At 41.5% G+C, this 255,325-nt stretch overlaps 10 protein-coding genes across 32 annotated transcripts; 2 read left to right on the top strand and 8 right to left on the bottom strand.

The window, feature by feature from the left end:
• Positions 1-34,489: 34,489 nt before the first annotated feature.
• Positions 34,490-63,902, bottom strand: LOC118111618 (potassium voltage-gated channel subfamily KQT member 2). 5 transcript variants are annotated; one of them, XM_035160347.2, is made up of 17 exons: positions 63,527-63,902; positions 51,006-51,096; positions 50,786-50,912; positions 50,361-50,536; positions 48,935-49,060; positions 48,704-48,814; positions 46,660-46,755; positions 46,473-46,567; positions 45,784-45,843; positions 44,312-44,341; positions 43,505-43,558; positions 42,487-42,686; positions 40,672-40,689; positions 39,764-39,869; positions 38,710-38,841; positions 37,201-37,294; positions 34,490-36,964 (listed from the first exon to the last, which is right to left on the bottom strand). In XM_035160347.2, exons 1-17 carry the CDS (start codon positions 63,823-63,825, stop codon positions 36,107-36,109), a joined length of 2,673 nt encoding a protein of 890 aa, XP_035016238.1. In that variant the 5' UTR covers positions 63,826-63,902; the 3' UTR covers positions 34,490-36,106. The 5 variants fall into 5 exon arrangements, 4 of the variants coding, with proteins under 4 accessions (XP_035016238.1, XP_035016239.1, XP_035016240.1 ...); XM_035160348.2 differs by lacking the exon at positions 40,672-40,689; XM_035160349.2 differs by lacking the exon at positions 43,505-43,558.
• A 1,835-nt stretch (positions 63,903-65,737) lies between these two features.
• prex1 (phosphatidylinositol-3,4,5-trisphosphate-dependent Rac exchange factor 1) lies at positions 65,738-151,405 on the bottom strand. The gene is made up of 40 exons (XM_035158414.2): positions 151,325-151,405; positions 132,537-132,602; positions 131,387-131,509; positions 125,008-125,112; positions 122,102-122,203; positions 121,812-121,973; positions 117,700-117,833; positions 117,260-117,375; positions 114,324-114,473; positions 110,859-111,006; positions 106,730-106,830; positions 105,124-105,227; positions 104,453-104,502; positions 102,238-102,313; positions 101,224-101,296; positions 97,622-97,767; positions 95,936-96,028; positions 93,724-93,872; positions 93,552-93,637; positions 91,418-91,557; positions 89,219-89,363; positions 88,120-88,295; positions 87,621-87,782; positions 86,683-86,893; positions 84,699-84,984; positions 83,842-84,057; positions 80,242-80,330; positions 79,552-79,634; positions 78,502-78,592; positions 78,237-78,365; positions 78,019-78,060; positions 76,850-77,067; positions 76,185-76,287; positions 73,683-73,826; positions 72,168-72,282; positions 70,821-70,887; positions 69,733-69,908; positions 69,235-69,337; positions 68,011-68,078; positions 65,738-67,893 (listed from the first exon to the last, which is right to left on the bottom strand). Exons 1-40 carry the CDS (start codon positions 151,373-151,375, stop codon positions 67,851-67,853), a joined length of 4,842 nt encoding a protein of 1,613 aa, XP_035014305.2. The 5' UTR covers positions 151,376-151,405; the 3' UTR covers positions 65,738-67,850.
• Positions 151,406-153,435: 2,030 nt separating this feature from the next.
• ralgapb (Ral GTPase activating protein non-catalytic subunit beta) lies at positions 153,436-178,218 on the bottom strand. Of its 7 annotated transcripts, none has more exons than XM_035158763.2 (32): positions 178,025-178,218; positions 176,553-176,773; positions 173,854-174,056; positions 173,423-173,589; positions 173,066-173,252; positions 172,671-172,802; positions 171,997-172,175; positions 170,744-170,895; positions 169,768-170,008; positions 169,123-169,158; positions 168,060-168,261; positions 166,914-167,081; positions 166,165-166,279; positions 165,700-165,847; positions 165,533-165,597; positions 165,281-165,425; positions 164,159-164,289; positions 163,178-163,360; positions 162,940-163,088; positions 161,909-162,096; positions 161,641-161,744; positions 161,347-161,502; positions 161,129-161,191; positions 160,153-160,362; positions 159,755-159,913; positions 158,746-158,914; positions 158,524-158,646; positions 158,283-158,419; positions 158,062-158,170; positions 157,777-157,855; positions 156,455-156,603; positions 153,436-155,837 (listed from the first exon to the last, which is right to left on the bottom strand). In XM_035158763.2, exons 2-32 carry the CDS (start codon positions 176,727-176,729, stop codon positions 155,644-155,646), a joined length of 4,620 nt encoding a protein of 1,539 aa, XP_035014654.2. In that variant the 5' UTR covers positions 176,730-176,773; positions 178,025-178,218; the 3' UTR covers positions 153,436-155,643. The 7 variants fall into 7 exon arrangements, with proteins under 7 accessions (XP_035014654.2, XP_035014655.2, XP_035014656.2 ...); XM_035158764.2 differs by having other exon boundaries at positions 164,159-164,280; positions 178,025-178,217; XM_035158765.2 differs by lacking the exon at positions 169,123-169,158 and having other exon boundaries at positions 178,025-178,217.
• A 2,018-nt stretch (positions 178,219-180,236) lies between these two features.
• Positions 180,237-190,138, bottom strand: vwa1 (von Willebrand factor A domain containing 1). The gene is made up of 6 exons (XM_035159068.2): positions 189,756-190,138; positions 185,908-186,465; positions 183,731-184,060; positions 182,942-183,217; positions 182,384-182,665; positions 180,237-181,225 (listed from the first exon to the last, which is right to left on the bottom strand). Exons 1-6 carry the CDS (start codon positions 189,832-189,834, stop codon positions 181,197-181,199), a joined length of 1,554 nt encoding a protein of 517 aa, XP_035014959.2. The 5' UTR covers positions 189,835-190,138; the 3' UTR covers positions 180,237-181,196.
• A 12,673-nt stretch (positions 190,139-202,811) lies between these two features.
• Positions 202,812-213,588, top strand: tmco4 (transmembrane and coiled-coil domains 4). The gene is made up of 14 exons (XM_035159887.1): positions 202,812-203,150; positions 203,754-203,907; positions 204,959-205,133; positions 205,546-205,573; positions 205,709-205,838; positions 206,221-206,318; positions 206,507-206,650; positions 206,804-206,923; positions 208,414-208,578; positions 210,178-210,314; positions 210,493-210,577; positions 210,886-211,003; positions 211,157-211,274; positions 212,334-213,588. Exons 1-14 carry the CDS (start codon positions 203,096-203,098, stop codon positions 212,826-212,828), a joined length of 2,022 nt encoding a protein of 673 aa, XP_035015778.1. The 5' UTR covers positions 202,812-203,095; the 3' UTR covers positions 212,829-213,588.
• Positions 213,589-213,666: 78 nt separating this feature from the next.
• htr6 (5-hydroxytryptamine (serotonin) receptor 6) lies at positions 213,667-219,300 on the bottom strand. The gene is made up of 3 exons (XM_035158593.2): positions 218,386-219,300; positions 215,969-216,100; positions 213,667-214,023 (listed from the first exon to the last, which is right to left on the bottom strand). Exons 1-3 carry the CDS (start codon positions 219,298-219,300, stop codon positions 213,667-213,669), a joined length of 1,404 nt encoding a protein of 467 aa, XP_035014484.1.
• Positions 219,301-221,625: 2,325 nt separating this feature from the next.
• micos10 (mitochondrial contact site and cristae organizing system subunit 10) lies at positions 221,626-224,116 on the bottom strand. Its single transcript, XM_035158105.2, has 4 exons — positions 223,843-224,116; positions 222,397-222,444; positions 221,973-222,079; positions 221,626-221,843 (listed from the first exon to the last, which is right to left on the bottom strand). The coding sequence occupies exons 1-4, from the start codon at positions 223,904-223,906 to the stop codon at positions 221,835-221,837; spliced, it is 228 nt and encodes a 75-aa protein (XP_035013996.1). The 5' UTR covers positions 223,907-224,116; the 3' UTR covers positions 221,626-221,834.
• Positions 224,117-224,795: 679 nt separating this feature from the next.
• On the bottom strand, positions 224,796-228,253 carry sike1 (suppressor of IKBKE 1). The gene is made up of 5 exons (XM_035160119.2): positions 227,789-228,253; positions 226,914-227,019; positions 226,683-226,825; positions 226,453-226,566; positions 224,796-225,821 (listed from the first exon to the last, which is right to left on the bottom strand). The coding sequence occupies exons 1-5, from the start codon at positions 227,945-227,947 to the stop codon at positions 225,693-225,695; spliced, it is 651 nt and encodes a 216-aa protein (XP_035016010.2). The 5' UTR covers positions 227,948-228,253; the 3' UTR covers positions 224,796-225,692.
• Positions 228,254-232,122: 3,869 nt separating this feature from the next.
• Positions 232,123-249,718, top strand: csde1 (cold shock domain containing E1, RNA-binding). 13 transcript variants are annotated; one of them, XM_035158274.2, is made up of 24 exons: positions 232,123-232,270; positions 234,709-235,391; positions 236,327-236,574; positions 237,793-237,981; positions 238,583-238,781; positions 239,451-239,560; positions 241,155-241,241; positions 241,615-241,712; positions 241,796-241,877; positions 242,203-242,331; positions 242,491-242,616; positions 242,739-242,954; positions 243,110-243,280; positions 243,363-243,527; positions 243,696-243,707; positions 243,975-243,992; positions 245,034-245,141; positions 245,882-246,060; positions 246,169-246,281; positions 246,392-246,511; positions 246,609-246,787; positions 246,876-247,039; positions 247,145-247,277; positions 248,175-249,718. In XM_035158274.2, the coding sequence occupies exons 3-24, from the start codon at positions 236,449-236,451 to the stop codon at positions 248,220-248,222; spliced, it is 2,772 nt and encodes a 923-aa protein (XP_035014165.1). In that variant the 5' UTR covers positions 232,123-232,270; positions 234,709-235,391; positions 236,327-236,448; the 3' UTR covers positions 248,223-249,718. The 13 variants fall into 13 exon arrangements, with proteins under 13 accessions (XP_035014165.1, XP_035014161.1, XP_035014163.1 ...); XM_035158270.2 differs by having other exon boundaries at positions 239,451-239,617; positions 241,811-241,877; XM_035158272.2 differs by having other exon boundaries at positions 239,451-239,617; positions 243,110-243,250.
• A 486-nt stretch (positions 249,719-250,204) lies between these two features.
• Positions 250,205-253,387, bottom strand: rassf11 (Ras association domain family member 11). Its single transcript, XM_035158283.2, has 3 exons — positions 253,260-253,387; positions 252,957-253,071; positions 250,205-252,878 (listed from the first exon to the last, which is right to left on the bottom strand). Exons 2-3 carry the CDS (start codon positions 253,057-253,059, stop codon positions 251,557-251,559), a joined length of 1,425 nt encoding a protein of 474 aa, XP_035014174.2. The 5' UTR covers positions 253,060-253,071; positions 253,260-253,387; the 3' UTR covers positions 250,205-251,556.
• Between the last annotated feature and the right edge of the window lie 1,938 nt (positions 253,388-255,325).

Below are 255,325 nucleotides of genomic sequence, written 5' to 3'. Positions count from 1 at the left end.
AAAACTGTTTTTGGCAGTCAGTCAGTGTGTGTGTGTGTGTGTGTGTGTGTGTGTGTGTGTGTGTGTGTGTGTGTGTGTGTGTGTGTGTGTGTGTGTGTGTGTGTGTGTGTGTGTGTGTGTGTGTGTGTGTCTGTGTGTGTGTGTAGGTGAGAAAAGACAAGAATGTATCTGTTGAGATTTTCTTTCTAGAATAATATATACTTGCTTTTCCAATGCATGTGTGTGTGTGTGTGTGTGTGTGTGTTGCTGACCAGTCATTTGTATGTGAGCTGTGTTACATACAGCAGCCTGTGTGTGCCTGCCTGTCAAAGTCCGGTCTGGCAGAAGTGCCAGTGAGTCATGGGACCTCTGGATTCTCCTCCGTCTCCTGTTCTCCTCATCCTTTTATCTTACCCCCTCTTTTCTCTTTTAAGCACCTCTGACCATCATCTGCTGTCAGGTCTTTCATTTTTCCAACATAATGTCTTACATGCGGAGACTTCAGTTTCTCTGCAACCTCCCAGTGCTTTGCTGCCAGCCTCCTTTACAGCTTCTCTACGTCAGCAGAGCTCAGTGCCAAGGCTGGCCATCTATTGAGACAGCTGCATTTGCTCGAGGTGTTTACACTTGTCACATATCTTTTCCTTTAACTTTTTCCCCAGCAATGCCTACATGCCATATTTTAATGACACAAAGAAAGAGATAGAATATCCGGAGACACTTAAAATACCTTGACTTAAGAGTTGTGTTTACTTGAGATATGCTGAGGCAGGAGCCGGCTTTTTGACTCTCTGATAGTTCAGAGTGTTATGTGATAAAGTGCAACATAAAAAAGAGAGAGAGGTCCAGGCGGAGATATATTTTGCTGCTGTAGATTTCTTTGTCAGATATGATTCTTTTCAATACACCATGAGCCCACAGAGAAAAGCCTCCGCAGTGCACACATTGATTTTTATCTAATCAAAGACACGGCTCTCTTGATCCGCTGATGACTAACACGGTCTTGACAGATGAACAGATTCCTCTCACCGGTGTGCCGCCACAAGTGCAGATGCAAGTCCTTACCATCAGAGATTTGATGGCTGATTGTTTAGATTGGACTGCTGACAGGGAGTCCAGCAGGAGTCCAGCGGGAGTCCAGCAGGAGTCCAGTGGGAGTCCAGCAGGAGTCCGGCAGGAGTCCAGCGGGAGTCCAGCAGGAATGCATGTCTGAAAGTAGCAGGGCAATGCAGCAGCTAGCATGAGGCGAATGGAAGAGGAAATTTCACTTTCAATATAAAGGGCAGGGAACCATAGAGTCTGGTGGCTGACATTAGTTTATCTCACACCCACATATAAGCACATATAAGCTCCCTCTGTGGCCACATCAGCTGATGAGATTGAGCATCTGTGCCTGCTTGCTTTTTCATTAGTAAGGGAATAAGAGCAGTTGTCACCTCTTCTAGGAGACTCCTTAACAATTTAAAGGTGTTTGCTAGTCCCCAGACAGACACTTTGACCTCTGGCTCAGATGATAACAACCTAAACACACTTGTCCAAGGTCCTGATTGGCCTGCAATCTTGAAACGCTGTTCACTATAAATCGGTTACAAAAGGTAAACTGTAAAGCAATTACTGATCTCAGTAACAATTAGTCTATTGTATCGCTGTGGAACTCTCTGCCTGAGGAAGTTAGGTTTGCAAAGTTGGTGTCATCTTGTAAATCACTCCTCAAAACCTACTTTTACATGGAGGATCTTTAAAGTTAATGATGTCTATTTTGTTTTATTTTCTATTGATCTTGCACTTGTTTTATTTAGGTCTTATCTCCCATGTTGTTTTTTCCGTTGTTTTGCTGTTTTTATCTTGACTGTATGTTCTATTTTTTCACATTTTGTTTTTACTGTGTGTCCTGTTTGATTTTATTTTGTAAAAGCACATTGTGACTGTGTTTTGAAAATTGCTATAAAAATAAAATGTATTATTATAAGTAGTAGTAGTAGTAATAGTAGAAGTAATTTTAGGTTATTAGTGAAATACTAAACATGACTTGGATGGATCACCATTAGTACAACAGGAACCTATTCATGGTCCCCAGAGGATAAATCCTATAATTTAAGTATTTTTAATCCACTAGATGGATGGACACAAAACATTGAACAGATAAACGTGGATCTCACATGATATATTCTTGTGCCATGATGTCTACTGTGGTGAGATTAAATAAAATGTCAACAAGGGTTGAATGGATTTCCATGATAATTGGTTCAGACATTTCTGTTTCCCTCAGACTAATTCATACCTTGCTGATCCCTTAGCTCTCTCTAGCACCATCATCACGTCAACACTTTCATTTGTACAGTATTAATTACATCCCCATAGGCCTCAGCTGCTTTGTGTTTATGCAAATTAGCCCTGTTACCATGGTAACAAACTAAATTAAAATCATGAAAATTACAAACATTATACCTGCTGAACATCAGCATGGTAACCATAACGACAAACTCAATAAAAAGATGGACAACACATCTCGACTTCATCCCTCTATACAGAAATGAAGCCCAAATATCTCGGATATGCACGCTGCCATGTTGCGCCGATGACATCATTTGGATTGCGAGTCAGTCTCAGCTGTCAATCATGACGTTTCATGCTGTTTTTACAGCATCAAATAACTAATAATACAAAACTTACTGGAAAAATATTAACACTTGGAAAAAATTCAGTGTGATAAGAACTAACTAAAATGACAGAGACTATCTTTGAGAAAAATCTATTTGAGATATACTTTTTAGTTTGTTCCATGTCCCATACACTAACATGGATGAGGTTGGTCTATGACCTATACAGCAGCCAGCGACCAGGGGGCAATTGGGACGCTTTGGCCTCACTTATGAGGGTTATGGGGCTAGCGTTTAGTAGCATTTAGCTAAAATCACCCCTGTGGCTGAGTACAGTCTTACAGAGCCACTAACACAGCTACCATCTCCTTGTAAACAAAGAATCTTGGAACTCTTCTTTATAAACGTCTCTAAACTCCAATTAGGCCTCAGTCTAGCTGAAATGAGTTGATAACCTGCCAAACCAAAATTATAAATTGTAATAATATGCTGGTGCTGCTGCTGCTTGTCATTCTCCCCTAAGCTTGTTTTACTCATGGGGGAAATGTGTAGGAGAGAGGAGGAGAGTTGTGAGAGACGACAGAGGAAAAAACACAATGTGCCCACACAAGAAATACTCTTCTTTGAACTGTAGTGGAGCCACTGTGTCAGTCGGTGCATGCTATTCTATATCTGACTGACTTTTATTTACTATTGCATTATTATCCCACTACTCCTATTTATTTAATATTGATGTGTCTTATTCTTAATTTGTTTGTTATTTTACAGGCTCTGTTTGCCTGTTTTTGCTCCTTCAACAGACTGTTCAGGACAGGCAGAGAGCGAATAAATTATTCAGCAAGGTTTATCGTCGTTAATAATTTATCAATATTATTATCAATATGACTTTATTGATAAAAATGTTAAGTAACATTCAACTTGGTGCGGAAACTGCATAATCTAAGGCTGAAAAACCACAGCTCGGGACTTGGACAAGACTTGAGTCTTATTGTGAATGACATTGTCCCACTGTGGGTTTCGCTGATGCTGATTTCCCCAGAGTCAGGCGAGGATCTTGCATCAAGGTAAATGTGTGCTCCAAGAGTAATCACAAGTTCAGCAATGGCAAACAAGTAATATGATACTACCATAGCTGAAAAGGCAGCATTTATATATTTTTTAAACTTTACTTTAATGTTTGCTTTAAATTTAATAAAGCTTTGTACCTTTGGTCACAGGCTTCAGCAACCCCATATCTCAATCTCCACTTGTGGTATCATATGGATTTATCTTGGTGAAGGGAAAGATAATCTCAGACAGCGAAGTGCCCGCCTGCACACTCCTGTATGTCTAGGTTAACAATTGGGACCAGGATTCACGTCAGAACTTCATCGATTGCATCATTTACTTTTATGCTGTTGTATGATTGATGATGTAGCCAGACAGAGCTTAGTGTAGATCTTAAAATTTTCAACAACACTTCAACTCCACAGCCCTTACTAGCTTTATTATCTATAGCTTTGCTGTTACTTAACAAGGGCTCAGTATGACGACTACTGAGGGCAAACTATACAAACAAGATGCAGGTTTAGGATTGAACATTTATGTCTTTCTGAAAGTGAAGCATCTCTAAATAATCTGTGTCATAGTAGGCAAATTAAGTCTTCATAATTTCTTTGTACAATTTTGAGCATGATGGTATTAACACAACACTTCCTGTACTCAACTTTAGCTTTGGTTTCATTGCAATTTAGGGAGCACACTTAGGACTTTTGTATGACATACATATGTCCTGTTCTCATTACCTACATGAACTGCATCTACGTATACTTGACACTGATTGGTTAACTTTTAGAATTAAGTGCATAATCAAAAGGTAGTCCTTCCATTTGAATAGAAAATGAGTGAACCGGTACACTTTAAAAATTCCGTTGCTCGTGTAATTATACAGTTTTACTGCTAAATTCTCTTCTTCTATTATTTAATGCTGTTTAACTTCCTGCAATTGGTCCGAAAGTCTGAATTATCCCAGAAAATAATATCACACTGTAAAATAAACCGAACCGTGGTTCCGTTTCACCTTGTTGGACAAAATGTTGGTTCGTTGCCCGGATGGTAGTCTAAGGCATCTTTCACTCTTGTTATTGTGGTTTGGATTTATCTTGAAGGTCTTTGTGTGAAAAGCCCCTAACATGTCATAAATAGTACATGTATATGGCAACATGAGCAGTGGGAGTCTGTGCTGTAGATTTCATTTTAATCAGATAACTGTTGGTGGTCATGACAGGACTGAATCATGCATGGATTGATGGCATTTTTGATGGGCTCCCTAAAGCCTAGTGACGCATGTGTAGTATTGATCAGCTCCCACAGCGTGTTCCCACTGAAGCCGGCCTCTTTGAGGAAAGCTCCCTAGAATCAGCCCCAGGATCTGAGATCCATGTTTTCCCTCGGTGATTCACGGAGCTTTTTGTTGTTACACTAACGTGCATCCACCTTCACACACACAAACCCACACAGAAACAGAGATTCATCCCATGCATGCGTAAACACCTAGCCTACTGGGGTTGCCAAGATCACCTGTCAATCATAACTACTGCTTCTTTAGAGAAGCACCTCTCTGTTAATACCTTGTAGGTATATGAAGGATAGGGTAGATCTTTCAGGCTTAAATAATAATAGTGTTGCTGCCTTTGCAAGTAGTCTTCTTTTTGTCAAGTTTGCTGTTAGAGTGGAGTCAGATTGCATGGATGGTGCTGTGGGCAAAGGCAAATAATGGAGATGACAACCATGAACCCACCTGCAACAGCCCAGGGGTGAGATGAGATGGCGACTGATCCGGTGCCGGCAAAGATGGGGCTTCTGCAGCATTTGTGAGGTGAACACCATCTGTCAGACACACACACACACAACATTAACGAAACATCTCTGAACGAACCGTCTCTTTGGAATGGGAGATATTAATGTAACTGCTCTTTTTTTCTTGACAAACAACAATAATATTTTTTTTATTTGCTGTGACACACTGATGACAGCACCACGCTGTCGTTTCACACCAGCTGATGCCAGATGATGGCATCAGTGCTGCTTGAGATCAATATCATTTTGATTACAGTGAAAATCAATAGGCATAAACACCATTAAAGCAAATGTACAACAGTGGTCATGCCTTCATGTGTTGTATTCCATTGACTGTTGACAGATCAATCATGGACATGATATTGCAGACCCATCAGAGCTACATTATAATGGTGTCCATTGATGTCACCAGTTAGTAAAAGTAATGATAGCTACACTTACAGCAGAGTATTGCAGTGTCAATGTTGGAGCACACTTCATAGAAGAGAATATTAGTGGGGGAAGAAGACATTTAGTTTATTGAACCATATATTGATGTTTTCACTTGGAGAGTAAATGTTTTTATCGCATAAAAAAGAGTATTTACTCAGTTGCCAAATAGTGACAGATGAATAAAAAACAACCAGAAGGGGAAGTATTTTTTTGTGATTCTGCATTCACCATTTTCACTACACAAACACAAATAGTTAAAGATAGAAAAAACCCAAATTACACAGGTGGTTCATCTTAATTGTATGAATTGTTGTTTTATCTACCCTAGAATGAGCCCATTATATTTAAATACTTTATATTTACATCCTCTCTACGGAGGCCGCCATGTTTTGACAGTAGCCCAAACTGGACAAACTAAACACCTTTTGAGTTTTTATGACAACTGAAGGCTACCACAGGTTCTCTTTCATATTTGGAAGGGGACGGTGAGCTGAGGGGTGTTCAACATGCAACTTCACCACTAGATTTCACTAAATTCTACACACTGAAACTTTAAATAAAGGTTTTTGATTTCCTTTCATAAATTATTTAACAAATGACATTTCAATTTCAATTATATATGAATAAATAGCCATTATCATAACATAAATGTTACCTAATAAGTTCATACTGTTTCATGGTTATTTTCTCTCTCTCTCTCTCTCTCTCTCTCTCTCTCTCTCTCTCTCTCTCTAGCAGGGTTTGACCAAAAAATACCACATTTCACTCTTTTTATTACATTGTTTCATCTGACAAAGTCATCAAAGTCCTAGCTTGTTTCAATTGTCAATGCTTAAATGGCCTTGCCTTAACACAGGGATTTTCTATGAATATTTTAATCATTCCTATCAGAGGCGGTTAATACCCAACCCACCCCCCACCTACTCCTTTTGTTGGGTGTCTTTCATGAATTGAGGAATTTGATATTTCTTCAAGCAGATATCTAGTTCCTTTGTCCAGTTTTGTTTCTCCTCCCTCTCTGTCTCTGTGTTGAAAGCAGTTTTAAGATATTAAGCTTGACCCTAAAAATAGTTGGGGCACTTAGTGAAATTGCTTTTAGTCCATAGAGTGTCTGCCTGGCATGGCTGTACTACTGAATGGGTCTATGGGGCAAAGGCCCAGGACCAGAGTCCCTGTTTGAAGTGACATCTCTTATTAGAAAGTCAAACAACTGCAATGAGACACATGACAACTAAAAAGAGACACAAACAATGGACACAATACACCCACCTATGAAGATCGCTAATTCCTTCTGGGTTTAATCTACACAAAAACTGTTGAGTAAGTAATGTTGTGATATGATATAAAACATTATTTTTTTCTGTTCGCAAGAATGGCTGCATCACTGATGAATTTGAAAACTCGTCTTGCCCTTGAAACCTGAATGACCACTGAGAGTCATCGTCTAGTACCCTGAGCGCCTGAGGGAAGGTGCCCCAGAGCCTCTCTGTGTCGGTTCTTGGGCTGCGGCATCTTTTTTTGCTGACCTCTGCACGGAGAACAGGCTGCAGCCCAAGTATCTACAGCACGAAAGGCATCCACTCTTACAAACACTTAAATGGCAATTAAAAACCTAAACACTGTAAAGCAAAGCCAATCAATGGAATATATCTACTATGCAGCGGTCAGCAAATCACTGGGAAAAATCATCATATTAAACCGAAATTATTGACAAATTTGTGTTGCCTTAACACGCTGTAATTGCAACGAGGCTTTCAGTGATTTTGTCGAGATTCTGCAGTATCAATGTTGGACTTGATTAACTCAACTGCCACCTTGGGGGTTGGGAGGTGTCAGCTAATACAGCAGTAAAGTCAGTTGGTGCACAGTGGGTGCAGCAACATTCAATTAATTCAATTACTATACACTAAAGATTTGAGCCCTACAATTTTCTGCTGCCACTGCTGATTGCAAGGGCAAGTGTGACTTGCGTCTGTTGAACTGCACACAACATGCATAAAACACGTGTATAAAAGATAAAGCTATGGTTAAAATCTGAAGATAAACTCAGTGACATTGTTGGTTAACTTCTCTATGTTTAATGAGTTTAATTATAATATTCCCTTCTGTTGGATTCCTGCTGCGTGTTTGAGGTTGCAGGCGTCAATATGGCTCTTGAGAGGGGAATAATCTGTCCCGCTTTATATGACACACGTTTGCATCATAGTTAGTACGTGAACACTTGGGGCACAGCATAATTACAAATGGGAAATAACAGGCAGCTGTAAGTGTGCCGCTATTGTTGTTATCCCAAAGGTGCATGCTCATCCGCCTTAGTGGAGGACCACCCACTACAAGTAGACCTTAACTCATCCTGCAGGCTCACCCTGAGAGTGTATGTCCCTGTGTAGCTGAGATCACACTGTCTTTATCTTTAATTCCCCCGGTGTTTTCCCTCAGCTCTGTCAGTTTGCTTTGTACTGTCTAAGATCTAAAAAAAAAAATCAATAAATACAACCAACTCAATTCATCAGCCGCACACTGCAGAAGGTAACACCTGTGCTTACTTATGTTACATTCATGGTCTGTACTAATTTCTTACTATCCAGTTAAATCAACTCATGCAATGTGAGTAATGTTCTTGTTCTTCCCAAAACAGGTTTGAAACTATGTTCACATGAATAAACTCAAAGTAAAATAAAAGCTTAAATAGATTAGATTAGTGTATAGTTGTTATGTCATTTCTACAAAAAACACTGATGTCATAAATCATGAAGCTAAGGGACACACCCCTACACCACCGCAACACTGGATACCTGGTCATGTCCCATCAACCATCCAATCAGAGGCCGTCCCAACTTCCTGCTCCATTCCTCATCACCTTCATATCCAATCTACTTCTGCTGGGGTCCAAGGGCCAACGTCTATTCCTATGTTCACAATACATTGTCGCCAAATTAAGTAGCTATATTCCCACTGTAGATTCAACAATAATGTGGCAAAATACATTATACATGTCGATCCCTTTTCAAATATTTATCTGTGGAAAAATACTGTTTAAAGAAAAACATGATGTGAAACAAAGACTTCCCGTCATTTACCAGAGCGTTAAAAAAAAAAATAAAACATCACACAGGGTGGGGGGCTGATACACAAATCTCCTAACAGATCCACTTTGATTCAAAGGAGAATCCAGCTGCCTTGATTACACAAGCAGCAAAGGGAGCAGAATACTATGTGGGATAAACTTGCTTACATGTCGCGATATGTGGAGATATTTCGCATGTTTCTCTCGTGTCTTTATTGCCTCAGAATCTAATAAAAACCTAACGTTAGCCAACAATGTGGCCATAAATCAACTCCCAATGATGTGCAGACAGTAAATGAGCTATGATAAATATCTGCTCCATGCATCATCTCGGTGATATGGCGGCAGAGCGGGATATATCTGGAGGATGTCTTTCGAGGACAGTGTTGTACGTTTGTGGGGGAGTATGGTGTGAAGTCCCTGGTGTGTCAGCAACATATCAGAAGAAACAGCTGAGGAGGCTCCTCAGGGAAACAGCGCAGGGGCACAAATTCACCTTTTTCCTGAGGGGGAAATATTCTTTAATCACTTTACTGTATTTGAGACCTTAGTTGATGCACACACTCTTCAGCAGAAATACCTCAGGCTGTGCAAATGTTCACATCGCTTAAAACACAAGCAACACAAGTATTAAGGGGCTACTGGCTGAAGTGAGTACAACTGCTGCATTGTACCTGTTGTGGAAACGCCAGGGAAGCCTTCGTGTGTGTGTGGGTCCATAAGACCATCTGGAGTCGTACATAGTTCAGCGAATTTCTTCTCCAGGAGCCGGGTCTGGATGACTTCCGTTATCCAGCACTATACCTGAGGCTGACCAGTGGCCAATTAAATGACCTGTTACCTCGGGTTGTTGCATGGACTTATCTCTGGCAGGTTTCATTCTTAACGCTGATTGGCTTTTGAGACATCGCATCACGCAAATTTTCCCTGAAGTTAAAATATTTCAACTTGAGGGAGGGAGTACTCAATAAGAGTAAAAACTCTTATTGAATTCTAACAATCAAGAATCGTGATTAGACCTGTGAGCTGTGACTTCCTCATCATCATCATCATCCTTCAGCTGATGAGAGATTCTCATGTCCATCTGTCCTGAGACAGGTTGGGTAAATCAGAGCCATTTATCTCAAATTGGGCAGGTTTGGTTTGCCAAAGTGCTGCATAACTGCTGCACTTCAATCACACATCAACCACACTTTGCTCTGATTGGTTGTGGGTCTATCCAATTGCATCCAGAGGTTTTGTGATCAGTGATCATTTATAACGCCCCTTGGAAATAGATTATGAACTGAGACGTTGCAGACCCATTTGCAAAGGCGACATCTTGTGCAATAAACTTGTGCGAATGATGTAAACATGAACACAAATGACAAACAATAAAATCATCATGATTCACTATAGGAATTAAACACAGATTATCCCCATGGAAACAACGAGATATGGGAACTCCGATTTTTACGGGGATGATTGGATCATGAATCATCTTTGTCTGCCGGTATTGTCATCGATGATGCATACAACCTTTTTTTTTAAAGCTTTATTCATATTTCTTATCACCACCTGTTATGCATGACATCAAAAAAAAAATAAAATAAAATCTAACAAAGCCACCCAAGTGATTAAAAAGACATGACTACCTTCTACTTCTAAAGCTCTAAGACTTAATATAATTTACAGAAATCAAACACTGATTGAGAAGCTTCCATTTTGGTAATTTGGGAGGTGTTTTTTTTAGCAGGATTATATATGTACCAACTACATTCAATTAAATATTACTGAAATATATGGCTCACTGGTTTGTTTCTTTGGAATGTGCAGAATTTGTTAGTTCACTTCTGTTGTATTTCCTCCACCAACAGTGAGCCTATAAAGTATAGATCATATTACCCTGTATGAATAGAGTGTGAGGTAATACGATTAATAGATCACAGTGATTTCAGTCAGACACACATCTCATTATACAGTGCAGAACACAGAGATATCCTTACTTTTAGCTTCTCTATAATAGCATTACCCTACTTCCTACATTTGCAGAAACGGAGCTCTGACGCAAAGCGTAAATTGGTATCGCACCATTGCTGCATATGAATGTAATTCATAGGATATGGGGTGGAATTAACAAGACATCTCTAAAATGTCAAGTGAATTAGGGGAAATCTCCAATGCATATTAAGAGTCATTTGTCTCGGCTGCAGAGAGCAGCCCACAAGGTGACACCAGGACCCTCACCATTCTTGGCTTCCACTAGGATATAGCAATAGGCACTGTCATCCATCACAAGTCAACTTGACAGCACCCGGCGTGCCTGGATGACTTCTATGACTATTAGCCCTTGATCCCTCCTTAACCACCCCACTGTGTATCCCAGCAAGCCATGCATGACTTTTTTTTTAACAAATGGTGATCAATCAATGACATTATTAGTATAGGTAACATTTCACCGTGCTGCTAACAACCTTGTAACACCCACTCCATTAGACGGCTGCTGTCAGGCTAGCACCACGTCCACAGTCGTGTTTATCACTTGTGTTGACTTGTGCTGCAATTCAGATTTTCTCATCGCACACTAAGTATTTAATTTATGGTTCTCTGATGTTACATATAATAAACAACTCCACGTTAATGCGCTTGTAGCTGTATAGAAAAAAACATAGGTTTAAAGGGGAATTCCAGTATTTTTCAACCTGGGCCCCATGTTTATAAATGTGGGTGTATAAAGGAATAGTACTTAGTACAATAGTACAAAAACCTTGGGAATCAATTCCGCCGGAAACAAGAACATGGCAGCAGTGGCTACAATGTAATCTTATGTCCACTAAAAGAGCTTTGTGCTGCTGTCAGAAGACTCACTTACTGTTCTCCTGGTAACGAGAGACAAGTGAGTACAGGTGACATTACAAACGAGAAGAGTCAGTCATCTGACGTTGTTCACCTATTAGGCTCTGTTGTTTAAACTTCCAAATTACCTAAGCTCTCTTCTCTCATTTATAACCAGTACATCCAGCACATGATCCAGTAACTGCTTAACTTTAGACATCCCTCATGTACGCACCAATATTGACGGAACATGGATTCAGTTACTATGCACCTTCTAAATGGAATGATTTACTAACTCCCCTTGAACTACGTACTTGTGTTCCCCTTGGAGATTTTAAATCTTTACTATCTGATGTTTTTTATGAATCTTGTGACTGTTTTAATAAATGTATTTATATTATGTTGTTTTGTTGTTGCTTGTGTTAAATTGTTGCTGATTGTGAGTGATTCTTGTGCCCAGGCCTCTCTTGGAAAATATATCTTGATCTCAATTCGACTGCCTGATTAAATAAAGATTAAATAAAAACATAAATGCTACAGCATTTTTAACGCTGCTGGCTCACAGGCTAATTATTCTGTGCAGGAGATGCTCTCTGTGATTCCACTGGAGAAGCTGCAACACAAACAGAGCAACTCCCAAGATAGATTAATTAAAACCTGGGTCACACTTTACAGAATTAATTGAAATCATATACCTTGAACTTAATATCATCATATCAAAATAATGCACTTGTCCACAACCATATGTACTAACCTTTTTTATTATTTATCTACTTTTTCATTATATATACTGAATTTTTCTTTTCTTCGAGTGAGGTTCCAGAGAGGTGGATGTGTTCCCATACTGCCAATGTAGGTTTGTTTTCATTCTGTAAACTAACAATCTGAAACTGTCACAAATAGACTATAAATAAGTATATAAGCTAATAAAATGAACTGTATTGTGACCTAGTTTATTTTTTTGTGCGGAGGTAAAGGTTTCGGGGCACCAAAGATATATAGTGGCCCCATCCCAACCGAACTCCTGCTCCACCAAAACTAAAAATAATAATATTCAGCACTGCTCTCATTACCCGACATGTAGCTGATGCCTGTGCCCACCAGCCGGAGCAACAATAAACATAATGGAGCCCATCTCATTTTCTCGTCCCGCGAGGAAGAGCGCTGTCTGACTCCAGGCAACAAGGCCCCTCAGAGAGTGACAAGAAAGTCATTTGAGCTGTGCTGCTTTTTGAGGTGTCAACAGCCAGAGGGGTTTGTTGTCTGCAGCTTCCACATCCACTTTATCCATCAGCCGACGACCGTGTTGGAAGTCCAGCAAAGCATGTACAGAGCCTCATCATCATTTGAAGCATCTTTGTGTGGCTGAACATACTGTGTATTATTACCATGGGCAATATATCCTGCGTCTGTCCTCATTCGATGCCTAAAAGCTGTGACTCTTTTACTGAAGTTAATAACATGGAAAGTTTTCCTATGAACTATAATATTGAGACCTTGGCCACAGACTAGTTACTGTACGTGAGCTATTCAGACACAGTTCTATAAGGCTCTTAAACTTCCATACAGATAACTTCCCCACTTCTCTCCCTCTCCTCCCTCCCACTCGTATCCCAACTTTTACCTCCCTCCCCTCACTTCCATTCACCACGTGTCCCTCCTTGGGTCACTATCCATCTCAATCTGTCTCCCCACATCCACCTACTGTCGTCTCCTCAGTATGACGAGAGTCAGGGGACTGTGTTCGCATATGTGTTTGTGTGTGTGTGTGTGACCTGATTTTTAACAATGTATAGAGGCCCAGAACTGCTGACAACATCGCCCACAATGAACATTTTTAAATTAGTGCGTGTTGGAAAGGAAACTGAGGTAAAACCTGGGGTATCTGATAAAAACTACATCGTTTGATAAAGTTTTACCACATTTAAACGAGTGTAATATTGTCATATTCTGTCATATGCATGCACTGTTTTTATTGCCATACTGAAGATAAGGCATTGATGTCCTTCAGGGTTGGCTAGTGCTTATAACTATTTACTGCTTCAGACACTCGATCTATACCAGAGTGAGACTTTGGCGCTTGAAACAACTTCAGTGTCAGGGCTTTTATGGATTGTCATTATTTTTGTTCCGGCTTTAACAACATTCTGCAAAAGGAAAATATGTCAAATAAACATGCACCGTACATTTGGCTGAATGAATAGTTTGACAATTTCTTGGATCTCAAACAACATCAGAGCTACTGAGCCGTTGAAAGGTGCTAGAGTGGACAAATGGAGTTTTTCTCCATGCAGTAACTGCACTGATGCTGAGGGCCACGGATGATCTTTGAGGCAATAATGTTTATGTTTTGAAGTGAAATGAGGCGATCACAGGGAGAGCAGCTGAGACATCGTACTTCAAATCAGCGCGTGTCCAGTGTTTGGTTTGGTCTGATTACGTCCGCCAAGGAGGTTATGTTTTCACCCCTGTCCATTTGATTGTTTACTTGTGTGTAGGATAACGTAAATAATTGCTCTTCAACTTTAGGAGATAGGGCGTGTTTCATTATTTTATTACAAAGCTTCTCACAGAATAATTCATGGATCTTGATGAAAGAAATCCGGTTTGTTTAGGGTAATGATATTTATGAGTGTGTGTAATTTGGTGCAGATCTTAATAAAAATCTGGATCTAGTGAATTTAAATGTGGTTTCAAGAGGAGACTATTGAGCTTTGGCACTCAGTAAGTTCTATTCTAGTATTAATATGTATTGGTTTATATTGGTACGTTTCTTATGTAATAGGTTTTGCAATTTTCGTTGCTGATGGAAATGCATCTTCAGCAGCATCAATAAAGGTTTGATAAATCAGACTGAGCCTGTAATTTGTTTAATCAACTTGTCTTTAAATACTCTGTTGTTGAAGTCAAAACATTTCACAAGCTGTGAGTAGAAAAACATAATACAATTTAATATTGTAGTGCAAGACCAGATATTTTTTGGGGGGAAATACTTATAATAAATTAATAACAATATTACTAATATATTTGTTATTGCAGTATATATATGGAAACATACATTTAGGAGACAGTGCTGATGATGTTATTGATAAATGGAAATTCAATATGCTTATTCTTCAAGATTACACTTAACTGCATAGATCTGATGGAAATCTATATTTATGGATTTAGAGGATTGAATCATGAAAGTGTGACCCAATGATTCTCAATACACAAGACACAGAATGTACTGAAAATACAGATTTATTTATCATACATAAAGTAAAAGGCTTGTCTTCATTCAATGAACAAGCCAAGAAAATAAACAATGTGAGGCCAGACTGCACTGTTGCCAAAGAAGCTCTGAGAAAATATGCAGGGAAATTATGAATAAACCACTAATAGACATAAACAAATTACAAATAGATCAAAACAGTTTGACAACACTTATGTTTGTCAACACTCATGTTTGTCTATCTTGCAATGAAAAAGAAAGTGCCATTTTCCTGGATCCACTCCCTGATCCAGATCCCCACGGAAATGTACTTTCCTCATTAAACTGCATCCTTCCATCAACTTCCATGGTAATCCATCCAGTAGGTTTTGTGTAATGCTGGTATCAACAAACACAAAACCAAACTAACGCTGATGAATACATAACCTCCTTGTCAGAGGTAACAGCTGCTACACTACATGGTGACTGAGCTGAGCTCCAGTCTGGTGTCCTGGGTTTTCCTCTCAACAGTCTTAAGGCAAGATGACAAGATGAAAAGTCCTGGTGATCCATGGTTTGATTCATGGTGATATTTAATTTATAAGAATTAACCCCTGAATGGTTCAAACATCTGATAATAAACAAAAGTAAAGTCAAAGTGTCCTGACACCAGAAAGTACCTCAACACTGTAAATCCCTTGTGTGGTACCAAGCCAGGTTAAGTTGAGAGGATGCTGCTGATGTTGTGTGTTAGCACTGTTGTAGAGAGTCAGTTTCATTTTTATGTGATGTTTTCAAATGAATGGAGTCATGCAAACCTCACTTATACCTTCATACACCTCAGTGCAATAACAGAAACTTACTATCCTAGTGGTTCAAAAGAACTCAGGAAGGCATATGTATGTTATTACAATCCTATCCTCAATACATATTATTACAGACAGGCTGCAGTTTTCAATGAATTGAGAGGGTACACAACACATTATACCATCTCTCGATCATTCTGAAATAAATGTCCTTTCGGACAATCGATAAATTACTTCTCACTTCACGGCATGAGTAATTAATTTGCTTTGGTGATGTTCTCTTTAAATTGGCCTTAACAGATGAAAATGGAAAAGAAAATTGTCTTTCCTGTGACTGGCAACACAGTTATTGCATTGCAGAGGAGAACAATATCAACATTAATATTCTTTTAATAATCTTTTTGTTTTTTCCTGTGCCTATTGTTATCAGGCTTTGAGTAATGCCTCCCAGTCCCTCAGTTTAAAGAGCACCCCTTTTTTGATAGCTTTAATTAAATGGGAAATACTTAAGTGCAACCTGGGTGACTAATGCTGCTCCCCGGATGTTAAGGTCACCATGTGAGGTCCGGTGGGGGCGGCTTCTCGTCAATACCTCAACATATTCCTGATAGATAAGTGCCACTTTTTGCTCCCCTGAGACACAGAAACATCATGTAGTGACAAATGACCTCATAACAAGAGCATGCAACAGCTCCCAACCCTCACGGCTTCTTTGCACAGGAGAGATAAGTGTTAAATGCGAAAGCCAATTAGCTTTATGCAATCAGTCCGTTTTTAGTCATGCAAAGTTACTGTACAATGCAGTTAATTTAGAGTGCCGTTTAACCAAAGCCCTTGGTCCTTATGTGCACCTTTTAATTCATTTGATGAGACTTGGGCACTCATGCCTTCAGGCTATTATCCAGTGGCACTTTTAATTTAATAGAAGTTGTTTCAACGGTGTCCAAATTGAAGTGGCAACAGTTTTACACTTGTCGTATTCCCACAGGGAAAACAACTAACCAGTCTTACATACTGGTTCAAAGGCCTAAAACTTTAATCTTTGGTGTTCTGAGTAAGTACCAGAAATGGTTTAGGAGTAATATTGAAAATAAAACTTCTAAAATATCTCTAAGAATGCAATGATATAGTATAAATAAAATAATATTGTCATAATTCCCCTTTCTCCACACAACAACACACATTCACACTGGACTGCACTCGAATTACAATCTCTGTTGTGTAATCTACCTAAATGGCTGCAAAGTTAACAATAGACTCACAGTTGTTTCCTTCTGCATTACACTAACATTTACAGCTTACATGAGCAATTTAAGCTTTACAGTTAATGCAGTTGTATGTGCAATCTACCTTGATGCAATATACACGTGTACAATTAATTCAGTTTTCTCTGGTGCAATACATTTAGATTAGCAATTCACACTATGCTGCTTTTAAAAGTATTTATAATTTTTTTTTTATTATTTACCTCTCTCCTGTATTGTGACCAGGATGAAATGAGATTTTGTTCAAATGTGCACTTGGCCAATAGTTTTGAATGACAACAAAATTCATGTGAAGTTGATGTTGAGTTAATACTAATCTCCCTTTTTACTTCAGTAATAATAGCAGCATTAGACTGAGTGTGCAAGGAGAACATTTCAAAGAGCTATTGAACAAACAGTGAACAAGGACACCACGAAGAAAGGGTACTCCGGTTAGATTGATCTTACGTTGCAAGCGATGCTATACAAAATGTGTGGGCGTGTTCATAGGAGGGAGGCCAGGGTTCATGTCCTTGTTCTTCTTGCTGCACTAACATAAGTCCCTCCTAATAAAAGGAGTAAGTTGAGTCAGATTTATGCTCTTTCATCCAAACTAAGATGCCTCCATTCCACGACTGAATTTACAGTTTAGCGTATAACATCACTTGTTGATCGTCATTTAGCACCACTGCAACCACGATATGTGCGAGTCATAAATTCTCCAGCTGTGCCACGCACATTCCTTGTATGCCAGAGGTAATCAAGCGTGTATACTTTCTTTTTCCAGCAAGGACAAAATGGTAAAAAGGTTTTTACTCCATCAGAAAATACAGATGTTTGTATCCACACCAAAAAGGACAAGATCACACAACCTTTCTGCACATTTGTTTCCATGTTGTAACAGTCTCTAAAGTCTTCAGAAACATGATGTAGAAAAACACGAGCAGCACAAGCTGAGCACTCACAGTTGCTGTGGTTACCACATGGTATCTCCGCAGCCTCAGCATGCGTGATGCATCGTTACAGCTCCAGCGGTACGTCTGGCAGAGCTGCCACAATGTAGTCGCCATGGCACCCTAACGGAGGAGCATGCGTTCTTTAATTTATGTTTAGTTTCTTCTTTGTACTTTAATGTTTGAGTAAAATTAAAAGAGCTCATATTCTTTTTGTGGGGTTGAAAAACATACTGGTGAAGAAAAAGCTCTTGATTACTTTCCTTGTAATCCCGAATCCATCGGCCTACTGACTCATCAGTCAAACTAACACAATGCAAGAATCATTGACCAAAGCATGGAAGATTCTACAGTGGTATTCAAAGCCAACCATGTTGACACGTCTGTCACAACAAGCCCTGAAGGTGCCGATACTCTTTCCACCTCAATTCCTCAATTAAAGACAGTGCTGTCACAGCCACCTGGTTCACTCGATCACAGAGGGGAGTGGCTTCGGTCCTCAGGCTTCAGGCCCACACTTCTCTACCCTTTGTGACCGGGAGGTTGAAGTTGGAGAACCAGACTCCAGCCGGTGCACAGTCTTTACCTTCAGCACCAAGTTTCAGATGTCCTCTCACATGAGTGAGCCTGCCGACATCACAAGGTTTGTGGTGGCAATTTCAGTTGAATAAAGAACAAAGTAAACGCTGGTCTTTCTTTGGTTTAATTCAACATCTGCAGATGGATTCACAGCACATTCAAATACATGAGATGTGAGAATGAGGAAAGGGAATATCATCACTTTGTCCCTTCTGGTGAGGTCACATCATCTCATTGTTAACACTGGCTGAGTTACATGCTGCCTTCACCTTGAGATGCCTGGCGTTCTCTCGGCTGGTCCTTGGGGGTGCTGGGAAATGTATACGTTCTTACTTCTCACTTTAAGAAGTGTGGGATTGGTTTGGTCACAGTAATTCAGCAGAATACATGGGATCTATGCGTTCCTTTCACAGAATCACAAGGTAGGTTGTTGAAAGTTCTTCAAAAGATAAAATTAACTACAACAGATCATGACAATTTTCAATGTTACAGACTAATGAAACAGGATCGGAAGCTGAGGTTCTCTTACTGACCATTGAGGTCCATCAAGCTTCAAACTGATCACTATAGAGTACAATTAACAATCGAAATACATATTTTGTCTCCTTCCTCTTTTTTTTGGGGGACGACATCGGTCATGTTAGTTGGGCAGAGGATCCGATTCCAACAATTTGGACGCAAGCTGTGACAATAATTGCAAGGTGAGTACCACCCTGTCAGTGGAGATGGGGGAGATGGATGAGATATTAAAGATTGATGAGCGATAATTGTGTTGCAGAGCTTGACAAGACTTCCTGGGGTTCCCCATCGTGTTGTCCGCCACCACCCACTGTGGTCTGAGGCGCACTTCACAGCACTGCCGTTATTAGCTTGGTGGAATGTGGTGAAGTTCCCAGAGTCGTGTATTATTTGTTTAAGATTATATTTGACTGATATATTGAGCTGTTATTTTAAACATGGACTTATACAAATAGCTTCATATTTGACACATTTTTCTGAATTTTTTACATCTATGGAGTTTTAATTTTAAAAAATTGTCAGTGGCAGTTGTGCTTCTTTTATTTGGCTTATACAGTCCACTGAATGCGGGACTATCACAATATTCAGACTTTTTTAGTACTAGTGCAGTGTCTGCTCTAAACCTGCTAATTTGGAATGGTCTGTTCTCTTGTCCTGTGTTAATGCTCCAGAGCCTCTTCAGAATGATTCCTTGTCGTTAGTGAGTCCTCCTCAAACAGTTCTACAATATACTGTCACTTTTTTATTATTTGTATGCTGGACGTTTTGAGCAGAGCTTTTGATAAACAGTCTATGGTGCAGAGTGAAGTTAGAAAACTTTGCGTTAATCCTACCTGGTTTATCTGAAGATTTTATAGTCAATGATTTCTTGAATAAAATCAAACAGAAAGTGCTTTATTACTGTTCACATGGGTATGTAAGTTTTAATCATTTACCTAATGTGTAATTTTTTCTTACATTGCATGTCAGATAATTCGGAGGTCTGATAATCAATCGACACAATCTACAGACCCAAATTCACAACTTTTCGAAAAATAAAAGCTCTGTAATTCAGCTCAGTGTAAAGCCTTGCTGCAACAAAATGAATGCTGTGCTTTTACTTTGGAAAGAAATTGCTTAAGAGGAAGTTACTCTACGAATGTTGTAATGACGGAGATCAGCAACCACGGCACCCGTGAATGTCTGTGTCCAATAAATTGAAATAAAAATTATCTAATTATAAAAATGATGTGGTCACGGTTTCAACCCACAGTTGCTCTAGTTGTAACATAGAAGAAGAAATGTTCGACTCGGCCCACAGACTGACTGTTAGCACACTGCCCCGCCCCCACTGACTGCTACAGAGGGCTGGTTGCATGTTTGATCAATTTCATATAAAAACGCATCAATTTCAACACTGCATTTCCATTGGCCATTAAGGACAAACACTACCAAGTGTGAAGCCGATAAGATGAACGGTTTGAAAGATATGTGTTCCACATGCAGACAGACGTTTGTTGAATTAGAAGGTAGATATACAGCCTTTCCAGGAATACATATTTCCATAATTAAAATATGGCACCTAAAGCTCAAGATTTGTATACCAATAACTTATAGCTCTTCCAAATAACTCTAATGCATCAGAGGTCAGAGTACAGCTTGTTGTCTCCGAGAGTGCGTCGTAATTCATTTCCAATCCAACAGTAATGTAAAGAGCAAATAGGCTAAAACATTCCTGCCCATTTAAAAATGTTCATTCCTGTTCATTCCACATAATCCACGACATTCAAGAGCTTAACTTTAAAACTATCCATCCTCTGTGTGTAAGATTGCTTTTTAATTAAACTAATTCCATAACCAAACGTGGCTAATTCGTTTGCCCCTCTCCTCCATTTTGAACGAGAGCCAGAAGCTGGCAACTTCTCCACTGGAATCAGTCCAGACCTTGAAAAGTTGAGGGACACCATGTTGACTATTACTTTTTACATTACTGTGTATTTTTGGTGGCGATAAACAATACCAAAGAATTAAATTACCCTGTTTATACAGAATACATAAGTTGTATCTAAATATCATCCAACCTTAACTAATACCGAAAAAGCCTGCACTGAATATACAGCAGGATTAACGACACACTGGACTGTTTCAGAGTCCACATTATTTAAGATACATTGACATTGTGAGAGGGAGGTGCCACCAAAACAGATTCGAAGGCAAAATGATGATGATGATTATTATTATTGAGCAAATTTCCACATTATGGCACTAATAATGGATAATCTTATCTTATCTGGGTCAACCAGGCAGGAAGGGTCTAATGAGAGACACAATCACATTATGGATGGTGTAGTATCCAAGGTGTTGGAGGTTAATCCATTGAAGTCCGGATATCATCCTCTGCAGTTGGTAATTTTGACTATTTAACTACACAATTACTATTAAATATAAAGGAAAAAAAATAGTGAATATGGTAAAAGAAAAACATGTCCAACACCAGAGCATCTTTAAACAGTGAGAGATTATGCTCTTTACTACAATTAGCTCTTATACAGTGACCGAGGTTCTGTACACTGATGACAATAAATCCAAACTCTATTCACTGCTCAAGATCGTGGACCTTAATTATATATTATTTAACATACATGAATTAAAACATACAAACAAGTGAATGATAATTTATAGATTTTGAATAAAAAATGCATACAAGTTTAATACTTTAATACAAGATTATAGATTGGGTTCTGGCTGTGCCACAACAACCCAAGTAATGGTGCTCACATGAAACAGCAAATGAGTTGATGATCACATCTTAAACCTCAACGTCTCCTCCTTTCAGCAGATACTGAGTTATTAGTTCAACTTCGAAACTCTCAACTCTAAACTTTAAAATGTCTAATGCCTCTATATACGATACAATAGTGGCTTTTGCTGCTTTTACTTTTTTAGGGCCCGAGCAACGAACAGTAGGAGACAGTGGGAGGCCCTATTGAAATTGTGAGGATTATTTATTTTTTGGCTTTTTGAGGGCTTTAATTATACATGCTTCTGTGCTATGTCTCCACACAATGGATCTGAAAGACTGTACAGCGTTTAATGTCCTGCGGTCTCCGAGCCAGAGTGTGTCATCTTCAGCTAGCGCTAGTAGCCCCTCGCTAGCACCTCCAGTAGAGCTAGGAAGAGCGAGCCAACATTCCACTGTGTTGTTATTTATTATTATTATATTAGATTTGTCTCTTCCCAGTGGGGAGAGAACAGGTGCATTCAGTTAGTGAGTTTTAAAGAGTTTTAAACATATAATTAAATAGCATTAATAACATTATATAATATTTAGTTATTATTCATAACATTATTATTTCAAATGTAAATCAAATATAGTCATCAAAATATCTAAGTAAGAAAAAAAGTATTTACTGAAATAAATGATAAATGATAAATGATAAATGAATGCAAAACTTTGTCATCAGTAGGTGTTTTCATCACCATAGCAACCAGATGCTAAGATTTGAAATAGAAGCTGATTTTGATTGACAGGGACACTCCCTCAATACCCCCATTGTTGCTGTGACAACAGGATGATTTTGATTGGACAATTTTGATAGGAGACCCCTGATTGGCTGTTGATTGCCTTAAATACTGTTAAAGTTTAAGACAGTTTCTATTGCACTCTGACCTTGACTGAGGTAAGTCATGTCTCACTCTCTCTCTGTATTTACCCAGCATGCTAACCGATACAATTCAGGCTCATAATTTAAGTTTGAAATGAGACCACTGTATAATATGAAGTTGCTGCTGTTACCTGCTGCTGTTAAATGTTGATAATGTGCTGGTTTCTGTGCTGGTTTCTGTTGCTTCTATGACAAATGTGGGAATATTCTTGCTGGCTTGCTTTGTGTTTTCTGCTGCTTATCTTTGATTCCTGTGGTATTCTTGTCATTTTATGTTGTGATACGTGATAATGAATGAGTGATACGTGATAGCGTGATGCTAAGTAGCGTTAGGTCGCCTAGGCCAGGCAGAGTGAGGCATTGTGGAAAACACATCTTTAGCACCAGGATATTTTCACATTTCACATCTTATTCTACCAAACAATGTGATTTTTGTAACAGTGGGAAGATTAACCTTGGTATTTAACTATAGTATTGCAGAGAAAGTCATAAAAAAACAACTGCCATCACTGCCAATCAAATTCAGATTCAAATTCATATCAAAGCATCTGGTTGCCATGGTGATTGATGAGGGAAGTTTTCCCAGTCATTTATTTCAGAAAATGCTTTTTTTTTACTGGTGAGTTTTAATTGGTTTATGGGGAGTTTGAATGTGTTTAAGCACAAGTTGACGGGACCTTAAGCTAATGCTAGGAGCACATTACATGAGGTGTGTAGCTCCTTTAAGGAAAAAACAATCCCTTTCCATTGGGTCTAATGTTATTTCAGAGAAAACATTTCTGGAAGGAGCATCAACTCGCATAACTCGCTACCACGGTCCCATTTTTTTACTCTCACAAATCCCAAATATATCTGTGTGTTCGGCAACGTCTTGGGATTCTCACGGTGTCTTTATTTCACAGATAGGACTTATAGTTTTTGAATTATAGTTGTTTGAGTGCTGCACTCATAGTTTAGATTTGTCTCTTCCCAGTGGGGAGAGAACAGGTGCATTCAGTTGAGTTTCCATGGCAACCAGATACACACATAGCAGGAGGGGAGTCTCTCTCTCTCTCTCTCTCTCTCTCTCTCTCTCTCTCTCTCTCTCTCTCTCTCTCTCTCTCTCTCTCTCTCTCTCTCTCTCTCTCAAACCAGCCAGTCTGTCTCTCTTTATCTGTCTTTCTCTATCTCTGGGTGTCTCTGTGTCTCTCTCACTCTCTGGGTGTCTCTGTGTCTCTCTCACTCTCTGGGTCTCTCTGTGTGTCTCACTCTTTCTGTGTCTCTCTCTCTCTCTCTCTTAACCCAGCCAGTCTGTCTCTCTCTATCTCTCTGTGTCTCACTCTCTGGGTGTCTCTGTATGTCTCACTCTCGCTTAAACCAGCCAGTCTGTCTCTCTCCTTCTCTCTCCTTCTCTCTGCGTGTCTCTCTGTGTGTCTCTCTCTCTCTGTCAATTGTTTTATATTGAATGTTTGTCAATAGATCAATTTCACCTAAATCTTACACACTATTTCATCCTGTAACCTGCAGACAAACGTCACTTGACTTCTAGATCCAGACGAGAACGGAAACGTCTACACAAACCAACATAAAGACATCAAACTACTCAGCAGATAAGAGAAAATAGAGCATCAACTGTTCCAAGAGCTTCATCAACAAATAGATCTGCTCTCTGTTGTAAACATGCAGCAACCACACATTGTGTTGAGCCTCAGAGCCGAACTCCTCCGAGCCAACAGGGAGATTATGGCTCTTAAAAATGGAAACTTGTCTCTGAAGGAGCAGGTGGAGCAGCTGGAACACCAGCTAAAAGACAAAGATGGTCTCATAAAGAAGGAGACCAAGAAACGGCGTGCTCGCCTCAGGGCCTACATTGACTGCATGGCCGAGCTCACTGAGTGTCAGGCCAAGGCTAGGAGTATGGAGGCAAGTCTGCACCAGGAGCCACCTCAGCCTGAGACAAGCTGGAGCAGAGAGGTGGAGTTGGAGGTGGAGGTGGAGGTGGAGGTGGAGAAGGAGAAGGAGAAGGAGATCCAGGCTCTGAAGGAGCAGGTGGAGCAGCTGCAACATCAGTTGAATGACAAAGATGGTCTCATAAAGAAAGAGACCCCGAAACGGCGTGCTTGCTTGGGGGCCTACATTGACTGCATGGCTGAGCTCACTGAGTGTCAGGCCAAGGCTAAGAATATGGAGGCAAGTCTGCACCAGGAGCCACCTCAGCCTGAGACAAGCTGGAGCAGAATGGTGGAGGTGGAGAAGGAGAAGGAGAAGGAGAAGGAGAAGGAGATCCAGGCTCTGAAGGAGATGGTGGAGCAGCTGGAACAACAGCTAAAAGACAAAGATGGTCTCATAAAGAAGGAGACCAAGAAACGGCGTGCTCGACTCAGGGCCTACATTGACTGCATGGCCGAGCTCACTGAGTGTCAGGCCAAGGCTAAGAATATGGAGGCAAGTCTGCACCAGGAGCCACCTCAGCCTGAGACAAGCTGGAGCAGAGAGGTGGAGAAGGAGAAGGAGATCCAGGCTCTGAAGGAGCAGTTGGAGCAGCTGCAACATCAGTTGAATGACAAAGATGGTCTCATAAAGAAAGAGACCACGAAACGGAGTGCTTGCTTGAGGGCCTACATTGACTGCATGGCCGAGCTCACGGAGAACTCCCTACATCGGCTGCCCGGGCTTGCGCACTACAAAAGAAAAGGAGCATAGGAAGAGTCGGGGCTGGAGGTGAAGCAGGAGGAGACGACTCCAACTATGGGACTGAGCTGCAGAAAGGTGGAGGCCGAGATGAGCTGGAGCAGAGAGAAGAGGTGGAGAAGGAGAAAAGGCAAATAAGTGCTCAAAGAAGAGAGGGATGATTAGACGTTTCCCTTCACCCATTCTTACCTCACCCACTCCTTCCCTCCTGGCCCCACCCTCACCCTTTTCCTACTCCTCAAAACAAACCCCCCCCGTTCCCCCTTTGTACAATATTATAAATATTTTAATGATGTGAATGTTGTAAATATGTTACATTTTGTGAATAAATATAACTAGTACAGTAACATCTACCTCTGTCTTTCTGAATATATATACAGGATTCATGGCCCTGATCAATTAACACAGTGTTGGAGTGAAACAAATCATAATAATGTTGTTACTTGAGAAAAGTTTATAGATTTCATATTTAGTTTTACTTTGTATCCTGTGTTAATGCCACAATGCTCATTCTTTATCAACCAGTCTGCTGCCATTCAGCTTTTTACTGAAAGAAAACTTCCTGTCAGGTTTGAGGAAGATATGTGGCTGACTTTCATGTTCTTTTTCCATAGGCTCAGAATGAACCCGCTCACTCACTGTGAAGCCGGATTTCTCAGTGTAAGTGTTCTTCAGACACTCTGGCCTGTGGGTTTAAGTGGGCTACAGTTTGTCCATGGGTAATCTTTAAATCAACAACTACAGCTCTCTGGGTTTAACAGCTGACACTGATACACTACATCACTCTTTAACAAAGGACAGGAAAAAAGACTTTAATATAAAATAAACAAATAGATTGATGTAACTGATAAAGAGGTCATTATTGCTTAAAATAATACTACTAATTTTGTGGAATTATTCCTATTGAAATATAGCTCACCACAGCGTATTGCGAAGACTTAATACCCAACATAAATAAGTATAGTAATTAAAATAGTGTATAATTAAAATGTATAATATGATAACTAGTACAGCTTTCTGCATGAATTTGACTCTTGTAGAGTTAATTCATTCCATGTTAATTCAGCACAAACACTAATGTTACCACGTGCATGAGTGATGCTCGGCTTCCGACTGACCTCAGCACGTTTATGTGTCCCAGTAAAATGAGTGTCCATCGACTGTATACACACTAAAATCCACCTCACGTTCTGTCATAACACACCAACAGCAGCTTGTAACCCTACAGGGTGCAATCATCCACTGCCTCGCTCCTCACACCGCTCACTCCACTACCTGGCAGGATTTGAGTCATTTCAAGACCTTCAATTTATCCTTCTTTTCTCTACATTCTTCCTGTCGTGAGCTGCATGTCATAGGTCCGAGAGGGATTCCCCCCCTTCAAGCTGATTTCATTCACATTTGTCTCACGGAAATTATTTTCTGCAGAACGGCTGATTGCCTCTCTCTGACCTTCAACATCTCATTTCCACACAGCTTGTGCGGAAAGTAAAAAATAACCTGCACTTCCACTCCACTTCATATTTCTCACTTCAGACCTCAGTGGCTTCATTCAGACACCGTCTGTGACCATGAATGCTACGACCGAGCTCATGTTATTTGGCTGTGCAGCTCATCTTCACCTCTGTGCAGCTACATGATTACGACATACACCAATCATGCCTTTCTTCAGGACCTGCTCTTTTAATCACAAAAATCAAGCCAGGTCACAGCACACACACACACTCCTATTTTCAGTCTGTCACTCATTGTGTTTCCCTCAAGTTCATCCCTGCCCCCACCTTCCATACTTTTCACAACCCCTCCACACTCTGCTCTCTTAATTCACGAAGAATGATTTTAACTGTTGAATCATCTCCCAGCCGAGGCAGCTGATAGTGACAGTGCTCGAGTATCATGGACGTAAGCTCTAAATTCAACCCTAATCCTTCAGCTGTTGCAATCAGGTACCACACACTCATACACAAAAACACAGAGGTGAACACGGCTCTGAGATTCTAAGATCCTCTCTGAGGCTTCCCCCAAGGCTGTGTGAGATCGGCCATGCTACTCCCAGAGAATACTAATGAATGTATGTAATCACACTGACAGCTACATCCTCAGCCGCCGCACAGTGCTGCTCTCTGGCCAACTCTGTGTCCTAACCTCCATGTGGAGGGGACAAACAAGCCAATTTCTTTTTCCATGAAGAAATAAGCTGCATCACTTTGCTGCAGCAGACACAGACACGCAGATGTGAGTTTGTTTAGAACGTATTAACAGTTTGTTAATAAAGTCTAACCCTATAGTCCTGCAACATATTCTGCCTCCATGTTATAAGGTTCAGTTTGTGTTAAAACTGTAACAAATGCGTTAAGTCAACTGTATGGTCATTTTGGAGGATACAGTCTTTGAGCTGACAGAGAGGAGTTTTGGTCATTAGTCTACACATCAGTCACATATCTGCAACTCACATAAATTCACTGGATCCAGTTTCTTATTTGGATCTGCACCAAATTGCACACACGCATAAATATCAGTCCCTGAAATATGTCAGATTTTTACCATCAAGATCCATGAATTATTCTCTGAGAAATCAGACACACCCACTGATCTGGATCCACTCCAAATTTGTACAAGTTTTTCCTTGGATCATGTCCCACTCCTATACAAAATTTCAGGGAAATCGGTTAAGTAAATCGGTAAGAATGGTACAATGATGGAGGCTCCTCTGTATTATAAATGTCATGAATGCATGATTTGCAGGGCCACTGTATTAGACTGCATTAGTTTTGTCAAGGTGTACCTAATAAACTGTCAACTGAGTGTAGTGTGTAGGTTCTGTAAATATTTGCACCCTGACCATTTGTTGTATGACGCAGGTATAATGTGTCTGTCAAGATCGTGTCTGCATCAGCTTGAGGTTGGCAGGAAAGAGCCTCAGAAAATATATTATGATAACGTATCTACTGTATGTCTGGTTTGATCTGTGGATCACGATAAAATCTATTTACCTGTGGAGGTCAGACAGTCATGAAGGTCATCCTCGTCCTAAGTCCATTTCTAGACAGCACCAGGACAGTTTATCTCCATGACGCTGAGCATGCCCAGTGCTGCGTGTCTCAGGCTCCTCGGCTGCAGCTGCTGGAGATGATTTAAGCTCAGGATTGTCTTGAACAATGTTCATTTGCGCTCCTCATATTAAAAAACACCAAATTAGCAGAAAACTTTAATTGTGCTTTGGCAGCACTGTTTCTTTGTCTGCCTGGAGTTCAATTATGTTTTGTTCATTTTGCTGAGAAGGATTTATTGAGCCACTCACAGCGACCTTAATGGACTCAGCTACTACTTCCATTGTTCGGCTGATTCCTGTTATATCTCCATTAATTTAAAAGCTGCGCTAAGACAAGAGAGTGCAGTTCTCATATGGTCGGAATAATGATAGTAGTGGTATAAGTACTTGAAGTTATTCTTGTAGAAGTTTAACATTAGCATTATAATGGTAATAGTCATTGTTCACATAAGCTAAATGTACACAGAATACTAGAATAGAAATCAGTAGAGCACACACCCTCACCAAAACCCAACAGTCCACTTATGAGACCACATTTAAATTCACTAGATCCACATTTTTATTAGCATTTGCAACAAACCGTGCACACTCATAAATATCAGTCGTCTCATCTAGATCCATGAATTATTTTCTGAGAAATCAACGGCAATGGTGAAAAACACCTCGCAATGTTAGAGGAAGGGAAAAGAAATCCAGGACCCTGATTCAGATTCACACCAAATTTAATGAGTTATTTCCTGACCCATGGACGTGCACAGCATAGAACTAAAGTTGCCTGGGCAACTGCCCATTTGCCCTCTTTGACTGAGCTGCCCCTCTGTAGAAAAAAAAGTTGTATTATTATTGTGGCCGCATAAATATGAGAAGCCCAATAGTTTGATTAAATTAAATAAAACAATTGTCAGGTTAGAACAATGGCCCCCAGGCACATCCTTCAAGTTTCATGCTAATCCACCCAGTAGACTTTTGCATATCCTGATAACTAACAGACAAACAAACTGAGACAAAAGCATATTTTATTTTGTTTGCTCTTCAGTGCAGAAACTATCTGACACCTTGATTTAAAATAACTAGAGCAGAGAAGAAGAACGGAGGTCTGTCTGAAGATGCACATGAAAACCTCACAGAGTAGGCTACTCAATATCAGCGCGTCACGTTATCCAATTCAATTCAATATCCTTGACCAATCTGTGATTTACGTGGGCTGTTCCAGAAACAGCAGAGTGATCATGATTGACATAATAATCATCACTTCTAATGGGATGAAATGAAAATCTGTCATCTTTAATTTGTTGTTTTCATGTTGAGGGGAGGTAACTTCCAATGACCGGCAGCTGTTCCTCATACAACAAGCACACAATATATCAACTGTGAAGTTTATGTTGAGGCTTAAACTAACTTTTAACAACTCCAACTTCCCTTTAAACCCAGAAACTTCAGTGGCTTTAAACTATTAAATCTAACACCACAGCTTATAGATGAGGAATTTGCTTAGTTCTTGGAACCTTCACTTCTCTGCCAACCGATAAACATGTCTTTGTCATTACCTGTACTCTAAAGAGATGGCAAGTCAAGGACCAATTATTCAATGGAGTCTGCTTCGGTTTCCGCCCCAACCTTCGTTTCTTTTTGTCCCTCCACTGAGACTGATGTCACAGAAGCTGCCTTGGTGCTATGCATAACATTATAGACATATAATGCTGGTGAATATCATAAAAACGCAATCAGTGCCGTAACAGTCACGAGTGCATACTTTCTCACTTCAGTTTTCAAACGTTTCCGTCTCTTTAAATAACAGTGACGCATGTTTATTTCAAGTTCTCAAGCACCTATTCAAATATTAAGTATGTTATTTTCAGAGCCAAGTATTTCTCTTTGAGGGCATTCATAAACTCTTAGACTGTTGGTTATTGAGAGACAAACTCTCAATCTCAGCTTTATGAAGCTTTCTAGTGTCTGTTACCTCCTTGTTTTTGGTTTTATGGCTGAAATATGTCTTGAACCGTCAAGCAGACACATGCAGAGCAGGTAGAATCAAAGAGAAACGCAGACTTACATTTGGCAACATGCAGGTTGTTCAATGAGGCAAGCTGATGCAACAGGAGACAGGCAGGAGGGCCTCAAGGAGCAGGAAGTGGCAGCTGAGGAGCAGGAGCAGGTGAAAGGGAGAGGCAGGAAAGACTGAGGCCATCTGGTGGACAGGTGTGGGATGACAAGGTCCGGAGAGTTTCATAAAAAACGCTTGAGGAAGGAGAGAGGTGGAAGTGGACAGGGCAGGTGTCACAAAGACGTGGTGGACACATTATTAGTTCTTTTTACTCTTGTTAACATCTGTGGTGGCGGTGGACAAAGCTATGTGTGACTCTGAGGTAAGATTGGACCAGTTTGATTATGTGAGCCACCTAAAATCTGTCTGACACATATTCTTTATAACTGCAGGATATAATATGTGGCAAAGGGACTGCCCATGAAAATTGGCCTTCAGCTAAGAGTTTTGTGAATGTTGACCAAAGTACAGTGTCCCTTTTCAAATAGAAAAATATATTAAATTGAATCAAATCAAATTAAATTCAGTTTGTGTTCAATATCTAAAGGTTCCTCTTTGTTTTTGTTTTAAATTGTATATGTGTGCACTAACCTGGCTTATGGGGTGGTTTTCATGTGTGTGTGTGTGTGTGTGTGTATATGAATGAATGAATGAATAAATAAATAAATGAATCCATCAGACATTTGTAATTTACAAAGACAAGTAAGATTAGCTTTATTACTTGGTCCACACCATGCCTCACAGTTGTAGGTGCACAGACCAATGTAGGTGGTTTTTTGCAGCACACTCAGTTAAAATGTGTCCTTAAAAACCATCACTGTATTTTGGCAATACATGATTTTATTTATACTTGCGCTGTGGCTGCAGGGATGGAGACGTTACTCTGTTGGTCCAACACACTGACTGAAATATTTCTTGGATGGATTTTCACAGAGATGCCAGCATAACTGCAGGGTCTTTGTCAAGTTAAGTTTCTGAAGATGAGATTCAAACCATGGTTGAATATTGAAAAGATGGACTGTAGAATTGTAACCTCACAGTCTCTTAATATTTAAAATAACATGGGTTATCCGACATGTGCTGTTATGTGATCATCACAGTGTTTTATAAACTCTATATAATTGTAAATAGTGACATAATTTATACTATTTATACAGCTGACTTCTTTCTTTGTCTTCGCATGCAAACATAAACAGTTGCGACTTTGCTGTCTAACAACTAGTATATCAAACTAATTAGTCAAGTCAGGTTATGCATCAATACGATTGTTATATCCTTCCTCCGAGCTGATAAATGGATGACTTGTCTTGCTCCAGGCAGAAGCCTTGAGGGAACTAAGATCAATGCAATCTGGTAATTGTCTGATGATTAATGATGAACTGTGTGTTCTCAATTAGGTTTTGTTCAATGTATTATTCTCCTGCAGGAAACAATATCTGGACATGCTCAATTTTTAATATTGTTTACCCAGAACTGGAATATTGTCATCATGGTCACAGGAATCAGATCGCATTAAGTTTGCACTCTGAAGGTCCTCATGTGAGGAGAATGAAAAAATAATCTCAGTCTGTTTTAGGTCATATATTTACCCTAGTTATAAATCCCTGTTTTTTAATATATGTATTATATTTTGTCCCTTTTTAACACATTGATATGTCTGAGTATAAGAGCCAGGCTTTTCCACTGGGTAATGACAACAGCAATTATTTGCAGTCATGAAGCATTAAACCAACACACATCGCCCTTGTTGTTTTGCAAAGCCTTTGTCTGAAATGCAGCCAATGTGTAATGAATCTAGATTGTGATACGCTCACCAGTATTATCTACAAACCCGTTAATCCCCCACACCTATCGTCATTACAGACCTGTGTGTTTGTGTGTCACAGAGAGGGAGAGGAAGGTCACCCATGTCCGCTCTCGGTGGACATCGATGCTGTACATAAATAAAATGTTTGCACGGAGACCACCGGACCAGCACTGTGCACAAACACAGCTGGTGTCAAGGACACAGAGTCGTTTCTTCCTCTCAGCTGTAGATGTAGAAAAGTCACCTCCAGCAAATGAAGGCTTCATATTTGATCTGAGCTCATTAAGAGAAACTGCACGTACATACCGTTCGTTTATGGTATTTATACATCAGTGTCATTTGTTCTAATGAAAAGGTGAAAGTGGGAGGCTATGGAAGACCTTTTGATTGCATTCCTGTCATTGCACGTCGGTGGTGAAACATGTGAGCACACATACCATTACCACAATGCATAGAGTCCATCTGTTTTGGCCTCTGGTTCGACAGAGTCAGATCACTAATGGTTTCATCGATTGTTGGCTCTTATCATTCATCACCAGGGTCAATGTCCCACATCTATCTAATGGTCCTGTTTAAACACACATCTCTCATCATTGTGCAGAGGGGCACAAACAAAATGAGCAGCTTTATCACTCTGTTCATGATGCAAAGTGGCCATGTTGAAGAAACATTCAAATTGCACAAATTCAGTTTGGAGTAATGTTAATTAAACTTTAGCAAAACCCTCAGTCTCTTCTTGATATATCGCACAAACCTGCATTTTCTGACCAGACAGGTAATATGCATGTCTTCCCTACCACATAGATTCTATTTCACATGCTTGTCCCTGGTTGTTTGTCCTCTGCTCTGAGCTTCGGGTGGTCAAGACGTCTGCAATTCCCCAGCCGCTGCAGAGAGTAAATAAGCCTTACGTGCCGTGTCACCATCATTTGACTTTTATTAATGAGCCAATCAATTCCTATTTGTATCACCCTTTCAACTCAAATCCTGACCTCACCACACTTAACAAATTGGCTGACCTGGTGTTTATCGCGAGGAATGGAAACACTCCTTTGCTGCTTTGTTCACGTTTTCATTTTCATTTACAATCACCAATGGCTGTTAAATAGATTGTTAAATAAAAATCCTTCAAGCAACAGCAATGAAGAAAATCAACACTCTGCTGACGTACACACACACTAAGAGAGGAAGTCATTTTAGGTTGTGTAACTTTGGTCTGGGGTCTCTTTTGGGGGCACAACATACGCTATTATTGTAGATTAACCTTTTTGGTCTGGCTCTTTCTGGAAAAGAGAAGAGCTTCCCAGTTTGGTACGGAGGAGCTTTTACGCCTGCACAGAGCTCTGAACACATCCAACACCCGTGCAGGTGGTGAACCAGGTCTCATTGTCCATTATCATTGGTTGTCACTCACTAATGCTTTTGAGGATGAATGGAAGTAAATCCTCTCAGCCAGGTTCCCAAATATTGTTGAGAGCTTTTACTGGTTGTGATGAATCACACCTTAAAAAGGGTTTGTAAGTTGTCATTGAAGGTTTTATTAGTGGTAAAAGAATTGATTAGCAATGCTTTGTTGATCAGTTATTGATTACCTACAAGTCGTGTAAGCTCCCAAGCTCATGTGGCCACCTTTAGGTTCCATTCATTCAAATAAATATTATCACGTAGTATCAATTAATACTTGTGGTTTCAGATTTCTAATAAGCCATGAATCAGATTATAGGTGAGTATGTGAACTATGATTTTTGACCAGATTCTCTGAGGGTTTATCCAAAGAGCCAGTAATCCATTACAGGGTCACAGTGAAAAATGTTCTGCTGGAGGATTATTCACCTGCTGGAGAAACCTTTCCAGCTACAGTGGTAAAGAAAATTTGGTAAAACCTTTGAATTTTGCCCCATGTGTGTATATTGTGTCTTAAAATGCAGTCAGATATCAATTATAAACACATACAATCTTTTTTTATCTCTATTTTAGTAACATACAAACATATTATATTGTTCTGGTCAAAATTTATAACGTTCTTATTGAAGGAACACATGTGAACCGTGAGGTGTCTATAAATCTAATCACCCTCCCACAATCTGTAGTTTTATCAAGCACCCACTCAAAGAAGCTCTTGGCTACCATCTAGTGAAACGTGGCCACCATTACACCACATTCCTGATAAACTTACACCCAGCAGAGCACCTTTACAGCTTCAGTGACAAGGAGGGTTTGAAACAACAGAAGATCAATGAGATGCTTTTCAATGATGTACAAAGTTTTATTATTGAAGAGAAAGACAGTGCAGTTACATGAGGGTGCTGAACTAAAACCACTGTTTCATGTAAGAGTGAAAGGAGGGGGAACAAATTTTCCGCAGGTTTGTTTATTCTTTTAAGAAAACCTACAGATTGTGTGTGAACAGAATCCACTAACTGAAATCCTTCTTCTGCTATCACATCCATATTCCAGAGTTAATTTTAAAATGCTAAAGTAGATTTTCTATGACTTGTTTTAGCATCATCTGTGGTCAAATGTATTATAACCTCCAGCATCTGTTCTGAGGACATAGTCAAACCTATAACACCTGGAATAGTACATGAAATGTTAATACTGATTTATTGTACTTATAAAACAAAGGATTTTGTCATGAAAAATAAGGCCATGTCGATGTTTTTAAAGGACGGTTCTCGATTGCCTCGCTCGATTTTTATTGCATTTTCTCATTTAGTGCAGAACAAACGTATCTACAAGAAATCTAAATGATTGACATATGCATCACAGCATAAATCTCCCTTATGGTTTACTCAGTCCAACATCAGCACAAATTGTTGTGTAATAACAACACAAAACGCACAAGTTAATGTCAACACATATAGAGTGTGCTAATAAACATCTGCCTCTGCATACATAATCCATGAATTCACGTATTTGCCCAGAAAAGAAGAGCCATGAAAGTAGCGAGCTCAGGCTGCCTCTCACAGGAGTGGAATTCCAGCAAAGCTCCCTAAAAATCAACACACTGTGGCTTGAAACCAGTCATGCATGCACATTGTAATGTGTATTCAGTGCTCTGTACAGACGGGCAACACTCAGTGGGTTGTTGTGCTGACTTTTTGCCACTGTTTGGTTTTTGAAGCCTGCCTTTAAACACTGTCCTTAAATCAACCGTTTAACATGCCATGCAGGACGTTCTCTGGTTTACTGGTGGGGGAAGTATCTGCAATACTTTGAGGGGAGTTTCTCTTTACTATTTTATTAAATACCAGGCGGAATTAATGATGCTGAAAAGCAAGCACTTTTTTTTCTTTTTTTTTTAACTCTGCAGGAATCTAATTGATTATCATAGCTAAGATTTTGGCATCATCATAACACCTCAAGTCATTCAAAGGTATAGAAGCTATCAAGACACTACGCTAACCACATGATAAGACTAACAATCTTTGCTTTACTAACTGCCACTGTGGTTTCAAAGATAAAGTGGTTTAACAGAAGAAGTGCACTCGCCACTGAAAGAAAGCAAAGGGATGTTCTTGTTTCAAATCAAAGTCAAGTTCAGTGCAAAATCAAATCATCACCACACATCACACACGTATCTGCCATCACTGACAGATCAAAACTCAGTAGAAGGCAATGCACGTGTAATTTAGCATTTTCTTGTCAAGTATAACATCACAAACAAAAAATGTGGTAAAGGACCACCCCGTTGGTTTTTATAAGAACATATTTTACCATCTTCTGTAATAAAGAGCTAATCCCATCCATTCACTCAACCTTTGATAGTCTGTGACTGCATCAGACATCAGTCACTTGGCTGCACGGCCTGGTGACAGGTCTCCTGTTGGCCACTGAAGCACTGATCTCATTCGCCATGAATCTACTTCAGTCCTGGCCACCCCCTCTCTCCACATGAGACCTCTCCAGTGAAGGACAGAGGTGAGGGGGCATACAGGTCTGAGTCTGTGTCTGATTCCCCCTCTGCTATGAAGGGTCTGACTCTGGCACAGAGTGAAGTTCCAGGTCCAGCTTCAGTCCCTCCTCCCGCTCCCCCTCCTGAGCCTGTGAAGAAAGGAGGCCCAAAGAAGTCCTCCTTGGCCTGGGAGATGCTGAAGCCGCTGAAGGAGCGCTCCAGCTCCTCGTGGTCAACGGACGGGATGGAGAGAGACGTGTCGCTCTCCACAGCGATGGCATCCTGCTGACACCTCTGCCTCCTGTGGCGCCTCCTGTTCTTGGAGCAGCTCTCTCTGCTGTTGCCACCCGGGCCAGATGACGAGCGGTCGTGGACCGGAGCAGGAGGAGGCGGGAGGCGGAACAGGTTGGGCGAGCGCTCGCCGCTGCCACCGACCGGTGAAGGCGTGTTGGCCACGCTGCTGTTCCAGGCAGGCTGGCTGAGGGGGTGCTGCATTTGGTGCTGCCAAGAGGTAGAGGGGCGGCTGTGGCTGCCAGAGGGAGTACCCACCGACCTGGCCACAGACTGACCCAGTAAAGGATCTCTCTTTTCAGAGGACCCATCAGAGCATGGGACATCTGCAGGGGAGCAGGATTTCACCTCCTTTTCTTCCTTCACCTCCTCTCTTCCCTCCTTCTCCATCTTGCACTCCTCTGGGCTGTGGTAAGGCGGAGCTGGATACGGCTCTTTGGAGTTGAAAAAGGCGTCTGTTTCAGAACGAGGGATGCCCATGCGCTGCACATACACGTTGACCAGGAAATCAAGTTTCCGGTCCATACCCGTCACCTGCAGGAAAAAAATAAAACACATGATGAAAAAATGCAGTTCCTTCACCAGAATGAAAATATACAGCCATGCAGAAAAATGAAGAGACCACTCCAGTTAATTCCAGTTTCTGTTTAATTTAGAATTTTGGAGAAATGTTGCAAGTAGTTCTGTTATTTTTATTCTAACACAGACCAATGAATAATAAGAGCAGAGAAACTGATCGTACACATTTTACAGACCTGGGTGAAACCTACCTGTTTCTCCACTTTGACCATACGTCCCATCATGCTCTGGTCCTCTGCAGCGTCTCCGTCAGCTTTAGGACCTTTACCAACTATCTGGTCAACTCTAGCATTTAAGAAAGGTAACATCAGCCATTATCAGTCTGCCACAAAGGTTTAACATTTTTAGTGAAGAAATGCATGATGCCATTATGAGAATTACTTCTAAATGGAAAATAATCAAAGAAAGCATGTATGTGGATGGTATACATCAAGATACAAGTAAATGTGTTTTGTATGAATGAACACTGAGTAAGTAAGGATTTCAGGTGGAGGATGTGGATGCATGCATTATGAGGTGAGGCCGTTTTTTAACTGAAACAAAAAGGTGAATAGAGGGACCATTTTGTCTCGGGTCAAAATGCATCACTTGGCATGCTTCATGCTTCATTTCTATTGCATCCTACCAGGGGGAGCTCTCGCTATATGTCTCTACAGTATGGGATCAAGCATCTAGCACTGTCAAACCCCTGTTGAGTCAGGCCATATGACAGGGCTCATTAACATTCACTGAGAAAGTCTCACATTTTTTACCTTTTCTTAGTTAACAGCTGATATAATGTGACCTAAGAGCTAATATAACAACACAACATCATGACAAATGTTGCACATAAAACAGTCCTACAGTTGATTAGATCTTTAAAAGGGATTTCATGCATCTCGTTGTACTCTGGCTCAATGAGACAGGTCACTCGGCTTGAACTCAAAAGGGGTGCCATCAATCAGAAAATAATAAGGTAGCATGTAACTGCTTCGATATTGTGTCCCTGGTACAAGTAGCATAATGCTGGTCAAATGGTCATTCTAAAGGTGCAGTCTATTAACCTAACCTAGGACCTTCAGTGGACTTCTTATGGCGTGGTGTTGAAGGGGCAGGGGGGCCCACAATCATATCTATCCTGGCAAGGCACACAGAGACGATATGAGTGCAATGCAAAATGAAGCAACGTGGGAATCACATCAGCTGTGGAGAACGAGTCCCAATATATTCCACATACCCAAGACATACAGTGAGTCTGACTGTGGATGGAAGGTGTATGTATGTATTTGACTGTTGGAATATATTTATCCTACATGTTCCACCTTTAAGGGATCAAGATGGGAGAAACTGATTTGTGGGGAGGGAAAACTGATATAGAAAACAATCTGAATCACACATCAACGCTGTATATCTCAAAGGAATCAGAGAGGCATTCAGAGTGAATCATATTTCTGGAGATAAAGACTATAGATATAAAACTGAGATCTGAATACAACACATGTGGCTGAGCAAATGAAACAGTGACCGTGTCACAACATGTGTGTATCCAGTGACACTACAAACATCACACATCTTTAGTACTACACTGTAGAGTGCAACAATACTAGTTATTGAACAAAAGATAGGTAATCACTCTAATAATACCTTTAAAAAAACTAACCTACCGACGTGGCTCTGATTTTAATATGCTAAAACACACTGTAGAGTAAAATTCCACTTGCCTGGACTGTAGGTTCTTAATGCGACAAAGCATGTCCAGGTGACCTGCAGAGTACTGCTCGATCACATCCATGACATCATAAGGCCGCAGGCTCTCTTTAAACCTCCTCTTTGACACCAGGAACTTCATGATGCTGAGGAGAGACACACACATTGTGTTTTCGGGTTTTACACCAGTGTGTGACACCTCAAACAAGATCATTACAAGAATTTGACACTTCCCTGTAATTCCTTGTCAAATGATAAGTTATTATAACTATATTCTTATTCTTTATGATTGTTATTTTCCTAACTTTGCAAATCAATCTTTATTTTTCTCAAACTTTCCCCCACATCTTTACAGAAGGGTAAATCTTCAGGTCAAAATATTAACAGGGAGTAAACTCCATCTGTTGATTGTTGTTTTTATTGCCCTTGGTTTGTGTGTCTGTTAGCAGGATGGAGCTGTGAGCTGGAGATTTGATCAAGTCGTGGATCCAGGAATTTCACTTTCTGTAAATTTGCAAGATGGCGTTAGCCTTAGCGGAGGGATGAGCCCTTATTTAGCACCTCAGGTTAACCCATGACATAGTTGACTCCAGGGACAAGCTCATGAGTACATTTTGTATGTTGTCAAACCACTGTTTTCAAAGACATTAATGAACTTTTTACGCTTAAACGTATAGTTTATTATATAAACTAAATAATGATCATTATGTGGTCATAATTTATTATCATATTTTTGCCATACTTTTTACAAAGAAAAACTAGAATGTCACTCAGCAGACTGCAAACTTCCACCAAGGCCCAACAGTCTCCTTATGAAACCACATTTAAATTCACAAGATCACTAGAACTCTGATTATCTAAACAAACTATTAAGAAATAACCTGGAGGTTTATGATATGATATGATGCTCAAGTTTCCATCCTAACCCTTCCATCTGAAGTATCTCAGTGATGTCATCATAAGAACAAACATTATTAGACATCACAGATTGGAAATGTGGCCAAAACTAAGAAAGTATACTCAAGATCACCCAAACCCTGCAACAGTGACCATAGAGTAAACGCTTACCAGATTGCCCGTATTGTAACCTTCAACCCTGGAGGTAATTCCTGGGTGGCAAACTCACAGTTGCAGCTCTTGTCGTCACCCATTTCCTCTCCTGGGAGGCTCGCCTCTACAGAGCAAGGACAAGGACAAGCTTAAAGAATATTTCACTGACTTCCACGCGGCCAGCGTAGACAACAGAAGCAAAGCAGAGCAGTCGCTTTAAAAGTGTAAAATTCAATAGTGGTTGGTTTCAAGCCAGTGAGCCGGTTTGTGAGCGTAGTGAGCGAGCTTTGTGGAACAACAGAAAAAAGACCGGGTGCAGAATTGAAGGATAGTGCTGATGGAATAAAGCTTTGTTAAAACCTTTAATGACAAGTACTCTCTTCCCACCACCAATGACAGCGTAGATTAGCATAATCGCTAGCATGTTTAGCTTAGCCAGAAGGCTAATCTATGGATTTTGGAGCATAGTGCATTCAGGCAAAGGTGTCAAGGCTTAATCACTGTTGATCAGATATTAGATGAGAATCTGGTAGGGAAAGTGAGGTCTCTTCATGCAAAATAAAACAAGGATTTTGGTCATTTTTGTGACTGGGATAATTTTGGATCATCTTGGCATCACTTGACTTGAACCCGGTTTAGCTTCTAAAGTACCACCACTGTAAGTAAATATGTATAATCGCTCTTACACTCGTGAGGAACACTTAAATCATCACATGCTTGCTCTCAGCGACACTTCAGGTTCAGATCCTTAAGTGATGATGGAGGAAAACCCATATAAGACAAAATCCAAATAAAAAGGGTTCATGTCAAGTGAACAAATATCAGCAGATTTTAGCATGCAGGTATCTCAGACTGGTGACGCTGACTTGTCGTTTGATTATTTTCGCATCGTAGCCAACCAACAAAATATCAACCCAATGTCTTACTTATTAAACCTTCAATTGCTGCAGAAAGAGAGAGAGGAGAGACATGGGAAAAGATTTGTTATGGATTCTAGCAGGATGACAATGGCTGACAAATCAATTCCAAACATGGGAACTGGTGGTGTCCACTGAATGGTTTCTAGTTCATGTTTGAAAAGGCTAGTCTCTCTTCTCTTGCATTTACACTATCTACTGAATGTATGATTGTGTTTTATGTATGATAAACTACACATCTATTATATTACAGAGTATATAGTCTTAACTGAAGACATGTCAAGATGACTTGTCCAACCTGGAGAACGCTTCAGTCCAAAGTCTTCGTCCTGCATTTCAATCAGCACTTTACCATGCCATGAAGCGGAAGAAGAAAACTAATGAGAATAGGTTAAAAATGTTTAACAAAAAGGCAAATTAACAGTGAAGGAGATAAATATATTTGTAGATAGTGACACAGTGGCCTGGATGACGTATGGATGCAGTTGGGCTGTCTGGCAATAAATGATAGATGGACGCCGATGTCCAAACCAACAGCCATCTCTCTCCCCAGCATTATGTTGAAATGTCGGCTGCAAAATGTCCCCATACTCCTCATATGTTCAAATACATGCAGGAAAACTACACAGCAGCTTTACCTGCATGACAAACGAATCACAGTTACTGCATCTTAAAGAGGCTTGTTTGCAATTCATTAAATGCCATCAACAGGCAAATGAAAATGTATCTTTTCATTTATTCACCATCTTGAAGTCTAATTCAAAACATTGATTTTCCTAAAAGAAAATGCATATTTGTGTTCTTCCTGAGAATTAGATACCACTCTCAACTCTGACTGCTAAATATGAAGCTGGATATCTTATTTGAGCAAAAACAACATGAAATCATATTACATTTATCTTGTATTTGCACGTGCTTGTGGGTGTATTTAATTTTTTCTACTTTGAACAGAGACATGCTAGTGGTTTCTTCATGTATATAATCTCCATGTTATGTTAAGATAAGATAACCAACCGCTGGTTCCATCTGGCTTATATTTGCATAGAAGCTGCTTCCAATCTCTATGCTAAAATATGCTAACCTATAGCTTCATATTTACCATACAGATATCTTAAAGCCACTTCAGTACAATTTTAGGTTTCACTGCTGAGTTTATTGTTTCATGATATCATAGACTGTATTTAAAGATGGCGGAAGCATCTCCTCTTCCTCCTGTTGTACAAAAATGAAGCCAAAATATTACGGATATGGGTGCCGCCATCTTGTGCTTTTGATGTCTTTTGGAGCCAGAGTCTATGCAGTAGTTATTGTGGTGTGGAGCCACGGTATCCAGGTCCCACTGATACATGAGCTTGACCAATCTTAACTGTCAATCATAATTTCAACCTGTTTCTACACCATCATATAACTGATCATAGCCAAATTTAAGATAGAAATAAACTGAACATACAACAATGTGATAAGAACTACCTAAAATCACCTATGACCTAAAATCACCTTTGACCTAAAATGACCTAAACATATATTTAATGTGTACTTTCCCATTGACTAACATGGAGGATGACCTATATTTCATCCAGCCACCAGGGGGTGATCAAAATGATTTGGCTTCACTTTTTGAGAGCTGTCATGTAAGTCCATCTTTATAAACAGACTATGTTTTAAATGATAGTAATTTATGTTGCTATATAAGTGATAGACTATTTGTTATTCCTTAAACAGAGCTGTCCTCGGAAAGTTTACATTTGACACCACCCTTCTCTGCCCCCCTTATCTGGTCAGATGTTACTGGTCAGACGTCAGACGAGTGTAGGGTTCCCTCACCCTCTGAGTTTTGGCGTGAAGCGCTGCCCCGGCCCCTGAAGCTGTGCTTGGGCCCTCGGTTCTTATCAGTGAAGCTCCAGGTCTTGGAGACCTTGCTGGGACTTCCCTCAGCACCCTCCTCTGCCCCTGGAGACTGGGCCTTTCCCTTGGAAACCTTGGACGGACTGGGAAACACCTTGTCCTTCAGGCTGGCCTTCCGACTACACAACAACATGAGGAGAAATGTTACATATTTCTTTCTTTATAGTTTCATCAATATAAATAACTAAAAGAGACTAAATGTCTTTATCCTACTGCTTTGTGGCTTTAAGTGTAATTTGAAGAATTTGTATGATTCAGCACTGTTGTGTGGATAATTCTTACCTCAGCAGAAACGCAAAATGGGCAATGTCCTACAGCAGAAGGCGCCATGTCCACATACGAACATAGTGGAGCATTCAGTGGGTCAGGCAAGCAGCAGGAAGCTAAAAGCAAGCATGCATGGGAAGCAAAGGGACCCTGCACGAAAGAGCTGTGGTCTCACTCTGTGCAAAAAAACATGAACACAAGTCATGCAAAATAATCCACCGTCATACTGTACACGCCCCGCCTGATATACGGCCGGCCAAAACGAGACATATTGTTAGGTACTCAGCGTAATGCAACTTGCCTGCTGAACAGAAAGTTTGTAAGGGCTGATTAGGCAAACAAAGGCAGCAAGCAAATCAACTGCACACTAAATAGAAATCATAAATCAACTGTGACAGGGAGGTAAACAAAGATGTATATCTGCATTTTATCTGAGTAAATGGAAAAAGGTGTGGGCAGATTAGCTCTTTTATAATAAGCATACAGCTTTTCATGTAGACATTAAGGGCTGAGCTGCACTACCCTATGAACTGTAAACTAGTCAAATGTCTTGTGCGATTCCTCTACCTTTACTGTACTTCTGTTTAAAGAAGAAGGGGAACAGAGGTAGGGATGGAAGGACACACACAGACTTGCAGTGCAGCTGTTAGTATCTGTGCAGCAACTATACCTAATGGTTCTCGGACAGCACCCGCAAAGTCTGTCTTTGTGTGCATTTTCATTACTGGAGTGCAGGGCAGTAGAGGAGACACAAGAAAAGATAAAATAGCAGTGGATACAGTCACAAAAACAGCAGTGTGTGCCATACTGTGATGCCAGTAACACTTTATTGTACTGTAGTTGTAGTTGAGAATTCATCTGCAACCTCTTTGTCAACCATAACATGTAGAGCTCAATGTGTCTTTTGTGCTTGGACTGAATTTAGATTTTTCAAACTTAGACACAAAACATGCAAATGGCTTACAAAGGGCTAAGTCACGATGAAGTGTTACTACATTGACAATATTTACACTTGTTTCTTTTGTCAAAAACAGTGTGATTAAAAAGTCAAGCGAGGCTCTTTCAGTGTTCAAAACCATTTTTCCTGCGGTGATGCTGAAAGCTATAGAGTTCCAAAGAACAGCTTAGTGGTGAATATTTCACAAAGCTGCCGGTTGGGAGCGAGGCCAGAGTGAGCTGATCTTAGAGCACCATGTGAGCAAATGCAGCATGACTGTTCTTGAAGGAGGCACTTAACACACAGCCACGTCCATGTATGACACGCATCAGGACTGACAGTGTCTCCCACGGCACACACACAAATGCGCGCAAATCCACACACACACGCACGCACACACACAGGTGTGGTGTAACACACATTCCTCCAACATGAGTACACTCCCCCAAGAAGAGTGCAGTTCTTAGCAGCAGCTAAGAGCGGAATTGAAGAGAAGCCAAACAGAGGTGAAGGAAGATAAAAACCAATCAGATCACAGACCTGGGGGAGGTTTCTGCCTGAGACTCTTTCCTGTGAGGAGAAGAGAAGCACACGGTTACACAATGCAACTCATTCGTGTATGATACTATGTTATCATCAACACTGCTTATCACTTTTCCTGAGGTTTCTACGTTTTGCCTGTAGGAAGTTTTTTTTTGTGGTAGTAGTAGTTTTCCTCACTCTAGTCGGGGTCAAGGGCAGAAGATGTGGCACCTTGTACAGATTGTTTAGCCCTTTGAGGAAAACTGTGACTTGCGAATATGAATTATAGAATAAAGTTCAATCACTTTTCAAGCAGGAGAGAAAACCGGGAGGACTATTAAGTAACTCAAGACACAATAAAATGGATGTGTATGTCGAAAGGTTATTGGTTTAAGCCTGTAGCTACACATTTTCGGCCACTTGGAGGCAGTGAAAAGATGTGAACATAATACACTGAACAGTACACAGATGACACTATTAGCAATATAAGCATTCATTTGAAATTGTTAAACACCTTATAAATGTTAGTCAAACAGTTACTCTCTTTTAACTCTGTATTTTTCTCTATATAGTCTACACAGAAACATGTAGCTCCAGTGACGGATCTGGAATTTTTCTAAATCAGGGGGCATAAAGGGGCCACAGCTTACACAGCATAGCGTATATACAGTATATATATATATATACATATACCAGGATCCATGCACAATTCTTGATTCAGTAAGGTGCACATTTGATTCATTCCTTATTTACCGTGAGCTCTTTGAGCAAAGCCACACATCATTGAATATATTTTTAAATGACATTGTGTACTTCAAAAAAGCTTTAAAATAAAAAATTGTCAACACATGTTCATGTTGTCTTATTCGTATTATTAGTGAATACGAGGTGAGTTTAAAAAACAAAAGACTACTGGCAGGACAGGGGCACTTCAGGGCCAATCAGATGTCGGCTGGGGCCAGTGACTCCCGCCTCTGTATTTCTCTTTAGGGCTCTTTTGAAATAAAGTAATCCATTGTAGCCATTTAAAAAGCTCTTAACCAGCATTTCTTTATGACGTGAATTGGAGTCGGATTTATGACAACATGACAAATTTGACCCAATTTAATTTTCTTTCAGTGGTCTCGGTCACCACCATTTCTTGTGATATTAAATTGAATCTTCAGCCTTGTTACATTTTCCATTTCATTTTCCATTACATTCCATGTTTTGATTGGCTGCCTGCTGTTGAGTGATAGCTCTCTCTGGGTTTCCTATCATATCTGACCTCTTCCATTTTACAGTTATGTCAGCCTCGTTAATAAAATAATATTGATCTATGCAGCTTTTACATGGATGGTAAATTATTTTCTTTTTCAAATTTGTATTCTTTATTTCAGGATTATTGCTTCACTGTTAAATCATCATTATCATCACCTGTATTGTCACCATTAACATCCTGATATCATTATCATCATCATTGGCTGCATCACTGCCCATCATGTTTATACCTGAATGACTTGCCCTTCAGATTCCTCAGCAGGTCCAGTTGATTCAGGGGTGGAATGAGTCTGAGAAAAGACAAAAAGCATTTTGTCATTCTGTCAACAGAACTGTTCAGTGTTCAAAGGTTAGATGTTGCCGTCGGGCACTTTGAAGCTAATTCCATTTAGTTTGGCAGTTCTCTGTTCTTTCTGCTCATCACCTTTTCAACTCAAATTACGGCTGGAAAGAAAATCATCTCCAAACAGAGCAGACAAGCAGCTATCGTTTTCTTCTTCCAGACACTTAAAAGGCAGAAATCTGCACTGTGAAAGTCAAGCTTGACGGCTTATCTGCTGATTCATTCAGCTGGATGGCAAAATAAGTGGTTAATTTACAAAGTAGCCACTGGCAGTGTTTGTCGTTTGAACAGCATTTCAGAGAGGTTTTTGGTGTCACTGCCAAAACTCCAGCCTCCCCCACTGGAATATTACCCTTATTAAAGCAAAAAGAGAAAAGCCACAGCACCGGAGTGTGATTATTCACATCACAGAGTCTTTTATCTGATTCAACAAGGATTTTATATAGGTGCAGTCTTTCACTGGCTTTCCCAGTATTCAGAAACAGGCGAATTACGGCAAAACAGTTGTATTTGTTGGCTGAATAATGCACAGCATTTTGCATATACAACATTATTCGGCCAGTTTCTTTCTCTTACCTGTACATTGGAATAGCTACAGTGTCCTCATAAAATTCCCATGTGCACAGCAGATCTGTGCGGGACAGGTTGGTAGCATAAAACCTCCAAGCAGCCTGGAAGGAGAGAGAGAGATGTAAGGAGTTGATCTGTTTGATAAATCTCTCCATGCTGATGTTATGGTGCAGTGTTTGATAGATGTGTGAACCTGGATGAGGCCCGCTGCAGGGCTGCGTCTCTTCTCAAAATGTTTTTGCCTGTGCTGCTCCTGGACTTTTAGGGCAAAGCCAGAGCCCAGGATGCCCTGAACAGAGGAGAAGTTATCAGTAAACGTGATTGACCTCTGCTGGCCAGAGGTTGGAATTGCAAGAACAGCAAGTTGTCTCCTCCAACAGCCCAGGGAAACAAGTATCACAGATGTTCACATGTCTGCAGAGCCTCCACGTGACAGAAAAGTTAGAGCATGCTGAAGTCCACCACAACCATTACATTGCTGAGTGTTTCCTGTTATCTGAGTGCTGTTACAGCAAAACACGGTCCAGTTAGACTGAACGGGTCTGAGCTGCTTATTCACAGCTTACTGCTGACATCCTTAGATGTACGGTAAAATGCTGAGCATTTAACAGCAACTGACAAATACATCACTGACTGGAGCTACCACATCATAAGCTGAGAGCTTTCTGAATGTTCTTCTGAAAGCAGCAGAGTTTTGGTTTCAGGAGAAGCTTTCAGCTCATGACGACAGTCCAAGCACCACGCTGGACAGATGTCTGATTCATTTAGAGTGCTCTATTTACTAAGTAACTAGAGTAGCATCATAAAAGACTAAATATGTACTAGATGGCTTATAAACCAAACTGTATAAGGTTGTGCACATCATTGTCCAGTGTATATTGTATATTATTGTCATGGGAGATATAGCGGATGCGGTGGTGATCGACATCCAGGGTCCTGGATGCTGCTCAATGAGGCAATTAGATGTAACCGAGTCATGATTGTTATCAGTTCCACCGCTGCTTTTCCTGCTTTGATAACGTTGAAGAAAGTCTGCTGTGAACTGTTTGAATGTTCCTGCCCTTTTGTTTATTGTTTCAGGAAGCTCCAAACTCCTGGTCGACCTTTAAAGCAAAGGGCTGCACCTCGGACCTCTCGCTCTCAGCTCACTGTGCATTCTGTGTCAGAGGGATCAGAGCTGTGGGACTGAACTGAAACTGAGCTGAGCAAAGAGTTTTTCGCTTTGCTTTAAGATTCATCACTGGTGATAACTACAATACTCATTGTTGTGAGTTATAGGCTCAATGGAGAGAAACACACTGGGTTTTATCTATAAGGCCCTTATTGGTCTTTCACCCCCTTACATCAGCTCACTACTATCTTTTAATGAGGGCTCTCATCACACACTTAAATGACTGGATGACACTGCAGGTCCCAACTATTTTCACTGAGCTCGGTAAATCCAGTTTTTCTCATCATGCACCTGCATCATAGAATAACATACAGAACTTAAGCGCAACTCATTTGTATCAAATTTAAGTTACATTCAGCTGTTGTAGTTGATTCATTTGTTTGTAATTCTATTTTATGTTCCGTAATTATTTTTGCTATTTGGCAAATTTTACAGTTTCTTATTTGTGTTTTCTTGGGATGTTTTATGTTATATTTTCTGTACTCGGCTGTATTGTAAATTAGTTCTCTAGCTCAATGTATTCCAGAGTTTGAAAAAAGCTTGATTGAGTCGTTTGTTCATCACTATAAGCAACACAATAATATAGATATTTGGTCTTCATGTATATATTTTATCAATTTTATATTATTATTATATTTATTTATTTCGAGATAATTACAGTGAAAGGAAATGGGGAGAGTCAGGGAGTGACATACATTAAATAGTAATGCTTTGCCATGGAACCAGGGATCTGCTGCTCAGAGCACTCATGTGGTATGTGCTCCGAGCATTACATCTACCACGTCGTCCATTTTAAACCATTGTTAACATAAAAATATTGATTCGATATCAGCGATAAAGACTGAATTGCTTTGGTTGGTTTAAATGGCCGTGCATTTGCTTCTATCAAGTACCAACTGGACACAGTGTTTCTGATGGAGGGATAGAGCAGTGATGCTGCACTAATGAGCACCACGACGGACAAAAAACAAATCAACACAACTGAGGCTCTTCTACTTCTCTAGCATACTCCTCTATTAATGTATAGACTGGGTTTAAAGAACTGCTGATGAGCCCTCATACTTACAGCAGGAAGTGCGAAGAAGGCCACCCCGATCATGCTGAACGTGGCGGCCAGCAGGCGTCCGTACCAGGTCTTGGGAACCTTATCACCATAACCTATGGTGGTGAGAGTGATCTGGTGACAAGACAAAATAAAAGTCATTACAGGATTTTCAGCAGTGTGGTGCAGGTGATGGGGCAAACTGGAGATAAAATGATTCAAATCACAGAATGATATCTTTAGTTTGAATCTTACCAGTCCCCACCAGAGAGCATCAGCGTACGTCTCAAACTCATTATTTAACTCCTTCTCCACTGAGTAGACGAGGAACGAGGCCAGGATCAGACACAGGAAGCCGATGTACCACGCCGTGATGAGCTCCTGCACACAAAACCAATTCAACCAGCAAAAGACAGTGTAAAGTAATAAAGTGACCTCTGCAGCTTCTCACAGGCTGGTGATGTCACCTCTGTGAATTGGTAAAAAATACAATTGTGCAATAATATTGGATATGTGAGTCAGACGCCTTCTGTGGCAAACCAATTATTTCATAAATGTATTTTTGTTTCCCACAGCGTCACACACACACACACACACACACACTGTCCACAGCTTATTAGTGAAAGCAAACAAGTCTATTTTAGAGCTTATCAGAATAAACCTGAGAGAAAAATGTGTTTCCTCACAGTGGAAAATAAATGGCTGAATATTTTATCTTAGAAACCATGTCTGAAGTGAACTTTTCATTTTTACTTTAAGTCTTTAACATAAACAAGTTCAGTTTCACCCATAGGGATGAATACAAAACGTGTGTAAAACCTGTTACACTATATTTGTACCTGATCCCATTGTTGACTGAAAAATCAGCTCTGCATGTATGTGAATGTATCTAGTAACATTTGAGTGATGGTATGATTCCAGGGGAAGGTCAGTGATCAAGGTGCTGATGTGAGATATTGCAGGATTAAAGACGTCTGAAAATATCGTTTTCTATTATACCCATACAGAAAATTTGCTAAAATAACCGAACTATCCTAAAATAACTTATCTTGCAATAACAACATACTGCAATTTCCACTGGGAACTTTCCAAATCCTTATATATGCCCTGGGTTGTTTGTCTCGGTCGACCGGAGACACTACAACTTTGGTCTCCTCATGCAGGATTTCTGATTTTAAAACAAAAAAAGTAGAATGGAGGTTTAATGCATCTTATTATTTTATTGGTCTAATTATTATTTTTAATTAATCATACTTTTCTCCCAAATTTGTATATATATTTTTACATATTTACACATTCCACATAGTTTTGCGGTTACAACTGCCATGGTGGCTCATGCTTTGTGCAGCACATTATGTATAATATATATATTAAACTTAAACATTTGTTTAGTTGTCTAATCACACCCATACCCTCAGTTTTAAGATGCACAGATACTTATGATTTGTCAATAATCAATAAAAAAGAATGGTGCAACATAATCCAAAACATTTCCTTTGAATGTAACGTTTTTTATAGAATTGTCTTGACCAGATCTGTTTCCAACCAGATAAGTCAGTAACTGGTTCAAACTCTTTAATGTTAAAGTAAATCTGAATACACAGGACATCAGCTATGGTTGGTGGAGCAGTCTACTCCTAGAGAACCTCTACAGACAAAAAGGAAACAATGTGAGGATCACCTTGCTGTGGGCGTAGACTACAGATCCGAGCAGCTTCCAGGTGCCTCCTCGTCGATCCATACGCAGCATGCGCAGGATCTGCAGGAACCTCAAGCTCCTGATGGCTGAGGTGGCAAAAACATTGCCCTGAGATCCAGCTGCCAGAACCGACACTGAGGCGATCAGCACCATGATGTCTGCAGAGAGAGAAGCAGCACACAGTCAGATGCTCTGAAGCAGTGGAAGCCAGAGTGTAGTTCACCACTGATCATATCAAAACTACATTTACTGTGGACAATATGGTCATTTTTTCTTGAAAGGTGAAAGTTGTCCAAAGTGAAGTTTCATATCATATAAAAATGAAAGAAAAAGGGAAAAGACACATTTATCACGTTTGTGTTATGTTCATCGAGGTGAGAAAATGACAAGTGGCGGTATTTTCTCACCTATGACACAGAAAGGCTTTCTGGCAAATTTCAGCCTCCCACTCCATCCTCTGTATCGACAGCAGCAGCCGGCAGCCCATATCCTCACAATGTACTCCACACCAAACACCACGATGGTCACAATTTCCTGTGGACCAGAGCAAGACGGTGGCATTAACCCTGTGATGTGGACGGTATACGTAGCACGAGTGTTGTAGAATCATTTTTAAAAGACACCCACCAGAATGTACAAGGCACTCTCTGAGCTGTTTTTGAACTCTTTGATTGTTGCAAAGACGGAGAGGATGAGACAGGAGAAGACCAGCAGGAACCTGGAAGACATGACAGGGTGCAAAAATCAAACAAGTTAATGCCTTTTCTTCATCCTGATCCTGTATTACATAGGAAGTATTTCCAGCGACATAGTGAGCTTGACTCATAACCCCAGACTGTAGGACCACAGTCTATACAACATCTGATGTCAGCAAATACATTAAGACATATTTGTTCCCCGAATGTTACATGAATGCAACATAATTACTATCAAAATACAAATCAGCAAAAGAAAAAATGATAGATTGATACAACAACAAGAAATGTCACTCATGACAACTTTTCATTGTGTTCAAGTCAGATGTCCGGCCTTATAGCTCTGTTCACATGGTTTTTAATGTTGTACTTTATGTTGCACTGTTGTTCTGCATTCTGGCCAGAGAGGAACAACATTTGACAAATGACTTGAATTTTGATTGTTCCTAGTCAAATGATATGTAAATATGTATTTGTGTTTTTCAGAAATAATGTTCATCTGAATCAATCCCAGACGTCTGGTAACAGTTATAACAACTGAGTGGGTTCAGTTTGAAGAACTGAATCACAGCTGCAGACCCTGGGTGGTGCCTTCATCAGTGGAAATATCTATAATTTAGAATGAGTAAGTTGACTAGTATGGTAACCAGAACACACACCTTCATCAAGGCCTAACAGTCCCATTATGAAACCACATTTCATTTCAGATCTTTATTTGGATCTGCACCTTCTGCACATAGTCACAAAAATCTATTTCATCAAGATCCATAAATTATTCTCTGACAAATCAGTGAAAACGTTGGACAACACCTTGTGGCACATGTCGATGGCACCGGGGTCTCACCACAACAGCCAGAGACAAACCTGCTTTTCAGCATACTTTTATTCTTTTAACACACACGTGAGGAAACATATATCAAACTCAAGTGTCCGACCCAACCTTTTCAGGTTTCTTTGCACGGCTCAGCCCTGTCTCTGTCTGCGTCCTCTGTGTGTGACTCTCGTGTCTTTCCCATGTGTCTCACTCTGGCAGCTCTGCTGCTGCCTTTTAAACATGAGGATCAATCAGCTAACAGCCCTCAGCTCCCAGCCCCCTCCATGCCCACACCCCTCACAATGCTAAAGAAACGTGAAAAAAAGATTTCCCATCGCCTGATCCAGATCTGCACTCTAATGTAATGGGTTCTTCTCTGACCCAAACCACATCCTCCCACCAAGAATACAATACACACTCCTGACAAATAAAAATCTTGTTTTTTAGAAACAACCTTCGTCTGGATAAACCTCTGGGAACAGTTAACACTGCAGCAGTTTCAGAAGTGTGAGTGGGTTCACAGAAAAGCTGAATGAGTAATTACCGCTGCAGATCTTGGGTGGTGCCTTCATCAGTAGAAACAAGCTGAACTGCATCAACAGCAGCAGAGTGCAGAGTATAGAGGAATATGACATTGTCATCAACCTGCCTGTGTGCAACAATTCATTACACAGTTTGTTTACAGGCCTGATCAGTCAGTATCTCTTCACAAGAACAACGTTTCAACCTCCTCCTTATTGTCCAAGACACGCTGAGCACCTTCTGTCCTCAAGGGTGTTTATTGTATTAGTGTTTTTTTCTCTGTGCAGCGACACCTCACAGCACAAGACAGCATCAGGGGAACCTTTTATCGGCTGGAGGATAACGCATTTAGAAAAGATCTTCTGGAGGCTATCCAGAGCAGAGCTAATGGAGAGTGAAACCCAACACTGGGACAATGCAGGATTTATAAAAGACACAGGATCAATCTCAGCAGAGACACGGTAGAAAGCTCCAGTATCTGCTGGTGATCAGGTGTTACATTTTAAAGCTCACACTAGTGATGTCACTTCCACTACACGGGACACTGTGACAAGTTGGTGAGAACTCCTCTTTGTCCCCGGCATCTTTTAACCACATTACGCTCAATAGTTTCTACACAACGTAATTTGATTGTTTTTGTAACAGTGCATCACTTACTATCAAGGGTTTGTTTGTATTCGAGTATCACTCTACCAACTAATTCCACACACGTCTGTCTGTGTTTGCAATGCATATCTCATGAACCGCTCACACTTGGCAGGTGTATTCATGGTGGTCATGAGAACGGCAGTGACGGGTTTGCTATGGTTTGGACTTGCAATATGTTGAATATAAATACATTTGAATAAACATGAGACCAGCGCTCTGTAGCAGACAGTGGAGGCAGGGCAGCGTGTCTTGACAGTCTGCAGACCGAGCTGAACATGTCTTCTTCTATGTCCTCAGATAAACAGCAGCGGTTGACTATGAGTAATTAACAGCAGCTCAGTAAAAAAACACACACGTGAAGAATAATAAATCAAATTCACTTTCATTTGATCAAAATGATTGATTATAAAATCTTCATTGCAGATAAACCAGGTAGGATAAAAACAACCTTTTCCAACGTCACTCTGCACCGTAGACCATAGTTTATAAATATCTGTGTTCACAACATCCAGGACACAGACAAAAAAGTGACTCTAGGATACGACTCACTAATGACAAGGAATAAATCAGAAGCAGAACTGGAGCATTAACACAGGACAGGAGAACAGAACATTCCAAACAGGCAGATCCAGAACAGACACTGCAGTAGTTTTAAAGTAAACACACAACCATAAGTTAGTTTCCTCTTCTCATGTCGCAAGTTAAAACATTGATTTTTTTTGTGATTAAAAATACTGTGTCTAGTTACCTTCTTATTATGAATCAAGTTTAGGGTGTAAATTAATCACCATATATAAACAGCTGAAATATGGTGTTCCAGAGGAAAGGTGAAGCTGTGGTGCCACTGACATGGGCCTTTTGTTAGAATTTCATAGTTTTATTAATTTTCCTTTTTTTTTTCATTCTAAGTTACGTGGAGTTTGGTGAGTACTGTAAATAAAAAATATTCAGCTATATAGTAATTGTACCTTATGTGTCGGACAGGGATCGAACCCCGACCTCCTGAGCCAAAGTTGCCCCGAAAGTAGTGTTTGGGAACATCTAAAGGTCATTGAGGGGTTCCAGGGGGTCCCCTGCAAACGGGGAAATTATTAAATAAATTACTAATTGAATTCAATAGACTGCCTGAAATAAAACGTATAAAACGATTGACGGTCCTTGGCCAGGTTTGTGGGGTTGAGGGGTCATTGATGTGCAAAAGTTTGAGAACCTCGGGTTCTAGACTATGTTGCAGATACGATTATTTTCTTTTTTGCTATGAAACAACAGTTAATATATATAGTAGCCAGCTGTCAGAGGGCTGAGCCAGAGTTTAACTCAAGGAAAATGTCTGAAATAATACATTGACAAAGACACAGCAGACATACAGAGGGGTCAGCTCACGCCTTGTGCATCCATAGGTAACTTTTTTATTATGAGTTTGTGCAAGTAGTTGGAGAAATTGTTGGCAAGATCCGTGGCAAACTTTCATCAGCTGCTCACCTGATTTCCCCTTTTCTGCTGCTGCAGCTCCACAGTGATCACGTTAGACTCTTGGCAGTGGCCACTGGCTGCCAGCCAGTCAGAGACGAAGCGGCAGAGATCAATGGTTTGTAGCAATGGCCCAAAAGAAGAAAAGTCAATGGACAAGCTTTTGCCTTTATTATATGCTATATAATTCTCGACCAGAAGCATAAACTCATAGCACGGCTGTGGCTGCAGCACTTCTGCATTTTCCACATTGTTGGGTGAGACTCAGGTCATTCCCTCCCACGACTACGATATGTGTTTTAGGCATGTCATGCATCATTAATAACTACAGCAGTCGAGGGGCTTGCTTGGTAAAAGGGAGCTCTTCAGGCACTCAGAGTCTGCAGCTTGCCAGTATGTTGAAAGGCATCATGTTGGAAATACAACCACTGTATAGTTTGTCTATTTAAATCAACAAAGTATATTATTCTTTCTTTCGTTAGGTTTAGTTTTATTTTATTTTTTACATCACTAAATTTAACAGGTGGTGTGTATATGCCAGGAATTCATTTCCTTCCTCTTTGTAGCATTTGATGCCCTAATAATCACCTCCATCAAGTCACCCTGCAAGAGAGAAGCTGTCAATGACTTGTTCTTTAAATTTAATCTAAATGTCCACTGAAAAGACATCAACAAATTACATGGATGGAATAAACTGACGAAGCCTGTTTTTTACACTTCTACTTAGTTATGTGAAAGAACAACACAGGATAAATGTCTATAAGATTTGTGAAAATATATAAGATATTACACCGTTATTAATATATTTCCACCATGTCGACACAGAATACCCATATATGCAGATAATTTCCACACAGCGTGTGCCACTGACCCCTGAGGGTCCACAGGCCCCCATTTGAGAACCATAAAATCATACCCACTTGTGTTCCTGCTTATCCCAAGTCCAGAAAAACAACAGGTATATGTTTTTTGTGTCTTTTCCACTGCACTTGAAGCCACGAGGCATTTTAACACCAGTCAGTCAAAAGTCTGACTTCACATCTTGTTGTTTGCAGCACTTTGACTTGTCACATCATCATTTCACCATCTGGAGAACAACATTTTTTTTCCTGATCCTGCCACAAGGAGGTTGTCAGACATTCAGCACAGACTCCAGAACATCGACTCACCAAGCAGCCCATAAATACACAACACAAATATTCCCTTTTATATTTAGTTTTTTCATGGCTTGGATATCATAGCGTGTGAATTAGTCGGTGATAGGTGATGGAGGCAGGCTTCCTGTTTCCATCTGATAACAGCCTTAATGCTAAGCTAAGCTCTGTGTTATAACAAAAATGGCTCGTTCCTCTTCTTAAATCAGCAGATCTCTTTTATTTCTTTGACACCTAAAGACTAAAACAAACGTGGACAAAGAAGCTCGCTGACCACAAGCCTTATTGATCATCACTCTCCTGACTCGACCTTGCCAAGCTCATCAGTAGCTACTAATGAGGACACATGCTAATGAAGGACGGGGACAGAAGCTGCCTCCTGAAGCAGTCAAACAATTAGCTTGTGCAGCTACTCACTTATCCTCCACTTTACATCAGCAGAGCCCAGCTTCCAGAGATCTGTTCATACCTCTCCACACCGTGCTGTCTGCAGACACACGCAGCAGGGTGTTATTAGAAAGTCTGGGTGGGAGACGTGGTCAAATAAACATGAGGTCGGGACAGAGCAGAGACGGCAATGAGCTTTTCAAGCATTCAAATATTATAACTGTGCTGAAATGGCAGTGTACTGGTAAATAATGAGTTTGACAGTTCTCACATTTGTCTCATTTATGCTTAAAGAAAGTGAGATGACAATATAGATACCATACATATCTGTATCTGCTCACCAAATATGACCAGCAACAATACAATACAATATACAATATGTAAGGAATGGGTATCCCTAAAGTGAATTACCATTGTCAATCAAGCCAGTACAGTTACATTTCCAGTACAGGTCTGTACACACCGTACTACACACTAAATAGCAGTTAGTTCCAAAAAAGAAAGGAGAAATTAGGAGAAGACTTTCATGGCCACTATACAAAGAAAATAATGAAAATAAATCAATGATAAAAAAATAGACAAAAACATTAGGTGACAATTGTATCAACATGTGGATTCACATAGTAGAGTCTGTAGATCTCAGTCCTTGTTACACATTTTCCCAAGGCTCCTTCAAATGTGGCTGACCAATGTGCTCTTTCACCACAGAGAAACCATTGCTCCAACTGGGTGGATCCCTTCTGGGCCAACTTATCCTACGAAGCTTCTTTCAAAGAGGTAATGGTGCCGGCAAGTGACGAGACATCCGGTGCTTAAGTATCACAAACTGCAACCGAACAGCTAACGGTACACATGTAAGAAAAAAAGGTGGCCGTTACAACTTTCTTGTTATGTCCAATTTTCAGCTCTGTTGCCAGGCAACAGCAATAAGGGCAGGACAAGCTGGGGATGCCAATCACAGAAAGGCTCTGTAGAACAGACCGTCTCATTTCAGTTCAGCCCTTTCAGTCTACTCTTCATGGGTTGGGTTGACTGCATCCCTGAAGGATGCAGACTCCGAATTGAGACACAGCCGAGGAACGTATTCCACAAATTATTAATATTTACTGATCTAATTATTACACTATTTTCATTCAGATCTTCGGAATCATCTTAACCATTGTTGCAAATTTAGCTTTATTTCAGCGTTCCAAGTATTTTCCATCAATCGGAGTAACTCAGTGATTAAGTAACTCAACATCTTTACCATTGTTTCTGATTCAATATCAGTTCAATGAGAGTATTCTGATGCCACAGATTCCACAGCACACACACATGACCACAGAGCTCTGCTGTAGTCCTCTATCTCACGAGTTTCCACCTCTGGTTTGTCACACACCCAGTGTTTACCAGAGGTCCAGGCAACATCATTTTCGACGTCACTTGAGGAGGCTGCTGCTGCTGTTGTTGAAAGCAGGGTTGTGTGTTTCCTTCTGAGCTGCAGAGATAGAAACATTGATTTGCCCTGTTCAGCACAACACTGCCTAAAATTAGACCGTGATGAATTCAGAGGAGAGCAAACGAGGAAGAAGAGATCTTCAGAAAGCAAACAGTGGCTGCGACAACCCTGAGCCCCCACTGCTGAGTCGTCTCTGGGCCCCTCGGGGGTTGTTTGAGGGTTACGATGACTTTCTGGGGCACTTATGTTTCCTGAATAAATGCACGAGTGATACTTCTGCTCCAGCGGCTGTCATTGTTTTACCTCTGAGCCAAAGGGACGCCTGCAGCAGCCATTACTGAGAGATACTGATCTTTATATCTGGTCTATTCTACGTGCAAAATAAACGTATTCCGCCATTAATTCATAAATGAAATAAAGAAATAAAAATCCACCAAGAATGCACTGTAACAATTTTCCACGTATCTTTAAATTACATATAATTAATAATATAGAGATAATCACTGCATTAAACCCTGAGAGTAAAAATAAACTAAATAATAATGATAATAATAATTTAAGTTATGTGTATGTGAGTCAAAGCTTTAATGACACACAGCACAAAGAGTGTACAAACACAACAGGCCTACAGCCGGGCCTGGGACATAAGGTGAGGCTCGAAATGTCTCTTTGCCGCCCCTGGGTCGTCTTTGGTGACATTCTGTCTGAACCTGCTCCACTGGGAAGAGGGTGTGTGTGGTGGATTCTTGTCTTGCAGACCTGTGTGGCACAGTTCATGGCACAACTCATTATGAACACTCTCTTCTACTTTTAGCAACTTTCTCGTTAATCCCACAGTTGTTTACACGCTAATCAGAACTGCTAGTTACTTAGCTTAGCGGTTAGAAATGGCTGGTCTCTTTAGCTTAGCTCTTACCGCAGTTTTGGGCTTGTGCGTCTGTCTTTTCTTTTTCGACTCCTCCACGCTGGGCCCGCAGGTTTACTTTGCTTTCCAGCGCAGCCACCCCCTCATGCAGGGAGAGAAGTCTGGTTCTCACTCACTGATTTGTTGAGACAACTCACTCACCACATCTTCCACCTGTGTGTCGTCTGAGAGGCTTCCATCATCGGGCTGTCCACTGTGCGGAGGTGTCTCTGGGAGGAGGAGAGACGTTGTCCAGGCATTGTGGAGACTCAACCAGGAGGGACACAGTTTGACATCTATCACACGTGTCTGTGTTTACATGCTCTTGTCTCTCGAGGTCGTCCATGTGAACAGGATCTTCTGCATAAGAACTCAGCTGCTGCCTGAGTTCTCCTTTCACCAGCTTCCAGAAAACTTCCATACCACTTATACCAGAGATTTTCTTCAAATGGAGTTAGTACCTTATAGAAAAAGGTGTAACCTCTGCAACACTGGTGAGTCCACTGCAATTTACAGTGTTGTTTACTGATCCACTTTTCATGCAGTGAATATTATAGAAGTAGAAAGAATGAAAGAAATTTCATTTCCTAGAGTACTCAATTAAAATAGTATATAAAGTCAAAGCTACATCAAATTATTCCTCATTACCCTATACTGTTCCTTTATACTCCCATATATGACCTACTATGTGGTAGTGTGGGGAAGTTCCAACAAGATTAAATACATTCAAACAGACGTTTAAAACCAATATACTGATGACTGTGGAGAGGAAGTACCAATATTTTCAAACATGTTCAAAATAAAAATCTAACCTATAGAGAAGTCAACTATAATGAATAATAAAACAGATTTTATTAAACAGAGCTTGTATTAACTTTAAATTCACAGTGATAGTGAATTTAACCAGCTAAAGAAAGGGCAGTCGTCTCATGTAAGACTTTGCAATCTGCGGTGTAAATGCAGTCCACAAAGAATCCTTCAAATCAGCAGAAACACATTTAACTAGAAAAATATCAGAACATGCTGCACCTATTAAAAAAGAGCATGTTTCACTTCATGTTCATTCCCTCTTATGTACCTCATGTTTTGGAATGACAATAAATCTTCTGGAATCTTAAACCTGTAGTAGCTGCTGTGGTGTTTTTATTCTTTTTGTCAGTTGTAGGGGGGCACAAAAAGGTTGCTAGTGTATCACAGGGTCAACATACAGTGGCGAACAACTATTCACTCTTATAATCACAACGAGTCTCCAATAAACTAGACTGACTGTGGGAGGAAGCTGAAGTACCCACAGAAAACCACAGACACGAGGAGAACAAGCACAGAAGTCCACACAGAATGCATGTACAAACAAATCTGTATCAATGAAACGTTTCCAACTCAACCTAGTATACTGAATCACTGTTGTCACTGACCAAATCAGTAGCTTTTAGGAGTGGAGCTGCACTCTCCAGCTTTGTTACTTCCACATTACAAGCACATTAAACAGTCGTGAAATATAGAATAGTCAGCAAACCAACTCTGTACTTTCTGTTTCACAGCAACATTTATCTAATATAAGAGACCGTAAACTAAGTGTGTCGAAATGAGCAAGGCTGCTTTTTCTGGAGCGAAGCACCTCCAACCAAGCCAAGACCCCACTACAGGACTCACAGTTGACCCTCTTGGCAGCCAGCATCTGTCTGCTGCTGTCCTCGCCCTATTTCCTCCCCAGCTCTGTCCTGATTCAGCCAGCTAAGCAGAACAGTGAATGGCTGGACCAAATCCCCCATCTGCCTCTCTGAGTCACTTTAAGAAAATCTCACATGAGATTTACTCTGTTTTCTCTGATTGATCACACTCTAAAGTCTTTCTTAGTCGTCCTCTCTTTTCTGTGATATTCCTGTGTTCCCCCTTTTGGTGCAGTACTGACACGTTTTGTCATCTTACAGCGGCAGAGGTCATTTAAGTTTCTCACACAGCGGCTGCTTCCTGCAAGAGGACCCACAGTAATGAGGCTCCTGATGAAGCCAAACACAGCAGAGGCACCAGAGCTCCAACCTCTGGATCAGTGCAGGGACGTAGATCAGAATAGGCTGCTGAACTGCAGCTACAGATGAGTGTCTGTGGGACAAATTAAACATCTGTTGAATTGATCCTCCCAACAAAAGAAAGTCTGCAGCGGTTCCTCTGACGACAGGCTGTTCAAAGAAACCTTTGTTTTCACATTTTCACTCATAAGAATTTGAATCGCTCACACCCAGTAGTATTGTGCTGACGATTTAGATCCACAGGGAATATCCTTGAGTGGAGATCAGCACAGTTAAAACGAGGATCACTGAGTCTCTCTCCCTATTCGTCTGATCTTGGACTGGTGAAAACAGTGAAAGGGAAGAACGGCCCTGACCTCACACAGCTACACAACAGGCGGTGTGACAGAGACATACAGGCAGCCTGTCAGAGAGTACCCTGGAGATACAGTGGGTACTCGTGTTCCACATATCGATGATCCATGCGTGCATTACAAACAGGACCATGGAACAAGACACCTGCTTACTATTTCCAGAGGAAGGCAGCAAAAAAAGAAATAGAGCAGTTGTTGTTGTCCTCCGTTCAAGGTAGCGGTGTCGTTTGGTTTGAAAAACTTTGTCTTGTGGAGCTGAGAAAAAGGAGGCGATTGAGAGAGGAGGAGATTGATGCCACTGAAGTCAGCACACGATAGTTTTATAAATCGGCTGAAGTAAAAAGAGTTGGGAGATTAAAGGTTCAGTGTGTAGAATTTAGTGACATCTAGTGGTATAGTTGCATGTTGCAGCTGAATACCCCTCACCTCACCGTCCCCTTCCAAACATGAAAGAGAACCTGTGGTAACCTTCAGTCATCATAAAAACTCAAAAGGTGTTTAGTTTGTCCAGTTTGGGCTCCTGTAAAAAACCATGGTGGCCTCCATAGAGAGGACCGGCTCCAGATGTAAATATAAAGTACTTAAATAAAAAAGGGCTCATTCTAGGGTAAAGAAAACAACCATTCATACGTTTTAGAGGAAACACACTACAGAAAACATCACTAAGATTATTTTATATTCAACATCTGCCATTAGATCCCTTTCTCATGTGTTCTGTCACCTTTCTCCAATCACACTAATTTATAGCTCTGCAGCACTCGTGCTACTGGCCCTCATCTAACTGGGTTCCTGCAGCATTTTGGCTGCAGATGATGAATCGTATCATCCGACAAAGAGAGACCCGTTCTGCCTGCACTAGATTCAGCCACTAGGACAGCACTATTTCCTGAGACATACAATGTGTCAATGAAGATCTACCGAAAAGCAAAACAAATGGCAAAGAGGGGGCAGATTTAGCTGGCTGCCATGGTATTCTGTTAATATTTCATAAGTGCCCACAGGGCCTGTGTGAATGTGAGCATGCGCATGTGTCTGTGTGATTTCATGTTAGTGCACAGGTTTACTTCTGGGCATCCAGCCTTCTCGGGGGAGTCGATATGCTGTGCACTCTGAATTCCTTAATGCTGTGGCGTTTTCAACTCCTCACTATCGGGCATGCCGTATCACTTCAGGTATGGCTGGAGAAGGAGCTTACATGGATATGCAGCTAACAGTATGAAATTACCATTTCACACCTGAATATGAAGCACAAATCTACTGTTGATCACATGCAATAAATCACCAATGATTTTACACATCTAGATCAGTTTGCTATATAGCAGGGTAGTACTGAGGTTGTACAAACAGTGGAGGAGCTTTAGTGTTAACTCACAGCAAATAATCATTGATGATGACTGCACAATTTTTAACAGAACATTTTAAGATAAGATAATCCTTTTTGGGTAAAAAACTAACTCAGGTATTGTGGGTGATTGTGTGGCCGGGGTCTCACATAAAGATACCATGGATTGTTATCCCACTAATTCCACAAACATTTGTCTTTCTGTGTTTATGTAGAATGAATATCTCATAAAACCATTCATCTAATCAGCTTCACACTTGGCATGTGTGTTGTAAACTCTTTAAAGTGCAGTGTTGAATTTCTTTGCAATTTGAACACGCGGTACATTAAGCAATAATATACGTCGACTAAACAGGCGACCAGCGCTCTGTGACTTCATTTACAACAATAGTAGAGCAAATTCTGTCCGACAATATATTGTAGAACTGTTTGAGGAGGACTCACTAATGACAAAGAAAATTCTGAAGTAGCTCAGGAAAATTATCACAGTCAAAGAAAACAGGCAGGTGTAGAACAGACACTGCACTAGTATAGAAAACATGTGCACCAAATTATGATAAGTCAGCCAACTTTATGAATGAGTATCCACTGACAAATTGCTGCAGTAGCCATTTAACATGTAAGAATGGAAGAACGTATTTCCCTAAAGGTTGTTCTTGGCCTTTGTTATATGCCTCAGTGCTGAGAGGTCGCATATCATCGAACTACATATTTATGATGGCTACACTGAAGTCTGAGCATGTTCCCAGACAGTCTAATCACTGGCTGTAGTACCCAGAACACTCCCTGTGTGCTGCACACACACACAGAGAGACACACACACACACACAGAGAGACACACACACACACAGAGAGAGACACACACACACACACACACACACACACACACACACACACACACACACACACACACACACACACACACACACACACACACACACACACACACACACACACACACACACACACACACACACACACACACACACACACACACAGTGCAGAGCTGCAACGTTAATTAGGGAAAGTGGTGATGCGGCGCGGAGCTGTCCACGGTGCTGAAACCTACTGCAGCAACATATGAGGCACAACTGTGTGTGTGTGTGTGTGTGTGTGTTTGTCCATGATGGCACATGCATGAGTCTCGTTATTAAGAGTTAGAGCAGGAGTTCTGCAGGTGAAGTGATGCCCTCCTCTAATCAGACTACAGCAGGTTGGCAGCTTGGCGACATTTAACCCTTCAATGCTCCCTCTGAACATGATCTTCAGTGTGGAGGGACACGGTCAAAAGCTCCACAGCAGCCCCCCTCCTAAACCATGACTCAGTATCAGCACTGCACGGCAAAGTAAAAAGGCCAAAAGTCCACAATCACTCAGGAGGCATCACTTACACATAAGCGTGGTAGATGAACGCCCATCCCCGCGGTCTCTCCAGCGCGTTGTAGAGGAAATTCTGCAGTTTCCGATAGCTGGCATTTTTCTTCGACGGCCGGGGTCTGCCTGCGGAGATGCTGGACCTGCGTCTGCAGAGGATGCTGCTCCGCTTGGTGCACCCCGAGCCCTCGATCAGCAGCGCGCCGTCCCTGCTGGATTCGGGAGCCCCGGGGTCCAGTCCGACGAACCCGACTTTGTGCTTCTTCTCTCCGGCTTGAGTTGGGTAAACCCCGCCGTTGAGAGATTTCTGCACCATTCTAAAGTCGCGACGACTCTGCCGGGGAGTTGTCGGTGCCTCTGCCGCGGGGCTGCATCACCGGCGCTGAGGGGTGTGTGCTGGATGCAGTCCGTGTCGCCCCCCCCCCACCCCCGCCCCCACCGTAAGAAAAACCAATCGCAATATCCACGCGAAACTGCACATTACGAGCTTTTACATTAGCCCCATCCGGCCACTTGACACACACAGCAGGGGTGGGCATGCATATTCTATTCACTCCAGCCTGCTCAGGTTGGCAAGCAGCAGATTATAGGTTCTTTCTAATCATTTAACCGCCCATTGCTGAAGACTTAAGTTAAATAGAACATGCACAACCAGTCTTGCTCTGGTGCATTCACTTCTGAGCTGCAGGTGTCTTCATTTGGCCCCATTCTGTGAAAAACAACTACAAGTTGCTGAGTTGGGAGGGTTTAGGATCATAACTGCACTAACTTATGATCCTAAAGTCAGCATGTGTATTTTGGGGAAACAAAGGTTTCCTGTTTGTTTTCCCTGAGATAACCTTCCATCCTCTGTGTTCAGTTCTTAACCCGAGTCCAAGAGAGAAGCTGGGAGGGAGACTTCTCATCTGACGATGCATGTGCATGCAATATTCATAAGTGCAGCAACCTTCAGTCAGGGGGTAATGGACACTGAAAACTGTGTCAAGCTGCATTTTTCAGGTTTGACTGAGCAGCGGTAAAGGGAGCACACAAACAGTTCGAACCAAGAGGTAGGGCACAGAAATGGAACATGTCAACCTCACAGCAGGTTCACATGTGTAACAATGGCAAGGGCGCATACCTCTGCCAAGGAGAAACACTCCTACATATAATTGTCTCTGGTGCTTAGAAAGAAAGAAATTGGCAGAAAACTCAGTTAAAGAAAGTGAAAATAAAAACCCCGGATCTGACCTTTAATCCATATCTACACCAAAATGTAATGGGTTCTTCCCATCCCTCCATCCCTCAATAGTTTTGGCATAATCCTGCTAAAAAAACATGAGCCAGCAAACAGACATGCGTGAAAACATGACCTCCTTGGTGGAGATAACCACGTAGATCACTTTGTAGCCATCAGAAAGTGAAAGATAAGAACTAAACGAAGTCTATCAGAGAGTGAGTGAATCCACTTTCCCGATGATAAGCATCAGGTTCACTTGAAAGTAGGAGATGATCAAACATAATGTGATATTTACTGTGACATAAAGCTAATTTAGTGCACTGAAACTACTTATTGTTCTCTCTCAGCAGCACTTAGTCAGCACCGATGGTGTTTTTACTTCAAGCAAATCATTTTCAGTGCTCACTGCTTTTGTGTTTCTTGTGTGAAACTGCAGTAAGAGACCATAAAAACATTGTAACACAGGGAAATTACAATGTGCCAATAGTAATTCTACAAACATGTCTGTATGTGGAACTCATATCTCGCTAACCGTTCATTTTATCAACTTCACACTTGGCGAGTAAATTATAAATTGCCTGAGGAAGGGCAGTGTCGAGTTCGGTGCTACTTTGACACATATGTTCAATATTAGTAAAATGTAGTAAAAAGGCGACAACAATAATTTTAACTTATATATAAACCACATGTGAACAAGTTTCATTTTCCGAAAAAACCTTGAGTATAAATACTTCATTGTAGATAAACCAGGTAGGATTAATACACAAAGATTTCTAACTTCGCTGTGAACCATAGACGGCACACAACGTCCAGCACACAAACAATAAAAACTGACAGTATGCTGTAGAGCTGTTTGAGGAGGACTCACTAATGACAAGGAATCATTATGAGGAAGGCCTTGTTTATATGAAAGGGCCAAAAGTCCTAACTGGACGGAAACCACTTAATCGTTGTGTGTTTGCATTTCTATGTTGGGTCATCACGGCTCAACACTGCTGCCACACTGAAAAACATTGTCATACTGTGAAGATTTTATTTACTAGCTTGTTAAGATTGCATTTACATGATCATTTTAGAAAGATTCAACAAAGATGCTTTGTACAGTTATTTTCAGGCAACACAAAATTGCAAATAAAGTATGTACAGTAATGAAACATTAGAATAATGTAAATAAAATGTGTAATCAGTGACATATTTCTTTGTCCGGCTACACCAACATGCTGCAGTCATTAGCTAATTTAAACACACACTTAAGACCAGGGTTTTTTACAATGTACAATAAGAGCAAACTTGATATGGGAAATGATGATAATGCAAATATCCTCTGAGTTGTGTAGGCAAACCAATGGATGTAAATCTACAGTGACCATGCTACCGCCGGGGGACGTGTCGAGTCGGTTCCAACATGCTCATTTGGAACCAGACCTCTTTTAAACAAATACAAAGGACCAAGTGATCTGCCAATGCAGAACATCAGGGAGGATTCTTGAACTGCATTCAAACCTTTTTTACAGTCAAAAACTAACACTTGTCAGTGAAGTTACGCTCAGGAACAAGAAAGAAAAAAAACTTCTCTTCAAATGCACAGCCACAAATACAAAATGTTTTATATACTATATTATTTCCATAAAAATAATGCATTTTAATGTATAGCATTACTCTGCTGCCATAAGACATAACCTATCTTTTCCTCTGTCATAGTTACAGTTTGTATGTACAAGAAATTAAAATCTTCAGCAAAATAATAGTAATGTTACTGTGAATAAGTCCTGGAGAGATCCCTTTGTTTACATCATCCACAAACTGCTTACAGTACTTTTTTTTTACTAACACTGCAACTTGTACGGACCAGTCATTGTGCTTCTTTTCATACCTACAGTAAATATGATAACATAAAAGCCAATTTAAAAGTAAACACAATGTCTTAGTCAAAAGAAGGCCATTCTTCCACTAGTACATTTTAAGTCATATATTAATAATTTAACGATGATTCAACATCCCGACCTTTTGACTTGGCTTGTACAGTTAGTCGTAGCTTCCTTTGTCCTGATTCAGATGAGCCAGCTTCTGTTCATCTTCACTCCCCTGAAGATTTCCTGATGTAATCAAACTCTATAGACATAAATAAAATGAAATACACAAGCAGTAACGTCTAAAAAAATGGCATGCCATTGGTCCTTTAAATATTATTCAATAAGTAGGCTGGAATGCTTTTAGATTCTTTAATACCTGATATAGAATAAGTGAGGGATAAAAAAAGCTCCTTCCAGACACAATAAATAGCTATCCTTCATATAGTGCAGTAATACAGTACTCGCACTAATCCTACAGTAATTGCACAGTAACCACATGCAACAGGCTAAGGAAAAGAGCAGCCCAGTCTATCATCCGACTTTCTTTTTTTTTACCTGGCCCTCAATCCCTACTTCCATCTTTCTGTCTATTCTTTGACTTTCTGCATCTATCCAGTCTGCTATCTCACATGAATACCACATTTTCTACTTCACTTGGGGTCCCAACATTGAGCCCTGGGGAACGCCAGCAAAAACAGAGAAAGAGACCCTCTGGAGTCGCAGTCCAAGGCAAAATGGGATGACATCTGTGTTCAGGATGACAGTCAGCTCAGCTACAGGTAGTTTGGTTAATCAAGTTAAATCATACAAGCTCGGTTATGAGCACAATCGCTGCGGATGTTGTCTTTGTGAGATCTCCCTTCCACTCATGTTGTGAATACTGCGCACCAGTTGTCAAGTCAATGGTGAAGACAGACAGCCACAGTAGTAATACTTCTCTCTGGGGTGTTTTCCCGGTACAACAGTACATGATTAGTCCTGAGCTTCAGGCTGTGTCAGTGTCCCTGTGGGTGCTCTCAGGTAACTGACATTAGTCATCTGCGCCATCTTGTTTAGTCTGTACTTTGCACTGAAGACTCTAGTGGTATCCATGTTGGAATGATCCCTGTGTAATTGGGGCAGTGGAGGGGTCAAAGGTCTTTCCATCAGCAGTGTCTCTTGGAGGAAATCCTGTGAGACTCGCCCTCTTTTGCTGCTGTTGTCTCTCATCATATCTTCCTCTTCCACATTCACCCTCTCTCTGGCGAGTTCACTGGAGTGATGCTTTTCTTAGAGCTCTCCATCCGAGGGTGGCAAACACAGCTTGAAGAGCCTGCAGACAAAGACAAAAATGCAAATGAGACAAACCACCTTGTGTGTGACCACAAATGGTGCAGTGTACGGACGGTATGAGCTGAGGCGCCTGCTGGAACTGGTTTCTATACATTACCTTGGAGCAGACGGAGGCATCTGGTCCATTACCTTGAGATTTTTAGCAGAGAGCTCAACTCTTGCCCCCTGGTGGAAAAGAGAACACATGTTATAAGCTCCACATTGCAGGTGGTTTAATTGCCCTGAATGGCAACGATACTTATAATGTCAAGAAATACTTGTTCTATACAAGGAGACCTGATATATTTTCAAGTAAGTATGTTTTGTATGATTTTGCCTCAGACATCCATCCTGTATCAATGTTATGACTGAGTTACTCATACTACATTTAACTCCAGCTGGTCTATTAAAGAATATAATAGACTGTAAAGAATATTACAGTGACAACAGGATCATAAGTTGTTATCATTTAAAAAACATTTATAAGACAACGCAAAAAGTCACTGACATAGATATGCCCTCCAGTCTAATGTAACTGTTCTGCCATGAAGTGCTATACTTCTATGATGCATATAATGCTCAGCTTTTTTACACTGTGATGGAGGTGTTATTTCAGATATATTTAGCACTGGGGTGAGAAGTGCTGCTGCACTAGACTATTATATTCAGAAGCGTTTCAAATATTCTGGTACATACTCTCATGTACATAAACAGGGAGGACAAGAAACCAGAAACTTTTAACTGAGACCTCATTAATAAATATATAATTAAATGTAGACAAATCTGAATATTAAAGACTTCATTAAAAGGTTGAATTTATGGCAGATCTACTGAACATAAAGTGGCAACTGAGTGCATATGAAAGGTGCCCACACTTAGATCAGAGGGCAAATGACTCCTTAAAGGGATAGTTCACCCAAAAAAGAAAATTACACTGTGATCCACGTGCGAATGCGGCTCCAGAGGAGGATATCAGAGGACATTTAGGCTAAAAACATGGTGTAAATGACGCCGTTTCAAGTCGAACTTGAATGACGGGACTAACGGACACTTGGATGACACCACAGGAGCAGTATGGAGGTGTTAGTTTTTGTCTGTTGTCTTTTTACGTTTGAAGAATCTGTAATCATTTACTTCTATTGTATTGGATTTGGCTGAAACTCCAAAAGTGTTTTGTTGACTCAAACACTTTTGGAGTTTCAGGGGTAAACAGCGTTTCACCCACCCCTCCATCTGCAAAGTGGTAAGTAGATAATGAGTGCATTTACATTTTTCGGGTGAACTATCCCTTTAAGGGACCCCTGCTGGACCCCAGGCTGAGATAATGGGCCCTGTGGTTTACCTGTTTACGCATAATGTCCATGGTCTGCATGATGCAGCGCGGCATGAGGCCGTGGTTCCTGGCTAAGATCATTGCCTGCTCCAGTGTCACACTCAGAGTACATCTGGAAAGAGCAGAGGAGATGAAGATTAGTGCTTGAAACACACACACACTTTTCCTGTAAACTTACTCTACTACTACTATCTAAGTTGCTTAACCCTAACCATAACCTAACTTTAAAACATATCTTCCCCTTAGAATGTAATGGTTTACTTGGGGACATGATTTTTGGCCCCATAAGTAAGCTAAGTCCCCATAATGTGAGTGATATCTGGAGACACACATACACACACATAAGTGGATTTGCTGAATATAGTGAAACTTAATTCAGACAGTGAGGTACAGCTGTTTTTGAGGGTTCAGAGGTGCACGTCCTTCCCTCTGAACCATGTTGATCTTTATTTTAGCCGGTGATATTACACGAGTAGTAGAATAGTGTCGGTGTGGTGCCAGACTGACCTCTGCATGCCTGTGCCACACATGGTGATGTGGCAGGCTCCCAGGCGGTTACACAGCTCAGACGACACACACAGCACGCTGACACCCGATGGGTGGCCTTGAGCGCTCGGGCGCATGTTGATGTACGACTGCATTAGTCGACAGAGATCATCCAGGGTGTTGAGGGGTCGCAGCAGCTATAAGGGGAAAGAAGTGAAGGTCAGAGAGGTTCAGGTTAGACTTTTCACAAGAAAATAACAATAGAATATCACAAAAGTGTCAATCTTACCAAATCTTTTAGACACTATTGAGTGTTAAAATGAGGAGGAAATGTCACTTGTTTTCTGTAAAGTTGTATCACTTTTGGCAATTTACCCAAGTCACGTGACAGAATAATGAAAAAAACTCACAAATTCAAAATTATTATGATTTTAGTTTTAGATAAATTCAACAAAAAATTTGAAAAAGTTGATCTGAGTTAGAAAGAAGTGAAATTATCTCACACACTTTATTTCTCAATACTAGACTCAGTTGAGTAACTGACTTGTCTAGATGGTGCACCAGCGCAAATACCAGCAGAACAATACACAAATAACAAAAGTACAAGTTCAACTCTCTGTAGTCCTGAGGATCATGTAACAACATTAAAACCAGTCGTCTGTTTAATGTTGTGGCTGATCCGTGTATATTACAACTATTCTCTAAGAAGTTTTAATCATTGGAATCTATTGCAGCTACTGTCAGTTTGGGTCACTAGAACTTTCTTTCTAATCTAATCATCACTGAGGTCGAGTTTATAATGTTGACGTGTTGAGGTTAGTTGGAGTTAATGGGGGGGGGTCTTGATGAGCTAGTGGGGGTTTCCAGTGGAGGGAAACAGGACAACAGTCCCTCTTACTTTGGAAATGCTTGGTTGCAGGTCTCTAACTTCAAGGCCCAGTATCTGTACTTGCATTTATATTCAGTCACAACATTATATACAAATGGACTTATGTTACAAGAGCAGGATATAAATGGATAAAAGTTCACATGGACTGTAATGTACACATTCTGTGGGCACAGCAGAAGCAGCAGATGGAATATATACATCAGGATAAATATATATTTACCTGGTCAATCTTCATAGCTGTGGTGTTTGAGTCTGTCGGGAGATTGGACTTCTCCAAATAGAAAGCCCTGGTTGAGACAAGAACACAACTCTTCATCTGGTTCAGAAATCTATACATTTCATCCTCTGCCTCACTCTATGAGAGAGCTGAGTCACCGAACATCTAGAGTACTTCACTAAACAGAATATGCTTCGGTTACAGCAAATATTTTATCAACAACATGAGCTCTAATAGACCTTTTTAACCAAAGTCCTATCAATACATTTAATACATTAGTCAAGCATTTTGTAACCGTATTAAACAAACTGTCAGTAAAGAATCTTACACATTAACAACCTTGTTTTGGAATTAATAATTTGTTGTATAGGCAATGATCCTAGTCCTTTTCTTTTATAGATGTATATATTTTCTGAGTCATGCAGGCAAATGAAAAAAAAAAGTTCTCTTCCTGAAGCACAACTCAAGTTTATAATCATCGAGCCAGAAGAAATGAACAGAAACAGAGGACATTTTTCAAAAAAAAGTACATCCCTTGTTGCCTCGTAGACAGGACAATAGAAAAAGAAATGAGTCCAGTGTTTCACATTTATTTTCTAGACTGTTGGCGACTCGCCATATTCCGATTCGTCCTGCCAGTTTCATAATGAACCAAGACATTTTTTACACTGAGGTTTCTAACTTGGTGTGTGCAGCGCTATGTGCTGTGTGCTCGCCCTCACTCTACCATGCGTTCCCACATGTTGGTGGTATGGTCCATAACATTCTCACGTCCATGCAATCATACCTGATAGTTTCAACTCAGTGAATGCACTTCTTTCTCTTATGCGAGAACTTATCTTTCACTCTTTAGTCTGTGCACCTGTCACTTGGAATCTGTTACACATAAGAGTGTCCTACGTGCGGGTGCACCCCCGCTACCGCCATAGATTGAACTAATTCTGTGGGAGACACTGGAATCTCATTCTCTATTTCACTGAGCTCACACAACAATGAAACTGTGTCCTTGGAGTAGCATTAACTCTGCCCGTCTCCGGGGATAACATAGTCATACTAATGTTGGAGAAACAATACGATTACATTATGAAGGACTTTTGCGTTACTAAATGAGCAAAGTAAAAAAAAATCCTGTTAGCTGATGTGGGACAGGTTTGAATAAAGGAGAAAAAGTTCTCATTTAGAAATTCTTGACCTTGGAACTGTTAAATGTAAAGTAACACAGTAACCGAAGTGCAGTTTCTGCTTATGCAACACCACAGGGTGAACTCTCCCTTTAAGGTGAAACATAATAACTGGTGATGCTGGTGAGTAAACTGCTGGAGGGCTGTGATGCAGTGTAGCACAGCGTACCTGAGTCTGCGGTAATAGGCCTTGACCTTCTCTAGTGAGACAGCGTTGGTGCGCTGCTGGAACTCCTCCATGGCGCTATAGTCCTGCTGGGACACTCCCTCTGGACGCTCCAGTGCTGGGTAAAACAGGCAGGAAGCATTTGGGTCAACACACATTTCTATGATCACATTACATTACACCCTCAAACCTTAACCCTCACTTCTGCAACTGTACAAATTCTTGGTTACTGTACTTAGACATTTTTCATGTATCTGTACTTTACTCTTACACTTTACTTATTTTTCTGACAACCTTTTACTTTAACTCCTGATATTTTAACACAAATATCTGTACTTTTCCCATACCTGGCCTTATTTAAATTCAGAATACTCACAATATTTTACAATTTTTCATGCTCACAAATCTTTTCTTGCTTTAACCCCCGTTATTAGTACATTGCTTTTTGTAAATTCTATTTGAAGCAACAGTGGTTAAGTTTATTAGTCTTCTGTACACCTAATTTGTACTTATTACTTTTATACTTTAAAGTACATTTCAGACCCTGTACTTTTATAATTTTACTTTAACAAAGGGGTTGAATTAGCACTCATACTTTTGCTTGAGTCAAAGTATTTTTAAAATTCTACCTGAGTAAAGAATGTGTGTACTTTTGCCACCTCAGATTACTCCTTACATTAACATTAGTTACATACACTCTGAAAAAGTGAGTACTGCACAAAATCTTCTTGATTTACACGATTCTTTAATCTGTATGAGAGCATATAGTGCTCATATATATGACTGCACACACACATACACTCTCTAACTCACACTTAAACACCTGCAGTGTCACAAGGTACCACATAACGTCTCCTCAACCTGTAGCCTAGTCTCTTCTCCAGTAGGTGGTGATGTTGGTTCAGATATCTGCACTACTGAATGTTTTGTTGCACTTTCTTCCACACTGAAGTACATAAGAACAATATGAGCTCTCTCAATGGATTCATTTTCCCAACTGAAATGTCTATATGGAAAATTAATGGCTAATTGGCAGATGGGCACGATCCATAGTGGTATCCACTCACACTAGCGCCAGCTGTGGCTGATGGAGGATTAGAAGGAGCTTGGCCGCAAAAACCGAATGTAAAGGTGGAGGTTTTAAAATGGGCATCAGAGAGCTCTAATGTAAAACTAAAAGCACATAAAGCTATCAGGAACATGAACATGAGTGAGAGGCTTCACGAGGCACTGAGTGTATCTGAATCATTCAATTCTACATAAGTGTTTATGTCTGAAGATAAAATCAATGCATGTGAGATATATGGCTTCTTTGGTTTGTAGAAAAACCCATTCATACTCAGTAATATATGGGAAAAAATGCTGAAGCTGAGGTACTGTGTATCATAAGGACAACAGCCTACCCTTCCTCATGTGACTATTGCATCACACTCGACCAGCTGATCTACACCCTGCACCTATTCCCCTGCAGTGTTCTCACTTTCTCAAGTTCCTCGTTCCCAGCCCGCTCAGTCTTACCCTTGGTGAAGAGGACCGTGTGGAGCTTGAGGCTGCCGCCGTTCTGCAACCGGCTGGGCAGCTCGCTGAAGTGACAGCTGTCCAGGTACAGGGTGACCCTCAGGGCCTGTCGGCTGCCCTCCACCTGGTAACACACCGGTGTGTCTGCAACACACACACACACAAACACACACAGGCTTTAAGATATTTTGTTACACATGTCTACTGACTGAATGCTAATGAAATGATTTTTGTTTTGCATTAACATTAGAGAATAACAGTAAATTAGTAGCAAAGTTTTACAAAGAACAAAAAAAGAAACCTCTGCATTGTCATCCACCATGAAAGTTAAGTTTTCATCTGTGTTTGTTTGTTACTCAGCTGGATTTCCCAAAAACTATTTCACTCCATAAAATTTTAAAGAGGATCTGGGGCATGAGCCAAGGAAGAACCGATTTAATTTTGGTGTAGGTCTGGGTGGATCCTGTTTTTTTTTTTCTCAGAGAATAATTCATGGATCTTAATGGGAAAAAAAACCATGCATGATTTGGGGACTGATATTAATGTGTGCGCAATTTGGTACAGATCTGGATATAGTCAATTTAAATGTGGTTTCATTAGGGGACTGTTGGCACTGAATGCCAATCTCGTTGTATTAAGACCTACAATAAACTATTTGCCACTGGATTTCTGTTACAGTGCAGGTTTCCAAAAGCCATTAAGATCAGCACTGCTGCATTGATGAGCCGTCCATCAATTCAAATAATGTGTGTGTTGGTCTTTCTAAAATGACTTCATAAAACTAAAATCACTGCAGTTTTATAACATGTTCAAACCTTCCACAACAGAAGGTGGAGAACTGACTGTGTCTCCACCATCGTCTTTAGTTTTGTCTTGACACTGACGGACTGAACACACAATAATGGAAAAAGTGACACAGGTCTATTTAAATGTAACAGTAGTACTTAACTGTGTACTAGTCATGTTAGGAGCAGCTGGTAAATAAATTAGCAAAATGTCAGTCTGGCAGATCTTTTATTCTTAAAAAAATGCTTATGCAACTGAAACAATTGCGTTTTTATAAAAGAATTTGTCATTACTGTGTCACTTGTCTTCAGAGCAGTAACCTTTTCCAATCCTACCATCAACACACAAGTAGAAATCATTTATAAGTCTGACGCTGACTTGCGCTGACGCCTCCTAACATTTTGCGACTGCAAGACACGAGCGGTTGTCAGATAATGGAAAAGATGACCTTTACTGAGCGACCTCTAGGGTCAGCGCTCTTTCCTGGAGAACCCATCAAGCTGTAATCCTGTGGAATTGGCTGTGATTCTTGAGGCTGAACTCTTCAGAGTTACAGACTCTGTGTTGCATTCTGCCTTACTTTAGCTCCCAGCCTGCGGAAGACGCCATTAACAAATCAATACTGTCGAATGGACCCTGCGGCAACCTGAGCTGAATATTCAACTGCAGGAAAGCAGTTTGGTTAGAAACTATTCTTCCCTTGAAAGTGAAAGAGTCTGAACACTGTGTTCACCTCTAAATATCTGTCATATGTAATAAATAAAGTACAACATAAATGACCAAGTCAATGTGTTACATGTTTATGCAGCGGTTTGTATGTTCGTGCACATTGTATGCATGCAAACTCCAAATATTTCCATCTGCTGAGCGTAAAACCTAGAATAGTAAATCCCTGCCTCATCCATAGCTTTGCCGACTCCTCCTATAATGGGAAGTGCATGTTATGCTTTTCCTTTGAGCGGCAATCTCTGCTGGCCATATTGAGGCCGTTGAAAAGAGAACTGATTCAGGATGATGTTGTCATTTGTATCTGCTGGCTTTAAGGCTTCTGGCCGCCTGCAGCACCTTTGGTGAATACAGATACTGAGGTTATTAAAAGGCACAAATAGGCCCCGGGTCTTAACCTTTATACACACACGCAGGTCAAGACTCTGACAATGGCCACCTTTGAACAAACGAGGTGCATCCTCAGACTGCGGCAGTACACCGCTGTGTTCTGACCTTGAGCGTTTTGAGGACGGACCCAGTCCAAACAACAAATTGATCATTTTCATGCTCTGAGAGAACATTTCTCCACTGCAGCACACACATGTCGATGAAAGAACATAACATGTGCATGTGTATTTAATTGTAATGTTTTCTCTGGGTGCTTCGGCCACGTGTTTTAGAACTGCACTGAAGTTTAAATGATGCCCTGAACAGCCTGTCAGGAGGAACCATGTTATCTGTAATGAAAGGACAAAGAGACTACATGCTCTGCCCTTGTGTAAGATGATTTATGGATCCATTATAGTGTTGTTTTAGCTCCCTATTCAGTCGCTCCTCACTGAAACGAAAATTAAATCTGCAATGGCAAAATGACAATTTCGCCCTCAATAGCTACCATAGATCCATATAATGGAACTTTATTCGGAGTTGGTGAAACCATACAGCTGCTGATTAGCAGCCGTCTGGTTTGAATGGGCCAAGTCAGTCTTTGTTGGTGTAGTCTCTTACTTGCGACTAGACACTCGTCCTCCAGTGGCCTGAAGAACACAGTGACTTTGTCCAAGTCCAACAGGGCCGCCTTGGTATCTTCCAGCATGGTCCGCTCCTCCTTCTGTCAGAGGAGAGAAAAAAACGTTCAGAGGTCGCGCCATGTGGGTTTTGATAGTTGTGACGACAGCTATGTGGCAAGAAATCCATAAAAACCCAGGGTATTTGATTTAGTGACACATTACCAACGTGGATACAACAGGAAATACACACAATGATTAAGTTTGTTCGCGGATCTAGGATTTTTCTAAATCAGGCGCCATACAGGGGCCAAAATTTACACTGAGGGGCCAATTATATGTCCAACATCCAGGCAAAATTCCAGATTTAAGTGCACATTCAAATTTAAGTCGGCCCTTGTTTACTGTTAGCTGTGTAGCTTTGATTAAAAACCACACATGATTGAGTATATTTTGAAAATTGTTCCTTGTTCAAGCACATTGAGTTCTTCAAAAAAGATAAAATTCTTACTAATCTTCATATTTACTGTTAGTATTGTTAGTAAGCGACTGGACAGGGACACTCCAAGGGCCAATCAGATATCAGTTCGGGTCAGTGCACCTGGATCCACCCCTGGGTGAGATCTCATCAACTTGTATCACAAATTAAAAACCCTCTGTCCTCACCAGGTGCGGTGCTAGCGAGGACTGGAAGTGCAGCAGAACACCAATGACGGATATTTGCTCCATCCACTTGCGGCTGGTCTCTTTGCCGTCTTCCTGGTACTCGCCAGCGTTGTTGAAGCGCGACCGGAGCGCCGCCAGCAGCTGCTCGGCCAGCGTGCACAGGGCGCCCGTCACCGCCTGGCAGAAGATCACATCCCGGCGCAGCTGCAGAGACGTGTCTGGTGGTGTGGGGTTGGACAGTGCAGTGGAGCAGGTACAGAGAAAGGGGGTGTAGGGAGTGTAGGGAGAGAAGAGGGGAGTCAGGAAGACAGGCAAAGGAGAACAAGGTGAGAAGGTCAGTGGGCAGGAGAGGGTAAAGCACTCTAACCGTCCTCGATTTAACATGTCTTGGACTTGCTCCTATACAAATACTTAATTCCATTAGCCTGACAGCCCCTGAGAGCATGTGTCCCATTAACTATCACCATATGCCACCGTGCAAAGTTCAAAGTGATTGGAGCATCATGTGCCTCGACACCGAACCTTTTCTGTACAAACACATCGAGCAACTGGCCTCAACCTGGAAATGATCCCGCTCTGGAAAAGGAAAGCTTTTCTGACAACTCTGACTTTTTAGAATTATTAAATTATACTGGAAACTAAGTAAATTTAAACATCTGCTTCATGTTTGGCAATGAAGCAGATGTGAAGAAATGAAAACATACATGACATGGGGCTATTATATCCACTATAAATGTAAAAAGTGGATATGCGTATTTTAAGAGCTGGTGTCACTAAATTAAAAGAAATAGAGATAATAAAAGTACAGCCTGATTAAAGGATGTATATTTCTACATAAACAGAATCATGATATTTTAAATAAATCATTTGAAAATGAATCTTCCTTTGAAGATTTTTTTAGGACCTACAGATGTCCTGAGGTAGAACTGGCTGTAATTTCATATGATGGATGATCTCATTTGCAAATTGCTCTAAACTGCAATCATTTAAAAATACTCCACTTATGAGACCTTTCCTGCTCGAGTTCTGCTGAGAGATTGCACAGTCTTCACTTCTCTTCTGGTAATTTAATGGAAGATTAGAGCCGGGCTCTATCTAGTCTGATTATCTGCCACTACTGTGCTCTAAATATGAACTGGTTCCTGTCTAACACTGATATGTCACTCTACCTGTGCACTTGAGCAGAGCCAGGAGAAGCTGGTTCTTTCCATCTGTAGGGGCAGAAGGAAAACAAGTTGGAATGACTGATTGAAACTGTATACGTCCACATGGCTGGAGAGTGTACGTGTGCCGTGTGTGTGTGTGTGTGTGTGTGTGTGTGTGTGTGTGTGTGTGTGTGTGTGTGTGTGTGTGTGTGTGTGTGTGTGTGTGTGTGTGTTCAACTAACCGTCCACGAATCTCTGCAGGCTCTCCACCAGGGTTTTGATAGAGCTGGGTAGGTTCCAAGGGTCTTCCTGAATGTTCTTTTGGATGACGTAGCGACAACGAACTGTCCAGTCCTCGGTCTGGCGAAACTCTGTTCGCATAAAAACCAGGAAATGTGTGACGGTGCGTGTCTGCTGTGTAACAGAATCAAGGCGACACAAACCAACACACGGATACACACACACATAGTATAAGCATGTGCACACAGACATAAACAAAATATGTACCTGGTTGGCTGTGGTCAGAATAAAAGTGCTTGGTCTCCTCACAGGCCTTGGTCATGGCAGATCCTTTCAGTAGGCTGTTGATGGAGTCAACCTTTGTGCGGAAATAAAAGCGCACACACACAAATCGTCAGGTAATCAATCAGACTTTCTTCAAACCTCATTCTCAACACGCATCAACTTCCTTTCTTCTGCCTGCTACCTCATTTCTTTCTGTCATTCAAACATACACACATGCTCACACACACTTACAACTCTGCAATAACTTTTAACTTTTAATCTGGGTCTTTCAGCACTAACGACAACAAGGCTTGAGTGTGTTTGCAAGCCCCATGAGCTGCTGTTTCCATGTGGAAAAAAGTATACCAGTCAAAGAGGGTGTACCCCACGTGGAGTCAAACAACATCAAATGTTGGTTAGAGGAGAAAAAAAGGAGGTATGGATGTCTTTAACTGAATCCACATATCAGTTAAAGTCAATGTGTGTGTGTGTGTGAGAGTGAGAGGAGAAAGAGGGAAAGGTGGGGGAAAGAACAGAAAGAAAGGAAGTCAAGTGAAAGATGAGAGAGAGAAAAGCAGGATCCTGACCAGAGGACAGACGGAGCTCCAAGAGGTAACTCGGCACAGATGTTGACTGATTACTATCACAATCATCTGTTCCAAATGGTTTGGCAGAGGGGGGTGGTTAAAGCTGACATGTGTGTGTGTGCGTGTGTTATTTTTTCCTTGTCTTACATGTCTTGGCTGTATTTTAAACTGCAGTTTAGTTGGTCCACATTTAAAGATTTTGTATCAATTTTCATTTGACTAGGGTTAAAGGTAGGGTTGGTAATTTGTTTCATGACCGGAGTCTTCAGCAGGAGAGACACACCACTGAAGCAGAGATGAAAGTCAGACATAAGTGAACAAGTCACAGAAAACGTATCATTTGCATTTGTTCACAGTGCTCTTGCTAACTTTTCCAGGATTACCAACCCTAGCTTTAAGGTTTTGGTAAATGAATTAGCGATGCTAAAACACGCAATGGCACCTTGCCTGCACAAATTCAGCTTACCTGGTTGAAAAGGTGCTCCAGGCAGCCGTGCAACTTGTCCTGTTTGTCCGAGGGAATCCTCATGTCACATGGCAGCTCGTCCCCTGGCAGCCGATAAAACACCAAACAAATGGACGGGGAGGGATCAGACTTTAGGACACCGGTGCTCACTTCTATTTGACCATCTGCACGTTTTAAACAATCTCTATCCATCTGTTAATGTAAATTCTGATGCTCTGAATTACAGGCTGTTGATTAAAACAATGTGATGATAAACACATAATGAGCTATGTGACTGTGGCGTCTATGAAATGTTTGATCTAAAATATCTGACCACAGTCTCCTCATATCATATCAACAGCATTGCCATGATATATGATCATCACCACACAGTAAAGAGAAATAACAAGTTAGAAACTACTAATCTATATCTATGCAGACATGCATTATTTATTGTCTTTGTTTGACACACAGGAATCGTATATCTGCCTCAGCCTAGCTTATGTTGTTTATCTTGAATTCACTTTTTCTCATGCATAGGTTCTGAACTGATCATTGTTTCATTTGGAATATAATGTAAAAAGCCAAAAGCAACACAAAATGTGTAGCTGACAAAATATTCCAGTACTGCAGATATCACAGTGAGCCATAAACATCAAAGATGGCCAGAAAAAAGTGAGTTTCCTTTCATGCCATCCGTTCATTGCTTACCTGATCCCATCTCATCGCTCCCCAGGTACGAGCTGTTACTCCGCACACTGGTGTAGGACAGGACCGAGTCTCTGTTGCTGTTGCATTCACTGCAATAACGCACAAAACATACAAACACAAACATTAAAAATGTGTTATATACGTGGAGAAAAGGGTTCATTCCAATGTTAAACCACAGAAGGGATTTGTGTGTGTCTTGTAATTATGCTGCCACACAATCCCTCTGATGTAAAGGCCTTTTCTGATTTACAGTATGTGAGACCGAAGGTAATTAAATGTTTCTCACAGTAACAACCAGCCCCTGGTTGACACAAAGAAGCATTCACTCAACTGTGGCTGTATTAAGACTCCAAAACATTGGACTGATAATAAATACTGTACATACATTAGAATCAAACTGTGGACTGGAGCTCAGCTCAGCTACTCTTTCATAAACACATACTCTTTTCAGTGCTGTCTGTGTGTTATGGCTCAGTTATCAGTCTACTTCTTTTCCCCCCCTAGGAAAGTTTTATAAAAAAAGAAAAAGAAAAAAAGACTTAAGTCTGGCATTTATATGTCATACGTGAATCGACATGATTACCGGGCGCATGTGAGAGATTTATGTGGCTCAAAATTATACATCGCTTCAAGTGAGCACGCTGGCGATCCCCTCAGAGGAGCGCTGAGTGATTCACAGGTTGATTTGCATGACTAATGGCCTAGGGGCGACTACAGCTACAATATAACAACATCGGCTTTGTCTGACTTTACCGTTATCCGGCTTGGCTTGATGAAAAAGTGGGGAGTGTCAGAGGTGGGTATCAACCTGCCGGGTTGTTCTGTGGTGCCTAACATGTGTGAATATGTGTTTGTGTTGCAAAGGAATGAGACTACATCAGAGCTGCTGCAATAACAGGGAGAGAGTTAGTATAATGATATTTTAGTAGTCTGGCTTGAATTCTCTGCTGGCTTTCACCCATAAAAACACACCATAATAAACTAATATATGGGAGTGTGCTGGTAAATGTTCTTGTCTTTGTCCTCTTCACCTCAATCAACTTCATCTTATGATATTTCAGTCCTCTCATTGCGTCCCTCTTCATTTGTTTCCAAATATACACACAATCCCCACACAATGTCCCTGTATTGTTCCCCTTCTGGCTGCTTCTGCATGGAGAGTTGTGTTTTCCAGCTGAATGCTTAGACATACACACTCGGTCTATCACGCACAGAGACACACAAGAGGTGATTTCCAAATTTAGCTTCACACACCTCCTGCCAAATGTGTGAGCACCACTGTGACAATTATCCTGCTTGTAATAGTAGCAGATCTGGCGTAAACCTAAAACAAACGCGCCAACACACACAAACGCACACACACACTTGCATTAAGATTTACATAGGGTGATGTATTCACAGCTTGAGCTACAGGTGAGAATGCATTCACAGACACATGGAGAACACATTGCCATCCCAGTGAACAGCTCATTAACGGCTGCCTCTGAGGCTCCTTCTTTAATTGTAGCTTGTAGCCATGTCTCATTTGCATACCGTCTATTGCTATATGGACTGGCCATATGGAGACCAATGTTAATACTACACTTGAGCGTGGGTGTGTGTTAATGGACATATTGTCCAACAACACAATTCACAGGGAATACAACTTTTTGTGCCTGAGGAAGACAAGAAAAGCTGAATCTTGGATTGATTTTAAATGATCTCTTCTCTGAGTAAACAGCAGTAGTGTACAGGTTTATTTAGCACGTTAGGGAGGGACAAAAGATCAGTTACTACCACTTTCTGATGCTGCAAGTGAAATGAAATGACTCAAATGCTTCTGAATCTACTCACTCTAGATATGAATGGACACCAGTCAAAAGGTCTTAACAGCAACACACATGAACACTAATGATTCATGACAGACACATTGTACCAGACTTGGAACAGACGCTCACACACAGTCTGAGTGTGTGTGTGTAGAAGAAACCAGTTTCTCCTTGTCCTTGTTCTCACATTATGTTCCTCAGGCTGTGCTCGGCCCGTGACCTCCGACTGTTTAACTCCACTGTGGTCTGTCACCACCTCAAGCTTTAATGTCTGCTCCTCTCAGCAGGACTCTAAAAAAAAGAGATACGCCCCCTACCTCTAAAACACAGTAGCACTTTTATTCAAATCCAAAATATTACAAGTGGGACGATTCATCTACATACACGCGTTGCACTGCTACCTTCAAGAGTGTATTTATTTTTTACCACCGGGCTTCTGAACCCTGAGTAAACACCTCACTATGTGTGTGTGTGCATGTGTGTTTACCACACACACACACACACACACACAACAGCCTACATTTTCCTTTACATTTTAATGCGATGAGGTAGTTGCGTTTCACATGCCGTGGCCGGGCTATAATGACAGACTGGGTGAGGAGGCCGCGCCCCAAACATTTGGCTGTATTATACACCAGCCCACCGCACCAACAACCAATAACTACATCTTAGTGGGTGGTGGAGGGTGGGGCTCAGTTGAGCACTGCCCAATGAACTGTACAAAAACACACACACACACACACACACGCACACAAACACAGAAACATCTGAATGAACTCGCAACAAGCAAATGACATAACCAGATCTGACCAAAACATTTTGAAGTCATTTTTAGCTCTCCATCTTGGTTAAAATGCCAACATCTGGAATGAGTTGCAGCCTCCAATGGGGGGAAATGAGCAGCATTACAGGGGTTTGAATGTTTTATGGAGTCCTGTTAGAAATGTAGGTGTAAAACGATGGTGTCCCATGTCTTCTTTGCTATATCTGGTTTATATTAGGTTTTTTCACAGCATCAACAATTAATAGTGATTTATATCGAGCAGCTTATTGAGAAACAAAGACGGAAAATATGATTCTGTAATATTAGATTCTACTGGATTCAGAAAGAAGCATTCTTTTTTTAAGCTAGTCAGGTTCCAGTTTTTACAACTGGAAACCAAGGTAACATTTTAAATTCAACTTGAGCCAGTTTATGGAGTCTGTTTTTTCTTGAGTCGTTTTCAACTATGTATTCTGGAGAATGTCGACCAATTGGGTTTGGACACAGCAGGAGATTCTTTACTCAGACGCGTTCGCAACGGCACAGAAATCTCTGGAGCGTTCAGTTGAGGGTCGGTGCAGCGGGCAGAGGTGCGAGGTAATTAAATAATTCCGCTGCAGAAATCACATGCTTTTGTTTACAGCACATCCACACCGGCGTCAGACATTATTGCCGAAATCTCTCTTGACATCTGCATCGGTGTCTTCTTCGTTTATCACCCTCATATATTTGAATTTCTAAGTCTGTTTGTTGTTTTTTTAACCATCTGTTGCGTGTTAGAAACATCTTCAACAACCCCACTTGCTCTCAGTGAATCCTCCAGAGGATCTCCTGCCGTGATCTCACATGGGTTCATTCTGACATTAAACACAGTATTTACTAGGGGGCTGGAAGGAGAAACTCTGCAGAAAGTCCCGAGCCTCTCACTCGAACATTTGCGCTCTCACATCAAGCCCCTCCAGAGAGTGACAGGAGAGTGCAGTGCAGGTCTGAAAGCAGCTTTAGCGACACAGTCTTTAAACCAGTTACCTGTAGGAGTCCCTGTAGCTCATCGTGTCATGACCCGAGTCCTCCTGGTCCTCCTCGTTCACCTTGAAGCAAACTCTTTTAATGCCTCCTTGCTCCACTTTGTCCTGGTCACAGCCGTCCTCGCAGGGGGCCAGAGACGGCTGAGATGGTTCGTAGACCGGAGGTTCCCCACCTTCCCCTTGGAGCTGTGTGGGCTCGGTGATAGATGACAAGAGGCTAAAGAGGAAAAGGATAGAAAAAAACAATATACATGGTATCCTGAGCATCAACACAGTATTATTCTTACTTTTAAATACAGTAATCCCACCTTCACTATCCAACACACACATCTTCACACCCCTTCCCTCAGCACAGACACACAATATGCGTATTTTTTCCTTGATGTTATCCGGGCCTCACTCCCTGTTCCTGTACTGGGCCCGGCCCATAAATATTTTGGGCCTGAAGAATGTTCCTTTTGTAAATCCTGAGCTTTAAATAAGGAAAAGGGCAGACAGACAAAGAGAGGCTGACGAACAGCCTCGGGAGGCCGATGCAGGGATAACAGCTCAAAGCTATTTATGCAAAGAGCTCGAAATGTCACTATGAAGGCTATGAAAATCATCAACTTGCATATAAACACCATTCGCCTGCCAATATTTGATAATATCACCAGCTGCTGAAGCTGAAAAATACTTTCTGAATGGAGTAAACGCTTTTCTTTTTATTAGAAAGATGACACTTGTCAACGGGGTTAGCGATGAGAGGGTAATATGGAATCAGATCAAAGAAACAATAATATCCAAATTAATATTAAAATGGGTTTATGCTTTTCTGTTGCACAAGATCAATGTACTTATATTTTTGGTGACACTTACACATCGATCTGAGCGACATACTGCTTCATTTCCCGCACAGCAACATCCAGGCGGCTGTACAAGTGAATGTAGGCGTCCTGGGTCTCTGTGTCCTCCTGTTTGAGCAGGAAGCTCAGACCACCTTCGCCATGGCCACTCCGTCGACTGTCCGTCAACCCCTCGCCTCCGTCCAGGGCCACGTCCTTGTTGCCATCAACCTCATCCCCTTCTAGGCCGGAACAGTTCCAGCAGGGAGCTCCCATGCTGGTCACACAATGCTGGGTGTGGGACATAGGGTTCAGTAGTGCTACAGGAAAGGAAAGCAAAGGAGAGGAGAGGAAAGGAAAGGAGAGGGGAGGAGAGGAAAGGAGAGGAAAGGAGACAGGAGAAAGAACATATTAGTAGTGGCTGAGTAAAAAAAACCTTCACTCTCTGACAATTACATTTAGCCCAGATGTCCAAAACCTATGAAGTAACACTCTTGTCTGTTCTCCATTTGAACTTAATGGAAAACAACTTCTCAAAGTGCACTTGCAAGTGCGAGTGATGCGCACAGCGAGAGCAGGATTAAAAAAAACTTCTTTACTTTGGTTGAATGCCAAACTTAGATATAATAACCTCAGATGTATCAAAACTGCTGATGGATTATATTCTTCCTATGAACCCAGGAGTATATGCTATTAGTGCAGAACACAGTGAGCAGAAAGCCCTTAAGACATTTTATATACATTCCAGACATTCTTTTAATGCCCAGAGTAATAACGCAGGAATCTTTCACCTCAGGTAATACACCTCATCATTTTATTCAGTTTCTAATTGCAGCACTAAAGGCTGGCTATACTCTCGCTGGAGAAACCATCATCCCTGTGGCTGTCTGCAGAACACATAATGAAAAACACCAGAGCTGAAGTGAACATCTCACCAGTGCAACTGCGAGGCAGATGTCTCACTGGCAGCTGGTGCAGAGAGGACAGAGGAGGACGAGGCAAACTGGAACAATGTAAGCAATGCTAAATGTCTGCTGTCTAGACAGCTGTATTGCATTTTCATCTTTGCAGAGAGTAGCAGGAGTTCAGCGTTTAAGCCTCGAGACCCTTCGTTAATATCCAGCTGCATCATAATAAAGTCATGTAGATGCGAGACAGGACACTACTTTTTGTATCCATGGATTAAAGGTTTATCTTGTATTTTCCTCTCTCTCTCTTGAAATGATTCCATGGTGAATTTACATTCCACTTTCACTCGACCCCTTCCTCTCGCTTTCTTCTCTCCCCTTTGACCTCAACAGCAGCAGCAGCGAGTGAATGGCACACATTCCTACGCTGCCTCCAGGCGCCGTCTTTGCTGACATCATTCATTCACTTTTCATGTCAATAACATGAGTATGGCCTGGAGCTAATGGAGACTTAATGGCAAACCACTCATCTAATTTACCATGAGAATGTGTTTTTGGAGACCTTACGGCTGCTGCGTGAGTTGGGGGCTGGTGATCCCATCCCGGTGCTGCAGCATTTGAAATGGTCATAGAGGGTAATTAGTCAAAATGATCACTGAGCCCATGTTAAGTAGGTTACGCTGTATTATCATGAAGAGGTTGGATCTCAGTGAAGCTTGGATGTGGCAGTGGATATTTGACAGAGATTGAGCTAATGTTCAAATCTTCTTGGAGAGAGTTGTGTGTAAAGCTGTTGCCAGACATGAACTCCAGAGGATGTCCGCATAATTGAGGCTGGACATTTTGCAGTTTTGCGTCTGTTGCGTTTTAGAAATGGCATCAACACATCCACTCACGCGTGCGGAGGATCCCCTGCTGTGTTGCAACATCATCTCATCGGACATTATTCTGAGTTTTTACAAGGGGGCTGTCTGGAGAAACTCTGGAGAATGTCTGAAAGCTCTCACGCGGACATTTGCGGTCTCACATACAGCCCCTCTGGAGAATGTCAGGAGATTATCTGGAGCTCAGTGCATGTCTGAAAGCAGCTTGTGTATGTGCTGTCTCTACCTTGATCAGGGTCCAGGCCAAACAGGGAGTTTTTGCGCCCAAAGCGGATGCTGAAAGTCCTGCCGGAAGAGGTAGCACACTTGGGGTAGGAAACCTGCATCAGGTTGATGTGGCAGTTGGTGGGAACAAAGTCCATGCAGCCCAGTGGGTGAGGGTGAACGCCGGCCTGCCTGAAGGAGGGCCACACCTTGTTCCTCAGCTCCAGGGCAAACTGGGTTAAAAAAAGGAAGGAAGGAATGATGAATAAGAAAGGTGTAGAGAAAGTTTAGTGAAAATACAAGCTGCATGTGACTGACAGCTCTAATATAAGTAGTGCATGATTCTAATAATCACTGACAAAACATTGTCACTGTAGCAGAAAAAATGACATTGAGATTCAATAATGTAATGTATTGCCCAAGAGCTCTTAAAATTTAAGGTTAAGGACAAGTACATTCTAAATATCAGATGTATTATTCAAGCTTTAAAAGTGTATAGAGATTTGGGAGGGGCGATATTTGATCATATTTATGAGAGCACTGTATAGACACTGACGTTTGACCTAAATCCAAACATGAATATATAAAAAAGAATGAGTATTGACATCAGTAAGATGGTGTTTGACCCACTTTCACACTCCACAGAGAAGCCTCTAACAACCTTAGCTGTTGTAAACACTTTAAAAAGCATGCGAGTGTCTGGTAAAATAGGAGCCAGTAAGAAATATACAGAGAAGAAGAGAGATTATAGATCTTTTCAAATAAATGTGGGGATACTGGTGTGAAAGTCAACAACGGAACTTGTGTTTTTAAGGTCAATGGCAATGAGCAGAGGACATATTTATGTATAACAATTCACATCTGGTTTGACAATATATATATATATATATACATACATGTTCTGTAGTTATGAATATATGTGCAATATGTTTAAGAGAAAGTAGAATTGTGTCGTTGTACCTGTTGATAGCTACTGATACGGCGTCGGATACTCTCCAGCTTGGTGTCACAGATTTGTCTGAACTCGAACTGAGGCATGGTAACTACTCTGTCGCTCTGGGAGATGAGCTGGCTGCAGTTACGAACAAAAAGGCTGTCGTCACCACAAAATGCCTCCAGGATCTGTAGAAACACGAAACATCAGTGAGGATGGACCACTCCTACAGACAAAGTTTATTCAGTCACAATCAAGATAAAAATGTATATTCTGAGTAACATTAACAACTGAAACCACAAGTGATGCCAAATTACCCTTTTGCTGCTTTTAGATCTTGTCAATAGTAATATAATAAAACAACTTATTATCAGTGACCTACAAACAGGGAAACCACCAGGTTGGGATAAGTGGAAAAACAACCGTAAGTAAGTAGTATGACTTGATGGCTGATCCCCGAGTTGTATTCTAGAATACGTAGCTGTCAGCTAACCCAAATACTTCACCTCATCTTCTCATAACTACCTTAGCAGTGAGGTTGAAGCAACCTTTGGGCTCCACAACCTTCTCCAGCACGTTGCTCTTTATGCCGGCAGTGCTGACATACTCGTAGACCACGCCGTGCTCCTGGTGGACGTTATCCACCGTCAGACTGACCAGAGGCAGCTCATCGGAGAGGGAAAGCCTCCCTAGCCGGTAATCTGTGGAGCACAATATTAAAATTACTCAATACATGTCATTTGAATAAACTCAAGTTAACCATTATGAAGTCAGGAGGAAGAGTAGAGGTAGAGTCATGCCACATGTTATGTTAGTAGCACCTCATCAGCTCTGGGTAGAAATACAATGATTTTATAAATCCCTTTAGCAGTGACGCAGGTGAAAGTACACAGTGTACTCTACATATGTCAAGTGTGCCTCCTCTGCCAGCTCTGTCGGAAAAACTGGCCACTTAGTGTAAATACAGTAGGAAAACCGAAGGTTACTGGATGACGTCCTGTGACTGTAGTGTGAGCATATGTAATTTTCAGCAGTGAATTTTCTATTTCCAGAGCAAATTGCCGAGTGCTGAACCCACTTTTCACTGCCACTGTAACTATGACCCGATTCAGATGTCATCTGAAAAGGCTATCGAGGTGGAAAATATTGTTCTATGTAACGTTTTTGGCAGAGACAGAAGTTAGTTTTTTTCCTGACATCGAGTCTGCAATTAATCTGTGATCACGCACAAAGCTGCTACAGTTCATAATACAGGACACTCCCAAGTAACGCTCATGTTGTTCAGGTATGTTTTGCTGCAGGATGGGCCACACATGAAACTTGCTCTGTAGTTTATAAGCCCTACATCTGGTAAAGAGGCATTGTTTTTCTGTTTCAAAGTATTGAACTTTTTCTCTTTTATAACAGTAGTAATAATAATAATAATAACAGTAGTAATAATAATAATAATAATAATAAGGAATTTGAAGATAACATTAGGGCACATATACAGAAATAAAGTGTTACAGAAAAAAAAAATGTAATGTCAGATTTTATAATATTCTTCAGTTTAACTAAAGAGAAGATACATGTGCACTCAAAGGCTGTAACTAACAATTCACTTTTTCACAGGAAGTAACATCACCTTTTCCATTGGTGGCGTTCCCCTCCTCGTGGTCCGATCCGTTCTCCACTGGATAAGGACTGAAAGGACTCTCCTCCTTCTCACCTTCGCCTCTGTCTCTTTGCAGCTCCTCCACATCCTCAAAGGCCCGGTACACCCACTGGCACTGTGGGAAACAGATCAACGCTGAACAATAAGACTTTACTTCTAATCTGCCATACTGTGCATCGTTATTCGGTGTAGTGAAGTGAAGGAGACAGTGAGAATGAAATGAGCAGAAAGGGACAGAGATACAAAATCTTGTGAAGATTAAAAAGCCAAAGCATGAAAAAGAAAGAATGTGGATATTGGTACATTTAAGTGAAGGCATTTTATGCAACAGATTTGAGAGGAAATAATCTCAAGTATTTGTGCGCCATGGACACAGACACTTCACCTGACAAGCATGCGAGTCTCAGTGTCTAGAAAGTACAATCCATTTAGAAATATATTGACAAGATGATAGATTATACATATCTTTTGTATGTGAGGATACTGATGTAAAAATGAACAACAAAACTGCACTTTTCAGGTCAATGTGAATGAATAGGGGACAGATTTAATGTAAGAATTACAATTCATCTGATTTGACAGTTTATATGTACTATAATTATCAACAGTAGAATTGTGTATATCTGTAATATGCAGTAAATCTTTATGAGGTTTAAAATTAGGAACTGAGTGGAGGAGGAAGTGAGTGTGAAATGAGCAAAGCTGACGAGACAAAGCAGGATTTTGGTATATTTAGGTGAAAGCGCAGCAGAATGGGAAGGAAATAATCTTAAGTATTTATTCCGTGCGGGAACTTTTCACCTGACAATGAAGTCAGGGCTGACTGCACCAGCCTGAACTCAGCAGTGCAGTCAGCCACATCAACAACATCCTGGTAATTTCTCCTGCTGGTAAATGAACCCGCGAATGTATACTGGAAGAAATCCAAAATGAGTATGAGTCTGTTCACTGTTCACTTAGAGCAGAGGGGGTTTATCAGAAGAGTCAGTCGGACTCAGAAAACTAAACGCTGTGCTTTATACAGTGAGGAGGACATCCTACTCTGTCTGCAGTCTTGTGAAATACTGCCTGTAGACATGGATTGCTGCTGCAGGAATGTCAAAACAACCCGGTGGGAGTTTGTCATTTTAGACGTTAGCCATGTAAAGCCAAGTGTAAATACAAGTGTCTAGTCCTGACCCAATTTGGAAACAGTGCTAAATATGCAATGATTACTTTAACACAGAATAAACCTTGAGCTTTCTTGGAAACAAGAATAGGCTGAAATACCATGGGGCTACTTTTTCCTCTTGGGGCAGGAGGGTATTTTGAGTTGAACAATATTTAACTCTCACTATGTGTCGCCTGCAGCGCCAGTGACAGCCAGTAATTTATGTTGGGAGATTACTAGGCCACCCAGTGTTGGAGCCAAGAACGCCGACAAAGTCGATGAAATCGCTGCAAAGTCGATGGAATCACAGAAGTGTGTTTCTTCTCAAACATTAAGTTGCTGTATCTATCTCCAGCTCCGCTAATTCTGTTTTATGATCCATCTCAGAGCAGGAATGTCTGGGTCACTGGGGCTTTCTGTGAACTGTCCCACATTGTTGAAAGATTAAGTAAATTAACTACCAATGCTAAAGCCAATTCTAATCATGATATCTCATGGCATTAAGTAGTTTGTATTATAAATAAAGCATTCAGGAAATGTCCTGTTACAGCGAAAGCCATAGTAACACACAGAAGAACTGATAAGAGATTAGGAGATTTTTTTGACTGTCACTAGTTGTATTTGTTAAATATTCTCAATAAATCCATCCATTATCTATACTCATTATCCTCTGAGAGTCGCAGGGGGTGGTGGAGACAATCCCAGCTGACATTGGGCAAGCGGCAGGGTACAGGTTGGACAGGTTGTCAGTCCCCATCACAGGACCAAGATACAGAGACAAACAATTCACTCTCACATTCACAGATGAGGTCAACAAAGTCTGCATGTTTTTAGGACTGTGTAAGAAAGCTGGAGTAACCGGAGAAAACCCACACAAACATGGGGCGAACTAACCGGGATTTGAACCACGACTTTCTTGCTCTGAGGCAGCAGTGTGAACCACCGCACCATTGTGCTGTCCAATTCTCAATAAATGCCACATTTAAACTCTAAACTCCAGTTTTCCCTTGTCCCCTCACCGTCTGCAGGGGCTCCTGGTGCGTGTGCTGCGCAGCGAAGTGCTCCAGAACCTCGTCGTAGTTGCTGCAGTTGACGTTGTTGCCGTTGACTTTTAGGACGACCTGGCCGGGCTGGAGACCTGCCCCCGCTGCCTCCCAGCCTGCAGTGCGTCAACAGAGGGTAAGAGGTAAAGGGTCAGCGAGTGGTATAAATACAGCAGAACTGTACACAACACATTGGGCTATTATGGAAAACAAGACATTCGAGTAGGAGGAATAGAGGCCTTTAATAACTTGTGTCTCTGACGTCCGTTGTGTTATTTTTAAATGTTTAATCTAATTAAATTAGTTTATTCAATTACTTTTTTTTTTTAACGATATATTTGGGACTAAACTCCCATATCGGTAACTTAACCTCACTTTTGTTTTTCCAGGAAAAACAGAAAATGACTTGGCTCAGTGGTGTAACACACTGTCCCCGACCTACTAATGGCTTTACAGCCTGGGAGTCCAATCAACGCCTCCATCTTCTTCAATCTAAAAATACCAGGGCTGGCAACACTTCCACCCAAGGTACCAAGGATTACCAGACTTCAGGGCTACTTGACCCATGAATGGCTTGCACAGAGGGGGGCTGATTTAAGAAGAGAAAAAAAACACAAATAAAGACCCTCGAAAGAAAAAAAACATCATACACCAGCAGGGAGCCAGAAGTGATACAGGACACTGGAAAGACAGAAAAAAGGAGAAGGAGTGAGGAGAGAAAGGGAAAGTAGTCCTTCTGCCTAAAAAAAGATCACATTCCTTGGCCGAACAGCAGCTCCTCTCCTCTGTTTTTGTATGTGTGTCCTCTTCTACTCCTGTCTGGTTTACACATTGGGATTCATCCCTAATCCAACTTGTCATAAATCTCTCAATTTGCTAGTTCAAGACAGTGCTATGAACATCTGGTCAGAGGGTCAAAAGGAGAGAGAAGGAAAAATGAGATGGTAGAGAAAAGGTTTGGATGTTTTTTTTCAGTTACCTATTGTACTTTTCGCAACAGCTCTGATCCCACAGCATTGAGTTTGTCTGTGTGTGTGTGTGTGTGTGTGTGTGTGTGTGTCTGTCTACTAAGGGTCTGAACTCTGACCGCAGGCTGTCTGTCTGACAGGTGGCCATAAAAACCATAATGGAGGTTCACTAAAAGCAGAGCGTAACAGGTGGCTGGAGGCTTGAGTTACCTCATCTTTCCTTTGAATTTGTCTGAAATGATTTGTCTTTCTGACACCGTAAACAATTACCGACAGTGATGCAGCAATAACAAGGTCAAATTCTTAAAAATCAGTTGACAGACAGATCCAGCGTGAGTCATAAACAAAGTAAACGTCTGTTTTAATAGAATTCAAGAAAAATTCATTTTATCACATCTCCGTGGGACACGTGAACCTTGTAAACCACTCAGCAGATTAGCTTTCCATTACATAAAAAACTGATGCCGTCCTGTTCTTATATATATATATATATATATATATATATATATATATATATATATATATATGTAGATGTATGTAGATTTAGGTATATTTCTTGTAACAGAAATCTATATTGTGTTTACATGATTTAAATTTATATTTTAATTTAGATGATGAAAAAAGTGACAGATTCTAAGTTTCCATATTTTAAGAAGCACGTCTGCATAAAAAAGATTTGTACTATCTAGTCAAGAAAGATCTATATAAGCTATGATAAATTGCCTTAAGTGATGTCCCTTGCCTTCGGTTGGGGCTAAAGACACAAGTTTGAAAGTGAAAAATAGCTGCGGGTGCATTAGAAAGAAAAGAGCTCAAGTCATCAACTCTGCTAGAGGTTGGGAGCTTGAGGTTGCATTCAAATCTCCACCCGAGCTGTCAATTGTTGAGTAGCATTTAGGGTAATGTAGGTAATTAAAGGAAGCTCTCTGGTACTGCTGCATCAGTTTCCGTTATATAATCTGTCCATCATAGTTCTGACAGTGTAATAGAAGTGCGAGGCTAAACTGATGGGAGTGCTCTTACAGAGAGTGAGTCCTTAACGTGTGTTATTCAACACATGAAGTAGTTATAATGAAATTCACCTAGAAAAAGCAGCGGGGTGATTGAACTGGCTCAAGGAGTCAGTCGAAGCTGTCACTCACCTTTCCTGACAGCATGGACATGAGGAGGGGCGGAGCCACACAGTCTGAACGAGAGGGTGTCTGGGTTGTCAGGGATCTTCACAATCCTAGAAGAGAAAAAAACAATGAGATCAATGTACATGTGTGGAGCTTGAGTGCGTGCGTGCGTGCGTGCGTGCATGTGTTCCCTCACTCTTTGGCCTTGGTGGCGACCAGCAGTCTCAGGGAGCGTCGTATGCAGAAGGCTTGGCTGATCATGGTTTCCACCTCGGAGAAAGGCCTGAGGAACAGCAGGTCCTCATTGATGGTGTAGATCTTCCTGCCCACCTGCAGACCAGCCATCTGCACAGACAGACGAACAGATGGGGGACAGAATGCAGTTATTTTTAGGTTGCACTTTATTTCAACTCCAATCTAAACTTATAATTTTCAAATGGGGATCATTAAATTTGTGCATTATCACCCCCGTGTCCCAGTGAGATCTAAACTGTGTACAGCATAAGTCTCAGAAAAAGCACGATTAAAGTTTTTTTACCTGACTTGTTTATTACTCAGAATCAAGTCCCTGCTCAGTTCATTAGCCTCCAGGATGGAGTTGTATGTTTTTCTAGTAGACGTTGAGTCTGACAATAAAGAAGTAATTGAACCAAACCAAAACGAGAGAGAAAACCAGAGTGTACTGCTCAGTGTTTTAACAGCCTGTTCAGTCTTGTTATTCATCTTCCAGCCTAAGAAAAATATTTTTATAGAGAGTGCATATCAAGATTGGCTACCAGATAGGATTAAGCTGCATGATAAAGTCTGCTGCCTGTTGGATTTGCACACATTTCCTGAATGAAGGGTAACTTTCACATTTCCCTATCACTCTCTTTCTAATGTAGCCACAACTTTCTATTTTAAACCAGTGGTGAGTTATCAGATCCTGCTGAGTGTATGCTGACATGCAGTATAACAGTTGCACAAACAAATACACTGCACATGCTCTCAGAGAATCAAACACCCTCAGCTTTGCACAGTCAGATATCAGCTCCTAAAATCTTTTTTTCTTTTCTAATAACCAACAAACCACATCATTACACGCAGTCATCTTGCACATCTTCAGCCGCGTTGTGAGAATAATGCCGCCTCTGTACCCCCGCTGTGTGAGTCCAGTGTCCCAGGCACAGATCCGGTGGGGTGGCCTTGGCTTAGCCAGGCCCCAATTTTGGATTACGGCCCAAGATTGAGGTAGGAACGACTGGGAGGATTCACAGCCATCTGAATGTGGAGAGATGTATGTGTGGTGCGTGTGTGCGTGCATGTGATTAAACAGCATGGGTGCTGGTTTGCACGTGACTCTCTATAATAGTATCATACAGTGAAAGAGGCTAGTGTGCGAGTGAGTGTCTCTCAGCCCCTTTCAGAGCCCCATGGGAATCAGCTGAGCTTCATTCACTGGGCTGGCACACAGGCTGTGTCACAACTAGCAATCCTGTTATTTTGGCAAACAGGGGGCATGGGAGATGAATAAGAGAAAAAAAAGTGCAGGAGAGAGCAAAACTGAGAGGGTTCACTGTGGAGGAAGCAGGCAAAATAGAAAAGGAAAAGATTATCCAGAGAGTGACTGAGAAGAGGAGTAATGTGGGAAAATGAGTAAAATAACAGAAAGAAGTGCTTCAATAGAAGGCTCACAAGAGAAATTACTATGAAATAAAGTGGTGGAGAGGAAGATGGTAAAACTCATGATGCTGAGGGGAAGGTTTTCAATCTCTGGACTCGTGGACGATCAGGGCATCATCCTGACGTTTTAAGAACGCTAGAAACATCATAGCAAAGGCAAAATCACAGGAAAAGAAAGAAGAATGGTCTTGCATTAGACATGCCATTGAAAGGCAGTGGTTGAACCTGGGGGGGTGGGGGGGACCCCCTGCGGGGCATAGACCCACTGCAGGGGGAGGGTGAAACTAGGTTAAACAAATATGATTGATGTTGGGAAAACACACAAACAGGAGTTTGCTGAAGAAGTCTCTGAAGTATGTAGCCACGGATATGACAGCAGCTATTCTGAGCACCTGTTCATGAATACTATAGAATCGTAGATAATAATAATATACTGCGAAATTTAATATATGTATAGTAAAAGAAGAAAATAAATAATCATTTAGGTTTTAGATGTTTTGTCACGGCCTTATCTGCATTGAAGAAAATGTTGTGTGGGTGCGTGTGCATGTGAAGGTGATGCAACTAAGCATGTCTAATGGCTCTACTGCCAATCAGAAAAAAGTCCTGCATGGGGAATGGATGCTGACTGACAGCAGCCGTCCAAACAGTCGACAGCCATTACCTACTGGAACTAATATCCCAGGGCATGTGTGTGTGTGTGTGTGTGAAAATGTGTGTGAAAATGTGTGTGTGCTGACCATTACCTCAGCATGGGAGCCCCTGGTGACAGATTTCACCACAATGGCCTTGTTTTTCTCCTCGATCTCAAAGCCGTAGTCCTCCTCCTCAGGGTGAATCTAGCACAGAGGAAATCACCTAATTACTGGCCCGTTTACACTGTTGACTGATGGCTTCTGCATCATGTGTAAGCAAATCTCTAAATAATTGTCATGATGCACATATTCTACAGTCATAAACATTTGATCTGGCTCTGATCCTGTTTTTGCACACGGTAGAAATATGTAGTCATTACATAATTTGTTCATTTGCTGCAGTGACTCTGCTTTATTATGATGTTAAAAAGTTGATGTATGCCACTCTCTCCGGGTGGTCTTGGCTTTTTAAGTCCTGCACATTTGCAATGTGTGATTTTCATCGCATGTCAGGTGTCTCGCCTCTGATGATGTTCTCTGCTTCCCACATTGTATTCCCCAGTGGGGCGAGGCTTAGTAAAACGCTGTCATCGCCAAGCACATTAGCCGGCTTCCATTAGGTAAAGCTGCTGGGGCCATCTTCCTGCTGCACGGCCCTGATAAGATGGGGATCTCGGCCGTTACATCAGAGGAGATGGCTGCGGTAAATAAAGAGTTCCTACACTTCACTTCAGTAATGGCCAGGAGGGCGGATTAGTTCTGCTAATCAAGGGAAAAAAGCCCTTTCCACTTCTTGTGGAAATCCAGATAGCGTGGCTTCTTCCCGCTCTGACATAAAACAAGGATGCTGCTGATGCTGCTAGGTTTCCCTAATGATAACAGTCTTCACTAAACAGTTCACTTTCCAATTAAGTCTCTGGAAAATACCATCCATCTTAAAAAAAAAAAAAGAATGAATGTTAAGTATATCATCTCCTTCTATCTGTTGTCAGTAGCAGCACAACAGGGACTTCATCCCAGCCAGTGAAGTTGAACATATTTCCATGAGACAAATCTCATTACAATGCGGATTGAGCACATGCAGCAAATTCAGGTCTTTATTGTCATCAAAGTAGCCTCGAGTCCCGAGAGGGGGAGGACTGATTCTTTATAGTGATGCTAATTATGTCTACCAGTGAGATGACAACGAGGAACATACAAACACACACATGAGTGAAGGATATTATTGATGCCAGTATGTCAGCTTAATTAGCTATATAGTACATTCCTGTTCTATTTTAAGGATGTACATACAGAGTATGCTATATGTTATATTACTGTACATGTCAGGTATATACAGGTACAGTCTGAACACATGCACATTTAAACATTATATATAAATATATATATATAAACTTTTCCTGCATTGTGTGCATCCATCCGCATTAAGCCATTGTGTCATATGTCATATTGAGGCTACATCCAAACTACTACATTTTTGTGTGTAAAATACATTTTCAAACTAAAAATATCTCTGTTCACATGAGCATTTTGGCTCAGCATCAGTTTGAATCCCCGTCCATACGAACAAGCATTAAAACGCATATCACATGACCACTAGCGTACACTGGTAATACATTTGCATTCTCTTGATTATTCTAAGAGTTTTATGTAAGGGAAACAAAAGCTATAGTGTGAGTCTGGCACTTTGGACAGAATTCTGAAATCAGGATCAATGTATCCATGTACAGTATAAATGTATGTGAGAGAGTGTGGAAATGTGTGTGTCTGTGTGTGAGTGCATGTGCTCCAGCTCACCACCAGAGACTTGGCCAAGATGTTTTCGATGAGTTTAAAGTCATTGCGCTGGAGCTGCTTGCTCTTGCTGCTGGTTCCCTCCGTCTCCTCATCCGCATAGAAACGGAAGAACTGGGACTCGTCTTTGAACTCACTCTTTTCCAAGACTGGAAAAGAAAACACACACACACAGAGAGAGAGCATGTAATCAGAAAGCCACTGCAGAAAGGAGCAATGTGACAAACAGCAATTAGGTCACATCTAAGTCTTTCCAGTTAAAGGTTGATGATAAAAAGGTGAAGTGGTGCTACAGTTACCATCATACATGTAAATGCTCATTTGTCCATCACATGTCAAAGCAAATGTGCTGATTCTGTGGAGATACGTATATTTGCACGAGCAGAAAGCAAAAGAAGCTGCCACTTTACGCGTGGACACAAACAAGATAACAGTTAATTAGCTCATTAGCTAATGATGCTAGAAGAAACATCTGCAGTCAAACCACACCTGGGTTGTATCCAGCACACGCCCGGGTTAGTAAGAACCTCTGGAGATGTGTGTGAGTGTGTGTGAAGCCCTCTGTTGGGCTGAGCCTTACTCTAACACATGGGGCACTTCAAACAGGTCAGGAGCACATTATGGAGGCTTCTCTTCTCACATCGGTTTTGGAGCCTGAGCGAAAATGCCACAGAGCAATCCTACTACACTACGGTTTATTTCTTATGCTTCTCTCAGCCACTGAAGTCAGGCCATAAATTACAGTACGTGACCCTTTATTCCTTTGAACACCTATTTTCTTAAGTGAGGTCCAACAAATTGAACCTTCATTTTGTTGGTTTCTTTGGAACACTGAATTAAAGGCAATCGTAAACATGCTGCTCTTTGTTTGAATTGTAAATTCCAGTCCAGTCCTTTTTCCACTGGTCAAAAAACCAACTAACGCCAACGAAAATCGGGCTTTTGTCTGCAAAGGGAGTAAAGTATCCGTAAAATAACAGGACGCCCACCACGGCGCAATATATGCTTTAACAGCTGGCACTGACATCACCTCGCCCCAATTTTTTGATGTTCACATCTGGACTAAAGCCACGATGCGGGTGAATTATTTTATTTTGTTGAGCAGAATTGAGAAAACATTTTGTTTGCCAGTAGTAAAAATCTGTCTCAAAGCTCCAACAAACATCCACAGACCTTCAACCAAGGATATTTCCTAATCTTAGTGTGTGTGTATGACTCTGACTCTGGCTGGGGCTAGTAGAGGCAGTGCTGAATACCAAAGGTGCCCAGGTGTTCAGATATTTGGAGAGCATCTGGCACCGTCAGATGAACAAAAGCCTTAACAAACTAATTACACGTACGCCACACCCACCCACACTGGCCTCGTGCCAACTCAAACGTGAGTTATTTCCCTCTGAGTCACAGAGGCTGTGGCCACATAACACATTAACTGGAGGGTGTGCAGCTCCGGAAACTACGTCTTAACCTTATAATATGCACAAAGTCTCACTCAAACACACACACACACACACACACACACACACACACACACACACACACACACACACACACACACACACACACACACACACACACACACACACACACACACACACACACAATCTAAATGTTAAGAGCAGTTGACCATATTCAAGTGACACTAAAAATGTGTTAAGACTCATTTTGTTCATACACTTGATTGTATTTTTAACCACAAGCACTGTATATATTATACAATCTGACATATTGGCAGTGGTGGCAGAAGGGCTCAAACATTTTACTTAAGTGACAGTACAAATAAACAGACAAAAATGTACTCAAGTAAAAGTAAAAGTACCACATAAGCTTTTCTACTTGAGTTAATTTCTTGCTTTTAAATATACTTAAACTATTAAATGTGAAAGTACTTGACAATTTGGCTCAGGAGTGGAAAGTATCTGTATCTTGTGAAGGTGTTTCTGTACATTGAGCCGCCTGAAGGGAAAAACGCAACAGGTGTTCCCGACAGACATGTAGATGAATGATTTCAGCAGTTAAGGGCGGATGAAAGACAAATTAACTGTGTTGTCTGTTAGCAGTGAGGAGCCAGACAGTAAAAAAGAGAAAAGAGAGAGAGAGAGAGAGAGAGAGAGATGACTAGTTAAAGAGGAACCAGGTGACAGAGCAGCAGATGTGCTGGGTAAGGACTACAGTGAGTGACGTGAGGAGAGGTCAGGTGAGGTGTAAGCAGACAGGCTGCAAAGAGAAAGGTTGTGACCCTGAAGAAGGGCGGAGGACAGGGAGAGATAAAAGAGAACAGGTCAGTCCTTCCAACAGATGGTAGAAGGAGGGAGGTGTGTGTGTGAGTGAGTGGCAATGAGGCAAGTGAAAAAGTGAGAAAGCCATTCTGTGACTGTGGAGCGGATTTATGTGTTCAAATGAGAGTAAAGTCTCTTTTCCATTGGCCAAAAAACCTTTAAACAACCACTAACATCTGGCTTTTGTCTGCAATGGGAATGGATACAATCAGCATTCACTCAGGGTTCAAATGACTGAAGTAGACACAGGTTTTAATCGGCGTCGGCTCTGATTGACAGAGATGGCAAAGTGACACCAAAGTGAGTGCGCTAATTTGGCAAGGCGATGGGCGAGAGAGCATCCCATTTTTCACAAACTGCACTACTGGCTATTAGCGAGTTTAGCAGCATCTATAAAACATGTCTATACCAGCTAATTTTGGAGTTACAGAGGTATGATAGATAAACCTATATGTTTGACACAGGAGCATTTATATAATTTATCTGTCAGAGAATCAGAGAACTACGACCTTCATCTTAGATTTCAGTTGTTTTGCATAGTGCATAAGACAGCGTCAATCTTCAGTTATCCAACACCAACTACTCCTTACAACTGGTTCTCACTTCACACATAACTTGGCCATTGAAGATGATTAATTCAATTTTAGGCCTGAACCAGTCTGGGTTCGGTCGGGGCAGTAGTGGTAAAACAATATTTAATATAATAACAAGTGAGTAAACCACCATAAAAAGGTGTGTAAATGCTATTTTGTATTGAAAAGGTATGTAAACAGTGTTTACCCCCCACTACAGCCCGGTCACGGTTCAGCGGACTGACCCAGACGGCCGTGTAGCAAAGCCAAATAGATCTGGTTAGGGTACACTGCTAATGCTGTTTACGTTCAACATGCTGGGCTCGAACCAAAGCCGCTCCACTGCAACGTGGTCAGTGAGGTTACCAACTTGGCTAGACTGGATGTGCTAATTTACAATGCTCCTTTTTTAGTGTCTGACATCATAACGTAGGAGAGGCTAATGTTTTTGTGGTGGAGAAAGAGTGACTGTGGGACCAGTGAAGGACAACATGCATTTCAAGGTAATGAGCAGCACAGAAAAGAGGGTGAATGGGTCAAGAGGGAGAGTGAACACATCACAGCAGGATTAATGACATTTAAATTGTTGTGGCAAAGACAAACACTGTAAATAAGAAAAACATCACTGCACCATGTATTTATCAAGTCCTCAAACTAAACTGAAGTAAAAACCTCTGCTGTGTGAGTGTGTGTGTGTGTGTGTGTATGTGTTTATCCATCCTCCATGTATGCATGTGTGAGAGAGAATTGAACTGACCGTGGTGCATGAAGCCATTGTTGCAGAGCCCCACGCCCAGCGTCACAGCGTCCTCTCGGGTCGAGCAGTCTCCCTGGGAAACCAAATCAATGACGCACACAGTCGGTCAGTTCCGATGCCTGTTTACACCTTCTCATACTCAGCAAGCCACAGCACAGCTGGGTCGACTTGTTTGTGTATTTGCTGGTGTGAAGATGGTGATTTGTGACGCAGCATGTGTTAATAAATATGTGTTGAAAAAAAGGACATTGAGGGATTAGAAGACTGGTTCTAAATGTTTAAAATCGATTTGAGTAAATTATACATTCAAATGGGAGCTACTGTATTACTGCAAGCTTTCCCTTTATTGCACCTAAAAAAGAAAGATAGCACAGCGGAAAATATGCACAATTTAAATTTCTTAAAGGAGACGTATTATGCTTTTTCTATCTTCTTTCCTCTAGTGTGTTATTTCTTTGTGTGTATAAAAGTTTTACAAAATTTCAGACAGAGGCTGAAAAGAGGAGCGGCAGCAGTGGACAGTATGAGGCAAGTAATGTATTTTCTGGACATTTGAGCATCTAAACCTGTTTAAGTAACCCAATTTAAAATTGACTGAATATGGCCCTAAAATTTATAAATTCAAATAATTTCCAATCTGTTATAATTAATTAATTATGACTACTACTACTTACTCCTTTTGTAGGAAACTCAAATGTGCAGTTGCAACAGTCCTCAACTGCGCTCTTAAAACTCAGTGAACAGAAATGTTTTTGCAAAAAAATGTGACAAACCCATTGATTATTTAATGCATTTAACAATATTTTGATAAACTCGTGATTCGCTAGTTTCGCTTGCATTGAATGGTCGGCAAAATACTCAGAAATGTTCTTTTTTAGACATAAAGCGTGCAGTGAATAGGTACTGTACCATTACACTCAATACTACAAAAAGACACTTAGCTGTAGTGATGACAATTGTTTAGTATTCTGTGTTGTTTGGATAAAGTGGAAGTATAAGAGAGACAGATTTTACCTGTGAGAGAAGCCAGTCCACCAGTTTGCTCGCAGGCACCACAGATTTAAAGGTTTTCAGATGATGGTCTCTGTCCCTAGAGAAGCAAAAACAGAGTTTTACAAAATAAACTTTCACATTACAATACAGACGGCATGAAAAAATAACACACTTCACAGTCAGCAGCTTTATATCAATCAATCAATCAATAACATTTTATTTCTATAACCAATATTCACATATCACAATTTGTCTGATATCTTTGTGGTTCACACCCTTAAGACCCTACACTATCTGTTACGTTGAATTTACACATAAAACTAAAGTAACAGATAAAAGAGAACATTGTCTCTACTTAGAGTTAGAGAAAACCATAAACAACATAACATGTCATAATTCATATGTTTTTGGTACAGCACAGTTTTTCTGCAGGTTTTTTTAAATCCTGCAGAATCCACAGCAACAACACTGTACACTCTCACACAGACAATCCACGGTTGATCGGCTCGTTCAACATGCAAACAGGAAACACAACAGAGGATGTGCGGTTGCTTGTGTGTCTCAGTGGGTGTATGACATCCGATAAAACGGAACAGAATCTTCTATTTGCTTGAACGTCTCAGTATTGTGAGTAAATCATGGGCCGTATCTGGACCACCCATAATTCTAAACAGCCACTTTTAGAACAAAATCCTCATTCACTGTCAGTCTGACAGAACAAACAATGCATTAAAAAACACATGAAAAACAAACAATGCATTAAAAACACATGAAAAACAAACTACCGCCGCACATCATTTATAGTCTGTATCAGTAGCAGCATCAGCTTCTCCTGAATGACATATTTGGCATTTTCAATATTAATTATATACTGTATGGTTAATATCTATTATATCATATTTTTAACTTCACTGATTGTTAATGTTATTAAAGCGGCTGCCACTCAACAAAGTTTAGTAAAACAGAGGCATTTGATTATTTAAGATTCATAAAATGCAGCACATCCATCACTTTAATGTTATAATTAATGGATGCTACTTACAATGCCAATTTAGTGATGAATATAAAAAGCCAGGCTGTATTACATAATATCAGAATAGCAGGCAGAGGGATTGCCTTTGTATGTTAATAGGATTTGTCCCCTGACTAAAAGCTCTTTGTTTGCACCGATGGCGAACCCCGGGCACTTCAATCAGCGGGTGAGCGATGGAGGGACAGATAGAGCGGTGGGGGACATGAAGAGGGGAGGGGCTGCAGAGGACAGAGACAGTGTGTGTGTGTTTGAGGCAGAGTAAGAGGGAGACAATGTGTGTTTCCTGTGCTTCTGTAAAGATCTGTACTTCAATTCTGACTTAAACCGTCCAATGGAAAACATTTGTGCAGTGAAATCACTGCAATCACTGTGAAAAGTTTTAACCATTATTTGCCTCCGCCAAGGAGGTTCTGTTGTCATCGCTACTGGAACTTGGTGGAAGGATGCTGTATTGGTCAGGGAAGAACCCATTGAAATTTGGTGGGGATCCAGTTTTTTTCACGGTCTTTAACATTGTGAGAAAGGGCTTTATTTGGTGCAGCTTCATTGAATTTAAGGCGACTGTTGGACTTGGTGGAGGTATGTAGTTAAAATAAGTTTAATTTTATTGTTAGTTTAAAGGAACAAATAAGGACTGCTGGAGTGCTACGTTTGTAGGAGCTCCTGATGGGGATTTATGTGTACGTGTTTATCACTGTAGTGTTTATATTTCTCAGCATGTGAACTGCATATGTACGCAAGAAAGTCAAAGAAGGTCTGTGTGTATTTATGTTTATGAAAGCGGGAGAGAGCTTGAACAACAAATAAAAAGTGACTGATGGGGTTTTAAAAAATGTTACAGCATTATTTGGTCTAAGTCATGTAAATATAAAGTAGTTAATTTATGAATATCCAACAAACCCACAACACTGTAGAGATTAAAAAAAAAAACCTTCATAAACCTTAAAGACAAACCTCCAGTCATAAAAACTCGTCGTATCCTAGCTGAACTGAATCCTGAACACATCGACCCGTAGCCGCTCGAACACAGCACGGTGTCCAAGTTGGAGGGGAAAGAGGTTTGATTGGTTTGTCATCCTTGGCAGCACTACTGTTTGTCCAGTCATTACAGAAAAGGTGAAGTGAACCCTTCATGAATATGCATCATCGCACCTGGATCGTAGGGACATTAGCATATGAGGAGGGAGGAGGGCAGGTACTTACTTGATGACAGACGTGTGGAGGCTGTGAAGGCGGCAGTACAGCCTGACGCCCTAAAACCAGAGGGAAAGAAATGAGCCGCTGAGTCAGAGAAGATACACGCCTTAAGTAAACAAGTACAAGCATGGCCCCAGGACAAGAGATTTCATTTCTTGAAACGGAGACTGAGAACAGATGCAAGCCGACGCAACCAACTTATATTTATTATTAACCTTTGTGCCATTTTGGGGAATTAAGTTTTTGATTAAATTTTCTTTGAGGAGGGATTTAGTTCCTCCAGGGATTGTATTTGAATATGTGCATAAACCGTCAAATGATTTGCATAAATTATTAAAGAGCACTCACTGAGGTGTATGCTTATGTGGACTTACAATACAAATTTACATGATGAACAAATGCTAGTAGGAAACCGTGCCAATTTGTTTTTGAATAACCATTGAAAATATGCACTGTCAGCACAGTTGTGTTGGTAAAGTCATAACCATCATCAAGTCTTTAGGTAAAAGTCTTTGAATATAACTCACACCTCAATACGTGACACAAATGTGACATTTTCAACCCAGCATTTGTATTCACTATATTATTTATATAATATTTTTCCTTACTTCCTCGTTTATTTTCTACACGTCATTTCAAACACCAGTGAGGATATCCAGGAGCAGAATGACAGTTACCTTAGACATGATGTCCTCCATCTCACTGCGCGCCTTGTAGGTGCCGTCGTCGTAGCGGAAGCGGTACAACACCTGCTCGTTCTTGAACTGGTGCTTGTCCGACACTGAAATATCACCAGAGAGAGAAAGCGTCACCTCCGTTGGGCTCCAAAATATTTAGGGGATTAAGGGTTAATAATCCAAAAGGTGTGACTACAGAGTATCTGAGAAATGTACAATCGCTCACTTCTCTTTTTTTTCTCTACATATTTCCTTTCGAGATCACACACGCACATGCCACTGAAATTACTCAATATTCGTTTACGTCAGAGTTGAATCATACTTGTACTAAGTCAAATACATTTTGCAAAAGGGAGTGTAAGCTAAAAGTGCAATCACACAGGTATTTCATTTACTGAGGGTATTGGGGTAAGTAAGTGGCAACACTGCACATGTTATTATTGTTTGTGTTGAGCAGGCCATGACATTCAAATATGTAACACAGCAGACAACTGCCAATCCTCATAGAAAAAATCTCCAAACCAGCATTAATAAACCCAGAAACATCCACAACAAGTTTCCGTACTCATAATCAATCCAACATTGGTTATGAGTACGTAAATGGAAAAGGACCATTACACACACACACGCACGCTGAGTGAAATCTGCCAAACAGAGGCAGTTTGGTTCCACCACAACAAGTTGGCATGGGCTCAAACAAGCTAGTGTTTTTCTCAGTCTAGACTTAAAAAACCCTCGCAAAAACCCAAAGGACGCACCACGAAATCCGCCGCTGTAAATCGTCCAACGTGGAATTTGAAGTAGACGAGAACGATGGATGAAATTATGGGAGACATCAAAACTGCAAACATTGTGTCCACAAGTATGGACTGGTTTGTTTACAGGCTCAAACATGCACAGCTATTTGAACAAAGTTTGCATTTTGTACGATAAAATGCACGTGGTTGACCGTCTATCCTTGTCTCTTAACAGAACTACAGCACAAGTCAGTAGTGGTCGACTGACAGATTCAATTCCCCACTCTGTCACACAACTGCTCTGTCGCTGACAATTTTTTTTTCACTGACTAAGTGGTGATGCCTACTGTACACCTTGCCTGCAGGGCATGAGCCTCTCCAGTTTTCACACAAAGTCCCACTTTTATCCAACAGAGCCCTGCATGTCATCACTGAATCTGTGGCTGCAGGCTCCTGTGAGCGAGGATTTCGGGGGATTTTCCACAGGTATTAAGGAATATGAACGTTGGAGCTCAGCAAGGGGGAGCAGTGGGTATAAATGCTGACAGTGGTCTACACTTGCTATGTACAAGAGCCCCTTCAGTACGACTCTGGACAAGTGTATACATACATTATTTATAGCTGTTTGTGTATGCGTGTGCATGTGTGTCTCATTTCTCAAGAAGAAAGAACAAGCGAGGATGAGGTTACAAAACAAAGTTCGATCATAATAAAAACATGACAGGGGGAAATATAAAGAGCATCAAATATGAGGAAAGCCACACAAAGAATAGAGGATGACAGAGGTTTTAAGAAAAAGTAAGAGAAATACAGAGTATATGAAGGGGAGAGAGAGGTAGAGAGAAATAACAGGTTTCGTTTGGTCTCACCATGGTGGATGATACCATTTTCCAGCAAAGCTTGTCCCAGGTTGACCCCTTCGTCGGGTTTGCTGATCTCTCCGCTCTCTATCAGCCATGACACAAACTCACTGAGGGCACAAGACAAGGAAGCACATGATGAGGCGTGGTTTCTTAATGTGATCATCTGTTCACTGTTTACATTTTTTAATTGCCTAAATCTTTGACGTGGGGCTCCTCGATGTGCGGTTTTTGCATGGAATTAACCAGCAGACGATTCAGGACTGGTGCCACCAAGTCACTATGTTTTTTTTTCTTGAATTCCAGTTGATGACGTTTGCATCGAAAAAGCAGTTGTTTTTGTTCATAATCATCAATCAAGGCGCACTTTCGAAAAACCTAAGACAATCAAATCATTTGTATTGTAAATATATTCAGTGAAAACAATGTACAATGGGAAAGTAAGGATTATTATATATATACTATAATTAGGACACCACCTAAGGTTTGGGAACCACTTGACTAAATCACAATAAAGAATGAGCTGACAACCACAGCACAATACATGACTGACTGTGGCTATGATTTATTTGGTTTGGTTTGGTTTAGTTTAGTTTAACTTATACAGCATTAATACAAAACAAGTGAAAGTGAAATGTAAAAAAATCTGTCTGGGGTGTAGTACAAGCCAGTAACGGGGTATATGAAAACCACACCCAAGTAGAACAAAGAAAATCATAAAAAGCATACAACTCGTCAATAAGGGTTATATATTAGTTTTAAAGAAAAGAAAAAACATATATAAGTAAAACTGAAAAAATACAGAGCAGGAAGAATAAAGGTCATTTTTATTGGAAATCAAATGTTTTAACAACAGAACATTGACTAAGTCTCTTATTACCCAAACAGCATGTTAATGCACTGTATTTATTTTTACATTATGAATATAAAGTTCAATTTGCTCACTTTCATATTTCTCCTTTCCTCTAAATAAGATGAATTTAGACTTGTTGATATTTAAGAACGGCTTGTTTGTTTGAAACCACATAGAAAGATTGAGAAGATCATGATTTATTACTTTAATAAGCCTTGTCAGATCTCTACACACATAAAGCACAGATAATATGGGAATGCTGTTCCCAACAGAAGCGAGTATTGCTTGTTTTGCTTGTACTGGATTTCTATGACACATGCATATAGTGTTTACATTACACGTTAAAGCAGAGACTGCTGGTTTCAGTAGGCTCAACTGACACAACCAGGGACGTTCATTCTGAAGCTGAGCTGACCTTTATGTACATATATGTGTTTAATGAACTACTTTGACCACAGTGACACACACACACACACACACACACACACACACACACACACACACACACACACACACACACACACACACACACACACACACACACACACACACACACACACACACACACACACACACACACACACACACACACACACACATATTCTGTGTATATCCATATCTGTAGCTACAAATATGCCTCACACAGACTTTGATTCATGGATCAACCGTCCAAATCCAAGCGCTGCGACAGTCTTTTCACAGTCAGTATGCACTGAACAAATGTTTGAAGGAGAAAATTACATTCTCCCCTTCTTCGTCTTTTATGCTGCAGAGCAAAATAAATTTCCCGGATAATAATGCAGTGAACTGGAGAGCTGGTGTGTGTGTGTGTGTCACTGCCTTTATGTGTGGATATGTCATAAAGTGGATGCATGAACGCATGTCTCTGAATACTTATGGTTCATAAATGGCAGGCATACAAGGTGCGTAGTGTGTGTGCGCATGTGCGTAAGTGCGTGCGCTGCAAGGCGTGCGTGCGTGTACAAGATAGAGAGGAAAAGACAAATTGACAAACACATCCTTAGCTGTAGAAGACAGAGCTAATGGATTGGTGTTGATCACATTTCTGTCGCTGAAGAATTGTTCATTAAACTGGCACCCTGTTACAGTGATCATAAACAGTATGAAGTACTACTATACTAATGTAGTAATCTTCATAATGCGCTGTTTAAAGACAAAAATCAACAAACTTTACTGCATCTACTTACAGACTATTACACAATATGTGCGCCATTCTACAGCAAACTGCAACTTTAAAGGGCCACTGGAGACTAAACTTCACCCAGACAACACAAAATGTTCTTTTTCCAAACACTTAATCTTGTGTTTTCTAAGATCTCATCGCTATTTATCTGAATTTGCTCCATTTCCTTTGTGTGTTGCATCGTGGGACGATGGTGTGCATCAACGGCGCACAGCGAAACTCATAGGCTGCTTTGAAATATCCCGTAGTATGGCATTGAGACAGAGCTAATGCATATTCCCACAGAGGGCAAGCAAATATTTTTACAATGAAAAGCTATTGGAGCAGAAGCTAATGCTGCAATTGTGTCAGTCAACAGCTGAACCCAAATTCTATCTCTTCTCAGCACAAAAAAGGTGAGGACAAAGCAATACAAGGAAATTGTTTGATCAATCATCACTCAAAATTGATGCTAGACGTGCACTCGCATGACAAAAAAAGGAGCAATTATCCAATAAGAAAATGTAAAGTGTGTTAACACAGACCATTTTTCCATGTAGATGGAAGACAAATGATGGAATTATACTATCAAGGCGATGGGGTGCTGTCAAATTGGCAGGCGGTATCTGTGCTTAATGCAACGTGCACTCAAACTGTGCCTGACACTAATTTCATCAGCAAGACAAATGCAGAGCTAATGTGGGTTGCACTCATCGGCAGGAAATGGCTGAGCGATAAAGTGAGAAAAATGGGAGATAGTGGGAAGCGAAAGTGGAGGCAGTGAAAGAGGCGGACAAACTAGACTGAGAGCACATGAATGAGGCAAAGAAAGGAGTCAGTGACATGTTGGCAAACACGGGAGTCGGAACCATCTGCTGCTGCCATGGCACTGACTCTGAACTTTGACCTACAAGTGAATGATGGGAGAAGAAACACTATATCCCTTTAAGGACAGTAATAATGAACTGTTCTTAATACAGTGTGTGTGTCTTCTGACAGGGAAGACACACACACACACACACACACACGCACACACACACGCACAATGTAATTCGATCTAATCAATTTAATTGGACACTGAGAACACCACATAGACGAGGACGGATCTCTTATCAACATTAGATTTTTGAGGAACTAATTAAAATCACTTCTTGGTGGTTTGGTTGATGTGACACTAGTCAACGTATCATCATTACCTTCGCCAAGAGGGTTATGTTTGTTTGTTGGTTGGTTGATTTGTTTGTTTGTCAGCAGGATTACACAAACACAACTGAACAGATTTCCATGACGCTCTGTGAAAGGATGGGACATGGGCCAAGACAGAACCCTTTTAAATTTGGCACAGATCAGGACAGAGTGGTTCCAAGAATTTTCTATCACTTTATTTAACATAGTGAGACATTTTGAGTAATTTCCCAGTTAATAAATAAATATTATAGGGATATCATATTTATGGGACTGATGTTCATTCTAGTAGTCATTTACCTGTTGGAAAAAGCTATCTAATATGCAAGATGTATTTAATAAATTAAAATATACGGAGAGGTCATGTCAGCGGTGTTAAACCCAATCACTTTTTACAGGACCAGTCAGCAGTCCCCATTACATTCCAGTTAATTTGTTGTTACCCCGAGGTGGTGCCAGACAGATTTAATTTAATTTAATTTAATTGATCTCACAAATGCTGTTGGGTATGTGGAGATACTGAGGGAAACTTAAGCAGGTCTCTCATTGAATATTCACTGCACTGAAACATCAGGGGGACAGAGAGACAAACAGCCTGTTGCAGAGCTTTAGTTAAAGGTCCTCTGGTAATGAGAGTATGGATGGCAGTGTGTATGTGTGGAGAAGATTGGCCCTTACTATAACTCATGAGGGCAGACTATGAGGGGGGTGGGGACTCATTACAGGCAAGAGGATGCAGGGATAAAACAGTTTAGGCATTTTGCCAGGACTCGGGGAAGCTGGATACCAGCTCTTTTGAAATCCCGCTGATCTTATGTAACAACAATTTGTAAAGATCCCCTTGTGAACAGCATAGCATTGCAGTCACATTCATGGAACCTGGGGAAACCAGACACTGCGGCGGCAAAGAAACTCACTTCCCCATGAAGCACTTGGGCACAATGCTGAGCTTCCTGCGTCGATCCTTTATCAGGTGCCTGCTCTTGCTCATCATCATGTGGTAGAGCTTCTCCCCCTTCTCTGCAATCATCACGTAGGCATCCCGCTCCATGCCCAGTTTGAGACCTGCAGATAACAGAGACAGACAAATCTGATTCAAGAGGATTTGTCATATTTTATGCACTTAACCCTCAACAGGGTGAGCATCTTTTGGGTTCGAGAGACAAAAGACAAGGGGAGGGAAATAAAGGAGTAAACAAAATCTCAGTCCATTAAAGTGGCTGTATCACAATGCCAAGAAAGATTGAGCTCACCCATAAAAGAACACTTATTTCAACTTCCTTTCTGTTGCTATCTACACATCTTAAACCCAAAAGCCAAAGGCTGTCATGGTGCTGTTAGAAGAGACAAACAGGCCTTTGCTTGGACGGCCTGGTTGTGTTCTGGTATTGTGCATATGGAATGAAGCCAGGATCACAGCATGGCTGCTGGGGTCTCCCACAATCCTCTGAAACAATCCCAGATGTTAATCTCCTCTAGACAAGTTGTCTTTAGAGTGAGTAAAGTTCAGGAGGGTATAGTTATCTTGATCTTGTTCCTGTGCTGTTTGGTGAACTGTTATTCCTCTGTGTTAAAGCTGAACATGTGAGGGCCTATTGTAAGGCCCTGCTGCCCAATAAACGCTCTCCAGTGAGCACACTGTTTGAGCTGCTTAACCTCGTTGCCGAGATTGATGAACTTCTGAATTGCACCATGACACTTTCTGACTCGGGCAACTCAACTCTGCTGCACTGTGACTCCCAAAGCTGCTTAACTGGGCCGAGAGGCACATTAAGCTGCTACAATTGACTGTAAACTTTTCTCATTTACGAGCTATAGCGTGCTTAAAAAAGTACATCTCATATATCTGCAGCATCTGGGAACAATTAATTTATCGTTATATAGAAGGTAAAAAGGTTGAGTGGCAAATGTTTGGGCTGGGGGTCTGACCGACTGAGAGGGAGCAGGGTGGGACAAACAATGTGAAAAAAGTTAAATGGCCAACGCTGGAATCCAATTTTCCCATTGAGACGTTGGCGTTCCGCGCTGGCAGCCTGTGATGGAGGTGGGGTTTTATTTCATTTGACAGCAGCTGGAGTACACTTAAACAATGAGTGTCATTGAACAACAGACGGGGCCTGTCCGGCTCCGAGGCCCCTCAGCTTCTGCTCCAGCTGTCAGAGTTTGTCTTGAGCTGCTCCTCGTCTTCCTGCCTGCGCTCGCTCACTGGCATGAGCTAATGGCCCAATGCATTATCTGACCCACCCACGCATTTTCCCTGCACTTCCATGAAAACAATGATCAGACGGAACACCTCCAGCTGGCAGTTGCTGAACAATCAAAGCCTATTGAGGCGAGACAGCATGTATGAGACAGGGAAGAACAACAGCATTACATGGAAAAGGTCAAAGCAATAATTCATGAAGGAGGGAGGAGGTAAAAAAAAAAAAATGTTACCAGGATTTATTGCATTCAAACATCATAATGTAGCTGTCTAGACTGGAGTAGAGAGGCTGAGAGAGAAGGAAGCACAGAGCAAACTGGTGAGCGAGTAATAGAAAGTGAGAGTGTGGGGAAATTGGGCACTGTGACTGATCTGGCATCTGTTAGCCTCAGGTCGATTTCCGCCAGGTTGAAACTTAACACCGCAAGCTGTAGTGCACTCCTTCATACTTACTTGTACTCTGAAACCCTTTCATCGATGGATCTGATGCTGGTGAGCCCGAAGGCTGCTGTCCAATACTTACTTAAACAAGATCCAAATCAGTATGGCTAATTTACAACAGTACAACATGTTCTACTTGATGGGTGTAAACCACAAAAAGTGCTAAGCTAAACCAATTAGCACATGGGAATAATCAGCCCAAATCATTTTCAATAGAGTTTTGATCTGAAGCCATCAAAGCTATCAGGTGACCTGTTGTGCACCGCCACCAAATCTGGTTAAAGCCTCTCACACCATTTAATGCACAGGACGTAACAAAGACAGATGGCCGGTGCTGAACAGGTGGGGACAGATTTGAAGGCAAAAGAGGGAAGTCGCACGGTGCCGGGAAAACAATTTTGGGAGCAACAAGAATATCCGTTTGCATTACTAATCTTACACTAGTGGTGCTCAGGCTTTTATTCACCATCAGTGCTTTTAAAGTAAATCTCTGAGTGGACTCTTGGATGAGACTTGAACTTTTGATCTCCCGCACATTAAAAACTAAAAGACGTTCCACATTCTGCAAAACACACTGGAATGGATACAGCTTTGTTTAATGTCGGTGACAGTAACTCTTGTTAGAGTAAAAATAGATGCAGATTAATTAAAGGTGTCTTATGCAACTGCACTTCACTTGCTCTGGCATTTCTATTTTAGGCGTGAGACCAAGGTGCTGTTTTTAGCGCATCTGCTGTTTGTGAATGAGACATTTGATTTACTTGCCACCCAGAGCTTTAATCAGTCAAAATACCGCCACTGCACTGATTCCTTGAAAGTCAAGAGCAGATAGCAGCCTCTGCTCGGTGCACAGGTCATCCAGGCCAACTGTGAACGTCGTGTCACCTAAGCCTCTATTTACAAAACAAAAGCAGGCAGCTCGTTCAAGGTGGGACATAACCGTAGGGCACAAACACTGTATCCAGGTCAGAAGCACGAGGTCATTACTGTGTGCCAGCTGAGGGAGGGCTGATGGTTTGTGAATCTAAGGTGGCACCAACATGCAGGGCAACATACAACGAGTTCAAGAGAAGGAAACACAGCACATCAGCATGACTGCAAGGAATGAAAAGACCAAAACCAGCAGGATAGGGAAGGATGGAAGGACATTTAAGTATCATGTGCAGCTGAAACAATGAAGACAAAATAAAATGTGAAGATCTTGGAGCTCAACAAATCAAACAGAGTCAGCAGGGGGAGAAGAGCGGGAGCCTCCTCTATATTTCACATGTCTACAATCTGCATCGTTCATCTGTTGTAAAGTACATGCGTATTGTAAAGGGCCTGATAAAATTCAGTGCTGAATTTAGTGAGATTTGGACACGAGATACATTCAATATTGATAAAGTTTCAATAAACTGGCAACTGTTGCTCTGTAGCAGCGGCTGCTGGGACTTGTCAACGTAAGTGACGCTGTCAATCACGACAACGGGGGCGTTCGCGACAACAGCAAGGACAAATGATTCTCTTTAATTGTTGCGGCTCAATTACTGAAGGTCACTTCTGCTGTTTTACCAAGAAAAGCCTCATTATTATTACCACAGCCCAAGCAAACAACTTTCCTTTTAAAACATGGTTGATGGGGAAATATGGGGGAGTTCTGCGGGCGGGAAACTCAAGTATAAAGAAATCGTCTCTGGTTTTCTGCTTTAAGTTCCATTAAGCCGTAAAATGGCCTTTAAAAAGAAATGTTACTCACTCTCTCTCTGCTCCCGTTCCCTCAAAATGGCGTCCAGCCACTTCTGCTTGTCCTCGGCATTTTTGGCCATGCAGACAAACCACTTGTTTTTCGCAGTGTTGTGGATTTTCCAGCCGTTCGTCACTGTGTAGTTGTTGCTGTGGTAGTCCGCTGCAAGGTAAAAAAAAAAAAAAAAGAAAGAATGAATGAAGCAATTCATTTTTTAAATGGGTGAGAGGTCATAATGAATAATATTAAAAGACTTAATTATGGAGCAGAGTGAGCTATTATTCTTTTTAGTCTTCTAATGGTCTTTAGGGTTTAGGGTTATACTTGAAACTAATCATCTTATTAAAATAAAAAATTAAAATAACTATGATATAAATTATAATAAATAACTGCTTTTTGTTTTTGGTGTTCTCACGCTGCAACTAAAATCACAGACGATAAACACTGACCCCGGTGGTAAATATAGGAAGTGAAAATGAGCGTAATTAAATCATAAAGATGTTGTGCAATTTGACATTCATATTTTCTCTTGTGTGCATTTACCACTCAAGCAATGATTGACAACATCATTAAAAAGATAAACACAATGCACCTCGAGAGCAATAAAAAAAACATCTTTCCACTGACTCAACGAAATCTCCCCTCGCACCCCTTTCTAATTATATATCCATTTAGCTGCAGGTGAGCGGCCACTGAATAATGAATGACCGCTGGTAATGGGGTACATTAGTCTCATGCTCAAAGGTCATATAAATAGATCTGAGAATTCAGGCCCCACAGGGAGCTGCTCCCTCTGCTCTGGAAGAGAAGGGAACTGGGTTGGGACACGGATACTACAGAGTGTATTCTCTTTTTAGCCACTGGGACGGAAATTGGATTTTAGTAAGGACTTGCTGAGACTTGTAGGGTGGCATTTATCTGGGCAGAGAGCTGCTGGATGAGTCAGTGAAGAGGACGACATTAAGAATTTTTGAAAATATGAACTACATTTACGATAATAATAATCAAACAATCATGTCAGCTTAGTTTTTTTCCCTTTCTTTATTCAAGAATTTGGTCATTCGGTTTAAGAGCAGGACTTACTGATTTCAATTCAGATTCTATAATGCTTTTACTCAAAACCCTGTGCTTGCACTCAAATAACCCTGCTTGTGCATAGATTTCCTTGGATCTTTTTTGTGCAACAAGTCTTTCAAAATTCCCCGACCAACAGAATGCCAGGTGAGGTATTGAAATGGGAAATTCCCCCTCCCTCGTTGTGGGTAAGTTGGCTTTATGTCTTACGGGTGGTTACTTTAACTGGGTTTAAGTACTTCTACCTTCCTGTCAATCTGCTGGAAGGAAAACAACGAGGAGTCCAGCAGGTACCTGGTCAACATGGAGCAGCAAAATAAAGGATTTCAAGTGATTTTCTATACTTCATGAAAACACTGTTGCGAGCAACTATAAAAACAAAATAGCTGCCGCCCTGTTTCTTTTCCCCCTGTGTTGTATGGAAATAGTGCCAAAAGCAAAAACAACCAAAATGAGAGCGGTGGAATTTAATTAGACATCGCTACACCTGGCCTTCTATTGGTTGGGGAATTTTGACAGAATTGTTGCACAAGAAAATCCAAGTGCAGATGATAAAATCATCTTGGAGAAATCCAAGAGCAGACAGGGTTATAAGTGAAAGGATTACCAAATCTGAACGTGAAATCAATAAGTCCTGCTCAAGGACCAGACTCTTGAATATAGATATGAAGAAAAACATTTTAAGCGTATGATTTTAGGTTATAGCATATTTTTTATTGCTCTGGATTATTGAAACAACTTGAATATTTTATTTCTAGTTCCATGTACTCAAACATTTCACATCTGTTTTACTTAGTAATCAGGTTATCTGTGTTTAAAGTTCATGTGCGCATTTTCAAGGTGGCACCCCAGAGTTCCGTGAATATGGCATGTTTTTGTTTGTGGTTTTCCCTCGAGCAGCCTAAATATGACGCACCAAGAGGCAGAAAAAAAAGGCACGTGATCTTGCAAAAATATTCTGCCAGTGCAGAAGAGAGAGAAAAAAAAAGAGGAAACGTGCGAGAGAGAGGAAGATGTGTTTCTACACCAGCAGACAACAAGCCCTGCACGGGGGCTCGCACAAAAACCGCAACAGCAAAAATTTGCATTGTGTCGACGGTATCGCTACCAGTAATACGATAAGCAGCCCATCTCTTGCAAAATATTTCACCCAATACGAGATGTCAAGTCAAAAGGACATCAAAAGAACAAGAAGGTGCAAGCTACATCCTGTTTGAAAGTAGGTGCAAGTATGATACTCCACCCAAACTGTCAACAAGTACCTGATTCATATCCAACGAACAGTTACTAAACTGCACAACTGTCATTAACTAAAGTGTGAAATGAAAAATGAGAACAGTTAGCAAATTGAAAGTCATAATTATTACTTTCACTGCACAATATACATTTCTATATTACCAAAAGCCCCTTTTCCACTAACACCCACCAACATCTGGCTTTTGTCTGCAATGGAAATTGATTAAATCTGCATCCACTCCAACTCTGATCGGCAGTGATGGAAACGAGAAACCAAGGTGAACATACTCATCGGGCAAGACAGCATGGCGAGAGAGCGCCTCAGTTTCCGCTGCGTTTGTGACGTCGAACATAACACATTGGGGGGAAAAACAGAAAGGCAAACGCCTCTCCTTGCAATGGGAAAGGCGTTAAAGTGGCCTTTTTTTAAAAGGGTTTACTCATGTTTAAAACCGCGTATACCTCCTAATTTTGGTGTAAAAAAGTTATAAGCTATTAAAGTGAATAAACCATCAGTTTGGGAAGTACAGCTGCATTACATCAGGAATGCATAATAATTTAAGCAAATGTCCCCGGAGAGTTGCATGAATGGACATATAGACGTTCTCCAAAGTCAACGCTGCCGGACAAACACAAACCTGTTCCATCTTCCACATTTTCCACCTCCATCACCTCTGTGTTGATTCGGCCTCTGAACACATAGAGGGGCCCGTTGATAGACTTGGTCCTCTTGGTGGACTTCTTGCCAGAAACCCTAGCAAATGGGACAACACTGTGGTTACACTCAGGCAGGGAAAACATCCGTTGATGCCAGTGCCGTAGTAAAAAGAGAAGCTGTGTTTGCAACACATGCACATTCATGCACAGACACAGGTATGGGTGCTGCAGGCTCGTGTAGGTGTTTTTGTTCTGCTTGCATTCTAAAAAAGTGTCAACACACATAGGAATGTGGACTTTTTGCTCCAGATTTTCCTCGCCTGGCTTCCTTAGTTGGTCAATAAAAATGTTTTGTAACTGCTCCTCTGACATGCTGTTGTGGTAGCTACTGTAAAAGTTGTGTGGATGTTGCATTTCTTACCTGGACTTCCTCTTACAGTAAACCAAAAGGTTGTCAAACAGGAAGAAGACGCGTTCCTGGATATTGCCTGCTGAGATTTTAAGGAGATTTCCATGAAGCAGTAACTCTGAGCAGATATCTGTCAGGTTGGTTCCCTGGAGAGAGAAAAAGATTGAAACAGAAGATTGAATCAGGTACTGACACAAGTGAGTATTAAGATATTCAATTTGACACAACAAGGTGATTTACATCCGTCAGAACCATTATAATTATCCACTTTTTGTGTTCACGGTTATTTTATGTAGCCACAACTTATTTTGTCTGAGCAGAACATGGAACCTCAGGTAGGGAATTGCAAAATAGGACATATTCGTCCTTGTCAACCTTAACGAAACAATACGAAATCCAACTCTGGCACTGTGAACAACTTGTTTTCATTCCACAGTCGATTATAGGAAAAAGTAAACACGGCTGTCCCCCACCTAACTTCAAATTTAGGCCCAATGCAAAACTACAAACAGATTAACTGCACACTCTTCTCTGCCAAGAGAGTTAGCCTCTTGCTAGTCAATCGTTGAGCACGTAACAAGTGACACCAAAGCTTCAGTGGCAGAGGCAGCCTCACAACAAACTATACCTTGGCCTAGTTGAGAGTTTCCTGGGGGATTCTTATGTAGGAATATAGTCATTTTCTTCTCTTTTCAGCATATAAACACATGTACGCACAAAGACTGCACAGACATGCTTGCCTCCTTTTACATGAAAATACAGCTGTATCTGTATAGAGGGTAGTGCAGATTGTAGGTAGAAGTGCCACAAGCCTTAAAATGTACCATTAAAGCCAAATTAATTCCTCTGCAACTATTCAGGAAGATGCAATCTGATACACTGCAGCCATGACAGGATGTGGTAAACTTTTGAAGACTGACGAGACCCTTCTTATTGAAGTAGTGAAATAAGGAACAATGACACAATCCAGTGATATTGGTCTTTTACAGTCAACACAATGAGCCATAAGAGTCGAGACAAACAAAAAGATTGTTCACTCAACATGTATTGCCTCATTTTCAGTACTGAATTATCAGATTAGTATTAATGATCAAACATGAAGAGGCATCTTTCTCATTTTAAACTCACTATTGAAATGTTGAAAATGTATATTTAGAAATGTTGTCAGTCTTTGTTAATGAAGTTGTCGACATCAATCTGGGACTGATTGACCTCGATTGACGAGAGCTTGCTGTCTAATTAACCTTTTCCCAAAGAGGCTGGACTTCACAACCAATGACTAATATTATTTTGGCTTCGTTATTTCCAGAAAATCTTTTCCAGCGTTTTCACATTTTCAACTAGGGAACATAAACGGCTTTCACAGATACAGACACACGAATGAGCAACTGCATTCTGGTGTGTTCCTGCCCAAGTTGTAAATGACAGATGAAAACCATTTCCTAATATCACAACAGGAACAATTAAGAAATTTAAAGGATGAGTAGTATATACATGCGGTTCACCTAAGCTGCCAAAACACGGCAACCGAAAACTAAAACTAATGAAGTTAAAAGACATCTCATTACTCACTGTTAACCGGATCATTCCACTCCGAATCATCCGGAACTAAATACACCCATGTGTGGGCTGAGGACAACCTCCCCCCTTTGGCTTGTGGAGTAGCCACCACATACCCACAGGCACACACACACACATCAGATCTGGACTTCACTGTTGTCTTTGAAGACACCTGTGGAAACCCCCGAGCGGCCACACCCATTCTCAAGCGTCCATAATTGATTGCCATGAGTATATATATATATATATATATATATATATATATAGAGAGAGAGATACATATGAAGTATGCTCATCACCGCAGAGTTCATAGAGAGAACAAATATTAGCTTTTTTTAAGGTGAATACCGACTGGGTTTGGGGAGGTGATTTAGTTTCAGACGATCAATTCAACCTCATGTAAAGCTGAGGTGGGGGTGGGCGTAAGAGAATGCTCTGACCTACATATGTGCACACATGCATGCACGTCTTGCTCTCTGTGTTTGCAGACATGTCGACGCTTTCCTGCATTTATAATGTATGTACAAATACACGGTATTTGTGCACAGTACATACGAGCAGCGGTAATGCGTCTGGCCCCTCTTCAGCGCTACTAGCGGGTTCTTCCATTAGGGCTGAAGGTGATTAGGCTGGAGAGTGGCTGGAGAGAGTGAGACTAATGCTGTTCGGTCGAAGGATCTGCGGAGGGGCAAGGTCGGGCTGAAGTGCCTTTCCAAGCTATACTTACTGGGTAGTTCAGGGAGAGAGAACAGAGAAATTGCCTTCTTGTCTTAGGGCCGCTTTAACGGAGAAGTTTCGAAACATTGTGGACTGAGATCGTTTTACTTTCAAAACTCTGTTGTGGTATCGATGTAGCCTTTTAATACATGTATTACAGTCTGACTGAGGTTTTGCCCCCAAATAAATTTGGGCTGACTGTGATCTGTTTAACGGCTCATATCATATGAGTTCAATCATCACTCATGATCAACCGACAAACATTGACGCAGTTACCAGTCTGAAAGTGTCTCACGGTAACACTAAATCCAAAGGCAGAAGATTTATCCGTCTCAGTGAAAGCAAAGGCGTTGGTGTGATATACAATATGTGATACATACAACATTAACCCTGTTACCAATAGGAAAGTGTCTACTTGCTATCAGGGTTGCATCCAACTATTATTTCAATTATTCATTGCTATGCATCCATCCATCCATTAGGTATACCTCTTATCCTTTGAGGGTTTTGGGGGAGGGGGCAATCCCAGCAGACATTGAGCAAGAGACAGAAGGAGGTGGGGAACACGCTCTTGTCAGTCTTTCACAAGGCTAACATACTTAGACAAGCAACTGCTCACACCTACAAGTTGTGAGCCAACCTGCATGTCTTCGGAGGGTAGAAGGAAACTGAAGTACCGTGAGGGAACCTACGCAAGCACAGGGAGAACATGGAAACTCCACACAGAGAGGTTGCAGCCAGCAAGTTCCAACACAGATCGTTCTAGCTGTGAGGTGACGGAGCTAACCAGTGTTCCACTGCGCCGCCACGAAGTCCAAAACTCATTTAAACCATCCAAAGAGTATCTAGAATTATAATTAACTGAGTAATGCAGCATTTGTTTTACATTTGAGAAGCTGGAGTATAGTAATATTTGAGTGTTTTGCCTGTAAAATTGTATTCTAATCGATTAGCAAAACCGTTCAATACAATTTCTCCGTCAGCAGCTCCACTGATTGGCTAACTGCTTCAGCACTGCTTTGGTTTGTACTTGGGTTTTACATAACATAAAGATGAGAGGACATCATGGTGGCTTAAGTCCAAACACAGAATAGAAAGACAAAATTTTGATTATTTGTCACAAGCGGAACCAGAACATATCCTGGTCTTTTACTACGAATATACTGAGGCTAAATAAATATTTCTTGTTTTTTGTTATCAGGGTCAAGTGGTGACATTTTTCTCCGGGACAGGAAGAAAAGGAGGTCTGTTTTGAAACCCAGATAGTGGGATGTCCCAGAGGGGCCCACTCTCTGGGTCCATCCTCCCAAGATCCCCTCATGTAACCCTCCCAGTGCATGTGAGACTAGCACACTGCTTCCTAGGTCTCTTCTGATTGGGCAGCATGCCCGTTGGCATCCCCATTAGCACCCTGAGTGGGTGGATTGTCCCATTGGTGCCCGCTAAGACAAGGCCTCTGTTGTGGTGGGTGAGGGAGGCGTGAAAAATTCACTGGACCCTTCGCTCGGCTCCCAAGCCCCGTCCGTGGCCCCTGGGCTTGGAGCAGTGAATTGGCTGCTACAGTGCTTAACTCAACATAGATAGAGCCTGTGGTGGTTGAGTCGTTCCTAAAATAAGTCTGGCTGTTTAAGTCATTCTTATGATATAGGAGCATTGAGAGAAACACACTTGTGTTGCATTTCAGGATTCTCTAATAAAAGGGCACTCATTGTGATAATTCTCTGTCCGTTTCTCGTTCCTTCAGTTTTCACTCTCTAAATGTCATGGCACTAATCCTGGTCTCCTCATGGCTAGTGTCACCCTGACCCCATTCTCATTCTCCCCGACTCCGTCCTCGATGATCTCACCTCCCAGCCCTCGATGTGGGACTGCAGCTGTTCCAGAGCCTCCAGTTTCTCCATCTGCCTCTTGGTCTCATTGATGTTGGAGCACACTGCCTTCATGGCCTGCAGAGCCTCTTCCACAGCTGGATAGTCTGCATGCTTTTTAGGGGTCCTCCTCAGCAGTTCCTATATTGGGGGAAACAGGTTTCTGGTTTTATACCATGCAACTTAACTTTACAGATGAATAAAGGGAAGCTGTCGTTAATATTATTAGTTAACAGCGCCATGACATTATTGCAGCACTTGTGCGCTACCTTCAGCAGCAGAGGGTACTTGCAGATCCTCTGAATGGGAGTGAGAAGGTAACCCTCCAGGGGAATGTCGGTGCTTTTCTTCCCTCCCAGTAGCATACAGTGCTGAAGAAGAAAAAACACAACCAATATTACACACTTTAAAAATACAAACATTAAATATGAAAAATATTTAATGTTTAAAACAGTGCAGTCAAAAAGACACATTCTGTAGTATAAAGTTTGAAAAGCGAATACCAATAAACCTTCTTTAACATCTCATCAGAGACACACACATTTACTAACCCTGAATGTTTAAAAATCAAACTACAACTGTATTAGAGGAAAATAATGCTTTGGATATTGTGCAAAGTAATCAGTGGAAAATCAATTAAAGATTAATCTGAATTGTTTCTTATTCTGTTTTTTCAAGGGGCATATTGCTTCAGTTACAGAGTCCATGTCAGCTTTCCACATCTACTGTATAAAACATTTCTTATCTTAATTAATGACCACATCCTGTTACCAAACCTTTGTTTTGGAAATTCAATAGTAGCTTCTGGTTGTTTTGTAGCTTCATGGATTGAGTTTGTGGCTCTTATTGTTGTTTATCAAAAAATAATTTTCCTTCTTCTTCTCTCACAAGAAAACAACAGCCAAGATATTAAAAACAAAAAAGAACACTGTCCTATGGCACCTTGTTTAAACACAAAACTCTATGACCTTGACTACGCTATGCTATAATATACAATAGAATACTGTACTGTATACAACATTACACTCTACTTTACTATTCTGTACTGTCCTATACTATACTACACCACACAATACTGTACTATTGTGTACTGTCCTATATTATGCTATACAATGCAATGTGATGCTATGCTATGCTATACTACACTTTAGTATAGATAGTATACTACTCTACACTATACTATATTATACTATAGTATCAATACTTTCAATTCTTCATTTTTACTAGTAAAGCACCTTGTGTTTTGAAAGGTGCTATATAAATCAAGTTTATTGTTATTATTATACTATATTATAACTATATTTCTTCTGGTGTGCCACTGAAAAGCCCTCACAAATATTGATGTTTTTTAACAGGGTCAGTGAGAAACCTCATAAATGTCTCCTCATTCCCCAGAAGATTTGGGCTTTTAGAAACTAGCCCCCAGAACCAGTTGAAAGGAGAGGTTTTCTTCAGAAGTGGGGGGTTACAGTTACACTCGTGGTTTCTCTACGCCTTGAATTTTGCAGGAACGTAGGCTGTCAGTATGCTATGAGCTCATTGGACGGGATGAAAGATCAAAAGCAGCCATGCAGATAAACTCCTCGACTGTTCTCCAGTGGGAAAGAAGGCAGGGGATCAGTATGGAGCATTATAATCATATGGCAATTCCTTTCAGCACTGCAGAGAGAAGGAGAGGGTGGCGAGGGGGGGTGGCATATTTGATGGGAAAAAAAGCAAAAATCTCAACTTCTAAATTTCACAGATTCCTAATGTATTAATCTCTTCTCTCTTGTTCCTTCTCTCCCACAACCCCAGTTCCTTCAAAGTTTTCCTCAGCCTCCTCTCTCCATTATCCTCTGCTTATTTGTAATCTGCCTGCAGACAGAATTCCCTCTGCTCTTCACACTGACCTCCTTTTGCTTTCACTTCACTTCTCTCTACTGTTCCAGTGCAATTAACACTTCTTTTCTGCGTACAATTTCAGAAGCTCCCACCATCGCATGATTCAATTAGCGTGGAAATTGTTTAATCAAGAAAAATTATTCCCCTGGATTTAGACACAGCGGAAAAAAGGGCCTGTGGAAATACATTTTACACTAATTGTTAACGCTTTAAGAATTGAAAAAATTTATTCTACCGTATATGCTCTACTTTCTAAAATAGAAACACAACACATGTATTTTCATCATGCCTTTTAAAGACAATGCTTTGCGAATTTTGTTTATCAATCTTGTTTCTATTTTGCTGATGGTTGCTACACAAAACACAAATGTTTGTCCAATATTTGATTTAATACTGAGCAGGCCTGACAACTGCTTCAATACATAACCAGATGTTGTGTGGTGATTTTATTTTGGAAGCATTAATGTGGCATAAGACCTGACCAATTAGGCAGCACATGACTGGGCCAGGAGAAGCAAAAAGCCAAAGCACACAGCAACACTGAGCCCACTGTTTCCAGTCCTGTGGGTCAGAATAATGCCATGGAAGCAAACCATCAGGCAGCGACAAACGCAAGGCCTCAGATCTCTCGGCCAATCCCAAGAAGGCTGCCAACAGTCCACAGCTGGCTGGCCCTGGATCCGCAGATGATTTCATTGTTAGGTCCCCGCTCAAAGGCCCTGTGGCCATTCTAAGTTCATTGTCTGGGGCCCATACGTTTGGGTGTCAAAGTACGGAAGCAGCTGGTGGCGGAAACACTACAAGAAAGACACAAAAGTGACCTTGATGGTGGCTACATCCTGTCCGGGCAGGAAGAACCCCACGACCCTATTGCAGTTTCTGCCCTTTATTCAAGTGTTAACATGGAAATACAGGTGTTAGGATGGAGGGAAAGGGGAAGGAGGAGCATGAATAAATGGCAGATAAAGAAAGTCAGAGGACTCACAGGAGGAAATAAATATCGGGCAAAGGAACAAGGCAGTAATGCTAACAGGAGGAAAATAGGTGAGAGGCTGATGTAGACAAACACGAAGTCAGTAGAGGCAAAGATTTGCAAAACTGATGTGACATAAAATTATGAAAGCGTGGAGATTTGGTGATACAATATGAGGAAGAGATAAGTCAGAGTCATAGCGAGAAGAGGAAGGAAGCTCATGACAATTCTGAAAGTTTGTTGAATCTAGAGGTGGAGGACGACTGCAAAGAGAAGGACAGATAAGTTATGCAGAGGAGAAGAGCAGTGGTGTCTTACCAGCAGGTAGGTCCTGATGTTGGGGATCTTGTTCAGCTCCACGAGAAGTCGTAAAGCCTTTTCATGGTTACTGCAGTACTCGCCATACACCGAGAAACTCCCCCTCTGCAAAAGGTAAAAGACCAAATTTACCACCATTTTTCTGGCTGGTTGGCAGCATTAAGGACTGACATGAGGAATACTGATAGTGCAGAGCAAACACTGGGGAGAAGGCTCCAATAACTACAGTGTAATGAGATTCAAATAACGAGGTAAATGGTGGATAACTGCAACTCTACAGCTGTTGTTGTTGCTAAACACTAGTAGGGGTGGGTATCAAGAGCCAGTACTAAATTGTTAGCTGTTCCTCATTGGTCAGGTCCAAAATCAATCAATCAATCAAATTTTATTTAAAGCCCATATTCGTAAATCCCAATATGTGTCGTAGGACTAAACAAGGTGCGACATCCTCTTTCCTGAACCCGAAACAAGAGTAAGAAAAAACTACCAAAAAACATAGAAACCCTCAGAGAGAGCCACATGTTACACTTCTATCCCTCTACTAGGAAGGATAGAAGTGTAACAGATGTCACATGTAGCAGAGCACATTAACAAAATAACAATATTTTCAACACCGATGAGAAAAGATGGAGAGGTGTATCAAGGTATTTATTGCCAATAATTGTAGTATAGGTGAGTAGGCATATTGTATATATAAGCAATAGTAGTAATCATGATCCACAATCAGCTGCCACCAGGATCACGATCCACCATCATGATCACAATCAATAGGTTTGCTATGTTCATTCTTATTTCACAAGTATTTTCTGATTTCCAACCAACCCCTAAGGATGACTCTGTTTGATGGTGTTTTGATGCGGAGCTTCTGATTGTGAAGCAGCATTAAGGCACATCACCAGACATTTGTTGACTAGACATTTGGAGCAATGTCGTCTCCCTCATACGGGAAACTCCAGAAACATTTTAACTTGTTATTTCTGGAAAAACGCAATCAAAATAACTGTTTAATCGTTTCCTATGTGTCAATGTCATTTCTTTATTTTTCGCACCAAATTCTAGAGAGAAGTATCAACGAGAATATAGATTGGTTTCGATAAGCAGTACCTGTAATGATACCCACGCAAACTCACTGCAACAGCAAAGCCTCTGAAATAATTAGAAATGTTCATGTTTTCATCAAAATCCTTTTTCACACTTCTCTTTTTCAGAGAATTCTATATATCGTAACAGAAAAAGACCACATAGCATGCCTACATACAGCACTTCTTCTATTTCCTGCGTCATGCTGCATCAAGACTTCACAGCCCTACTAGGACTGATGCAGAGGCTTTTGTCAAGCTGCCATTTAGTTTTCTTTTACAATACGTAACACAACACCTCAGCCACTGAATTGACTGCAGCTTAAAATGCATTATTCAGGCAGAAAACTGTATAGAACACCGTATACACAATATCACAGCAGCAGTTGAATTTACACCCCGAGGCTTACTGAAGCCTGTTGTCTATTCTCCACTGTACTACACTAATTGGGATGTGAAACCATGTGCAGAGTGGGGCCTGGGCCTGAGGTGTAGAAACTGAAACTGTCATCTGAAACAACTTGGTGAGCGAAATCCAAAACTGCAGGGGCTCGGACACCACTTTCAACTTAACTAAAACGCCACCGCCTTAATGCTTTGCATTTAAACCCTAACATAAAAAAAAGCAATAATCAAGATTCAGACAATATTGGATAATATTATCACATCATCTGTGACAACACCTTTAAAAAATACACGTTACCAAGCGCAACAGCTACAGATTGCGTTTTTAACCACACATGCAGGCACGAACACAAACACACCCAAAGACACGTGTGTGCAGGGGATTCCAGTCTGAAGCACCACTGGGAGCAACAGCTGAGCCAGCATATGGCGAGAAACCCCCAATTCTGTCAAACTGAGTTAGTGCTCTACATGGCTAAAAGGAAGGGAGAACAGTAAGGATCTGTATGTACACTAGAGTAAATGTACCACTTAAGTTAATTTGTTCATTTGTACAAATAAAGGTTAATTATTTGTATTGGAAACAGCCTAACAGTGCCCAAATATTCTATACTCTCAATATGGATCAAAAGCTATACTGCAGTTTCTCAACGTTTCTAAATCATGTATAGTATGTTTAACCAAATTCACTATTCCTATCGTACTGACTGCTGTTATGTTATTGATTACTATTCATTTTAGTGCATATTCATGAATAAATGTAGGTTAGCATGCCAACAAACTTGATTAGAAATTCCAACACATTTGAGATGGACAAATACAAAACATGTGTATGTGTGCACACCTTGTTAAATGTATACATGAGTTTCTTTATTTCTTTCTATTTACTTTGTTGGAAAATGTATTCAAAAACTTTATGAGATGTTTTAAAAGGCAGTTGATTGTAGGGTTATAAAATACTTGCGTGGTGATTCAAATTCTTGATATTAACCAGAGTACCTCAAACAACGTGTTGATTTTTCTTGTACCTGAACTAAAACAGTTGGGAGCGGTTGTGTAGAGAGGATAGAAGAGTCACACATGTACTCGAATCAACCTGATGTATAACAGTATTAAGTAGTGTTTCCCATTAATTATCTAGACTTCCTGTCCCGCGTCAGTTTCAAAATTGAGGATTTTTTTTTGCTTTTCATAATAACATAAGAGATCTCTAAATGGGTGTTTTGCTCCTTTACATTGTATTGTATAGCAGTGTGCAGCACTAATTGCCTCTTGCTCACATGCACTATCATCCATAAAGTAGTTACTGTCCTCGCAGACAGTGAGACATCATAATTTCAGCTGCAGTTGTACAAGTAGCTGCAAGTGCAGTGCTATACAGTTCTCTCTCTCACACAAGAACTTGTCACTCAGAATCTGTTGTGTGTGAGAGTTACGTTCATGAACCCCCGCTATCGCCATTTTTTTTTTGTGTGGAAACACTATTAAGCATGATGGTTTTTAAGGACATGTTAACATAGCCACTCAGCATCAGTTTACACTTGTATTTGGTATTTGCTGAATGTGAAATAACCTTTTCATCTTTCATCTGCGATCGAACCCTTTTGCTCACGTTATTCTTTTTTCAGCTGCCGTGTCTTTACCACCAAAATCCTCTCCTAGGTGTTGCCATTCCTCAGTGACAACTGGTCCACTGTCAATTCAGGCCGTCTTTAAGTAGCTTATAAATAAGACCAGAATGTGAACCTTGAATTTCCACGCAGTATATTTTAGAAACTGGGACTATCCCGAAAAGACTGAAAGACGTCAGTTGTACCCAGAATAACTCAAAGACTTGGGTTGTCCCTTTGATAAACACAAGTCTTTAGTTGAATTCCTCGTCATTGGAATGTTATTCCGGAGGCTAGATGAGAGGGTAGTATCAAACACAGAGAGAGTCAAAGCATAATGGGTGTAGTTCAGAAAGTGCATAACGACGTGACTGTTGCTTCTCGTGCAGTGCTTCACATACACAGTTGTCAGAAATAGAGCAAATATTGACGTCTCTGATTTCTCCTCAAACAAGAGTCACCTTTTCACCTTTTGCAGAGTTGGAATAATCTTAAACACATCCGTGTGTGTTTGGTCTGAGGAAACACACTCCTTCTAAATCATTGCCTCAACTCATGGCTTGAATAACTGCAAATATCCCTGTATTCATTAATACTAATATGGATATCTGTAAAGAATTTCAATGAAAACAATTCTGGTCATGTTCATTTATAATCAAACACTGCTGCACTTTTTCTACATTTGCAGCCTCCCGAGCCATCTTGGCAACATCTGACTTTGAATAAAAATGAATCATCCCATTTGTCTTCCCTAACTGTGAGTGGCAGACAGTCTTGTGGAATAATGCCGAAGGTTAATCAAATCCCAGTCATGGTATTGACCCCTGCCACAGGTCAAGGGCTGTGGCTGGAGGGTGCCAGACAGGGTCGGCTGATTGGTAGAGAGGTGTCAGTGTTGGAAGGAGACAAAGGTCATGGGTATATAGGAGAGGGAAGTGTAATGGATATGTAGTAACAAAGGTGGTGTGTGTGTGTGTGTGTGCCATAGTAGAACGCACATTCAAAACACACAAACCCACATACACAGAAAAAGATGGAAGTGAAATGTGTTTTTCTTGAGAATTAGACTTTGAAAATTCTTCACCAACAGTTTTGATTGATATTAATCATTCAAAGGACTGGTTCTACATTTTGGGAAATAGGCATTATCACTTGTTGCTGAGCCTTAGATGAGAAGATCAACACCACTCTAAAAGCAAGCAGCCAGTTAGCCTAGCTTAGCATGAATACTGGAAACACAGGGAAACGGCTGAGTCTGTCAAAAGGTTACACATTCTTCCAGTTGCCATGTTATATACATATCAGTATTGATTTTTACACTGTTGTTCTTACACTTAAAAAATGTCAAGATATTCCATTCATAGTTTTTGGAAAGCACTGGCAGTGAATGTCAGAGACAAATAATAAGTATCAGGCTTTGGTTATGCAGTTTATAGGTTTTAGAAGGATATATTAACTGTTTTAGTCTTTTAAGGGGATTCATTTGTTGACATCTAACAAGAATAAATGTAAAAAGCAACCTGATTGTTGATGTGAACATTTTCTGCTTTTGTTTTGTTCTTATGAACTGATCATTGGGTAGTGAATGGTCTCATTCTACTTGAAGATATCACCTTGGGCTCTGAGAAATCGTGATGGATATTATATTTCAATTGATGGATTAATCTATAATGAAAAGTACTGCAACCCTAAGCCATTCACTATATGTATGTATTACTGAATTGTAAATACTAGGGTATATATAGCCTCTGTTTTCTGTTAAACCATTACTTTTAAGTGTGACATCACTGCTACAGAGGAATTTATTGAGTTTTGCTTCATCACTATGACTCATCCTGAATTCATATCCAAAGGTTACGTCCCGGTTGCAAAGACTTGAAGAAAACTGAGATGATGAAGAGAATAAGGCTGCTCTCTTTAAACAATTCATTTCACCTAGAGCTTCCCAAACAGCCGTTCTGTCTGCCCACAGAGCGGCGTGGAAAAAAAACAACCATGTCAGGCTCCTTTAATCAATTCTCCACCCTGACACTTTGGCCTGACAAACTCAATGACCGTGACGTCTCGCACATGTGTGAAGGTACGATTGGATGAGCCAATTCAACAGCAATTCAACAGATGTGATTAAATGTCATTCATATACCACAGGCCAGTAGTGGGTAGATTATTTTTGATCGTGTACTTTCACTTCAAAGAGGTGGTGTGGTTCATAAAAGGGCGTGTAGGTTGATTTTTTATTTCGCTTTATAAACATTTCTCAGAGGCACAAATAGTGTTCAGTGGTCAAGATTCCAAGAGCTGTGTCGCTAGTATTTGTCCAGGTGTAAAAAATAAGCACTGAGCAGAAATTTGGGGATTTTTGATGATTCAATCAGGACATGTTTTTCTTCCTCTGAGAAATGAAAAACTTCAATCTGCTTACGTTGGGCTCCTGCAACACTGTCCTGCACACTGATACCTTGCCGAGCTGTATTGAGACATATAATGTGTATTGAAGATAGTTTATGAGAGTGAGAGCGAGAGCGAGAGTGAGAGCGAGAGAGAGAGAGAGAGAGAGAGCTACCCACAGAAGCATTGTCCCCTCCCTGACTGACACACCATCTCTTCCTTCCCGGACACAGACCCTTCTTTGTTTGTTCCCTGGGGCCAAACAAGTTCAAACAGAGGGGAGCGGAGGGGATGGTGGGAGGGAGGTGAGGGGAGGAGGGGGTCACAGAGCGGAGAGGATGATTTGGATAGAGGGATGGAGGGATGGAGGGACGGAGGGACGGAGGGGGCAAAAGAAGGAGATGGCAGAGACAGTGACTTTCACAGAGTGATGACAAGGGACGGAGGGAAGAGAGTCTTTTTCCTGACCGGATGCAGGCCTGTTAGGAAGAGGATTGTGTGTGTGTGTGTGTGTGTGTGTGTGTGTGTGTGTGTGTGTGTGTGTGTGTGTGTGTGTGTGTGTGTGTGTGTGTCTGTCTGTCTGTCTGTCTGTCTGTCTGTCTGTCTGTCTGTCTGTCTGTCTGTCTGTCTGTCTGTCTGTCTGTCTGTCTGTCTGTGTGTTTGTGTCTGTGTGTGAGAGAAAGAGGGAATTAAGGGGTGTTTTCGCAGCAGTCTTTGCACGCTTTCCCTGCTTCTGTGGTTACGGGTGACCCATGAAAAGAGTTTGTGTGTGTAGGTTTTTGCATGGAAGAGGAACTCTCGCATGCATACGCCCCCCACATGCATGTCCATGTGCCTGTTTTTGCATGTGACTGTCTGTCTATTTTCTCTGTGTGTGTGTGTGTGTCATGCACTTACAAACTGGAGGAAAACGTATCCCAGTGCATGCTGGGGCTGGGGTTCAGGCTTCAGACTGGCCTCCACAGCAGACAGCACTTCTTTGTGCAACTCCAGGATGTCCTCAATATTTGAAAACAGAATCTATAAACAGAGGGATGATGTAAAGGGAGGGGATACAGAGGAAGGAAGAGATAAAGAGGCAGGGTGGAAGGAAGAGAAGGAAAAACAGCAAGGAAGTGACCAACAGATGGACAGAGATTTGGGGAAATGTGGTAAATAGGAGAATACAAATTTTATCTGAGCATCTCAAGATAGATCATTCCCGCCGCCAAGAAGGTTATGTTTTCATTGCCATTTGTCTGTTGCAACAGACAGATGTCTGTTGGGAGGATTACGTTAAAACTGAACTGATTTTATTATAAACTTGATGGAAGGGTGGGAAATAGGTCAAGGAAAAAAACATTAACGTTTGAAATGGATTAGATCAAGGGGAAAGATCCAGGAAATTTGTTCACTTTCTTTAATCTTGCAAAATATAGTTTTTTGACATTTTTGTAAATTTCTCATGAAAAACTCAATGGAATGAAACATATTTTCAACCAGGGCTCTAAGTGTAGGTGTGTAAATCAAGGGTACTTTTGGAATCAGTCTATTAGCCGCAACCCAGCGGCATTGACTACAATTAGTTTTATGGGGCAACTGCGACAGTCCACAAAATATCCACTAGTTTATTTTACGAATAAAAGGTTGAAATTGTTATTCAGGGTCTTTGCTACATGTCCGGCAACATCACACATGTCTCACTCAACGAGAAGTCTCACTCTCAAGTCTCCTGGGACCTGGGTTGTTGTAGGAAGATGGCGGTGGAAACAGAGTTTCAAAGTGCATTTGTTATATCAAAAATCTAAAAAAGGAGCAATAGCACGTTGCTGTGCATTGTCTCGAGCATCGGCTGAGGCGATCGACTGGATATGTCTGACTGCCTGGTTCCTGTTTTGTAAGTACCATTCATTTAAACACCTACACTTGTAAAAAAAGGGCCCAGGTTGAAAAATACCAGAATTCCCATTTAAGGGGAAAGCTGGGGCTTGGCGGAGAGATGTGCTCTACTGACTGACATTCTAGTTTTGTATTGACTTATACGAACAAAAGTATTTAAAGACCGTACCTTGACATGTTCAGGTGACAGACACTGTTGGTCATCTGCAGTTTGTCTGATTCTTTGCAGAAATGCCTGTGGAGGAAACAGACACAAAGCAGGTTAAAAAAGAAGAAGCACTGTGCTTATTTATTGTGGGCCTGAAACATTTACAGTACAATTCAGTCAGCATCATATGGAGATATTGAACTTCCAAGCCTGGCTCAACAAGAAACCAAGACAGGTTTTTGAAACCATCTCATGTGCACACAAAAGTGGTCTGAAAGTGGAAGTCCAGGTTCCCTCTGCAGATTATTTTAAAAGGTAGTGTGTGTATGTGCTTTTTGTTTTGAGGAAACAGCTTCATGTTGAGCCAGTGTCGCATCATTATGCATGAGGATAAACACACAGACCTCTTAACAACAGAGAGTCACATGTACGCTCACACAAAAATTGCCTTTCATGGTGCACAATGGACATGTCACAGTTGCTTTACTGTCCTCTATAGGCGCCACAGAATTCTCCATTATATGACATGTGTTTTTTTTTCATTTGTTGTGTATCACATGAAGCTCACAGTGTGGAGTTTGTGTAATGGAAGCGAATGCACCTGAGCATTCAGCTGCAAGACATCAGCCAAAATAACTGATTCATTGTTGCAGCGTCTCCACAAACCACTTCAGCAAAGAAAACCGTAATAGGCTCATGTCAGTTTAAGCTTTACGCGTGCAGTTTTGTGTGTGCGAGTGCGTACATGCCTGCCAATCAGAATCCTGACTTAGAAAAACAGGATAAATGGCAAAGAGAGGGGGAAGTGAATCTGCAAACAGTTTCTTTTATTCTGTCTTCCCCATTTCTCTGTCGATCAGCTGTCTGACAGGCTTATCCTGCCTCAGTCTGGCTGTCTGCCTCATCTCCACACTCAAACAATGTCTCCAAAAAAGAAAACGGATACCGTAGAGGAGATTTGTATCCCCCAAACCACCAAATAAAACTCCTGAAGACTCCTTCATCTGGCAGAATCCTGCTGTATCTGCCTGCGTTTCAGTGCCTGAAGTCTGAGAAACGATAGCTTGCCACGTGGATGAAAAGGTGTTACGAAGGAAAAAAGCATTGGGTTCAATTGAATTTAATTTCTTTATTTAGAACGATTCCAAAAATCAAAGTTTTTTCTGGAGGCTACTGCTGTTATTTAAAAACCTCCAGGTTGATTTTCAACAGGCAACTTCAAAACTACTCCATGCACATGTTAAATTGTCAGTAGTACTGAGAGTTTCCGTCCAAGTACAATGGAGATTAAGTGAGGCATTGAAAAGCCACATTTGAAAAGTGTTTACAGCAATGTGTCTTCATAGAAACAATGTCAACATCTGCACTAACACAGGAACAATAGGAACAATAACAGGCGTTGAACCCCTTTTAAACAAATTGTGCCAAATTGATCACTGCATGAGTGTTAACATAAAAAAATTACCACATAAAACATTTAACCACACAGCTTTAAAAGTTTTCCAATTGAATTAAAAAAAAAAATCTGATGAAAGCATATAAATGTGACCACGCACTTCATTCAAACCACTATTTCATTTTTTTAAACACTACGCTTTCTGGTCAATCAAAGTTCAAAATCATAAAAACAAGTCTCAGTGGAATTACTTTCTGCCAAACTGTCTGGATAAATACTGTCATTGCATTCTGTGGATTAACCAGAGGAACCAAAACAATCTGCATGGCTACTGTACACACCACAAGAATGAATGGTTAGAATAAAAAATGAATTTATTTGTAATGTGAGTGAATCTCCCCTTTGTAAAAAAAAAAGGAAAAAAAGGTTCCTTGCATGCTCTATAAAGCCCATTATCCTAATACATGTATTACTTACAGCACAAGTCACTTGCCCATAATGACAGACTGACACTCTTAATCACACATTTGCTCTAAAGATAGAACAGCCACCAGGCAGTCAGGCAGCAATCATATCATTTCCTCAGAGAGCAGAGAACAGGAGGACTGCTCCCCTTCGCTAGATGTTTTTTGCCTTCTTTACTAGCTTTTTGCGTAGGTTGGTTCCGAAACAGAAAGCACAGGTCTTTAACAGTGAGCGACAACCTCCCTAATTAAGGTCCGTATTAAAGAGAAGCAGTAGTTGTCGTGTTCTTGACTGGTTTTGGGAGTGAGCTGATTGTGCTTGAGGCGAACACTAATTAAATCTCCCATATGGCAACTTGTGCCGTGTCGACACTGGAGGAGTCACTCATGTGAGAGACCGCTCCCTGGCAGAAGGGACGAAAAGTGGCAGGAAACGAGGCTTTTTCCTCGGTTGTTTTCAGATGAAGGAAAGCAGCAGGGGAGAGAAATGGGGGTGAAGGGGACAATAGTGGAATATAGGGTAAAGTAAAAGACTAAAATATCCTTATTGACATCGTAGACAGGATTCACTGCTGAAACTAAATGTGCCACACAGATGTGGTGACAGGGGGATCAGCATGGAGGATGGTGGGAAGGAGCAACAAAGAGGTCCTTTCAGTCCAGGTCTCGCCTCATTCTCACCCAGGGTTGTATTGGCTGTCTTCATTGTTCCATCACAAAGCACACAGGTTTATTTGGAGAGAAAACTGGAAGCTCTCCCTGTCCACCATCATGACAGAGACACTGGCTTCAGCCGAGCCAGAGACATAACAAGGCATACACTGGGCATGCACTGGGCATGCACATGATTTTTACAGTCTGGACTGTTGCAGTTTGAGAGCCTGGTCAGAGTCAACAAGAGGAAACGTCCAAAAAAGGAGGTGTGATGAGTGTAATTGGCAGGATGTTGACATCTGATGGACTTCAGCTCACTGTGCTTAGAAAGCCAAGCATTATAATTGGACAAACTGCAGTTTGGAGTGATTTTTCATATTCAGCATCTCTTTGTACTAATGACCACCAATCAAGGCAACATCCTGCCGAGAAAAACTCGTCATTCGCACCCCTACAGTTACTCAGACTCCAATCTGGTCTGTTTTTACTCCCTCCACAGCGTAAGTCCATAATTTGGACGAAAGGCAGGCTACCAATAATCAGAGCTTCCAGTAATTTTACATGACTTCTGTTAGCTTCATAATTTGGCAGATGCAAACATAATATGCGAAACAAATACCGAGATGAAAAATAGCACAAAGCCATTATTTGCCACTTGTTTGGATAAAAGAGGAAGAAGCAGATGTGGTTGCACCCTTAGATGACCCTAATTACAAGTCATGCATCATTTGCATGGAGCGGGCAATACCTCGGAGCAGTGCGGGCAAACATGCACTGACAGTAGGATAAGAGAGGAATATTCAAAGAGCCATCATGAGGCTAGACCAGTTGTTATCGGAAAAAGAAAGTCAATCATGAAAAACAAACACAGTAGTCATGACAAGCACTGTAACTCTACTCTGACCACTGGACACAGTTGTTGAGCTCATTACTTATTAATCAACATGCTGAGCGGCAGCAGGATGCGGCTGATGCTCCTTGTTTACTTTCACGAGAGGTAAATGCTGAAGCAAAACTCAACCTAAACCAAGTTCATCAGTTATCTGATGTTGAGATTAAGTTAGATCGATGAATGTTAATGAGATTCCGTTCAAACCTTTGCTGCTTAGCAAACCTGCTTTTCATAGGAGCCGTTAACTAAGGTTATGCAATGTCGTTGTTGCCTTTCAACTGTGATTAACATCATTCAAACTACCATTATAAATGCTGCATGTAACTTAAGTTTACATGGAAATAGAAGTTAATATTTGCTTGTAAATATGTTTCAGTGTCTGAATTATAAAGGCTGTTGTCAGCTGCAAAGACGACTGAGCAATGATGAAGAAAGTCAGTCTTAATGAATGTTACATAGTTTGTGCTCAAAAGAATAAATTAAAGTATATTATCATCTTATTATCATCTAAATGATAACCAATCAAGTGTTGTTCAGCTTTTATTCCCTCTTTTTATCATATCTTAAGTGCGTCCACAGAGCATAGAGCCACTTTGGTACTCTGGGCTGCTTCTGATGGTTTTAGGGGGGCGTAGCATCAATGCATCCTCACTGGCGGGGGACCAGTCTACCATCTGCCTGTCTGGGTCTGTGGGTCAGGACAGGGAACATGATCTTCATGCTCAGATACAGGTGAAGATGTTGCTGGTTCTCTATCACTGAGGATCTGCAGCAAATGAGGAAGACATCCAGAGCTGCTCTTCTTCATCAGAAGAGGAGGAGACGACCTTAAAACCATCAGAAGTAGTCCATAATATGGAAGTGGCTCTAAGCTCTGTGGACACACAATACTTTATGATGTCTACATGGCTTCACTGAAGTTTCACAACTGCCCTCTAATCTCTTGCGTTTGGCATTACAACTTGCCGTCGTCAAAACCCCTGAACCTTGCTTGGAGGGGGATGGGGGATGGGTTTTAGAGGAGTAGCCCAACACGCAGACAAACACAAAAACCACTCTCCAAATATAGTTGTAGGACATGTCCATGACCTTGCTGCTCCTTTTCTGACATCAGCACATCGTCATCAGCAAGCCGAGGGTGTATAAATCATGTTCAGTGCAGGATCAGACATGGATGAATAATATTTACGTAATTAAAGGATATAAAATACTCTGGCTTCTGCTGGCTAAGAAAGACAAGTTTGTCATTCTGTAAAATCGAATTGTAGTCCTTTACATAAAGACACAAATATATACACTGCAGCGTTTCCTGAACAGGATGCTCTGAGCAGCTCACATTAGTTTGTGTGCACAAGATGCCTTGTTTCTCTCCAGTACCTAAAAATAGTGATGACATCAACCAGCGTGTTAATAATAGTTGGTCAGAAGGGACACAAATTCATTTTTTGATACCCTCCGACTCATAATAATGAGTCAGATTGTTTGCACGGAGGGGCCTCAGCTGCTGCACAGAGCACAGCAGAGATGTTGCACATGATGGTCTCTTGCCACAGGGATGATGGGAAACTGCTCATCCTCATCCCATGGGACACTGGTAACAAAACCATCAAGCTCCTTAATAGACCACACGAAGCTGCCAAAGACAACACTAATGCAGAATTATGCCACCGATGTTTCAGTATTGTGAAGACAGGAAAATTCAACATACCCTAGAAAGGTAATATCAAAAGATATTAAAGCTTCAAAATGAAACACTCACAAAATTTGGGGGGATTTTGTGAAGGCTTTTGTAACCTTGTTTAGATAAGTGCTATACAAATAAAGTTATTATATAAAGTCTCAGAACTAACCTGACATTTGTCAGAGGAAAGAATATAACAAAATAATATGTTACTATGAATAATAAAACATAATCTTTAATAGGTTATACAGAGGAATGGATGATATGGCTAGAAATTATATTTAGATTATATCACAATAAATATGTTCACTTTACTAATTCAATTTGTCGAATTTGATAATTACCATTATAAATAACTTTAGGCAGATTTTTGCTCCTGAGTAAAGGTTGTGGGTTTAAACTCTTCTTTATGAGCAGAGAATGACACACACTTGATAAACCGCAAAATATTCTACAGATCTGAGGTTGATCTATTATGTGTCCTTTATGGCCCTGGAGCTGGTTGCAAGAAGTCGGTTATGTTTCCTCTGAGAGAAAAAGGCGAGACCTTTAACAGGTTGACAGATCAAATTTAAACCCTAGCATACAGTTCTCATACAGGTTCCCCGAGTTCTCAGAAACAAGTATATTGGCTTCTCATTAACATATTCACAACCCCACACCCTCATTTACAAACTGTGGAACAGGGCTGTTTTCACGGTTTTGGTAAATTTACTTCAGTGTGAGACCTCCAGTCGAAGCACGTGCAGTTTAGATAAGCACCGTCAAGTCCACAGGAAATGTGAAATATAACAGGAACAATTACAGCTGCATTTTTTACCTCTATATTGCAAGCTGCAACTATTTATGCGCAAGAAAATCACACGTTCAAAAAAACCCAAACTGCAACAGAACGCACGTTTCTTCTCTGCCAGTATGTCTTAATGTGTGGCATGCAAACAGGAAGTGAAACACGAGCAATCACACAGAACAAAAAGGCCAGCATTTTGTTTCTTTTAAGCCGATAGGCAACTCTCAACTCAGCAAGGAAGGAAAACAAGTCTGCAGAGTGAGGCCGTGCCTCGCCGCAAAAAAAGCAGCAGATGTAAGTTCTGGACAGGAAGTGTGGCTTCTGAGAAAAGAAAGTATACGACACATTTGACTGGCCGATTACTCAACTGTGTTCTAAGTAGAGTCTTTCAAAGTGGTTTTGGTAGTAGGATGCAACCAAGCTGTAGCAAACAAATAAATCACTTTTGTGCACTGTGGGAGTGATTTAAACTTTAGATCTTTGCGTTAACTTTGCGGCACAACAGCCAGACTATAATGAGAGTGTGATGAGTGACAGATCATGATATTTATTTGTGTCAAAAGGAGCCAACAGAAATGCAGTCCTCCTTATTTACTCCTCTACCACCGAGAGGCAATTAAATGTCCACAACTCCACTTGGCAACACACGTCTAACCCAACATCCATCATCACCTGCCACCACAGACAGCTGTTTAACACCTATAACTGTTGTCCTATGAGGCATCCGGCATCATCTCATATGAGCAAAAGCCGAAGGGTCAGACGTGGCCTGGAGGGGTGGGGGGTGGGTGGGGGGGTGGGGGTTGTTCAATGTTGAGATTTACCAGAGCGAAGAGGGGCCAGACAGTAAGGTGTGAAGATACAGATGGACCATATGCTGGTGGGGTCCAGCGTCCGCTCCAGTGAACAGTGAGTAAGAGGCCTGCTGCCATCACGTCTGCCTCTGAACACAGTTTTCTACCTGCAGCCAAGCTGGCCACGTAACATGACCCAACATTAGGTCCACTTTCTGTGAGTCAAAGTCTTCACTTTTAATTGACTGGCAGAGAGCTCACAACTGCAAAGGTCACTAACGTGACTGTGAATGACACCGGGGTTAATCTACGATACAAGGATCAAATCTTTACAATAAAAATCATTTCTTGACACAAGAAATCCTGGATGGTTATGATAACAAAAACAGCAGGAAAATAACTACAGAGAAGTAAGAAGATGTCATAATTGTCCCGTTGTGACATGGGGGTAAGTCAGATGTACAGTCAGAGTGAAAGCTGCCGGAGCCGCCGTCATACTGCTGCAGGGGATGTTGCCTCAAGGGTCACTCAGGTTGGGGAGCAGAAGATCCTTTTAATTTGAATGTTTAACTTCAGCAAAAGGTCATCCATATTAAACAGGGATTAATGAGAAAATGAATGTCTGGGAGAACATGATCACAGCGCACCTTGACAGGCTGTTTGGGAGATGTGCTGGTATTACACTGGACTCAACTACACAGAAGGCTCCTTCTAATATGTTAGGCGATAAAAACAAGGATGAAAATGTCAAGGAGAAATTAAAAGACAAACTGAGGGAATAATGAGAGTATGCTTAATATTTATCTTCAATTTTTTTAGTGAGCTACTGGACAAGATCCAGAAGAAACTAAACTAACGTGTCATTCATTCCTTAGTTTACCTATGATCAGTAGCCTTCATCTGGTAATGATGCCAAATGGAGCTCAAGAAACTGAATTACTGACCTGACCTGATGGATTCTGTGCTTCCTGTGGAATATCAGTAGAATGACGCTATTAAATGTATCCACACGTCAAAAGGGTTTTGACCATTTCTTGGCTGGAACAAGTGATTTCATGCCTGTGACTACCATCAGCATTCAGCAACAATGCTGGGCCATCTCGCTCAATTCAGATATCTCACAAGAGACCTCATATATCAAGAACAAGCTCTAACACTTGTCAAAGCTTTTCCAGAGGGCCCTGAGAGCCCCCTTTCAATTCGCCCTGGTTCCCACACCTACTGCAACAGTCCTCAAACAGAATCACAGATCCACAGACTCAGGGCTTTTTTTCTGTCCAAATTCTCAGGTCACCAGCCTCAAACCCTTTACCCCTCTTCATCCAAGAGAAAAAAACAACAAGCTAAAAACAATGCATCCATTAAGGGTCTCTCTTTCTGCAGAGAGGGTTTTGGGTAGCCAGCCATAAAGAGGAACGGGCCAGTTTGGGAGAGGGGACGGGGGCCATTTTGGGGTCGACATGGCATGAAATTGAATAAATAAATGAAGAAATACCCTCTTTGTGGCCTGAGTGCAGCAGAGCCAGAGAATGGCCCGTGGCGTTGCCTCAATGAGGGACCCCAGTAAACCGTCGCAAACTTCTTTCTCTCTGAAGCTGTAATTCACATCTCTCCTAAACACTTTAAAAACTCCCTCTGCTCCCACCCAACCCTCCAACCAGTCCCTCGCTGTCTTCCAAGAGAAACCCCTTTTTGGCAGAGCCAATCACCAAAAAACAAAGTCTTCTTTGAGTCTTGTCCAGTTTTTTTTCTCCCCCTCTCACTCACTTCCGCTTTGAAGCGCTTTAAACTTCAGGGCTTTTTGAACTGCTCACATGGGCGGAAACTTGACACGACAGGGGATGAGACTGTGTCTCAACCACAGAGGACAGACAGACAGCACTGGACCAGGGACTTCCTGTTAAAGACTGCCTACTCATCAAGCACACATCTTTTCAGTCCAAATTCATTTTGCTGTCTAAATTGCAAAAGGACAGTAACAACTCTAATTTCTGACCATGACTTTTTTTCTCTGAGTTGATATGAAGTGTTTATAACTGAGGGCTGGAGCATTTGTTTCTATCTTGTTTTGCTGCATGCTCTTTTAACAGTGACTTCTTATAATTAATGTGCTTTAAATATCAATTATGATACCTCCACTTTTTCACGTATACTTCTGTCAGACAATAACACACTCTCCCTCAATTCTGTCTCTCATTACACATCTATCAGAGCGAAAAACAGAGAAGCGTGTGACACTTGCTCTCACATACTCCTCCTGTGACAGTGCGAATGGAAATAGCTTGCAAAGCTGTTAGTGTGGAAAATGTAATTAATACTTGTTTCTATCATTTGTGCACCGACTGTTAGCAGCAGTTCTTGCTTCTGTATCAACCTATAAATCTGTCAAGATGATCTAATTTTATATCAATGTGACATGTTTATTTACTTTCAACACCAAACCCTAACCCTCTTTTTAATTGTTTATTTAACTAATTTAATTTCTACTGGTGCTGACCCTCAATGGAGGTTTGTCTGCGAGCCCCTTTTCCAAGTGGCTTTCCTGTTGAGGGGTGACATGTGGTGATCTGGAGATAACATCATGGACCAGATTGCAGAGACCATCTGGAAGTTTGGACGCATGTTTTTTTGGTGCTGACAGACGTGGGCATCACAGACTGGAACAAGCATGGAGAGCACGGTGTTGAGTGAGCCATCGGAGATGTGCAAAGCTTTCAGAGAGAGGGATGTAACACAGGCGATCATATATGCTAAACTAAAGAAACAATACCTGTTCACATTTCAGAACAAAAACATGTGTTTTTCAGAACAAACACATGTTTTCGCTTTCATGCAGTAGATTTGTGACAAGCAACACCAAACCAAGCAGGCCAACACCTGGCATTCAGCTGGGCAGACGCAAACAGTGTCATGGGCACAGACAGAGAAAAGAGGGGGGACGAAATAAATGAGTATCCAACACTACACAATAATGGTCATTTGGCAAAGCAGGGAAGGGGAAGATCATAGAGAGCAGCCACTGGTTCTAACTTAAACAGTACTTACCAATGTGATACAGAACAGTGTTAGTTGGTCAGACAGACAGACAGACAGGCACACAGACAGATAGCTGCTAGTTAAATCCATTTTTGTCCTTTTCTAGCTCTGAAACCACGGATGAAGCTGACCTACATTCATTCAACTTCTCGTTTTTGGCAGCCACCAATGCAACCAACACTCGTCTTAGTTTCCAACTCTGAAAGTGATGCTTCCAGAATAATTCATCTCTGTGCAAGCACAATTATCACAGAGAGATAACAGAGTGTGGAACGTAAATTATGAGACTGAAAATAACAAGCTGAAGAAGAGACAAGTGTCCTGGTAAAATCCACATAAAATCGAGTGTAGTGATAGTAGGTAAAAAATTATCTGCCAGCCGATATCTGGAGTTGTGGACATTTAATTTTAAATAATAAGAACAGTGCAAAGCTAGTCACAGCTATTCTGTAAAAGATTCATGTCAATCACATCTGGAGACAAAATCCACCCAAAAACCAGCAGTGTTTATTCTTCATGTAAAATTGTTACATTTTCAGCACATCAGTACAAAATCATCAGAGTAAAGCTTGTGCTGTGTTAGTTGGCAAAACTGTCCTCAGAAAGAATGAATACCAATATAAAAACCATTCAGCAACCAGGCCAAAGAATTTATCAGCAGCTGTCATGAAAACAACTCAGTCAACAGCGTCTTTAACTCATGGGGTTTAATAACAATAATTGGTGTAACTTGTTTTCAATTCTATTAGGTTCTTAGTTTATAGATGTGGTAGCTAACTAGAAAAGTTAATCCCGCAACGCTCTTCGACTTCCCACCACTGTTCCATCCACGCCTCTCACTCAGGCTGTCACACAAAGAGCTTGGACACAATTTTCATTCGGTTTTGTTCACAACACACACACACACAGTATCAACAGTCTCAGCGTTGACATTAAAGAGCAGACGTGAGTCTGGGGAGCCAAAACAAAAGAGAGGAGATTAACAAGAAAATAATTATAATTTTATACAAGGATGACTGGTCACTAGCTTTATTTTGGAGGCGAACATTTTAAACAAGACACTTAATGTTACTTCAAAGTGCATTTCCGTACCATGGAACAAAAAAAAAACAATAGAAGACCTACTTAGGAGTGAGTGTGTGTGTGTGTGTGTGTGTGTGTGTGTGTGTGTGTGTGTGTGTGTGTGTGTGTGTGTGTGTGTGTGTGTGTCACTCCTTCTTTGTCCCATTGTGTCATGTGAACAGTTTCCTGGCTGGGCAGCGTACAGGCCAGGCATACTCTGACCCGCCCTGATCCAGCAAGATTTCCACCGTCTAGTATTATAACCCAATCTAAAATTATCCATAACATATTCTCTAAATTCCAGAAGCTTTGTGTGAAGGTGTTTAATTGTTGTGTTTTTTTGTTCCACATTTTTCTATCAGGAGTATGACCTCTGACCCCTGAAAGAAGCCACACATCTGGTTGTATTTGAGAAAGCAAACAAACATTGTAAGGCTGCCGCCACAGTACGTAGGGCAAACAGGAAGCTCCGAGGGGAGAGACTATGCCAAGACATTCTGCAGGTATCCATCCATCCCATGCATGCACCCCTCGAGAGTGCACTAAAAAAACATGGGGCACCTCCACTGCACCCAGTGCCTACCCTGAGAAAGTACGTGCCCCAACTTTGTCCGGGTCATGATCTCCAAAGGGACATTAGGGAGCTCATGTTGCCGCGCTTTTACAATTCAGGCCAGGTCACCCATTGTATCGTATATCAGCCTGTTGAAAAGCCCTCCACAGAGCCTTTCTCTCTCACACACACACACACACACACACACACACACACACACACACACACACACACACACACACACACACACACACACACACACACACACACACACACACACACACACACACACACACACACACACACACACACACACAGCCTCTTATTGGATGTTTGCTCCCATCATAAAAATGTCCCAAATAGCACATCTTTAAAGTCTCTCGGGCCACATTCTCGACACCACCCTCTCTAATGTCTGACACAGAGAAACCAGTGAGCTGATATGATGCCTGACTAACCACAGGTCCTTACCTCCACACAAACCTCAGATTCCACACTCCTGAATAAACTCACTTTATTAATAGTGTAAACATTAACCAGGAACTACTCAAAGAAAAATACATTAATTCGTTTAAACCAAAAGGAAATTTCACAGAGACCCCAAAACACACCCACCTCATACTGATCACGCAGAATGACTTTAATCCTATGCTAATTCATGGCTGGAAGAATTCACAAACATCTCTTGCGGAGGGAGGGGGTGGAGGGGCTGGGGTGTGGGGGTTGACATCATGCCTTCGGGTGTTACAGTGGTTTAGACTTGTTAACTTGAATTCTTAAAATTCCTCTGTCAGTCCTATGCCTCAAAGAACTGGCTTATCAACACACATGACTTAAAAAAAAAAAAAAGCACTAATATTGAGTTGGAAACTGGCATGACACCCCCACCCCACCATTTATGCAACACCCGGCAGAGCAATGAATTAGGTCTGCCACTGTAGACGCACTGCATGGCACCAATTGTCCAGAGATGGAATTCTGCACAGTGGCAACTTATAGCATGAATATGTGTGTATAAAAGGCAGCTCGTGGTTTTTGACCTGACTTGGGTTATGGTGGTTCTCTCAGTCTTGGCTAGATAGACAATACTACTTTTTCATTTGAAAATACATCAACTCTGCAACGGATATGTCTGGCGTCCACACTGCTCCTGAGTTGTAGAGCCGCTAAAACTGAGAAGTTTGCCCTGTTTTAGTTTGTACACTCCAGGGCTGCGTTTTAGTCTGGACGGGCAGAAACTGAGATGTTTGGACACAATGATGTAGCCACTCACAACCGCTGGCTGACTTAGTCTTTTTGGTCACGACGTAGCCTTAACGGATTCGTCACAGGATCCCCCTTCCGGAAGAAAACAACCAGCATTAGCCTCAGCTACCAGCGTAAGACGCAACATGGATAATCAGTTACAGCATTGCTGACCCTGTTGTCTTAACTAACTGCTCTTCCTTTTTGACATTGCTCTGTCTTTTCTGTAGCCTTGCTCTTTCTGCAAGTAACAACCAAATGCTTCCTGTTTACACCAGCGTGCACATGCCCAGTGTATGTGAATGGTCACGTGATATGCATTTTCAGGCATGTTAGCATGGACAGGGATTAAAACTGATACAGAGTCAAAACCCTCATGTGGACGGAGATCATTTGAACACCATTTACAAATGAAAACATAGTTTTAGAATGTAGCCTTAGTATGCAAACATAAACATGAAGTCCAACCTCTCTTTTACAGGAACACCCTGATCACATTCACACAGTTACACACCAGGCAGCTGCCCAGTACAACCACAGAGCTGCTGGCCACCGAGCAGCCCCTCTGTTCTTCTGGTTATGGACGATAACATTTAGCATGACCGATTGAATGGGCGGTTACAATATTTTTAAACCAAAACGTATAAAGCACGCAGCAGAGAGTTTAAAGCCCAGTAATAATAAAAAAAACCCTCACAAAATCCCAGCAGCGTGCCATTGTAACTGCTCTACCTGCTGTTAGGATGGACCCTCCCTCCTCTCGCTATATATGTGATGTGTGTATGACTTCAGCAGGGCTAAGGTTGCAGTGGGCTAAAACCACCAGCGTTGTGGCCATGATGAGAGTTCGAATCTGAAGCTATTTATACCCCCCCTCCCCAGCCCAGAGAAACTTGATGCTGGTCTTTCCCACTGAGTAGGGAGGGAAGGAGAGATGGAGCAAGAGAAAAATAAAGTAAAGAGGTACGCACAGGCTCAAGTTTGGAGAGGAAGCTCAAGGCTGACTTCCTGCATGCGAGTCTTCCAGGGCACAGGTCGCATTGGCGTCTTCTGTGTTTGTGATCATGTGCTCTTGTCATCCTGTTTGCTTAGCGGGGCTTGTCAACAGTGATTCCAGGTGCACGTACAGAAAGATCAGCAAAGGATGAGAAAGAGGTGTGAAAAAAAACTGCAGCTATAAAGTGAACGTGCAATCACACACTGGAAACTCAATATCATTTATCCACACAAACACACATCAGTATTAGACGTGTGTAAACTCACTCGTGTGTGGCCTAAAGCGAAAAGGTCACAGAGGGCAGAATTTCCAGATGTTTCCTATTATCCTGCAGCACTGACGAGGCCTTCCTGGACACCCTTCTCTCCATCTCCCACTCCTCCGAGTGGAAAAGAGAGGTCGAAGGCTGACTAACTTATTGGCCACACAATTCCCCTGTTGTCTTCACTATGCCATGGGTCAGCGTGGTAAAAACAAATTCAGCAGCCTTTAAATTGGCAAACTCTCACTTTATGGTTTTGAAGGAAAATCCCTCAACTCTATACCGGGTATGACGCCACTGACCGTATTCCTGTTGTTGATAGCCTACATTTCGGTCATTGTGGCAGGGGAAATCCGTTTGCCTGGATTAAATCAACAAAGCGTTGCCCTGAAGAAAATCACAGCTAATCTATGGCTCTAAGAAATTATCAATTCACAGAGTTGCAACAAAAGCTTGAAACGAGCAGTTATCACCATAAACTTTGAATTGAAAAGGAATCTGCTTGTTTAAATGAGGCCGCTAGATTAAGAGATTGACAATGATAGCGCTGAGCAAAATGAATCCCCTAATCCCTCTTTTCACACCCCCAACCCCCTTCTCACCTCTCCTCCTCCCACCACCCCGACATGCTTCCCTCCAGCACATTGGATGAGCTCGTTGGCACTGGTAATTGCCATGGGATGAGTGACATGCAGAATGGGTGAGATGCCAAAGCCGGATAACCATCTCTTTTGTGTGTCACTGCAATCATTGCGATTGATAAGCGATGCTGCACAGGGGCTATAGATCCAGGAGGTTCGCGGAAGAGCACAAAAGGGAGGTGCAAAATAAGTCAGCGATAAGGCAATGAAGAATGATGTGGACGGTCAGCGGCTAGCTGCCGTTCTGCCGTGGACATGAGGAAATAATCCCAGTGAGACGGAGGAAATCAAAACCATCAGGTGCCCTCAGATAAGAAGGAAGCTGAGGGCATCTACACAAAAAAAGCACCTGAGAATAGGGATGTGTTCTAGACTTAAATGTTTCAATGTCGACATGACGTCATGTCCAGATATCCTCAGAGTGGCTACAACGGAGTCTGACAGCAACATTGAAAACACTGAAACCCCAAACCTTGCTGTGTTTCAGTACAAGTTTGTTTTTATTGGCTGGGGAAAACATCACTCGCTGTTTCACTCCCACACAGTCTCTACTTATGTCTACATGTACATGTATAACTTACAGAGGACGTGTAAACAAACCAAACATAGAGCGTAACAGTGACCATCCACTTTTAGAAAGGCTCTGCTTACAGAAGTAAAGTTCTTATTCATTTTCTCCATCGACGTTCCAGAAAATCCTTCTTAAAAGAGTTTTATGCCTGGAACCACTCCCACCATCTACAAGATGAATCGTGACCATAAAACATTTGATCCAGAGCAAAGAATACAGCAGAAAACTGAAAATAGTTCAAAGGTACATTAAGAGTGAAGCAACTACACATCCCATAAACCACTGCAAATGATCCCTTCTAATGACTTCCCGTGTGCTTCTACTGGAATTTAACCTTGTTGTTTGTTGCAATATATTGTAGTTTGTGTCGTGTATATAGAGTGTCATGTGGTGTATAGTATATGCTGAACCATCCTATCATAGCCAATATGATATTCGCAGTTAACGTAACTGTGAGCTCCACCAATCAGAGGCGTTGCTACTACAACTGAGGGTTGTGGGTAGAGTAGTGCTTCTCCTTGACATTGCAAATAAAACATTTTTTTTCTTAAAACACAGTTGGTATCATACCATCATGGTATCATGTACTTGTAACTTCTACGTGAGCATAGAACATCGTTTCACTATCTCATAGCTTGTGGTGAGTCAACATTGGATGGTTGCAATAATATGGCTGATAATCAACATCTCTATTCAATACAGGAGGGATCCAGGAGGCAGGTGGAGAAAGAGCAGACACTCAAAAGATACACAGGACATAATTTATCATCCCAAAATAATTCAATGAATGAATGCGCTCTATTCATTCCCCATCACCGCGTTAGCATCTTCACACTGAGGGACTACGCATCCCTGACCAACTATCCCCCCCGCCCTGAACCTCTCTATCTTTACAGAAACCATATGCTCTGAGCTCCCACAGCCAGACTTTCCTTATCAACACCACTGTGAGCTGCATGGTGACAAAGCCCCAGCTCCTGCTGAGGGAAGCGGAGCGTGCTCGGCTGGACCCTGGATGGAGAGTACTCGGGGAGATTTACTGAGGATTGGCACTGGTGTCTTTGTTTCAAATGTCTCGAAGGCCATTTCCACCTCTAGGTATCTAAGCCACTGAGCCCAGATGCCATAACACTCCACTATAGTCGACTCAGGGAAGGGTCTCACATGTACACACAACATATGCTCATCACATCTAGCATGCTATTGGCATCAAGCTTGTTGCCATAGTATTGTATGTGCCCATATGTGAATGACTCGTAATTAGGGCAATCACATCCATGCATTTCAGCCTAGAGAAATTCTTGTTCACAAGATGGTGCAAAAAACCCAACATGTCTGTTTGTGCAACACAAAGCAGCAGAGCATGACTGGTTTAGCCTTTCTTAAGCCCTGATTCCTTCAACAAAAAAAAACATAACACCCACCAACATCTGCTTTTTGTCTGCAGTGGGAATGGATACAATCGGCATTCACTCCCGGGTCAAATGATCCTGCAGTAGACACGGCAGGGATGTAAACAAAACCACTGGGAGAACGTGCTAATTACTAACCAGCAAGGCGAGAGAGCGCCTCAGTTTTCAGTGCCTTCGTAACGTCGAACATGACGCACAGGGGAAGAAAAAACAGAAACTCTTCTTCTGGCAATGGGAGTGGAGTCATTGCCTTTTTTTTGTGTGTTTGCCCAAACAAATGCCTGCTTATTTTGGTGTCAAAGAGGTATTATACCAAAAACACACAAGTGCAAGAGCAGAATTTAGACAAAACATAGTTTGACACAAATCCTAACAAAAATCCCACTCTCTTAAAAATGTGAGTTAAGTCTTGACACCCAGATTGGCTGCAGCCGTATAAAGGGCATTCTATGCAAAGATGCTGGAGATAACAGAATTCCCCTCAAGCCCACACACATCACTCCGCTCCGGCTCTTCACAATATGGCTTAAATCAAAAGATGCCAATTGATGTGATGATGCGGAGAAGCACAGTCGAGGACTCAGATGTCCACAGGAAAGAAAAAGGCTCCCAGACTTCTCAGATAAATCAGTGGGGCTTTGTCTTTATCATTATGCCAGAAGTGGGGGGTTGTCAAAGCGTTTCCCTCTGCCGCCTGGTCTGCCTTGTAACAGAAGATAAGCCTTGACTGCCTCTTGTGTAACTGAGAAGAAAAGCAGTGTTACAGGAACTGGCCCCCCAAATTTCATAAGATCCTTTTATTTAAACAGAAGTTAAAAAGTTGGAACACATCATCCTGGAGCAGCATTGAGTGGGTATCGTTTTGAGAAAGTTATGCTTCGCCGACTAGAAAACTGTAAGATCCTTAAGTAGCCTATCTCAGCAGAGACGGCCTGCGCAGGAGGAAGTCTCCAAACATGTGACAGCGCAAGAGAGAAGAGGGAACTGTGACTTTTTCCCCCTTTTATAAATACTTGCCAGATGTTGAAATTTGAAATGAATACTGAATCATTAGCAAGTTCATAAGAAATAGGCTTTTATCAGCAAGTAAAGAATGGGTGCAGGCTTTTTAAAGAGTCAGCAGGGTGGCAAAGCAAAGAAACCAGATAGTCTGAATCCCCTCCCGGCCAAGGGGTGATGTTTTGCAGCTGACCCTGACCTTTGACCGTGTTGTGGATGGGGCAACGAAAAGACGGGGTTTCCATTCAGGCACAGTCACATCGCTGCTCTCGTGTTAAATGAAACCAATTCATTCAGTTGCAGTTAAACCTCACACCCAATTTTTCTGAAGCAGAAGCAGAACCACCTGCACCGTCCACCTACCTCACACGATGAGGCAAAGGTGGCAAAGGGAGGAGAAGGACAGTGACTAATGGGATAGTCTCTCTCGCTCTCTCTCTCTCCTGCAGGTGGGAGCCAACAACTACCGGTGTTGGTGTCTGACAGGGAGCGTGTAAAATTACCAGGACATTCACTCATCAGCGGAAGCTGGTGGGGTTGTGCAAAGACGGAATATATAAGTGAGCGTGCTGAAATGACTCCTTATCTGAGTCAGGAGGAAGAAGGAGGAAGAAGGAGGAAGAAGAGGAGGTGTGGTGGTTGAGAGTGCTCATGAATATCTATTTATTTGTAGAGACACACAGCATCTCCCCTTTGATTGTCTTGAACCTGAGCTTTACCAAACAATAGTGAGCTGTGAATGATGCCCCCCACCCCCCATCTCTCCCATACATTAGAGCCCATGCAGAAAAAAACACATGCAAGACTCCAGCAAGGAAAATGTGACATTTGAATATAACCATTAATAACATGAGGCTGAGATGCAGCAGTTACACTCTTTGTTTATATCAGGCTGCACCTCACACATCTGTATGAGGACGTCCACACAACCAACAGCTGTACATAACAACTTACGTTCTTTTTACATACACAAACACACACACACACATATATATATATATAAAACACGGGATTGAAAAGTTAAGCTATTATTAGAAGCTTCCATCCTTGTGGAGAGAAGGTCAAACCAAACTCCATGCGAATTTCTCTTGTTTTATCCCGTAATCTGCACCAGAGGGGGGGAATATTAAGTCTACTTTTTTCTTGTAACGGGGGCAACGTCATATATTGTTTATTAGCCGAATTAAAGAGTGTATCCTGCTATTTAATACAGCGTCGGCAGCTTTTTAATAGAACTCACGAGGCGTTCGTGTTCTCCAAAAGACGAAGCGACATCGAATTGAAGGCTCGGTGGCTGGAGTTTGGCGCAGCGGTCTGCCCGTGTGATGAGCAACGTGAGTGGGGAATGTGTCAAACTTACCGACTGGAGGAAAAGCAGCGTCCGAACATAATCCCTCTCCGTTTTGAGCATTTCGTTTAGAACACAGAGCCGGAGCCGCTTGCCGGTAGTTGCGTGCACAAATACTGAGACGTCCTCTTCCATGGTGGGAAGTCAACCCGGGGAAAGGTCCGCTCTGTGCCGCAGCGCTCTTCTTCTTCTTCTGCAGGTATATCCACGCTCCGCCGGGCTGTTGCTTCAGTCCATGTTGCAGCAGCAACTTTCAGCTCCCTCCTCAAACTCAACACACGCCCTGCAGGCAGTGATGGGGCGAAGCAGCACGCGCACACCGGAGGCTAAAGTTCCACCCGCGGAGCAGGGAGCGGACAGAGATCCGCTGTGTGGCCGATACACACCAGCTGAGTGCGGGGAGGACGATGGAGGCTCAGCGCCGGACCCGAGGGGGGAGGAGGAGGAGGGACACACACACACACACACACACACACACACACACACACACACACACACACACACACACACACACACAGAGAGAGAGAGAGTCACGTCTCCATGGCTTTACTTTGACTTACATTGATTTCCTGGAGATCAACCATAGTCACTACTTACTTAACCTTTACATAACTTTAAACTAACATTTACCTTAACTTAACCTAAACTTAAACTAAATTGAACGTAACCTAAACCTAATCATAAACTAAAGCTAACCTTAAAACTACAGCTAACCCTTAAACTAAATCTAAACTGAACCCAACCTTAAACAAACATAGCATTTAGACCACACACACAACCTTGTACTTCTGTCTCAGTGTGGACCTTACCCATCACAACTAATTGCCTACCCCTCAACTTAATCCAAATGGCAAGTCTTAACCCCAAGGGGAGTAACTATGGATTATTATTTCTTACCAATGACTAATTGCTTATCATCTTTAGAAATAGTCACAATTTGTGTGTCAGACTTGCCAGATTACCAACAAACTAGTAGCCAACAGAATCGTAGCTGGAATAAAACTGCGTTATTGTTTGTTAGAAAGTTTGTATGTACTTTGTGTACTTTATGTGCTGCAAATTCAACTGAATCAAGAAAACCAACCACTTTATCATATTCTGTAACAGTCAATATTTTCCATTGAGTGTGACTATGTTTATTGGATGTTAATGATCAAACATCCTAACCTAGAGAAATAAAAAGCATAAATGTAGCCTTCCCTTCAATCAACGCTTTTTCAGAACTTTTGGGCATCATATGCGGCCAAATACAAAGAATTAAAAAAAAACTGATTAACACATTCATTAATTATCTTTATACAGCCATACTAGTGTTAGCCGCCAAAGGTATAATGACGAGTTATGGTTTTTATTTAAAAGAAATTACACAAAGAACCAGAAAATACTTTCATTTAAGTATTTTGAAATTATAAACATTATCAAATATACAAAATTAAGTTAGCTCAATATTTAGCCCCTGTAGTTTGTCACAACAGTATCCAATGCGTTTCTGGTAAATTCAAGAGAAAGGCGCCCTCTGGTGGATACAGATATAAGTGCGCAACTCACTCACCTTCAGGTCTCGAAAACACTCTCTGAATTGTACCTGTAGCCTAATCCTTTCCCTCCATATTTCACATACTTTGACCTGTTGACTTGTTCCTCTTCAGCGTTAAGCATGATCTTTCTGATGCAGCATAAATACATAATATTGACACAGCAGTCACACCTGCTGTGCGTGATTATGCTTGCAAACATAAATAAAGGTGGGGAACCATTAGTTGTTCAAGTCAACCAGACAAAAATACTATTTTCAGTTACAGTCCGTTATAATTCGATACGGCTCCGAGGCCTGGAGGCTTAGCTGCGGCATCTTTACAAGTTTTATCAAGTTATAATAATACTAGGCTTTTTTTCTCTCCCTCTTTATTTTACACCAGACCACAACTAACGCCGCAGGCTATCATTCAGTTTGTGGTGCAAATATTTATCATAGAGTAACTGTGTATTTCATTTGGCTCCTAGTTATCAGAGTTAACTGAGATCTAAATCCTCATCCTCTGCAGAGAAAATAAAATATATTTTTACGATTTTTTTCCGATATATAAATCCAGCGAACAAAAAGTCAAATATTGGAAATGGGAGAAATTAAAAGCTCATAATAGTTTTAATTGATGCATGTTACATTCAATACCCATTGTGATCCTCCCACACATAATTGCATACATACATAGCTTTTTCTCGCCGTCTCAGATGAATGCAACAGACAACTTGTAAATGCCCTACACTTTCATATATTTACATATCATCCTCCGCTTCTGTACATGGCAAATCCTTAAATATGATCAGAGGAGTAACATAGGATACAATGTATGACTGATTGTATGTAGTTTCTTTGAAGCATATTTAATGTTTTTTTTTTTTCCTTCCAAAAAAAAGGCATGTGCATAAAGCACGCTCGTAAAAAGTGAGTCACACAGTTAGACATGATAGGTTTAAAAACTCGCCGGCGCCTCTTTTTCATTCATATTTCACAAGATAAAACTCTTCCTTCAGCAGGGTTTTCTTTCAAAATGCACAAAAGTACAAAAAGACATGGAAGGGGAACCACAGGGAATAGAAAATAAAACAGAAAATGTGCTCAGTGCATTAAGACTTCCCAAAACAACATAAGAAACGAGAGGTGTTTGTCCTGTTCCATCGCTGTGATAAATAACTTCACATTGTTACAGGCAGACAGTGAGGAGAGCTTGAATAGACCAAAGTACAGTGAGTAAACTAAAGTGAAACTGTGAAGCCCCAAAAAAAATATTTGTGAAGGCAAAGCTTTTAATTTCTGTCATCCAAAATGATTGTGTTAAATTTTCTTTCTGGGTTTAGAATAAAAAAAAATACAGCTGGGATCAGGCAAGATGGACGTTAGACAACGCTGTTAGCTACAGTGATTACTTTGGCCTCTGAATACATCACCATAGATTTTGTAGACACTTCATTTGTGCCGTGGTTCTGTTTGTCATCAGCAGAATGGAGGTCTGCACAGCAGCGCTCGCTTCTATTCAGTTGTATTGAGACGTTGTCTGGGATGATCATTAAAACTGCATAGAAATGAGCGACGGTGTGTGTGCACCTCCATTTGTCTGCCTCCACGTTAATTCATTGGTTCAGCACCTGTTTGTGTTTTATGGGATGTGCAAATCTGTGACACGTTCGAGACTCCAAAGCTAAAATGTCTTTGTGGTCCTTATGTTATCAGCTCTGCGATCATCAAGTGCAAACTCCAGGAGCTCCGTCACTGCTTTACCGGCACACTCTCGAGTTACCGAGCTTTGACCGAGATTGAAATGTTCAAAACTGAATTTACTTTGAGACACATTTGTTTGTAAAGTGACATAATTCATCATGAAATGCTTTCTATGAGAGGTTTAGGGGTCAGTATGACTTCTTGTAGTGTTGATTATTTGAATAAGGATACATGTGCATACACATACACATACACACACACACACACACAAACACAGTGCAGTGGCTGCTGTGAGATGGGATGACTTTCAGACTGGCACAGAGACAGTGCAGGTTCCAAAAATTACACCCACATACAGTAATAGAACACAGGAGTCCTGTAAATCATCTGAAAAAAAACCAGTAAGCTGCTGCAGCGGCCGAATTTCTGTTTGCACTGGGAAGAATTTAGCAGACGTCTGGGTGTAGATGATTGGCCGTTAACGATGTCCATCATTTCTTCGCTCTATCAAGGCAACTTGCCTGAAAGCAGCAGCGATTTGGATTTAAAAACTTTTTTATGACGCTTGCATGTTTGTCTCCTTGGCAAAGATCCAGCTATGAATCTGTTTGATTACAACAACAACAAAAAACAAATCTGGGTTTTTTGGACACAACTCTGTATTACCAAAACCATCAGGAAATTCACTCATGTCACAGGGTTTAGAGAACAAACATTTTTTTTTTTTTTTTACAAGTTGAGAAAGGCCAACAGTGTAACTATTGTATTGCAGTTTGAAGACAAGCAGAAACTCTTTTGCCACAAAGCATGAGACCTAATGAGCAGAGACTGTTGAACTTCAGCCATTCAAATGTTCCGCGAGAGGCTGCGACACAGAAATGTAGCTTTTCCACCTTGGCATGGTTTTTGACACTTTGCTCTCAGAGTCAAAGGCAGACAGTGTTGATATATGTATTCATATAAATAACAAAATAGTACAGTATAAATATAAAGATTCTGTGTGTGTGTGTGGTGTGGGTGTGTATGTATGTAAATGGTGTAAGAGTATAGGTATAAAGCATGTGTGTGTCTGTGTGCGCTTGTGAGCCAGTGTTAGGACAGGGCAGGGGTATTAGAGGTGAGGCTTTCCCTCCCCCACCTCATGGAAGAGCGAGGTGTAAAACTCTGGCTCCAGCTGCTTGTTGCGGTAACGCTGGACAATCTCAGTTATTTTCTGCTTCCGCCTCACATGGGGCGGGTTGTACAAGTCACTTTCCAGACGCTTCCGTCGGCACACGTTGATGACCGTCTGACGAACCAGGAACCCTGGGAGAAGGACGCAGACAAGTGAGGTCGTCAGTAGTGAGAGGAGACAGTTCTGATAGTGGGTTCAAATAGTTTTAATTACTGCCTTTACTGGAAACAACAAAAAATAATTATAAAGAAAATCACATAATGCAAAAATGTTTCCTTATTTGCCGTTGTTTTTTTTTTTAATTTGGCACTGTGTTTTCTTTTTGGTTGTTGTGTTTTCTTAATTCCTGTTGTGCGTTTTGCTGCAGATTTTTCCCAGTTATGATTTGCACTTCAGGGCCACCGTACTATTAAACTTTTTTTCTACTACTACCTCAATTTGTTGTGTATTTCCAGTGCTTTTCAAACTTAGACACCCACCATAAGATTTATGTGCACATTATTTGAATAAGCTCCTCAATGATCATTATATACAGTATTCCATACTACAATGTTTTCATTTTTTGTCTCCATTTTAGCGTCTCTAAAACTCCAGAGTAGTGTGGACGCCAGGTGTATTCGTAGAAGAGTTGATGTGTAAAACATAGAAGTGTTGATGAAGCCTTAGATTTATCAACCCTGTTCTTTCTGTTAAGTAAAAGAAGTGAGGTTGGTAACGTTGGCGACAACGTATGGGCGAGTGCTGTTACCTAGAGCTCTGCGGCTGACCACCATGCCGTCCACCAGGGGGATCACCATGCCAAATTTGCCCACAGCTCCATGCAGCCGAATCCTGAAGAGTCCCGTCTTCAGAGGGTGGATGAAGATCAGTGGAACATCCTTCTCTAGTAAGCCCGACCTGCAAAACAACAGATAGAAAGACATTTAGTGATTTGTCAAGATAAAGAAAGGAAGTGTGTATTTAAACTGTTACAAACAGGGATTCATTTCTTGAGGGGAGTACAGTGAATTCACAAAGTATTCAGACCCCTTCATACTTTTCATATCTAGTTATACTAAAGCCTTATGCAGAAGTAAATAAGCACAAACCATTTCACGTGTCACAGTAAAGAATCGGACCAGTTATCAATGTAAACATTTTAGTTTTCACTTTGCCACTATGGCACACTCAGTGTAGACTATGAGGATTGTTTTAACTTTGGCATAAGGCTGCAACACAACACAAGGTTGAAGAGAGTTAAATACTTTATGAATGTGTTTCGGGAAGAGTGGGACAATGCTAAAACAGGGGAAAGCATGTAGCAACCTAATACGACTCCAGCTTGAGCCTCTACCATGACAACATTATGACATAGAATATAAATAAGATGTATAATGTTGCATTTCACTTTACAGAGGCCACCATTCCTGACACATCCTTAATACTCGACACAAATTACATTCTTATACGATTACCAAATTTAAACCCTGCATTAACATATCTTGACGGATCTGGCTGCCATCACGTAGCACTTGACTGAACTTAAGTGTAAAAATAGGTTTTCATGAAACAACCAGGCAAGCAGAAAAATGTATCTATGTCTGACTTGCTTCCTTCTCTGCTTCTGGTTTCTAATTTGAATGGCCTCAAATAAGTTCTGTGTCAATCAAGCAAACTTGAAACATGCCCACCACTCATTATCTTGACCTGGGAATTCAGTAAATTATTTGTAATTAAAGAAATAAATGCATCAGGTCACACACCTTCATTGTTTATGTGGTTAAACACAACACATTTAAATCCTTTCGAAGAATGTGGTCCACGGGCTCAGTCGGTGTTTATCTACAACCAAGATTTCCTGTGGCATGTCAAACAACCATCACAGCTCTGTGACACTTCCTCTTCTGTGCTCGCTTTTGCATACCGCCTGTTGTACTTCCTGTTTTGCTCACTATGTGTTCATGCAGTGGTTTATGTGCTACATGCTGTTTTGCAGAGGTGTTGTTTTTCTTTATTTTTGCAGAAAACCAATAGCCAATACATTAACAGCATGCGTACCATGCTGTCAGCAAAATGCAAACTTCTGTATACCTGCAGGAAGTGCTGTTGCTCATGCTAGCTTCCAAGCCCGTGCTGGTTTCCGCCAAGAGCTCAGTCAACGGGAAGTTCTCTAAAAACACAGAAACAATGACCTTCATGCACCATCCAGTGTTCACGAAGAAACTCCTTTTACCACCACAGAGTACTTTACAATTTTATATGAAGTAACTTACTGAAAAAGAAATTGAATATGATCTATAGATTAGATTAATATTATTCAATACCACTAGTATCCTCAAATTACAGGATATGGCAGTATAAAGAATAGGTTCCTACCAATATCATCAAAGCGCTCCACCCAAACCACGAACACTTTTGTCTCCGGACCCAGTGGTGGGAAGGACTTTCCAGTCGATGACCTCTTTGTCTTCACCAAAGGACTCAGCTAAAAGAAACAGCACAACAAACGGTGTGTTTAAGCAAAAGCTATTTCTGAATAAAATAAAAAATCATTATCAAAATACATGTCTGATACACCCACATAAACTATACTTTACCTTCTTGGCAGACTCAAGGTTTTCTGAATGGTTGGGGAAGAGCTCCAGTGTGAGGTTGGGTTGTTTAAGTAAACCAGGCACTATTTCTGTGTTGGTGTCTGCCTCCACTGTGGAGTCACTGTGCACCGATGACTCCTCTGGGTAACAACAAAGAGCAAATGGCAACTGTCATTCCTGATTCCATCACTGGCTTTTTATCTTATGCAATATCTAACCACTTCATAGAAGAGAGGACACTGACCCGAGTTTTCTGTCAAAGATGGAACAACGAAGGCAATCTCTGTCAGAGCATCAGCGTAGTACAAAACCTTCTTCTCCCCATTGAACACGGAACCTCCTGTGTCCTCAGGAGTAGCTGCTTCCTCTGCAGTAAATAAATGTGTGTGTCATTTACTTTGTTACTATAAAAAAAACAATCAACATAAAGTGCATTTGTCTTCAGATTTAATGCCCAGTAGCTTACCTATTTGTTGTGTATCATTGCTGTCGCAGAAGGAGTTCAGGGACCAGCTGGTATCTAGGTGTCCCGTCCAACCTGGGTGGCGTCCCACGTCCACAGGCCAGCCCAAGGACAGCAGGAACTCCAAGAAGTGAGGCTGGACACTCGATGATGACTCCACGTTCCTCAGGATCTGATCAAAAGGAGGAAAAAAAGATCCATTCTCATCTGAGATTTATATAGACATATTGTGAGAGAAGAAACAAGGTCAATTTCAACATTTTCAACTTAAATTTGCCCCAAAAACTCATACGAGTATTCTGAGGGGCTGCGACAATAAGGCTGGGAATTTGACCCCTTTCCAGCCCACGCTTTTCACGCAAGCACCAGACCTCTAATTTTGTAGGCTAACCTAATTTGTTGATGTAACGGCTACCAGACTAGTAAACAAGCAGGCAGCGCAGTAACTCATCTCCTCTGCTATCTTTTCAATGACGCCATCTTTTTCAAGTGCCATAAGAATCTCCTCCTCTGTTGCCACAACCAAAACAGTGAAAACATAACTGAATTTAGAGTGAAATGGGTGAAAGTATGATATTTCTAGGGTTTCTACTTAGAAATTTACATCAGAATGTCCTGATATTGTTTGGGTGATGAGGTGGTGAACTGTGTCATTTAGCTGCATCTGAGGCAAGATTATTTTCTTCCCTCTGTCTCTGCCCCACCGTTGCTTTTCTTCTGACCACGACCTTCCATTTCACCTGCGACTTGTTGTAATACTATCAGAAGCGGGTGCACGGCAGAGGCGCGACGTGATTACGGCGGTTGTCAGATAAGTGTATTTCAAAGGTCTGTCAACTCATTCCTGCTTGCTATATTATTGCTGATCAAATTATCAGTTCAAGACAGACCAAAAACACTATCAGGCCAGTGGGAAATGTCACGGTGCTCCCAATGTACAGTCCGTCACTGAGTATTATATAAAGACAATCTGTTGTGTGTCGCCGCAACCAATCAGCCAGCGTTCCCTCACCTCGTGGCTACTTTTCTGTCCAGCTCTCACGTAGAAAATAAAGACGGTGTCAAATGGTCGACAGGGAAGGAGGTCCAGGTAGCTGATGTCATCAAAAAATCCTGGCAAGGATGACTCCAGGCCAATCAGATGAGGAGGTAGACGACTGTTGTTGGGCTCCTGTCAAAGATAAATTCATATAAAACATTCAAAATGAACTGTATTAACAAGTACAATATTAGACATGTATATAGGAGGATTGTTGTTGTGCTGTATGAATGTGTGTGTGATTGTGACCTGTGTTGGAAGCGCTTTGAGTGTTAAGAACAGAAAAGTAAAGTGTAAACGCAGTTCATTTACCATTAACACTAGTATCTATGACTAGTATTAATTCCATCAGACAAATTATGTTCACCAACCTTCAGTGCCTCCAGAGAGAGAAAACCAAAGTGGGAGAGGAAGAGACGCGCCGTCTGGAACTCCTGCGACGGAGGAGGAGGTTTGCAGTCCGTCTGTGGGTCAGGGAAAGTGTTGGACTTCCAGATTTCCTCACTGTGCCGCTCCAAGGTGTTCTCATACTCTATCTGCTTGGTCATCAGAATACGAAGCCTGTCATGCTGAACCTCCAGCTGAAAAGACAAAGGGGATGGGGTGTATTTTTAAAGACAATTTCAAGACACTGAGTGATGAATGGCACTTGATTCAGTGTTAGCCCACAAAAGTCAAGTTCTTCAACCCAAATACAGAGGTATTAACTCCCAAAGTTGAAGAGTCAGTGCTGAGCAGTAGTGATTGTGTTGTGATCTAACATTTTAACAGAGAGGGAGTTAACATTCTATTAGCTAAACCTGTGCAATCTAAACCAATCCAGTGCAACAACCCTTTAATAAACTTTGTTTGAAGCTTTTAATGCTCACTTTCTTTTTGATCATTGATTCAGACTGCAGTTACTTGTGGCTTAGTAATGTTTTCCAGAGAATGAATTCAATCGATGACGGTAACTGGGGCGCTCATGCATACAGATTCAGTGTGAGAGGTACACATACTGAAGAGTGAAAGATAACCATAGCATGAAGTAACTCACGGTAGTGCGCGCAAGCACCCGGCAAAAAGAGCTGCACACAAGTTACAGATCTCTGTTATTATGAGAAGTGGGAAAAAAATTGGGTTCATTCTTAAACTGTGGCGGGATAAATATGGCGCGCTGCCACAGTCTAGATAATTAAGCGGAAACACTGCTTTGGATTGCATTAAAAACTACAAAGTGCTGAGTGGTGGGTGCACTGGATTGAGAAACCACACAAAACAATTAGCATATATTTGTCACCAAACCAGATGATTTCACCCTATTATCCAAGAGACGCCCAGTGAAATTTGACCTCTCCAACAACTCACGTGTGGGTAATAACTCAGTGTATTTGTAGCTCTTGAATCATCCTGCCAGTCCAAATAACATGCCTGAGTTTATACAGTAACAAAGATTGATTAATTTACTTTGTGGTTCTATTTCAGCAAAGACAACAAACAATGTTGGTTTAGCTTTCAGCCAATGAGAATAACTTGTTTAATATTAGTCATAACTTGAATATAAGACCAATACGCTTTTCTCTCACCTCTTTACTGACAATGTCATCCAGGTCAGGAATACTGACATCAGCCTTGACAAGAGGAATCTTATCCACCTCTTCAGGGAAGGGCCTCTGCTTGACGCTGTATTTTATCCCCACATCATTTTTCGGCAGAGGACGACCCTCTGGAACAAACACCTGCTGTGGGAAGAGAGATGTGTAGACAGACATGGAGTGTGTTATCAGATGTGCAGAGTTACAGAAATCGAGCATGTCCTATTCAAATATTGCAAAGTATTGCTGCCTTTCATTAGCCGGTAATCTACAGCATGATCTCACCCTCTGATTGGCCCGAGCTCCTCTGGGTTGGTGGAAGAGCTGCATGGTCCAGGCATGTCTGCCAGCTGTGCCTCGGATTAAAACTGTCACCGATGGACTGGGGTCTGTGGTGACAGAGATCTCCTACTGGTTATTTATTTTAATTGAACACTGCTAAGTTCTTGGTGGGTGATACAGCCTCTACTTGTACATTAAAAAGAAAACCCAGCAATTACCCCCAACATTACAATAAATCGATAATTCAAAGGATGGATGATAAGCTACTGACTCTGCTCGTTGCCGAGAGGCTGCTCCAGCATGGCGAGGATGACAGAGTTGTCCAGCACAAAGTAGCGGAAGTTGCTGGCTCCTGTGGCACTCAGTCTGGCGTAACGAATCAGGGTGTCTTCATTCAGTAGGCTGCAGGTGGAGGCAGGCCCGCTGGGAGAAGGGAAGGCCCCCAACACCTGCATGATACTAGGGAACACCACAGGCAATGCAAGGACATAAATATGATCAAACTGGGTCAATGAATGCATGTTTCACTTTATAGTAGTCATCAGTATCGAGGATCAGCAGAAACACAGGGGAAACTATGTCAATAAAGAAGCAGAAAAATAATTTTGTACAATATCTAAAACCAGTTTCTTCTACAAAAACTGGTATTTCTTTTTATATTTAAAGTTATTTTACTGCATAAAAATCCTCACAAATATTCAGAAATCATTTAGGTGGTCCGAGCTGCATATGGTCACATTCTTATAGTAGTGTGTTTGTGTCTTTGTCCAAGATGTCTGAAGCTTTTGAAAAGCCCATAGATATAAATTACAAGTCAGTCAAACACCTTGATTTGGTTTGATTGCAATATGCCAAGGAATAGACCCAGTCTGTATAGTTTTGATTTTGTTCTTCGTCTATTAACTTTAACCAGAATAGGCAGAGAAAGTGCTTTCCAATCTCTATTTGGTCTGTTTCAAACTGAAATTATGTTTATCTGTACTGTATTTAAAGCTGAGAAGTGAGACACAACAACAAGTGGTAACTTGAGACCAATACAGAGATGCATTTTGATGACAGGTCTGACCTGAGGTAATTCAAGATACTAATTTGTCATCAGATTACCCAAGATGCATGTTAATGCCAGGTATGAACAGGACCATTGTCAGTGGTCCAGATGTCACTGGGTCACCAGCACACAAGTAAAGGGATGGTGATGGTTTTATTAAAAGAATAAAACAAATAAAAATGTATATTACTATGAGTAACTACATCAAGTAACTCTATATCTGATCTTTTCTGTATAAATTTAAGTCGTCTCACCAGGACAAAGTTGCCTCAGCAGCGTCCTTCACCCTCATTGAAGCCGGGTTGTGCTCCTTCTCCCCTTTATGCCGAACTTCCTGTTCCTGTCGGGACTTGCTACCAGATATTCCCAGCTCCACAATCTCCAACACCTCTACCAAACAATCCTGATACAAAAAAGAGAGTTTGTTTTAACAAAACACTTACCCTCTCTAACCAAACAACATATTTTTTTACATCAATTCTTTAAACATACCTTCTCATCCAGCATGTCAGGGTGTTCTGTGAGCCACACACACAGAAACTGGAAGGCAGCTACAATCATAGAGTGGAGGTCTCGAGATTGAAGAGGAGCTGGACGGCTACACTGGTACACGATGTACCCACATATAGAGCTGACGGCACGTTTGCGGTCTGCAGAGTCCACTCCGACCTTCACCTGGTTTAAACAAATACCAGAAATACAGTAAAGTGACACACATTAGATACATTATCAAAATTCTTCATTTCATGACACTGGAAACAATTTTGGCAGAGTCTGGTACATAAATAAAATGTCTTACTAAGTTATGACACATTTGATTTTTTATGGTTTAAATTTAACATTAGAAATGCTCAAATAGGTATTTATGAATATTCAAATGCAAACTATTCAGGATTTTCATTTAAAAAAAAAAAAAAAAACATACAAAAGTAATCCCTTCAGCCCCTTCCCAGTGGTCAAAAAACCTTTTAATCGTCTCCAGTTCCAATCTATACCGATGGAAACATTACACTTAGGTAACACTCTAATTTGGCAACACAGCAAGGTAAGAGAGCACCTCTGTTTTCATTGCATTCATGACGCACTGGGGGAAAAAACAAAACGCAAAATTAGTTAATAGCCTTTTATTAATTGCCTTTTATTATCATACATAGGTTATTATAAATAACCTATGTATACATGTTTTTGCTGTAAAAGAGGCATTAGTAACCCAGTTGTTGTGCAGTGTATTGATCTGCAGAGACTTTGCCTTCTGCCTGTATTTTCTTATTTTATCCTTATTTTTCAGGATATTACCCACGTTACATCACTGTTTCCACCTCTCTCCCCTTCTCTACGTCTGTGGCACAGATATATAAAGAGCTGCAGGTCTGTGTGTCTTTTTTAACCAAGGGTGGGGCTGAGCCACAACCACACTGTGGCCTGGTGATGACAGCAGAGTGTTACAGTGAGTCTCTGTGGTGCTAGCTTTACCTTGGCCAGCCCAGCCAGCAGCTCCAGGGCAGCCAGTGAAATGCTCATGTCTTGCCTCCACTGAGAGTTGAGCCTCTGTGTGACCAGGTGGATACTGCGCACCAGCAGGCCCACCGCCGTATCTGGAAGAGCTAGATCATATAACACACCAAAATACCAAACAACGCAAAGAATAGAGCAAAGCACTCAACACATCAAGAAAAAAATCCTGGAAGCTAAACTAGTAGATAGGTATTGAACCATGCGTTAGCAGAGTGCTGAAAATCAGAACAGCAAAACCATTTGGAACAAAATTAGGAGACTGAAGAAAAGGTACATTATAAATTAACTGCTGAGGGATAGGGCTGACCGATGTCGGCATTTTGAAACTATGAATTTTGATTAACAAAAAAATTAAATAATTTTCTATACAATAGTTTATTATTCTATCACAGAAAATCCATTATGGAACAATAAACTGCTAGAAATTTGAAACCTTATAAGATAAGGCAGTCACATTATGGGGAGTGGACATTTATACAGTATGCTCGGGCAGTCACAGCTTAGCAAGCACCAATCACTCAAGATTATTTACCTCGATTACGAATAATAAACGATTATTTAACTATTGTGTGCTCGCAAAATGTTGGAATTTTTTGTGTGTTTAAATACGTGTCTCATAAACCGTAGAGTGAATCAAACAAACACAAAGTAAGCTTCAAGTACCGTACGTGTCCTTATAACTTCTGATTAGTGTTGGCATTATTGTTCAAATAACATCACAATGTCCGACATATTTCATCAGTTAAACATCGCTCAGCCCTCCCCAGAGAAAGTCTTTGAAACACTTCTGATTCAGCCACATTATCACTCTGGCACTTCATACTTTGTGTCAAAATGTTGTTTGAGAGCACAGCATCACAGCAACAAATGACTCTGTATCACCTACAAAGACATTTTACCCAACGCTTCTTTACTCTGCATACCACTTTAACCACGTTAGCTATGAAGAACAAATGTGTTAATTTAGTAAGTTACAGATGATCATCCCAGGTATGCATGATCACCACCAATAGCTGATGTTACTGTGTTAATTCACCAAGCAAAAAGATATTGGTGTATGAATGTAACCGTGTGTCTTACCGTAGTCCCGCAGCAGGGCCTGAGAAGGACGCTCAGAATCTGGGCTGGTTGCCTCTGTGCTGCCTCCGCTGGTGAAACTAATGCCGCTGTTGGTGCGGCTGTGACTCTGACTCCTCACTGTTACATGGCTCCCATCTATACTCCCCTAATGTCAGAAAAACACAGCAATCTTGAAGTCCAGTCTACCATGCTGCTCGTATCATAAATTGTTAATTATTCAGCAGGAGGAAAGTGCAGCAATCTCAGCCTTACTGTTTCAGTCTGTGCTCCTATGGACTCCAAAAGCGCTGAGTCTTGAACGATATTGAGCATTGCACCTGAGAGGGAGGAAAGACAAACTTAACAAAGAACTATATATAGACTTAAGGGATGTGGAGAGGCAAAAGAGATAAAGAGGATATAAATTGGGCAGCAGATACCCAGGATGAGCTGAGTGTTAGTGGGGTCAGTCTCAGTTTGCAGTGCTCCGATCAGGACATTGACGAGACGTAGCCTTAGGGAAAGGAAAGACACAGGCTGGTCATGAGGCCACCCATCCTCCTCATTGAACTTTCCCTCCAACAGAACCTGAGGCACACAAAGTCAATACTTAACAACATGGTTTATAGGAAAGCTAGACAAGCAATAAAAGCCTCTAGGGCTTGATTCCTTACTGTTATGTGAACATCTAAAAGCCTTTCAGAGTTAAAAAATTAAAGTAAAAATCCTGTACACCCTCAACTTGTTCAAATTTTCAAAAAAGCAAAGGGTAAGGGATAAAGGTGTTTAAATAAAAAAGGAAAACCTGCTAAATCCTGCATTCAAATAGCAGATGAGAAACCAATTCAATGACAATTATAAACAACATTGTATTAGATTTAAGAGAAGTCAGTCCAAGCTGTTACCTCTGATTTGATGTTGCCAAAGTGATGCGGCAACGGCAACATGGCGAGCAGGATGTTGATGGAGGCTCTCCTTAGGTCAGTAGGATTGACATAGATCTTGAATTTGGACAGCTCCCTAGAAGAGTACAACAAATCTCACTGAGACAAGTTTCAGACATCCATCCATTATCCAGACCACTTATCCTTTGAGGGCATTGGAGGCTAGAGCCAGTGCCAGTTGACCAATCTTAAAACAGTATCCTCAAAATTATTACCACTACTGCTTCAGGATAGGGCAGACGGACAGTAGGCCTTGTGACCTTTTACCATGCCAGAGTAACCTGCCGGTGTGTCGTCCCTCCCCACTCCCAGGATGGCCTGGTGCACTTTGCACTTTACAGTAAACACCAAACACTAATCCTTCTTCCTGTAGATCATCTCACAGCACCGTTTACCATTTAACTTCCTTGTTGCAGAAATAGCAAATCCCTGCATATCCAGGAACACATAAATATGAATTCATGGGGTTATTATTAATTTCAGCTCTATGAGTGATTAGAAAAGAGCAGGGAAGCAGAATTACTTGTTGATCAGCACAGAGTAATGCGCCTCAATATATTGGGACTGCCAAGTAGGGCCAGGCGAGGCCACTCTCTCATATAGTAAAGGCTATAATCTGTTTTACAGCTGGGTTTTACACCAACTCCACAGCTAAAAAAAATCCCAAACAAACAATTTTAAATTCTAAAATACGATCTCATTAAACTAACCTGTCTGGAACTATAGTCTCCAAGGCAGCTATGAAGTACGGCACCACCACATTGATGCCCTTCAGGTCAGTACAGAAGAGAGAGGAAGAGTTGAGAATGATAGAAGCCAGAACTGGTCTGCAGATGAAGTCAGAGATCTGGAGACCCTGAATCAGGACCATGTAGAATCTGCAGATAGAGACGAGAGGAGAAGCAATTTATTCACTATTCTATGTAATTTGTACAGAAAATTGTCCACAGTTCGGCCTGGGCCCCACATATTGAACGAAAGCTACATGCAATCACACGTGTGTGTCTACTGCAGCAGTGTTGGGGTGGCACTGCTACTGAGATAGAACTCGCACACTGAAAAATGACTACACTTTACCTTCTATTAACTTATCATAATTTAATTACAGCCTGCACTGGGTTTCTACCATAGACTGTATATATAGATGGACAACAAGCCTCCACTGCAGTAGCGAGGTCTCACGTGTGGATGACCAATCATGACTCATGCATAGTTTTCAAACATGATGTTTAACCCCATTTTTATAGCATTAAATAACAAATTAATACTACACTTGTGAAAAAAATTATTACTAGACCATACATCATGTTTGACAAATGTATTTGACCTGTACTTTGGGTTTTAGTTTGCTCCATGTCCCATCCACTAACTTGGAGGAGGTGGAATTTATGACTTATATTGTAGTCAGCCACCAGGTGGCTGGTGAAGCTGATTTATCTTCACTTTCAATGAGCATTCATATAGTACAGTCATGTATAAATACAGCCTATTGTTTATAGTATGACTATACAGTACCTGTGTAGCCTCCATTTTTTATTTTATTAACATAGAATTGTTGAAACAAAACTATAATTTAATGTCTTTGACATATTCAGACATACCTCAGACCATAAACTATAGTGAATGGTGTCACTTTTATGTAAAGTTGCTAATATGACAATCAACAGATCTTTCTTCCGGTCAATTTTTGCCCATTAAAAATCAGTGAGACATCAAAGCTCTAGATGCTGCTGCAGCGATGAAAGGAAGACCTAGATATTCACGTGCAGATGAGGTGGGCGGTGTGGCCCAGGGCTCAGGCTGATGTTAATGTCGGATCTAAAATCTGGTATTAATAGAATAAAAAAAGTTGATACCTGGAAAGATAAACAGGCAGAATCTCTTCTCCAGTTTTCTTGCTACAGAAGATGCGGCAGAGAGTCCCACAGGCCTCGGCTCGTCCAGCCTCATAGCTCTCTGGGAACTCGTTGGCGTCAAACATGGGGTTTGACACCATGGAGTCATTGGACATTTGAGAACCCTTCCTTCTCAGCTCCAGACCTACTTGAGTGGCTATCGCTGTAGAGAACGGGAAGAGACAGAGAATGAAAGGACACTGAATTGTAATGTCGTCATTAGTATTCATGCATGTATGAGAAACAGGCAAAAATAGACATACATGTGTCTACTATATGCACAGAACAAAAAAATTTACTGGAAAAACAAAAGCACCACAAAGCAGACATTTAATCATTACTATGAAAAAACAAAAAAAAAGATAAAACAAAGACTCAAATGACTGCAAACACACACTCATATCTTTTTAAAAGCATTCAATAAAGGGAACTCTGACACAAAGAGTTTGCCACAGACGTTCTATCTATTACTGGCACAAAGCATGACCAGGTGAAGTGTGCTGGTAATAAAATGTGTCAGTCATTCTGTGCTGCAAGACTATTTCACAAAATCCCTGTGTCAGCTCCCTCGCTGCCACAATTATATGACTGTCACTCGAGCTACAGAACATTCACTTCATGCATTGAGGCACCAAACCAATAAAATCAAAACTCAAGTGAACTGACAATACAAAAGGAAATTACGAGGAACAAAACATTAATGCTGAACTTGAGGTGGGGGCTGAAACTAAACAATAAGGATTAGTGTGACTCAAAGAAAAGAAAATGAGAACTTAAAACGGGGGTGGCGTCACAAACTGGCAACGGTATGATCGAGACAAGTGGTCAGCTGGTGAAACCCATTCCATCACCTCTGGAGAAACGCTGGGAGAACGCTGGTGAACTTTCATATGTATGACAAGGAGTGGGAACAGAAAAACAATGGTGATAATGGCAATGATCATGAGGAACTCAACTAAAAAGCAGGACAATTTGTCAAGAAACGCAAATCAAGCGAGGAAAAAAAACTGCCGTTCCTACTTACAAGATTTATAAGAAAGGAGAATTTGGATAAAAGAGGCTGCAAGATAACAGAAATAGTGGAGAGACACAAAATCAAAGCAGATCCAATATTTTGGGATCAATTCATATCAGGCATGAATTGCTTTTTTGTTCTCCTCAAAACATGACTTGTGACCCAGTACAACTCTTTAACATTAGTCAGACATGGTAGACACGTGCAGGACACTACACCAAAATGAGAAAAATAAATGGGAGAGCCAATGGTATGCCAAATGTATTTTCAAATGCTAAGTGCTTTCTGTGTTGTTGTTGACTCCTCTAGCCATGAATTTACCAGTACAATTAGTCTATATGAAGTCCTCAGCAGGTGCTTGTAGTCTATATGCAGTTGTAGCCATGTTTAAACAGTTGGTAGATGCAAATGAATTAGAATCAGATGGAAATCTCATACCAGGCCACTTCTAACCAAGCCCTTCACATACAGAAAAGCACAACGAAGTTTCTGAGAAAATGGTGAAAAAAGGATAGGCTATCCCAACGACATACAATAATAAATAACAGACAACACAGAGAACTCCACAAAAACATGTATACTAATGAACAGCAACAAAACACCCACCTGACCATGCATTAATGGAAACACTATAGCCATCGTCTCACTTCTTACCGGTCATGCTAGGGTCTCGGCTGAGGCCGCTGTGGAGCTTACAGTGCACCAGAGCAGCGTCAAAAAGCCACTGGCCGAACAGGTTAAGGATGCTGTTAACCTTCGGCCTTGCCGGGGCGGGCAGAGGCCGAGACTCCCAGCTGCTCTGGTTGGGGCTGGAGAGCAGGGTCGGGGAGGACGAATTTTGCTGCTGCTGCTGCTGTTGCTGCTGGGATGCTTTGGTTGGTTGACTACCACTGCTCTGCAGGGTGGGAAGGGACAGAGAAAGACATGTTACTAGGGTTTCGACAATAGGATCAGTGTAACTAAAGCCGTTTTCAGACATTAACTCCAGAGGATGTCCTCATAGGAGTTTGCCTTTCACACAGGAACAACGCAGCAGGTCTGACGCTTTCACAACAACACAGAAATCTCCGGTGGCTTTAGGTGTGGGGTGACGCAGCATGCAGGAGGCAGGACGTGGTGTGTAAATTCAGCTACGGAAATCACGTGTTGTGGTTTATCAACACCGCCGCTTATCACCAAAACTATAGAGTCTTGTTGTCTTTCTAAGTTGACATCTTCTGTTGCCTCTTCCACGTGTATGGCTCCTTTTTTCTTTTATTGATATATTTTTTCTTTTTTTCTGTTTTGCGTCTGTCTTGTGTTAGAAACGTCCTCAATTCGCCCATTCATTTTCCGGACAGTCTCCTGCTGTATTGTCACATGGACTTATTCAGATATTATCCAGAGTTTCTCCTAGGGGGCTAGCAGGAGAAACCCCGGTCTGAAAACGGCTTAACTAACACATCACACACAAAAATAAGTTAAAAAGAAGATTTTTTTCAGATCTCTTCACATAAATGAAGAAATGGCAGGAAATCATAAACACAATATGTCACAAATGTTTTAACCTTAATCTGTCTGTAATACAGCAGAAAAAAAAGTGTTCTTATAACTCTACCACTTTATATTTGTTGTGGTTTAATGCACTTACAGTTGAACTCTTGCTTGTGGTTTTGGTGACCACGGTGTGCCGCTGCTTGCGGCTGTGAGGGGGCGTGGTGTTGGTGATGGAGGGGGGCGGGGACATGCTCATTCTGTTGACCGGGGTGGGCGGGGCACTGTCAGCTCTGGGACGTGATATACCTGTTGACAGAGAGGTAAAAATGAACTGGGCCGAACAGTTTGCCTTTGCCCCCCTCAGTGGGGGCTGGGGAGATTGGGAATGTCTGATTAGTCTCATTAAGTTTTCCAGCAGCCAGTATTTTCTTTTGGTAAATATAATCATCTTCCAATTTCTCATGGTAAGAAAGAAAGAAGGAAATGAAGAGACTTCAGCGTATGTGAGGTGATCATAGGCAATATTCATTCGTTGACATGCAGTTAAAAACAAATCACAAGTAACTGATCTCCATCCATCTTGATTGACTTTTCATGCCCACAGGAGACACCTTGTTGAAGATCTTGTGGTTTATTCCAAACGCATCATTGCGCTACAGCAAAACTAATCCCAGTTGTTAACATCATCACCACCAATGAAATAGACCGTTATATGCCCATCTCATTATTTGACGCGTCAGCTGATGTCTGTACCATGAAGGAGCAGCACTGGGGAAAAAGTGAACACCCTCTCCCGTACATCTCTCTTTTCAACAGAGACACCTACAGTGTAAAGAGAAGAATACACACTGATATGTTTCTATTTAGATGTTTTCAAACAGGTAGTATTGACTGACTGACATCCTCCATCTTGATTTTACTCTGGAGTGGTGCCTGTGTGAAAGGAGCAAAGGCTGGATTGCTGGCTCTTAGTACATATATAACTTCACCACTCAACACATATACTTTATGTTTCTACTTACCCTTTTTTTAAAATACTAAAAATGTATTTTTCCTTCCTTCCAGAAGCCGATGGTATCCATTGATCTCAACACAGTACTAAAATTAACTTGTAACAACATGAGTGTTGCTTTGGAAAGATCAGAGTTAACGCTACAGCTGCTTTTATTTTTGTCAAACAAAATGTTGGGAAGGACGCGCTCTGCAAATCATCATCATCCAATGTCACAAAAGCATTTTTTTGACATGAACCAAACCTTATGTTGACATGATTTATGGTTAATTTGCTAAAACTTCTGAAACAGACGTTGAATCCTTCTGATAAGTCTCATCACTTCCTTCTCAAATATCCTTTTGTTAAGCTTTTAAACATTTAGGCTAAAAAGTCTCCCCAAAGGTCCCCCTTACCCAGGAAGGCATCTACTAGGCAGCTGACCCCCCTCATGGCCCTGAAGAAGATCTGGGGGAGCTGTTTCAAACACGGATGTAGGACCACTTCATGAGGGATACCGCTGGAGTTTAGAAACTGTTCCTGAAACTTTGGAGTGGTGCTCACTATCGCAGGGTTGCTCAGGTCCACTGGATTGCTGGAAATAAATGGACAGTAAATGAATTCATTAAACAGACAATTTAAATAAGTTAAATACACTGTTAAAGCTTGTTTAGATATATCCTCTATCAGATTAAGCAATCACTTGGTTATAATGGAATCCAATTTATTTTAATGTCTTTTACTGGGATCATTTTGTGACTATTTTGACTTTTTGAACACGTTCGGGACGGACGACAAAAAAAGTGACCTTAAATGTATGAATTTACGAATAAGAATGAGTAAATAAAAAAGACTGGATAAGATAAAAGTTAAATAAATGCATGAAAGATGGAAGTAAAGAAAGATAGAACAGAGAACTGTTTTATGGGAATCATATGAGGTACTTTATTTCCTCTATGTGCAACTACTTCCTTGTCTTTTAAACCCAATGAACAAAGAAAACAATTGTGTCCGTTAGGGTTAGTTTAACAAGGAAGTTTTCAAGTTGGACCCCAGAGAATGCAATAAAAATTATCTAAGAATTATTCACCTAAGCATGTGAAGAAAGCGGTACCACGTCTGTGCCACACAGTCATTGTCCATCTCCAGAGGAATCAGGTTGGCATCCTCATCAGGAACTTTGAACGGAGGGAAGGACGGTCCGTGGGTAAAGCGCAAAAGCCTGAATTGAAGAAAACAACCGAAACAAACACATTGTCTCAGTAGAAAATACAGACCCTGGAATGCCTTAACAAAAAAAGGAAGTTTATTTTTGTGTTTCCTATAGTCACGATTACAACAATTACAATTTGTTTAACAAGTAGGTTTGCTTCTCCCCTCTGTGAATACAGGTGTTTAACAGGTTAAACAAGCCAACTAGCTTAACTCTCTGGAAACAATTCAGTAATGCACTATAAACACTACTGTAGTTGATGTCTTTCCAACCTGGAGGTCAGGGCACAGGCCACTCTGCTCCACTGCTCTACGACTGGAGGGTGGTGTCTCCAATTGGCCAGCATCTCCCGAGCCGTCTTCCAGTATGGTGGCGTGGGAAAACAGCGGGCGCATGCCAGCAGCCACACCTCAAACAGCACTGCCATCAATTTCTCTGCCAGTTTCTCTGCCACGCCAACTAAAGAATGAGGAAATTGCAGGTTATTACTGTTGTTAGTAATTATCACTAATAACTCAAAACGTTTTCAGACATGAATTATTCTGAGGATGTCCGCACAATTACGTCCAAACTTTCTCATCATTTAAACTTTCATATCACTCATTTCGCAAGATGTCTATTACTTTTACCTCCAACTGTGGGTGGGGCAAGTAAGGTGTCATTGATGCGTAGCAGGAAGAGCAGCAGCACCTCCCAGGTTTCCCTAACCATGGAGACGGACTCTCTTGCCAGTTTCTGGACAGCAGTCAGAACCTGCTGGCAAAGCCTGATGTGGTTCAGACTGTGCTGGTCAGGCCTGGAGGGGAAGAGGATGTGTTTGAAATGAGGGGACCAGGAAGGAAACCAGAGGGAGAGAAGGAGCCGGAGAGGAAATGTAGAAAAAACAGCAGGCATGATGAGTTACATCAACAGTCACAGATTTATACAGGATGACTGTTAACAGTAGCAGACATGGTGTAAAAACAGACAACATGCACATCCTATTCGTTTAAATTAAAAAAAAATTCAAACAAAAAGGAGGAGATGAATAAAGGCTCATCTGTGAACATTTCTCACATACCTTGGTACGAACACGTTGTAAAGATGTTTAAGGATGGACTGGACATACATATTGGGCTCCTTGACCACAGGCTGAGGCATCGAGTCCCTGGGCGACACCAGGGCCATCATCCAGTCTGTGTACACATCTACACACAGCTTGACCGTGTCCCCTTCTAAGGGGAGGGTGAGGCCGTAACAGAGCACTTCCATGGTCCACTTTACCTAAGAGCAAAACCAGTCTCATTAATTAGATTTAATATTCTATGTTCTGAGATATTGATTATTTTGCAGCATTATGTAGCATACTGCAGTAAAGCATATGTCTTGTATCTCACTGTATGAAACAGAGAAAGAATGCCAGTTCTGAAAACCAAGTTTTAACAGGAACATATCCTCTTATATCTTCTGTCATTCTGTTGATATGACATTATACTGTCAGTCGGCACTATGTCAAGTGAGTAAGAATTAGCATTAAGCACATCTAGTAAACCTATCTGTCTTTTAGCAAGGATGGCCAAAGTTGTGTGGTGAGAGGATGATGTTAATAACAGTACACCTCCTCTCTCATACACATGGTTCTTAGTTTATTGCTAAGTCCAAAACAGATCAAATATACAAATGGCAAGAGATGAATGAAAACTGGGTAACTCTACAACTGTGGCATTTAAACATTGGTGCACATTTCTAAGAGACAACAAAGACAGAGGATGTCCCACTCACGTCTTATTACCCATGATCGTGTGTGGAGTCTTTATACTAAACATAACAAACAGATCAGAAACATAACTTTTAACCAATAACTACTAAGCTGAATCCCTTACGCTGGGTTAATGTAACGACGTTATTGTTCACGTCCTTGCTTGGGTACTATGTCTGTTACTAGAGAATTACAGTAGAGGGCACAACACATTCCTGCCACTTCTGGCATTGATCCCTCTCCCTTTGAGCTAGAACAGTAACGTACCCTACTAGCCACTAACTCCGGTCACTAGCAAATTTGCAACCATTTATTGACAGGTACCAACTGCATAACAAGACATGAGGTGAACCACTTGTGCAGAAAATCCCGACAAAGAGATGAGAGAGATGGTTGAGGTGCTGGGAAGACGGTTATGGGTTTTGTCATCTGAAGCTAAAGTCCTATTTTTCTCTGCACTGCTCTCATACGTGACCTTTCTGGAATCTAACTGATGGAAACCCGTCATAGCAACAGAGAACCTTAATCCCTGCTATCAGTAGTGGCAGGTAGGTTTATCCAATCTTTATCCTCAGCATGAAGTGAATTTCAAAGCAACAGTGGTACTTCAGATATAACTGAGAAATATTGCTGGAATATTTTTAACCCAACACATGCTGTCATACTATTAACTGAAAGTCCTGCCTCGCTCTGAGCTCAGTGCTTCCCTTGTTCATCACAATGTGTATTAGCAGATGTTCCAGAATTTCATCAGAGCACAGGGGAGACTTCTAAGACATCTTTTGGGAACAGAGCATACAACCAGGGGGATCAGAAACCAATCTGGCTTTTTATAGCCAATCAATCAAAACCGCCTTGCGTAAGAGGCTTCGAACATTTCAATTAAACATACTTATATTGTTTATCACTTTTTATATATGATTTGACCCAGAGGCTTTAGGATATACCAAATAGCCATTTACCACTTCTTTAAATTTGTAAATAATCAATGCACAACATTTAGAGAAAATAAACATACACATCGGCACCCAATCTGTGTTCAGTTTTGTTTACATGGAAAGTGGTGTGAAAGCAGAGCTGCACCGACAGCACTAATTGTCTGTCATGTTTCAGGTAAAAGATACAGATCCTACAGAGAAAGGAGAAGCTACAGTACCTCTGTAGTACTTCCTCACTCAGGCCTTTATATGCCACAGTAGCTACACCAGAGACAATCCTGATCCAAAAAACTTATAACAGCCCGACTGGGTTTTGCCTACAGGCATTTAGAAGGATGTTTACAGCGTAAACAGAGATCCCATGACACAAAAATGGCCTCAATGTCAAGCATTGCATGTGGTCTAAATCACGGTCAACACACATGCTATCACCCCAACAGTGAAACAATCTACTGTATGTAGTAGGACATAAGATAAATCCAGTGATGTAGAGGCTGTTCCTTTAAGTTGATTACAGCTCTTATCAATATATCAAACAAGGATTGTGCAGAATGACAAACACTGTGGTCACACTGAGCAGGTACACAAAAATAATTTGCATCACATTTCAAACTGGATTTTTCCATAGTTTAACCTCATTTGAAGAGATGAGATGTTTTTTTACTTTTGCAAAGACTAACCCAGTTGTTCCATCCTTAAGTTGCATGACCACATAGAAAAAGTACAGTGACATTAATGTTTTTTTCGACTGATCTAATGGATACTGATGTTTTCAAAAAATAAACCAAGCACAGCAATAGCACCACCAAACAGTGTGGCAAACACTGGGCTCTGCTAACTGTTGTTGTCTACCAGTATGGACCTCTTCCTCATCTGTCTTATTGTCCTTGGGCATGATACTGAACCCCAATTTGCTCCTGACAGCTGTGCTGGCAGTGTGTCATTGATTTGTGATAGAGAAAGTGTTGAACATAATGCAATGTATGTGTGTGTGTGTATGTTTGTGTGAATAGCAAAAAATGTACAGTAAAGTGCTTTTGTCATCAAGACCAGAAAAGTGCTATGTAAATACAGAACATTTACCTCCTTGTCTGTCTTGAGGATGTTCTCTGTGGCAACAGGGCTCACAGCTGTGCCCAGAGGTTTGACGACAGCATTCGCCACCTCCGTGCCCACATTGTTGGGAAAGGTGTGCAGAACGCTGAGGTGGCCCTGGTCGCTCTGCACCACCAGCTGCAGCGAGCGCCACTCGGAGTACATGCTGCCGATGTCTATTGCACTCTACTCACACCACCTGCCTCCACCTGCAGACACACAGATCCAGAAGAGTTAATATGGCAAGTTGAGAAAACTATGAATAGGTCACATAGTTAATATTCAAAATAATATTTGTTGTGTTAATACTATCAAAGCTAAGTGGGAGAAAAACACACACCTCTCACAGTACAAGTTTCTTGATTGGAAATCGTATTGATCTTTATGACTTAAAATGAAAGGTTACAATCAGTTTTAAGTTGTTTAAAGGTTCAGTGTGTAGCATTAAGTGACATCTAGTGGTGAAGTTGCATGTTGCAGCTGAATTCCCCTCACCTTACCCTACCCTTCCAAACATGAAAGAGAACCTGTGCAAGCTTTCAGTCACAAGGTGTTTAGTTTGTCCAGTTTGGGCTACTGTAAAAAACATGGCGCCCTCCGTAGAGAGGACCGGCTCCAGATGTAAATATAAAGTATTTAAATATAAAGGGCCCACTCTAGGGTAGAGAAAACAACCGTTCATACAATTTAGAGGAAACACACTAGGATTATTTTTTATTCGGTTTCTGCTGATAGATCCCTTTCACCTAAATCGTACACACTGAACCTTTAAGTGGTTTACATTCATCTTGAGTATTTGGATGGAAAGAAAACATAAATGCATTTGATGCTTATAAAGAGAGGAAATAAAGAGAGTAACTTATCATTAAGCCTTGTTGTAAAGCACTGGAGTCATGTGCACTGATGTGTAGTTTGACAGTGAAAACACCAGGTTTCCGATGTTACTACTAACGTCCTTGCCTTTAATAGAAAACATGAAGACGTCGGGGCTAGCATCATATTATGATGGCTCAACACTAGCTGGCTCTTGTGCCAGGTAAACCGAAACACAATAAACACACTACCCTCGAATATCCTGAACGTTCGGCTCGACAACAAGCAGAGGCGTCTCAACCAGGAAACGCTCCTGCAAATGATTAGCTTGCTAACGGGAGCTAGCATCGACATCAAAACATCTTGCAGATGACATTAGCTAAAGTTAGCTGGGGGCTGGTTGCTGCGCTACACCGCCGTCTCCCTGGATAAGACAAGACGCTGTCGTTGAGGAAAACCAGCGGTTCCGTGCGTTAACTTCTCAGCTTTCCACGAACTACGCTGTAGTTTATCCGGCGCTGCTAGCTAGCTTAGCTCATGTTCGCTGCGCTAGCCCCCGTCCGCTGACATTAGGTGTCATTCTGCTAGCTACATAACATTAGAAAGGCGCTAGCGTTTGCTCGACAGCCGAGTGAGCAGCGGTTTACCTGGACCGACTGGGTATCTTGTCATAACACGGCTCCGCAGTGAGTTCTTGTCCCGGTCTACACCATCACAGCCTCCATCTTCGCAATGTCAAGGTTTGGGTAGCTGAGCTTGACGGGCTAACGGGAAACGGGATCCGTAGATCGACGCCCCCTATGGTTGGGCACTGGAACTGCGTTGCTGCCTTCAGGTTGTGGTGAGATCACAGCATTGATGTGTTCTCGGTAAATTGTTGACCAGTGGACAGCAACTGGCAGAGAGCAGGTTATTATCAACTCTGCATCACCAGTAATATTAAACTTTACACAACATATACCCAAATAATCTGCGTCCCTCCAAACCTTTAGATATTCAAAACAAACTTAAATTCTGCAACGATGAACCAGAATCTTTGACAAACTTATTTTTACCACTGGACACATTCAATTACCCTTGGACTCAACTGATTATATGTTGTGTAAATCAAATCTCAGTGTGAAATGTGACTGTCAAAAATAATAAAATAAAATAATCTATATCTACATGACTGTTTATTTAACTGCACGGTCACTTTAACTGGATATTGTCTGTGATGAGTATCTGCAATGTTTTTACATATACACATTTGTAAATACATTTTGCTGAATAAGCTCAGAGTCATTCTTTGTTTTCAACTTGGGCAGGTTTATATGATGTGCACAAGCTGTGGGGAAAAGTCAGTTGAATTAACGGGATGCAAAGTAAAATGATAAATTGCATTTTCTGAAGAAACTGGGGTTACTGGCATCTGCTCAAGCTGAAGCTTAACTGAAATTCTGGCTGGAATTTCTATTAGAAAGTTATGGAATTGAAGCTGTGTAAAAATACGGAAGGTGAATATCTATACGTACTATATACTGTATATAAGAAGTGTGTGGAGTCAAATACAGTTATAATTAATATTTTGATCTATTCAAATTATGTTAATGAATAATTGTTACAACCTACTGTTGTATATCGCATTTTGTGTATGAGCATTAGCGCTGGAGAATAAAACAATATTATTTATTATCGCAATATAATTGTCATCAGAAATATGATGAATATGAAGTCCAATTTATATCAGGAAAATTCGTATGCATTTTGCACAGTGAAGACGTATAACACATCATTGATCTACGTCAGATTCGTAAAATGTTTTGCTCTTTGTCAAGTTTTTGTCTCTGCTCATAAAGAAGCGTTTAAAACCGCAATCTTCACTCAGGAGCAAAAATCTGGCTTTAATATTCAAATGTATCACAATGGCACATTTATTGTGATAATTATCAATATTGACTGATAAAAATAAATATTTAGATGTCATTTTAATCAGCATCAGTTTATATCAAGATCAAAACCTGAAACTGTTGGCCTCATTTTAGACAAAGCTTAGAAAAAAGCTTCCCTCTTTCCACCTTTGTTTACTTTCCCAGTTTGTGACTCAATTTGTGACTGCCTATTATCATCATTATTTAATTTGATCCATTAGACACTCAACAGTTAAACAAAGAATCAGTGTTACGTGCCGTGTGTTCTTTCTCTCTTTCTCTCTTTCTCTCTTTCTCTCTCTCTCTCTCATCTCTTCCAGGTGGGTGCTCTTTTGGCTCCTCCACTGTCCCAGCTGAGGCCACTCTGAAACCAAGGAGTGGCAAATAAAACCCTGAGCAGAGCGTCAGCTGTCGCCAGTGGGCCCAGCGGCAGTGTGAGGAGCTGCGTGTGGACTTCCAGTCAGCAGTAGTTGGTGTTTCCTTGTGTATTGTTTTCAAGGTTCATCTTCTTTTTTTTTTGTTGGAGATTGTCTTCCGTTAGTGGTTTTTCTTATTCCCTCTTCCGTTTTGGGAAGGGCGTTTTGTGTTCACCCTACAGTTATTAAATAAAATACTTGTTTTATTTGAAGGCATCCTACTGGTTTCTTGTTTTGGCCCGGTTTATTTTTTAATTGTTTGTCCCTCATGCCCTAGACATCTTAGGGACGTAACACCTAGTAACTTTAGTCTGCACTAAATACAAAAGTCTCTCCTAAGAAATGAAAGGTGAAAACACTCCTGAAGTTCTTTAATATACTTTGATGAAGAAGAGGTTTTACTCTTCGGGGGAAACTGGACAAACAGAAAAATAATACCACAGATCCTTTACTGTTTTGTTTGGGAAAAGAGTTTGCTATATTCAACTTTACAATTCAGGATTTAAATTTTTTAAAAAACATTTCGTATAAAACAAAATTATAAAGGTCTTTATTGCAAGTTCTTGTTAAATTTCAATAGTGGTCAACAAACATAAAAACAATACATTTGCTCTGAGAGAGCAGTGAAAGATCCGGATCTTTTCAGTAGAGGGCAGCAAAGTCTTGCTTAAAAAAAGGTAACAGTCTTAAAAACGTGTGTCTGTAAATACTGTGTGCTAGTAATTCTCATACTTGCATGATTCTTGATTAATAAATATGAACGATGGATCTATGTCCACAGACCATTACAAGATTAGTCTTAGTTACGCACGTCTGTATTATATGCAGCATTTCCGTAGTTTCAGGGCATGTGACTGGTCTGGTCGGGGTTTCTTGAATGTTGAAAGCAGTCCTGAAGATCCTGCGTTTAGGGTCGGCATGTAAATGTTCCCTCGTCACAGACCAGTGAGTGCACACACAACTATCCAATATATCCGAGCATGTGCTCGAAGAGAAGTCATTGAAGTTATAAGTATTTATTCTAAATTTAAATCAGATGTTCTCTTGAAAGAAAAAGGCTGATTTGGGCATGAGGCTCACATATGGAGCAAAGCCTTTCTCCAAAACAAGCCACATAAGGAACCCAACATTCCCAGCATGCCCTGCTCTGCATTTACAAAACAGACCAAAGAAATATCTTTATCTCAAGCTTGCTTTAAACTTTACAGTGAAGCGTTATACATTGACTACAGGTGTAAACCAGACAGTAGAAATGGAAAAGCGAGTCCCCTGTGTTGCAGAAAGCAGTCATCATGTAACCGTATTGTCCCACACCGCTCTCAAGTGTCTATGGCTTCCACATGAGTGAGCACTCAGCGAGCCAAACCACACATCGCTCCTGGATCATGTCCGCAAAGGGGAGAGCCGCGGAAAAAGAATTATGGATGAAAGTCAGCATTCTTCTCACCATCAGCCCTCCATGTATGGTGAGGTGCACTTGCAGTTCGGGGGTGCTATGATTGGAAGCCATATGCTAACGCATCTAAAAAGGCAGAAGGAGAAAACAGAGGTTAAAACATTCACACAAGACAAAGTGAATGAATTTCTGTGTTTGCACCACCATCAGAAATCAAATGGGATTAACGTGGAGCTATTCATTTAGTCCAACAGACACATGCTACAGTTTAAAGTATCAGTTCACTCAAAATACTAAACTACAAATCTTCTCTTTTTTATTTCCTGAGGATGTGATTTCAGCCTCCACCCCAATACTTGGGCACAAGTCATCTATAGTGCTCACACCATTTTTAAAAAATTGTTTGCTAAGAAGTTACCTTTTTCTAAAAGCATATTGACAAAACGAGTTACTGAACCAAATCAAACGTAAACAATGTGGACCTTGGTCGGGACTTTCAGGTGTGAAAACTCCTACAGAAGACAAACACCATGTCTGTGCATTAAAGGTTCAGTGTGTGGGATTTAGTGGCATCCAGCAGTGAGGGTGAAACACGAGGGACCCTGTGGAAGAAAACCCACTCCTGATTTTAGATAAAGGGCACCAAGTTATTCTTAGTTTCATATTATTATCAACTAATAAAATATTATATTCCATAAGTGCAGATAGATCCTCCTAAATCCTGACGATTTGGGAAATATACTTATTAGCTTTCTAACAAAGTATTACATTAGAAGATACCGTTTTTATGTCTGTGCGCTAAATAAGAATCTAACAATCACATTTTTGTCTGTACGGGTAATACTATCGTCCAACTTGGGGTTTGGGAAATACAGATCGACATTTTTTACCATTTTGTGACATTTTATGGACCAAACAACTAATTGATAAATCAAGAAAATAATAAACAGATAAATAGATCATTTTAAATAATTGTTAATTGCAGCTCTATTCTTGACAGGAAAAGCAAATAAGTTACCAACAGCTCACCAGTAAAATACCTCATATGTTTAATCTGAACTAAAACAGACAAGTAAAAACAACCATAGTGTTGTTTTAGTGGGAGTAATGCGCTATATCGTTTTCACAGTTTATCCATCCTACTTAGAAGTGTCTGCACTGTGGCAACAACACTCTTAGGAGTTACTTTTCATCAGCTTTCAGTTACACCCCTCAGCTCGTCAAAGGTATTTTAGCATCGTTTTTTTTGTGGATGAGTTGGCTGCACACCCAAGCCCCACTCACCTGAATGAAACTGTGCCGTGCAGCACAGTCCCTCCCCACGGGCCATCCGGTAAATGGGTGACACGCACACTCTAGCCGACGGGGGTATGTGCGTGAGGCGCGTCGACAAAGAGTCGGCCGGCAAATAGAGGGAGGAGGGCTGGCCGGGGACAGGGCCAGAGCCGCGCTGTCCCTCCCAGGTGAGCCAGTAGCCCCTCACACCAGCCACACTCCCCTTCCAGTCCACCTGCACTGAGTCACTGCCCACGGTGGTCAGCTGGAGGTCTGCCAGGGCCGGAGTCACTGGAAATGGAGACACACGCAGATAAGATAATCAGAGTGGAGTTAAAACAAAAAGAGAACTGAGAGGAATGAAAAAAGAGTAAAGGAAGAAGCTAGAAGTAAACAGAATTGCTATAATAGGAGCTGTACAGTAGAAAAACAGTCAGAACTGCCTGTACAGTCGTCAAACCTGAAAATAGCTGCTTATAATTATCTGAAATTGAATATGCAGACAGGACTCTGCTGTGTAGGATTAGTAAATGGATCCGGGGTAACCATGTTCCACCGCTTTCTCACCTTCCTGAGTGCACACTTTGACGGACATAGCTTTCTCTTTGCCCGAGGCATGCCGGGCGCTGATGGTGACCAAGTACGTGGTGTCTGGTTGGAGGTCTCTGAGTAGAGTAGAGTTTTGATTGCTGCCCACTGTGACAGCGTTGAGCCTTCCCCTGGGCAGGGCCGAGTACTCGATGTAGTAACTCGTCACCTTCTCTGGCTGGAGAGGCCCCCAACTCACCCGAACGCTGGTTGGTCCAGACTCAGAGATGGTCACGGTGGACGGGCTCAGCACCTCTGGAGCGTGGGAAGAGGGAAACAAATGTTGGTGGGGAGAAGAACACTTCATCTCATGGTTCAGCATTATGATTTATTTCCTAATACCTATAATAAGTATAGAGAAGTATAGATGGAAATAGTCCTCAATTGGAACAATTATTATCTCCACTTAATTATTAGCATTAAAAGTCAGTGAACAGTAGTTATTTGTTTACAGACATGTATACAAGTCAAAATATGTCAAAAGTAACATTTGTAATAATGGTAATTGGTTTAACTTGAGTTTTTCCTATTTTAATATTAAATTATTTGACTTGTAAGATAAAATGTTAAGTCTAAACATAAAATTGCAAAACGATAGTTTGTCAATATAAGTTTCTAAATGCTCAAGTTGGCATCTTTTAACTCTTAAATTTGGGGATCTGGTACTAATGTATCTTTGTAAGACTAGATTAAAAGATTTAGTAAATAAATAACGTGTAATGATCAAATTAAAAGAACACACAATGTGCAAAGAGGATGTGAGCCAACCTGGGTTTGTTTTGAAGGTGACAGAGAGAGTGTTAAATGCTTGATCGTTGGACTCCGGGGTCAGTGTGGCAGTGTAGGTGGTGTCAGGCTTCAGGCCCGTCAGTCTGGCAGTGCTGGAGTCGGCAGTCTGTGTCAGTCTCTCGTAATGACTCCCACCGGTGCTCGGACTGGTCCCAGTTCCTCCTCCGCCACTTGTCGAGCCTCCCGTCAGAACCGGACCGAAGCGTATCTCGTAGTAGCCCGTCAAACCGGAGAGAACGGGTCGCCACTGCAGCGTGGCAGAGCTGGTGGAGACATCGCGGACTTGGATTCGCTCGGCCCGGATTATCTCTATCAAAGGCAGGATGAAGAAAAATGAAGTTACTGTCAATTTTTGCAAAGAGCTGAGGAAAAGGATGGTGACAGGGAGGATGACAAGACAGCGTGCTAAAAATGCTAAAGACAGCCACCCAAGTAGACAGCCAGACTTGGGTTTTCAAATGGAGACATACAATAAGACAACTTGAAATAGCCAAGCCAGTGAGGCCCTGCAACAAAATAAGAAATGCCACAGAGGCATTGATATCTGTGATCGGATCCTTAGGCACTCAGTAAGGACTGGTGCATTTTGTCCTGGCTGTACACAAGCTTTTTTTATACTGTGCATCATATCTTACAGCTGCAGTATATACTGTCTAATTGCTGAGGTGTCCCTCATGAGGGTTTATGCAGTTACCTAATCTGGCCAGAGAGATGGGTGACCTCCCTGCTCTATTTATATGACTACGTATATATGTATCTTGTCTGGAACTCGGTGGCGTTGGAGGATACAACGAGGGAAACCGAATCATTAATCCATTTATAGATCAGCCTCTCTCATTACAGTGACACACACATGCACGCACACACACACACACACATGCAAAGACACTCCCGGCCCCCTATTCAGTCTCACTGTCTTCAGGAGCATGTGTGGAATCAGGGAGAAGCCCAGAGTCATGTAATACATCTGTGTATGAGTGGAAGGCAACTGGAGTGATTGTAGCTGTTTGAAAGGAAGTGATGTTGGTCAATGCTACTGAAACAACTGGGCAACACATTTCTAGCTTTGCTGCAGCTTTTTATATATTTGTCGATTATATTTTTCCGCCACTATCCAAACAGATTCTAGGTTTATGAAATGTTGATTGTTCTGTTCACAATAAATGAAATCTGTGTCTTCAATGTCTATCTGAGTGGCAGTGTTTTGCATTTGGCTGCTATTGGGGCGCACTTCATTACTACCTCTCCAAATAAATGGTGTTTATGATACTAGTTATTTTAATGAATTATTTAATTTATTTTTCCTTTTATTTCTAACCCTAACCCATTTTTTTTCATTATATCCTTTCCTACTGTTTCGGGTTGTAGAGGGGAACGGGGCGGGGTCGTTGTTTTTAATGTCCTGTAATTACTAATTAAAAAAGAATTGCATCAATCTAAAAATGTTCTGGCGCACAGTTCACTGTGCTGCAATCATTTATTTGGAGAGATCCTATGAATGTCAGATAATAAATCTCTGTTTGAACAAGTCCTTTCTCAATACTTAGAGTCATGTGATGTGATGTTGATACAGCTTAAATCAATTGATAAATTTGAAAACAATTCATGTTTTGGTTTGAGTAATTCTATTTGCATAATAAGTTCCAATACATTGTAAAAAATATTACATTTGCTAATTAATACTTGCAAATACTTTAATTTAATATTCTAATTCTGTCTTAACGTGAGGAATTACTAATCATTTTACCATTTCAAAAAAACATTATCGAAGAAGAATAGTTAAAAAGTATTGCTATTGGTATTCACTTAAATTATTTGAACACAGCTTCTATGAGAAGTTTGTCAGTGATACACCAAAATTTAAGAATTCACCATTTATTATTTGATTACTATTTATCACTGGATAATTATTTTTGGTGGCACAATCCAGGCACCGTTTCTGATGATGATGACACCACCATCCCTGATTGGCAAATATGTTCATTATATGTTGTTATTGATCATATTTTCATATTCTGAAAAATAAATAATAGTTTTACGATTGGAGAAAATGCAACTCAATGCAATTTCACTGGAAAAATTATAATTATTTTTGGTGGCACAATCCAGGCTCCAGGCTTCCTGAAAATGTCAATGATGATGATGAACACACTTACCAATGATGGCGTCCCGCAGGTCCTCCGTGATGATGCTCATATCGTCAATGTCCACAAAGTAGAGGTGGTCCTCCACAGGCGGGCTCACCACCTTCCTCAATACCTGATAGTTGCCGTGTCCAGTGGAGACCACCAGCACAGCCACGCCCTCCTCCTGCAGCTTAGTCATTGGTCCAACCACATCCCCTGGTTTCACCCCATCCGTCAACCACACCAGCACCCTCGGGAGCCCCGCCCGGGCCCCGTCCGCAGCTCCGGACCTCAGCACCCACTCCTTTGCCATCTTCAGTGCATCCACGGTGTTGGTGTCCCCCCTGAGAGGTTTGATGTTCCTCAAAGCCCCCTGGAGGCCGCTTTGGGTGCTGAAGGTGTCGAAGCCAAACTCGAGGCGTGGTTTGGTGCCCACCTGTAGAAGTCCCACCCTCACCTGGTCCTCTCCCAGTGCGAAGGGAAGGAGGAGCTCTGAGAGGAAGCTGAGCATGCTGGAGTGCTCGTAGGATGACACGCTCCCCGAGGAATCCACCAAGAAGAGGACGTCACCCTCGCAGCAGTTCAGCACTGTGGAGGAAAGACAAATTTTCTAGTCTTGATGATCACTCAAATCTATTTACAGAACAGTTGTGCAATTCGGCTATTCACACATACATAATAGTGCATCTGTGTGCAGCACTTTCACTCACACACCGTCAGTGGCAATTTGGGGTTCAGTATCTTGCCCAAGGACACTTCGGCACGGGGAATGGGGGAGACTGGGCAATTCACCAACCTTCTGGTTAGTGCACGACCCGCTCTACCTCCTGAGCCACAGCCGCCCCCAATCCAGATCAGTACAGTCATTGACAAGCAAATCATAAGTTACAGGGAGCCTTCGGAAGCTCATGTGAGAACCATCAGTCCTTTTCCACTCCCACTACTTTTTCCACAGGTTTCCTCTCGTGCTCCACTTCCATGCACACATGTTTGGAAACTCCCTCTCTTTCTCCATATCTGCCGTCTTAGAGCAACCGCACACTCTCCCACAGTCACACAACTTGCACAGGGGGACACATGAAACACGAAAGCTGCAGAAATAAGTCATTAGAGTGAAGATAAGGAGAAATCAAAACAAACAGAGGAACCACAACTTCAGAGAAAGGCGAAAATAGGCCGTCACACTAACGCACAGACACACACACACACACACACACACACACACACACACACACACACACACACACACACACACACACACACACACACACACACACACACACACACACATACACTGAGCCAACACTTTCAATATTTCCTAACAGAAGCAAAATTAAGAGTGAATGGTGAGGGGAGCGGAGGGAGAGAAAAACAGTAGCTGCTTGGTAATAAAGGTAGAGGGGGAGTGGAGAGAGGAGGTCGGATGAGGGAAAATAAGAAGACGTTAAAAGGACAGGAGTGGGGCTGGGGTAGGTGGGAGCCTGTGCGAGTGTTTGTGTGTGGGGGGGTGTTACTGGCAGTTCCAAGTGAGAGACAAAGAGGAATGTTGGATGGCCATATACAGAGAAAGAAAGAAAATACGCAGCAGCAGCAGCAGCAGCAGCAAGGTCAGAGCCAGAAAGTAAAAAGTCATATTTGCAGTGCAGATCTTCACATTCACTGTGTAGTCATCCAAGAAAAGAAAAACATCCACTGTTAATAACACCTCAAGAAGAAGGAAAAAAGATGAAGATTGCCTCCAGGCAGTAACAGGCACAGACTCGGCACAACACCCTTTTTTAATACCGCTTTTATTTTATATCTGAATGTTTAACACATGAGTTGAGGTGTTGATAAGACTCAGAGTGTTGAAAGCTGAGAAGGCAGCGAGGCATGTACACGCACACACACACACACACACACACACACACACACACACACACACACACACACACACACACACACACACACACACACACACACACACACACACACACACACACACACACACACACACACACACAATGAGACACTCTCATTGTGTGGACTTAAGAGCGAGGGCTGCTGATTTCACCTCCACCTTTCTGCAGGTATGACTTTATCTATAAAAAAAACCCACATGTTGACGTCTGGAGATAGCCATGTCTCTCATTCATCTAGAGAGGAGATGTTTAAAAGCACTATTTGAGTCACTTGAGTGACGTGATGGTGGAAAAATCGAAGTGTAAAAACCTCACGTGGCCCCTGTGTGAAACATTACGGCAGCAGAGCAGGTCCTGCAACCTGTTGCACACATGGGCACAGTGAGTGTATGGGTCTGACGCTCACACATGCACAATCAAGCCTGAACAATAAAGGCTTTGTGTGCAGGAAGAGCAAAGAAGCAGAAGATTTTTTATCAACAGTTATTGCCACATGCATTTGGCAAAAACATCTGTGGGTGTTGGAGGATCTTTATTAATAACCGAGGATGACAGCAGCAGCAGCAAATGCACTTAAAATAAAAAGCCAAATAACTGTAATCTAAGTTGGTTGTGTCTAATCAGGTCCCTATTAATGGAAATAGCGAAGCCAAAGCATCTCACACACTATTCTAATGCTGTCGTGGAGATGTGCTCACACTGAGCAGCAGACCCGCCGGTGTCATCAGCACCAAGTTTAGCCTCTCAGACACTTTCATGCTCATGAACAGCTGATTATATTTATTTTGTTGTTTTTGTGATAGATAAAAAAACTCCGATTTTAATTCACTGATTTGTACTAATGGCTATTTAAGATGTATAGCAACATCGAAATAAGATAAGATAAGATAAGATTAAAACTCTTGTGCCACCTTGCTCCAGATTACAGTATCACAATATACAAGAGAGGACAGAGAATAAAACAATAACATATTTCATCTAAAATATATAAATAAAGATAAAAGTATATTGTGTAATATAAGTGAAAATAGTGTATACGAAGTAAGTTAATAAACTATCACAGAGGGGTGTCTCAGTTTCAGTCAGAAAAATTTGACTTTTAAAAGTTATACATATTATTTAATCATTTATTGTAATAATAATAATAATAATAATAATAATAATAATAACAACAACAACTTTATTCATAGCCCCTTTCAAAACTGCCGTTACAAAGAAATATATAAAGAGGATGAATAAAAACAAGTACACAAAACATCATAGGCAATACAATTAAAGGCAATAAATTACATAATAAAAAATCTATAATCAATGACAGCAGATAAAATAAAATATAATAAACATTATCTAAAAGTGATGGCAAAAAGGGGGAAACTTAACTCTCATTTCTCTTTTAACAATACTTTTCCCCCACTTGATCTGGAGACTGCCACTGCTGCGATGCCAGGAGATTTCATCAGCTCACAATATCTGAGAATTCAGCTCCACTTCTTTTGTTTTGTTGTTTTTTGGCTTTATATGCATGTGAGCAACTGAAACCCTCCACTTGATACCTGTGTGGTCCCCCGCTTTGAGGATCATTGGCCCCAGGCTGTAGGATTTCATCAACTGACAATCCAGGACCTGGAGTGGTGCCATTTCACTGAGAACACTGGTGTAATGTCAACCCCACCCTGATCCACCCTGAGCTCAGACACAGCCCCTGCACCTCCTCCTGCATGCAGCAGCATCAGCTCCTTTAAAGACCAAGTCACTGCATCTCATATTATAACACCTCTAATTTCACTTCACTGAGGCAAACTTGAGGGGGAACAACAGCTTAACCTTAATTTTTGAAATAAGATAAAGTTTTTTATTTTATTTTGTACTTTTTAAAGTTGTATCTTTCAGTCGTGCCTCCCAAATACTCTCACGCTCCAAACCGCAGTAACCAGGTGTGTGTCCCTCAGTGCGCGCCTCCACCATGAGGGGTCTTACCTCCGTCAGGCGTCTGGCTCGTCAGCGGCCGCACCAGCAGACACACGCAGATCCATGTCAGCAGCGCGCGTGTCTCCATCACGACGACACCGAGTTAGTTCCTCCGCAGCAAAGTGTCACACAGATGTTGAGGGGGTTTTTTTTATGGACTCGACCATATATTCCTCCACAGCCCGGAGCGCACAGCCACTCACTGGATCTGCAGCATAACGAGTCCCATCCAGACCGACTGCTCTTCTTCTACTTCTCTTCTTCTCCTCCTCCTCCTCCTCCTGCTGCGTTGATCATGATCAGTCCGACGCTGCAAGTTCAACTAAACCCTAAACTTCAGTCTGGAGCGCGCTCCCCCGTCCACACTGACGCGCTCTGCTCGCGCTCGGGACGAGAGCGTCAAGCTCGCAATGAGTACTCACAAAACTTTCAAAATAAAAGTAGCCTATTATTAGTTTAACTGCATGGGATGTCACGCCCTCACGTGTACCTGAATGAGAACACCTCTATCCACACCTTTAAAGGGATAGTTCACCCAAAAATGAAAATTCACTCTAGCCACCACTATGCCAATGGAGGGGTGGGTTGAAGTGTTTGAGTCCACAAAACACTTTTGGAGTTTCAGGGGTAAACAGCGTTGCAGCCAAATACATTACATTTGAAGTAAATGGTGACCACTTCTTCAAACGTAGAAAAACCACAACAAAAAAACATAAAATGCCTCTTTACTGCTCCTGTGGTGTCATCCAAGTGTCCGTAAGCCCCGACATTCAAATTCGACTCGAAACAGCGTCATTTACACCTTGTTTTTAGCCTAAATGTCCTCTGATATCCTCCTAGCCTGGAGCCACATTCACGTTTATGCACACACACTGCACACAAGCTCTCGCCCAAGCTGCGCGAGACGTGATCAGCAAGAACTATGATACCGGAACTTGCAATACACAGAACAGAGAGTCAACTGGGGCCTTTACTACGAAGCAGGATTTGCGTTTATCAGGGTAACTTCAGATTTACTTCAGGGTTTGAGAAACTCATTCATGTCGTATCGGGGTAAATTACCATGAATGGCTAACCTGCTCCGGAGCAGGTTTAGTTGGAGATAAGAGATCAAGCAGTATAAAAGCTTTGTCCACTGAACAATCAATTCCTTTGAAACATGACTTCAGCGTTCTTAAAGGATCCCGAGGAGCAGAAAAAATAAATATAGAAGATCCCATGGAGCTCGGTGCACAGATTGTTAGATTGTCTATGAGGAGGACAAGGGTCATCAGAGACTGATGAAATCCTTTGACTTACTCTGATGAGTATCTTTATGAAAGATAGATGGAATGATAAACCTTTATCAGCTGCTAGAGCTGAACTGAACCTACCGGACACCTATAGAGCAATGTGCTCACAGTACCACAGACTGCATTGATCTACATTTCTTCACTTATGGGAGTTACTGATATTTTGATGTAGAGTTTGTGTTAGCAATGGGATGATCAGACATAGTTTTATACTTTTATCCTTCATTTAGATTTATCCTAGGAAATTAAATATTTATTGGGAATGGGGGATAGATAGTTTACAGATTTACCTTGTGATGCCCCCATCCCTCCCTCTGCTCTCTCTTTATCTGAGACTGGAACAGTCTTCCTCACCAAAATGAGGGATGCATACTCTACTTAAAGGGAAGGATACGGGAAGTATAAAACAATGGCTGGTTGGTTAAGTCAATCTTCCCCGCTAAGATACCAGGTGAATATCAATGTCATGTTTTGAGATGCACCAGATGCATCCTGTCACCAAAATACAAAATACGCACAATTTGTGCACAAGTTTTCTTTTCTTTGACCCTTTGGTGGTGGTGGTAAAAATAATCAGTGATTGTTATAAATATAAATTAATGAAAACAATCATTACCATGTGAGTAGGTTTTTAATATTGTTGCTGACTTAAGGTTGAGTGATTTTTAACTTTATCAGCTGATTGCTAACACAACCTAATATATTTAAAATCGTATATAATTTAACTACAACGTTCAGATAAATGTTGTGGAATAATATCCACAACAATATCACTGACTTGTCTTGAATTAGAAATGCAAGGTAGCATAAAATGGAAATATGTGAATAATAAATGATTACTGAACCCTCAATTTGTTAAGCAGATGTAAAAAGGTTTGAGTTCTAATGCACAGACTCACTGTATGGCTTTTAGCTATATAGCTAAATGTATATAGCCTCTGTGCCTCTTAAATAGAATCATGAACACTTAGTGCAGTGGTTCTTTCATGTTTTCTAGCATGCCTCCTCTTCAGATGCTGAAACTGCTCACCCACTTACCCCCACCCCACTTCACTTTTTTTTTATAAATAATTAACAATGAGAGGATTCAGTTTTAGTTAAATAAAGGTCAGCATGGTAGGATTTTCCTTATATAACCACATTCATCAACTTCATATATTGGCATTATGGACAACCACTGACATTGCGCATAGTGTAACAATCTTACAACATGGAAAAAACAGACAAAAGAATGATAAATAGATGTCTTTATTTTGAAGGTACAGTTGCTCTTACTTCCCAGTGGCTTCTTCTGCTTGACATGAACCAACTCACAGTCTTCACTCCTCCCTGCTCTCTTCAGTTTCCCCAGTAACTCAGAATAGTAAATAGGGCTGAGTTCACCATTCAGGCGTCAACCCCTTGAATCTGAGCCATAATTAGAATTAAGCCTTCAAGTCAAGTTACCATATTACAAGGAACAGAAATGAAGAGCACACAGAAAAAAAAACTCACTTTACAAACAAAATCTTTTGAGCTGTCCTTTGGGGGATCTATAGTAACTGAGGTTTACAGAGGAAACAAGCATAAATTCCAAATATGACATATTTATGCTTAATTGTATGTTCACAAAACCCCCCTGTGCCCTTGTGATATATTATGTGCACTTTGAGTTGGTCTACAGAGACTTTACCTTTTAGCTTCAACCTTGATTTATTCTCTGTATATTTGTCATGGTAAAGACAACCAAGAATTTCAGCGCTCCAAGAGAAGAGGAAACCTCTGTTTCACCAAGAGAGACCGCAAATACTCGCAGCATTTAAACCACTTGGAGTGAATCTCGGAAATTATACAGCAACATAGTCGAAGGATGGAAAGAAAAGGTCAGTGGCTTTGCATGTTGGTCTTTCTCTGAAGTCTACTACTCAGCAAAAATATAAATAATAAGAAAATACACGTAGAAGAGGAAGAGAGGGGACATTTCAGTGTTTGTGTGTGTGTGTGTGTGTGTGTGTGTGTGTGTGTGTGTGTGTGTGTGTGTGTGTGTGTGTGTGTGTGTGTGTGTGTGTGTGTGTGTGTGTGGTCCAGGTATTAGTAATGTTGTGGGGACTTAAGTCTGTTTACACAGTCACATTATGAAGACAAAAAGTAAGTCCCCATAATGAAATCATTACATTTTGATGGAAGGACATGTTTCAAGATTAGGTAAGGTTTAGGTTTAGGTTTAGGTTTAGGTTTAGGTTAGGGTTTAGGTTAGTGTAGGGGTTGGGGTTAGGCAAGTAGTAATTATGGTTAAAGTTAAAGTCTACAGGAAATCTATGTAAGTCAATGTAATGTCCTGTGAAGTCATGGATACACAACTGTGCGTGTATGTGTATGTGTATGTGTTTGTGTGTGTGTGTATGAGAGAGAGAGAGAGAGAGAGAGAGAGAGAGAGAGAGAGAGAGAGAGAGAGAGAGAGAGAGAGAGAGAGACAGACAGACAGACAGAGAGACAGAGAAACAGAGAAACAGAGAAGGAGCAGAGGTGGTAGGAGGGAATAAGTGGATCGAAGAGGATGTTGGAATTGAAGTGGGACCAAACAAAGGTCTGGATTCCTCTGTGACGCATCATGTCTAAATACTTCTATTGTAATAGCTGACACATTGACAATAAACACACCCTTCCTTAATACACACCTAGTAACTAAACACGACCACTAAAGTCCAGTACCTGACACCTTGTTTCAATGTAAACACTCATATCAAAAAACTAAGGCACTTTATACTTGTAGCGGCTGAGTCACCCTTTGTCCACTTGTTGTGCATTGAGAAATGACCCTGGCAGCCATGAATTTGTTACCTTGAGTACGTGAAAGTTGCTCTGTTGCTATGAAAGTCGAACTCAAAATGTCTGGGAAGCCAAGTGTTGCATCACAATCCATTTACACCCTGCTGCTACTGCACAACAGCCATGCAAGATTACAATACAAACATTTATTTCTCTGTGGTTCTTGCGGGGCTCTCCTCCAGGGCTGAACAATTTCTCACATGCAGCTTTGCCGCCCCTCGAACCCATGCTCAGTGTCACGGTGCTGTTTGTGTTACTGCAGATGGGAGTTCTGTTGCTGTGCTTTTTTTTATAAAGGCCAGTCAGTGAGCTGTAAATCAATGAGATACACACAGTATACCCCCACCTGGAACAATTTGGCACTGGCTTGTGTGTGTGACAGAGCAGTAAATAGCTGAGCATGCATGTGCACAGAGCATGCTGCATTGTTTGAATGAGCTTGCACACTCACATTAACACATTTATTTCTGTATCTCACCACGTCCAGCGTGGCATGAATTGTTCATTTACCAGATGACATGCAGCCGACTGACTTTTGTCGAGCCCACAACCCGCAGCTCGTGTCAGCATCTGACACTCCGCTGTGCTGTAATCCACAGAGATTGCCAGCTGTTCCCACCCAACACCGCCTCATGTCAGCACCCTGTCCCCACTGTCTCAATCAGTGTGTCAGATTATTACAACCTGCGGTGTGATTTGTTTCTGCTCCTACTCACGTATACCATCAGAGTCCGGGTGGGAGGACAGCTACAAGTCCTATTTTAGTGAGAAAAACGTGCAACCAGCACAGACAACTTAACCTTTGAGCACTGGGCAAGGCCACAGCAGAGGGAGTGGGAGGAATGGGAGGAGAAGCGAGATGTCACTGAGGCAATGGAAGAGAGGACATTGTGTGGATCACAGCCTTGGGTGTGTGATAAAACATAAACAAAATATCAGCACATCATTCAGGAGAGGCCTGAATCCTGAAGCACAGTGAAAACAGCCAGAGTTACTGCCTCTTAAACAGCCTCTTGTAACTTTGTCCTAGCAGCCTAGTTGTACTTACCCATTAAAAGTTTGGCTGAATAGTTTTTGGCAACGTGTTGGAATGCCACCGTCAGTGGTTGAGTGAATTCCACAGAACTATATTTGCCAGTGTTCTCCTCTTTTCTGCCAGACTACGGTATGTGAGGTTTGGTTTATAGCAAACCACGGTTTTTGTGATCATTTGAGGAAGAAAAGCAAAAATGCTGCCACCTCATCTTGCTCTCTCTCAGCAAAAGAAAGTGCATCGTAAAGGGATATAAAAGATGACAGAAGAGAGGCAGGGTTGCACGGTGATGCAGTGGTTAGCACTGTGGCACTAAGCAAGAGGGTTACCTGTTTGAATCGCACTTCGCCTGGGGTTTATCTTTGTGGAGTTAGCGTGTTCTCCCCGTGTCGGCCTGGGTTTTCTCCCTTTGAGGGTCACAGGGGGAGCTGGAGACAATCCCAGCTGACATTGGGATTGGCTGGGACATTTTCCTCCCACACATGCAGTTTGGGGTTAGGTTGATTTTAAACTCTAAATTGACGTTGTGTGAGCGTGAGTGGTTGTTTGTCTCTGTATGTTGGTCCTGCGATACACTGGCGACCTGTCCAGGATGAACCCCGCCTTCACCCAATGTCAGGTGGGATTGGCTCCAGCTCCCTCCGCTTACCCTCATAGGATAAGCAGTATAGATAATGGATGGATTGATAAATGGGCAGGATGAGAGATGCAACAGTGATGGGAGAGATTGATTAGAGGAACAGAGGTGATGCAGATATAAAAGTGATGTAAAAGTGAGATAAATCCAAGGGAGGCTGGATAAAAGCCAAACACTGACCAAATATTTAATAGAATTTACGTTTGAACCGGTTATCGGCGAGAGGGAATGAAGCAACTCAAATGCAGAGCCAAGAACAGTCATATCCTCCCACACACAAGGTTTTGACACGGCACATAAATTAAAGCCATTAAACTAAAAATACAGATAGGGACGTCAGAGGGATTTCCCATCTCTGGGATGTGGAGAAGACCAGAAATGAGCCAAGTGCCCACTGCCTTCCTGATCAACACTGACCCCGCCAGCCCTACGTCTGTGGTACTTTCCTTCCTCCACAGATCAGCATCCTGTGTATGTCCAAGGTGGGTCTTGTCTTTTAAATAGTGTCTCTAAAGGCATTTCCTACACCTTTATGGTTTAGAACACTTTGTTTTAAGAGATAAAAAAAAGTAGGTTCATTTAGATGCTGCTTGTTGATGTCTCTCCGTGATGCAAGAATCTCAAGGCCTTAAACTACGTACAGGGGGGAACGCTCAATCTTAGCCTCTCCTAAACAAATATGACAAGTTACATTAAACACAAGCAACCGTCCAGGTCAGGCCAGGATCACATTTTTACAGAATAAATCAGAGTGTATATTTAAGTTTGGACAGAAGCAGCCGTGTCTGTGCACTGTCTCGGAGTATATCTGGGTAGAACCATCCTGCCTGTTAGAACATCTGTTTTGCAATAATCAACAGTCGCTGAGCCTCCACACTGGTGCGGCCAACACCCTCTGCAAGTTTCCACAGTAAAATGTCACAGGCCGCCTCTGGTTCTGCCAAGTTACGTCGACGGAGGTTCTCTCGATAGCTGGCTCGGCTCCTCTGCAGAGGCCTTCTCAGACAATGGCCGTATTGTGGGGGAGATTGGCAGGAGGGCTGCATGTATGGATTGAGGATCATTGTACTCTTTATTCGGCTCTGTACGAACACCAACTTATCTGGGCAAGTTGGATACACCTTGAAAAGACGACTGGCTCATAGCGCAGGCACAAGGATTTGATTGCGTCAGCCACATGACGTAAAGTGTCAATTGATTTCTGAGGAAGCTCCCTGAAAGAGCATGTTATGGGTATTTTTATTTTTAAAAGCAGAGACGGTTCTGACTCCAGCAGCATGTGAGAAACTTTACCCCAAATGAGCAAGACGTCCTTTGGAAAGGCTCCAAATTTGCAAAATGTCTAAATAGAGCAACAGAGAACTAATAATATACCGCTTTGTGGAGTACAGTTCAGCAAAATGAAAAATAAATTCCATTCACAGTCTTGGCGTGCCCCCAAGTGCTCTCTTGTACTGCATGAAATGAAGGTCTTCCAACCAGAAGTACAAACAGCTCAAAGAACCACTAATGCCGGTTTATAAACCGAGAAATACTGAAGTCCCACTCATTCAGAAACCACATGAGAAAGGTCAGTGGCGGTGACTCATCAATGTCAAAGGACTCATCGCGTTCTCCAGCGCCTGGCAGCGCCCGTGTAGTCTGTGGGAAGGAGGGTGGTAAAGGCTACAGTTGGCTGGATGTAACATTTCTCACACACACACAGGTTTGCGCAGCTATCATTGTTTGGACACTGTATTGACTTACATTCAATGTGTACAGTCTAACCATATCCCTGACCCCAACCATGACCAATTTATGCCTAACCCAAACGTTAACCTTATCCCAAACATTAACCAGGACCTAAGACAAGATATTTCCTCTTCTGTTTCGTGACTCGTGTATTCTGGTCTTATTCTTTATTTTCTTTTAATTTCTTCCTCAGTCAGCCCTCTTCCCAGCTCTTCATAATCTCGCAGGTCTATCAGCTTCCTTTCTCTTTTTCACAATCATCCTCTCAGCTGGTTCTCCACAGTGTTTTGGCCTCAGCTGACAGCAGCTGGATTCTCCATTCTCTCCTTCCTTTGTGATTCCTCTTCCTCGCCCTCTCCTCGCTCCTCTCCCACTCCACTCCCTCCCTCAGCGGTCCCAGCTGCCTTCCACCCTTAGTAACACTTGTGTATACTATACAAATACACACACAAGCGCAAGCCCTTACTTGTACACTGACAGAGTTACACACGTATACAGTGTGGTGTATATACGGCACTCACGGGGCCATACGTTTGCACACAAAACGTCGCTGAAGTAACCTTTGTGGTATGTCTGAAGGTTTAAAAAAGCAGGGATATGTTGTAATTACAAGTGCATCCGCAGTGGAATCTGTCAGGGCAGGTTGAGCTGGGGAGGATTTGGCAGCCAATCAAAGCTATCACTGAGGAAAAATAACCCCTCTCTTGTATCTGCTTGCTTTAAGGAGTGCACAAATATCAAGAGCATGTATACAAAGGCTTGCATACTGCTCTGAAGCCACAGTCTCCCCCCCATCTCATCACATCAGACTCCTGGCCTGGAAACTACAGGGAGCTTGGAACTCTGCGGTGCAAACTTTTACTTGAACACCTCTCACCAGGTGTGACGAACAACCCACCATCCTTTTAATGACAGAAGGATGACAAACCTTGTCGTCTGGCCCATCCTGTCTGTTAACACAATCAGCTGACAGCCACATCCGCTGCCTCCCCAATTTAACCAGGTGCCTTTCACTCCCAGGCACGTTTTTTGCACACGCTCAAAGTTTCAGCCTCTCTTTGTTATCTGTCTCCCGCTTCCTGTGCACGTAACACACCCTCCGCAGGTGCCCCCACAGGTCACACAGTCCACTCTGTCTTGGTTTCACTCACGCAGCCCCCTACCCCTCCTGTCGAGTGTCCGGGTGACAGAAAGGAGAAGTCTGACATTGTCTGTTAGTGATATGGTATGGGGGAGATGGGGGGGGGGGTTGTGTTTGAACTTGTCTGGCTCCTTGAGCTCTGCCTGTCTGCCTGTCTGTTTTCCAATGAGTAATCCATTGAAAGACTGAGTACACACACACACACACACACCGTGGCAGGGAGTATGACATAGCTCGAGTACAAGAGGGAAGAGCAATTTTAGCCTCAGGGAGATCGATGGGTGATGGGTGAGACGTGGATGCCGCTGGTTAGGTTTAAGAGTTTTTTCTTCTTTTTATGGAAAATTTGCTTCTGTGGTTAAAAACAGTATTTGCTCTGAGGGAGTAATGTAAACCCAAAACTGTCAAAGATTTACAGCTTTTACTGCCAGTTTCCTTTCGTTAGCCGGCCTGCATAGCGTACAGAAGCTGTAGAGTCCAAACTGATGCATGTCAGTCACTGCATGGATGGACATGCAAGTCTGTACAGACATTCATGTTCCCCAGAGGATAACTCTCACACACGTACTGATCCCCAGACCCTTTTAAGACAATCTACCAGTGCTTTGGTTTGTGTATAAATACCTGCTAAATTAATGACATTCAAAAAAGCCTCCTCTGTTCTTTGCACTTCTCGGTAATTTGTAAATATGAGAATGCTAACACAGGGAACAAAGATAGGCAAAAGCATGTGTAGTATATTCATACTGACTTTAAAATTACATGAGAGGGGATGCATTTGCAAATTTAATTTCAATTCAATTCAGTTTTGTGTGTATAGTGCCAAATCAAAATATAACTTATCTCAAGGCTCTTAACATATGGTCAAGACATTACAAACATTATAGAGAAACCCAACAGTTCCTCTATTATGGTCAAGACATTACAAACATTATAGAGAAACCCAACAGTTCCTCTATTATGGTCAAGACATTACAAACATTATAGAGAAACCCAACAGTTTGTGATACGAGCAAACAGGCTTAGTGACTGTGGAAGGATAAAAAACTTTTGACAGCAAGAAACCTCTGGCAGAAGGAGACTGAATGAGGGCGGCCATCGGCCTCGACCGGTTGGGATGAGCAGAGAAATATGTGGAAGAGAGGAGAGGTTGGTGGAAAAGACGGGACAGAAGGGAGAGAGGAGAACAACGTCAGGAACAGTTAAGTAACCGTCATATTTAATAGTGATATTTATAAATGTAATGATGTTATAATATAGCAGCTCCAGTTAATAGTAGTAGAGGTAGTGGTAATAATAATAATAATAATAATCATCATCATTGAGTAGTGTCAGATCTGGATCCAGCAGCTCTGGAGTCAGAGAGAAGAGGGAGTCAAACAATGGGAGACACAAATCTAAGTTAGAAGGGCTGCTACCAGCCACTATTTTAAATGCATGTGATGATTATTTACTTGATTTAATGTAGAATATAAAAGTGGTGACAAAAGCCCTTCACCCTTTTTCAGACCCCAAAGTAACATCTTCAAAATACTTCATCAGTCGACACAAATCCAAAACATTAACCGTGTACCATCATATAAAACAAAAAAAGTTACGTTTTTGTTAAGTACTAATAATGCATCACAAGACAGGATCATTGAAACTGAAGCTACTTATAGTCACCACAGCTTTAAAAACTACAGCCACTCGTACCTGGAGAAATGCAAGCACTGAGAGGATGTCAAGCACAGGTGTACAAATACACTGAATTTTTATGTGAGGTACAACAGGAGTTCACCTGGTATTATCTTTTCTATCACCGCTTTTCAGCACTCAAGAGTTTCAAAGTCAAACCGTGGGCTTTTATTTTTTCCATGATTACAAGTCGAGGCAGGCAGAAAGGTCAAGTCTGTAAACGGAGAACTCATACATAGCAATTCTGCCCCCATAGTACCTCTTATCTCTTTATCATCATAGGGTAGTTGTAAATATTATACTTTATAAAATCACAATTTCAAACATCTTTATTTATGTCATGTGAGAGAGAGATTCCAAATAAAGACGTACTATTGTTTTTTCATTTGTAATTAAACTGTGGCTTTGTTACATATTAAGTTTATGATACATTGGAGACTGCTCAGTCGGCAGCATAAACAGGATGCCTTCAAGGAAGACATAAAAATACAGCCCACGTAGGTTTGGGGATTCCTCCGTCACAAGGCCAGGATATCATTTTGACTCACACTGTGCTAACAGTCCTTCCACGGGAAGACCTCTGGTGGGGATTTAATAGAACCTTTGCATATGTTTCCGGTGCTCGCCTTGCTCTTTTGTTACTGCACAACATTCAGACTGGAAAACAAAAAGGCCGGAATGAGAGCAGTGCCAGGGACATACAATAAATGAGATGCTGATGAAGCAGATGGGAAGGGAGTGGGTGAGGAGCACATCAGATTTTAATGATCTGAAACTTAAATGGGTACAAATTTATATTTACTACCCCACTTGTTGACTATATGTATATGGTTATAGTCACACAGGAAAGCTCTCTATAACAGTTTAGTCTTTTGACAAAGTTGTGATTTTCCCATTCTGTGGACACAGACCCCAGTTTTAAACTTAGAGAACCCATTAAAGGCCCAATGAAAGGTCTTCAGCCTTTTTGTCTGTTGAAATAATAAGAATTTACAACTAAATTAGTCATTTCCATTTAATCGGTTTAAGATGATAATACGTCTGTGAGAACGAAGTACTCTGCCTCTAAAATGTCAACTTTTCATGAGCTCAGAAAACTCAACACATAAAGGAACACGTCTTCCTGAAGTTCAGCATAAACATTCAACTTCAACACATCTATGTGGTTAATACTGTCATCGGAGAAGTAACTAAAGCTGTCAGAAAAATGTAAAAAGTACAGTATTTCCCTCTTTGATGTGGTGGAGTAGAAATAGAAAGTTGCACAAACACCAATACTAATGTGAACAGTACTTTATTAAATGTATATAGTTTCTACAACTGGTAAATACTGTATGGTTGGTTATGGCTCTGAAGTACCTCATATCTCTGCACATGAACGAGATCACCACAGAATTCCATAAATACCATTCATTCCAAATGCATTAGGTTTTATTAGTGTCTTCTTTTTTACACTTGTGACTTATGACTCTACTAAAATCCATTTATTAACCGCATGCAACTGAACACTGGGGTTTTCTGACGCCTTCTTAGCCACCGGCAACACTTGGTCAAATGATGCCAGTGTGCCTCTTCCACTGTGTGCGTGAGTGAAGCTGTTTCCTTGTGTGGGTTTGCAGGGAACCATCCTCACACATGACCTAATCATGCCTGACTGTCACAGAGGATTTGAGAGAACAGACAGACAGACAGTCATAAATGGGCCTTGGAACAACAACAAATGAAAGTAGGTATCTGCATGAATAGTAGGCAAACATTATAAAAAATTATAAGTGCTGGATTCAGTTTGTCAGAGCATTAAGATACATGTCAGAGTAATCTACGTTATATAAACAGTCATAATTCAGCCGTCTGAAGGAAGAGGAAGGGAAATGTGAAACTAAATGTTACACTCACACCTGCTGGCCAGTAGTTGTACTAGCTTGGATTTTTGGATCTTGTGCCACCAATGGTGTTTCACTAGTGGTCCTGTTCCTCCTCTCTCTATGAAGTGGTTTTATTAAAAAAATTAATAAAAATAAAAAACAGCAGCACACTAGTAGAAAGCACATTTAAATTCACTGGATCCTGATTTTTATTTGCAATTTGCACACACTCATAAAGAGCAGTCCCCTAAACATGTCTGATTTCTTTCATCGTGATCCATGAATTATACGTATATTTTACAATTATGATACAAACAGCACTGAGATTATATATAAGTACATGGATGAATATTTCTGACTGTGTTCCCTGAGCAGCTATCACACTTCCCTCAACACTTGATGAGCCACACGTCTCATCCACATCAGTCACCCTCAAGGCCGAGGTCTGTGAACTGGGAGGCCAACAACACGAAATAAACCGGAGCAGGGATTAGATTATTAGATTGCAACTATTTTCCCACATATATTTAACAAACCATGATTTTGAAACTGACAGAGCCTCACCAGTGTGAAATACCAATGGGAAACCTGATATACAATGATGACCTGTCAATTTGATAGAATTATGAAAATTATCTAGAACTTTATTAGAAAATTCGTTACCTTTGAACATCTTGAATCCACGTGTATTTGCAATATTTATATCATAAGGTGGTTGCAAAGCTGGATCTATATGAGTCTGAAATGAAGCTGAACAAACAAACAAACAAGACGGAACCTTATTCAATATATTAAACTGTAAAGATGCACACATTCATAGTTGGGCATTGGCCAAAACAAATGTGCTACACATTTGTGAATAGACCCCTGTCCCGTCTTTAGCGTACGTGGACGTTACGTCACTCAACGAGTTTCAAACCAATGGTGCCTTCGAGGACAGTCACAAATGTGAGCTTCCTGAAACGAGAAACCACGCAAACAACTTTAAGATGTTTTAAGTCGCATAGAACTCTGCATTTTAGAAGCGTTACTAGTCTCTGGTGGATCCTGTAAAGTAGCGATTTCCTCATCGGCTGCAGAAGTTCCCGGTGTGGCGCTGTTGTGACACTGTCAGCGGAACGAGCAGTGACCACAACAAAAGTTCAGAGTCGTGATATCAGCAGCAATGGAGGAGAAAGCCAGCAGTTCTGCCCACGGACCGTATGAAGGTCCCGATCCAGGTAGGACACGTGGGTTTATTATTCCTCTGCAACACAACTGCTGCTTATTGGAACCTGTGGACCGTTAGCAGCTAACTGGCAGCTGTCGTGTTCAGCAGCTAACGACGAGCTGCGGAAGAACCAGGTTCCTTTGTAAAAGTCAAAGCTGTATGATGAAAAGTTATAAACACCATCGTCCGTGTGAGTTGAGTTCAGGTCAGTTCATCGGAGAAACACAAAGTTAGACTCCATGTTGCCTAGTTCCGTGAAGCTACTCAAACCAAACCTCAAACCAAACTGCATCAGAAAACCGTCCAATTTAACGCTGCATTTGTTACAGGCCACATTAAGATATAAATCGTGGAGCTTGAAGTCCATTCTCACGAATCACTGGGATCTTCTGGTGAATTCGTCATGGTCGCCAATGGTATTACGCGTTGTACAGGTGTTGTGTGCACCGCTCTCATAAAAAATAACCATATATGTGAAGTATCAGCTTGAGATTGAAGTGTCTTAAAACATGTGCGTGTGGTGTCCTGTGCCATGTTGTCTCTGCTCTGATGTGTCTGAGTCAATCTGCGGCCTCCATGTTAATCATTGAACTGTGTCCCGTAATCACCTCAGACCCAGGAGGGGCGGGGACAGCAGCAGCAGGTCCTCCATTTGACCAGAGCCCAGAGAACCTGATCGGCAGACAGCTGAGTGAACAGGGCCGCTTTGCTTATGCAGCTCTGTGTGGCGTCTCCCTGGGCCAGATGTTCAAAGGACATGGAAACAGGTACCAGAGCCACAGAGCACCGTGCTGTCCTCGTTACACTTCTATGAGTGAGTCCTTTCCAGTCATACCAGCATGGGTGCCGCTGGGAATTTTTGGGCCCTGTAAAAGTATATTATACTGGACCCCTAACCCTGAAGTATTTGCATGTGATGCACGGCTTCATATTGTATAGTACTGGTATTTATTAGAGTATATAGGACTAGTTTTTATACAAGGAAATACATGAGTCACACCAGAAACCTCACAAAGGCTGTAGTCATAGGCTGTTCCGGTGATGGGCAGTAGTCTCTCTCTCTCTCTCTCTCTCTCTCTCTCTCTCTCTCTCTCTCTCTCTCTCACACACACACACACACAATGCGCGATGTGCAACAGGTTAAAGAACTCTTCCTATTTCTGACCACTCGTCAAGGATTGATGACACAAAACTTATTGTGGAGACTGAAATACACGCAGAACTCTGTGACCCACGCTCCCAGTGTGAATAACAGACACCTGCAACACACGTGTCCTACTGGAAAGCAGGCAGACTGATCCATGCAGTGAACAGAGAGAGGGGGGGAATATAAAGGCTATCCTGATCATTATGCCTAAAAATGTTAATAGATAAAAATATCATTTTAAGTACAACTAACTAATAATAACAATAATAATAGTGTTTTCTGAAGGACCCTGTCTGTGCTGGGCCCTCAGGCTAGATCCTCCCCTCTTACGGCGCCCCTGAATACCAGTGTGGTCAACACTACTACACTGGTACAGCCACATAATCCTTTCTAACATTACAATATAAGAAATATGCGACTGACATGATGACCTGGTCGGTGTGACTATCACTTTCATTATTTTTAAACTAAAATGGCACTCAGTCGAGCGCATACCTCTGCCGACAGTCCCCTTTCATTCTTAACATATTTTCCAGTACAAATAAAAACTGCTTGTCCTTTTTCGACTTGTGATCCACTTTTTCATCAACAACTTCTCAGCTAAACTGAAAAAAAGGCTTTAACTGCATTGTATGTTGACTTGAGGAGCTGAGGAGTTGTGCGTCTCTCAGTGTGTTCAGGGAACAGTACCTGAAGGGACTGGTCCGCTGGCTGGACCTGGACGAGTCGGTGATGCCAGTCATGGGGGCTTTCCTGTCAGGTCTGGGCTTTGAGGGCTCCGACACCTTCCTCTCCACCCTACAGGCTGAACCTCTGCTGGCCACAAGGGCCACCCCTATCATACAGGTGTTTGACACTCTTAACAGGATATGATGTCATTGCACTGGGAATTTGGGTTGGGTTGAAACAGCAAATATAGATGTGCCAAAGAAAATGAGGACCAGAAAGATTAGAGCAAATGGGTATCTATAACATATCCAATAGAAATGTATCAATGAAATAACTGCAGAAATTTAAAAGTCTCTGTAACACCTTTATGGTCTTATATCACAAGCACGTTGCAAATAGAGCTTTAAATGGTGCCGCACACAGATATACAAGGAAAACACCAAGTGAGAGATCTCTAACGTTATTATGTAAAAAGTGTAAAAAATGTTTGGTTCATTATGAAACCTTGGTAGGACTAATTAGAATTTAGATAATTAATGAGATCACTGGTTTCTACAAACATGTGTTGAGCTCTTGTTTTTTATTCCAGGACTTGGTGTCTTTTTCTGTCAAAGATGGTAAGAATCCTTTAATGTAAGACATTGAAAATTGGTGTAGAGTCCTATATATATATTTATATATATATATTTATATATATATATATATACATAAGCCTGATCCTTTTTAACTTTCATGGTCTGTCATAACCTCAGGCCAGTACGATGCCAGATCAAGGGTTCTCATCCGTCATGTCAGCGGTCTGCTGCAAGTCTCTCCACGGCAGCTGGAGGAGTTTGAGGGAACACTGGGAGAGAGGCTGAAGGAAGCAGGAGAAGAGAGCGAGTAAGTTGTGGTTGGGTGGGAGGATAGAGGGGTCGCTAACAGACAGTGTGAGTCAGTAGCTACGTTTACATGGAGCATTTTACACTGCTAACATCAAGAACGCACTTGATCTGTGTTGTATTTAATTAAAGGTATTATAAACCTTTAACCTCAGTTAATTAAAATGCTCAATGATACTAAAGCATGGTTTGTCCATGCTTTTCTTCTTTTTGCTGAATCTTGTGTGTGTCAGACACCACAACCCTGTGCATGGCACTGCACAAACAGCTTATTGTTGACGATGTCAAGTAAATTGCAGTAGAGGTCACTTGACATTTATATTTTCAGAGCCAACTAATATTACAGCTAATACCGACAATCGGTCTGACTCTGTCTCCATTAGAGAGGAGTCCTCTCGGCGGCTCAGGAGAGAACGAGGACGAAAGTTACGACGTTACCTCCTCATTGGACTGGCCACTGTGGGCGGAGGAGCTGTGATTGGTGATTATTGCTGATTCAACTACAAATAGACATTGAAAAGATCTAGTATCTTATATGAAAGCACCCAGTTGACCAGCTAATCTACTGCTAATAACAAGAACACATTTCTTTGCATTGCATTTTTCCTTCTGTAAAATCCTTCACCTGACATATATTGGTCCTGACTGAGATCTTTGCATCTTTGCCAGGTGTGACAGGTGGGCTGGCCGCCCCTTTGGTGGCAGCAGGGGCCGGTGCTGTGCTGGGGGCCGGTGGGGCTGCTGCTCTGGGCTCAGCCACTGGGATTGCAATAATGGCCTCTCTGTTTGGAGCAGCCGGGGCTGGACTGACTGGTAAGAGCATTGTACGACATGTGACTGTGGAAAAAATATCATCAACTGTAGAATTTTAACCGAGCTTGAAAAGTACACATTTTGTCTGGCTTTTCTCACCCTCCTTGATTTAAACTTTTAACTGCTCATTCATTTTCATTTTTGTTGCTTCAGGCTATAAGATGAAAAAGTGTGTTGGAGCAATAGAGGAATTTGAATTCCTGCCACTCAGCTCTGGGAAGCATCTTCACCTGACCATTGCAGTAACAGGTTGGCTCTGCAGTGGTAAATACAGTAAGTGCGACATCTGCTGTCAAATTAAAACCACATACAATTTCCAAAATACATTTTGTATTGTTTTCTTGCAATGTAAATATAACCCTATAAATTACCTACAAAGAGAACCAGTTATATTTTTGCTCCATGTATGACATTAGAGACTGTGATGTAGCGAATTGATGTTTGATCTTACATGGCGAGCGCAGGAAATGTAAAGTAAGCAACTCCTTACTTAAAGGGATAGTTCACCGAAAAATGAAAATTCATTCATTATCTACTCAGCACTATGGCGATGGAGGGGTGGGCGAAGTGTTTGAGTCCACAAAACTCTTTAGGACTTTCAGGGGTAAACAGTGTGTTAGCCCAGGCGACCTCTTCTTCAGACGTAATAAAACAACAGAAAAAAACCAAACATGCCCCCATACTGCTCGTGTGCTCCCAGTGTCCGCAAGCCCCAACAGTCATATTCGACTCGAAACGAGGTCATTTACACCGTGTTTTAAGCCTAAACGTCCGCTACCGGAATGTGCGATGCTAGCAGACGTAGCCGCACGATGGTGTGCCCGAGGGTACGTGAACGCATCACTGAGGAAGAGATCAGAGGACGTTTAGGCTAAAAACTTTGTGTGAATGACATCGTTTCGAGTTGAATTGAATGACACCACAGGAGCAGTCTGGAGGCATGGTGAGTAGATAATGAGTGAATTTTAATTTTTCTGTGAACTGTCTCTTTAATACGGCTTCTCTTTGTCAGAAACCATTTGCCTGATTAAGGTCTAGCGCCAAAACGTTTTGCAAGTCACTGCAAGTAGGTCAGTGTGCAGGATTTTCTTCCATAACATTTGATGACTTTTCTGAAAAATTTGGAATTTGTGTATAAATTCATGATTCATATCACATAGTACTACTTGTAATAACCATGCACTCTAAGCTCTTAGCATACAATTTGAATTGAGGGATAATAAGAGCATAATATATTGCTTGCAGAAGTGCATGATAGACAATGTAGCACTACACATACACTGGACATGTTCAAAGTATGTTATCATAACAAACATTTCACTTCTACCCGAAGTACAGTTTACAAAGCTCTAAACAAATAACAGTCCTGTTGGAGAGGAGGGTCAGTGCCAGAGCCTTCACTGCCACACACATGAGAACAATAAAAATAGTTACCTAACACATTTGCTGTGATCTTTTTAAAAGCATTATCTACATGTTCTTGTGAGGTAGGTTCAAGGTCTCAACTAGGTCAATTACATACAACATTAAATAAGACTAACACTAATTTGATGATAAAAAAATACAGCAGTTCTGCACACAATGTACTAAAGCAGTAGATTATACAACAGACCACTTGAGTTTTGCTCTTACATAAAACATTGCAGCTCTCTTCGCCCTCTAAAACAAACACTCAACTCCACTCACTCGGGGCCCCCTTCACATACATGTTCTGCTTATTCATTTTTGCGACCTTACATAAAAACACACCTGCTGTCTTCTAGGTTCGTTCCAAGCCCCGTGGGGCAGTCTGGGTGAATGCGGGGAACAGTACTGCCTGGTGTGGGAGTCAAGTTTCCTCAGGGATCTGGGCTCAGCCATGGCCTCTCTGTTGGACGGGCTGGTCAGCATCGTGGCCCAGGAGGCTCTGAAGTACACAGTGCTCTCAGGTAGGAGGTGGATCATGCAGAGAGGCTACATCCACACTACTACGTTTTCATTTAAAAAAGCATCAACTTTGCTACAGATACGGAACAACAGACGAGCTATTATTACCGTTTTCAAACTTTAAAGGGGACATAGCATGCAAATTCCACTTTGTTAGTGCTTCTACAGGTTAATGTGGGTATCTGGCATGTCTACCAACCCAAAAACTCTGAGAAAAAAACACTTGCGCGTTTTGTTATGGTTCCTCTAAGTCAGAAACGTCATGCTTGAGCGACTCGATTGAGCTTCCTGGGTTTTGTGTCGTAACAAGGCACTGGAAGTCTCCCTACATGGTCTTGGCCCACCCCCACCTCATCCCCGTCCCCCGTCCCCCCACACTCATTACGCCGGGTTTACACCGGAGGCAGCGAGGTTGCGAGGCAGCGCAGCGCCGTTCCCAAGCGCGCAGCCGCCTGGCTGCTCACACGGGACGAGCATTTCTCCGCTGGTCAACCCGCGATTCACTCACATGTGGCATTTGTCTGGATCGTTGGGACTGGGAGGCTGCAGCAGTTGCTCGGGCGCGACCGCTCGCTCTCCCATGCGTGAGCTGGAATTTGTGTCAGCGCCACACAGCCAGCAGTGTGGAAGACTTCTGCAGTGTTCAGCACTACTGAACACTGCGGAAGTCTTCCACACTGCTGGCTGTGTGGAAGACTTCCGCAGTGTTCAGCACTACTGTACGCCGGGTTACAGTAGTTACGCCGGGTTAACACCGGACGCGGAAGCGCCGCTGCGAGGCAGCGCAGCGCCGTTCTCAAGCGCGCAGCCACCTGGCTGTTCACACGGGACGTGCATTTCTCCGCGCTGGTCAGCCCCATAGACTGTATATATAAGGTCAGCCCGCGATTCTGCTTTCTCCGCTTGTTGTTGTACCCGTTGAATGTCGGGGTTCGGGGGTAAATGATGGTCTTCATAGGCCCCCCCCCTCTCTTTCTCTCTGTCTGTCTGCTTGTGTGCTTGTAGTGGATGGGCAGAGGGGGACATTTAATTATGTGATTGGGAAAATTAAAACTCCAGGACAACAGAAGGGGAATACAAAGTATGGGATGCATATTTGATAATTTATATCATATAAAATATGTAATTTATATCATTTAAAATCATGGGGGGAGAGGGGGGAGGGGGGAGCTGGCTCATTAGCATTTAAAGTAACAGGCACTCAAAACAGGTCACTCTGTGGAGGGCTGTTTTATACAGGGTAAAAAGGGTGCTGTTTTATATGATCCTTGTGGTATTTTGACCAAAGTATGTTACAGACATTTCATTAAGACCCCAAGGAACCATATCAACTTGTGGTAAAATGGGCATGCTATGTCCCCTTTAATGTAGTAGTATGGATTTAGGCTTAGTCTATAAACTGGATCTGTGTTTAGATACAAGAGTATTTGTACTTGTGGTGAATATATTGTTTTGGGTTGTTGATCAAAACCTTTCGAACCAAAAAAGTGTAAAGTGATGTTTTTTTTTGCTGAACAGTCACATCTTTCTCATCAAGCAGTTGACATTTAGTTTTTTATTTATTGTTTGGTTTCATGAATTGATACTTTCATACTGAGCAGGCATCGTGACGGCTCTGACGTGGCCGGCATCCTTGCTGGCAGCGGCCAGCGTCATTGACCACCCCTGGTGCATCTGTCTGAACCGCTCCGCTGAGGTGGGGAAGCATCTGGCTCAGGTTTTGAGAAGCAGACAGCAGGTAGAGCACTTCGTCTTACCTCTGTTTATATACACACTTTATTGTAGCATTTTGTGTACACATGATTAATTGCATTAGTTTCCTTCAAAGATAAATTCAATTACCTCAAATAGTGCCATATGCTTAGAGACAACAAATACACTATGTTCAGTATTTCTCTTTCTGTGTGTATGTGAAGGGGAAGCGTCCTGTCAGCCTCATAGGTTTCAGTCTTGGGGCAAGAGTTATCTACCACTGTCTGCAGGAGCTTGCCAATGACCAAGGTACAAAAACTATTGTTTCGCAGAAAAAAAAGTATCGTGATTGTAACTTTAATCATTTATTTTTTCCTTATGCTGACAAACAAAATGCTCACATCATTTTACTTTTCAAAATGCCCAAGTCATGACTTTTAAAGGCCAAGCACGGCACACTTTTTAATGTTAATGGCTCTAAATACTTTAATTGTGGTTTTAAGGTGTGTAATCAAATTTTAATTATCCTCATTTGGTTTTCTCAGATTTTTCAGAAGTCTTTATATTCTACATTGTTTGAACTAACTAATTTAATTTCCATGGTACTGATTCCTCAGGGAGTGAAGGCATGGTGGAGGATGTGGTCCTCCTGGGGGCCCCAGTGGACGGCTCCGAAAAGGCCTGGGAGAGAATGGCTAGGGTAGTGGCTGGAAAAATAGTTAATGGATACTGCAGGTAAAACAAAAGCCTAATCATGAAGAGGTCTTGCAGTTATATGTTTACATTTTGTTCCTCTATACATTCTATATTTCAGTGAATAGACTCTATTGACAGCGAAATGTATGATTTAAAGACTGTACAAAACTTTCTGTATTATCCATCTTATAGAGGGGACTGGCTCCTGGGGTTTTTGTACCGCAGTTCAGCAGCACAATTCTCTGTTGCTGGGCTACAGCCAATCAACATCCAGGATCGGCGGATAATCAATGTGGACCTTTCCTCCGTGGTGAGTCAGAGCTTATATTTAGATTAGGACCCATAAAGCTTCCTTAATAATAGAAGTAGTAGAATGGATTTCCATGTTTTTAACCTGAAGGTTTTCACCTCCACCACATGCAGCAGCCACCTTCAAATCTCACATGTGTTCTAGGGTTCCCAGGCTTATTAATACGAAGAAATAAGAACTGACCAAATCCTACCTGACATGACAGACAAAAGAAAATCTCCAACATATATCTTCCACAAAATGTATCTTCGGCTGCTCTGCCATGGTTATTTATTTATGTTACAAAGGTTTATGCAAGTAATGAAGTCTGTGTATGTCTTGCCTCAGATTGGATACTTTCGTACCTGTTTGTATCAGTCATTTAAGCTTTCTCGTTTTTTTGACTGTGGTCCAAAAAGAAAATTACTATTTTTCATTTCCACTACTCCGAGGTCTGTGAAGTTTTAGAGCTGCTAAAACGGAGAAGTTTAGAAATGCTTCTGGCTTCTTTTAGTTTGAAAATCTAAATCTAGTTTATTAATAGAACATATTGATTAGTGCAGCTTAAAACAAACACACACCTTTTTAAGAGATTGGTATTTTAGTGGTTCATATAAAAAATGTTACAATGAGTTTACATGATACAATATAATTAAATACGAGATTTTAATAGCACTTTAAACGAGACAGTAGGATAAAAAGAGTAATAATAATAAAAATGAAGGCCCCTGCTGGTCTGTTTCACTTCACAGCAATGCCTTCCTGCCACCTTGAAAATCAACCATATGAAACTGAACACTTCCTATATATCATGGTAATTGATTTTTGAACCAGGCAAAGCATCAGAGGTTTCACACAACTAAACATGAACAAAAAACAGTACATACATACTTGACATATCTGAAGCACCATACAGTATAAACCTGGGGAATAGTAAAACTTTTTGTACAAAAATAATAAATAATATTCACAATCTCTTTTTTTTTTTTATAAATGTTTAAAAAAAACTACACACTAATTTACATAAGTATATATCCTTTTTGTAATCAGAGACATTAAAGCCATGTTTCTGATTCTCAGGTTAAAGGTCACTTGGACTACATGCGTCAGATGGACACCATCTTGGTGGCGATTGGAGTTCCAACCAAAGAAGTGCCAGGAGCCTCCTTCGCTCTTCCTCAGTCTGTAAAGGTTACAGAGGGGGCAGTGAACATTCCTGACCAAGCCCACCATCAACACCAAGTGACTGACACACAAAACCCAGCTGAGGAGACTGAGAAAAGTGGAGTCCTGAAGGAGGACGAGGAGAATGAGGAGGAGTCAGGTGACGGTTGGGATATCCCCGATATCTCTGACCTGCTTGATCAGAATCAGATCTCCGACACAGAATCAGAGAATCATATCGCAGAGAGGAACAATTTACCACATGCATCTGAGGAGAAGGACACTGATGATGGCACGGCATCTGCTTCTAATGCACAGTGTGACGGCGTAGAGGAGGCCGACCCGGATAAGGAACACATATCATGGAGCTGGGATGATACACACTGGACAACAGAGCACACGCCCGAATAAAGGCAGAACTTGTAAAGAGCATGTTAGTGGACCAGCTGCTTCCCTGTAAACTCTCATCCTCTGAAGCTGTTGGAGAAAAAATAAATTCCCTTTGCAACAAACTAACGTGCGAGAGACAGCACAAGAGCCGATGCACACATATGGCAGCTTCAAGTGACAAACCCCAGAATTACTGCTTTGTTTAACCACTAAATGTTGTTTGTTTTGGACATATGTGATAATTCAATAACAATTTAGATTTTTGTAACTGAAATAGATTTTTTACAAACTGTAAATAATGTAATAATTTATTTTCCAAACTCAATGTGAGACCATATACCTGTGAACACCGTGTGTGTTTTGCAGGTTTCAGTGGATGCCACTATATAGGTGATTCACTCATCCCTCTTTTCATTCGTTGCTCGGTTGCTATGGATATTATCACAGTAATTTGATTTCCATAGGCCGCGGGCAATTCAGTGAATGTATTTTCTTCAAGGCCTTTTCTTTCTCTATTCCACCGGCACTATTGTGAGGCACTGCTTACTAAAGAGCCAACATAGAGAGTTAATATTGCTGACATTGTTTACAAGCTCCGATAACTGGAAATAGCCTGAACCCTGACATATTTGTTTCCAGCCACATTTCACAATTTGAAAGGAACATATAAGATCAGGTCGAGATCATTCAATTTGTGTTCATCGTTTTTCTGTGAACATGAAAAATACATTTTTAAAATGTGAATTTGTTTTAACTCAAGGTCAGTAAATCCTGAACTGTTCGAGTCTCAGTCCTTGTTTTCAATCAATTTTCCACCACAAACCCTGACAACACTTTACCTGACCTTTCTACTCGCCATTCAATCCAGGGTTTCAACCTGATTGGGAAGAAGCAGAGGCAACTCAATCCCAGCATGCTCGGCATCGAACAGGTTGACAGCATCAGTGGCGGTGGCGGGGGGATGTGTGGGGTCAGAGGCCAGGGGAGAGGGCGGGGTGCTGGCAATGTTGGGCTCTCCTGAGTTGCGCAGAGAGAGGGAGAGCGCCGGCGAGGGTCTCCTTGGCGACTGCGAAGAGCAGCAGGGCAAGAGCTTACCCAGAGCTCGCTTGAAGTCTCTCATGAACAGCGGGTAGATGATGGGGTTCATTGTGCTGTTGCAGTAGCCCAGCCAGGTGATGGCGTCAAAGAGGGCGTGGGGGACGCACTCACACACCGCCTGAATGAAGATGGAGAAAAGAATAAACAAGGAATCAGAGGACAAATGTCAAATTAATTACAGAAACATGCACGAGGACATTTTTCTATTGTGTTGTTGTATCCTGCCAAGAAATCTTGCAATGGGCTGAAAAATGAAAGTAAGAAGAAGACAAAGCAAAAATAGGCAAGAACATCACGCCACTTAAAATGTTGAAAAAAAAAATCTGCCTTGCAAATGTTTAATGAGGAAAGAAATGTCTTCATTTGTCAGACCTCAAGGAAACAAAGTAAAACATTGTTAAGACGAGGACTCAAAAGAGCCCCTTTAACTTACACACATATTTTTATATAATATTTGCATCTGACCGATAAAAACTCTGATCTCGAACACAACCAGCAGATTTAGAGAGGGACAGTGAAGGAGGAGGCAGCTGTTAGAGGAGAGCTTCCAATACTTCCAAGATGAGACGGGGAGGCGGTGGGAATAGGACCGAAAGGAGGGGTGAGTTTCACACACCACATTGAGTGTGAAAAGGAAGGAGAGCACAGACACAGTCAAGTGTCTGTGCTCCATGTTATGCAGGGGAGAAGCGAGAGGGCACAGATGGGAAATTAAAATGACTGGATCATTGAAAGCTTGAAAAACAGGGCAAGTGTCATTACCAATTAAGACTAAATTATTTTCCTGTTAGTTCACTGGGAAATGAGTGTGTATGTGTGCTCAGTGTAATCATGTCAAAATCAACAACTTACAAAGAATAGCATTCATTAATGGTCATCCGCTGTGTTTTTGTTTTCTGGGCTTTGGAATGAGTCAGCCGCACGATGCTGAAATGCCAATCTATTTCCTCGTTTGATGGCTTGGCAAGACGGTGACGCTAAGGCTGGCCACTAAAAAATAGATCGGTATCCAAGTGTTTTTTCTTTTTTTCCTTCTCTCTCTCTTCCATTTATTTCACACTCTTTTTGTGCTCGCCATACACATGTATTTGTGAGAAAACCTCTGAATCACTGAGATACATGAAATGGGAGAGCTGTTCCAAATGAGACGGACTTTGTAAAAGGTCGGTGAAATTGTTGTAAATCACGCTCACATGCGAATAGAGGTGAAGGCAAACTGAACAGAGGCTATTTGCCCCTAACGGCTCATCTTTAGGACAAGATGGTCAGAAACCCCTAGTACGTTTGTTGATAAGTTGCCAACCACCAGCCGATGTTAGCGACCACCGATGGATGCTAGGGATGTATCATCAGTGGAGTACCTTAGTGTCAATGGGTATTTTGGCTTTTTAATCACAAGACACCCTCTGCGAAGGCAGGCCCACCACAGGCTGATCAGACCTGGGTGTGTGTCCCAAACACCTTGGGGGGCCCAGGTTGGGTCTTTCCTCCTGATCCAGAGCCATTGGCTGCAGCGTTCTGCACTCACTGATATTTCTACTATCGTCTGGCGCAGGGCTTCTCGATGGATTCCTAGCAACCCGATGGTGCATGTTGCAATAAGACTCCTGCAGCCTGGGCAGACCGCAGCCTCTTCCTCTCATTTGCTTCATCAAATGCATCCTCCCAGGATACAGTCAATTCTATGAAGTAGATGACGTGCCGGGTGTTGGACCAGAGTACCAGGACTGCTTGTGGGGTGGTGGTGGTGGGGACAATTTGTGATGGGATTGTAAGCTGCTGGCCTACATCTGCCAGCTTTTCCCAGTCTCGGGCTTGCTCCAACTGAACGGTCCTGGTCTGTGGAGGAGATCCTCTCTGTTCCCCCTCTTGGACAAATGGTTTCAATAAAACTGTGCTCGATGTCCTGGAGGGCAGGGCATTCGTAGCAGTACTCTTTGATCTGATCATCTATCTCGATTCCGGGATTTGTTTGACGTATGGGATGGACACTGACATATCATGTTACCTGTATTTTACATTTCTGTGTCTGAGGTTTGGCAGAGTCTGGTGTGTCTACTGACCTGAGCCATGTTGGTGATGAAGAAGGGGAGCCAAGCACTGAAGAAGAGTCCCAGGAGAACTCCCAGTGTCAGACTGGCCTTCAGTGCCCTCCGGCCCTGCCTTCGAGCCAGGCGGCGCTCACTGTTAACGGACTGCCGTGACAGTAGAAAATGGAGAGAATTGTAATTAGTTACACTCATAAGAATATGAGTTTGCATTTTGCTGAGAGAGCTGAACCAAAGGGTCAGTACCAGCAAGACTGGAGGCCGAGGGAAAGAGTGAGCCTGGCTGTGTTTGTTGCAAAAAAACCTAGCATCTGAAAAGCTGATTAACATGTCTCACTGTAAAACACAAAATTGTAAAAATTGGTCTCATAAGGATTATATATATATACCGGGTGCGAAATACTTGATTGACTCTTGAGAGCCCCTGAAATCCTCAAAATCTAAATTCTGGGGGTCTGGGGAATTTTTTTTTTTTTAATTGACTTGCAGCGGCAGCCTGTCTGAGCAGTACAGAAGTTTTCTTTGTGTTTGTGTGATTCGCTTTATGAGACATGTATTCAAACACATTGAAAAGAAGTCCAGCATTTTGCACGCACGCAGTTCAACTGCTATACACAACACGAGATGAGATGTGACGCGTACAGACAGGACATCGCGGTTAAAGTGAGCGGAACGATCTGGATCATGATCCGACATCATCAATTAATTACTAAATAAATGTGATGGTCAGTTTGTGTAAAGAAGGACAGAGACGAGCAGACCACACACGCCTCAGTGTATTCATTTTGAAAGCATCAAAATAATCACAATATAATCACAATAGATGTAATTATTTAAAAACATTTGGGGGGTGGTTACTTCAAGAATCACAGTGTTGACAGACGTTTATACGGGTGGGCGGGGCGTCACACGCCATCTGCCTTAAAGGTGTGAAAGGAGCTGTCTTCTACAGCAAGCCATGCGAGGACATGACATCCCATACATTCTGTGTTGTACCGAGTGATTCGACTGAAAGGGAACTCATTTGACGTGAAGTCCATGACTGTATTTTGGCTGACCATTTCGGCAGTTCTTTTTTTTCTTATTTGGAGCGCTTGGTAGGGGGGGGTATATCGATTGCCACTGGGTATTTTGTAAAATATATATTAATAATAAAAATATATAAAACATATATTTCTTGGCTGTAAATCCAAATTTTTTATTTGTGAATTTCTATTTGTGGACCATCTAATTCAGGATGCGTCATTTTGGGGCTTTACAGGTGGTAGACAGATATTATTGTATTTTTGGACAGAGCCAAGCTTGCGGTCTCCCCCTGTTTCCATTCTTTATGCTAATAGTGTATTTATAAGTACAATTTATATGTTATTTGTGATATTGTTGTAACAGTTAGTTGCTGTCCCCACAAAGTGACTATGATTAGTTAGAAAATTATTTATAAGCAATAACCCTGATAACACATCCCTCAGCCCATTCGCTGACATTGTAATTTATATTTTCTATCCATATATTTTTCACTGTTTTATCCCGATGTATATACACACATATTTATGTGTGTGTGGTCCAGGTATTACTCATGTTGTGGGGACTTCAATCGGTCACAATATGGAGACTTTTCTTCCTTGTGGCGACTTTGAGGTGAAGACAATTTTAAGGATTAGGTTTAGGTTAAGGTTAGGCAAGTAGTAAATATGGTTAAGGTTGGAATAAGTCTCCAGGAAATCAATGTAATGTCCTCTGAATTCATGGAGACACGAATCTGTGTGTGTGCGAGAGAGAGAAAGAGCGAGAGAGAGAGAGGTTTTATTGCACATAAATGTGACAGACTCAGAGTCTGACTTATCCTTGCAGATGGGGGCAGCACATCAGACACTGTCTGTACTTTTCCCACCATGATTACACCTCTTGTTTTTTACAGAGTCTCATCTTTTATACATTTCTGGGTAACGTTGACAGAGGAGCAAAACATTTTTCAGACTACCTCTGACCCATTATTTTTTAAGAGCCTGATAATGATGAATAAGTGTTTAAGAGCATCTTCATCTCAACGTCCTTGCAGACAGCCAGTAAACGACCCAGACAACACACACACATGCACACAGTAGTACTTCTGAACTTGGAAAACACAAAAGATTAGAGTGGGTGTAGGTCCTAGAAAGGTTAAAAAAATGCTTTCAAAAAACATAATTTTGTCTGCTCCACTTACAGTTTCAATTGAGCCTAGAAATTGTCCTATATTTTATTTTGTGTGTTGGTCGGCAGTCGTACGCTGAGCGACCCTTAAAGGTGCTATAAATACGTATCCGTTGCTTGCGTGAGCTGCTGGTGATGACTGATTTACTGTATACAAGACGAGAGGTCATAATATGCCCTCCGAGCAATCCAACTTCTTTAACCGTATCTGAGTTAACGTACTGAGCTCTCTTTCTTACCGGTGCATTTTGTGACACAGGAGGTTCCTGGTACCCACAATCATCTCCATCCCGCTGTGCTTGTGCGGCCGCGATCCCAGGTGAAGGGGGCCTGGACGGTTCCCCAAGAGAGGGGTGTGGGTGCGGTGGGTGGCTCAGAGCTGCAACCCTCTTTGCCTGTCTCCGTGCTGCCAGAAGGATCCGGCAGTAGGTGAAGCAAATGGCGCTTGAGGGCAAAAAGAAGGTGAGCACAGATGCCACGAAAGCAAAAGGCAAGGTTACCCGAAGGCGGCACTGGAAGGAAAGGCCTCCTGGTGGTGACAGCTGAAAGTAGGATGCCGGATACAGTGTGTCAGAGTAGGAGCTGATGTTGCTACTGCTGACGCCCGGAACAGGTGAGTGTCCATTGCCGAGGCCTAAGCTGTGCCATCTCATCTCAATGGGCAGGAAGGAGGCCAGTGCTGCCAGCCCCCAAGCAGCTCCCACGAGGAGTAACGCCCGGGGTGGGGTCATCCTTTGCTTGTAGCGCAACGGTGAGATGATGAAGAGGTAACGGTCCAGGCTGATGACACACAGGTTGAGGATGGATGCGCTGCAGCACATGACATCAAAGCAAAGCCAAATCGGGCAAAATGCCGGCCACAACACCCAGGCCCCACACAACACATTGAGCATGGCTGGGGGCATCACCACCAGTGCCACCATCAGGTCAGATAGGAACAAAGACACCAAGAAGCAGTTTGAGGTGCAGCGCAAAGAGCGATGGGCAAACACCAAAGCGATGAGCAACACGTTGCCACAGACTGTCATGAGGATGATGACAGTCAGCATGAAGGCCAACAGCCACGGGCCGCTGCCAGTGATGTTCCATGCACTGGTGGTGGGAAAGCTGCTGTTGTAGCTTCCCACAGAGCCAGACGAGTGAGAGTCAGTCATGGTGCCAGTTCCAATAAAAAAGCTCCTGAGGTTCCTCTTTAGGCACCACTGAAGGTTACCGACTTTAACCAGTGCTCCTTTCCAGCCAAAGCTCTCACTTCATGAACATTGTTGAACAAAGAGAAGACAAAGAGGTCTTTTGTTGAGAAGCCATCCAATCCTCTCCCTGTCAAGGTCAATCGGACTGTTCTCCATGAATTAGTATCTCCATCTCCTTTTGGCAGGAATACATCCAGGTGTCCCAGGCTTACTTCCACTGCCACAAGTACACTGACCAAAATAAACAGACTCTCACTCATCTCTTCATCCCCTCCTGCGTGTCCCTGCCTCATCCACAGCTAAGAGCCAGAATGAGCCATTCGAGGTCTGACAGAGGGTTTCGGAGCAGCATGTCACAATGATGACAGTCACAGGAGGAGGGCACACAGACAGATGAGGCATACGAGAGAAGTGCTGGTGAAAGGAACTACCGGAGACGATTCTCAGAATATTTCCTCACCTCACAGAAGTGGCTTTTGCAAGTCCTTTGCCGAGCTGCTGCGCCGCTGCCTTTTCACCAGACCTTTTTCATCCTGGGGGAACAGCACGGGGGGGAGCATGAAACCAGCACAAAAGTGTGCAGCAGTCGCTTGTCAGCCAGGCTTCATTCACAAGTGCTCTACAGGTATCATGGTCCTTGAGATGCTGCCTTTCTATCTCTCGGTTCCTGTTAATCCCTTTGTCGGCCACTCCAGTGTGCACCCCAGCCTGAGCGCACGCCTACTGAGAAGGAGCGTGTCAAAGCATTGAGCTGTTAATGCATAACCATGCTCCATCACAGCCAAGAAATGCTCATTCTGCATCATAGTGTGGGTGGTCTTTCTCTGTGTATGTCCATGGTATTTGTATCTATTTAAGTACAACTATCACAGCATTCTGATGAAGATTAATTTCTTTTAAGTGACATTTTACCTGCTTTTTAAGCTAAATTTAAAAAAAGAAGTTAGTGTATGAATTGTTATAACTATTAGTCATCTTCTTTCTTTAAAAAAAGTGATAGCTAACTCTATTAGACCTGTAAAAATAATTTACCTCCGTGGACTATTTAATGTTTTAATGATCTACAAGATTGAATTACTAGGCTGTTTTCTTTTCTCTCTACCCAGAGAGATAGTCGTGCCTCAGAAATGTCCATTGTTTTGTTTTTTTACTTGATTTATTAAATGATGCAGTTATTGACAGCTGCTGTTGCTAGTGCATTTAACTGCAAACCATCCATCACATCTTGATAACAGATCTCTACACCGCCTGTGCAATCTGTCACCCAGTTGGCTGCACCACTCGTGGTGATGTAGGTGCTTTAAAGGATAAAGGGTGTGACTACAATGATTTTTGGTCTTTTTTTCTGTCGTCAGCGACAAAATACCTAGAAAACTTCCGTTCTGTACTTAAAAGCGTGACATTTGTTACTTATGTAAGTAGTCATTAAAGGTTAAAGTAATTCTTAGTATTTTCAATGATTAAACAAAAAACATTCTCTGTTCTACCAGCATTTTGAAAGTATCTTCACCTTGTTCCAACTTCCCCCTCAAGCTAAACAACAGGGTATGACAACAGTAATAATTGACTTCCCGAGAGGAGCACTTGAATACTAAACATAAAACAACTTCATTCACAAGGCAAAGTCCAGTGCACTCCATCATTTCAACAACCTTGTCAAATACTAAACATAATACTCTTGTTTTTTTATTTTTTTCCAATTTCATGCCCCCTCATGACTCATCTCCATCACTGCGCCCCAGTCACCAGCCACATCCGCTCAACTGCTGCCAACACTCTGACCCCCCTTCACCCACACCAGGCTTACCACCTTACGGGACAGCGTTTGCATTGCTGCCCTTGCCCCCCTTCCTCCCCAATGTATTTGAGAAAATCACTCCCACATGCCGTCACAAATAAACTGAACAAATTAAACGTCACCGACACTTGACTCCTCTTACTCTTTCAAGTACCACCATTACAGCTAGGACTGTATGAGTTGTAGTCAGGCTGTTGTAATTCATCACATAATTATTGTCTACTGCTTTATGGTTTATAATGGGTTTTGTTCGAGCGTCATCGATATGGACTTTGGGGAATTCAAATACAGCTTAATATATAGAAATTGAATTAAGTTTATTTTGTAAAATAAAAGTTTTCATATCTGTGCATATTAGTAAACATAAATGCAGGTACCAGTGTGTCTGTGAAAGGCTCATACGGGCAAACTTTTATCGGCCAACTGATAAATAGGTCGTTTTGTCCATTATAAAGCGTCTGAGAAATAACTTCATCACCAGGGCATCATTTTTTGTTGTTATAATTGTTTTATTAAATAAACACAGACTGTCCTGATTAGGCACATACAAATCATACTGAGTCATACTAGGGATGGACCGATCAACAGGGAGACATGAATCTCTCTGTAGAACAGTGCAAATGGCCGCTCCCCCATAATCAAAACAAAAAGAACAAATTCAAAAAAATAAAAAAGACAGTCCTTCGTTGGCTTGCAGCTATTGCTCCTGTTAAAGAAAACAGAAAACAGTTACATACATTTTGATTTACATGAACAATAAAACGGGGTTGTTACTCTGAGTTAGAAACAAGGATTTTCTTCTGTAGCCTGTTTAACATTGTATTTGCAAACTAACCTTTTCTCTTCTGTGCAGCACATAATGTGACCTGAGGTCATTCTGACAGTTGACATATGCCATGCCAAGCCCCGCTCCTGAGCCGAAGGAAATCGGCCATGTGTGCCCTACAAATGAAACAGGTGCTTTACATCTTTTCATGCACTCAAATAAAACACGGATGCACGTCACAATATGATAAAAATATGAGAAATTATGTATAAAATCTTATGAATTTTCATTAAACTATTTGTTCATTTAGAAAAGTGTGACGAACAAAAACACTCCAAAGACTGATGCAAAAGCCTTTCCCTGGTGGCAGTAGCAGAAAACTACATGTGTGCTCTGCAGCATCACTGCTGGCTCTGCTCGTCTTGGTACGGACCCGAGAGCTAAATTAAAGAGTCAAGACGCACTGCAGCAGCAACCCATTCAAACTACTTACGTTTAAAGAACAGAACCGAAAACACGAGTCCTAAACCCAGTCCAGTGCCTGAAAAAAGAAATAACAGTCAACAAAGTGTTTCTAATGAACCATTTAAATTGAACACCTATTCTTTTATTTCTATTCATTGTGAGCATATGATCACTTACGTACATGTATTTATAGTATTGTATATTTATCATGAGCAATAGCAACATTTTGTAATAATTTCATTTCTATGAACTTGAAACTCTACATTTGAATCTTTACTTTTGTTCATGTGGCCTCATAATTGTTTTTCCTTTAACTGTTTCAGGTACATATTTGTACAAAGCCTCCTTAATACAAGTGAGCTAGTTAATTTGCTGATGCAGTAACAAATGACAATGACTTGGAACCAAACTCCATTCAAAATCTTGCTATATTTGATGCTTCAATTATTGGCAGTAGCCTGGGTACATAATGGACATTCCTCTGTTATTCAGATGCAGGGTCCAGATAAAAATACAAGAATTACAAAGAATAAAATACACAGAAAGCACAAAAAATAAGATACTGGGATTGGTAACGTTCAGTTCTAAATCTAATATTTCTTAAAACCAAGATGACTTGAGCCGGCTAATAAATTTAAACATGAGCTTGCTTGGGCCCTGAAGTGGCCTTGGGTGTTCTGTCAATCTGTTTAGAAAATCCTATTTCCTAAGCTTTTTGAAGAACATAATTTGCTTGAACAAGGGTCAAGTTTCAGATAATATTCAATGATGTGTGTCTTTGCTCAAAGCTATAGATTTGACAGTGAACAAGGCCTGACTAGAACGTGCACCTTTCTGAATCACAAATTGTTTATGCATGTTGGGTAGATAATTGGCCCCTCTGTGTAAACTGTGGCCCCTTTACGGCCCCTGGTTTAGAAAAGTCCTAGATTCGCCACTGCTGCTCAATTATGTATTGACAGGGCTCCTTACCACCGTTTCTATAAACCAGTGGAGCTATTACCTGAGAGAATGTTTACATAGCATTAAAATAAACACTGGTTTGTGTTTTGAAAGAATGCCGAATTGAGCAGTGGGTACTCAAGTCTCGTAAAAAAGGTTTTAATGTCGCAGCAAAGATGTAAACAAGGCAGGAACACGTCAATTCAACCTTATCTGAATGACGTTTCTTCTTGGGCTCTTTCCAATAACCCAATAACTCTAATAAGAGAAAAGGCAAAGCTGACAAGAACCGAGGTTTTCCATTTTATAGGTTAAACTACAGAATTAACCCTAATTCACGTGTCACAATAAATAAAACCCTCCTGCCTGTGTCTGGTCATTCACTTGTCCTTTGTAAGTCCTTTGGCGCTAGCTAGTTAGCTTCAGTCCCACCCAATGACAGCAGAGGAACCCAGTGAAAACGCTGCTCGTTTTCGGACGGATTCCGGGAAATGACAGTGTGGTTACACGCGGGACAATCGGGGATATTTACCGATTTTGATGGCACCGTCTGCCAGGCACCGGTCCCACTTCTTCCCCAGCTCCTTCTCGGACATGCTGCACGCTAGCTTGTGTCAAGGCGAGGTGTCAACTGTCCTGCTGCATTCACGGCCTGTCGGAGATAAACTGCTGGGTTCAGTGCGGGGGAACAAACGAGTGGAGAAGAAGAAGAGGGTTTTCAGGCTGATTTCTCCTTTTGAAATGTGTTACTATGTAGAATAGATGCTGTTGATGAAGTAAACGAGACAAAAACACCCAAACGGACGAAAAGCTCGTTTTTGCCTGTGCACGTGAACGCAGCATTGAGCCGCTCTTGCAAACCTCGCGATAAGTTACACACAAGCAACGCGGCTCAAAGTCGCCATCGTGTGGTAAAGAATTAAATGTGCAGAAATGAAGCCACCTGTAGCAGCCACTCGTGTAACTGAGTCCAATGTGCATTTGTAGTATTTATTATTACAATAACACAAACTCTGTAGAAATAGTCAATGAATATAATTCATGTGAGTCAATAAACGAATAATTCAGTGGCAGTAAGTAATATGGAATATAGCACATGATATTGAACCTAATATGATGAAAATAACATTATACATGAAAAAACATTGTAATATCGCACTTAGGTATTATTTCTCAGTGTCAAGTACAGTATTAAGTGCCTAAGCGTAGCAATTGCCCTTTCAACTCCACCACCAGCAGCCTGAACTGCTGATACCAGTCATTTTGTGTCCATTGATTAATAAGTGATGTTATTCCTACCATCTACGGTCAGCCACTGAGATCACATTTTATCATCATGTTGATGTTTCATGTGAACCTTAACTGAGACTCTTGACCTAGTTCTGCATCCCACTTGAGTGGTTTATTGGTGTTCCTAACAACGGGCTCCGTGAGTATACAGAGTATACAGTATATGACAGAGAAAAACATCCAGATGCACAATTATTGCATTTATTACAAATTTATTTTAAAGTTTTTGAATGAAATTTTGTTTGACACAAATCATTACACTGTCATGAAGTCATTTCAGCATGTTCACCTTAACACTGATTTCCTGAGATGACAATATAGAATTTCTGAGAACATACAGCACACAAACATTTAATATCCATTTCAACAAAAGGATGGCATACTTTGAAATGTTACCATTAAATAAAGATGTGCCATCAGCTGGTACATTTGAATACTCTGCATCCAAAACTAGAAAACTGGTGTTTAAGACACTCAATTTAAGTACAAGACAAATGTATCAAATTCATAACATGATAGACGATCACACATAAATGATCCACTGTCGCTACTCAGCAGGCAAACTGTGTGAAACAGTGAAACAGCCAAAAGTCATCATGTTGACAAAGTGATTATCAAGCACAGCTACTTAAAATGGTGCCACTTACAAGTTGATATCATCAGTTTCCATTGAGTCAAGTCGTAGCAGGGTGGTGATGAGCATTTTACACTATGTGAATGGGAGTGAACAGCAAAGGGGCAACAAAGAGGTAGAAACTTTGTCCTTAACGAGCAAATGCATCTTTGGCAAAAAAACAAAATAAATCCCCTTTGCTTTTGCTGCCTCCAGTACGTGCGTGTGTGTGTACATACGTGTGATGTACATATGTGAGAGCTACCATCCAGATATACCACAGGTAAATGCTCCTGACAGTCAATGATGTGTTAAGAGTGGCCTTTGCTACAAAACAGATGCTGTGGTCTGACTGCATCCCATCTTTAATAAGAAAATAAAAACAATGTGGTGAATAAAGTTGAAGAAATCATCAACCCTGTCTCCTGGTCCCGAAGGACTTGTTTCCTCATTCACAGTTCACACTGAAGCTGCTCTGGTCACTCGTTGGACTCCGGTTGAGGGGACTGTTCTTGTGCTACTGTTGCTGGCTGGTGGGGCTCCTCTCTCGCTGTCTTCACGGAGCTCTTGCTGATGACCAGGAGGTCTTGCAGCTCCTTGTTTTCAATCTGAACACGACAGGATAACATTTCATTAAAATAGTACTCGTGACATACCGAGTGTCAAAGGTTCAGTTGATCCAAACACACAAGAAATATATATATTTTATGATATTTTCTTACATACTTAAACTCTACTGGAATCTGGCCATGCAGACAGTTTTGGTTTTAGTAATCTATGTATATTTAGGATCCCTTCAGCCATGGTCTATTGATCAACATCTATGGCAGTTACAGCACTGAAAAAGGACAAATTTATATGAAAAATAAACTCGACCTGTAAGCAGGTATATCTGGGTCCAAGCAACCAAAGCAACTCATAAATTAAAAATCAAACAGTGACACCTACTTAGAGAAGCAGTGTCTCTTTTTGACAGGATAATCAAGAAACATTGCTGCAAATAGTTAACACTATATATATATATATATATATATATATATATGCTGTAAATAAAGAAAAATAAATAAGTAGTTCCTTCAACCCTCAGTGCTATTTTTGTCATTTTTAATGCTATAGAAGTTGTCCTTATAAACCACATAAAAAATGTTTACCATGCCATTGTTTGGTATTGTTTTGTATTGACACTAACTACAGGTTCACATTTAGAGAAACATCTACAGTTGGTTCTACTGAGCTCACCTCTAGTTGAGCCAGCCTCTCTTGAACAGAGCAGTAGTGCTGATCATCCACCTGCACGGCTCTTCTCATCACCTGGCCCATCTCACATATTCGCTCCACCTGGTTCTGCACTTCCTGGAGAATTACAATGCAAGCTATTGATCCTCAAGTATGTACATTTCTAACTATACATCTTTCACTGTTTAATCCTGTCCTCTGAATGACTGAGCAAATGCAGAAAGCCAGTGTACTTTTGCGTGGTCCTCGTGGAGGCTAAGCACTGGTTTGGTGTCCAGCTCCTTCTTCGCCATCATTAGCTGAAGCATCTGCTTGCGGTATCGACCCATGATCAACTCCAGCGCGTATTGGTGTTCTTCGAGAGACAACCATAGCTCTGCAGAGACAGTCATGAAGAGGGTTTGGAAAAAAAACATACAACACCAGACATACTATCAACAGAAGTGAGTGGGTTTATTTTTCACCTTTATTCTCCTGCTGTAGTTCCTTGATTTGAGTGTTTTCCTGAGTCAGAAGAACATGGGGCTTGTATTTGGTCAGCTCCTGAATCTCAGAAGAGTCTTCTGTGGGCTGAGGGAGGGGGTGCAATGAAGGGAAGAGAAGATAATCAATAGAAAAGCTTTCTCAGTTTTAATTTCAAATGAACTTCATATATATATATAGAAAAATGCATCTTTGGGAACATAAATTTTATAAAAATCTACCCCTCCCACCATAATAGTTGGTGAAATAAAATGTACTACAATCATCAATAATGGACTGTCACGTCATTATTGATATCTGACATCTGCACATCAACAAAACACATAAAAGAGTAATATAAGAAATGTGAAGGACATCATGCAGATAATTGACACATTTGAGAAATTGAGGCCACAAGTTTAACTTGAGTTACCTTTTTTCACAGAAGTAGGTGAGTTCAAATGAGTCTAAAGCTGCAAATACCAGGTATACATGAGTGATCTTGATATTTATATAAAAGTAACACTTGTGGGGATTTCTGCAGAGGTGTAACCATCAGTATAGATGCTACCGGGTTAGAGTAAATGACGATGGAACACTACAGATTATAAACTGAAGATATATATTAATATTGTAATGAAGTCATGTAATTTAAAAGGTACAGTGTGTAGAATGTAGTGCTGAAGTGTCATGTTGCAGCTGAACACCCCTCAGCTCACCCTCCCCTTCCAAACATGACAGACAACCTGTGGTATTTAGTTTAATCCTACAGAGCTCAGCTGAATCCTGTTGGCCCACTGTGTGCAGCCTTCTGTGCAGTGCAGCAGTAAATATGTACTTTAATGAAAAGTCTTTGTGTGGAGACACTCGTCCATACCTTGTCTGGGAGGTCATTTCCCACCTCTCTCATGCCCTGCACTCTCTGGCTCAGGGCCCCGGACTGTTCTATGAGTCCCTCGGCGGCCGTGTCGTGCTCTTTCAGCCTCTCCAGAAGGGTCCGGGCATCGCCCAACACTTTCTCTAAAGTGCAGGCCATTTACTGGAACCTGTTAAATTAGCTTACTGTCCCGCACGTAAGGTAAACAAGCCGCTTCTCACAGCCAGTGAGGGGGAAACAGCTCGCAGTGTTAGCTAACGCTAGCTGTGTAGCTCCAGCTAGCCGAGGCAGCTTCACTGTCTGTACAGAGACTTCATGTTGTGGACCTTTGGATCTATCTGTCGCAAGAAAGAAATAAAACCGACACATTTAAGTAAAACAAATCACTGTAGTTTGTTGACAGGTCTATTTCCGTGTCGGACCCAGAAGCAAACGATGACGTCCCTTCCGTATATTTTCTTTCCGTTTAATGGCGGGTAGCGACCATCGATCGGGGGCATTATCGCCACCTACTGTGTTGGAGTGTGAACCGCAACTATCCAACTATCCAACAATCCAACAACAACAAAACAGACAGACACACTCTGTCTGTTTTCTCTCTCTCTCTCTCTCTCTCTCTCTCTCTCTCTCTCTCTCTCTCTCTCTCACTCTCTCTCACACACACACACACACACACACACACACACACACACACACACACACACACACACACACACACACACACACACACACACACACACACACTCTGATGCAACAGCAACATCTTCTTTTCTGCATAATTGATCAAATAATTAATTTTCAATTAGTAATATGCTATGATTCTAAAAAGAACATAGTAGTTAAGTCGTCTCTGGTGGACATTCAAATGAAAGGAAATGAAGGAAGGAATGTTCTCAATGTTCTTATTGAGACTAAGCAACTTTTATTCTAAAACAAAGTGGCCAGATTTAACAAAGAGCCAGTCATGGTTTATAATGAATGTGTCATCTACACACCCTCTTTACCAGGAAGAGCTGTCACGTTATGTTTCTTGGATAGTAATGTCATTCTGTTAAGTTGATTTCAGATAGTGAAACAAACAAAGCACATTTCTGTTTTCTTCATCAAATAATTCTGCCTTGGGTTGAGGGAACAACGAAAATCAAAGCACCTACACAAAGCAAAAATAGAAATGATGTTCAATCTGAATGAGGATGGTCTTTCTGAGAAGTTAAGACATGCTGGGGGGGGTAGTCTTATTAACCATCTGATGTATACTGATGATTTGATTGTCTTTTCTCTTCTCCTTACAGTGCTGGTTTACAGCAACCACCAGAGTATGTTCAAGTTAAGTACATTAAATATAACTCTAAAAATGTTATGATGATTTTTAGAATTAAGGAGCATCAGAAGCTGAACCGTCCTTCATTGGTTATGGCTGACAAAGTCCTAAATGTTGTAAACATTTGTAAAAAGATATCTGGGTCACATCCTTAGGGGAAAAAATGTGATGAGGCAGTGTCAGTGCTTTAAACTGTCTGCACAAGCCAACGTGTTGACGCCTGTAGTCTGAAACTGAGAAATCTTCAGGTGGCAGGTATAGACACAGTCTGGATTTTGCTAACACTTCCGAGATGGACAAGTTCAAGCAAAATGTTTGTGGCTCGCCATGTTCCCACTTTTCATGCTCTGCTGAGGAATTTTATGCACAGTTTCATGTTTCGATCAACTGACTCACATCTGACGCAACTCATCTTGTTGGAAACACTGGAACAAAAGTCTGTGTGTGTTTCTAATCCCAGCGTGGTGGTAACGTGTGATGAATGTATTCTACATTTGTGTTCTGTATTTTGAAATTTATACTTTTTATTTTATTTTAATACTGATGGACCTGTGTCTGAAATAAAGCTTAACTAACTAAAAAACGAAATATAGTGATCTCATATTAAAGAGATAGTTCACCGGAAAAATTCGACCTCATTATCCACTCACCACTATGCCAATGGCTGTGTGGGTGAAGTGTTTGAGTCCACAAAACACTTTTGGAGTTTCAGGGGTAAACAGTGTTGCAGCCAGATCCAATTCAATTAAACCTTAGAATATGGAACACACAACCCACGGCTCACTGTGTCAGTAGCTGACGTATGCAGAACCCTGAGGAGAATCAACTCGCATGGGCCCAGACAACATCCCGGGAGGGGCCTTCAGGGTATGTGCTGCACAACTCAGTGATGTCTTCACCACCATTTTTAACCTGTCCCTCACACAGGCCACAGTTCCATCTTGCTTTAAAAAGAACACCATTATCCCAATCCCCAAGAAAAACCCAGTAACCTGCTTGAATGATTACAGACCAGTTGCACTTACACCCATTATTATGAAGTGCTTCGATCGGGTCATACTGGGTCACATCAAATCCACCATTACCTCCACACTGGACCCCCTGCAGTTTGTATACCGGTCCAACAGATCTACTGAGGACGCAGTTTGTACTGCCCTGCAAACTGCCCTCTCCCATCTGGAAAACAAGGACACCTACCTCAGAATGCTGTTCACTGACTACAGCTCAGCATTCAACTCAGCCTAGGACTGAACCCCCAACTCTGTGACTGGAACTCAGACTTCCTCATCTGCCGACTACAATCTGTCAGTATTGGAAACCCCACTTCCAGGACATTACTCATGAACACCGGCATCCCTCAAGGATGTGTACTCAGTCCCATACTGTACACACGACTGTGCAGCCTCACATGAAAACACACCACAATCCTGAAATTTGCTGATGAAAAAACAGTCCTGGGTCTCATCAGTAACAACGATGAATCAGCCTATCGCAGGGAGGTGGAGGACCTGCTGCTGGGGTGTCAAAACAATAACCTGACGCTCAATGTCAGCAAAACAAAGGAGGTGAGAGTGGACCTGAGGAAAGGGAGGAGTCAACACACACCATTACACATTGGTGAGACTGAGGTGGAAAGGGTCGACAACTTCAAATTCCTCAGCGTCCACATCAGTGAGGACTTCACCTGGACCCAACACATCACTCAGCTGATCAGGAAGGCACAGCAGATGCTCACAAACAGACCGCCAACGCCTGCAGAGAGTGGTCAAAATCAGCCCAGTACATCACTGGAACGACCCTCCCATCTCTGCAGGACATCTATCAGCAGAGGGTCCTCAGAAGAGCCCGGAACACCCCCAGAGATCCCACACACCCCCAGCACCACCTCTTCACACTCCTTCCATCTGGCAGACGGTATAGGAGTGTGAAATGACAGTTTCTACCCCCAAGCCATAAGAATGACTAACATCTCCAAGCCACTGGCCCTGCCCCCTCCCCCTCCCACCCTCCACACATAACCAACAAGGACTTAATGCAACTTTTTGCACATTCAGAATTAGAATCAGAAATACTTTATTGATCCCAGGGGGAAATTGTGTTTGTTCCAATAGGTCCATGCAAGATTAGAAATATAGGCTTATAAGATTTATTAAATATATAAAATAAAATAAAATATGAAATATGTACAATATGTGCGTTGAATTGAAGAATTTGCCAACAGTGAACGTTATGCACCTTGTTCTCTTTGTGCTCAAACTGTAATAATTCTGCACTGATTTTTATACTGTCTTTTGCTGTTTTTAGCACACCTAAATAACCTCATCTACCTCAGCTGTTATTTATCTCTTATCCCTTTTATTTATGATTAAACTTAAAGGCTTCCGATATGTATATATATATATATATATGTGTGTATATATATATTAAAATGTTTCTAACTGACGGCACCAGGCATAGACAAGAGAACTAAGAATTTCATTGCATCGATCAGAATTTTTGCCTTTGAACCTTTGAACCTCTGAAGTAAAGGGTGACCCATTATTTAACCGAAAATTTTTTTTTAATCGATCAAAATCGTCTCGAAACAACATCATTTACATCCACCTCTAGAACTGTGTTCGCGCGTGGATTACACCACACAAGCAGTTTGGAAGTATTTTACGTTTTTTTCTGTAGTTTATTTACGTTTGAAGAATCCGTCCCCAGTTACTTCACTTGTATTCGATTTGGCTGCAACACTGTTTACCCCTGATAGTCTAAAACACTTCACCCACCCCCTCCATCAGCATAGTGGTGAGTAGATAATGTGTGAATTTTCATTTTTGGGTGAACTAACCCATCAGCGCAGTTTAAGAACTTTCTTGTGTTACTGTCAATTTGTGTTTTAACCGAATCTTCCAACGACTTTAACTAGGTTCGGTTCGAATTATCTACATTTATATACACAACTCTTCCTTAGTTACAGCATATGATTATCAACGTAAGCCTAGTTTCCCATGGATCATTGCGAGACAACGATCCAACTGCTCAGTAGCGGCCACTCTTCCCTGTAGGCTCTCTGGTCGGTCTGTTGAAATATCGCGATATCTGCCTCTCTGCTCACTACGTAATGTGCCGTGCTGCTTCTAGCGGCGCTGGTGACAGTGCTGAAAGCTGTTGGGGTGAGTTTTTATTAATATTCTCTTTTCAAACAACTCTTCAGACATTTGTTTGCAACGGGGCAGCAACAGGTTAACCCCGTGTTGTACAGTGGGGCCTCAAACACGAGGTTTTTATCCAGCGCCTTATCATACGCAGAGCTCGGGCCTGGGTGGGGGGCAGCCGTATTTTTCCTCACCATAAATCACCACATACACACACACACACTGTAGTCAGCAGCGGCATGCTAGCTGACTAGCAGCTAGCAGCGAGTTAGCATTGCAAACGGCCTAGCTACGTTGCCTAATGTCATGAATTGAGAGCCCGGTGTTGCGGAAAACGTGTCGCCGTATGTCGGACTCGATACTTGTGTGGGATTGTAGTCGAAGCGATAGACAAAAAAACGTGACAGTTGAATAGAAATCAACTCGAGCTAACGGGGACTCGTCGTTCGCAGCTTCTTTGTTGTCCCGTCCTCGTGCCGTTAGCGCTCACTACCTCTCCTTATGTGTTTTTTTAAACCCAGCTGTTGTTCAGTGAGGTTGGTTCGCAGTGAGCCAAGTTAGCTGCAGCTACACTCGGACCGTGGAATGGCTCATGTTTTAGGGTTGTCTCTGCGTCACATTCACGTTGGCAGCCCCCAAAACTCCGCTTTAGAGGTTGCAGCTCCATCTGTCACTGCACCCGGTGTCGGGAGGAAAGGGACCGTTGCCACCCGTTTCTACGAACTACGATTTCTAGTCTGAGTAACTGTTAGTTTATCACGTGGCTGCCGGGTGTGTCTGTCCAACTGACATGTCCGTTTCAAGTCTCGTCAAAGTCTCTACTAAGTGCACTGATTTTAAGAATGAAGCCAGCGCACATTAAGAAGCACGTTTTGCGAATGGAGCCTGGTATACGTGCCGCTGTTTTCTCACTCCGATCACTTTTCCTCCAACTTTCCCGTGAGTTTCAAACCCCGCACAAGTGTCAGTCAAATAACTTTAACATACATGAGCTAATTTGTGCCGCTAGCTTGAACTGTGTCGCAGTGAATTGGTTTCCATGTGGAAAAGTAGGAAACGCCCGGGGGGTATTGGCTGTTTACGACTTTAGCGTTAGCAACGTGCTAAGCTGTCTGCTTCTGTTTGTCCACACAAGGTCATTGAGACGATTACTCAGATACTTCATCGTCACTGTGTGTTTTATTCCGACGAACCAGCAGTGAACTAGCGAAGTGTGAGGGGTATTCCTATGTGTTCGGCTCCTGGTGTGGACTGTGACACGAGCTGGTTGGGCCTGTGACGCTCTCCTGCCGCAACGTGCTGGATCAGGCCTCTATTAGCAGCTCCAGCTGGGGATGGCGGCTCGCTGGCAAGTCACATGGCTGGTGGGGCTGTCAGGGTGCTTGTTGTTCGGGCCACGGACCACAGAGTAGCGCCGTTGGTTAAATCTTCCAGGACCAGAGACCTGATCGAGGGTCTAGTAGCTACAACGGTCATAACTGGGACTGTCTGCGTGTTGGCTAGTTTGTTCTTGCTCAACTATCACCGAGCTGTATTGTTTGATGCTCATCAGAAAGTGTTTGAAAATGCAAATCGGCGCCTGTGATTTTAGGTTTTGTATCTGCGCACTGCTGAAAAGGGGAGAATGGAGCAATGCCACCTCCTCCATGGTTCACACAACTGTTGTTTCTTTTCGTTGCTCATCACCTTTAACCCAGTAACCCAAGCCATCCTGTGATGGCTGACGTGTTTGTGCTTTCACTACAGCTGTAGTTCTTGTGGATCTGTGAAAGGAAGGAAAACTTGGTGGTACATCTCACATAACTCGGCTACAAATATGAAGTAGGAAGTTGCAAGCCTTTTCACGACATCGTATATTAACTTTCCTGGTAACACGTGGGAAGAGTCATTTCGACATAGTCACAGCAGAATAGATATCATGTGTCCTGTGTTGGCTCCCCAGCTTGTTTTTTTCAAAGCAGCGTATTTGGGTCAACCCCACTCTGCTCTAACCTACTGATTGTGTTCAGTTGCCAAGTGTCTAACTAACATTAGCTACATTTACATGTGTAATACACAAACATTTTATTCACGTGTATCAAGCGAGCACATTTACAGTAGATGTGGGATAAATGACAAAACAAGACAGTCCAATTTGCTGCCATATATATCACTGAAGGTATGCACAAGGACTTGTTGATCCACAGCTCTAGCCTGGTAGTCAGCTGCCTGGCATTATGGGCTGTATCCAGAGGCATCTGAGGAAAACCTATTTTTATACTTGTGAGTCTGGGGCAAAGAATCTAGTGTTCTCACAAACTTCAGGTCACTGGTGGTCCTCAGGAGTGTTTCTCCTGGGACAGTTTTCTTTTGTCTCCACCCAAATATTTGATATATGAATTTATTGTCAAACAACATAAAGTTAAGTCATGTTTTCAAGTTTTTCTCAACCAACTAAATCTGCTTTTTCTCAACAGTATGAAGTGAAACGGAACTGAATTTTTGTACCATCCGGAACTGCTTCAAGTTCAGATCATAACAAAGAAACTGAAGACAAACCTCCCTAAAACAAGCAAAGTTGCAACACTGAAGACACGCAGGGGAAAAAATAAAAAAGGATCACTTCAAGGGTTCAAAACGCAAGAAGTAACCAAATCCTGAAACGACCAAAGAAGACGCACATCAGCTCAACCGAAACACAGAAAAGAAGCAAGCCTATGCCCAAGCGTATTCTGAACTGATCTGAAACCAGAAGTTTGTGCCTACTCAACAGCTTTGACAAAGCACACGTCCCAACGCTGCTCTTAGCCCTCCTCATCCTCACCACACCTCAGACTCACCGCCGGGGTGTGGAGTGGGCTGCTATCTGCTATTTTTTTTCCCCTCCTCCCCATAGTTCCCCGACCTCCCCTCTCTTCTCTTCTCACTGTTTTTCTTTGTAACATTTTCCAAGCAGTGTTATTGCACCTGCGTTTGCCTTTTTTGTGCCAGACCCCCCCTCCACACATAATTTTTTGCTTTGTGCAACCATCTAGAACTTGTGCCAGAAACGTGTAACAAGTGTGTGTGTGTGTGTTCAACTGTGTGCATGAAGAGATCTGCAGGAACTGTATAGTCATCAAGATCCAGAGAATAACAAGATACAAGACGACAAATAAAGGTGGGTCTCGACTGTAGTACTTTCGTAATATAAGACTATTTGTGGTGATGTCAACTGTACTTGTTTAGATATTTCATATGTCACGTTTTCAAGAATTTCCTCCTCCAAATGTATGTTGTGTTGATTGTAGTAGTTTTCTCCTGAAAATATGACTCGTTAAATTCCCTGTTTTTACACATTACTCTTATTACACAGATGTACAAACACAGATTGTGTAACACTCAATTCTAATTCAGTTTGGCCAGCCGTGCTTCGCAGACTTTGTTTTCTTATCACTGAGCACCAATGACTGCTCAGTTCATCCTCGTTTGTTTAATCAATATTCAAATTTGACAAACACGTGAGCAACTTTTGTAAATAATGGCTGTCATTGAAACTTTTGTATCTTGAGTTTTGGCCTCATCAATTAGTTTGCGTTTATCAAACAGCAGCTCATTCAGTGACTATTTGTAGGTGATTTTATTTCACAGTGAAAGCAGCTGCTGCAGCTCTTCATTGACTTTAACCTTGTACATTGGTCTTAACAAGTAATCACATGTTTGTATCTGGGCTTGAAAGCACACAATGTGGAAGTGCAAGATGTAATGCTCAGTTGAAGATTTGATTTTAGTCATGTTATTGTTAATGCTATTTCACATATTTATGCTCTACCAAGCCGCCACCACCTCAATCAGTTACACTAGTTATGCGGTTTATTTTGAGGAGTGATTTGATTGCCTTTCCTCACCCAGCCCCCCGCCCTTTTATATTCCGTCACTTAAGACATATCCTCCCTAATTTAAAAAAAAAAAATCATTTTCAACTTCCTCCTTCGGGCATTAAAGCCCTCAGCTATTTTCCTTTTGTTTGTGACACTTGGTACACTGTGACACTTGGTACACTGGCTGACCTATCTGCCTTACCCGTTATGTTTGTTCCTCTCTTCACCCTTGCAGACATCCAGCGGTGTATCATTGGGTGGTAACATTAATAAATAGTGCTTAAACGTCAAGCAAAAAAACCATCAAAACAAGTAATCAAGTGCTCAAGCAAGTTTGGTCCGAGTTTATGGGAAAATATGGGCAGCCCCTGGAAAGGCTTTGTTGAGTTTACCTTGCCTGCGTCGCCACCCACCGCGTTTGTTAGCGCTGACCTGAGCAGCACCTCCCCTGTCGGACTCAGCCTGTCGCCATATGGCCGCTCCGTAAGTTTCACCTTCCCACCTCTTTTTCAACGTGCCCCACCCCCCATCGAACACCCATCCACCCACCTTGCCCTGCATCTCTGCTGTGAATGGCCTAACTTTCATCCTTTTTCGGGCTCCCGAGACTAGCCTCTACTCAGATATATTGTTGCAGGTTGAGGGGTGTTCTGCTGCTTAGACTGTGGAAATTTGTTGCTTTTTTATTTTCTTTTTTTAATGAATCCTACAATTAGTCTTTTTCCTCCTCCCCCCTCATATTTTATTTTGCATCACAATCCTGTAGAACCCTAGTCGGGTGGTGACACGTGCAAATCATAACGTCTCTTCAATCAAGGCAACGCTAAACTACATAACAGTTGGGAACCTTGAATAATGTTAATTGGTAGTATTTAAAGTTCTTGCCCATCAGAACTGAACCCCTGCATTATCTCTGAGACTAACATTTTATAGTCACGTAATCACTGCACAGGCAGCCAAACCAAAGGTTTAGACATTCTGCCCCTGTATTCAAGTATTTAATATCCTGTACCAAGGGTATTAGTGTTAAAGACCTGCATATGTGTAAAGTGTAGCTTGTTTTGATATTGCAGAACAGGACCTAAAATAAGAGGCTGCTCTGGGACCCCCACCTCATAACCCATAATCCATCACCAACACTCTGTCCACTGTAGATGCACCGCTATTTGATCTGTCATTCGCATTTTCTGGTTCCTCATTTTTGGTACTTTTATTTTGACGTGACCTTGAGTAAGATTTATGACACTTCATGTAAACCATTTCACCTTGAAGAACTTGGTTTCAGTTTTTAAGTCTGCCTTCCCCGAAGAGCCATTCCTGTTTGATTGCACCGGTATTGAATAATGGTGTCACGGTAGCTCTATCAAAGTGTCATGGTAGCAGCCATTGTTACCGAGTGTCCGTTTACTTTTTGGCTTGGTATTTTGTTGTCAGGATTTCTCACAGGGTTTGAGTATTAGTGGTGGTTGTAATGGGGTAATATAAAACAAGGTATCGTGTATGTAGAATATTGCTGAGATATGGTGCCCCCCCCCCATCCCCCCAAAAATCGTGCATAGGCGGATTATGAAATGTCAGCAGATTAGCAAGGTCAAGTAGAAGATGGTGCCGGATAATAACAACTTGTGGTGACGTTAATTTAAACAATCGTTAAATGCTATGCGCACGCTCCTTGTCAAAGCTGTTGCCTCCTCTCAACAGCATATTCAAGTCCTCTCCCCCGTGTCAGAAATGGAAAGAGGCTCCTCTGAACCGCCAGTGGCTCGCAACACTGGCTCTGCCCCATCCACCTCTACCGGTCCCATGTCTATCCCCCGCTCCTCCTCCGTCTCTTGCCACCCCCAACCAGGAAGCAAAAAACACAAGCGGACTCCCTTGTATCAGAGATCAGTAAGAGGGCATGATCGGCAGTGCCCACGCTGACTTTAACAGCCCCGTCCCCCGCTGTTGTCATGTGACTTTTCGCTAACAGCATGGTTTGGAGTAGCGTGGAAGTTCGACCAGGATGTAGTGGCAGAGTTTGATAAGGGAATTTCACTGGTTTTAAATTGTCGTTTGAGAGGAAGTTGAACATTTTATGAACTTGTCTGTCTAACAAGAATTGCATGAAAGTTGATAGGTGATGTGGGACTAAAAGCACATTATATAGTGAGTGAATAGTAGTTTTAGTGCATGACACGAGGTAAATCAGAAATGTTGCGGTTTGTTTTTTGAAGATTTGAAGACTGGAAAACCGTTCTTAAGCATAAATGGGTTTTCTCCTCTCTAAATGGCCAGATAGACCCTGAAGGCTCTAATGTAGCTTTATATTTGCTTTTTTTCCTCCCCACATGCTATGAAATGTGCTTTACATGCATGTTTTGAAGTGTTTTTCAAATTTTTTTTTGTAAGTTGGCATTTAACCCTGCATTAAATTGCAGCTCCATTTTTGTCTGCTTTATGTTGATCCACTTCTGAATGCAGTTTAACACTTGTATCTCCTCTCCCCTAGATGAGTTTTGACCCAGGAATGCTCCATAACAATGGGCACACTGCATACGCCAATGGCTCAGGACCAGGCATTAGAGAGACTGGCGTGGTGGAGAAGCTTCTGACTTCCTATGGGTTCATCCAGTGCTCTGAACGTCAGGATCGTCTCTTCTTCCACTGCTCTCAGTACAATGGCAACCTGCAGGATCTCAAAATAGGAGGTTAGAGGCCTTGTGTACAAATATGAATAACTAATCTGTCTCAATCCTCACCTGTTAACAAGAAACTCCTTGAACCACATGAACCCATTAAGACCTAAGGAGCCGAATAAAAGAACACTCTAAAACCTAAGTGTTGTTTGAAAACGACCACCTAAAACCTGAGGGTTTTTATAGCATTTATGGCAAAAATGTATATTTCTCAGCCTCTGAAGCAGAAAGACGTGAAATGAAAAACATTTGATTGCTTAAACATTTGGCGTTCATTGTAAATCATTGCTGTTTCCCTGAAGTTTATTAACATTTTAAAAAACAAACTATAATATAGGTGAGACTTCCTTCGTCTTCCTCCTGACTTAGCCTTGATCAGCAGAAATCGTCTTCCTTGTTTTCATCAAAGAAACACTGCTGTAATCTGCTTCAATCTTTCTGGGATCGTCAGCCATCATCGGAAAAGCAACTTTACAAACTACATTTCGCCTTACATGAGAGAATTTCAAACCGCGCACATATTTCATCTGGCTCTAAAAGGAGAAGCACGCAAACGTCACTCCCGGTCTTAAAGGTTCATACATGCATATACTGCATCTGGTCTAAATGGTTTAATGAAAATCAAGCTCCACCTGTATCATTTGAAGTGTGCTAAGTGTTTTCCTGCTTCTCTTTCCTCAGATGATGTAGAGTTTGAGGTATCCTCTGACAGGCGCACTGGCAAGCGCATAGCAGTGAAGCTGCTTAAGATAAAGCCAGAGGTGCTGCCAGAGGAGCGCATCTCGGGCCAGGTGGGGCCAGACCTGCACGCCTATCCCTTTACTGTGCTGCATGGTTATATTCATCCAGTTAAGGAACACCATTTTATTTTTGGTTCTGTCCTTGTCTGTCAAATGATTTATATGGCCCATTGTGTTTAGGGCAGGGGATGATATTCCAAGTACACGGTAAAATTTGATCCCCCTCTTATCCTGTATTTAAATGAAGAAAAAAAAACATTTCAAGATTTGATGACGTGCATGTTTGCTTGAGGTGCTGAATGTTAAATTGCCCAATGGGTTTATACTTGTCAATGGGCCCAACTGCTCCGTCATTAAGTTGAGTTGACCCAGTAAAGGCAGCGGTGTAACTTGCCAGACTGTCAACATGCTATTGACACCACTCATCCTGTAATGCATTCACATAACTAATCTGACTACATGTAGAGCCGTGTGTTTCCACAAAGCAGCACACTCGTACTGATTCATTTGCTCATTGACTTCTATAGTCAGGTTTAGACGTTAAGATTTTACACTGCAGCACAATCTTGCACATGCAACTCTGCTAACCTGTAAGTAGGGGTGTAACGGTACATGTATCTGAAACCGAAAATTTGCGGTACAGGCCCTTTGGTTCATTACGCACGTGTACCAAACAAATGCAGCGAGTCCACCTGCCAAATTTATTTATCTTATGCTGACATTGCGCAACTGCTGTCTGATATGTAGCTGGTAGCACAACGAACATGCCGACTGTTTGAAACGGCATCGCCAGTCATGTCCCACTAACATTGGAAATAACTAACGTTAGTGGGACAAGGAAAAAACGAGTTCAGTGCAAACCCAGCTCAATGTGGCATTAAAGCTACCGCTTGCAGATATTCAGACCGTGTTAAGGCAAAAACGAGCGACATTTGTTTTCTTAGCAGCGGACATGTGACCCTTCACTGTTGTTGAGAAAACAGGGTTCAAACACACACTGAAAGTAATCAAGCCCCATTACGAAGTTCCCTCTCATCCACATTTCAGCCAGCAAGTCACACCAGCCCTTTATAAACCTCTGTCCCTAGAGTGAGTGTTTGTGTCGTACCAACAGGGCATCAAACCCTTTCTGCAAACTGTGGACAAGTGCATTTTTCTTTTTTAAGAAAAAAAAAATGAAAATACTTATATTTAATTATGATAATGAACAGTTCATTTTCTACATGCATCACCTTAATGGATATTTATTTTAGTAATTACATTTTTTTAATGAGCATGTTTATTTTGTTGGTTTACTTTGTAAAAAAATTACCTAGGTAAGAAAAAAAAAGGCCATACTTAACCAGGGTTGACTGAAAAGAGAGAAAAAAATCAGTTTGTTTTCTGTCCCTTGTTTCTACTGTACCGAAAACGTAGCGAACCGTGACCTCAAAAAAGAGGTTTGTGTACCGTTACACCCCTACCTGTAAGTGATGCTCCACACCGCTGACACTTAATCTACTTGTTATTATGACATTTATTTGAAATTCAGCCTTTCATCCATCATGTTTCCAGAGATACTTAACTTGGTGTATGTAATTTGAAAGAATATTGCTGAATCAGTGTGGTAATGGCTCCCCTCTGTGATTTCCCCCATTTTCTGCAGGTTGTCTCATCAATCCCAGTGCACTTGGATGGAAAGTCTGGTCCTGTGCAGGTTCCCAATGGCAGTGTCTGTTATGAAAGAAATGGGGTAAGAAAAGTGACATAGATTACAACATGCTTGACCACGAAAATGCTGAATGTTATTGTAATGAAGCAACAACACAAAACCTCTTAAAGATCTTTTATGTAATCAGAAGTGGAGCACCACAGTCTAGGTAATTAAACACTTAAAGCAGAAGAATGAAGCTGCCTGCAGTGAAATCTAACGTTACATCTCACTCAGTACACTCTGTACAGACACTGAGCCAACACGCGTCTTTTCTTGTTAAATCTCCAGTGTAATCTCTACTCTGTTTATGCATTCACACTTCATTTTATTAAGTGGTTTCGAATGGTACAGTTTAATCATTAAAATGTGTGCCCTAGCCATTTGACAAGGTTTGACACTGTGACGTTCACAGGAAGTGTTCTACCTTACCTACACTCCTGAGGATGTAGAGGGTAACATCCACCTGGACACCGGTGACAAAGTCAGCTTTTACATGGAGACCAACAAACAGTGAGCCCTTCCCCTTTGACACTATTGTCTGGATTTCCCAGCGGTTGCCCTTTTTTTCCAATTCATTTCTCTATGTCTTTCAGCACTGGTGCGGTTAGTGCTCGTAATATTCAGCTGGTGAAGAAGAAACAGATGCGGTGCCAGGGTGTGGTGTGCGCTACAAAGGTACGGACCAATGATCTCCTTACATGAACCTTTCTAATTACGATGATAAGACATAATGTGATTGTTTGATGGCTGACTTTGCAAAACAAAATGATCAGTCCAGGGGTGTTAAGATAAGGATATGGACTTTACCTGACAACCCAGATTTAACCAACCATGCTACTTGTTTACCAAATAAGCTAAAAATAATCAGATCTGCTTTAGATATGGTGTTTGGTAGCATCATAACTAGATGCCATTTATCTCTTTCTATTCCATACCTCAATGATTTCCACCAAACTCGCATTTTGACTGGTAGGTTGATGAACCATGTGTTGTCTTTCAGGAGGCCTTTGGATTCATCGAAAGGGCTGACGTGGTGAAGGAGATCTTCTTTCACTACAGTGAGTTCAAGGGTGATTTGGAGGCTCTGCAGGCTGGAGATGATGTCGAGTTCACCATCAAAGACAGAAATGTAGGTGTCAAGCTTTTCAACTGTACCATCCACAAATTTCTTATTTTTTAACTTTGGGCAAATCTTTTTTTTCTTTTTACCAATTTACCTGTTTCTTTCTTATTACTGGTGTGATGTGTTTAGACCATTATTTACCTTTTTTTTGTTCTTGTGGCTTAGGGTAAAGAAGTAGCTACTGATGTGAGGCTGCTCCCTCAAGGAACGGTCATTTTTGAGGATATCAGCATTGAGCAGTTTGAAGGCACTGTCGTCAAGGTCATTCCCAAGGTTCCCACCAAAAACCAGGCAAGTAGATTACAAGTCTGTCAAGGTGGATTCTTGCGTATTTCATGAGGCTTTGGTTGTAAAACTAGTGATGCACCTGTGAGTCACTAACCAAGAAAAATGTTTCTCTCCTGCGTCCACAGAACGACCCTCTCCCAGGTCGCATCAGTTCTCGAATTGGTTTCACTGACAAGGAGCTGCCGTTCGGGGAGAAGGACACAAAATCCAAGGTGACCCTTTTGGAGGGCGATCACATTCAGTTCAACATCTCCACCGACCGCAGAGACAAGCTGGAGAGGGCGACGAACATCGACGTCCTCCCAGACACCTTCGACTTCACCAAGGAGACGCGTGAAATGGTAAATGATTCCTAAAGAAAGTGATTGATTTTCACAAATGGTCTATTAAATTATTGAATATATAATTTTATTTGAAAAAAATGGCTGATTTATAGAGACCTCTTAAGTGATTACCTATTCATAGACAGCAATTGTGCCACCAAAACTCTTTCTAGGGGGTGATTGCGGCTATACGCGATGGCTTTGGCTTCATAAAGTGTGTGGATCGGGATGCTAGGATGTTCTTTCACTTCAGTGAAGTGCTGGAGGAGAGCCAACTGCACATCTCGGATGAAGTGGAGTTTACTGTTGTGCCTGTAGGTCCTGTTAATAAGATTTTCACCAAAGTATGTATTCTGTGTTACTACTTTAGCAGCCACATTCAATTACTTTTTAAACAAATGAAATTAAATGTTCTGTCGTTGCCAGGATATGCTGTCTGCTCAGAGGAACCATGCCGTGCGCATCAAGAAGCTGCCCAAGGGCACTGTGTCTTTCCATACCCAGTCTGAGCAGCGCTTCATGGGTGTGGTGGAGAAAGAAGTTATTGCTGTCACCACAAAGAATGTCAGTCCTACCAAGGGCAAGGAGAAGGTATTATTATGACAAATATTACGGCATCCCCATTTCTTTGAAAACAGTAGCCTTGTTGATCCACCCCCAACCTACTTCTTCTACCCCTCTACCCATTTTTAGTTCTAATTTTACTCTTTCCTTTGTCCTCCATTTACCTCCACCTGTCCATGTCCCTTGTTGGTTTAGAAAAAAGACAAGGTAGGACTGAGACCTTCTGCATGAAGCCACATGACCATGTCTCACAAATGAGTGATGATGCTCGTATTTTAGGCATATTATACAAATTATTCTTGTATACAGTCAAATAATTTCACCAACTTTATCCAATATATTCCTAGACTTCAGATGTTTAATATAAAATTCAACAGTTGACACATAACGCAGTGTATGAAAACAGCTTTTGACAAGCGTGCTGTTGACAAGCCTTGCTGTGTAACAAGTGTTTGTGTTTCTTATTTTTCCAAGGGTAAAGTCGTAGAAAAGGTTGGTCTTTGCAGGCCTCTGGCCAACCAATGTCAGCATGGTGTTTGATCACTATTAAACCCATAATCAACCACACATCCTTTCTTCAGTGAGCAATAGAGCTGCACAATTTAGAGACTACACACTAATCCTGATTACTAGAATGGGTTTTTGGGAACACACCGTTAAGTTCTAGAGGGAAAGAACCCAAAAAATGTTACCCATCAGAATCTGAAGCATAAAATATTTTCAGTTGTCAAACCAGCCTGGCCAGCGGAACTAATCCACTGTTTTGGTCACACTTGTGTTCGTAATAAAAGTGTATCTAGAAGGATGCTCTGAGAGCGAATACCTTCGCCAACACGGATACTCTCACTCAACAAGTCAAAGCAGTATTTCTGTCTCACACGAGAACTCGCCTTTCACTGTGTACCTGTTACTAACCGGCAACGTCGGTGCACGTGCACCCACGCTTCGACCATAGATTGAATTAATTATTCAATCAATTCATAATTAATGAAGCAAATGGATCCGCACGACAATGCAATGGGACCTTCTCTGACCCAAAATGCATCCTTCCAAGTTCCTTAAAAATCTGTCCAAATGTTTTACAGTCCAGGTGAAAAAATGATCTCCATGGTGGAGGTAATATATCAGCAAATTGCATTGCTGTGATTGGATCAGTCAATAGCTAAAATAATTGAAGGAATAAAATATGAGTCTTACAGGACTGTTCCCAATAATTGAGACTACAGTAGTGATGCTGCTGTAACGCAGAGCTGTCGCAGTAGACTAGGCTAATGCTAACCACCCGTGCTTGTACAGAGTGAAACATTGCACAAACTGAGGCCTCTCATGCTTGTGTAGGCTATCTGTACACCATCTTCTAATACAATGCATACTTTAAAATGCTCTGCTCAATTCACCTGAAACTGGCAGCTTCAACAGATTTTGTTAAAATGGTTATATCACTGATGAGCGACTCAGCAGTGGCTGGGAGCAGCTGGATCAAACAATGGTGATGCTCAAATAATTTAGTTTGATGTGGTGTCCTTTTGGCAGGAATCGGAGGAAGGAGTTATTGGATATGAAGACTGTGGAGTGAAGCTCACTGTGGCATACCATACTAAAGACCTAGAGGGAGGAGGTCTCCCACAGGCTGGAGACAAGGTACCTACAGTTATCTTCAGATTTAAAGACTATACAAAGAATCAACTAAGTGTAAACTGCTCACTAAAAGGACTTATGTACCCATTTTGACCTGATGCAGCATGCGTGTGTAAACCAAATTTCATACTTTTCAAGACGCGTGACTGATTAATTGTGTCATGATTCGCTGATGTACTTGCGGGAAAGGTGAAATGCATTATGGGAAATGTGTTCGTCAGTGCTCTTAGCCCGCAGAACATGTTTTTAAATAGAGTTTCAGGCGAAGGCTGAGGGCCGAGCAAGGGGAAAATAACAAATAAAGTAACAATGAAGGCGAGTCGGACCCAGACAATGTCCCTGCTGATCCACTGACCAAGGCTCAGTCGGTATGAGACATTTTTGAGGAGCAGCAAGTTTTCCAGCTTTATTGGTTTCTGGAAAATGTTCAGTTTAGGGAAACTGCAATGACTCAAAGGCCAAATGTTTAAGCTCTGTCTCTACCTGCTTCAGAAGCTGAGATTTTTTTTAAATCATGGCCATTCCTCAGGAAACCCTCAGGTTTTCGGTGATCGAACAATGCTACTTGAAACTTTTTAGAGTCTTAATGGGTCAACTCAAGTGGTACTGCTGAAAAGATGACGATATGAAGTTTGCTCCTGTAGCTGAGGATCGCTGCTAATATCACCCACCTTTTTGTGGTTCTGTTTCTAGGAGTGATTCAGTGTCTCTGCCATGTTAGACTTACAATGTTTGTCCTCTAGGTGGAGTTCTCTATCAACGAAGTGAAGCGAACTGGCCAGCAGAGCGCAGTCTCCATCAGGGTCCTCAACCGTACCTCCTCCAATGCCAAGAGACTACATGGATTTGTTGCCACACTGAAGGACAACTTTGGCTTCATTGAGACAGCAAATCATGACCAAGAGATTTTCTTTCACTACAGGTAGAGTTTAAATTCTAAGATTGTATTTTTTTTTGCAGATTTCTTGTGAGTGACATGTAAATATCTGTGAATTTGAATTCTGGTTTTATTTATATGTGTTTTCCTCAGTGAGATGTGTGGAGACTTGGACAGTTTGGAGCTGGGCGACACAGTGGAGTACACGCTCTCTAAAGGAAAAGGAAACAAAGTCAGTGCTGAAAAGGTTACCAAAGTGGCTGCAGGTATGAAGAGGTTTAGCTGATTTCTTTATACGATTCACTTGTAAGATTTGTTAACGTGGCTGGTAAAGGGACTACAATTAAATTGTGAAATATCGTTTTTTCTCTTCTAGTGAATGGCATTGGCGAGGATGTTGGTGCGGCAGTGATGATGGGCAAAGTCATCCGTCCTTTACGCAGTGTAGACCCCTCCCAAACAGAATACCAAGGGCTTATTGAAATCACAGAGGAAGGTTGGTGACAAATTATGATGGAACTTGCAGATCCAGCATTTAATGCAGTTTGTCTTGTAGGGAAATTAAAATGTCACCCACTTCTTTGTTGTCTCAGGTGGAACAAAAGGTCCAAGTTATCCCTTTGGAATCATGGGTATGGCCAGCAAGGCAGATTGTCTGCAGAAAGGAGAACTTGTGAAGTTCCAGGTTTGCACAGTATCCCAGACTGGACAGAATATGGCCTATAGTGTTGTCCCCCAGCGTAGAGCCTTGGTGGAGTGTGTCAAAGACCAGGTAAGTGATCAACAATTTATTTCCAGAAACTGAGGTTATACTTGAGTGAAGGGATACTGATTTCAACGTTTCTTTTTGTTGTCCCCAGTTTGGCTTCATCACATATGAGGTCGGTGAGAGCAAGAAACTGTTCTTCCACGTAAAAGAAGTGCAAGATGGCCTGGAGCTCCAAACCGGGGATGAGGTGGAGTTCTCGGTCGTCCTTAATCAACGCACAGGAAAATGTAGTGCCTGCAATGTTCGCAGAGTCAGGTAGGAACTCCGGCTGGTTGCGTACAGGATATTTGATGTTTTCAATCTGAATATATTTGGTCTCAGTGTTAATCTTGAATTCATATCATGCCCCTAACATTGCAGCGAGGGGCCTAAACCAGTGGCAACTCCTCGCCCTGACCGTCTGGTGAACCGATTGAAGAGCATCACCCTTGATGATGCCAGTGCTCCTCGTCTGGTCATCGTTAGACAGCCCCGCGGTCCTGACAACTCAAAGGTACGACTGAGCCTACTGCACTGCTACTGCAAGTTTTTCCTGAACTCTGAAATTAGCCACTGTTTTTGCTATTTATTGTATAATTAAAGGATATTTAGCAATAATCCTTTTTTTTTTAAGGTTAGTTCTACATTGTAAATGGAGTTATTTTATGAGTCAAATTGACATTTGTACATGCAGTACCCCCACCCCACCCGCCCTGAATACCTTAGTCAAATAAGTAAATACAAAAACAGGACAATCAGACCCCAACTCAAAAGCAGGCAAACAAACAAGTAGAAACAACTAAATTTGTGCCACTATGATGGAGGACTGCTGCATCTCAACTGGCACAGACGGGGAGAAAAGGAGAAAAACGCCAGGGGAGCAGGAAACAATTGTGCAGTACTATAAACTACAGTTTAAGATTAAACGCATGGCTGAGATCAACACACCATCGCCTGAAACAGGACCATAACACTTAAGATGAAAACACAATTTTAAATGGTGGGATTATATTGTTGAATATGGCTTGAGTAGTTTTGCTGCCTTTGTTTTTCTTCCTCCGGTCCAGTCACCTGACTTTTAATTGACTTCCAGTTTTTATTTGAGGAAAGAAAACTGCAAAACAAGACCATTAACTGGATTATATGTTGTACTTGAAGAATGATATGCTTGAAAAATCTATATTTTTTTTTTCATACAATTAACGTTAAAAATCATGTTCCCGTATATGATCTTGCTCATCGATTTTCAACGTTGGCCACAATGTTTTTTTTTCCTTTTGTGGATGTTCGTCTTGCAATGATTAGAATCACACCAGCTTTAATATTTTCCTTCCTTTAATCTTCAATTACTGGATTACTTGAATTTTGTATTATATTGGCATCAACTTTAACAAAGTTTGTTCTTGTACAGGGCTTCAATGTGGAGCGCAAGACTCGTCAGCCTGGCGTCATCGACTGAGCAATACAGAGCCTAACCCCCCATTCAGTGTTGGTGGGATGTGGCAACAGCAGGAGATAAGGGAATTTGATTTGACACATGCTTGTACACACAAACTCATACATAAAACACGAACACGCATACAGTAATCGGCATGTGTAATCTTTGTCCCCATCGATACCTGCGAGGGAACCTTTGTCATTTCATGGTTCCCTGCCTCCCATGTATGATGTACTTGATATGGAGTCCACACTGCAGTGTACATGGGATCTCTGAGTGTGTGTGTGCGTGCGTGTGTGTGTGTGTGTGTGCGCGCCGTATCCTAGAAGTGATTAGTGTGTAATGGAGGTATATGTTTCTGAGGGCCTTGCCCCTCTAAAATCAGAGTGATGACTGTGTGGCTGTCTGTGTCCCTCTCTTTTGAATCTGCTTTGTCTGGAATTCTGCACCTGTCCTTTGTCCTGTAGTCTGCCTGGGTTGATGAGTGCGTATGTCGGCATGTCTTTGAGCTTCTGCTCCTGTTTCTTTTTCTCATGTTTGCCCCTTAATCCATGGAAACTTCAAATGGTTTCATTTGTCAAGTTTCCACTTTCTGTATGCTTTCCTACAAAACGTATATAAAGCAAAGTTCCCTCCATAAGGAGGATCATATTTCTCATATGTGCGAGCTTAAACTGAGGATTCTTCGCTGCTCGTTTTTTTTGAGCAGTTTTAAAATGCTTTATTGAAGAGCTGAAGTGAAAGCATGGTTTGTGATGTATGTGAATGTCGAAGTAGTTAATCTAATGGGTTTTACTTTAGCAATCTGGAGCCTTTAGATACCTTTTTGGTATTCACATGCTCCACTTAAGCAAATTTTCCCGGGTGCAGAATTCCTTGTGGCATCTTATATCTGCAGTTCTTTTATACTATGTTTTTTTTTTTTTTTTCTTGCACATGTTTTTGCTTTTGTTTTTTGTTTTTTTCATTAAAACTCAATCTGCTAATATTGAATTAAGTAAGAGATAAGGTGCCTAAAAACTACAAGCAAAGTGACATAAAAAAATAAAAAATGTAAAAAAAAACAAAAAAGTATCCTGTTCCCAGCCAACCGCCAAAATATTCAGAACAATCTTAGGGTGGCTATCTTTTCTAGTAGAGATAATACTGATATGCATCCCAAACCTCTGGGTTGAACTATACTGTATGTAATGTGTGCTTTTTTTTTTTCTTTTTTTTTCTTAGTGGAAGTTCAAACTTCAGATATAATAAAACAAATTTAACTTAAATAATATGGAAGGTAAAGTATTAGAAAATCCAGTTTATTAAAAAAAAGCATTCAAATTCAGGATATCAGTTATAGCGCTCTGGAGAAGTGGTGGGTGAACTGTTGTGCCTCTGCACATTTAAGTTGCAGTCAAAATTACTTTCAACTTCAGAAATCACCAGGGTTCAGTTAAACCACATTCAGAGGTTCTCATGTACTTTTGTTAATGGTCTTGAATGAAACAATTGAATTAAAAGTTTTATGAAAATCACGTGCTTGTTTGTATTTCTTTTATTTCAGAGGCTTCAGGTCTGCTTTAACAGATCTGACAGAAAACGATAAAGCATGAAGTAAAAACACTAGTGCCGAACGGTGTTCTCCTCCGAAGACAGCGTTGACTTCAAGCAGCAGAGACTTGTGCTCACCAGAGTTTCATCCCTTCTGGATCCAAAATTTTGAACCTATCTCGTTGTGAAACTATGAAACCTTCTGAAAGTCACGTAGGTGTCAACAATGTTGAGTGGACAACTACCAAACATTTCCTTATTCACAAATAGGCAATTTCCTCCAAGTCTGTGTAGTTCTTTGTTTGGAGCAGATAGTTAGATACTGATACTTATGATAATGCAGTGCTGGCTAGCTAAAACATCACGTTTAGTTATGTGTGAAACCTTTACCAACAGTATAACTTAAGGTGCTCGACATTCCTCATTTTAACTCAGGCAGATTTTCTCTTTAAATGACACACAGCCTAAAATTATGACTTTATTGTAGTAATGTTACCATTTTATTATCAAAATCTCAGATTTCATTGTAGCCCAATGCTTCAACTGAAAGGTGTTCAAAGAGGACATTTTAACTTCTGACAGTAAGAAAAACCACAGATGGAAGTTATGAAATTACTAAAAGTAAGACATCACGACTTTCAATACAAAGCACTGAATAAAATCTGTCACTCAATGAGGCACTCACCATATTTTCATAGTATGTTTTTCTGGCTTTGTATTAGTGACTGTTTATTTGCCAGAACAGAGGAAACAGCTTTGAGGCCAGGGTGCAGCTGCCCAATAACATGTACAGTACAAAGAATTCCATTATTTACTTCAATTTAAGGTTGAATACACAGCAATCATGAAGAATCCAGTAAAATAAACATAATAAATGTCACATTTAAATTTGTGAAAAGTTAAAATAATTTGTGTTTTGTGTTTTTTTTTAATTTTAAGTTATCCTATGTCCCTAATGACTTCCTGATGTGACGGGTGTTTGATTTCCACCTCAGCTGACCCCCTGCCCTTGTTCCCTGCTTGTGGCCACATGGTGTCACTTCTGACATGGAGCCATTTTATGCACGAGGGGGCTCACAGAAGGGAGCAAACCCTGGGAGGGCTGGGTTGATGAGGGTTATTGAGGGGCTCCATCGCAGCAACATACTCTAGATATACAATCTGTCATTCATACACTCAGTACAAATTAAAGAAACACTATGTAACTATTACTGAACAACAGCGCCCTCTGCAGTCACTTGTTTAATTCTCTTTGGCTCTGTGTCCGAGCGATTGAGTTGTTTTCATGTAGAGAAAAAACAAAACCTTTCAATGTGTTGATTGGAGCTCTGACTGTGTAGTCCCACTTACTGAACCGCAACCCAACTGGATGGATATTACCCATGATTCCCGGCTGCTTGAACTAGAGGAGCTGCTGTTGTGACAAATACACAAAACTCTGTTCAGAATTCTTCATATTTTATAAGTTTCCTCGCTGTTTTTTAACCACTTCTACGTGTTTTTAACTGATCTACAGTTCAGCATTACTCTTGAATTTGGAAATTGAAGCTATATGACAATCAGTCAGTTCCACACTCATCGCATCCACTCACCACAGTTACATTCAGCAAGAACACACGTTCAGAGGAGTCTGAATGAAAGCAGCACCATTCTCCTTATTCCAAGTCAGTGTGCCATCAAACATATTTGGAAACTGCTATTTTAAGGTCAAAAAGTAGCAAAATGCTAATGAAAAATTGGTTTAAAGAATAAAACAAACTGTCATACAATAAAGCATTCATCATATTTTACTGGCTTCGTATCAGTGACTGTTTATTTGCTACTAAACCTTAGTACTACCCAGATATATTGTGAGTTCAGAGCGGTGAATCACCTTTTTAGTCTGTAATTGAGTGTTTTGGGCGTCAGACCAGCGTGTCCACCACTCCCTGAGCTCTGTGGGACCTGTGGGCCGCCTCTCCTTTATCTGGTTGGGAGAAACCAGTGCGCGAGGAGAGTCGAAGTCTTCTCTGGGCAGGAACTTCCTGTTAACATAAACATCCCCATCTGGATCAGATCGTTGCTGATACGCGTCCTTAGAGGAAAACTCAGTGGCAGCACCACCATCGACTCTTGAAATCATCTCTGAATCCTCTTCAACAACGTTTTGAGTGGCAAAGAAATCAAGCCCCTGCATTTTGCACTTGTACTCCTCCAGTTTGGTTTTGCACTCAACGGCCTTCGCCCTCATCTCAAGGAACTGTCTCTGCAAGTCTTTCTCATGACCTTCCTCCGCCTTTAATTCATTTTCCCAAAACTTGATCTGCTCCATCTCCTGTTCAGCCAGTCTCTGCTGGGCGTCCTGCTCAGCTCTTTTGGCCCTCTGTCTCTCCTCAAGCTCAAAAATCAGTTTGTCTATGTGAGCTGTCTGGACCTGCAAATCCTGCAAACAACTGAGCTGACGAATGACGGTTTCTTTGAGACTATTTTTTTCATCTTCAGCTGTAACTACGCTTGAACGGCAAAGGTCATCAGCTTTTGCCTCTTTACTCTTCTTGCAGCGTTTGCTTTCTTTACCCCTCGTCTGACTTCCAATGCAGCAGGATGTTTGATTATCCAAGTCTGACTTGCTGCTTTTCTGACCTCTGACTTTGATCCTACTTCTTCGACCCAAGCTATCTTTGTCAACAGTGAGAGACACATCGACGGAGGTATGGTTCCTTTTATCGATTCTCTTGCTGTTCTTGTCACAGGCAGTTCTGTAGACCTTGCCTTTCCCCAGATTCTCCAGCCATTCCCAGGCCTCTTCCATGAGCGTCAGAGACTTTCTTTTAGGCTTCTTCAGTTCCTCTTTCTGTGGCTCAGCTTCTTGCCTTGAGCAAGGCAACGGCGGCAAGCTCTGGCGATGCAAACTCAGTGAACCGCTGCCTCGCCGCATTCGAGCCGCTGCATCCTTCCTTCTCAGGGGCGGGCAAGGTTGGTATCTGCCAACTTTTGTTCTGCTCATTTCATCCCAGACACAGGGTCCATTGTGGAGCAGGGTGAGCTGGACCTCCCGGGCCTGTTCGCCGTATTTCTCAAGAGTCTCCAGAAGGCGTTCGTCGGCGGTCATGCACCGCTCGAAGTCTTTGAATTTCTCCCGTAAAATGTAGCGTCCGGGCTGACCTGTAGAGACAGATGAGCGTGGTCAATAGCTCGCTTAGCATGTCGGAACATAAATTGTAGAGCCACAAATATACACACTCATGGCTTGAGCCAACGCTACGACCACTTCTTGGCATGTTGTTTCCTCTGTAACTCCACAGACCACACGCTGGACGCCGTCCACTGACACCTTCACTTCCATTGTATCCAGGCTCTGTAAGGGGATGTGGTGGAGACAGCGGAAGGACCCTTGTTAGCATTAACTGTAATCTGGCCATCATGTAATGGTCAAGCTTCAGGGCAGTTTGAATCACTGTCTCAAAAATAACTGATCAAGAGAAGACAAGCTTTTAAGAACACATTTCCTCAAGTAAAATCCAATAAAACAATACAGAGACCCACCTTTTTGTCCTGTCTGCCGTACAGATGTTTGGACCCGTCTGTTCAGGGGCTGGACACTCTGTTTGGGAGGGACTGCGGAGCAATTAAGACCAATTAAAATTCCTGATGGCATTTACTACTGGACAGTGAATGTTCCCACCCATCGTTTACACACAGCAAAAATAGAGTTTGTTTAGACTTCAATGAAATTGTACAATTTTGTGAACTATAGCTCCAGCAGCTACAACAGTGACATGCTGCAACACACTGATGATGCTGTATAATCTAATACAGAACTTGTTCCTGGAAACAAACAGGTCCTGTCTGTGTGTAGTCTCCAGGGAGGATTATACATTAATGCTGTTTATAGATCTGGGTGTTCCTCTTTATCGTTCAGACAGGAAGCGTGATAACGATCCAACTAGAACATGTAAACATGCTGAGCTTGTAAACTGTGCAACCAAATCCTCCGCTATCAGGCACATACCTCAGTCGGTCTGTGGAATACTCAGAACGTCCGTTCACTTAAATCAGGACGGTTAGATTTTTAATGTAACTGTCAATATTTCAGATTTTGATCAAATTACTCAAATTTAATAAGTTACTTCAACTGCTTGTCAACAACATGTTAGGTTTGGTTTTCCTTCAGCATTTGCTTAAGTATCTTGATATGAGTCGATCTATGAAACATTTCTAATAACATGTTTGTGGAGACTTGTGTATTTATGCTGCTGTGAGCTTCTGTCTGAGGTCTCAGTGTGGCTGTTGGATTAGAGGTGTCCGATTTCATCCCACATGCAGGATCTATCATTACCTGTGAATCTGACACTAGTCATAATCAGTACCAGACAAATATTCTCAACCAACTTCATCCAGATCTATTTATACAGTGGGAATATACACAGTTGGAAGTTTTATTAGCTGCTTCTGGCTAAAACTAACTCACTGTTTTTGGTGCTTTTGAAATGTGTTGCATTGTACAGAGAGGTGTTTCTGTTGTTCAGCCTACAGCCAGTTACAGAAATGAGGTGTACAACATAAAAGGGACACCTGCTTGTATAATGCAATACAATTAAACAGCACAATGTTGAATCAACGCCATGAATCTAAACCATTTATTTGCAAATTGAATATTTAATATTGTATTGAATTATTTTAATGTAGCCAGGTGTACCTTATAAATTGCCAACTGAGTGAATAGAAGTGAAGGAGGCTCCTTTGGATTTGTTTCATTCTCCTGTTCTCACGACTCATGTGTTGCTGGTTCTCCGATAGATTATCATCTGATGTTTGAAATGAATTAGAACAATGAAAAACCAGAGGAAATGTCGGTCTGACCCAAACAGCTCCCAGACTGGAGGCAGGACAGGAGCAGCACCTGCTGTGAGACAGTCTGACAGTGATAGTTCTGAGGGTAATCTGAGCCGGGGTCACTTGGACTCCCTGCTCTGCTCATGTAAACCACATGTCCAGGTTCATGTCGAGGAATAGTCTGATCTCTCTATAATGTGAAAGATTTACTCTTCATAGAACTTTTCACTTTTACTGATCTGTGCAAAGTTCACACTCACAATAAACAAAAAGGAAGTGTTTAATCTGGAGCATGAGACAGTTAAATCCACCTCTGGTGTTTTCATATAAATTGTGTATAAACTGGGAAAAAAAATACAATATTCACAGGGTTTGTCATTTTGAAAATGTCCTCAAGCACCAGGTTTTCAGAAGTTTAGGTCTGGGACTTTATTTTCTTAAGGCTGAACTGACTGACTGCCCATTTCCAACTTGATCTCTTAAACTAGTTGCACCCTAAGAGGAACGCTGACATTTAGGATCACATTCCCTAAAAATAGACATGTTGTTAAGTGTCCTCAAGCTGCACATCGTCTTGAGATGAACGGAGGAGCAGAAGTGTGTCACACAAGTGAATGGCTAAATGTGGAAAATTACTTTAAATGTTCACCTGAAATGATAAAGCACAATTTTTATCTTATCTTTTGTGGTTTCCAGCCATACCAATAGTTCAGTGTAAGATTTAAGTGAAAGGGATCTATTGGCAGAAATTTAATATGAAATAATTCTAGTGATGT

The sequence above is a fragment of the Hippoglossus stenolepis genome, chromosome 6 (assembly GCF_022539355.2).
Source record: "Hippoglossus stenolepis isolate QCI-W04-F060 chromosome 6, HSTE1.2, whole genome shotgun sequence".
Lineage (NCBI taxonomy): Eukaryota > Metazoa > Chordata > Actinopteri > Pleuronectiformes > Pleuronectidae > Hippoglossus > Hippoglossus stenolepis.
Note: the sequence above shows the minus strand (reverse complement) of the source record. Positions and strands in the feature narration are given on the sequence as shown.

Excerpts from the sequence above, each read along its gene's own strand:
- csde1 (XM_035158268.2), top strand. The coding sequence starts at position 236,449 with ATGGGCAGCCCCTGGAAAGGCTTTGTTGAGTTTACCTTGCCTGCGTCG. Across the intron at positions 237,982-238,582 it reads CTCCCTTGTATCAGAGATCA|ATGAGTTTTGACCCAGGAAT; the intron begins GTAAGAGGGCAT and ends CCTCTCCCCTAG. Across the intron at positions 246,061-246,168 it reads GAGATTTTCTTTCACTACAG|TGAGATGTGTGGAGACTTGG; the intron begins GTAGAGTTTAAA and ends TGTTTTCCTCAG.
- sike1 (XM_035160119.2), bottom strand. The coding sequence starts at position 227,947 with ATGGCCTGCACTTTAGAGAAAGTGTTGGGCGATGCCCGGACCCTTCTG. Across the intron at positions 226,567-226,682 it reads TCCACGAGGACCACGCAAAA|GAAGTGCAGAACCAGGTGGA; the intron begins GTACACTGGCTT and ends GTAATTCTCCAG. Across the intron at positions 225,822-226,452 it reads AGAGGCTGGCTCAACTAGAG|ATTGAAAACAAGGAGCTGCA; the intron begins GTGAGCTCAGTA and ends TGTCGTGTTCAG.
- tmco4 (XM_035159887.1), top strand. The coding sequence starts at position 203,096 with ATGGAGGAGAAAGCCAGCAGTTCTGCCCACGGACCGTATGAAGGTCCC. Across the intron at positions 203,908-204,958 it reads TTCAAAGGACATGGAAACAG|TGTGTTCAGGGAACAGTACC; the intron begins GTACCAGAGCCA and ends TGCGTCTCTCAG. Across the intron at positions 208,579-210,177 it reads GAAGTACACAGTGCTCTCAG|GCATCGTGACGGCTCTGACG; the intron begins GTAGGAGGTGGA and ends CATACTGAGCAG.
- micos10 (XM_035158105.2), bottom strand. The coding sequence starts at position 223,906 with ATGTCCGAGAAGGAGCTGGGGAAGAAGTGGGACCGGTGCCTGGCAGAC. Across the intron at positions 222,445-223,842 it reads AGACGGTGCCATCAAAATCG|GCACTGGACTGGGTTTAGGA; the intron begins GTAAATATCCCC and ends TTCTTTTTTCAG. Across the intron at positions 222,080-222,396 it reads TTCGGTTCTGTTCTTTAAAC|GGCACACATGGCCGATTTCC; the intron begins GTAAGTAGTTTG and ends TTTCATTTGTAG.
- htr6 (XM_035158593.2), bottom strand. The coding sequence starts at position 219,300 with ATGACTGACTCTCACTCGTCTGGCTCTGTGGGAAGCTACAACAGCAGC. Across the intron at positions 216,101-218,385 it reads CTGTGTCACAAAATGCACCG|TCCGTTAACAGTGAGCGCCG; the intron begins GTAAGAAAGAGA and ends CTGTCACGGCAG. Across the intron at positions 214,024-215,968 it reads TCATCACCAACATGGCTCAG|GCGGTGTGTGAGTGCGTCCC; the intron begins GTCAGTAGACAC and ends ATCTTCATTCAG.
- prex1 (XM_035158414.2), bottom strand. The coding sequence starts at position 151,375 with ATGCTCAAAACGGAGAGGGATTATGTTCGGACGCTGCTTTTCCTCCAG. Across the intron at positions 121,974-122,101 it reads AGTACCCTCTGCTGCTGAAG|GAACTGCTGAGGAGGACCCC; the intron begins GTAGCGCACAAG and ends CCCCCAATATAG. Across the intron at positions 70,888-72,167 it reads GCCTATTACCGCAGACTCAG|GGCTTTCTATTTGGAGAAGT; the intron begins GTACGCTGTGCT and ends TGTCTCAACCAG.
- ralgapb (XM_035158763.2), bottom strand. The coding sequence starts at position 176,729 with ATGTACTCCGAGTGGCGCTCGCTGCAGCTGGTGGTGCAGAGCGACCAG. Across the intron at positions 174,057-176,552 it reads TCCTCAAGACAGACAAGGAG|GTAAAGTGGACCATGGAAGT; the intron begins GTAAATGTTCTG and ends TTTTGCTCTTAG. Across the intron at positions 157,856-158,061 it reads GGAGCGCTTTGATGATATTG|AGAACTTCCCGTTGACTGAG; the intron begins GTAGGAACCTAT and ends CTGTGTTTTTAG.
- vwa1 (XM_035159068.2), bottom strand. The coding sequence starts at position 189,834 with ATGGAGACACGCGCGCTGCTGACATGGATCTGCGTGTGTCTGCTGGTG. Across the intron at positions 184,061-185,907 it reads CCTGCGGGACGCCATCATTG|AGATAATCCGGGCCGAGCGA; the intron begins GTAAGTGTGTTC and ends TGCCTTTGATAG. Across the intron at positions 182,666-182,941 it reads CAAAGTGTGCACTCAGGAAG|TGACTCCGGCCCTGGCAGAC; the intron begins GTGAGAAAGCGG and ends CTCCATTTCCAG.
- LOC118111618 (XM_035160347.2), bottom strand. The coding sequence starts at position 63,825 with ATGGTGCAGAAATCTCTCAACGGCGGGGTTTACCCAACTCAAGCCGGA. Across the intron at positions 50,913-51,005 it reads AGAGTGCCTTGTACATTCTG|GAAATTGTGACCATCGTGGT; the intron begins GTGGGTGTCTTT and ends TCTGGTCCACAG. Across the intron at positions 46,756-48,703 it reads CCTTCTTCGCACTTCCTGCT|GGCATCCTGGGCTCTGGCTT; the intron begins GTAAGTATGAGG and ends TCCTCTGTTCAG.
- rassf11 (XM_035158283.2), bottom strand. The coding sequence starts at position 253,059 with ATGGAAGTGAAGGTGTCAGTGGACGGCGTCCAGCGTGTGGTCTGTGGA. Across the intron at positions 252,879-252,956 it reads AGCGTTGGCTCAAGCCATGA|GTCAGCCCGGACGCTACATT; the intron begins GTGTGTATATTT and ends CTGTCTCTACAG.